The sequence below is a fragment of the Gavia stellata genome, chromosome 9 (genome assembly GCF_030936135.1).
Source record: "Gavia stellata isolate bGavSte3 chromosome 9, bGavSte3.hap2, whole genome shotgun sequence".
Taxonomy (NCBI): domain Eukaryota; kingdom Metazoa; phylum Chordata; class Aves; order Gaviiformes; family Gaviidae; genus Gavia; species Gavia stellata.
The window spans coordinates 24,957,833-25,187,202 of NC_082602.1; the positions used below are offsets into that span (position 1 = coordinate 24,957,833).

The window sequence follows — 229,370 nt, forward strand, 5'->3', positions numbered from 1 at the left end:
GACATGTGTTTTGCAGCGGCAGCTGCAGTCCGTGGCAAAGGAGGAGGCAGCAGAGCCGTCGGGGCCCTCCCCGGTCTCATCTCCCGTTGGGTCCTCCACCCCAAACACAGAGGGGACAGATCCCCAGTGGCCACGACTCCCCCTTCCCTGCCGGGCTGCCCCGTCCCAGCACACCCTCCCCTTCCCAGCAGCTCCGGCCGGACCCCTCCAGCTGTCTCCACAAACCCAAACCATTAGCATTTCCTGTTCAAACATTTCCAATAAATAAATGGAGACATCATGCCACAAGCCCACAAGTGACCCAGAGGCGGGTCTGAGGCCGGGATGGACACGACCACCCAGCGCCCGACCCCCTGGCTGGGCGCCAGCCCTGCCTTTGTTTGAATTCCCGGGTGAGTAAGCGCTCGGCTGACGCCAGCCAAAACGCCATAAGAAATTATTTTTGATATTAAATAAATTGTTTTCAGTAAATCTGCTCCTACACCAGGGTCCAGAAGCTACCCACAGCACCAGGCTCCCTGAAAGGGAACTGAAGTCCTCCTTCCTGGCCTCATCCCAGCCATGCCGTGGCACACAACCTGCCCGGAGGGGTCCAGCTGGGACCGGCTGTGCTGCAGATGCCTCCGTCCCGCCAGCCCCACGGGTGCAGCCGGGCTCCCGCAGCTGCCCGGCATCCTGGGCACGTCGCAGCGGAGCCGCTCCCTGTGACAGGTTGGGTGTCTCTGTCCCGAGGCACGAGCCAGGCTCGCTGGTGAGCGTGCAGAGCTTGGGCAGGGGGTTTGCTGCCTCTGGGACACTCCAGGCCCTGGCAGGGGCAGATATCTCCCCACACTGGACCTCCCAAAACCAGCTTCCTTGGCTGTGCAAAAGTCCACGCCTTGACATAGCAGTGCCTGTCCTGCTCCAGGGCTGGGGATGCTCAGGGACAGACAGCCCAGTCTTTTCTCCATTGGTCCTCTGGTTTCCTTGGGAAACCATCTTTAATGCACTGGGGTACCAGGCGTCAGCCCCTGGGCAGGTCACGGTCCATGAGCCGGTCTCCTGACACCTGCCAGCGGGTGCTGATGCAAAAGGAAAAATTAGGGGAAAGCAGGTCTCTGAAACAGGCTTTCCCAGCCCCAGTGGCTCATCCCATGGCAAGCACCGGGACCAGCCCATCCCTGGCCCCTTTCAGGGCCAGCGCTTCTCTGGGGTGCCTGTGTCCTCCTGGGTGCCTGGGGGACGAGCGGATGCAGAGGAGGTGAGCATGGCCATGGGGCAGGTCCTGAGTGGTCCATGGGCCGGTCTGGGACTCCAGGGACACCAGGACTAATGTGCAAAATGGGTTTAAATAGAGAAATGGTGAACCTCTGGCTGTGCCCAGGCAGCAGCGATGGCAGGAGAGGTTTGAGCCTGACTGGGTTGGTGGATATGCTCCTTCTCAGGGGTGCACAGGCTTTGTCCTCACTGCTCTGGGTTGCTCTCTGGCTTTCAGCTGGAAGCAAAGAAGGTGGATTTGGAGCTAACCAAGCTCTGTCATGGTGGTAATTAGGAAAAATACCAGGAATATAGCTTCCACTAATTTTTTAATTTTTTTTAAAATTATTTTTTGCTGAAGCCATAAATTCCTGCAGGAACACGGTATTTAAAGGCAAAGTTTTGCTGTTGAAATTTTCTGAAGCATTTAAAGAGGTTGAAACATTCTTTGAAAGATAAGATGTAAATGTTCTGCTCCAGAAGTCTTCATCCAGTGAGGTGTTATGCTCCAGCCTTATAAGACTTCAGAAACTGAAATGCAGTGAAACCATATTTTAAATAATTTATTTTATGGAGAAACAATGAAGTCTTTTCTATTGGGAATTATTTTATTTCTTTAGAGCTTCTGCCTTGCTTATGGGAAACTCCTGTTGTTCCCACCTACAGCAAGTGAGAGAGGAGGTGGGACGATGTGTTGGGGAGCAGACAGCTGCCATGGCCATGGTGCCCGAGTGAGTGGCTACCGAGCACCTGTGTGTCCACCTGCAGCTCAGCAGAGCAGGAACTGACTTTTTTTGGTATCAGTGGGTGAAATCTCTGGCACTCCCTATCTGTGTGTGCAGCGGGGCTGGGGGGGCAGGAGGGCAGGAGATGGGTGCTGCAGGGCAGTGGGGCCGGGGACTCAGCCTTGGGGGCATCCGTGGGGCTGTGCGTGGGCACTGCTCGTCCCTGGCCACGCTGGGGTCTGAGATGCTGCCGGTGCCCCGGTGCAGCAGGAAAGCAGCGGCGGGGGCCCCTTCCCAGCCCCTGACGGTGCCCCTCGGCAGGACCTGCGGCCCCGGCTGCCACCAGGGCTTGGTGCCATCAGCACTCGCAGGCGCTGACAGATGGACCCGGCAAAGGGCTGGCCGGGGCCGGAAACTCCTGATCCCTCTTTATCTGCCCCTCGCCCTGCTCTCTCAACTCCCCGTCACGCTCTTCATCTCGCCTGGTATCTCACGCTCCTATTCCCGCACCTCCCGGCTGCTGGGGGTCTGCCCACCCTTCGCAGCACCCCACGGCCAGGCACCGGGCCCGAGCACCCCATCCCAGCCGCAGCACGGGGTCCCAGAGTCCCCCATGACCATCTGGGCTTGCTGCCTGCAGGGAGCACCAGCCCTGAGCAAGGGGAGGCACCTCAGGTGCCCCATGTCTGCACACCGAGAATCAGCCACAGGTGCCTGGGACAGGGCTCTGTGGCTGCGGTCCATTGCAGGTTGGAGTGGGAGGAAAGGATCAGGCCCAGCTCGGCAACAGCATGTGCGCTGAGGAGGTCAAGGAGGCTCGCTGCCGTCTTCCCCAAAAGTGCCAGCTGTTCCTGGGCCAGGGTCCAGGTGGGTACCAGCTCAAAAACAATCACAAGCCTTTCACTTGGCTCTCCTGGCATCCCTGATCCCCATCACACTATTGCAAACCCACTGCCCCAGCTGGGCAGGGTGGCGGCAGGCGGGTCAGGATCCGCAGTTAATGTAGCTGCCCCTAAACGCACTGCCAGAGATCAGCTAATCTGATAATTACAGCAACAAAAGCCATTTAGACAAACCATGACCTGACCCTGGGAGCTTGGAATGAAAACATTTTACCCTCCTCTGTCTGGATCCTGCGCTGAGAAAACATCTGTATTCGGAGGACGGCTGGGAAAACAGCCCCTGCGCAGCACCCACTGGGAACAGCCACAGCTCTGCTCCCTGCCCGCACGCTGCCTTCACCCAGCCTCAGCCCGTGATGGGCAGCACCTCAGGGCAGGGCAGCCTAAACCCTTGCTGTGATGCGGGGATCGAGGGCGCCCCGGCGCTGGGCAGGGCTCTTTGGCAAGGAAGAGGATGGGACAGAGACCTGAGAGTACGAGGGTGGACCTCTCCAGGGGGAGCGAGGGGGACGGGGTGAGCAGAGGTCATCTGTACCCTCCCAGAAAGGGCTTCTTCCAAGCCCACGCGGGGCTCGACAGCGCAGGGAGGGCAGCACCTTGTCCCCAGCGGTCCCCGCATCCCTGCGGCAGCCTGAGTTCTGTGGGAGCTGGGCTGGCCACTGAGCCCCCCTGCCCCTGGCTCCCAGGAGGGGCTGAGTGCGGGGGGGCCGTGCCTGTGTGCAGCGCAGCGGTGCGTGCCTGAGGGGCTCGGTCGCTCCAGGTAAGGTGTGCAAGCCTTCCCATTGAGTGGCAGGTCATTGCTGGCTGTCAGTCGGAGGCAGGAGATGAAGGGAGGCATGCCTCAGGGCCGGCTCCCATGTTTCTCCTGCTTTTACATGCATTTTGGTGGCACCCTTTGTGTAGGCTGGGGAGATGAAAGCTCAGGGCCAGAGGGATCTTGCTAACGCACAGCCACCCGGCTTGGGGGCCTGGCGGCCTGCTGCTTCGTGCCTGTCTGTCTCGTTCCTGCATCTGTTCCCATCAGAGCCCCACTCTGCACCGCCAAGGGCACAGGACACCGGCCGGGCTGAGGGCAGCCAGGCGCACCGGCAGGTAACTCCTGCTGGGTCAAAGACCCCGGCCTCACAGGCATGGGCAGTGGCACAGATGGTCTCCACCAGACTGGCACCACTGAGCTCATGCTGCCCAGGAGCCCCCAAGAAAGGAGAGTAAGACAGGGCTGATTTGGGGAAACTGCATTTTTTTCCTGTGACTGGCGCTGCGCAGCCTGCTCTGGTGGTCCCAAGCAGCAGCTTGGTGCAGCCAGCTTGGCAGGCAGCACCCCTGTGCCTTTGTGACTTCCCTGCTCTGCACTGGGAAAGGGCTTGGCCATGTCCCCAAATATCCCAGTGCTCTTTGGAGAGCGGTAGGATTAGAAACCAGTAAGTGCAGTGAGAGCCTGCCAGTCTGGGGACTCCCCAGCACTTCTGTCTGCTCCAGAAATAGGATGCTTGTAAGCAGCCTTGGTCGGCTTTTCCCATTGCAGCATCCCACTTGTGCAGTGCTTTACTCCTCGTGAGCAGAAAACATGACTCACCCCGCGGTGGGCTACCCCCATTTACCTCTGATGCCCTTGTTCTCATCAGCTGCTTCCCTGCTCAGCACTGCAGCGTCTCTCATTTAGCAGCATCCACAGACCTCAAGAAAACCAAGTGCTCTTCATCCAGTTAGGGTTAGAGTTAAGGGTAGGGTTCAGAGACGCCCTCACAGCACCTTGACACGGCCAGGCATTTGCAGGGGTTGACAGCTATTGCAGAGAGCAGACCTGAAGCCCTTTCTGGGTTTCCACACAGCCTTTTGTGAAGGTCTGACAGAAGTTTTGTCTGAGTTGGGCTAAAACCCCCACCAGGGCCAAGGCTTTGGTCTAGCACTGCTGTCTTGCTCCTCTGCCTTTCCCATTACCCTGTTTACTCCAAGGGCAGAAGCGTTGGCACGCTGCTGTGCCGCCGGGCAGTTCTGCTTCTTCCCCGCTCTCATGCTAAGCAGAAAGTGCACTGGGCAGTTCTGCCAGGAGCTGCCCGGAGCTGGGGGAGGCGAGGGCTGTGCCCCTGGGCTCCCTCCCAGGCAGCCGGGCTGCCGAGCCACCTTCGGCATGGGAGAGGGGTGAGGCGCCAAACTGGTTTTCAGCGGGATCTTGGCTGGGTTAACAAAGGGAGTGTATGACACGGGTTGTCTGCAAAAGCGTTTGGGGACGGCAGGGCCTTTCCCGTCCCGTATCCCCGTGTTTTATGTCACGAGGGGTGGGGGGTCGCGCTGCCGGAGCTGTTATTCGCAACGTTCTTCCCGTTTCCCTCGAAGCCTTTCCCAGATCCTGCAGGATCGCGGGCGGATTCCCACAAACTTCAAAAGCCGCTTCAGACGGGCGCCGCGCTCCTAACGGAGCCGGCCACGCACCGGGCGGCGGCGAGCCCCCTCCCCGAGGATGCGCGGGGGGGCGGGGGGGGGATGCTCGGGCAGCCCTGGGCCACCTCCCGCCTGTCCCGCCGGGCCGGGCCGCAGCCGCTCCCGCCGTGCGGTGCCGCTCCCCGCGGGGGCTGCGGGGTAAGCGGCGGGGCCGCGCGGGGCGGTCCGGCCGGCGGTGGCGGTGGCGGTGGCGGTGCGATGCGCGGGCCGGCTCTGCCCTCTGCCGACACCCCCCAGAACCGCCGCCGCTCCCGGCCGCGCCGCTCCACCGCGCCCCGCGACGGCATCCGCCCCAACGCCCAGGGTCCCCGGAGGTCCCCGCAGGGCTGGAGGGGGGGTCCCGGGCGGGGGGCGGCCGGCAAGAGCCACAGAGGGTCGGGGCAGCGTGGGATGCGCTGTGCCTGCAGGAGGGACGCGCAGTTCGGCAGGGAGCGGCCACGAGAAACTCCCCGCGGATCAAGGCGATGCCAAGCGCTGGGGAGAAGGGTCCCGAGTGAACAAATGATCCCAGGCGCTCCCCGCGGGCCAGAGCAGGGCTCACCTTGGCGGTGGCTGCCACCGGCCAGAGGCTTTTGCTGGGAGGGGAGACACCCCCAGGGGACCCCGGGGCTTCCCCGGGGCCGGCGGGGGGGCGGTCTCAGGGGTCCGCCCCACAGCGCCGGACCTGCTGTGGCTGCGAACCGGGGAAGTGCCTTAAAAACCCGGGGCAGATGCACCGGAGGATCCCCGTGACCCGCCCTGGGGTGGAAACACCCACCGTCCTGGCGGCCGTCCTCGTCCCGCACCGGGTCACCGCACCCCCAGGGCCACCCCGCACCCCGGGCACTGCACCCGCACCCATCCGCACCGGGCCACGGCCCCCCGACGCCTTCCCGCACCCCCCAAGCCTTGCACCCTGGCACCGTCCTGCACCCCCGGGCACGGCCCTCCCGGGGCTGCCGTGCACCCCAGCTTTGCACTCCAGGGCTGATGCTACACCCCCGGGTCCCCTACGGGGACCGTGCCATGCCCGCCGAGCATCGCACCCCCGAGCACTGCCGCAGAGCAGCGCTGCCCCGGGCACGGCATCCCCGGCAGCACCCCGTACCACGGGCATTGCACCCCGGGACCATCCCACACCCCCATCACTGCAGCTTCGGGACCCGCTCCGCACCGGACGCTGCCTCCGCAGCCCCTGTGACGGCTCTGCACCCCTGCGCCGCGGCCCCGGGGCTGCCGGCACCCCGCGGCCCGGCCCCGGCCCCGGCCCCAGGCGGGCGCCACCCCGCGCCCCCGAGCGCTGCAGCCCGGGGCGGCCCCGCCGCGCGCCGCCCGCCCAACCCGCGCGCGCAGAGGAGCAGGTGGGGCCGGGGGGGCGCCGGCCGCCAATAGGCAGCGCCTGCGTCCCCGCGCCGCTGGCGTCACCGGGCGCGGCGACGGCCGCCGGCCGGCGTCCCCGCCGTGATTGGCTGCCCGCGCTCCGCCCGAGGGGCTGCAGGGCCACCGCTGGCTGGCGGCGGGGGCGGGGCCGCTGGCGGCCCTCTGATTGGCGACGGCGTGCTGCGGCCCCGCCCCGCCGTGAAGGTGAGCGTCTCCTCCAGGCGCCGCGCGCCGCCTGTAACGGACCGGACAGGACCGGAGCGGAGGGGGCCGCGCCGCGCCGCGCCGCGCCGCCATGGCCGCCTCCATCTTCGCCGCCGTTCCCCGCGCCCCGCCTGTCGCCGTCTTCAAGCTGACGGCGGACTTCCGGGAGGACGGGGACGCGCGGAAGGTCAACCTGGGCGTGGGCGGTGAGTCCGCGGCCTCCCCCGGCCCGGCGGGGCCCCTCCCGGCGGGGTAGGTCGGCCGGTGCCTTTGCGGCGGCCCCGGCACCTGCCGGAGCGACTGGGCGGCAGCAGCGGGACCCGGCCTCGAAAGGTCACCGGGCCGCGGCGAGGCTGGGCGCGCGGGGGTGGGGGGGGGGCAGGCGGCGGATCACCGGGGAGCGTCAAGGTCGTGGGGGCGGCCCCGCGCTGGCCTGCCCGCCGTGCTCGGGTGTCGGTGCCCGGGACAGGCTCCTCTGGCGGCCGGGAGGCCCAGTGTCCCCCGGCTGTGGAAAGGACGGGTCCCCCTCTCCTCGCAGCCTACCGGACGGACGAGGGGCAGCCATGGGTCCTGCCGGTGGTGAAGAAGGTGGAGCAGATGATCGCCAACGACAACAGCCTGAACCACGAGTACCTGCCCATCCTGGGCCTGCCCGAGTTCCGGGCCAACGCCTCCCGGATCGCCCTGGGTGATGACAGCCCTGCCATCAAGGAGAACCGGGTAGGTGGTGGACAGGGAGCAAGACCGCTTCTTGCTGGGAGAGCCGCAGAGCTCCCCAGGGTGTCTCTGCAGCAGACCGAGCGGAAGAGCGGATTAATGGCATTTTGACAGGATTTGGGGTTTTTTTCTGACACGGTCCTTGCTGGTTGTAGGTTGCTTGATGAACCCATGTACGTGAAGCCATTTGTGCAAGTAGTCGTAGTTTTTGGGAAAGACTGAGCGTGGGCTGTGATTGGAACTTGGTTTTTCCTTTTTTGCATCTTTTAGTGGTTGCCCCACGGGAAACTGAAGTCGGGTAATAGACCACCTTCCCTGAAATGTGCTACTAGCTGGGAATCTGCTCTGTGCCAAAGTAACAGGAATAACTGGAGCCTATTTATAACTGTAGAATGCATCAGGATGGGCCTGAGCACTGAAGGAGGTTGAAGACCACTGGAAGGGGATGGTGCCCTGGCTGGGGTGACCCCGGGGGGCATGTGTGGGATTCTGTCTCGCTCTTGCAAGCGCCTCTGTTCTCTGTGCACCGATAACTGGGTTGACCTGGGTGGACCCTGCTGGCAACTCCCTCTGTTGCAGATTGGAAGCGTTCAGTCGTTGGGCGGGACAGGCGCTCTGCGTATTGGCGCAGAGTTTCTGAGGCGGTGGTACAATGGAAACAACAACACGGCAACCCCGGTCTACATCTCCGCTCCATCCTGGGGTGAGTGCTGTCATCAGTGCTGCTGCCTCCTTGCAGGGAGCCCTGTGGGTCAGTGGGCAAGGGAGGTGCAGCTGAGCTCCTTGCAGTAGGGGCCAGGGTAGCAAGAGAGGGGCCTTCCTTTTGTGAGTAAAGGGAGCGTAAGTGTCTCCATCACGTATTTTGGTGACATTTAAGGAAATACTGGGATTGGAGAAGGTGGCTTGCTGGAAGTGGGGCCTGCTTTTCTGAAAAGTGATTTCTTTCCTCAGAGAACCACAACTCTGTGTTTGTGGATGCTGGCTTTAAAGATATTAGAACCTACCACTACTGGGATGCTGCCAAGAGGGGTCTGGATCTCCAGGGGCTGCTGGATGACATGGAGGTGAGTAAAGCTGGCATGGGACGGGCTGAGCTTGGTGCTGTGCTGTCAGCAGCTGGCTGTGCTCTTGCACGCTGTGCCTAGAAGTGGATCTCTGCAAAAGAGACTGACGGTGCCCAGAGCAGCTCAGGGCCTCTCTCTCTGCTGTGGGTGCCCAGTCTCATCCATATGTGTGACCAAGACCTGCTCTTTCCTCAGAAAGCCCCAGAGTTCTCCATTTTCATCCTCCATGCCTGTGCACACAACCCAACAGGCACAGACCCCACTCCTGACCAGTGGAAGCAGATTGCTGCTGTTATGAAGGTATGGGCTGCTGCTGGGGCTAAAGCAGTGCTGAGGGGACAGATAGCTCTTGCACCAGCTGGAGATGGGCTGTAGGGAGTGGCATGAGATGTGGCAGGAGCTGGAGGAGTCCTGCAGGGCAGGTGTTGAAGGAGAGGCTGACATGATGCTGGTTGTCTGTGCTTAGAGGATAGAAGCATCACAGTGCTGCTCGTGCCTCCAGATTCTTGCTTTCAAACTCTGTGGCATGGGCTGCAGTGAGGTTTCTCATGCTGGAAAGATTCTCCATGGGCACCTGCTTTTCACAGGTGCTGGATAGTAGGATATAAGGTCATGCATCCTTTGTGCCTGCATCCTCAAATGCAGTTTTGTCCTGCATTTGACCTTTTCTTGACCACTTTAGTCTTCTTATTCCTCTACCCCAGTAGAAAGAAAATATCCCAGTCTGGTGTTGCTGGACCATGTTTCCTTTGTATTCACCCGGAAGCTCAATGGTTGTTTTTCCCTCCTACGGGGACAGTGGGGGGTAAAGTGAAGGTTGTGGGGAAGGGGTTTCCCTCTAACACTGTTCCTCCTTGCAGCGCCGGTTCCTGTTTCCGTTCTTCGACTCGGCGTACCAAGGTTTTGCCTCTGGCAGCCTGGACAAGGATGCCTGGGCTGTGCGATACTTTGTCTCCGAGGGCTTTGAGCTCTTCTGTGCACAGTCGTTTTCCAAGAACTTTGGGCTCTACAGTGAGTGTCTGGCAGTAAGCTGGCCCAGTAGCATCATACCCAGACAGATGGGGCTGGCATGCTGGGGGGTGGGGAGAGCTCTGCTTTGCCGTGATTATGTGGGACCAATGGCTCATGTTTCTTGGCTTGTCCACAGATGAACGTGTGGGGAACCTGACTGTGGTGGGGAAGGACGCAGACAATGTGCAGCGTGTGCTTTCCCAGATGGAGAAGATTGTGCGCACCACTTGGTCCAACCCTCCCTCCCAGGGAGCACGCATTGTGGCAACTACACTTTCTTCCCCACAGCTCTTTGCCGAGTGGTACGTGTCACCAGGGCCAGTGGGAGAGGGAAAGGGGGGGAAGCTATCTCCCTGAGTGCCAGGCTTGGCCAGATGGCTCTAAACCAGACAGGTGCCTGTCCTCACGCTCTGCTTCCTGCCTGCTGCAGGAAGGACAATGTGAAGACGATGGCAGATCGGGTCTTGCTGATGCGGTCAGAGCTCCGGTCTCGCCTGGAGTCTCTTGGGACCCCGGGCACCTGGAACCACATCACAGAGCAGATTGGCATGTTTAGCTTCACAGGGTTGAACCGTAAGTATCAACTGGCCTGGTGAAGGGAGGATTGGGTGAGGACAGTTTTGCTGGGGGTGAACTGGGCTGAAGCAGTACAGGCAGGAATCTCTCAGGGACTTCACTGGGGACCTGTTATCACTGCCTCTGTGGCTAAGCAGGGATGAAGCATCAGGCAGCGTTTTAGTGGCCAGTGCTGGAAGTTTTCTGCTTGTTGCAAAAGATTCAAGCAGACTGGTTCTTTGGGCTTTTCTGAGCTGTGGGGTCAGTGCTCTGACCTGATGTCCAATTGTTTCCCCAGCTAAGCAGGTGGAGTACATGATCAAGGAAAAACACATCTACCTGATGGCTAGTGGGCGCATCAACATGTGTGGCCTGACTACCAAGAACCTGGACTATGTGGCCAAGTCCATCCATGAAGCCGTCACAAAAATCCAGTGAAGCACATGAACAACCAAACTTACATGAAGTCACCAAAGTTGTAGTGTGTAGTCCGTGTCTTTCCCTGCTCATGGCTTGCCTTGTCCCACACCTCTTGGGGTTTAATAAAGATGGGAGCAGTAGCTCAATCAGGGATAATCATCTTTTGACCTTTTTGAAATACCCCTTGCAATATGGTAAGCCAGTGTCCCCAGGAGGGTGGGGGCAGCATGAGCCACCTTGGCTCTTGTTTGACTGACTGCAGCCTGGTCTTCAGGCACTTAGAGCTGCATCTTTAGCACATCCAAATCAACTCCGTGTAACTGATCAGTTTGATCTAGGCGAAGTCCGGTGCCAGTGCAATGCGCTGTGGGATAACAGCCCAATCGGTTGGGATCTCGTACGGCTTGTGAACTAATGTCACTCGGTAGTATTTTGGGGAGGGGCAAAGCTGTTGCTGGCTTTCCCCCACCCGGTTCTGAGCCTTATGCGAGCAAACATTTGTAATTGTGATAATTGCTTCTTTGTGTTGCTGACAGAAGATTAAACCTCCATCTCTGAACACTACCCCTGTCTTGTGTGATGCCATGCCTTCAGGCTGTGCTAGCCTTTTCCCAGGCTGAGGTGAAAGCCTCAGCATCATGGTTTGCTCACTGGGTCTTAGCTTGTTCCAAGTCTTTCCCTTTCTCTCTCGTGGTGTGTCGCATCTCTGATGATCACGGTTGCTACTAATGGGGCACAGTCCTATTGTGAGAGTGTAGTTGAGAGCTCCCTGTGACTACATGAAGCTGACCGGTTCCTTCCATGTCCATCTTGTGTTCTTCTTTCTGCACCCGTGCCTGTGCTGTCCAGCCCGTCCTGTCCGTCTGTGTGTGCTTGTTTTCTGGATGGTTGCATGTTACCCATCCATCTGGCCATTCCTTCCTGGCCCAGAGCTCCTGGCCTGCCACTAATGTGTTGAAAAGTGGATCTTTCCTATTCTTCCTTCTCAGCAGGCCGCTGGTGAACCACCACCTACTCCCCCTGACTTCAGCAGGGCCTGCCAGCAACAGCCTGTGTTTCTGGCACTGAAAAACTGCTGGGTCCATCTGCTTCTGCTCTTTGCAGTCACTTTTTGCAGATCTGTTTGTGAGCTGATATTACCACCTTGACAGAGCAGCCTCCTGCCAAGATCTTGGTGAAGAAAGGGGAACAGCCCCTTTCCTTGGGTCAGTGATAGTCACTGCTGCCCTGATGGGTTTTGCTTGTGCTGCAACTTAGTGAAGTCGAAAATGATGCCTTGTTCCCTTGCTGTGTTTGCAGAGAGACAGTGTATGGGGTCTCTTGTTTGTCTTTTTCACATTAGTGTTCGTGTTGCATAAGAGAGTGAGTCAGAGGCAGCTTTTCCTCTGTGCAGGTGGGGAGCTTATTCTCCTCTTGGTGTCCATTCACAGCTGCGATGATGGGGTAGTGGTTAAAGGATGACTTCTGGGGGTGATCTCAGGAGAAGGAGTTGAAGGAACCAACTCTCCTTTTGTTACTTCTGACATCTGCCTACACTTCTGTCCTTGCAGACCTCTAGCTGTTGAGCCTGGCCCACCCCACATGTGATCTGTACCAGTCCTTTGCTAGCCTTACCAGCCTTGTTTTTCCCAATGAGTGACCTAAATTTCTCCTTTTCTGTAGTGTAAGCTTATTACCCATTATCCCATTTACCATGGCAACAGAGAACAGATTATTCCTTTCCTCTTTGCAACAGCTTTTTATGTGTTTGAAAGCTTCCTCTCTCCCCATCACATCCTTCACCAGTTAAGATTAAGTAACCCTGTTTCCTTCAGCCTTTGGGGCAAGTTGTTTTCCAGCCCTTGCTTCCCTCTGTCCTCCTTTCAACTGCTGTGTTTCCTTAGAAGGGCTGTGCCTAGACAGGGATGCAGTTATTCCAGCTGAAGTTTTATCAGCATTGGCGGACTATGAGATTTCTGTTGTTACTTGTCAGGCTTTACTCCAGCACGTGTATCCCACTATTGTGTTTGCAATGGCATGATATGAACTCCTGTTCTTCTCCAGTCCTTGTCTGCACTGATAGGTGTAACTCTCAGCACTGCTGAGCATTTTCCTGGCAGCAAGAGTGACAGAGCCCAGGTTCACAGGGAGAAATTGGGAAGAACTTGCTGACCTGGTCCTCTACCTGCTCCCTTCAGCGATGCTGAGTCCTGTTACTCCAGCCACCTCTGGCTGCAGGTATGAGGGCAGCCTAGTATGGTGGGAGAGGTTAGCATGTCTTTCCCTACAACCATTGACACAGAGCCGGCATCGCTCAGGGAGAAATCACTTTTAATGTTAATATTCCCGTTGCGTTCAGCCTCTACAAAAACTACTGACCGGTCTGTGCTAACCCCAAGGCTCGGCGCGAGCCTCCCTCACACAGGCAGCCATGCGCGGAGAGGAGGATGATTCAATGCAGCATGGAGCAGCTCTCCCCAGGGAGGGAGGGATGCGCTCGGTGGTGAGCTGGGCTCCCTGCCCTGTGCCTAGCAGGGGTTCAGGAGTGCCGGGCTGTGTCGATGGGCAGCGTGCGCAAGGCGCTGTGAGTGTGCATGTCACTAGGCACGGCACAAACGTGTGCTGGGGCCCTGAGCTGCATGTGGCACCCCCCCAAAGAGCATGTTCTCCTTATGGTGGAGACCACGTCTGTGCAGCACCCAGCACCGAGGGGCTCCAGGCCTTGCTGGGATAGGGATGGTAAATGATGCGAAGGGCAGTTCTGGGTTGGGCCGCCCTTCCCTGCTCTGCCTGCAGGGATGCTGTGCCAGACACTTCTCCATCTTTCCTTTCTCCACCTCTTCCTTGAGACCAGATGCTACCAGGGAGCAGCTGGGCAAGGGCCCTCAGACTCCAGTTAGCTGGTCCAGGCCGCCTGGGTGGTTCAGCCTCGGCAGGGGCACATACTTTCTCGCCTGGGGATGGGGCTCTGCACAAGTCCTGCAGGGAGAGGTGGCGCGGGCGGGCAGGCAGCGAGCGAGTGCAGACCTGCTGCTGTTGAACATGAGCCTTGCGGCAGGAGACCCCCATGCTGCAGACCTGGAAGACACAAGTGCAGCCTGGTGCAGGTGGCCAGAGCTTGCCCTCCCTGACCTGCTGCTCAAACCTGCAGCACCTTTCCTAGCCAGGCTTGGGGATATTGGTGCAGACATACATTTCTAGCTGTGAAAACACGAATCAGGGTCTCACTCTGTCTCCGACATCCATTCCTGCCCCAAGGATGGTTGGAGTCTGCTGCTGCATCCCTTGACCCTGCTCCAGCCCCCAGCGACATGTGTGCCTGCATGGGCTCCAAACCACATTGGTTGGCTTTGCTGCTTGAAACTTGATTTTACGCTATTAAAATTGAGCAACCTCCCATTTGCTAGGGAAGGAGTATTGCACCAAGAGGCAGGTTCCTACCTCCAGTCTGCGTGGGCCTCCAGCACTGTGCTCTGGCCACGCTGCTGCTCAGGTGATTAACGAGGCAAGATTGGAGCTCTCCTCTGGCGTCTTCTCACCCTCTGGCGACGGCCGCTGCTTGCGCCCACCTGCAGCAGCAAGGGTGCCTAGGGCTGGGGGCTGGTGGCCAAGGGTGCTCAGGACAGGGGGTGCATGGGGTTGGGCCAGGACCAGGCAGCTGGCTCTGCCCGAGCTAGCCCTAGGTGCAGTTTTGCCTGCTGCTGGGGTACCACCGGGGAACGGGGCTGCCCCCCTGCTCCATGCCAGCCCCGTGCAGGGTGTCCCCAGGACAGGGCTGGGGAGCAACTGACCCGGGCAGTAGGGTGCCAGGGCAGAGCTCTCCCCTGGGTGCTTCCTCCCCGCGTCATTCACTCACTGAGGGATCTCAGCAGCCTCCTGCCCAGCGTTTCCTCAGAGCTGCTTGGCGATGAGCTGGCCCCGGCCTCTCTCCCTGAGGACTCTGCCTCCAGGATGGTGCTGCAGCACTCACTGTCTGCAAAAGTCCAGCTTGGCTGCAGTGTCCTGGGGCACCGCAGCCCTTGCTGCCCCCAAGGTCGTGTGTCACCCCCCCCAGCCAGACTCACTCTGCCGCTTGCGGTTCTCCTCGTTGTCAGCCAGCTCCTCCTGGATGAAGGGGATGCCCTCCATGCGCAGGAACACCGACTCACTGGGACTGCGCAGCCCCTCAGAGTGGCTGCCTGTGGGGACACAGGGCAGGCATGGCGGCAGGGCGGGCAGACACTGTGCCCTGGGGCAGGACACAGGGGATGCCTGCCGCAGCAGCATGTTGGAGCGCCAGGGACTCCCAGGGAACACAAGCGTGTTGGGAATGGGAATTTACACGCTTGCACACTTGCACCTGTGTGCATGTGCAGGCACAGAACAGTGTCCACGGGCATGTGCATGCAAATGCCCATGTGCCCTGGCCCATGTGCAATTGCATCTCAGCAGTGGCGTGCCCATTGTGCCAGCAGGTCCCAGCACGGCCCCCCCAGGGGACATGTAGCGTTGGCCTGTGGCAGGGAAGGGGTGCTGCTGGGTGACTCACACATGACGCTGTTCCTCTCATTCAGGAGGGTGGTGGCATCTTCCTTGGGTGTCTGTGGGGTTCCCCGCACGGTTGAGGCCTTGGTTGAATCCCTGTCAAAGGCCTCCATGTCGGGGGACTGGGGCGAGCTGTCCATGCGGCTGGCCACCAGCGCGTTGTGGTACTGCTGCCGGGTGACCTGGGCACACAGACACACGCACCCACCTCAGCAGGCACCAAGCCACCCTGGGACCTCCTGGGGACACCAAAACCCTGGGCAGCAGGAATGCAAGACCCCCCCAGTGCCTGCTGGGCACCCACCAGGCTCCTGGGGCACAGCAGGGCAAGAGGGTGCCTGGGCAGGGGTGGCCAGGGTGGGACAGTCCCTGCCAGCCCAGCCGGTACCTTGACAAACTGCACGTCGCAGAGGATGTGCACAGAGTAGTCGGGCGTGTAGATGTTGTTGCTGCTGCTGTGGAGCTGCGTGGTGCTGCCCCCGTAGTCGTTGTGCTCCCGGTTGGGGGACTCAGAGCGGTTGAGCCCGCTGCACCGTGACGGTGACCTGTTCACTGCGGGAGGGGACGGCAGAGAGGCAAACACTCACTCTCACTCGTGCCCTTGCGTCCCCGGTGCCGGTGCAGGGCCGAGTGGACCGGTCACCTCCAGCAGCTGTGCCACACACACACCAGGGCTGGCAGGAGCCCTATGGGGACTCCTTGGTGCACACTGGCAGCAGAGGCTCTGCACCATGCCAGCCCTGCGCAAACCAAAGGGACCGGGCAAGCAGGCATCCGACCCGGTGCCAGCAGCAGGGGTTAAGGCTGCTGCCTGCCACCTGCCTGTCACACCCACTGACTGACAGCTCTTCTGCTAACACAGGCCTTCTGCAGGGCATTTGGCACAAATTCTCCTGGTTGCAGCTGGCAGCCCACGGGGGTTTACTTAACCTGCCTCGAGGGCACACTCCTGTCCACCCGGACTCTGACAGAACAGAAGCAGAGGCTGCCACAGCAAGCTGGCCCATGACTCACGTTGACTGATGGCCTCTGACACGCGGCCTGATGGATTTTGTCTGGTCAGTGATTTATTAGGGAACAAAGGCAGTTTGTTCCTTGCACAGGTGACGTCAACATCTTGCTGACTTTGCGCTTCTGCTATAATGCCCTTCTATTACCTGGATTGTCAGAAAGCAAGGGAAGCAGGGCAGCGTGCATGCAGGGCTGTGGGTAATAGTCATCAGAAGCAGCAAGTAGCAAGAAAACCCAAGCACTGAGCACAGGTAATTACAGAAATTGAACACCAAAGAAAGCCCAAGCTGCCCATGGCTCCCCCTTGTCCCCATCCCATTCTTCCTGGGATTGGCATCTTACTGGGGAGGCTGTGGCAGGGACGGGGCTGCTGTCCCCCATCTGCCACTCATGCTCCAACCAGTGAGGGGCTGCCTGGCACAGGGTGCTGTGCGTGCTTCTCTCCTGGCACTGCCTGGCATGCAGAGCAGAGGGGGCTTGGTGCGCCATGCACAGGGAGCTGGGAAGAGCCTGGCACATGCGGAGGTCCCTGCCCAAAGCCATGCCCTGTTACCTGGAGAGCCAGCCAGGGAGTCCCCTCTGCTGAAGGCGAAGGTACGGGACACTGAGACAGGCACTGCAGAGAAACGGAGGGGGAAGGAAGGAGGGGACAAGGGAAGGCAAGGGACGGAGGTGAGAGTGGGGGGCAGACCAAGAGGAAGAATGAGAAAAAAAATCGTGCGCCACCAGCTCTGGGCTGGGCTCCCACCACTGCCTCCAGCATCCCTTCCCACCCCTCTTACACCCTCCTGCTCCAGGGAGGCACTTGCCAGCCCTGGGGAGAGGGACACCAGCAGAGACACAGACTTAAATGCTGTAAATCAACAGGCTGCTCTGTGACAAGGTAAGAAGAGGTGAGGCTGGGGGGGACCAGACCCTGCCAGGCCTGCCTGCACAGCCACACATCTCCCTAGAGCCACAGTGTGGGCAGAAAGCTTCTTCATCCCACCGGCTGAGTGCTGGCACCCTGCTCCAGCCCTTCACCAGCCACCGCCAGGAGAGGGGACTTTGTGATCAGCTTGTGCCACCTGGAAGATGGGCTGAAGCTAAACCAAGTCACTGTGCTTGGCATCTGGGATGCTTCTGCGTGTGTAGACAGATAGCAGAGAGGAAATGTGCTCTGCAACAGCCCCCGCCTCCACACAGCCCCACAGCTGCATGCAGGGGCTGGCAGGAGCCCCTCAGCATGATGCAAAGCAAAGGCATTTGTGCTGGGCTACCTGCAGCTCCCCGCAAGGCTCTGGGTCTCAATAGACTTGGGGCAATGCCAAGAAGAGCCACCCACCAGGAGCTGTTTCATGTGGGAACCACAAGAAGCCAGGACTCCGTGTCCGGGGCTGCCTGACCCATTGCCACAGAGAGGGCGAATCACAGGCCATTCACTTTCCACATTTTATTGCCATGGGTTACAGCAGCAGTGACAATTTCAAGGGCAGGTGTTTCCCCTCCCTGCAACTCGCTGCCTGCGGGCAGCTGCCATGCTGCCAACCATGGCATCATCTCTGGGCCATGCCGCAGGGGTGCAGGGCTCCATGGGGGAGCATGGAAAGATCAACACGCAGCATGAGCGATGCACTCGTTAACACCCCCTAATGCCTCATCTTTGCTCTCGCTGCTGGCAGCGCCCACCTCGAAAGCAGTGGAAGATGCAACCTCACTGGTTGCCAGCCCTCTCCTCCAGCTGCAGCCACGCTTCCCCAGCTGCCAGCCCTCCTGCCCGGTGCGCGCTGCCCTCCCTCCATCCACTGTGCCCGCAACGGGGCTGCAACACCCTAGGAACCATCCGCTGCCTATGTGATTAATGTTTTTAAATCGCTTCAAAGGTAAAACACCCAGGAAATTTGCCCTGCAGCCCCCCTCCTTCCAATCTCCCTGCTCCTCCCCCAGTAACTGCTGTTCCTGTTCCTCCCCTGCATCGAAACCCTCTGCAAATAAAAGTCCAAGCAAAGGCACCAGCACGTAGCGCTGCCCAGAACAACCTCGTCCAGCCGGGAGCAAAGGACAGCTTGATAACCACTAGCACTGGCTCCCTGCTCTCACCGCCCAACCCTGCCACAGCAGGGTTGGCCGTGCAGGGTCTCTGCCCCCGCACCCCTGCCCCATTGCCTGGTGATAAAAAAGTTGCATAACAATGGCTAATCAATAACAAATTGTTAAATGCTCAAGGGTTAACGTCCAAATTCTCTGCTGTGACACGCTACTCAAACTCATTTCTGCTGGGCTTTGCTTCAAGGAGGAAGGAGGACGCCAGCCCGACAATGGGAATACCCTGCGACCTCTGCCTCCCACCCTGCCTCCTTGCTGGCCAGGGGTGCGACACTACACACGTCCCGCGGCAGGCAGGGGTGGCTGGATGGCAGAAAACATCTCGTGACACAGCGTCACGCACGAGCATGGGGAGCAAAGGAGCTCCCGCCATGGCCTGCAGCCTGCCTGCCCCATCGCCCGTGGGCAGCACTCACTGCCTGAGCCCTGGTGGGGCCCTGGGGACCGTCACCGAGGGCACGGGGGCATCGGGCTATGCAGCAACATCCTGGGGGAAATCATCTGCTTCATTGATTCCCTCTGTCCAAACCGAGTGCATTGTGGACACATGAGGGAGCAGGAACGCACACTGAGGGGTTAATCCAGCTGTCCACAAGCCAGCCTTTCGAATGGAAGCAAAGCAAGCAGCAAGAAATAGGTGAACACTACCTAGAGCTACACACAGACTGGGACCCACGGGAGTGACAGTCACCTGCTCCAAGGGACTCCCCTTGTTCTCTCAACAACATCCCTCCCTACACCCCGCTGAAAGTTGAACTCAGTGGGTTCTTGGTTTCATTAGGCACCCAGAGCACCCTCAGCTTACCATCAGCATTGCAACATCTGGGGTCTGGGATGAGGGGTGTGCTGGACTGGGGGTGGGCAGCACCTCCACCTGCTCCCAAGCCACCAGGGACTGAACATTTGCAGGGGTGATCAGCAAAGAAGCGTGGGGGCTCACAGTGTCCCCTAATCAGAGCTTCCTCTTAACTCCTGCACGCAGGGGATCTGGTCGTTAACCCATCAGCTCTGCAGGCAGGCAATTTACCAGGGCTGGGGCATCTACTTTTAACTCAGCTAACTTCTATCACCACCACGTGCAAACAGCTCACAGGTAAATTGACCCATCTCTGCAATTCCCGAGCAGCCCCCGTTCCCCCAGTGTGGGACCCACGTTCATCTCATGCTCTGAGCCTTGGGAATACAGCGGGTCCAGAGGTGTTACGCTGAGACCTAGATGCACTGTGCTGAAAGTCGCAGGGTTTACTGCTCCCACCCTCGTGGGCACACTGCCGCTCGTGGGCAGTGCCCCTTGCACTGCCAGCTGTGCTGGCACCCACCCGCAGGGATCCAGAACATGGCTGAAACCTCAAAGGGACCTCAAAGTCCCTCTGCGGGGACTTTGGTGCATCAGCCCCTCAGCATGTTGTTTCTCCACTGAGCTTTTTAAAAGGGGGTGACCTAGGAACAGAGCCCGAGCTGCTCTTTGCGGGGTGCAAACCCACCCCTCCTCCAGCTGGCTAGTGCCACGGAGGAGAGCTTTTAGAGCCCCAGACTGTCCCAAAATACTTACGTAAGAAGGAGGATCCAGCCAGGCTTCCCGCTTTCCGCACGTCATTATCTGAAATGATAGTTGGAGGTATATGAATGGCAGAGGAAGGGCTCCTGCCTGCCCATGCCCTGCAGCAGTGCCACCGCACACCATGGCCAGCCCATTCTCCTGGCCACCCGCCAGCTTAGCCCCCGTGGAGGCTGCCAAAGCGAAGGCAGGGCTGGAGAGAGCCCACAGAGCCCTTACCCGAGGAGACAACAGCCATGATGGCGGGGACGCCGTAGTAGGTGAATGCCCCATTCTCAAACCGCAGTCCTTCCTTGCCAACCTCCACCTCCACTTTCCCCTGGAAGGAGAAGGAAAACCCGCTCAGACAGGCACCCTGCACTCTTGGTTACCACCCCCCCAGGGCTGCAGGGACCCCCGCCACCCCGTAGGAGAACACGGGCATCTCTGCTGGCAGAAGCAGCCCAGAGTAAGGCATCGGGAGAGATGGGCCACCCCCTGCCACCCTCCACTCGCCTCTGCCCCTGGCACCTGCAGGATGAGGACGAAGTAGTCGACGGGGCGGTTGCGCTGGTAGAGGTAATGCTCTGCTGCCTTCTTGTTCTTTCGGTCGTACTTGAGCTCCTGGATGACGTTGGGGTGTTTCAGGAGCCGCAGCAGGATCTTCTCGGAGAGGTAGGGGGACTTGAAAGGCTCCACTTCTAGAGGGGAGGCAACACACGCTCACTCAGTGGGGCCAGGGCTGCCAGGAAGCCCTCGTCCTCTGAGCTGCACAACCTCAGCCTCAGCACCCCGCTGCACGGAGGGGAGCCAAATGCAGACCCCTGATGGTGGAGCAGGAGGATGCCCAGGGTGGGGGTCCAGGCAGGTGGAAACTGCTTGCTGGGGGGGGGAGCCTGACCCAGGAATAGCTCAGGGATGCCCTGCGAGGCTGGTGCTGCTGCAGGGAGATGCAGGGCTTGCACAAGGGCAAGGGTACCTGTTGCCATGAACCGATGTGTAGCCAGGAGGAGCTGCGGGGAGATCTTCACCTTCATCTCGCTGTCTGAGAGCCTGAAGATGGAGAAGTCCTGGGGCTTGCGTCCCCGGTGGGGCACCCGCTCCTTCTTCCGATTGTCTGCTGCAGGGCAAAGAGCAGAGCGATCGCCTGGCTGCAGCAGCCACAAAGCCACTGCAGCTGCAGGGCCCCATGCCACATGCACACGTATGGAGAGAGGCACATCTTGCTGCACCCTACGGCAGGGCTGCTGTGGAACAGCAGCTAGCGCAGCGGGGCGCACAAAATGTGCCCTGCATCACAGCCTTGGGAGCCGCTCCCTGGGGAGGGAGCAGGGTGGTGAAACATGCTTCTTTCTCAGGAACAAGTCCTGGGTTGTCCTGGCTGGATGCATCACCCAGAGTTGGAAAGAGCTTGGGAAACACCCATGGGCACTTCATGCCCAACACACTTGTCCCTGGGTCAGGCTGGGCCCAGCCACCAGCTGCTGATGCTGGTGTTTCTCTATCTTGAGCATTCAAGACTCCCTGACATCTGACCAGCGTCTCTCCATCATTCTTGTCCTTCCCACCATGACTGTGAATTGCTCTGGGAAAGGACCACGATTTGCTCTGGCCTGTTTCCTACCCACATGTCTGTCTGTCTGTGCAGGCTCCCACCCTGGGTCCTGCAACCGCAGTAGCTGCTCTGGGACACTAACTGTACAGATCCGTCTCATCCAGGATCTCAGACTTGATGATCTCCTCAATGACATCCTCCAGGGTGACAATGCCCATCACCTCGTAGAACGGGTCTCCTTCCCCTTCATTGTTCACCCGCTGCACGATGGCCAGGTGGGACTTTCCTGCGGGGGGAGAGCAGAGCGGCAGTGAGACCCCCACCCCTGGCAAGAAGGGTCCCCAGCACGGTGGGCTGGCAGGTGGACAGGGCTCGGTGGGAGGCACAGATCACAGCCAAACCTCAGAAGCAGCCACTATCACCCAAACCCACCCCAACTGCACTAACCCAAGGAGAAGGGCTGGACACACATCCCAGCCTAACAGGGCTGTTACTCTCCAGGCTGATTCCTAGGTGTCACAGGACTCCATCTGGCTCTTTTTTGGGTCCATTTGCTTTCTTTACCCAGGCAATCTGCTGCGAGTCACTCTGTTTAGCTCTTTGATGGCCTCCTGTGCAGGACTGAAGTGTACATTATACCAGCTGCTTCTTGCTTACCCTCAGCTTCATTGGCACAAGACAACTCTAACAGAGCAATGAGACAGCGTCCTCCAACACAGAAATGTGAGCAAGTCCTTGGGCTGTACCGGTTTCCCTCATCCTCCTAGTGTTTTCTCATTCTGTTGTTAATTATCTGTCCTATCAAATTGCCAGGAACAGCTCCCCCACATCTTTCTATCCATCACTGTCTGGACTGATCCTAAAGCTTTTCTTAAAATATGGGCAAAGCCTTCAGCTCCTCCGAACAGCAGCTGGTTTTAATGCAGAAACGTGTATGTTTGTTTGCAGCTTTCAGCCCAGCTCCTGCAGAACTCTTGGGTGGACCATATGGACGCAGAGGCTAAACACTTTTCAAGCCATCAGCTTGCACCTGAATGTCTTCTCCAAACCCTGCCCCTGCCAGCACCTCCTCTCTGTTACCTTAAATAAGCAGACTGGGACCAGGACCTTCTTTCAGCCGCAGTGATGGGGACTCCTGCTCAAAATTCACAATGTTTTCCAATCACAACCTCAGCTTCCTCACTTGCCCCAGTAAGCTGGCAGCTCTGCTGACACATTCTCAGGCTTCTTGCTTTTGGCATACTTGAAACATTGCTATTTGCTTTTGCACGTCCAGCTCTCTGTAAGCTGTTTTGACTTGTTCAACTTCTCCCTTCCTTTACTGTCTGCTCTGATTTATGCTCCTGCTCAGCAGCTTGACCAGAACCCAACTTCCAAGCCACAAAAAACTTCTGGGTTTCTAGCTCTGATGTATTCTTGGACCTGCCAACGAACAGCACTGGTTGTCTTACTGGCCCTGCGGCTCCTACACTGCTCAGCAGCAAACACAGATTCTGTTTTGCTTAAAACTTTAAAAATGTCCCTCGCTGGCACCCAGCTTTCCCTCCGTTTGCTCTGTTTCTCTGGTCTCCCTTTGCAATGTCTGCACAAACCCAAATGTACCATGGGCACTGCAGGGACCTCGGGAAAGATGCAAACACCTTATTTTCCCCACGGGCTCGGAGCTGAGGTCCTTGAACAGCAGTGATCACCCAAAAGGGGGGCAGGTCCCTTCTGCTATGCAGCTGCCTCTGCATCTGCTTCTCCTGTAAAGCCTCAACAACAAACTTGCCGGCTGCTCTGGGCAAGGGGATGTGAACAGCATTTATGCATAAAGATGCAGTACGGGTGGGCTCCTGCCTGCTGCACAGCTCCCTCCTCACCTGCTGGTGCCTTCTGGCTCATACCCAGGGAGGGACAGGGACAAGCACATCCAGGGCAGCCCAGCAGTCCCACCAAACATGTCTTGCTGGGGACCATGTGACCTTCAAATAACCCTGCCCTGGATCTGAGACGAGCAAATGGTATTTCTCAGCCAGAGATCAGCACTATACATTTCTCACAGCAAAGCTCGGGCATTTTCCTCAGCATAAAATCCCTCCTCCTCATACCAAGCTTTTATTGCAAGATTTCAGAGAGCAGCTCGCTGCCTCCCACGCCTACAGAATTAGAAATGAGAACATAACATCGCAGCAAGTAGCATCGAGATGCACTTTAAAAAAAACCAAATCAATAGCCTCAGGACATTGAAAATTCAGCATGTTCTTTGGACCGGGCTATTTCACTCCTTTCATACACAAGTTTGTGCATCTTGTCTGTTCAGTGGGTAATAAAGCAACACAACTTGAGACTTAAAAAGAAAAAAGCAGCCGAGTTGGCCGCAAAACAGCAGCAACAGCTACGTTTCATCTTAGCGAAGTCCAACTTTCGAAAATGTCTCCTTTGCCAAACTTCGCTCCCAAACACTGGGGCCATCTGGTCTCCTACAAGTCCTCGGGTGAGCGAGGAGAGGGGAGAAGTTATTTCTTTTGGCCGAAAGCTTGTTGTTAATGACATTTACATGCAACCCAAAACCACTGAGCCCTTACAAAAAGCTTAGGTGCTACTTAAAGGCAGTCAGAGAGTAATGGAGGCAATTCTTTTTTTGGCCAAACACCTACATCGACACTGTAATTTACTCTAGAGCAGCCTCAGAGAAATGTGATTCCAGCTCCATGTTCACATAGCAGCAAATGAGATTATTTAGAAATAACCCAGCACCATTAGCCTGGGAGGAGACCCACGGTTTCACTGTGCTGGGGGCAGAGCCAGGAGGGCTGTTAGAGTGCTCAAGAGTTCTTTATTTTCACAGAAAATAAACACTTGTAGCCATGCTATAAACCCCGTGGTTTAGGTTTCCAGACTAACACCCACATTAGAGACAGAGCAGGTACCCAGCAATGGAAAATTGTTGCAATTCATGCGGTTGCTGCTGCCCCACGCTGAGTGAGCTGATTCTAGCCCCTGCCCGACCAGCTGATAGCCGTAGCACAAAACCACCCCAAAACGCACTCCCACCCCTCGCAGAGCTCATCCAAATGACTGCTGCTGGCTCCCGCTGGGAAAGGGCTGACTTGCCCTGCCTCATCTCCCACCTGAGGGACGAGAGATCGTTTACAAAGTCCTGCCCCCCAACCCGGCTGGGTCCTGCATCTCCTCCCGTCACTTTTTTAACAGACCACATAAATTTGGCAGCAGGGGTAGTGGGGGTTTGCAGGTGCCCTGGTTGAATGGCTGTGGCTTGTTCCTTGGGGGCTGGGGGTGCTGCCAAGCTCAGCAGTATCCCTCTGCTTGGCCCTGGGAGCTGCTACACTTGCACGGAGAAAAAGCAGTGGCATTTGGAGTAGGTATGAGGGCAGATGTTGGGCAATTCTATGAGGTGGAAGCAATGTCCAAGGGAGGGTGGCACAGGGACAGACTTGAGGATGTCAGAGGGGTCAAATTCTCTTCCCCAGCTGTTACCCTGCAGGTCTGCATCAGTGGGAGTACAACAGAGGGAAATAAATCATTTAAACAAAACCCCAAACTTGATCTAAACCAGCTTTAAAAGCTGTAAAACTGATTCCAAAAACTGTGCTATTGTAACCGTTGCTTGATAGCTCAAATGAAATGAATTATAAGGGCGAGCTGCTTCCCCACTAGCAAGCTGTCACATGTGAATTTTACAGGGCTATCGCTGATGCAGGAAAGCACAGTGAAACACTTGAGAATCAAAGCCTTGGTTTGGCAAATGCTAGAACAAATGGGCAATTAACTTTACTTGTGTGAATAGCTTCACCGGCCTCAGCAGGACTGCTCTTGCACAGGAAGTCTATAGGTGATTAAGTGTCTGCTCAGCATGGGATACAACTGTACTAAATTCTTTATGAGCTACATGAAATCTGTTCTTTTCAAACAACAGCTTCAATGGAAAGTTAATGCCTCAAAATGCTAAATTACAGAGCTAATATAAACAGCTGAAAGCTTCCGGATGGAGCAAGCATCTGAACAGATATCTAAAGCTTTTATGCCCATTTTTAGGAGCCTTGTTTTTCATAGGTACCTAAATGACCTTGGGCTCATAGATCCACCTCAAAGCATCCTCCCTGATGGGAGAACAGGGTCTGAACACATGGAAATGCCTTTACTTATGGGAAAGAAAGCGCTGTTGGCTGCAAATACAGCCCAGACTGCTTCCTTATCATTTTTATGTAGGTGCTCTGCCAGAGGAATGTTAAAGATGCTTTAGCCTTGTCTCTTGTTCCATGGGATGAGCATGAAATTTATTTTCATGAATTTTATGGTAAGATCTAAAGCTGTTACTAGGAGATCAAAGGTACAGGCACAAGCCATGAACCATTTACAGCTACAAAATGGAAGGCAAAAAAAAAAAGAGTAATTGGTAAATAAGGTTGATTTGTGAAACAATCATGATGTAACTGAAATCTATTTTATGTGTGCTTTTCATCAGAGCTCTTCTCTGGGCCAGGGGCTGCCAGCATCTCTGTCCCCCCCTTGCAGGCCTGCAGCTGAAGTAAGTGGGGACCCTAACTTGAACTTTTTGAACTAGAAACATGTGTGCGAGTGTGCTCTTGTGTTACCACAACTCTGCACCAAGGGTGAAACAACATGCCTGAGGAGTTGCACCTAGAGGCAATGCACATCTACACCTAACCAGGGGGGCTGTAGGAGCACCCAGCTCTACAGGGAATCAGCTATGCGAAGGGAAAACTGTAAATCCTAATCTAATGCAGACCCTCCATAGAGATGAGAGCTTCATCTGCTTACATCTGTCTTTCGCAGAGTACAAAAGCCTTTCTCATACTCTTGCTTTGGTGCTTTTCCTTATCCTAAGGAAAAGTGGAGGAAAGGTGGAATATTTAGAATAGCTGATGTATTGCAGCTGACAAAACAGATCAGGATGGTAATGAGGAGATTAGAGGGGATGCGGAGTCTCATCTTCCCTCTGCTGTACAACAGGGCTCCGACCTCCTGGGTATGACCCTGCTTGCCCACAAATGGTCAGTCCCCTTGCATGTTACTTTGAGCCTAAGGAAGCCTACAAGGATGTTGAGGCTTTTTCAAGCTAAAAAACTTCTAAAGAGCCAATGCAAAGCTGTTTTCATTGGCGTCTGTAGCATAGGCTAGATTCTTTCTTGCAGCTCAGTCTGAAGGTGCCTTTGACAGCTCCCAAGAGGGAGATGGCTGGGTGGGACATGAGGACACGGCTCCCTTCTTGCTTTGCTGAATGCCTCCCTGGAGCAGGCCTGCTCCTGGGCTTGCTGGGGCGGGGTAAAGCAGCCCAGGGTTCACACAGTAGGATTTAGTACAGTTTTGGGAGGAAAGCAAAGTAACATCTCAGGCAGAGTTGCAGCATGAGTCACTGAAACCATCTTTTGTGTATCAGCACCTCACCCACTCTCAGCCTGGCAATCGACCTTCGAGGCATGCATGTGGGATAGCTCCTGGGTAACAACCAGCTCCTTAACCCATACAACTGGCTAGGGAGGTCATTGCTTTGGCCCATCAAGATGCCCACAATGGTGGCTATCACACTTGCAGAAAACTCTTGAAGGCTGGCTTAAATTTCAAGCCATACTTTGTGCTTGTAATAACTGCAGGGTCAGAAGAAGGCCAGTAAGAAAAGCAGGCAAAATGGTACTGACCCCAGTTCCTGGCAAATGTAAGCACCTTCTCCAGCTACTTTCAATTTGTAGAAGTCTGATAGAAGCTGTGGAGTGTGTTGAAAAGCAAAGACAGCCCCTGGGGCAGAACTGTCCTCTGCAGGACGGGCTGTTTTCCCTGCTAAGCCAGGAAGCTTGGTTTTGGAGAATTTACTTTTAGTAACATTTAAAAGATGCCAAACCACAGAAGGATAATTTGAGTTGTGCCCCTGCCCTGCTGCAGGAAAATGAACATAAGAGCAAATTTCTGCTGCTCCTCTGACAGAGGAAAATTTGAGTTGCCACTGCTGTATATAGATTCCCCAGGAAATTAGTCAACAAAATCCATAAACTATTTGAGCAATGGGATAAGAGTATGACTTCCCAAAGGTACCTACAGAACAAGGAGGTGGACCTCACAGAAGAGCTCCCCATGAGGAGTTATATCACAGGACTGAAGCTGCAACATGGATTGCTTCGGTTATCTTCTAGGGATGGAGGAGGAACAGACTGCATCACCCACAGCATTTCACACTGAATGAATGCATACGCCTTTCCTTCTAGTTCCATATTCCCAAGGTGAAGCTTATCCTACTGGGACCTCATCTGCCCCTCCATATTGCTTTGGCTTGCTAAATACAGCGCAGTTATTGCTCTGGTGTATTAGATAATTCCTTCTGTGAGCCTAGAGTAAACCGAGGCACTCTGAGATGCACCAATACAAATTTCCAAGAAATTATCTCCAAATGTTTTCACTCCTTCAGTAGTTTCAGCTTCTTTCAGGCTGCAGGTGGCAAAGTTACTGTACTGGTGCGGATTTTCTTATTTCTAGAGAAGAGGGGACACATTTTGTGTAGTGTCCTCCACTTAGCACTTCTGTGTAAATGCTGCACAACTATGCATGCCTTCTATAATGACCCTGTATAGCTTGCCTGAAAAGATGGCAAATTGGGTGTCCAGGCCTCATTATTTCTGAGTTCATTATACAGAGTGTTGATGAGAAGATAAAGTCAAAACTCTCTTTTAGCACAAGCAATTCCCACCTTCAGCTGGACCTGCCTCACAGTGCTGTAATGCTATTTTTCAATACAGTTTTAGCAGCTGCCCTCCTCTTTTAGGCTGTGGTTTGCTGTCCAAGCTATCCTCTTGCAGGCCACTGCCCCCGCCCCTCGCTGCTGTTTGCAGCCTTCTCTGTGTTTTTCCCAGTTTCTGTTAGTGCCCCCCATTTAACCACCTTTCTCCTGGGATTAGTGCCAAAAGAGACATCAGATGATGCCAGCGGCAGCAGCAGGCTTGTGAGGAGCAGATGCGAAGGGTTTAACCAGTTCTGCTGTGACGGGACAGGGGCCAGGTTTGTCAGCCAGGAGCTCACAGCTGCTCCTGGGCACTGTAACCGCTCCGGGCCATTAGCTCCATAGGTGCTGCTGAAGTGGATGCTACTACTTCCATACAATTTAAACATTTTGGCAAGCTTGTGCTACAGAATTGCCCTTCCCCAGGTCCGTGGAGGGTAATCCCATCTACACAGGGTCCTGCTGGGGGAGGGAGGATTTGCAACTCATGTATGGATTAAACTCAAGGCAAACATCAATGCATCTTAATGGAACTGAGCTCAAGCAAGGTTAGGTGTGAGCATACCTAGAAACCAATGAAGGAAAACTTCCCTTCAAACCCTGCTACACAAGACCAGAGAGGGGAAAAAAGCTGATCATCTTCATAGCTAGGATAGCACAATGAGAGAGAAGAAATGCATCCGGTAAATAAGGATTATACAGTATGATACCAGTGAGTAGGAGAAGAGGCAGAAAAGGGAAAGTGCTGCAGGAGGTGTGAGCAAGAGTCCTGAAGTGCTGTATTTAATCATCCCCTGATGTTTTCAGTAAGAAAGAACAAATGTTTGTGTACTATGGCAAGGAGCTCTGGCAGTGAAACTGCATTACTTATACATTATGCAAAAAACTGACATTATGGGCTTAGTGGATGTGGCAAAACATTGATCATTAGTGAAACAGATCAGAAGTGTACATTGCTGTCCAGGAAATAAAGCTATAAAACATTATGGGTATTTTGTATAAACACTGCAATAACCAAAAGAAAGAAAGGATAAAAAACCTGGTTGAGTCAATCATGGGAAAGCAAGCAAGCAATGTCATTCCAGAGGTTTGTCAGGGACCTAAGGACCTGGAGGTGGTTATCAATGCCCATCCTCACCAGAGACTTTAATTTCCTAGAAAGAGCCTGGGCCTTATCAGCGGGAGCATTTGCCATCCTGCAAGCACCTTGGATGTGTGAAGTGATGAATGCCTTCATTAAGCACTTGCTGAACCGACAAGCAATCAGCCTACTCTCTAATTAGTAGAGGTGTCACAGAAGACCCAGCCATGGAAAGCAAGCTTGATTGGATCAAACAAGATACTTCACCATAATTCAAATGGACACAGAAAAGGAGACAGTGATGAAGATTCTTAATTACAAATGGGAAATCTTTATTTGAGAAATTAAATAGTCAAGTCAACGGGGATGAAACAGCAGTGGATGGGACTGAAGGCAGCTGGGAGCGAGCGCCTGTTGCAGTGTGGGAGCCGGTGCGGGAACCTGTGTTTGGAACTGGGAAAAGAGAGTTTAGGAGGGGTTCAGGGCTCGGCTGGGGGGTGGCTGTGTACAAACCCAGGGTGCTGGGGGTGACCAAATGTCTACAAAGAGGGGAAAGATTAATTGGAAGAGAACAGCGACACTGGGGAGAAGAACATTTGGGGGAAGAGCTAAACACCACACTGAGTTAGATATTAAGACCAAAAGCAAGGCTTTTCAGCCATGTAATTGAAAAAAAACAGAAGGAGAAATGAGGTGGGAACAGAAACAAGTTTTAGGGAGAGCTCTACACAGGGGCTGTAGCAAAATGCCCCAGAAGGCCATGATGGCAAACAGATGTAAGGGAGGAATAGCCTGCAGCAAAATGCCAAGAGTTTAATGGAGCAAAGCTGAAGAAGGCTGGATAATCTTCATTTGAGATGAGGACTAGCACATGAAATGCAGGGCAGGTAGCAAGGCTTGTTAATGCACCTGTCAGCTGAGAGAGGGACACACAGAAAACATCTCTGTTGAAGCAGGGCAGAGAGGAGGGCAAGCAAAGGGCAGTGAGCTAAGCAACCACAAGTCCATTTCTATAGGTCTATTGATCCATAGGGTACCAGGCTGTAGAACAAATTTGGAGGGAGTAATAGTTGGATACATCAAAGTAGATCAAATAGAGTGTAGGGGAGGCTGACCAAGAGAGACTCTGCCAAAGCCATGTGACATCTTTGGTAACACCTGACTCTCTAGACAAGGGAGAGGTAGCAGAGACCTCAGGTGAACTTCAGTAACATTGTGGTATCATGCAGGAAGCCGCACTCAAGAAGGAACTGCAAAGCACAGAAGGAATTAGGAAGAAGAGAGACAACTGGTTATGTTAGAAGAGGCATGGGGGGGTGGAACTACTGCAGCTCATCAAGGTTGAACCCAGAGAGCAATCTTAATGCTTTTGCTAAGAATCTCGGTATGAAACCCAGGAATTTGCTGATTTGCACCAAGTTGGGAGTCTCCAGTCGTGCTGAGGGGCACAGAGGGTAGGTGTTGTGTGCCGCACAGAACTCCTCTCCCTGTGATCCTGGGAGGCCGTGGGGATACAGTTGTGCATCTCCGGAGAGGATGCTGACCTGCATGTATCTGATGATCACTTTCCTGGCTCACAAGAAACATTCTATCCTCCCCTCCTCCCAGCTCTAAAAATGAGCATGGAGATGACTCAGAGAGGCTTTCTCTGTATCTGGGATGGACCAGGTTGGCCTTTCTCACATGATCAGCTCTGCTTGCGGCAGAGCAGCCCCAGGCAGCCGGGAGCCGAGTGCTGTCCTCCCGCATTACATAATGCAGGATGTCATTGCTGCAGCCATTTCTTAAAGACTCACTCACCACGGTATGACGTACCGAGTAACACACAGCAAAACACAATTCCCAGTGGGGGGAAAAAACATATGCTGTGTGTATTCTCAAGGTACGGTTAATGAAATACAGCTCTCAGCATCTTTGGGGCTGCTGGCAGCTGCTGCATTATGAATACTGTCACAGCTGCAAAAAAAGTACAGCTCTTTTTAAGGGTTTAGGCTTTTTCTCTTCCTTTAAATCACTTGCACAGAAACACTTTCTAGACCTGCCTCTCACTGCTAAACTGAAAACGCAAGAGCTAAGTAACAAGATGCAATCTCCTGCCATAAACTCCTCTGTGCAGAACAGAGTGGCAAATGCTGCCTTGCCTGGGCAGGGGTGCGAGGCAGGCACGGTGCCCATGCAGCCAGGCCCCCACAGAGACATGGTCCTGCCCTGCGGGACAGGCTCACCTGCTGAGCCAGCAACCTCTGAGGCTGAAAGCTCTTACAGTCTCCATAACATCACAGGCGTGACCAGCACTGCAGGCCCTCAACCCACCTGGGGGCTGTTCCACCAGGTGACAGCAGGGTCATCGCCACACCAGCGCATGCAGGGCCCGACTCCCCCCAGCATCCCCGGTACCTGCCGGGTCCTGCCAGGAGGCCATGCGGGGTGAGCCGTGGGGGCTGCTGACCTGGGAATCATTGGGGATGCAGAGGGGTGCAGGGGGAGCCTGGGGGGTGGCGGCCCGGCGGCCTCACCCTTCTTGAACTCCTCAAGCAGTGTGTCAAGCCGTGTGTCGTTGAAGACGCAGTGGAGCGGGCGGCGGTAGAAACGGGTGACAGTCTGCAGGGGGGTGCAGTCATCGGGGTCGACGAAGGCCAGGTCCTTGACGAAGAGTAGGTCGACAATGTTGTCACGCCGGTCACCCTCGTAGACGGGGATGCGGGTGTAGCCGGAGCGGAGGATCTCCGAGACGGTGGCGAAGTCCAGCACGGCGTCGGCACGGAGCATGAAGCAGTCGGCCAGCGGCGTCAGCACGTCCTCCACCACCTTGGTGCGCAGCTCCAGCGCGCCCTGCACCATGGCCAACTCCTCCCGCACCAGGTCGCCGTGGGGGCCGGCGGCGCGCAGCGTCTCCAGCAGCCGCTCCCGCGTGGAGAAGACGCTGAGCTCCTGCCGCAGCGCCCAGTCCAGCAGCCGGCTGAGCGGGTAGCAGAGGGGGAAGGCGGCCAGCATCAGCAGCCGGGTGAGGCACAGGGTGCGGGAGGCGATGGCCAGCCCGTGCCGCGAGCAGACGGAGTAGGGCAGCACCTCGCCGCCCAGGAAGACGGCGGCGGCGCACAGCAGCACCGGCAGCCAGGGCGCTCCCCGCGGCCCGCCGGCCGCCGCCCCGCCGCCCGGCAGCGAGGCGCAGAGCCAGCCGGCCAGCGCCGCGTTGGCCCCCGCCTGCCCCAGCAGCAGCGTGCACAGCAGGTAGGTGCCGCCGCCGCCGCGCACCGCCTGCACCCGCCGCGCCTGCTCCTGCTCGGCGGCCGAGCCGCTGTTGCGCAGGACGCGGAGCTCCAGCGGGTCCAGCGAGAGCAGCGAGAGGCGCAGCCCGCTGAACAGCGCCGACAGCCCCAGCAGCAGCAGGGCGCCCAGCGCCCGCAGCCAGCCCGCCTCGGGCAGCGGCAGCAGCCAGGCGCCCAGCGCCGGGGCGGCCGGCCGGACCCGCAGCAGGAAGCCGCCCGCCGCCCCGTAGTGCGCCCAGGCCCGCCCGTCCCAGGCGCACAGCGAGAAGAGCCGCCCGCCCGGCGCCGCCGCCGCCTCGCCCTTGCGCGGCTCCCGCACCCGCACCTCGGCCAGCGCCGAGCCCGCCGCCCCGCCCGAGCGCAGCGGCCCCACCACCTCCACGTCCGAGGCCCAGGCGCTGCGCTCCCGGCACCGCTCCGCCGGGCCCCGCGCCGCCTTGCCCCCCGCCGCCGGAGCCGCCTCCTCGATGAAGACCAGCCGCGGCTCCCGCTCCCCCGCCGGCCCGCGGCTCCCGTTGCCCTCGGGCGGCGGCTGGAAGTAGAGGCGCAGCAGGAAGCGGCTCCCCTCCGCCGCCTGCACCGCGCCGCCCTCCAGGGACACCCGGCCCGGCGCCGTGTCCTCGGGCCGCAGCCCCAGCAGCCAGGCGGCCCCGGCCGGCGGCCGCGGCGACAGCGAGAAGAAGAGCAGCAGCACGGCGCCCCGGCTCCGGCCCCAGCCGCTGCCGCCGCGCCCCGGGCCCGCCGCCATGCCGCCGCGCCGGCACCGCAGCGCCCGCCCGCCGCACCGGGACTGCGGCGGGGAGCCGGCACGGCGCGGCACTGCGCGGCGCGGCGGCACACGTGGGCCGGGGGGCGGGCAGCCGCCGCGCCACGTGCGACCGGGAGCCGGCCCGCGGCGTCCCGGCGGGAGGGGCCGGCGGAGCGGGGCTGCCGGGGCGCCGACGCGGGGGACAGGGTGGTGGTGGTGGTGGGGAGTTCGCCTTCCACGCCCGCACGGCCCACGCGGGAGCATCCCCACGGCAGGCGGCACTGCGCGCTCTCGCCACATCTGGTGGGGCTGCCCGGCAGCGGATCCCGGGGATGCGGGGCCACCCCCAGCCCCGGCAGCCGGAGAGGGCTGCGGGCCCCCAGCAGCGGGCCCTGCCCCAGCCACCCGCGGCCGCGCTGGCTCCCGCTTTGGTCCCAGGTGCGCTGCCAGGGCCGGCTGTGCGCTGCCTGCGGGCTGTTTGGGGGGGGGGCTGCGCCTCCCCGTGCGCTGTGCAGTCGAGGTTTGCTGAAAGGCTTTTACCAGCAGGGCTGGGATTTGCAGTCAGCTTCCCTCTGTTATCTGCCGAGGCCCAACTCCTTAGCTTTTCGGTTCAAATTCACCTCCCTTCTCCCCATGGGAGTGACGGGTTTTGGGATTTTTTAATGGGGGGCGGGATAGTCGTTAGTTTGCAGTCTTGCTAGGAAACGATTGTACCACGCCGTAACTAACATGCATTCTTTTGTCAAGACCTGATGGAGAATGTGATATGCAAACGGGGTTTATCAGCTTCAGAAGTATGTGCTGAAGAAGGCACTTAGGGACTGTTGAAACTTTTGGGGTTTCCCTGGACCAACGTCCAGGACAGCCTTGAAACAGAGGCTGGGGAACTGGAAAAGAGTCAGTTGCTTACAACTATAACAGGCTCACTAATGGCAAAGCAGGAAGCTAGTCAGAAAATGTCATGGAGGGAAAGGAAGTGCTCAAAAAATTCTGATTATTCACTAGTTATTGCACCCATGAAAATGGGCCACTTTCTGTGTCAGTATGTCAGCAGGCAGATAGGCATGAAAAGCTGCCAGGGAGATCTGTGCTCCTTGGTGTGTTAAAAGAGACTCTTCCCCCTCTCTGGGAGAGGCAGCTAAATTTTTTCCAAATTTGATTAATTCCCTGGAATTTCACATGGACCGTGTGCTGCTTCACAAGCTCTTGCTAATTTTCCCCTTCTAACTCCCCCTAGCTCCAGCGGGGAAATGCGGTCTCGTGCTCTACCTGGGCATGATTTATGGAGGAGCCAACCGGTAACCTCCTTTTCCAGACCTTACCCCAACTTGTACAACCTGAGGAACAATCTTACAAACTGTCCTAAATGTTGCCTGGAATGACTAGGGACAAGCTCAGCCTGCTCCTGCCTTTTTGGTGGTGGGGACAAGCACATGGCTGCTCTTTCCTTATTAGGACCCTGTGGGAACTACTGCCTGAGACCATCCCAAATTTTTGAAACTGCAGGCTGTCATCAGCCCTGAATTTCTCACAGATTTCTTGATGCTGAGAATATTGTAAAGATGACCTGGTTTTGTGTGTTGCTGTCATAGCATTTTTGATCACTGGAGGCTACGTACCTGTGGCAGTAGTTATCTTTATTAACTTGCAGATTAGATTCCTGAAAGATTTTCTAGTGATGAGTTTCTCAGTATAGGAAGCGAAGGCTGTGAATTACCGGCTTGATTTTTTAGTTAAGTAAGTACTTGGAAAGTATTCTTGCCCATAGTACCCTTGTCACCAGAAATCCTTGGACAGCAGTTTGGAAACCACTGGTCTCGGCTAGTACAGTTAAACTCCATGGCACTGCCGGAGGAGGAACCACAAGGTGGCAATCTCTCTCCGTACTTCTACTGGCAAAATAAACCTTTGGCAAAAAAAATCTCGGACAGTAACTCTGTAAAGCTGCAGAGACAGTTGGTCGTGTCTTGTATCTTCTAGAGTCGTGGCAACATTCGTTTCGATGCCGGGTTTTCTCTTCCGAACGCTTTTCCCTTTAGGATGAAACTCTCAGGCTTGAAGTGGTGGCACTGGAGGCTGCTCTTTGGTGGCTTTTCCATCCTTTGCCCCAAAATGGGCACCAGATGTTGCTTATTAGATTGCTAACTACCAGTGCTGCTTGCGTGCATGCTGGCAGAGCTACTGTGTGCTTGGAGAGAAAGTTTCCTCCTTCTCTGGAGGCACTGTCTGGTTCAGAATATTGCTGACCTCATGTTATTTTAGCGTACAATATAACAGTTGCATCAGGATCCTGCTTCATGCACTGAGTTGCCTCAACGGGAGTAAAATAACCCAGATGTTAGGACTAGGCAGTGACCTGCAGATTGAGCGTGGCATACGGTCTCGAAGGGACTGCGGAGCCTTAGTGACAATAGTTCCACTCCCAAAAAGATGTGGCCAGAGGGTGTAAAGACGCAGAAGAAGAGAAATAATACTCAGTTTGGGGTGAAGCTGCCCTGGTGCTGCAGTATCAAACACCATCTGTTGCGATGAGCTCCATCTCGATCAGGACATAGTTGTGTTCTTGCCAGATGTTAGCTTACATGTGCTACACGTAAAAGTAAACTGGTGCGAAAGCTGTGGTCTGATGTGCTTTCAGTAGGATTTGCCCTGCATAAGTGACGACGTGCTAGCCAGCCTCTTGCTGAGAGGATGCACTCCAGAAGTTGCAGGTGTGTGGCTGGAGCATGTTCAATGATTCAAGATAGGAAATATCTTCCAAAGCTCCAAATAAGACAAAACAAACTGAGCTTTAGCACATGCTCAATTGATTGAGTCTCTGGCAAAGTATGACATAAACTTGCAAGGCTCTCACTGAGGCCTGTCCCAGCTGTATCCTGCCTGGTGAGTCCTTCAGCAAGCACGGCACGGCTGTCCTTGTTTTCTTCTTATACCTTGTGTCCTTCTTGTACTTGTTCTCCCCTTATGACATTGCTCTCCAGTTAGGAATAATAACCTGCTTCCCGCTCACGAGGACTGCTCAGGTTCTGCTTTACACCGTGTCTGCCAACACTGAGCTCCCTCTGCGGCTTCTGTGTCACAGTCTGCAATGTCCATGTCCCCTGCCAGTGGTGACATCTCTGATTGCGTCTGTCCTCTTCCAGCTCTGACTGTGCAGGTCCAGGCAGGACCTGGAGGAGGCGGGAAGCGTGGACATGGGGAGTTTTGTAAAGTGCCTTCACATCACCTTGAATCTAAGGTCTGAAGCCAGATTCCCAGAGGCTGCAAATTGCAATTCGCTTCCTTCCTGGCTGATGGGAGCCCAGGGGGTCTGCTGGTCCTCTAGAAAAGGGCCAGGAGCTGCAAGGGACTACTAGTGGGGATAGAAATGTTAGCAGTCCAAATCATGATGGAAAACAGAGAGTAAAGAAAATCTGGATTCCCCCCCCCGCCAGAAAATGGGAAGAAACCTAGCAAGCACGAAGCTGGCTTCTCCTGGAACATGTGTGCAACATGATTGTCACTAATGCTCTGTAGCCAGCTGAGAGAAGATACTTTCCCCAAGTAAGTGAAATAAGCACTGAAATGTGGGATATATGATAACTTCTGAGGCAGAAGGAATAAGACCCCAGGCAAGAGAGCTCCAAACAGTACACTGTGTCTTTTTTTTTTTTTTTTCCTTCCCCCCATCTCTGAGTCTGTGGTGTTCAATTAAACCCTTTTCTCTATCCTGGTCATGGTTGCTACAGGTTTGCAAAGCTTTACCCAGCCTTCTGGATGATGATGTGTTAAATGCTCAGTTTGTGATAACCAGTTTTCTCCTGAAATGATACCAAAAGTCCATTGTTTTGATTTAAACTGTTTTCCAAGCATTTTGGTTAATAACGAAAGACAGTCCACTCCAAGAGAATCTAACTTGAGGAAGCCATGAAATTTAATTCATTTCTGCAACTTAAATATATAATCAGTGGCATATGGTAATACTAAATACAGGGGGAAATGTCATTGTTTAAGTCAAATTTCTGCATTTAGTCAAAACCCAATAGCTGTAACATCAAACTGTAGTTTCCATTGTACAGGAAATAGAGCATCATTTTTTTCAAAGAAAATAGGCATGTAATTGCATGCCTATTACATTGCTTATATAGCTTTATTTTTAGCTTTCTCCATGTTGCTGTTACTAAAGGGCTAGCAGAAGGGAAACTGTGGAGGGAGAAGAAACAAGGCAATACCCAGACAGTGGTAGAAAGGACAAAGGAGATGTCTGGGCTATGAATATATGCTCTTCCCCTGCAGTTGTTTCTGGGTGATAAGCTACTGTGCCTGCGCTGGGAACCCTGTGCCTTCCCCCTCACTTCTGCAGCCCTGCCAGCACTGAGGCAGTGCTGAGGTGAGGCTGTGTTGCTGTAAGGGTTGTGGAAATGCTTCTCTCACAGCTCTTTGCCACCATGCAACACTTTTCTCCTCCCCTAAGAGACAGGGGAAGGAACTATTTGCTTGTTCATTCTCAGTAGGAGGGACGGGGTTTATATCAGATTTGTGAAAAGCTGCAGGCAAACCATGTCTTTGCGTGGTTAGAGAATCCCAGAGAGATTCTCCAGATTCTGTACTTTCAACCTTACAAGTGATGCTTGCAGACCTTTGTTGCTCCACCACCGCCTTAAAGAGGAGCAGCTCAAGAACTTAACTGTTGTTACTGGAATTTATGCACAAAGAGGATTGCTTTTTCTGGATTTGAGAGCTTTCACTGGACAACGGAAGCAGAGTATTTTTTTAAAGTCTATCCAGCATCAGCCCATCTCCTCCCTCCATTAGTACAGCTCACTGGTGTACTGCTGGCCTTTCCCCCTCATTCTGTGGTACTCACTTCTGATCCTCCTCATCTCCTGGGTTCATCCTGGGCATCCACTGCTTCTACATTGCTTCTCCTTCATCTGCTTGCCTGGTTCTTGGGCATGACCCATAGTTCTCAGGTGTTCCTCCTCTTGGTCTCTAGCTGTGAGTTTCATAGTTTGCTTCTGATTTCTCTACGCAAACCAACAGTTTCCAGCTTTGACATAGCTGAATTCTCCTGTCTCTGTCTATAGCAGGGCCATGCTCAGTTATTCTGATAGAGCTGCTGACAGAGGTGCCATAATCAAATAGATACAGAGGACAGAGGGTTACAATTTTATCATTACCTGAAAGATTCTGAATTTTTTCTGCCTTCCTCACCCCGGCAGCGTCTCTGACTTGAGAGCATTTTGGCTGCTGTTTCTTCCCCTGAGCTCCATCTCCTCGTTGGTGTCTGCACACAGCCCCTTCCTCTTTTTCATAATTGACTTGTTTGCTCCTCCAGCCTTACACTTCATCCATCTTCCTATTTCCCCTCTCTGATCTACTCCTCATGTCCGCTTCCTTCATTTTTGCTGCTGGAATGTGAAGCATCTCTCCAGAAAAATAGAAGGTCTCTGTGAACTTTTACCATCCCCCCGTATTCCCTCTTCCTTCACCTCTATCATCTCCTCCCAGATGGTGGGACAAATACTTGCTCACATTCATTCTCAGGCTTGTAAAATTGGCGTATTCACTTCTCTTTCTTTTTCACGTGATGATGTGAAATGGGGATAATTCTACACATTTCTCTGCTCCTCGGAGCTGGGATCAGTTTGAGGAAAATGTTTCTGAGGCTGTTGTGGTCATTGGAGCGCTGCAGAGCTCCGAGTCTCACTATAGTGTTTGTCCTCTGTATCTCTTTGACTACGACAAATTGCTGCCACATTTGCTTCTACTCAAGATATGAAAGAAAAGCAAAATCAGACCCAGCCATTGATGAGTACAGGGAAGTTCATGGATCTAAAGAGCGTCCTCTTTCAAAGGGCCTTGTTATACACAGAGGTATTCCCAGTCATTACGTGGGTTTTTTTACTGCTTGCTGAAGAGGCACTGGGCAAAGGGGACTTCTGTCTGCTGGGACAGCACCTGGTTTGACCAGCCTCCAGAGCTGTTCTCACGGCTTTATGGAAATTGTGCATCTCAGTTTTTCAAGAACCAAAAAACATCTGTTGGGAGGTGGACACTTTGGGAGGTTGCTAGTTCTCTCCAGAGACAAATCTGCGGGACTAGGGTACCCTTGGTTTGTCAGAGTATTTTTGAGACCACGCAGCAAATTAGACAGATCAAGGAAAATAATAAATGCAATTTATTCTAGCAGAGTACATGGTAGCTAACTGCTCACAGAACTGGGAATTAAGTTACCAAAAAAAAAAAAAAAAAATCATTGATCATCAGCTGCCTAAAACTCAGCTTCATCCCCCCTGTTTTTCACGTGTCTTCCCATGGTTGCCTGCTAGAGAGAGCCCATAATTGCAGACTTTATGGGACTAGTGCCTTCTTTTTGTCCCTGTCCCTTATTTTTATAGGTTTCTTAATTAGGCAGCTAACGAGTACAGATTGTCTCTCAGAAGAAAGACTGGCACCATCGTGCTCTATTTTCCTGTGGCTAGATTTGGAGATACCAGTTTGTGTTCCTTTCATGCTGGCAAAAAATGCAAAGACAGCATTGCCAACTGTGCTTTTCATGACCAGGCAGTTGGTTTTGATCGATGCCTTGCTTTTTGCATGTATGGAGGGAGGAAGCTCTCTCAGTAGGCTTGCTTTCCTCCCGCTGTCACTGAGCTCCCTGGCCAGCCAGTCCTCCTAGCCCAGACAGATGTATTTGCTTGTTACAGAACTTCCCAGGTCACCTACATGAAAGAGCAATGCACGGATACTGTATTAAATCAAGCAGTTGTGCTCTGCCTGCTTGTTCAGGTTAGACGTGATACATAAACATGCTAGAAAACGGTTTCAGCAGTGCAGTTCAGACTGTGCAACACCCACCTTGAGGCACTGGCAGTTTTAGGAGGTTGCATTCCAGACATTAAGGCTCTTGTGGTGAAAATGATGGACACTGCCGTGCAGAAAGAGCAAAAACCTCAATAAAAAGAATCTGCCATGCAATCGTATGCTCTGATGACCACAGGTTTACCACATTCACTGGTCTTGCTCCTCTTCTCAGAAATTGTCATGCCATGGTACAGGGCAGGAACTTAAGAGTCTGAAAATAAAGTATATTTTGGTAAACTATCTATGAATAGCACTCTTGATTTTCACTTGCTGAATTTTCTCCTTGCTGGCTTCTTTTAGAGCATGCATAACTCAGGTTTACTTGACAGCACTACAGAAACAGACATGGTTGATATCTTGGGAATCAAAGACATGATGATTTTTTTTTAAAAAAGGCTGTCTAGCCTGTTTTATCCTTCCCAGCCTAATGGAGGTTTGTTTGGTACAGCACATCCTCTGATGATAATAACTTTCATCATTTATGAGCAGAAGTTTATTTTCTAGCGAACTAAAAATGTTCCTCCTAAGGAGGTTTTCCCCATTTTCTTCTGGGCCGATTTATGGAGCCTGAGATCTCAGTTTTAATTTTTTTTTGTGGGTTTTCTTCTCCTTTTTTTCTTTTCCTCTGCTGAAACCCTTCAACAACTGCTTAGACCATTTACAACAAGCACTTTCACAGGCAGTAGCTCTACAAAAGTGAGGAAAAAATCGAAGTAACTACCTATAATAACGAAATTAAATGCAGGTTTAAGTGTTTGTGAACTGCGACTGACTGAAAGGGTGCCAGACATTTTGTAAGTATACACAAAAAGACAGGCCCCTGCTCTAATCGGCTTATAAATTAAAAGGAAAGTACATTGGCAAGAGCAGAAGAGATGATATGACATGCTTTAAATAGTTTATAGGGAGCTGGAGGATTGTTGTTTATTTGGTGATGTTGGGAAAATATTTAATGTGCTTTGGTTAAACTCTTTATAGAAATGCTTCTCCTCCCCCAGTTTTCTTTCCCAATGACTGTTTTGGAGATTAAAAACAGCACGTTTAGAGTAGATGGAAAATGGAGAAACGTAATTCCAAATCGACAAAACCGCGAGTAAATCTTTATAGATACCTTTTATGTGAGTCAGGCTTTCTAAAGTAATTATCGTAATACAAGCAAGGACCAGCGCTTCACCGCCCCTGCGGACGGCGAGCCGGGGTCGCAGCTGGTGTAAATTGAGATACCTCCTATCTGGTATGCGTTGCCCTGAAGGAGGTGCGCCGTGGCCCCCCCTTACATGTTCCCGGGCCGGCCCCGAGCTGCGCCGGGCGGCAGCGGCGGCTCCCGGGGCTCCCCGGGCGGCGGCTCCCGGTACCCGGCGCTCCCCGCACCTCCGCTGCTGCCCCAGCGCTCGCAGATCACCGAAGCCTCTTAGCGTTTAAAGGGCTTCTGTAGCAAACCTACAATTTATTAAAAACAAAACAAACAAACCAACCAAACCCAAACGGGTTTATTTTTAGATTCGACTTGCCCTTGCTGTGGCCAGATGCAAAGTGGGGTGCAATTGCTTTTCCGGAGCCACCGGATCGGGGCAGGCTCCAGATGTTGGTCTGGAGAACTGGGACAGGTAAGTGAATATTTCCTTTAGTGCCGTCTTCCCAGAATCTGGAAGCTGACCCTGGCAGCTGGGAGACGTTTTGCTCCTTTCCCTGCTGTTTTATGTTGTTGGTGATATCTCCGCAGATAAGAGGCTTCGCTGCATCCGGAGTTCGCATGCAAGGCAGAGACTAATTGTGAAGAACGTTTTAGAATAAACACATTTCTCCTCCAAAGTTGTTTGTAAGGAACAAATGTATATAAAGGAGGTTAAACGGAATAATTTGTTTTCTTCCTTGCCTTTTACCACATAACGCACTAGAGTTTCGTTTTGAAATAGAGCCATCCTTAGCAGGAGGCGCGATGCAAGATTTCGGCCTGCAACCACAACGCTGATTTGAGCAACAAATGCCCCTGAAGCCTTGCTGACATCTTCTGATAATACAGGAGAAAAAAAAATTATAAAATAACGCCAGGATTCAGAAACTCGCATCCCTCTTTCGGAGGTCACCCAAAAAACTGAGCAGCTTCTGAAGTGGAGGCTTCAGGTCCCGGGTCAGTTTTAAGCGGTTATTGCAAGCTGTAGCTGAAGCCTTTGCAGCCGAACACAAATTTCCAGGCTTAAATTGCCTTCTTCCTGTCCCGGGATGCCAGGGCTTTGCACAGCTGAAATTGCACAGCCCTTTCCCCCGGATCCGCTTACTTCTTCCAGCTCAAAGCCCCGCTGCTCCGGGCACCCCTTCGCGGCTGTTTGTCAGCCTGTGCTGCGCTCGGCAGCCTCTTCCGAGGCGCGTTTTGAGCCCCGCTCCCCTCTCCGCCTTAGCGGGATGATTTCACGACAAGTCCTGGTTTGTACATTCCCTGCTCACCCCTAGCAGAGCCAGAGGTATGTTTCATCCTTCCCCCCCGTTACTGTTCATTGCGCAGTGACTCCGTGCCCCCGCAACCCCTGCCTGGGTAACCCGCGGCTGTCAGCGGCGCAGGGCTGCCTGCCCCCCGGGGCGATGGGCTCGAAGCGTTTCGCGGGGCAGAGAGACGAGGGGAGAGGAGGTTTCCACAGGAGACAGCGCTGCCCACGGACTTCCTCGGGCCCCAGGCCCGAGTGCCTCCACTTCGTGCGGGCCGAGCGCACCCAGGTGCGGAGCTTGCCGTCGTGGGAGACAACGGGTCCGCTCCCTCCGCCTCCCGGGCCCTGGTTCGGGCGGACGAGGAGCGCAGGTGGCTCCGCACGGGCACCGGGAGGAGCGGGAGGGGGTTCCCAGCCGCGGGGAGCCCCGCCGAGACAGCGGGCTGCCTGTGCGCTGGAAGCGCCCCTGGCCCGGGCTGCCCGGGGCGGCCGCCGTGCAGCGCTCGCTGCTCGTACCCGAACCCGGCCGGGCTCCCCGAGGGCGGCGGGCGGGTCCCCGCCGTGCGTCCGGCTCTTCCTTGCGGCTCCAGGCGCGATTTGTGCCTCTATCCCGGAGTCCCGCTGCTCCCCGCAGTCCCGGCACCTCCCGACCCCTGCGCGGGGGGTGTCCGCAGGTGGGTGCCGGCTCCCCCGCCGCGCCGGGCCCCTGACCAGCAGATGGTGCTGCGGACGCCCCATCCCCGGGGTTGCGGGGCCCCGAAGGACCGCACTGGGTCCGGCTCAGCCCGGCCGCTGTCAGCCCTCCGTCGCCGGGCCGGGCAGCGGCACCGGGGCCCTGCGTGCCGCCTGGCCTGGGCGAAGAGGGAAGCGGGGCGCGCCACGGCGGCGGCGGAGGGCCCACGTGTCCCGGAGTTCACCGGCTGCTGGCGTGCGGGGGCCCGGGGCTTGCCCGAGAACCGGCTGCTGGCGGGAGAGGATGCCCCGTTCGGATGGACACTCCCTGAGGTGGGCCATCACTCCCGGGATGCTCGGCAGCTCCCACCGATCCCCAGCCGGGTGCCACAAGCCTGCGCCCAGCGCCGAGAACGGCGGGCGCTTGCATCTCTGCAGCGCGCCGAGCCCGGGCCGTCCTGCCCCGGGCCATCCCGCAGGCAGCAGCCGCGGGCTGGCCCCGGCACGTGGGACATCGTCGGTCCCATCGAACCGTGCTGTCCTTCGCGCTCCCGATGCGGGCTTTCCGCACCGGGCGCTTTTGCTGCCGCCCCTTTCCTTTCCCCGCCGCCGGTCGGACACCGCTGGGCCCCGAGGCCGGCGGGAGAGGGCGGCCGGCGACTCGGTTCCCCGTGCCCAGGTTCTCCGCGGTGCCCGAGTGGCCTTCGTGCGTCGGCCAGGCCGAGGCGATGGCTCCGGCCGAGCCGAGCGTACCGTGCCGGAGCTCCGGGCTGCCGGCGGCCCCCAGCCCCGCTGTGCCCGTCGGGTCCCGCGGAGCCAACAGCGCTCAGCCCCGGGGGCCTCGCCCCAGCACCGCGGGTCCCGGCATGGCTCTCCCCGCGGGTAGGGCTTTTTTGGGGGTGATTAACCCCCCTTTCCCCCCAGCCCGGGCTGCCTCCGCTGCCTTACCGCCTCAGCCGTCCCTGCAGCCGGTGACAAGCTAGGGCCGCGCCGGGCGGCCGCCGCGCTCCGGCCCCGGTCCCGAGCTCCCCGGTGTCTCGGTATCCCGGCTCCGGCCCTGTTTTGCGCGGTGCGGGAGCTCCCGCGGCGGAGCCGGCGCAAAGCGAAAGCTCAGTGCTGGCGGGGCTGCGGTGGGCCGGCGGGCCCCGAGCCGAGGGGGTTAAACCAGGAGCCTCCCCTTACCTTCAAAAAGTTAAAAATGTCTGGAGCCTGCATCTCTTAAAGGGGCGGTGCTGGCTGCAAGGAGTCTTGGCACCGGCTGCGAGAAAGGCTGGTCAGGGGCGTGAGTTCCCCTCCACCAGCACCAAAACATTGCAAAAAAAGGCAGAGCGCCCCACACTTTAGATAAGGACAATTAGCCACCAGCGAGCCCCTGCAGACAGCGAGTTAATTAGGGGTTTCCTGCTCTCCGGCATGCCCTGTCCCAGCTCCTGCCCCCCCGGGCTCTTAGCCCTGATGGCACCTGGGCTGGCTCTCATGGCCACCTTCTCGCTGCCCTCCCAGGCCGGGGACAGGAGAGCGCTGCCGGTGGAGAAACCTCCAGGTGTGAAGGGAAGAACTCTCATTCTCCTTGATGTCAACACCAAGAGCCCTGTCAGGATAATCAGTGAGAATTTCCTCTCCCTGCAGCTGGACCCCTCCATCATTCATGATGGCTGGCTCGATTTCTTAAGGTAAGGCAGGAGCCCCCCGGCGCCCTCCCCACGCCGCCCGCAGGGCGCCCCGGCGGCCCCGCCGCCCAGCCCCGCCGGGCTCCGCGCTGCTGGCGGCGCTTGTTGTGACGGAGGGAGCGAGGCCATGGTTTCCATTAAGATGCACATGTTTGCAATGGAGAAACCATTTCGGAGACTTATCAGTTATGACTGCAAAAATGTCGTGCTCCTCTCGCTCCAACAACCGCTCCTCTGCAAAAAGCACAACACGGGGCCGAGGCAGCACAGGGAAAAAAAAAAACCCAAACCAGCAGCAGGAACGGGGCCGCCTGCCGAGCCGAGCCGAGCCTTCCCCAGGTCCCGACGGGCGGAGAGCGGGGTGTCGGCCAGGTCTTCAGAGCCCTCCGCTCCCCGGACTTCCAGCCCTGCGCGGGGGGCAGAGCCGGGCTGCAGCTGCGCTGGGCTCCACCGGCGGTGCGGAGCGGCCGCGGCCTGGAGGCGCTGGGACGGCCAGAAAGCCCTCTCCCTGCTGGGTAAGTCGGGGAGGGAGAGCGGGTCTCCTCCGCACGCCCGCTCCGAGGGTCCCTGCGGCTGCCGCCTCCGGGGAAAGAGCGGGGCGAGGAGGCGGGAGGGCGCGGGCGAAGCGGAGCCGGGTCGCCTCCCGCTTTCCTCCCCTCCCCGCTCCGCTCCCCTCCGCGGCGGCTCGGCCGGCGGCACGGTCCCGCGGGGCGCGGCCGGGCTGCGCGGGGCGCTGAGCGCTCCTGCCCCCGGGGCGCCGCTGCACTTGTCCGGGGGGCGCCGGGGGCGGGAGGGGAGAGCCGGGTCCCGCCGGCCTCCGGGCCACCACCGGCGGGCGGGGCGGCTGCCCGCCGCCGGGCCCCGCCGCTCGGCCGGCGCGGAGTCCCGCAGCCGGGCGCCGCGGCGGTGGTACCCGAGCCGGGCGGGGCGGCGTGGCCGAGGAGGGCAGCAGCGGATCCCGGAGCCCCACGGCCGCCGGTGCCTGCCGGCAGCGGGGCAGGGAGGGCCCGGCCCGGCCCGCGGCGCCCTCAGCCCGCTCTCTCCTCTCCCCAGCTCCCGGCGGCTGGTGACCCTGGCCCGGGGCCTGGCCCCCGCCTTCCTGCGCTTCGCGGGCAAGAGGACGGACTTTCTGCAGTTCCACAACGTGAAGAACCCGGCCAAGAGCCGCGGCGGGCCCGGCCCCGACTACTACCTCAAGAACTACGAGGACGGTGAGCTCCGGGGCCAGGGCGGGGGGCGGGCGCGGCAGCGAGGGGCTGCGGGCGGCGGGCGGTCCCGCTCCGCCTGCCCCGCGCTCCCTGCGCCCAGGCGGGGCCGCGCCGCGCCCGGGCAGCGCTGCCGCCGGGCACCGGGCAGGGGAGCCTCCCCCCGTAGCCTTTCATTCCCGAGCGGGGGGAGCCGGGAACTCGGCGGAGCCCGCCCGTTGCCGGTGGATCCGGCTGATGCCGGCCCCCGGGAACAAAAGGCCGGGACCGGGGACCGGGGCTTTTCGTCTTCCCCCCCCCCCAACCCCCCGCCGCGTCCTTTGCTCCCTTCGCTCCCAAGCCCCGAGCGGGCAGCGCCGGCCGTAGAGGGGGCTTTGCCCCGGCTGCTGGCGGGGACCGGGCACCGCAGCCCCGGGGTGCCTTTGCCCGCACCGCCCCGCGGGTGTCGGGGAGCCCTGCCTTTTCCCAAGGACCCCGGCGTCGTTCCGCGTTTCTCCGCTCGCCGCAGCCCCGGGGGTCCCCGCCGGGCTTGGTCGTGGCTGAGCCGCTCGGTCGCCGCCTGCCGCCGCTCTGCTTGTCGGTGCCCGGCCGGGGCTGCCCCCGCTCCGGGCCGCTCTGCCACCGTAGGTCCTCCCGAAAGTCACCGCCTGGCCCACGGCTTTCCGCTGCTCCCCTCCTCCCCAGCGGCCCTCAGCTACACAAAAGGCTTTCACCTTTTTCAGCCTTTAATTCACACAAAGAAACTTCGTAGAAAAGTCAGGGCCGAGTCTTCGTCTTAAGGCATTTATTTTAAGAAGCAGAATACCATGTCCGCATGCAAGAATTTAGTGATTTTTCTCTCTTGCTTTTTTTTTTTTTTTAAAAAGTATTTTTTTCTTACTCAATGACTTACAAAAATTAGCTGAAGATATTTCCATAAGTAATTTTGAAGGCCAATTAATGCCAGACAGATCCCAGCGGGCAGGTCTGTGGAACAGAGGAAGTTCTGCAGAGATCTAGTCAGCAGCACAGTGCTGAATGGAAAAAGCAGATGCATTTGCCAGTTTTCTGATGGCTCTTGCTCCCGCTGTTCCTCCACATAACATCTGATCTTACCGAGATGAATGTCCCTCTATTCCCACACGCAGGCAGGTGGGTTAAGTTTGCGTGCTCCATCTTTCACTTTGTCTCCTAGCCGGAGCAATCCCGATGTTATTCCTTGTTTTTCTTCTCCTCATAACAAATCTCAGGCAAAGGGTTTGTTCTAAGGTCTGCTGACTGAGATGCACTTCAGGAGAAAATGCTGACCAAACCTGCCACAGCCACCTTGAACAGAAGAAATTAAGTGTAGTGCATAAAATTGTAGATGGGACTCATACAAAACATTTGTAGGAATAATTTTTCCTGCATTCAATATTTCAACAACTTGCGGGAGAGAACTTAGACTTATTAAATGTCTTCACAACAGCTTTCATGTTAGGGAAGGACTGAAAGCTTTTGGGTTTTTTTCAGTTTTCCTCGTGGCAATAAAGTTGAAATGTAGCAGCCCTTCAAAATGAAGCTTCTCATAGAAGTTGTAACCACAGGACTTAACTTTTCATCACCTAAATATGGAACAGAACCATTGCGAATGTGGGTGAGGGAAGGAGGGGACACATGTGGTGTGTATCAAGCATCGGTGTAAATCAGAAAGGTGTGGTAAAAGAGATTTCCTGCCTGGAAGCAAAGTTTTCGTATTTGTTCTTAAGATCTGTGTGCAAAATTCAGGGCTATAGAATTGTTAGTAGCTCGCATCTTTTTGTGCTGAGGCTGCACCCAGTGCTTCACTAGAGGGATCCAGCTCTCCAAAATGAGATCCTGATGCCACTACAACTCTCTGCCCCTCTGTACTGGATGTGAGCAGCCATATTCTCCTTTTGGAGCATTGGTCTGGTTTTCGTTCCCTCATCTGTGGCTCGCCCAGGACCTGCCTGGGATCAGGGCATGCACAAATGTGCAAGCAGATGGCCTCTCTACAAAAACCTTACAGCCTGAACAGACAGCACAGAAAAAAGATGGCAATTGGTACCCGAGCATAGGGGAAGCCAGCAAGCATCCCACTAGGTACCCTTCCCCCTCCCCAAGTTATACAGGGTGGTTTGGGTTGTTTTCCATGTCTGTGGGCTTTTGTATGGCCAGCATCTATTTTCTGAAATTTCTTGTCTAAGCGGCACGGGAGTGGGGAAGAAGCTGAGGGGCTCGATTAATTAAAAAAGTCAGAAAATGATTAAAAGAGAAATCTGTGAATTTCTAAGCCTTGTGCATCACCTTAGTGATTTTTAGTGACACGATGAGTGATAGCTCAGCTGTTTTCTGCTTCTAGTGTTTCCCTTTTTGCCTGTTCGCCCTGTGGGTGCACACAGATGCCAGGCCTGTGACCCCAGTGTCTGGGCTCTCTTTGCAGCCCCCGTGGGTGCTCCCGTGCCTCGTGTTCCCATGCAACTTGTGCGTAGATGGGGAGGGAAGGGCACATCTTAATGTTCCTTTCAGCTGCAGCCACTCGATAGGGTGCTGGGCTGAGAGGTGAAGGGCACGTGTACAAGACTGCTTAGAGAACTGCAGTTACTAGTGAGTGAGTAACTCTGCGAGTGGTGGTCACATCGCAGGCAGCTGCACTCCTCTGTGTGCTCACAGGCCACCCCAGTGTGGCCATCTCAGGCATTCAGACAGGCAGGAGCAGCAACAGGACTGCCTTTGCAGCATCCTTCATGGATACTTTGCGCTGTGGCCACACTTGCTGGAGTTTTAATGAATCTCTGTACTACAGGGATCTTTGCACTGTAAATCCCCCTCTGCTACCCCATTGCCCTCCAGACCAGGTATTCCTCATTGCTGCCTTTGATGGTCTTTTGCTTCTCTGTAGTGCTCCACCTTCCTGATGATCTGACCCCAGAGATTCCTCCTACTCTTTTCCCTCCATTTAAAATTATATTTAATTCCCTTTCAAACTGTTACAGCCATGCATACCTCCTCCTTCTGAAAATTACCTTTACTTAGATCTGCCTTTGGGTTCACCAGCCCATCTTTGTCCTCTCCTTTCCTCCACAGAGAGTGTGGGTGCTCTCTGAGGGTCATAGTAGTTGCTTTTGACTTGTATCTAAAATGTACTTTGTTTTCCTGAAATAAGGTGTTTCCTTTAGGCTTCAGGGTCGTTCTTTTCTTGGGCAAATTCTTCCTGGAAGCACAGACCTGGAAGTATTGTGTAATACCAGGTGTGTACAGCATCTTTCCTTTGTAACTCCGAACAGCCTTGCCCCAGTCCAGACCAGTCATGTTTGGGCAGTAAAGGTAACAAAGTGGTGAGTGATCTGTGGTGGCAGCCTGTGATGCCCACGGAGAGGGTGCATGTGGCAACTTGTTTCAGCACTGCATATAAAGCTGGCACAGCGATTTCATCACCTGGTGGCAGATTAGTCCATACCTGACAGAGCAAATTGTAAAAGCGATTGCCTATGATGACTGGTTTAGGTGCAGTCCCTGTTGGTGGTAGCATGGCTATATGTATCCCCGAACTTTTAGAAGGTCATCTAACTAATCAGTTACATTAACCCCCAGGTATAATGTACACCAGGTGACTGCCATTCTGTGCAGCCTGTGCTTTGCATGAGCAGTCCTGGAGTCCACCCTATGTGGATATGGCATTGGCCAGCCTGAGGTCTGTTAGAAACAGAAAACCAGTTTAATGTATGTCAAGCTCTGTGGTACCAGGAGGTGGGGCTGTGCCAGAGACTTCTTGACATTTGATGATCAAGAGGTGTAACATTTTTAGCCTGAGAGACTTTTCTCTCCCTTAAATGGTGTTTCTCTGTATGTGCCCTGCTGAGTTCGTTTTTCTTCACCAGCTGTGCTGAGAGTTGTGCTTTGTTATCTAGAGATGCGTTTCTCTCCTGCCATAGGCCCAGGTCTGATCCCTGGGCAGGTACCAAGATGTAAGGTCTCATGCTCAGTCTATGTAGTAGACCTGCTTCTCCTTTTGCTATTGCATTGTCTACCAAGCAATCTGTTTGGCCTGTCCTTTCAACTGCCTCACACGTTGCCGAGGTCCAGTTGGCTCTGAGGAATGGGACAATAAGAAACATTGGTCTCCAGGAAAACAGGCTTGAGCTGCTCCTTTTTGGAGCAAATGCACAGGGCTACCTGTTTGCTCAGGCTATAGTTGCTGATACAAAACCTCTTCTGAAGTTGGGTTTGCTAAAACCTGACTCGTGTGCTGCCCTGAAGCTTGGTGTTGGAGTGTTAGGTGTGGTGTGGAGACCTGGAGTCCTTTCTGTTGGTTCAGCAAGGGGTGCTGCAGGTGCCGTCTCAGTGCCTGAACCTAGACCCCATTTTGGAAGCTCCCTGCTGGCGCTACAGCATGAGTTTGGTGGGCTAACATCGAACCTCCTTGACAGCCTCCCACCTCGAAGGCACACAGACCAGCTTTGGACAACCTGTGGTGGCATAAACATTGCTTATAGTTTCCCTTTTTGCGCATATGTGCTGTGAAGGGAAAAAGAGGTTACTCATAGCTGGAGTTCTTCAAGATTGTTGGCCCAAGCGCGTTGCTTCTCCATCCTGTCCCTCAGGCTTTCTGTAGCCTATTGGGATTGTGTGGCTGAAAAGAGACCAAAGGACATTTACCACATACAGCCAGCATGGCCCTGTGTGGGTCTTGGGAGGGAGAGGGGAAGGGGAGCACATATGCATGCTGTAGATAGTGCGTCAGAAAAGTTTCTGAGCTGAAGTGCATATGGACAACACATTTCAAAAATACTCTCTTAATTGCTGGTAAGTTACTTCCTTCTATTTTATCTCCTTTTTTGGAGAGGATACTGGGCATCTGGAAAAATGGCTAATTACCACAAAAAACTGGGAAAAGACATGTTTCTTATGCCTTCCATACTAGTCAGGAGATTTTGCCATATGGTGTGGAAAACTTCACATTATGCTACGTAATCCTGGCATAGGTTTTCTGGATGTCCTTTCAGTTTGGGATCCATTCCTCCAGACACCTTCAGGTACCTGGCACTGCATCTGAACCTTGAGATTTGTGCAGCAGTGGGAACATCATTTCACTCTTGCTCAGTCTGTATTGCACAGGCGGCTTCTAGGATGCTGTGCTTTTAGAGTATGTGCAAGGGTCTTAGGTATTGAGTGGAAGGGAAGATAATAAATGCTAAATGACCTGAGGATTCCTTTATATGTATGCGTGGTTGCACAGGGGCTGGAGCTGACCTCAGCCAGGGCTGCTGCTCGCACTCTTCTGCCCCTTCTGGCATGTTCCTGCCCTCTCCTATGCCTGGAGCTTGAGTTTACATGGTGAGTTAGTTCAGGGAACTCAGCTGGCCAAAACCTGGTGCTGGAGAGGTGGTTGCACTTCAGCTCGTTCAGCTGCCTGAACCGATTAATGGTGTGTGACCACGGAGGCATAGAGGACAGTGCTAGGAAAGGAAAGCCTGCAGTGAAAGGCGGGACTGCAGCAGTTCAGCCTTGGTCTGATTAAATCCTACAAAACTGTGTCCTGAAGGTGGTGAAGCTCATCGCTTGGTTCTCTGCCACCAAAAGGGTTGGTCCCCATGCCCTCTTTTTGCTTTGCACTGTGTCCTGCTGCTGCTTCCCTTGTGTTGGCTCTGGCACATTTCTGATCCTCTGCTAAGCCAGCAGAAAACTAATTCAGGGAAAAAAAAAGTCAACTGTTCTTCTGTGAATTTAGTGAGCAGGATCACGAGGGTCATCATGGGGTACAAGGGTGCCAGAGCAAGGGAGGGTTATTGCCGTGTGTCTGGGACAGCCCCTTTGGCTCTGCCAGCTCATAAAATGTTGCAGCAGGTGTATCTGAATGAAGAACCATCCTGTTGTCCCAGTAAAAATGAACAAACAAGTTTTTCTTTATTCAAGGAATCACCTTCAGTTCCTGGTCACCCAGAGCCCCTTTTTGTCTGCCTAAGCACCCCTCAACAGTTTAGGCATCTGTCCTTTCAGAGCTTGCAGAGGGAACAGTTGTTTTTTCACCCTCCGAGTGTTTAAAACTCAGCTCCTTTGGGAGGGCTGCACCATTTCAGACATTGCAAGCACTCAGTCCCCAAGACGGGTACTCTGATGACATACTCTGATGTCCTTCAGTCTTCCAGGATTTGCCAGATCTGGGGCTGCTCCGCGACTTGGTGTGAGCTCCGAGGCAGCCTCCTGCTCTCTAGTTCCCAGGACCACGGCTGCAGGGGAAGAGCTGCAAGCTGCTCTGCCTGGCAGGGTTTTCGGTGTAAGGAGCTCCAGTGCTTAGATGTTTCCTCAGAAATTAAAAAAAAAAAAAGGCTGTAGAAATCACCTTACACACAGTAAGGGAGATACTGCCTATGCAGGAGATACTTAAAACAGGCAATCTTTGGATCTCCATTTTTTCTTTTTAAATGTCAAACTGTTTTGCTAGAATCATGCATGAAAATTGCTTTAATAACTGCAGGAAATGGCACAATCAAACAATTAGATCCTGATTTGTTAGCTATTTGCTGGTATATGGGTGAGATGAAAGATTTCTATGTTTATATGTTTGCTTGTTTATAATAAGCATCCTAAATTCTCTAAAAAACTTTACATAATTTTGCTAGTTCCACACTTCTTTCTATGCTACATCTTCTTATGAATTAAAAGTGATTCCTGCAAAGTTACACGCACAGGGGAAATGCATGTGACTTTTTGTATACAACTATGCATTTTAAATTAGCAGTTGCTATTCAGGGAAAATGTTTTGAATTTATTACAGATTGGTCTCAGAATACATTTAGGGAAGTAAAAAGTGAACCCAATGTTAGGAATATTAGAAAAGAATTGGAGAAACTGATTGAGAGCATTCTTACGCTATAAGCAAACTAGTTGATGACACACTAATCAGTGTAAAGAATAGATATGTGTAGAATAAGGTGATGGAAGTGATCAAAGTCACAGCTTTCAGTCATAGAGATTAGGGTTTTTTTCAGCTTGGAAAAAAAGACTGAGAATATGATAAATGCTGTGAACACAGTGGCACACAGAGAAGACAATTTGGGAATGATTATTTCCTTGTTTTCACAACACAAGAAACAGGGAGCATCCCATGGAATTACTACATATAAAACAAACAAATATGATTTTTTTAATATAGTGGGAAATAACTTGTGAAACTCATTGTCAGGGAAATTTTCCCAGCTAAAAGAAAGGAATGATACTAATGTGTCAGAAATTTGCCTATTGAAGACAGACATGATGAGGATGCAGCTTCTGGCTTGAGAAATCTTCAGACTTTCTAAATAGAAGTTGTGTTCCCAATTTCACAGTCACTGGGCATTTTATAATAATTTCAGCAGAAAAATCTGTTTTTTAAAGCTTTTTAAAATGTGTTGATTTAAAAAGTAGGTATTTTACAAGTTTGGCAACCTGCAATTGACAAGTGTTTTTCCTGGTGACCCATTAACATCCCTTTAACCTCTGCACTAAAACAATTTTCTAATATTCCTATTTTTTAGTACGAATACTCAGTTTTTGTTAACATAAAATAGGTTGGGTTATTTCCTTTTAAATTCACTTTCTAAGACTGGAAAGCTGAAGCAAACAGTCCCATTAGGAGGATGGGCAAACTCAGCTTCTTCTGGTGCCACGGCAGTGATGACGGTGGCTTTTGCTGGAGTGGGGATGGCTGTGGGCAGTGCTCGCTTTCACACACACAGAGAACGATGAGTTACTTCTCTTCACCCTTCCGTCACACAGCCCTGTCCACATAAACCTGTGTCTGTGCCCTCCTCCTCCCATCTTCCAGCTGATCAGCCGCAATAGTCCGTGCCTGCTCAGTGCCTCGTGGAAGGGAACTGCCTATGGGTGGATGGTGGCATAAGCCATGGGACGGGCACTTGCACGCAGGCCACGCTGACGCCGTGAATTCCCACGTACAGAAGCAGGCTCTGTGGGTCAGGGAAACCCTCCCCTGCAGGCAGCTGGGAGCTGTCTCCGTGTGCTGTGTGCCATCCTGGAAGTTTCACAGCTTGGGAGCTCTTGGCCTGGTACTGGTATGGTGGGAAAGGGTTAGTGCAACCCCTTGGTGCAGGCGACTCACGGAAAGGGATGGCTAGAGCTCGGCCAGCCCTGGGATGCCCTGGGATAGGCGTCTTGCCCTGGGATGGGATTGCTGTGCCTGTGTCGCTTCTGATGGGTGTTTTCTAACTTGTTCTTCAGAATTTCCGTTGTGTAAGCTCTGGAGATGTGCAGATCCCAAGGCGTGACAGAGAAACGTGCAGGCACTCGGAAGCACAGCACAGCCTTTGCAAAGCAGCATCCTCCATCCAGGGTTCGCAGCCTGGCGAGGGGAGAGCTCCTGCAGGAGCCCGACATCCCACCCCCTCCCGGCGGGCGGGAGGCGGGGGGGGCGGGGGCCCCCCCGCCACCCCTCCGCCGCCCCCCCGGCCCTGCCGCCGAGCTTTCCCCTCCGTGGGCCGGTGTCTCCCGCCAGCCGCAGCTCACCTGACCGCCACACGGGTGTGCTCCCGCCATACCGCACGGCGGCAGCCGGACCCGGCACGGCGGCTGCCGCCGCCGCCGCGGGACCCGCGCCGCAGCCGGGCCGCCCCGGAGCGCCGCGCCGCCGGGGGTCCGCCCGGCCGTGCCGCCGGCGGGAGGCTGAGCTGGCCAGGGTACTGACCCGGCACGGCACGGCCCGGCCCGGCCCCGGCCCCGGCCCCTCTCCGGGCAGAGCGCGTCGTCTGCCGGCTTTGGAAAGCATTTGGCGTCCTCTGGGGCTCCCACATCTGGAGTTCTTCTTTCGCACGTCTGGCAAGAGCCGCTTGGTTTCGTGTTTTGCTGGGTAGTTTATTTCTATTTTTTTTTTAATTGACATTCAGGAAGGCAGTGTCCCTCTCCTGGAGCTCCCGCTTGGGGGCTGCCCTGCCCAGCACCTCCTGGGGTACCCTCCTCCTTGCGCTCCTTGCGTCTTTCCCTCTTCGCTCTCATCCTTTAAGATTTGAGGGCTGCGGGCTCCTTGCTGGCTGTTTCCCCTGGGTTGCTCTTGCTGAGATTTCCCCTGAGCCTCCAGCAGCTGTGGCCTGCCACCCCTCTTTCCTCAGTGCTGCTGGTTCAGAAGAGTGGTGCAGAGGTGCCCTCACCTCCTCCCCTGCACCAAGTACAGCCTGGCGGGGTGTGGATGACCAGGCACCGAGTTCTTTGAGGATCTCTATATCCCAGGCATCTACCCACTGTTTAAACTGGAGCTGTAATGAATGTGGGGTCTACTTCCATTTCTAGGTCTTGGGCAAGTTTCTTGGGTCTTTCATCAATCTGAGAAGCCAGAACCTTCCATGTCTTGCCCTGCATCCTGAATGTCTGCAGTGGCAGCTTTCTGACAACCCCATGAAGATGACTGCCAGAAGAGTGCCCCCACTTTCTGTGCCTTACACACCTTCTTCTGGACATCTAAGAAAAGACCGGGGATTTGTCTGAATGTGGCTTCCCTTCCTTGTGCTAATCCCTGTCACAGCAGCTCCATCACCTAAGGTCAGGATTTCAAACACTACTGCTGCCCCTCGTTCCTGGGTCTGGTCCCCTGGGCCTGCCCTTTGTCCCCAGACCCTGCTGACAGTGCACACAGGGCCATCCCTTCCCCAACCGTGTGTTTGCTGTGACCTGTGGTCCCCGAAGAGGGAGGTAAGGGTGTTGCACAGATCCGCTGCCACATCCCCTTTTGCACTCTCCAAGGTGCTGTCCTGGCCCCTGACCAGGAGGGCAGGGACTCTGGTCCCAGGCCAATGGTTCCTCCATATGAGTCCACATTAGCCTTGGTTTGCGTTTTAGGAGCCCTCCATTCCTTTTAGGAAACAAACTTGTTTTGACCCAGCCTGGACTCGATTGTAGCAGTTTGAAGAGAATTTGAGACAACATATTGACCATCTAGTTTCAAAGCTCCCTGCCTCTCAGTCTTCTCCTTCAGGGCCTCGTTGATGTGTTTTGCTCCATTTTGCCTTGGGGTTGGGGGGTGTACAACTGTTCCTTTCAGTTCTGTAGAAAAGGAAATCCATCACCCAGGAAGGTGAATGACTATTCATGAGCTCCAGGTGACACGCGTAGCTGTAGTAATAGCCCTTCTGGTGTGAGGGAGTGATAAGGTTGTGTTTCTCAATCTTCAGTTCTCCAAATATCTCACACAACAGGGTTTCAGGATTGCATCATCCATTAGTTGGGCAGAGTTTGGGTAGGCCCAAGTCCTACTCAGTGTCTACCTAAGAGGTTGTGCACCAAAAGCACATGGTCAGGGTGCAGAGGAACATTATTCCTTCCTCTTGCTCCATTTCATCTCTCTGCATTAAAGACCCTGTGCTGGATGTGGAAATACTGAGCCATATTTTCATGCTAGCTGGATGTTGCCCTATGTCCACTCCTGAGCATGCTAGCTGTGGGTGGAGGAGAGAACTCATGTCCCTAACTACAGACCACTGCTTTTATGACATTACTGTTCTGAGCTGTCTTTTTTAGGCAGCCTTTAGAGAAGCTGTGTCAATCCCAAGCTATGCAGTAAAGAGTCAGAGAGAGTACAGCCTGGGCAAGACAAGTGTAGGGACTCTAGGATGAGGCTCAGAGACAGGAAGATACTGTGGCTTCCAGTCCTCCACCCCACCTTTGGAGGCAGTTCCCAGCCCAAGACATATCAGAGCTTTGAACCTGAGATTTGACACCTTGAAAGACAGGAGCATGACTATTGGAAACAACTTTGGTGTTCCTTAATGTGTGTAACAATAATGGAGCTGGAGAGTGTACATGGAGCAAGACTTGACTCTCTTCTGAGATTAAGCTCCTTCAGAAACTTGTAGCTAGATGGGAATTAAACCAAGCAAAGTGCAACCTTGTGATGCAAAGGGTGACCTCATGCAATGTGGTGGAAGAACTCCAACTTCCATCCTTCCTTATCAGTGCTGGCCGCCTAAGGTTTTGTAAGAATTAGGCACAGCATACTGTGCCTGTGGATCTGAGCATGTTACAGAGTTTATTAAACTCGGAAAGGGACCTTGCAAGGACTAATTTGCACCATTCCCCTCCTGTTTAGACTGGACACATCTTACTTGATTCTTGTTCTGCCCTGCTACCCCCATCTTTCCATTTCCCCAGCAGGTGAGTAGTTCTAGGAGAGAGAATATCATATTCTTATTTCACAATATATCTTATAAAATGCTCATATGAAAAAAACCCAACTCTTAAATAACTGTCCTGCCTCCTGAATTGAATGTCAGGAGTTAGAAGGGTACAGAGACGTGTTCAAAGAGTCATAAGCCATGCTGACCTAACTCTAGCTGTGACAGCTGCAGTGAGGATAAACAAGGTGAGAACAAGTCTTCTTCATCACCTCTTTGACAGGCAAGGGTAAATGGAAGCCAGGCGTCACCAGGATGGGATTTATTTTTTTCTCATTATTTGGAGTCAAACACACCAGTAACAGGGTCGTAATATAAATGTTGGGAGACTTTTGCACTTCCCTGCAAACAAGGGGTCCGCACTGTAAGAGATCAACTGCTAGGCAGGTGAAGGATGGAAGGGGTGGTAGTTTGTGTTAGCATATTAAAGTCAGTGACTTGAGCTTTCTGTGGCGGAAAAGGAGACTTGAGCCAAGGAGGCTCATTGGATAGGTGGATCCAAGGGGTTTGGACCCTTTTTTTGGGTTGCTCGTGCTGCGTGATGGTTGTGTGGCTGTCATGTTGGCTGGTGCTGATCCAAGCGTCTGGTGAAAATGAAAGCTGAGGTTTGGCCATCTCCCTTTTTTCTTTCCCTTTTGCTGTAGACATTGTTCGCAGCGACATTGCCCTGGATAAGCAGAAAGGCTGTAAGATCGCCCAGCATCCTGACATAATGTTGGAGCTACAGAGGGAAAAGGCAGCTCAGATGCACTTGGTTTTGTTAAAGGAGCAGTTTTCAAACACATACAGCAACCTCACATTAACAGGTAAGGCTGCAAGTCCAGCTCTGGAGCCAGGAGCTGGGGCTAGTTCTTGCTAACTCACAGGTGTGTTAAAACCCTCAGGTGCTTCACCTCTGTATGAATTAGCATCTCTCTGGCTGCCTCTGTGTCCTACCAAGATTACTGGGTGCTGGGAGGGAAAGGACCTGCAGGAACTCGTGGTGGACTCATAAGGCCTCTGCAGCTGGCACCTACGCAGACACTCCAGATTTGGTGCCCCTGGACAGAACGTTTTCTGCAGTCTGACCTAAGCAGAATACCACGGCACGTGAAGTGCTGGAGAAATCTCCCTGCTAACTGTTCACGTTGATGGGGCTGCAGCAATTACTAAATTTGGAGTCCTTTAAGCTGCAGCTGATTTTTTTTTCTTTCCAGAGCATGCACTTTGTGTGAACCCAGTAAATATTAAAGAGCAAATATAAAGGGATAATGGCCCAGACAGAGATGAGAGGATACTCTTTTTCTGGCAACTGTTTGTATTATCCAGGGAACAGAATCTCAAAGGATGGAGGAGACTGCCACATTTTGGATACACATTTAATGGTGCTTGTAAAGGACTGAGGTCTTCAGGCAGTGAGCAGGAAGAAGGGTGGGATCCCAGCAGTGTCCTTTCATAGCTGTTCTCCTTATCACTACAGCTGGATGAGCCACAGATGATGGGAAGGAGGAAGAGACTAATAAATCAAACAAGATCCCCTTCCCCTCTTGCTGGGTCCCTTTTCTGTGAAAGGCAGGGAGGCATCTGATTTTTATGGCAGGAAGGGTCCTGTGCTCTGGTTGGGGAGGAGATGGCCAGCCCCGTGGTCACGTCCACTGCTACTGGGCTGGGAGAGGCAAGCAGGTCCTGTGCAACCTCCCCCCCCTGCTGCTGTCCCTAATTCAATGTCCAGCCCCTGCCTTTAAGCCAGCATGGGTCTGCATCCTTGCCAGGGACAGCAGTGCAGCGGTGAGCTCTGGCCCTCCTGGGGACAGGGGCTGTGCTGGACCCCTCCGGGACCCCACAGAAGTAGGATAGTGACACCAGAGCTGGCAGAGGGCTCAGCCCCAGGGGGCTGTGGGCACTGGGGCCACGAGCAAGCGTGGCTGAATCGCACCACTCCTGAAAGCCCAGCATTTAAATGGGATCCTCAGAGCCCTTTCTCATTCTCTGTAACGTAATCCACTTGGCTGTTTATTCCCAGTACAACTGCTGGAATCAACATTGTCAGCTTTTCCCCTGACAACTTGCTTACTTTCCACTAAACAAACTTCCCTCGAGAAGAGAAGCTGCTCTCCCCTATCCTCCTTCCCTCGCCTGCTTCAAAAGCTCTCTGGCATTGCTCACATTTTTTACAGAACCTGCAGAGCAGAGGTGCTACCTGGTTATCAGCTCAGCTCTTAGCCTTTCCAAGTGTGTTTACAGGATAGTTCAGAAGGTTTTAGCTCTAAGTCTCCAGGGGGGAGAGAGCAATTTCACTGGAATATTACCCAAAGAACTATTTTAATGTCCTTTAACTCCCTTTGAATGTGAGCAGAGCAACTTCATAATTGTTATGAAGTTTAATCTTTTATTTCATAGGCATAGTCTGAGAACATGGACTCTAGACAGCTAAGCATAATATTTAACTGGAACTCTACTAACTTGTGTAAATATTTCCCTTCTCCGTGATGGATCTGGTGTTTGGGGTGGGCAGAGGGGGTTGTACATCTGTTGCAGAAGGGCATTCCTTACCTTCAAAATTCAATCAGCCGGAGTTTGCTTGAGGACTTCTTTTTGTTCTGCACAGTGTTTTTGTCCAGTGCTGTAGGGAGTCCCTAGATCAGCAGCAAGGTATATGGGGCGAGGTTCAGGAGCAAGGATCCAGACCTGGTTTGGGGAGGGATAGTGAAGGACTGAGTTTGCAGGGGTGGAGTATCCAGGGGATCCCTGAGAACAGCATTTCCTCCCTGGAGGTCTGTATCCAGGAGTCACTTGGCCTTGTGCAGTGCATGTACTGTGGATGACCCTCAGTACTCAGTGTCCAACCTAGACCGGAGGAATATTCAACCCCACACCTCTGAGAGGGGTTCCTACTACTGCTAGTTCCTGCAGCACTTTAATTATACCAAAGAAATGTAAATGGAGCATCTTGCCCAAAGTCATGTGAGAATAAAAGTGCTTTACGATGGGATAGCTACTCTAGGAGAGCTTGGGAGTAGGAATACCACTGTGAGGCGTCTTTACTCCCGTGCTACTACTGCTACCACTGTAGTGATTTGGATAAAAAGTCCCCTTCTCTTACTCCTCCTCCCAATTGACATAGTTATATAAGCAACTTGAAAGACTATAGATCAGGCCTCCCATGCTGTCTGCACGTGTGGGCAAGTGATGTTGCCATCAGACTTCCATGCAGTATCCTCATGGCTTTAAGAATGAAAGCTCTTAGAGTGCAGTGAGTGCAATTCTGCAGTCCCTGTGGCATCAATGTAAATCAGGGGCTTTTTCAAATCTGTTCATCAGTTGCACATGGTTCCCAGTGTGCTCCTTATCTCAGCGATCTGGCAGGGTTGTGGTTTTGCACTGGGATTTAAGCTGCTCCCAGCAGCAGGTACCTCCAAGGTAAGAGGGTGTCTTAAAATGAAATGTGTTTTTTTGTGCTAAGACACAACTGAGACTGAGTGAAACCAGGCAGTCTTTCTGGCTCTCGTTCCTCCAGGAACACATGTTAGACTCTGGCTTAGGCCACTTCAGTTTCTCTGGACAAGTATAAGCTTTCCTCGGCTCCTGTCTGCAGGCTTTCTCTTGCATCTTGCATTTGCTTTCTGTACATGATCTTTCTAGGCTTACCTAGCCTGCCTCTCTGAGATGAGTGATAGTCTTTGATCTGTGACAGTACTATTTAAATGCTGTATAGCATTTTGAGCCTTATTAATCTTTGCTGCTCCCCCCTCGGTGCTCAGAGATAGGTATCTTGTTTCACAGATCAGCATCTCTGATGCTCTCCTGTGAGCCAGTGGTAGAGCAGGGGGAGAGTGTGCAGCCTCACCTGCTCGCCTCTGGGAACTGGCTCTCTCGGCTCAGCCTGCGGTGGGATAGGGAAGGAGAAGGAAGAGGAATCTTTCACTAGAAATGCTTTTCTGCTCCTTCCCAGTCGAGTTATGTGGAGCAAGTGGGGATTCTTTTATGGCTTGTATCAGCAGGAGTAGAAGTTGCAACCATCACAGCAGGCTCCCCTCCTTTGCAGCCCTCAGGAGAAACGTCCAGGTGACAGTAAGGTGATTTTGGAGCCCTGGAACGGAGGGGTGAATGCACAGCATTGGGCTGGCAGCAGGTGGGGTGTGAGGAACTGCCCAGGGCAGTGGAGACACAATGTGCATGCAGGCTTTAGGGAATGAGATTGTGGAGAGTGGGGTAGCAGCAGGCAGAGCTTTGATAGATTAAATTTGAAACCCTCTATCTGTGGTGCCAGTCTGGGCTGGGTTCATGTACTGTACTTATACTTCAAGAGATTGGATATCCGCAGGTTTCTGCACTGTTATTAAGTAAAGCCCATTAAGCCTAATAGAAGAGGGAAATGCTCAGGTCAATAGACATATCTGAAAAACTGTCCCCTCCTCTATTAACATGAAGTGTTAAGTGTAACTGAGCTTCCCAAGATACAAGGACAAACCATAAATTTGCTTTCAGGAGTTCTTGTCCTGAGGAAACAAAATAGTGCCCCACTTCTCATTCTGAAGAGCAGAAAAATGTCTCTTCTTTCTGCTCTACTTTCTGCTGGAAGTTACAATGCAGATTATTTTGCTGTATCAAAAGGCTGGTGATAACAGCTCCCCAGCCTGTCCTACCACACCACATATGCACTGAAAAACTGGTGAGGAGACTGCAGGTTGTGTAGTGGGAGCCCCTTACCCTGTCACGTCATGCGACACAGCCTCTAAAAGCAGTGGTTAATGGAGGACACCCTCCCCACAGGGTACATAATGCTCCCAGTTGATCCTCCATGGTCCCACCCTGCTGAGGGTGTTAGCAGAGAGTCTCTTCCAGATGCACTGGGAGAGACCTAGGCAATTAAAATCAGGTGGGGGCTGCTAGGACCAGAGTTGAGAGCTGCTGAAGAGTGCATTTCACTGTGTCCAATATTGCAATCAGGTGTTTTACATTGGCATCCCATTACCCCTGTTAAGGTCATTAGATAACTTAAACTCTGCTATAACAGTGGTTGTGAGCTCTTTGCAAGGCCTTCCTTGCAAAAATCTGCTTCTGGAGATGTTAGCCACCAGGCAGAGACCTTCTTCATCTGTGGTAAGTGGTATGGGTGTGTGAGGCGGTGGTGATGGAGGGCACGTGCCAGCTTTTCCTAAGTAGGGATGCACAATGGTGGCATGAGTGGGAGCAAAGCAGATCATGTGGGAGCAGAAGTGTGTGTGTGGCTACTGCAGAGCAACCATGCGTGGGGTGGCATGAAGTAAGGATAAGGGCAATGTGTTTGTGTGAAGATCTTGCAAGAGAGAAGCTGCCCCGCAGAAGTATGTTTTTCTCCTCTCCTGTGAAGACAGTAAGAGCTGCAGTCGCACTCGTTCCTTGGCAGGCAATCACACGGCTCAGGTCAAGCACCTGTGACATTTGTGTTTCCTGCACTTGTGAACCTCCCCCGGTGGTTTTGTGATCCCTGCTGAATGCTGTGGGGTTTGTGAGATGGTGGTCCTGGAGCAGGACACCTCTGTGGGGCCTGGGACCTGTCCTGTAGGGTGCTGGGTCTGGAGGGGGCTGTGGCTCAGAGGCTGCCCTTGTGAGGGGGTCTGTGCAGAGAGCAGGGCGTGGGGCTGGCTCTGCTTTTGGTGCCTGTGCTGCTGGGTAGAAAGGCTGCTCTGCTTGTTTTTGCTGGAGTTTTCCCCAGGTATATGGTTTTATCTCCAGTTATAGCTAACTCCATGGGGCTGGAGGGGAGGCCACCTTGTGAGATGGGACCTGGGAGGGTCGTTGCAGAGGTAAGTGCAGGTTCCTTGCCTTTTTGGCACCTTGTTTGGGATCAGCAGCTTAAATGTCCTGTGGTCTGCACAGCAGTGCTATGTGTCATAGCTGTTTTACTGGGTGCTGCATCGGGGTGGTCTGCACTGCGCTTGCTCTCTAGCTTTCCCTCAAGGAGAGTGCTCTCTGGGGCTTTGCAACAGGCCTGTGAGTGGCTTTCGGATCAGGCTGTCTGCCCTTCTGTCCATCGCAGCCTGTTACGTTATATATGTTATCCACAGCATTGTACGAAATAGATCCGAAAAGGACCTCAAGAGGGCATCTTCTAGCCTTTTCCATGACAAATCAGCTGTACCTGGACTCCGCTTGGGGAAAGGTGCATAAGGAGAAGCAGTATCTTCTATGTGACCAGCTGATACAGTTGGAAAACAGACAAAACTTGGGGGGCTTGAACCCTTTGTCAGGGCTGAAGAAGAAAAAGCGGCATTCAAAGCTAAATACACAGTGAAAATAATTTCCCTGAGTTTGTCTGCTTGATTAGCACAACTGGGGTACTGGTAGAGAAGTCACGTCAGCAAGGGGAAGACAATAATGCCATCAGCTCCTATGGGAAAGAAAGAGGGAGAGAGAATTGCTGTGAAACACTGAGGGGTACCTGGGAGGAAGGGACCAGAAAAATTGTACTATGTCGTTAAAACAATATCTCTACCGAGCCCATAGTTAATGACCAGCAGAGTTGCTGGGTCCATTTTGAGAATGGTTTGCAGGTGTCTTCTGAGACCTCAGGATCAGAACTGAGGGAGACAGTGCTGGGAAAAATAAACCATGCAAAACAATCTCTTGTAACTGAGTTTTTTTTGTGCCGTTATCAGTTGTTTATATGAGCTCATTCTGAAGGAAAGTGGCTGGTTTTTTTACTACACAGCTTTCTGAGGGTGTTTGGTGTGTAGCTGAAATATATTGCATTCCTGGGCATGCCTGTGTAAGGCTAGCAGGTTCTTGAGCTCAGCAGCTGGGCACCGGCGTTGCCCAGGTTGTGGGGACATCGCTGTTAACTGATTCAAATGTTGTGGCTTTATCCTTGTCCTTAAACCTCCTGTGATGGGAGATATGTACCCTCCCTCAGTAATTGGCTCTAGGGTGTAATTATCTATATCATTATGGAGTTGGTGTTTTTAAAATCTCTCACTTCAATTTAAGCCCATTACGGCATGTCCTCTCCCTGTGGACGAGGATAGCAGCTTACAGCACTCCTTTCCTCTTTGCAGAAATCTTTTACATATTTGAGGCTTGTTATCATGTTTCCCCAAAGACTTTTGTTCTCTGTGCTGAACAACTGCCTTTCTTTTGCTCTCTCCTCATGGCCATGTTATTGTCAAGTTGAATGACACATGCGTGGTTTATTCTGCCTCTTGAGGTCCCTTTCAGTCCTCTTTAAATTTTTTTTGCAGTTCTGTGTTTTGTTGGGGTCCCTTGGGCTCTCTCCACTCGGTCTGGGCTGTTTTTGAAGTGCATTGCCTTGAAATGAGCCCAGTATTGTAGCTGAGGCCTTTCTTGACCGAGACGAGCAGCAGGGTTATTTTGCGTTATCTCTTGCGTGACACTCCTGTCTGTGTACCCCTGCATAATCGTGGATTTTTTGGGGATACAGTATTGCTTGTTCATGCCTGCACTTTTGTGTACTATTTTCCATCCAGGGAACACACGGCTGGTTGAGATTTCATTTCGGCTCTATTTTCCTAATTTGCTAATTCAAATGTTACACAAAACTGGAGGTAAAGCCTTGCGAAAGTAAAGGTGTATAACATCTGTTGCCTCTATCTCGCATACGAGGCCCTTTTGCTCTGTCAAAGAGAAGGCAGGTTGGCTTCATGTGGCAGGGCTATTGCTTCCAGCCCTTCCTTGCAGATGGATTGTTTGATGATTTTTCAAAATTTTTCCAGGAATTGAAGTTATGTTGACTGGCCTGCAATTTCATTGAGTTATCAACCTGTTGAATATAGTCACTATATTTGCCCTTTTCCAGTCTTTTGAAACCTCATTTGTCTTCCAGAAATTCCCCGAGATAGTTGCTGATGGACCTCAGCCTATTTGACAACATCAAACTTCAGTAATCTTCATTCTACTCATGTGCTACTACGCCTTACACTTCTACTCTGCTGCTTTTAACTGCATTAACTTTGTGGTCTTAGCTGTCCTTTTTTGGGAAATCTGACCCAACAACAGCATTAAATGTTTCAGCTTTGTCTCTGCAAGTTGTTGGCTATTGTGAAATTGCGTCCCAATTTATACCTCTCTGCTTCCTGAGACAGCTGCGAGCCAAACCCCTGGGATCCCCCGCCTCCTCTTACCCTAATTAGTAGTTTTACAACTCGTTGTGTGCTGAAGGGGTGGGGGTGTGTGTGTGTGAGAGAGGTCATGAAGGTGAATCTCTTTTTCAGGTGACACTCTCTAGTCTGTTAAGCAACACTTTGGCTTTCTCATTATCTGTTTTGGTTATTGCTTTTGTAACTGTGGGGAACGTGGCTTCTTATGATGTTTTCAGTATTTATTAAATTCAATTTACTGTCTAATTTAACTAGCCTCACAAGAGAAGATATTTTATAAATTGTGTATCTTAAAATTAGCAATTATATGTACATTATAATATGTAATGTCATTACCAGAACCAGCCAGTTCTGGGTGCCGTGTAGAGAATAAAGAAAACACATAAACCTAACAGAAAACAGATTTTTGTGGGAGGGGGGAGGGCTGACACGCACTAACGGCTTTGGAAGGGCTTGTGGCGTGTTCAGTGGCATAAACCAATCTATTAACCTTTTCTCCCTGCTCAGGAGGTGATGAACTCTTTGGTCTGTCTCTTCCCACCGATGTAGTTATCAAATGTCTCCTCATTACCACTGGCAATCCCTGCTGTGAGCGGTTTCTGTTGAACGCTTGGCTCTTTTGCTCTGTCCCTCTCTGCTGGTGCCGTTGCTTTGTGCTCATCCGCATCAGCCTGATGGAGTTTCCATTTCTCCTTCATGTGCTATAAGCCATGGAGGAGTCTCTGATTTACCCTTATCGTACCCCCACGCTAGGATAATTTGCATTTGTTCCCTTATCTTGTTGCGTGTTTACAAAACACCATCTTTCCTGAACTCCCTTTTCATTTTGCATGAAATCTCACTTGCCAACCCTCTGAGTTTACTAAAGCCTCTGTCCTTATACTGCATTGCTTTTACCCTGCTGCTATTTCCCTTCTATGCCTAATGAGCACAAACACTCGTTTCTGGCTCCCTTGCCCATGGTGCTTTCCACCTTTGTGTTTTTTTCCCAGTTTTTCCCTGCTGATGGGAATCAAACCTCGAGGAGCCTCCTTCCTAGTTTTGTTCCTGTCTCTTCTTTCACAATTTTTTTTCTCGGCGCATTCCAGGAACTTGATGCAAGGCTGTGTCTGATGTCTTCCTTTCCCAGCAAATGTGTGGGCAGTTAAAGGTCCCTAATTACCAGTGGGTTCTGTGTTTCAGATGCTCCCAATAAGCCTGTGCTTCTGATCTCCCTGATTTTGTAGCCTAAAGCAGACCCCCAGTGCGCCAGTGTCTGGGCTCCTTCCACTCTTACGTTACACAGAGGTTTTTATACCTGCCCTTTGTACTACTGAATTTCACCCCCTGCTTTTATGCTGGGCCCCAAGATCATTCAGACCTTCTTGTGTGATGTTTCTCATCCTCTGCTGTGCTGATGATAATTTTCCTCTTCGTCAGCATCATGCTTAACTTCAGCTTTCAACCCCTGGAGCTTGCTTTGCCTCTCGCCATCAGGTTAGAAACCCCCTCTCCCCCCATGCCAAGGTAACGCCTACGAGCAGCAGTCGAATCTTGTTGGTTTTCCTCTTTCATAAGCTGAATAGATTTGGCTCCTTAAGCTTCACTTTGCCAATGTCCCTTCGTAGCTCCTCCTTTGTCCTGTGGCCGTGCAGGACAGACTTTTCCATCCTGGAGATAGGAGCTCTGTATTGTTTTCCCTTACATGTATTATCTTGTGCTTGGCTGAATTAAAGCATGCTTGGTTGGATGGTGGCCATTTAGCCATACAAATTGGATCTCAGGGTAAACGGGGGCTGTTTTGTTCGTTATTTACTAACCTACATTTGTGCTATTTGCAAGCTGCCTCTAAGGATCTCATATTTATATTTATCTAAATGATTGGTAAAAACGCTGTGGGATGGGAAGCAGGCGATGGATACGGTTTTGTCTCATCAGCCACTTCTATCCATCTAGTTACACCAAATTATTTCTACTAACGCAAGTTCTTAAATCAAGCTGTAACATCAGTTAGACAGGACTTGATTCTGTACAACATATGTTGGCTGGTAATTAGTTGAGACATGAATATAATGAATTATTGGTAGATTCTCATATTGGCTTTTAATTACTTTGTCTAGGTCTGTGTCAGGCTGGCTGGCTGTCACTCCCTAGGTCAGCTAGTCCTGCTTAAGCACTGGCATGGGGTTAGGGCTCTCCTACCCTTCTAGAATTACTTGGCATTCCAAGATTTATTAAAAATTAGCATCTGCAGGTCAGAGAACTCCTTAGTGCACTCAGAGGTGCAAATTATCCAGGGTGGGTGATTTAACAGTGTTTATCTAAAGCAGATGTTATTTAATACATCTCCTGGTCATTAGTAAACTGTGAAGTACATCATTGTCTTATGATGAGTTAATAATCATCTCTTTTTCCCAAATACAGAGAGCATATAACTATATTTTTGTAATTACAGTGGTAATTTTACTGTGTGCATAAAATAATGGATCTATGTCTCTGTTCACATTTCCCTTCTTTTCTCTGTATTTAAATTCCCACTACTAACTCGGCAAGGCATGAATTTTTCCATCCTGTTTTTTAAATACTTTATTAATTTTCTACACTTTGTAATTTGCAGTTGGTTGCTATTTCTTTAGCTTTACAATCGTGGCTTATATTGTTTTCTGTTATTGCTTCTATACCACTGCATGAGGATGGGTTTCCAACTAAAATCCCCTTCTATCATGGTGGTAGATATGCTGATTTTGGCCATCTAAAGCACCTAAAAACAAACTAAAAACCCCTTTAAATATTCTTTTGGATTCTTTTGTCCAGTATTTTCTTCCCGATAATTTAATTAGATAATTTTTCTCAGCCTGGAGAAGTTGAAGCATCTTGTGTATGTATTCCTGCCTGGGATTACAGTTCCACTAGCTTTTTCTCAGATGCAGTCTTTGAGAAGGTGGCTGCCGATGTGGACAGAGCAGGGAACTCCGTGTCTGGTGAGTTCTCTGCATTTTTAAAAAATTTCCTAGCAAATTGTGACATAGCAACAGATTTCACTGCAGTCGGAGGATTAGCGCCAGCTTCAGCGCTCCAGCCGCCATCCCTATGTATTTGCTCTCCACAAAAAATAACGGGAATGATTATTTACGTGCTGCTGAGAAGCTTGCAGCCGGGAATCAGGGATGTGTGTCTGGCGTGCAGGATACATCTCTGACAGACTTGTGCTTTGTGGCCGGGCTAACTCATGGAGAAAACAGAGAGGAGAGAGGGGAGAGGTGCGGTTGGTAAGCCTGGCTTGGCGGGGAGCGATGGGGATAATCTCTGCGGCCGGACCCTGGCTCCTGCCTGCACCGCGCTGCTCGGTGGGGGCACTGCCTGCTGGTGGGAACACAGTTTGGTTCCCAGGGCTTGTTCTCCGGTTGTTCGCTCTAACCCCTTTTCCATCTGTCCGTTCATTTATTACTTACCACTTTCTTTTGCTCTCTTCTTCGTTAGCTGGTTCCCAATGCTCCTGGCTCAAGAAGGGGCTGTCTTACGGGGAACACAAGGGCAGCAGCAAATGCTGCGGCTCTGCCAGCCTTCCTTGTCGTGGGGACTGGATTGTGTGGCATGCACAGTTAATTAAATTCTTTAACATTTTTCCAAGTTGGGAAAAGGGTCAAAATCCTGGAAATAAGTTCACAGTCCCACACGCAGTCTAGGCTCTGCTTGTTCAGAGACTCATGCTGGCGATGGATACACTTGAGTAGGAGAGTAACGTGAGAGCCTGTAGAAATGCACGCTTTGTGCAGCTAAAAGTGGTGTGGGGAAGATTGAGGTTACAAGGTGTTCAAAAGAAACTTTGGATCTCTTTTTACTTCATTAAGTTTTATATTGGGCTGCTGTGCCAAGAGACTTTCTTAAATTAAAAACTCCATGAATTTAATTTTTTTTTCCTGTTGAAAAGGTGGCAAAAGCAAAGGTTTTGTAGGAGAAACTGAAACCAGTTCAAATATAATTCTATTAACTAATTAGGGGAACCCTAGAAATGGGGCTGAGACTTGCAAGCCTTTTTTCTTCTCTTTGCTGGGGCACTCCAAGAATCGGATCACCTGGGGAAAGCATGTTTAAGAAATACCAGATGGTCTCTGCGATGCTCCAGCTGTGGACAATCACTCCCAGCCAGGCAATCTGCCTTGCTGTCGAAGCCCTCTAAAACTGTGCTGCCCATTTGTCATGCTTCTCCAATTGCAGCGCTCTGGATAGCTTCTTTTTTCCTTGTCTGGCTCTTCCTTTCCAGTTTTTATCACCCACCCCCTCCATGAGCTAATGTAGTAACATCCCTTCATTGGCTATAAATCCATTGAAGAGCCATATATAAAATATTACTTTGTTAGGGAAGATTGGGAAACATCTGTTTTTTACCCATAAGAGTCAGTCTCTACTTGTCTCGTATGACGATGTGACTATTTATATATCTGTAAAGTAAAAAGAAGGAGAGAAAGATGGGAATCCTAGAAACAATTTGAGTGGAGCCTCTAAATGGAGGAAACTGGTTCAGCTGTGGGATTTGTTTGGAGGCTAATGCTTGGGGAGCGGGGCACAGGCCAAGAAATTGCTTGATGTCTGACAAAGTAACAGTTGTACCAACTGCAGAAGGTTCTTCTGGAAACCTTTGATCTTGTATAACTGTTCCTAGGTGCTCTCCGGCACATACTCACCTGGGAAAGCTGTGGGTCTAAACCATTATGTATTATCTACTACATGGGAAGAGTCACAGTCCTTAGATCAGGATGAGGTTATAGCCATAGTGGTTGTACATGCATAACAGCAAAAGTATGTACCTATGGAGGCTTTGCATTTCGGTGGGTATGCCAGGGCATGGTGTCTGAGCCTGCTGGCATGAGCTGCCTCTTGCCCAACCTGCTCAGCACTAGTGTGTTGCAGAGCTGCCTGCTTTTGCTCACACATATGGCACTTAACCTATGTCTCCGTGCCCTTGTGGGGCAAGGGCATTGATTTCTCTGTGCGTGGGGAGGGCTGGCTCTGGGTACCCCAAGGTAGTGGTGGTGTGAGAGCAGGATGCTGGGGGTGTATTGTGCTTCCATGGAGTGTGATGTGAGAGCTTGGGGGGATATGGGGCCTCTGGGGTTGGTGTGGGAAGGCTGTCCCAAAGAGCCAGCCAGCCAGGTTTGGGACACTTTGTTCATGCTGCTGGTGTGAGCCATGGAGTGAGATGTTCTGTCAGCCATACTGAGGTTGCAAGGAACAAGTCTGTCTGTGCGAGGAGGGTGCTTAGGAGCAAACAAGGGAAGATGCTGCTTGGGGTGAGCTGGATGGGCAGGGAGTATGCACCTCCAGAAGGCTGCCTGTGGTGCTGGGTACCTCACCTGCGAGGCAGCTGCTTTGCCAGTCTCTGAACCCCTCAGCAGGTGAATGTGGAAGAAGGAAAAGAAGGTTTCAGTGCTTGCATACAGGTGGTGGCCGAGTTTGGTAGGTGACCCATGCCACAGCTGTTCTCTGTGCCCTGTGAGGCTGACATATAGGAACAAGTGCCAGAGCTGCTACTGATGGATGCCATTCCATGCAGCCATCCTCCTTTCCTGGCTGGGTTCAGTGCCCTCAGCCTGCCCTGTTGCTGCACAAACATGAGATCCTGCTCTCACTTCTCCTCTCCTCAGGGTTACAGGTTGCTGTGTTGGTTTGCATCCAGCTCACCCATGTGAGGTGGGGAATGCCCTGGAAGGGACCTCTTCCCTCCCTTTGCCAGCCAGCCTTGCGCATCCTGTGTAGCCTCCACGATGGACGGCTGCCCGCTCTTCTCAGCCTGGCCAAAACCAAAGACGTGCATGGAGATGTGTGACTCCCCTGGTGAGCCCGCTCATGCCTTTCTGTGGGGCTGTGGTTGACAGCTGTGCCTTCCCTCTGGCCCTCTCCCCTTCTCCCACACGCTCACTGCTGTGCTGCTGTCCCCTCCTGCCACGTGGGAGCTCAGCCTGTTCTGATGGTTATCTGCCCTTGCCGTAGCCTTGTGGCCCTTCTGCCTGGCTTTTGCAGCCTTTCCTTTTTCAAGCTCCCTCTTATTCTCCCTCCTGTGGTCCTATGGCAGCCTCTCTTGCTAATCAGACCTTCAGCCCTCTTTTCCTCCCTTCACCTGGTCTGCTTCCCAGTTGGTGTTGAGCTATGCTCCAGCCCCCCGGGCACCGGTAAAAGCTCCAAAAGCCCCACGCGACACGCACCTCCACCTGGTGCAGCTCCCCTGAATGCTAGTGACAAGTAAAAGGTTATTTTAAAATGGTAAGATATTAAATAGACATCACTGCTCCAACACCTGCTGTATCTTTGTCCTCTCTGTGCCAAAGCCTTCAGTTATCTTGCACGGTATGTCAGGGGACCGGTGTAAAGTCTGCTACTTGGCTTTGGCAAGCTCCTGCAGCAGCAAGCCCTGTACAGCTCTGAGCTTGGAAGTGGCATCTGAGAGTTTCACAGGTGAACACATGTTTATGTGTGTTGATGCTGAATGTTAAGTTGGACTTAACGGGATCGAAGAGTATAGGCTAAATTTGTAAGGTGGAAGCAGATAATGAAAAAGGAGTTGGAGGTGTTGCAAATAGCTGGGTAGGCATGAGCCACAGGAGCAGAGCAGCAGCTGGGAGGACAGGCACAACCAGAGCCCTGTCAGGGTCGATGAGAAGCTCTGATGTTGGAAATGGTATTGGTGAGGCAGTTGTTGGGCACCACGTCCAGTTATCTTATCCATTTTAACAGAGAAAAGATGCTGTATAGTTAGAAAAGATTCAGAACATGTGACCTGGAAATGTGGAGCTATAGACAAGGTTTTAGTAAGATTCATCTACTTAGGGAAAATTAAAAAATAACTTGATCGTAACGCACAAGTACCAACAAGGGGAAGAAAAAGTTCAGAGCAAATAGCTCAAAATGTTAGCAAAGAAAGGCACAAAGAGAACCTATGATTTAAAGCCTAATGCAGGACAACCTTGAGCTAATAATGTGCAGATTTATAATGCTGAGAATAAATGTTGGAATGTTTTTCTACCTAGGTATGAGGTAGATTAACAGCCACTGTCAGCCTGAAAGCCAGACTCCTGCTGAAACTGTTTCAGACAGAAGTTACAGGTTTTCGGTAGTGATTGTTAGGTTAGGTCCTCTAAGCCCTATCAAGCAGGAAGCAAAACTATGTTATATTAATGGTCCTTTCCATCCTTATAATCTGAATAAATGTGTAATGTGAACGTTGTGCCTCCTAGAGAAGAGGTGATTGCAGCAATTAATTGCTCCCTGAAACCAAACTGAATTAGTTAGCCTTGGCTCTCGTAACTTGGCCAAATGGACCTTTTACTCTGCTGGGAGCAAAGCTGAGCTGGGACTGCAGGCTCCAGTTCTGTCCTGGTTAAGAGAAGAGTTGAACTTAGCCCCTGCCTAGACCAGAACCTGCCTTGCCTTGCTGTGATGTGCATTGGTACTAGAAGAAAGGTCAAGTTTAGGTCAGGGTTTCTTGGCCAGAGGTGGCTCAATTTAGGTGAGCTTAGCTGCTTCTCCCTGCCATAACCACCCCGGGAGACGAGCTGATGTGCTGACCAGGACAGTGGGGCAGTCTTCACTCCCTGCCACCAAATCCTTCCTTGAAACGAGATCCAGAGACCAACCAGCTGAAATGCAAGAGCTTTCCCAGGAGGGACCTATGTTTGATACAGTAGTCTTTATTTTCCTGCTTTATTTTAAAGCTTGTTCGTTCCCCAGAAAAAAGATTTAGCAGATATTTCATTGAATAAATGTAGTAGAGCTACTTCTGAAATTTGGTGTCCAAAAGTTCATTTATGATCTGGCTGTATATAAATTCCCAGATCTAGGGTTTTTGACACAGAAATAGTCTTCATTTGATAGAACGTTACAAATTCAAGTTTCAGAAATTATCCTCTTGAGCCATCTCCGTGGTGTTTGGCACCATGACAAGTCATTAGTCAATCCTGAAATAGTCATCAAGCAGAGAAACAGCTTATTTTATATACTGTTTCTTAGAGAGTTAAATATTTCCACATATTCAGGCTCTGATTGGAGTCTTGGATCCTTTCCAGATGTTCAACCTGTAAAGATATTTGAGAACCCCAGGACTTAGGCTCTTTCCAAAAAATGATAGATTTCACTTGAATTTTCACAAATGGAAAACCACAACTCCCCATAGCTGCAAAGAAGCAGCTGTCATACCAGGTACGGAGTATGAGAAAACACTTTCTAAAAGCTTCAGGGACTTCCCATTATCTGGAAGTTTTTAGTGCTCTTAAAATTTGCGAAGAAAACGGCGTTTTTTTTCCGGCACAGTGTTGCCTTGGATAATCGGCTGCACCTGTTTGGAAGCGGCACTTCACGTTGTTCCCTTATACAGACCCTTGCACGTGTTTCTGTTAACTTTTCCTGGAAACCCAAGTGTCAACAAATCGGAGCCCCTGCATTGCAACTCCGCAAAATCCCAAACTGGTGTGTTTCTGAGCGCTTTGCCATGGAAAGTCTGTGGTCTTGAGTGACTGAATCGACTTTGGAGTTACGAAGCTGAAATCCTGGGATGTGGGGATACAGGCAAAAAGCTTTGAAGAAATCAATAACTCTACATTAACAGCTCCAAATCCAAAGTCCTGGTTTTTTGTTGTTCCTGCTCTTCTTTTCAAAAAGAGAAGCGATTTTTCCAATTCAGAAATTGGGATGGATTTTGGTAATGCTAGTGGGCTTCTTTCAGGAAGGGTTAATTTTTGGTGAAATTCAGTGCAGACATGCATGATGAGAATTTGGGAAATGAGGAGTTAAATCATGATGATGTAAATCATTGTTCCGCATTTAAAATAATAGTGCTCAGATAATTCTGATGTTGGGGCTTCTGCTTTTATTGGCTGAGAGGCTGCCAAAACATGTGTGTGTTGTTCTGAATTGGTAAATGATTCCTATTTATAGGACAGGTGTCTTCTGATGTCCCGAGCTCAGTCTGTTCTGTAATCCCAGATCCTGTTTCTGATCTACGTTTAATAATGTGTGACAGAAAAAGATAGGAACCTTGCAGACCAAATCAGGCTAGGAATGTTTTGAATTTAGCTCTGCCCAGCTCTGTCCGCTTGTTACGCAGGGTATCTTTTCATAAGGGACTCGCCCTTCTGAAATTCATTTTTGGATTTATCTTTTCTTTCTGAAACACGTTGTCTTTTGGCTCGTTTACATGCAGCCCGAAGGCTGCTGAGTGTGCCAGCCTCCTTCCTTTGCAGTGACTCAAGAGGAAAAATGCTTTCTTACATATACTATTTTTTTTACACAGCTTTTCCAATGCAGGAGTCGCAGTGAGGCAGGGCTACAGGGGGAGACGTCGTGGCAGGACCAGAGTCGAGGTGTACGTGACAGCAGCCATGCAAATAAACCCTTGTGTTTCCACCAACATCTAAGTTAAACCGCGCTTTACAGCTATTGGTTTGGGCTATGCAGTATCATTGAACAAAGGGTCGGTTTAACTGCAATTAATTATGCAACTGTCAAAATGACTCTTTCCTGTTATCTTGCAAGCTGGTGATGGAAATGAAGACAGACCCAGTTACTGTGATGCTGATGCTTCTGTTCTGGTCATTATGCTGCATTTTGAAAATTTTTTAAAAAAAAAAAAGCCCCCTCACAGCTTGAAATTAATGTGGAGCCAATGGAGGTGTTTGATAAGGGAGAAGCAAAAATATGACCAAGCTCCTAGACAGGAGTGCAGGCTTTGAAGGTAGGGGTTCAAAAGAGGTGCAGGCTGTTGGGAGGAGGGAGAGAAATGCAGGTTCACAGACAGGGGAAGCTCTTGAGATGCCTAATTCAAAGGAAGAGGTGCAGCTGCAATGCCAGGGACCAGAGTGGAGGGAAGAAGAAGTGGAGCTCCCTGCCATGTCTGCTGCCCCATCGCCCTCTGGTCTGGCCACTGCAGAGCCAGGCCCTGCTGTGGCGTGTCTGGCCATGGCGTGGGATGGCAAAAGCTCCGAAGAGTCCCAGGCGAGCACGCTGCCGCAGGGTGGGTCAGCAGAGCGGTTTGCGAGGAGCGGCTTGCTGTAAGCCAAGCACTGAGGATACCGTCATGCCAGAAAAGGAACTGGGTCTGGGGGGAGGTGGAGGGGGCCATGAGAACTGGATGGGAGGTTTGGCTCTTTTTCAAGCAGTTTCTGAAGCCGTATTAGTCCTCTTCGCCAGCTGGTGTGAGATGTTAGGTTTGTGTTATTTCTGGCAGCCCCAAAGGGACTGGGAGTAACTCCATGCCTCTTGTTTCTCTTTGTGAGGACAGGAGAGTCCAGAAGCAGAGCAAGCTTTGTGTTCCTGTCCCCAACAGATGCAAGTGCTGGTTTGCCCTCAGGTAGAAGGCATGAGGAGAAGGATGCCGGCTGCCATGCCTGTCTTCCACCTCTGCCACCAGTTTCCTCTGCTGGCTGCATCTCCTGGGCTAGTTGGCTCTTCACATGGCCATCTGTCCAGATTTTCCTAGACGTGTCCTCTTGTCTGTCACTGTCCAGCCAGATTTGGGGGATTCAAGTGCCTACTGGCCTTGCACACTGCCGTGCTTGCACAGAGACTCTGACTGGACTGTCCTGTATCTGGGAAGTCCAGATGTGTCCACAGATGCACGAATCCTGACGGGCTGCCAAACGTCTGGAAATGTAGGATATGCCCACATGCATAGGAGCCTTGAGCTGATGCTTGTCTGGAAATCGCTGATACTTTTATGTGCAAGGGATTGAACACTCTTGGGGAGTTTTGTATGGGCCAACTGTACATATGTTATACAATTGCTTTTAGTGCACTGGAAGGCAACGGAAGATTTCAAAGAGGAGTTGGTCTGTGTGTCCCTGAACCTAGTACATCCCTAAAGGTTTGGGATTAGGTTTGTTGCACATGCGCAGACTGCTCTGTACAAGCACGCATACTTTGGAAAATCCCTGCCAGAGTGTCCTAGTCCTTTACATTCCCTTTCTAGATGGGGCTATTTTCCATCAGGATCAGTAGGAAGTCCCTCTATGTCATGGTCTTGCTTTGAGGCAAGACCTTGTATTTGTCCTGTGTCTAAAATTCCTTTTTCTGCCTTAGTTTCACGCTTCCCTGCTGGGCTACTCCATCCCCTTTCTGCACAGGTTCCCACAGGGATCTGTACCTTCCCATTCCTCTTTGCAGCAGAGAAGAGCAGAGGATGTGGGATATGGTGACTCTAACATATGTCTGACATGCTGCTAGCTTGCATTTGGGACACGGAAGGGCTGTAACTTGAGTGTAAGCTGCTGTGTTTGTGCTGTGGCTTTTTTGGACCAGGATCCCAGAATTTTGTGACAGGCTGGAGAAGGAAGGAGAGGAAGGATTAATAGCTTTCTCTCCTAGATCCAGGCAAAATGCAAGCAGATTCACCAGATTTTCTCTGTGGCACTTCTTCACTTCCCATTTACAGGGCCATGATATTTGGTCCTGGCTCTGGAGGCGAGCGAACCTCCTTTCCCGTAGCTGCTGTCACTGCATGCGACGGGTGGTGGATACCTCCCACCTTTCTGAGAGCTGGCAGATGACGTGTCCTGAGCGTGGCCAGTGCAGAAGCCACCTCATTCCCTGAGCCCCTGTTCTGGGGTGAACAGACTCCTGGGATATTCCTTTTTCTTCTGGAAAACAGATTTGTTTTAGCATTCACCCATGTTCACACACTCCCTCTAGTGAATTCCAGGGTTAAAAAATCATGTAGGATTTCCAAAAGAGCTGCCTTGCTTGTCGTTTAATGATTCCACCTCTGAACTGGGACCCTGCTGCTTCACTGGCTGCCTTGACAATATCTCATTTGTCTTTTCTTCTTTTATTTAGCTTTTCCTACATTTTTCGCACATTCTGTAGATTCTCCTGCATTCCAAGTGTCTTATATTTTCATGCCTCCTTTTATCTCTCTATTCATCTATCCCAGTATAGACAACAGAAATGCTAAGTCCACATAATCTGTAGAAAGCATGAACTGGGTTGTTAGACGTTTTCCAAACATTACACTTCATGGAAATATTTTCCTGTAAGATGTAGAAATGAAACAGCTGTCTCCCGTTCTCTCCTGGGTTGTTCCTGTGCAGACTCTCCTGCTCCCTGAATTTACAGCACCATCCCTTGGACAAGTGACCAATGGCCAGCTTCAAGCAGATGTATTTATTATGTGCCAAGCAGTGGTGAAGATGATGGTGTTTATATGCTAGTTAGATCTATGTGGTGGGATTAACATACTGCAAGAGACCTCGTGCTGACGTTTCCAGCATCAGGAACGTTTCAGCGGCAGAATTGTCACTAGGAAACTTGGTGCAAGTCATTGCTGATGTCTCACCGCAGACTGCTCGCTTTGTATGAACTTTTGGCAGACTATGGGACAAGCAGGGATGCTCCTCTCTCATGTGTCCTTCCTCCTGCTCGCCGCTGTCCTTCTGGCTTTGTGCTTTGCCATGGGATAAAAACCCTTCAGCTCCTGCCAGGAGCTGAGTGCTGGGGTAAGGAAGAAAACTAACAGGTGCCTCATATAACCCAACTCGCTGGAAGACAGTGGTCACCTGCCTTTCGTCCTTCTCTCCCTGCCTTGTTGGGTGGCATCACCTCTCAGCTGGCCTGCCGTGGCTGGTCTGAGGATGGGATGACAGCCCAATGCCCTGCTGGGGTACCTGCTGATGTGGGCATGGTTTGGGCACCCCTTCCTAATGTAATTGCTTATTCTGCCTGTGTGTTGTATAACTTCAGCACACGGCTGAAGATGTATTGATTGCTGGAGGGTAATTATTTCTTGATTCTTCTGGGAATTTATGTGAAGCTTAATGCATCAGTTGAGTTGTCTGAACTGGAAAGGTAAATCAGGAAAAAAAAAAGACATAGAAAACCCCACACAGTAAAAATATCTGGACTGAAGCAAGCAATCCTTCCCCTTTCATATGAAGTGAACACCATGTTTTTTGGACAGAAGTGTGAACATCAGTGTTAGTGTGAGCTAGCGGAGAGCGGACTCCTGAGCAGGTGATGGAAGAAGAGAGGAATAGTGAAATTTGTATGTTACCATCTCCAAACTGGGCAACGGGAAAAAGAGCAGGAGGGACCAGAAATTTTTTGAAGATTTGCTTCCCTTCAGTGTTTTACTGGAACTGAGTGAGCAGATATTTGCAGGCTGTATTCCAAGCTGAGGTTATTTCTTCAGAGCATGTTCTGGCAAAGGATTTTTGGCTACAGCCCATCCTCAACCTGAATGACTGGGTGATACCACAGGGAAGAAATCAGCTAACAGCAAATCATGGATCTAAATTTCAGGCAGTTGTTGACTGTGCATCTGTTATGCTACCTTTTTATAACTCTCCGTATTGTAATCGAGTGCTTTTGGCTTTGACCTTGATAGGATAAAGCAGAACTACTCTTACCCTTCAACACTGCCCTATGAGAAATATGGTGCCTATGTGCACCAGCAGGAAGGGTGCTCTGCTCCATGGGAGGATTGAACACCTTCCATCTCTCTTCTCTGCTTTGGAGTCTCTTGATTTCTTAGGGTGCGAAGAAATGAGGCATGTGGGATACTCCCTTTTCAACTATGTCTGGCTATATAGAATGATGACTATGGTGGGTTGTACACCTGGTCACCTATATGGAGCAATTCTGGGGATTTATGCTGTCCTGTGCGCACAGATAGACAGTACTTCTCAAAGCTTGCTGAGTACATTGACATCTCCAGCCTGGGCAAGAGAGCAACTCTTGATCTTTCAACACTTGCCACTGGCAGTTGTGTTGTTGCCAAGCCCATGCTGCCCTGGTATGGGGAGGGCAGCACCCTTCCAAGGCCATGGCGGGCAGAAGCAGGGGGAGGCTTGGCTGGGCACCTCGTGGTGTCTGGGGATGAGCAGCAGGTATCTGGCTAAGCAGTCCTTAAGTCCTAGGTGCCTGTTACAGAAACAAGGTGGGCAGTGTTTTCATTTGCATGTTGTCTGATGCTAAGTGATCATGTCTGTAAATGAGCACAGTGCGATTTTGAATAAATAGAGGGAAAGAAAACAATTCTCTAGGCTTACAAGTAGATATAGGAAAACTGAGAAGAGGCAACAGAGCTCTGGAAAGTCTCTGGAAGTAAATGTCCTACACGTTCAGCGTGGCTTAGATGCATGAGTACCAGGGCTCGTGTGATCAGCGATGGTGGCTAGTATGTCCTTGCAGGGAGGTGACACCAGGTAAAGACAGATTTTTATATTGGAATGGGACGTGGGTCACAGATTTGATATTTCTGGTGTTTCTTGCATTTGAAGAACATATTACTGGATTTGAACAAAACCACTGTCAACTGTTATTTTAAAAGGTTTTTCAGAACTTCCCTGGTCTTAGACTAACTTTGTAAATGAGGAGAAGAAAATTGAAGGAAAAAAATTGCCCAAGTATATTACTAATTTAAAACAAATATTTCAGAATTGATGTTTCAGAGCATTTAGGAAAAATACTTTCAGTTGTTTGCTTCCTAGGTAACAAAAAAATGCCCTTCCTTCTGTATCTGTTTCATGATGGGAAAGTTTTTAACTCACCTTATCTCTCGGTATCAGAAATATCCCATATGGCACTGCCTTGATGTCTGTTTTGTTTTGGTTTGTTTTTTCAATTTCCTGGATTGCCTGCAATGTCTTTAAAGCAAAGCATATTCAACAGCTGGAGAGCCTTGTAAGAGAGCTAAAGTCATCTTTTCTAACGGGGTTTGCAAAACAGGTTAAACCAACACACAGTAGTTATGGATGGTATAAACTCAGACATGCACATAAAACATGAAGCTACTGAATTAAGAAATAACTGCTGTTCACTCTTTCAGCAGCATATTGTAATTATCTCTTTATTTTCTCTGCGATTTTTGCCAGGCAGAGATTATCAGAAAATTGAAGATAAGTTTAATATTGAAATATCTGCGTTACTATTTGTGCAAAGCCCAGAGTTTCAACAGCCAAATAATGTGAAGGGAGAGCTGAACTTGAGCATACATAACACAAAGCACGTTAACTCATTGGAAACTTGGGCACAAGCGTTGTTCTTCGATACACACAGCCAACCCCTATTTCCACTGCTCTCGGTGAACATTTGCTTGTTCCCAAATGCTTTGTCTGGTAAGACTAATGAGTTTAAAGTCTTCTGAAAACGCTGGCTTCACCAGACACTTCAATACATGAAAATGCTTGTGTTTTAAATCTTGATACTAACGCTTTACCTCAAATTTTTTGAGTCCTGTGCTATGCTCGTTTAAGGACTGTCACAAATTAATCCTGTGCTACTGTGTCATGCCTTGCCCATGGCTGAGGTACTACCCTGTGTGAGTTGGTGCTGCAGCTGCAATGCATCCAAGAAGTGTTGGGCATAACATTCAAAGAGATATATAGATATGAAATAAAAAATAATTTAATATAATTAAAACTTTAATAAGATGAAATATAATAAAATAAAAATGCAAACATTTTGCAGTAGGAGTGTATAGCAGATTTCTTAAAATCAAATGTTAGTGCTGAGCAGATCAAGACCCCAGTCCAGGGTGAGGGATGTGCACTACAAAAGAAGGAGAAATAATCTGGAGAATGAAGGGACTTGTGTTAAACTGTGGCAGCCCTTTCATTTTCTAACACAGTGATCGTCTTCTGCTTCCATGTCCTGCAACTTATGGTGAGAGCTGCTGCTAAATTGCTGGGTGAAGTGCCTGAGATGTTATATCAAGTGCATGTTACAATGCGTTGGTTAGTGGATGGAGTGATTGTTCCCTGGGGGAGTAAGTACTGTCAGGAGCAGAGATCTTGATGAGCGACCTTGGCTGCTACTGTGCTGAGTCCAGCTCAGCGTATCTTCAGCAGACTGTGGCAAATCCTGTTTCTGCTGAAGAGTAACACATGGGAGATTAACTGGGTGTTCTGGGCACTCATTGTAACTGGAGTATTACTGAGAAGGGATGGAGACCTGTGGCTCTGCCACCAAACACGCTGGGGGTGGGCCAAAGGTAGGTGCAGTAAGACACCCTCCTCTTCCTCCTGCACCTTCCATGGTTCCTTGGCATGTCTGAGGCTGTTTGAGGCTCAAGAGAGTTTAGATACTTTTCCCTTGTTTGTTCCTGTGTGACTTTTCTCCTGCATTTCAGAAGAAGGTTGAAAAGGAGGCAGTGAGGAAGTCCGTCTGCTCAGTGCCTCTAGCTGAAGCACGGTTGGGGAACTAGAATTGCTGCAGAAGTAACTTTATAAGTTGCGATATTCAGCCCATGTATGTAGTCTTTAGGGGCCTCATGCCCTGTGAAGAGTCAGCCAGACCCCTGTGATTCTCCAGGTCAAACCCCCAACTCTCCTGAATCTCAACACCATGGTCTGGAGCTGCAGATCTGCCCTCAGAATTGGCCTGTGAGGTACCGTATGATGAGGAGCAAAACCCACTTCCCATAAATGGGGGATCAGACAGAGGGGCTTTGCATTTTGGCTGCAGCTCTTCCACTGCAGAAGAGTGGTGTTAGCTGGTCACGAGGCTGAAAACTGTCCTGGAGGAGCCCAGGAACAGATATCTGCACAGATGTGCCAGGGTCTGCTTCATAGCCAGCTCCCTGACCTTGGCCAAACCAGGCAGTGCATTGTCAGTACCTCTGGACGACTTGCTCTGGTCTCGGGAAGGGGCCTCCATGGCTGGTGCAAGACAAATGAGTCCCTCCTTTTCCTCCTCTCCCACCAGAACCCCATGTAACCGCGTGATTTATGTGACTCTGGATTTAAGCTCATGTTTACTCTGCGGAGAGCCTGATGGCTTCTCTGTTTGCCTTGGTGCTTGCCTTAGCACATTGTTCTTGCCGCTGACAGTTGTGCTGGCGGTGCTTTTATTTGGAGAGTAGCGGGGGGGTGTGGTGGTGGTGAGGAAGAGGTGTCGTGCTGCGCGGAGCCGGTGCTGCCGGCTGGGCTTCCTGACCCCAGACAGGCAATTCCCACTTGTGCTGCGCTGCTCAATGGGAAACACAGAGACAGGGAAGTGTGTTAAGGGGTCAGGAACCAAACAGGTTGGAGATGCTTGGAGCATTTCTGCAGGGGCTGGAGACCCTGACTTTAACCACCTCCTGATAGGTAAAAATCTGCCTCCCCCATCCCCGGGAGGCATCAGGTTGCTACCACTGTGAGAAGAAATGGATAACTCAAGTTGAAGCGAAGTGAAAGCTGAGGGAGGTGAAAGCAGCTCTTTGGATGATGTGGGATACAATCACCGCTCTGCAAAAGCTTAATTGCCTGTAGGTAATGTGCATGATTCTGCAAATGGGAAAGAAAGAAGCACAGGGGTTTGTCAGAGGCCCGTTCCCATCAGTTTGGTTTTATTTTGTGGGTCTTTAAGGGAGGATGGAGCAGGAAAAAGAGACGGATCTTATGCAAGCCTGTGCAGCACCAAAGCTGGGAGAAATTCTCCAGCTCCCAGTGGGTGGAAGAGATTTCTGCGCGAGTGAGGGGCTCGCACGGGCTCTGCTGCTGAAGACACATCTTGAAGTAATATGCAGCTCTCGATGACACCTCCTCAACACTTATAAATTTGACCTCTTCTTTCATGTGCCATTATATTGCCTCACATGGCTGTGCAGGCAGCTAGCACATTGAGTCCAAATTTTACGTTTTCGGGCAAGGAACATGTGCTCTTTCAAATTGAATGGTCATGCTACCAATGGCTGGCTCTGTTTCCCATCACCTGGGAGGTGGGAGGTCAGTTGACAGGAAATCTCATTCTCTGTCATCCAGGAGAATTGCCATCCTTCACGCGAAGGTGGGTTTGGTTTGGTTTAAAGCCCTTGTGCGTGCTGAGCAGCACAGGTGCTCAGCCCCTCCTAGAAGCACTTAGCCTTAAGTACAGTGTACTCGTCCTTGGTGTTGTTAAATAGCTTTTATAAACACTGTCTGAAACTGCTCTGATTATACATGACCTTCCCCCTCTGCTTAGTGTCATCTCATTAATCTATCTATTAGGTGAATAATTCTGTTTTGGGAACAGAGCAAATATAGAAATTGCACAATGAAACACATTTAATATATTCAAACAACTTTTTCTTAATATAAAAACAATAATTTGCCATTCATTTTTCATGTCGTGTTGAGTATTTGCAGGCCAACATTGGGAACAGGCTGGTAATTTGGTCCTCCTTAATTTTGGCACCTGTAGTTATTTTAGAACTACAGGCTGTTTTCTGTGGCTTTACTGCTCTGTAATTCAATCCCTTTTAGGACCTTAATGCTGCCATTAGTAGTAAATTGGCCTCTATTCTGAATAAAACTCTTTATTACGTTTGTTTGTTTAATTTTTATTAGAGAAGGGTTGCCCAACAACCATGGGGAATGAATTTCCTAGGAGGTACAGGGGCAGTGCCTGAAATTCCTTTCCTGTAATTGCTGGTGTGAGCAGGAAAGCCTGAGTTACTGTAGGGATCTGCAGGGTGCAGATGGTTAGCTCTGGGCTTTAGGTAGCCAGGCTGATGGTGGTGGTAGCATCTGCTCATGAGCCCCTCTCAGCACCTCTGAGTAATAAGCTTTTTTACCTAATCTGTGCACAACTGAGGGCTCAAAGTCCTGTATATACTTTTTCTACTGACATGTTTTTCATTTTTCCTTTGCAAGTTTTTTTTTTCTTGGAAAGATAGTTATTGAAATTTGAATTCCTTCATCCATTTTGTTGACCCTTTTCTTTGCTAGTGTAGCTTGTCTGGTCTTGCCTTTCTCTGTTTTTGTTGGTGTTAGCAGGGGGAGGATGAGGGCTGGAACATGGGCTGCGAAGGGAGAAGGGGATGGTGTCTGTGCCCCTTCCTTTGTCTCGATGACTCTCATGTTCACCAGAGTGGTGCTTTACTCCCAGGGAGGAGGTTGCTCCTAGGACCCTGTGGACCAGAGAAGAGGAGAGCCCCTTAAGCACCAGCCACCCCAGCTCCCCTGGTGCTGGGGCAGGGGATGCTGGGGTGCCAGACCAGGGCTGGTGCTGATGCATGTACCTGGGGTTGGGAGGGTGCTGGGGCAGGGAGCTTGCTCCTCCTGCTGTGCTTTGGAAGGAGCTGCCTGGTCCTCCTGCATCCTTCCTTGCCTGGCGTTGGCCCCCCCCATCTCCCGGACCATCGCTGCTCTAGAGCCAGGAGAAGATGCTCAGCCATTCAGTCCCCATCTCCTTGGGAAAGGCATTAGTGCAGGAGGTGGGTAGGAACGGCTCACGCCACCAATGTCCAAGGGCGCCCTCCAGCATGTCTGTGTCCTGCTGCTGTAGGCCAGCAGAGTTGTGGCAGTGGTCACCCTAAGCCCCTCTGCCTAGGGACGATGGGATGAGCTGGGAGCAAGCAAATCCAGGGAAGTTTTCTTCCCTTTCTGTACACCATTTGCTCATAGTTTTACAGGTCTCTAACATACACAAAATTTAAGTCTTGTTCAGGCACACATCTGACTATGAGCATGCAACGCCCGCCTACGCCAGAGTGCTGCCAAGTGCCTCTAGCACAGCAAAGAGCTTTAGACTTGCTAATTTCCAGCATCCCTGGCTGCTTGGGGGGGGGGGGGGAAGACCTAAACTCCAAAGGCAGTGAAGTGCTTGTTATGTAATTACTGCTCCAGCCTTCTGCTTCCAGCAGTTGCTGTCTTTGCTGAAGAGACGGAGGTCTCCATTGCTCCTTTAAGGTCCTGAGTTAAAGTTCTGCTGCAGACGTTTGCAAGTAGTCTTATACGTTTGCGTAATTTCATTTCTATTTCTCTCATTTCTGTAATGAAAGGTAATCCTAGACAACGTATGCAAAACCTTCTCCGTAAAGCTGCAGAAATCAGTCATACAAAAGTTAGAAAATACCCAGGCCTATGCGACCTTAATTCAGTTCCCTTGCATATATGCATTACAAGAGTATGCGATCATGTAATTAAAAACTATTGGCTTGGCAGGACCTTGGCGTACTCCTTGCACAGAGTAAGATAGAGGACCGCAGGAAGAGAGGGAATGTTTACTTGTAGTTAAGGCACTGGTGAGGGATGTGGGAGAACTGGATCCTAACCCTGGCGCTGTCACAGGATTCCTGTGTGATGCTGGGCAGAGCCGATCCCCCTGCAGCCGCAGAGGCTGTTGAACTCCATTATCAGCAGCTCGCCTACTCTAGCTTTTTGAATATTCAACTTTCCAGCCTAAAAAAAAAATCTGTTAGCGCTTATTTGTATAAGATATGAATCTGAATAAACATATGCACAGACAATTGTAGGGAAAGGATGAAAACCTCTTATCAGAGGTTTTATCCCAGATTATTTCCTTCTGTAGCCACTCCAGAGCCTATGAATGAGCCTGGCTGTTTTCGTGTTAGAGCTCTCAAGCTTTACTGTCTCTCTGTGTCCAATTAAACAGTAGCATATCTCTTGAATATTAACACATTAAAAGCAATATACATCCAGCAAAGAAATCTGATCCTAATTGACCCTGGAATATTTTATTTTCCAAACTGAGCTGTGAGCCGTTAAGCTTCCTTTTTTAAGACTAAGCAAACATTACATTCTTAGGGGAAAGTCAGCTCAAGGAATGGGGGAAAATAGACTCTTAGACGGTACCTGTCAATCTTCCGTTTTCCAGTGTTTTGCCCAGAAACAAGCACAGGAACTAATTGACTTCTATCCCCTTCTGTCTTTTTTTTTTTTCCCCTCAACGTAGTGACTCAAATTAAAACAAAGATAAAATTCCAGGGGAAGCTGGCATTAATCAGGGATTGGATTAAATTAAATTAAATGCTTTTTATTGAACTCAGCAGTATTAGTTATTAAAACCAGAAGGCCTTTCCCAACTAGTGTAAAAAAAGCAAACAATGACTCATACTGTGGCATAGATTTTATTGGGAAATTAAAATGCTCATTTTCTCTTATTCTTGCCTTTTTTCTTTTCTTTTTTTCTTTTCTAACTTCAGACAAACACGTGTAAACAACCACTGGTGAGCCCATGCTTGAAGATCCCTTAGCCTGAAGCCACACTGTTGTTGCTGGCACTGGGGTTGGCTCTGCCCATGGTGGCACCCGATGGTGGCAGAGTGAAATTGCTTATGCAGAAAAGGTGCTTCCACAGGTCTCCTGTGCCCTTGGTGTCAAATTGTGACTTGTGAGTTGATACAAGGACCAGTTCTGCATGGTGCTGAGCTGGCACTGGGTAGAGCTCAAGAGTCGGGGCATCGCTTAATGCCAAGCAAGACTTAGTGCGGGGCGGAGGGGGTGGTTTCAAAGGCAGAAGAGGGATGCCTGTCCCAGCTTTCCAGCATCCTCCCCACCCACAATCAGCCACGCTCTCACCCTCTTTTCTTGCATGAGGCTTATTCTTCCGGAGCATGTCCAGTTCATCCCTGCTGGGCCCATGATCAGGGATATGAATACCCTATTTATGCCATGCAATGCCAAGTCCTGTTATTAACCCTCGAGAGAGGGATCAGTCTCAGCTTTTCACATCCATGGGGTGGTGGTTTCCTTGGGGCTACCTGTTCTGCTCCCAGGAAGGACAGAGGGATGTGGCCAAGCTAATGCTATGGCACAGCAGTGGACCAGGCAAAGCTGTGCTGGTGTGTGGTTCTGGGGAATGGGGACCATGCTGGAGCCTGGCTGCACCATCAAGGATGCAGAATATAAGTCCCTTCCAAAAGCGTGTGTGAATGTGGGACATGTGTGGCTCGGGTAGGAAAATGGCTTAGGAAAAGATTTTAGAGAGTATGTAGGTAATCCAGTCTCTGCACCAAAACAGCCATCTTCAGCAGTCCATAGAGGACGGGTTGTGTCCTGGCAGAAGGGAGCACAACAAGCATAATCTTTCTTCTCTAAGACAGTAGACCTGGGTAATTATAAACTGAACATTTTGAGTTTGATAACAAGGAAGATACTAGAGCAAATTATGAACCAATTTAAAAACACTTCCAGGATAATAAGGTGACAGGAAACATTGGTCTAACCTAGACCAGTCAAGAACAAATTTGTTTTCTTTTTTGACATCCATTGATCTGGGAAGGTAATAGTAGCTGTGATATATTTTGACTGTGGGGTAGTATTTGTCTCAAAAGCAAGCCAAGGACACTTGGTGTGAATGAAATCATTACAAAATAGGTGAAAAAAAAATATTAAAAAAATAACTACAGCTGGTTCTCTGTCAAACTGGGAAGAGAAATCATGTAGGAAGCCTTAAGGGCCAAGTCCAGTATTATTCAATAGTTTCATTAAGTTATTTCATTCCTTCCATTCAGATTCAATTTAGAGGGGTTTTAAACAAGCACATTTCCGTTGTTGATTCTCTGTGGCATGTAAGTGTTTGTTAATGAAGACAGCTGAGAGGAAGAGAGATCAGTGGGCAAGGGCGTGCAGCCCTCCCCACCATCAGGGTGAGGGTGATGTGAGATGCTGCAGTTACTGACCTGGACCAGTCTGGGTTTAACCCCTCCTTCCTCCACCAGCACAGGTATAACCTACAGAAAGGGCTTGGAGATGAAGAAAACAGCATAAACTGAGAGCTCTTGACCAGCCAGCTCAAATTGCTTTACAGATAGTATGAAAGCTTTGAATTCAAGACAGCTAGACTGAGGCACTGGAAAATCTGGCTGTAGTTTGTTTGAAAAAAATTAATCTTTCCCTTAGGTGTTGGGCAGGTTTATGTTACCAAAGCAGTGGTACTATGTAAGATGTTACGACATGGCTGGTGCAGAAGCATGCCTGGGAGAGCGGGGGGCAGCTAGGAGTTTGGCTTTTGTGGGCAATGCCTGCTTTTTCATTGTCATTTTGGGCTATTCACGGCCAGCTCAAATAGGAATTGCTTTTAGCTAAGCAAGGACTAGACAGAGGAGGCTTGCTATGTCTTGCTGTAGAAGAGCACGCCTGGCGAAAAGCCACCTTTGTGTATCTGCCTGCTGCGAGGTGGTGCGTACTCATGTGTCCTGAGCATGTACATGAAGGAGGAAAATGTTTAAGAATCCACACAGCGTAGGAACGTGGGGCACCTTGCGTCTGGATTTCGTTTGAGGGAATTAAGAGCTGATCCTTAGCTGGAATATGAATCAGATCTGATTGTGTCTGTGTTGACTAAAAGAGGTTGTGTGGTGTGCATGAGCCGGAGCTCAATCTAATGTGGAAAAGTTTAATCCAGAGCTCTGGTTAATTTAATACTTGACTATTCTACCTATTTTAGTTCTGACTGCAAGTTCAGCATTCTTTCTCACCGGCGGTTGTTTGTATTAGCAAAGGACATGCGTGCAACCAGAGGAGAAGGACCTTCATGCACCCAAACTTCTGCGAGTCCAGCAGAAATTAGTTACTGGGCTCTAATATTTTGTTTCTGTTGCTGAAGGGACTGGAGGAGCTTTCCTTTCACCCTGCTGCCGCGATGGGGGGGGGAATTAATATCCTGCGACATCCCATCAAATCCCCAAATGCGTTCATAGCACTGGGTTAGTAATCCATAGTTTTACAAGGTTTTAAACTCCCAATATACTTCAGATATTTTACGTGCTTCAGTAAGTCTATTGTGCTATATTAAATATATGTTAAGGGAAACTCCCATGATTAGTTTTAGTAACTTTTGATATCTAAATAAACACTGACTGAATAAGAATATTTATATCAAAGCAAAAATTTTCAGAATAGTTCAAAGAAATACAATTTAACTCCCTTAATATCATCTCCTTTAATGGGAAACCGCTCTCATTACAATCATTCTTGGCTTTTAAGGTCAGTAGGCACTAACACAAAAATCTTGTCTGTCTTGCATAATAACATTGAACAAAAATTCTTATTCAGAAATCCCTACTTAGAACTTGCAACTTCTGGTTGAATCAGAGCAGATTTTAATAAAATTTTCTATTCTTGCCATAAAAAGGTAACAAGAGATGGAGAATCCTCCACAATGTAGATAAATTGTTCCAATGATTAGCTGCCTTCACTGTTTGTATGTATAAAAAGGAGGCTTATTTCTAGCACGTACATTTGTCTTGCTTAATTCTGTCTCTAAAAATTGCCCTGGCTTTGATAAATTAAAGTGTAACTTATAATTAAAAAAAAAAAAATCTTTTTGATGTATTCTGGTACTTAAGAGGTGATTGACACACTATCTGTCACTAGAATAAATTGAATAGCTTGAAGTTCTTTGGTATCTCGCTGTGGAGTCATTATGCCAGCATTTCTAGGAGCAAAGCCATCTTCCATTCTTCTGCAAATTTCCCCTTGTTATAGCCAAGTTGAAAGCCCTCATTTCCTGCCCCAAGGAGGTCTAAGTGAATAACGGAAAGTGAGACTTTTTTTTTTTTAAACTAAATATATGAATATGTAATTTGTAGGCTGTTTTTTTGGTGGAACCTTGAAATTTTCCAGGGGGTTGTGGGTGGGAATTAGGCTCATGAATAGAAAACTTCAGTCTCCAGGTGTTGGGCTTCCACAGAGTGCCCTTAGGTGCTGCATTCCTGTGGGCATCGGGAGCCCACAGCGGCTGTGCATGAGGCTCCATGTGCCCTGGGAGGCTGAGTTCATTTTTATAAGTTTAAGAAATGGATTGGGACTTGCCTCTGATTAGCAGCCTGATCCCTCGGGAAAGTTTGGTGGGGAAAACCTGAGGCTGGAGAATGTGCAGGGGCAAGCGGGTGGTGAGAGGAAGGGGCTTGTCCAGTGCTCAGAGCATTGTAGATGTTAAAAAAAAAAATACATGCAGTTATAAAAGTACACCTTTCCATAGCCTTACACGTATTTCCACTCCCAGCCCCAAATTTTCCACCACTCCCATGTTTGTGATTTTTCCCATTAAAATAATATTAACCTTAATAATACAGCCCTGTTACAGACAGCATTGCAGCAGGCTCTCCTGGGACGCACCCTGTGAAGCCAAGAAAGTGTTGCTCAGGATAAGTTCCCTGGTCCTGATTTCATCATCCATGGTACTGTGACTAGTCTTCATAGGCATATGAATGATGGTGACAGAATATGTTTGGTACAAAATCATGTTAATTTATGCTGAAAGCAGCCAGGAACTTGAACAAATGCATTTCCCAGTTACTGGTGGTTTGCGTTTTGTGACGACCAAGGGTTTCCAGTATGGTTGTAGGCACAGTCTTCGACCTCTCTAGCACCCAAAGCAAAATTATTCTGAACCCCCAAAAGACTGGCCTGTTTCACAGTACCATCCTCCCCCTCTCTGCTGTCGACCTTTAACTGTAAGTCCTCATTACTGGGATGTTTTCCCAAAGAACAGTCTTAAAGCATAATCACGGTGATGGCAAGTCTCATCTGGGTGTTCACCGTCAACCTTCCCTCCTTCTGGGGATTGCTTCTCCCTCCCTCGGAGGGATCTCCTGCATCTCTCACCTTTAATGGAGAGGAGTGTTGTGGAATTGGCAACGCATCACCTATAGCTCGGTGCTTGTTGCTGGTGGTGGATTTCTTCCTGTTCATTCATCTCGGAGTCCGGGGAATCCATCCAGTCGTGTGGCACCCACAGTGCCCTTCTGGTAACGAGCTCCTCTGCTTAATTACATAGGGTGGGGGGGAAGCTGGCACTGGCTGTATGAGTTGATATTTCTGCCGTGTGATTTCCTGGCACTGGTGTTCCCAGAGCAGAGACCAAAGCTCCCCTGTCCTGCCCGGCTCCATAGGCCCCTGTTGTTGCACCTCTGGTGCTGTGGTTGGAGACGTTCCTCTGGCTCATCCCATGTAGAGCAACACTCTGCTGTGGGAACCTTCTTAAGCTCCTTCAGACACATGCCAAGAATTAATTTAGCTTTTCTGCTGTAGTCTTATCTGTTTGCCTCAGCCATCTACTGGCTATACAGACTCTCTGGCAGGCTTGCTCCTTCTGATGTATTTGAAAAAAGCTTTTATTAGTTTTTAAGGCTTTAGTAAGTTGTTTCTTAAAATCTTTTTGACTTGCTTTATTATGCCTTTACATTAAATTTTCCAGAGTTTATGCTTTTTCTGTGGTTGGTTTTTTTTTTTTTAGACAATCTGCGTGGAGCACTGCTCAGAGAAAGGACTGCTCCTTACCCTGCAATAAGGTGGTTCCTGGGGGGTTGTTTTCCACATAAGTGTCCCAACCTGCCCTTCCTTCCTTATGATCAAGGGGCCAGTGCAGTGCAGGAAAATGTGCTACTAAAAAAACCCAAAAAACCAACGTCACCGCGCTGGGTGCAGAAATGCATCCTGACTGTATGTACCCTGCCATAGCTGCAGCCTTAGCCTGCTTTCTCCAAGCTGAACACCAAGCAGGAGGGCAATTTAGTGCAGCACCAGTATGTGGAGGTCACTCCACAAACAAACCCTCAGTCCTTTCTGTTGAGCTGGACAGATCAGCTGCACGTTCCTCTGATGCTGTTGGATGCGCATTAACATTTTGGGAAACCTCTTCAGAAGAAAACCATGTAGTAGGCACCAGTTACACCAGTACCATGCAACCAGAAGGTGCTTGGCTGCTGTGGCTACGGTTGCGTTTCCCTGCAGCGTCCCACTGACCCCCGTTGCGGTGCAGGAGCAGACGGGCTCCTGGCTGAGAGCAAGCAGTGCTGCTGTCACCACCCATATCCATCACCGTCACGGGGCGGCAGCTTCCTGAGGCAGCTGTGGCAGAAGATCAGGGAGATCTCTTGCTTGTGAGCATGGGGCAGCCAGCCTTCAGCGAGATCTTTCTCACTCCTGGCCTCTGATCTCCTCCTTGCTCTGATTTATTTCCCCTCAGCCCAGGACAGTCTACCTGCAGAGTTTAATCCTCTGCTATATCAGCGCAGGGAAGCCCCCATCACCAGAGTGGTGATGCCTAATTTAGTTCATATTCATCCCCTCCTTTGTTCCCAGCCTGCAATCTAGGCATCTGGGTATCCTACCCCCAAGAGAAGCCCACCTCTGAGCTAGCTGTGCTCGTGTGTCCATCGCCTCAAGCACCAGCCCTTGTTTAATTTACTGGTGTGTGGTTACTTGATATGTAAGTACATATTGCTAATATATAAATACAACTCCTCTTTCCTTTCAAAGATAATTATTTTGCCATTTCCTTAGCCCTCTCTGAATGAGCCACTGCTGGTTTCTGGATTCGTGCATGACATTTGATTACCTTTTCATAGGCGTATCTTACTTAACTGTAAGTGCTATTAATGACCATAAAATTACCCAGCCCTGAAACAAAGTAATAATGCAATAAAAACTTTAGCTTCAGTGAACTCCCGAGAGTGCAAATCCCAGAGAGGGGCTGTGTGTCACGTAGCAACGTGTTCCCTTGGGGCAATCATGTCCCAAAACCCAGAACTGGTTACAGCCATTGCTTTAAAAAGCTCACGTGTGAGTTACCTCATGCATTTGGGCTGCTCGCATTGCCTTTGTAACAGGAAAGTACATATGCTTTTCTCCTTGTTGGATTTGTTGGTACTCTGAGCAGTAAACAGAAACAACCTGGTAGTTCTTCCAGATAGATTTTGCTATTAGTGATGCTCCTGTAGTCCCTCTGTCCTTGTTCAAGAGCACTGCAAGGCTGAGCTCCTGCTAAGTGAATTATCCAACTTCAAAGCCAGCTGCTTTGCAGCAGCAGAGCTGGTGGATGGTGTTTTTATTAGTGTTCGCATCACGTTTAAGCTGCTTTAAAATGGCAGATTTAAGTTCCAGAAACATGAGGTTTAAGGGGTTTATGCTTTGCAGAAACACTGACTGGGACCTTGTGGGGCAGATCCATGCTGGTGGCTTTCTGTAGGCTCAGAGCAGCACCATGTGCTTTGGCACAGCATAGCATCAATGCTGCCTCCTGCCCGCCCGTGGGGCTGTGAGGCTCGGGGGCGCCCGGGAATTGGGACCCCTCCATGGCATGCCTTCCTTGAAGTGGCTTCCTGAGGGAAGAGTCCCTCCAATGCTGTAATTCGGTGCCAACAGCTTCAGTGCCATTTGGTTGTGTGCTGTTTGGATTGTCAGCTCTCAACACAGGAACACAGTTCTCTGGTAGCCTCCTCCTCGGGCACCGAAGGGGCCTGATTACCGCCGATGAAGGAGTCGGAACAGAAAGTTAAATACAGCCCGTGTTAAGGCTGGGACTTGAACTCCCATGGGTTTCTGTCCTTGGGGGAGGGATTTATCTCACTGGATGAACAGGGGGATGGAAGAGACGAGGAGGAGAATAACACCAGGTGTTATGGTGTGTCCTCATTTTGGCTTGTTGCAAGTAAAGACAAATGGACTGCATGCACCCTGGGGATTTGGCTGCCACAGTGCATCTCTCATCACAGCAGACGTGCAGGCTTTGGCTTGCTCAGCATCTGAGTGCCTTGGTGCATTGCATAACTAACTAGAGACGGACATGAGATTTTACATGCTCAGAAATAAGTTGGGCATCGTATGCAAAGGAGCATTCCTCCCGATGGCAGTTCAGGTGTGGCACTATTGGGGATAATGATGATGGGAAGAGGAGACTTAGGGCTGGTGGTTCCAGTAACAGCTAGTGGCTGCTTGGGCATGTGGGTGCTGCTGGGGTTCTGCTGGGTTATGATCCACACGTGGTGGGGTATCATATTCTGGGGAGAAAAAGCAAGGTTTTACTTTAAGTAACTCAGTGGGTGACAGGCAGGTGCAAGTCTTTGGAAAGAATTTAGAGGGCAAAAAGATGACAGCTAATAGAGCTGTTCATAAACCAGAAAGCCTGGGAGAAAAGGAAGGGATATGGGAGGCTACATGCAAATACAAACCTCACACTTGGGGAAAAGCAGTGCTTGCCCAGCTGGAGAAAGTGCGCATATGGATACCTAGGAGTTAGCTGTGAGCATCACCCACAAGTCCATCCCTCTCAGGATGCTGGTGCCTCCTGGTGTCTGAAGGAAGTTTTTGTTAAAGCAATGCAGAGGAGGACACCCTATATGCTCTGGCTGTATGAGGGTCTCATTGTAATCTTACTGTTTCCTTTAATGAAAAGTCATGCTAGAAATTAAAGTAGCTGCTCTGTCCCTGCCGACAGTCATGATTTTGAAATCACATCCTTGTGTCCCAGGTGCCTCCCTGTGCTGCTGAGGAAGAGCTGTGTCAGGGACCCCAGGGGCTGCTCCATCCCTGGCGCTTACACCCACTCTGTATAAAAGATGCACATAAAACCAGCTCTGTATCTCTTTTCTTTATTGCATGGTGCTTGACCTCTGCTTTGAAATGAGGAAGGCACACAGCTCTGTTACTCTGTGACTAACTGATTTCGCAGCTATTTCTTGAGTGGCTTCTTTAGGAGGTCCAAGAGAGCCTGTGTTGGCAATGAGCTCCTGGTGACCCCTGAATCTTAGATGCTCTCCCTGTAAATCATGTTATTTATTAAGCAGCTCAGGCTAACCTTTTCCAGAAAAGCTGTCTCATAACCTGCCAATTCATGTTACTTGCTTAATGACTAAGTCCTTGCAATTGAGTGGGGGATTGGCCCCAGCGAAGTTGGAAAGTGCCATGAAATAAGAGATGCACAGAAATGATAGTAACACGATAGCACTCTGGGGTATAGCCTGGGCAGGGAGGGGACCTCCAATTTCTGTGCAGCGTGGACAGAGCAGCATGCTCGCAGCCCATCTGACATGACTTCTCTGGGACGTGGGGCAGGTGTGGTTAGCGGTGGAGAGCCGTGGGGTCAGGTTTATCACTAGGCAGGGCTTAAGTGACGCATTGTTTCATTAACCTGCCCGACCCTATGGATTTACAATGGTAGGGCAAAGGTATAAAATAATAAAATGCACGGATATTTAAAGATCTGGAGGGTCTGAGGCTGGCTCATCAGTCACTGCCACTCTCCCAGGACTGACGTGCAGCATCTTGGTTTCTCCTGTTCTGCTGCTACTCGCAGCAGAAATAGGTGATCTGGTCCTTTTCTGACTTTTCCCCCATTTGCCCAGCCCTGGTTCCCTTGGGTGGGCACTGGAAAACTATCATGTGTGTCATATAATCATATTGTGAATGACCATGTGGAGATCTGTCCATTTTTTTTCTCCTCTTAGCTCTGGTTCCCTCATTAACATTTCTGCTGTACACCATCACGAGACAGGGATAATTGGGTGAGTTATAAAATCACCGTCTGCTGTGGGAATTGTGAAGTGTGTATTGTAATGCCCAAGAATCCCTTTGTGTACTCGATGTCTTTGTTCATGTTGACAGGTCATGATAGTCCATTTGCTCCAGCTGCCCCATGTCTGAAGCTCCCAAACCTTCACATCATTGCTTACACCCTGTCCTGGGAAACGTTTAACCCTTCACTGCATGGGCAGCAGTATAGAAGTGGATCTGGTGCACGTGTTTTCCATTTAAGAAAAAAATAAAAATTCTTATGCTTTTTACTATTGAGTAAAATTCAAATTACTGAGTAAAATTCAAATTACTGAATTCAGTGAAGGTGGCTCTGGGAGGTACCCAGCTTTGGCTATGTGGGAGGGTAGCCTCGATGATGTGATGACCTTTCTGGCCTTAATATGGACTGAGGTTTTTTCCAGGATCATTTTCTGTGCCTTGATGTGTGAATCACATACGTGAACAGGAATGGCGCTTTGGATGTCGCTGTAACCAGCGTTCTCAGCACTCCACAGGACAGAGTTTGCTGCAATCTCCAAGCTCCCCTGACTTCACCTTGCAGCTGAGAGTTGTCATTCCCCTTCACCTCTCCCTCTCTGGGCTCCCCATGCACCAGCTGAGGCATGTATCTACTGAACATGTTCAATTTGCTATTTCGCCTGGATGTGTGCAGGTGGGAGGGGTGGAGGGTGCTCCACAGGGTGCCAAGAGGTATTGGCTCACCATGTGGAGGGAGCACTCCGCTGCAGGAGCCGTCACAAATTTGGCCAGTTTAGTATATCAAAAAGAAGACCAAAAAGTTACTTGATTTGTGTGTTCTCGGGGAAAAAAAAATATAATCTACTGCAGAGTCTCTTAATCTAATGGCTAGAGGCAGAACAAGAATCAGGGGCTGGAAGCCAAAACCAAAGAATTCCAATTAGAAATGGGACACAAATATTTAGCCGGCTGCATAAACTACCTAAGAAAAAAAAAAAAGTGGCTTCTCTTCTGCATCTTGTAATGCTTTATATTCAGTCTGGATGCTTTCATAGAAAATATACTTCAGCCAAATTTGAGTTATTTGGCTCAGCACATGGTTAAGTGGGTGAAATACTATAGTGTGTGATGTACAAGAGGTCAGACAAGGTGATCTGATGGTTCCTCCGTCTTTAGAGCCTCTAAGAAGTTTTAGCATGGCCGGAAGGATGGGGCCAGTTAAGGTGTGAGGCTGTGACTCCATCTGTGCTCTCCTGGGGCTAGCAGAGGGTCTGTGTGTGACCCTGCCTCTTGTTCCTCCAATTTTAGGAGAGGATGCTCTGAAGAGAAGCTAAAGGTTATGAGTTTGGAAGTCATATATAAAACTGAATTCCCAAGGTTTTTTTTTTTGTGGTTTTTTTTTTTAACCAGCATTTAAGCCATGCGTGATCCAGCCCACATATGAGTTTGAAATGTTCCATCATGTTTTCATTATTTGTTTAAAATGGGAATTGTCAAGATCCTTTTTGCTTTAATTACCTGACGCTACAGGGCTTCAGAGTGCCTTTTTACACTCTCCAGAACGTGCCCTTGGGATGGGACAAGTCTGAGTTCTGCAGCAGATGCTTTCAGAAGAAAGTTGTTGGCATGAGTGGCTGAAAATAGAAGCTTGTTTACAAGGCTGGTTTTGCATTATCAGCTGTAGTGCTCCAATAATTAAGGCTGTGAACTTAATTAGCTCAACACTCCATAATTCTCTTCTGCCTCTCCAGGGGCTTGTCTGCATACAGCTCTGTACTGCTTCAGCTTGTGCTGGGAACATCTTTATCCCGGGGAGGCTGCCTTCACACGAGTACCACCTTAACGGCCATGAATCCCGTGCTCCGTTTTTGAGTACACAAACCCTCCGTAGGGCTTTCTGGAGAGCCCATCCCTGGATTATTTGGCTGCTTTTATTAAAACCATACAGGCAGAAGTACTGATCTCGACTGAAGCACCAGGAGAACTGAATGGTGCCATTGTTACTACTGATTGAAAGGGTGCTTTTACACTGGCTTCAAGCTTGTGTCTGTTCTTAAGTGGAAAATGTTTCTTAATGCTGAATAATGTAGTAACATTTCTGGCCAGCATGGTCTTTTTGACAATGAAACATTGCCACATGCTCGAGAATGGACCAGGGCTGCGGCTTTCACCTCTCCCATCTGGGTTAGGAGGCTTCTGAGCAGGACCCAACTCTGGGCAGGGGACGGCATCCTCTCCAGCCCCAACCCGAAACGGCCCATTCCCCAATGACCCCTCCGCAGCGTGCCCAAGTGCATCCTGTGGCCGAGACCGCCCCGTCCCTGGGCATCCTCTCCCATGTATTTCTTGATCCTCAGAGCGAATCCACGCACAACTGGGAGATGTTTTCCTTCTCAAGTGCGTGAGCTTCAGCTGTTCCGACTATCCCGTGTGTGCGTCCTTCCTGTTTGGACAGATACTTGATACATACACCTCAAATGGAAAGGGCTGGACATGATTAAAACACACAGTCCAGCCACAGGCATCTTTTTTGCACTCAGTGTCCCCCTGCCAAGCAAACCTGAGGGGTTGTAAGGATATTTTGAGTTTATTGTGCAAAGCGTTGAGTAATTCTTTAACTGTTTCAGATGCAGAGGGACAGATGCAAGGTGCTGCATGCTGTGCCTGCCTGTATCGTGGCTGAGGCTTGCTATGCTTATGCTGGGGTACTTTCTATTTCTGCAGGAATATCTTGGCATAAAAAAGTCAAACCTTCCTGATTTATTTGGAGTTAAATTAAAGTTGGTATGTAAACTGATTAGCTTTATCAAAATACTTACATTTTTTAAATTCCCTGAACTCCTGGGATAACTGATGTTCCAAGTTATTGACACGTAACATTAACATTTCCCCTTAATTACAGGGCTGTGATGAAAGCCTCTCTCCCAGCGGGTGCGTAGCTCTGGAACCAGCGATGGTTCCTGGCACATGATTAACAGCTCTGAATCAAGGCAGAATGGTTCCCTTTGACATACCGGCTCTGCCGAGGGCGATGGCATTCCTGCGGTGTATCCGACCTCACCGTTGCTCACATACAAGCGCAAAACCGTATTTGTTTTACTCTTTTAAAAACAGAGCTTGCACAGCTCGGATGCCTTGAAAGTCAAGGTAAAAGCAAATATTGGTGTGCTGGTTTTCACGAGCCCCGTTGTTAAATGGTTACGTATGACGTGGTTGGCAGAACATCAGCAGCTAAAGCAAACGCACTCATACTCGCTTCTTTCTCATCCTTGTTCGTACCATGCGGGCTTTTCGCCGCATGCTGCCTTTCGGCAGAAAGCTGGGCTAAGCAGCGTTGTCCCTGTCAGTACGGTGGGGAATGGGACGACAGCTTTATCCTCCACATTGTCTTCTGTTCTGGTTCCTGAGTGCTCCAGTGAGTTAATTGCTAGCAGAGGGAGAGGGTAGGGAAGAGCCATATGCAAAAGAAGAAAGGGATATTTTCAGCTGGGACGGAGACAAAGACACAAGCTGTGAAGAGCGGCGATACAGAGACGCAACTTTCTGGCCTTGCAACGGGGAACGTTTCTGATGGGACTGTGAAACTGCGGGGCCGGCTCGCCAAGCAGAGCCGAGAGGGCAGGTCCAGGGCTGTTATGCTAGATAGTGTAAAGGCAAAACTTGCCGAACTTATAATGGATAATTTATGATGTAACCCTCGCAGAAACGGAGCCCCTCCATTTTGTGAAACACAATGTCCTCTAGAAAATATTTGCACTTAGCTAGTACACGCAGATTCAAGGAAATTCTTTCAGGAGGGTTTGAGTCTAATAAAATGGGAATGTGTGACCTGGCCTGCACCATTATTTGCCCGGTTTTATCCTTTTGTTATTATTTCCAAATGTGGAATTCTCATTCTTCTACAATTCTGCAGGTGAAGCTAGGCCAAGAAAAAACAATGGTCTCCCGCAATTACAGGGAGCACCTATTAGGGCTGTAACGAGGCTAGCAATGCAGGCCAGCATCCAGAATGACATGTGTTCCCACGGGGTTGTGGAAATGTCCCCGCCAGCGCCCAGGAGCCCGGTCCCCGCGTGGGCAAAGAGGCGCGGGCTGGAGCGGCGGGACCCCCGTGGGGCTGGGGGACGTTCGCTCTCAGCCCTTCCCTGCAAACAGATGGGTTGCCTCGGCCAAAAGAGCACAGCGTTTGGCTCCGATGTTCCGGGATCCAACGGCTTACAGATGGTACCGTCCCCTCCTCTTCCAGGACGTAAATCCTCTGGGACGGAGTCTGTGCCATCTCTACGTGCTCATGTTGGAGTGTCGGTCCTTGTGTGACGCAGAAGACAGAGCTGTTGTAGGCACATCACGGGCAAGCTCCAGGTCTTTTCTGCTCTAATATTTACGATTTTACCTACCAAAAAGAGCTCCTTTTAAAAAACATGAATGTCTGCCAGATATTACAACTGGGACAGCTGGATCCTTCAAGTGTGTCCTTGTTTCTAGTTATAAAACCAAATTTGTACGGCAACGTATAATATTTGCAAAGGGTTTTATGCTGGCTTTGTGGCACAGACGTGGCAGGTCCCGGTGCCTGGTGTTAACCGGTGGCCGGTGGGTCTGTGGGCTGCAGCAGAGCTGCTGCTAGCACAGTGTGGGGACGCTGAGGCTGTGGACGAGGAGGAGCAATCAGGATGAATGCAATGACTATTTTCCAGAATGTAAACAGCCTTGCAGCTTAATGGCTCTATTTACGTTGACGGAGATCAGGAAACACACTTTGTTATTTTAGTCTGAATAAGCTCATGCAGATGGTAAGCAGAAGCAACGTGTTTGGAGTTTCTGGTGTTCTCTGACAAGCCAGGTTGCACGTGAGTGTGTTAACCTTGCCTTTGAAAAGCGCTTGATTTTTATCAGCTTGTTTACGAAACTGTCACAACAGGGCATAACACCACAGAAGACTCACATGCTGATATCAGAAACGTGCATGTTCTTGGTAGTGGAAGAGGCATAGGAGCTTTCTGCTCTTTGTTAAATGTGGTAACAAACCATTTTTTTTCTACAAACCGCAGAGCGAGCTGTCGAGCAGGGAGCTGGGGCGAGAGGAAGATGTTCCACGCGACAAATTGCTCTCCTCTCCTGCCACCTCGAGCCTCCACAGATGCGTGGGGTGGGATTTGTCAAGTTGCTCAAAAAAAGCCATTTGCATCGTATCGTTTACCGGCGCCAGTGAGTCCCCATTCCCTCCTGGCCGCAGCCTTCCCGGGCCGGCTCCCCGTGAGCCGGTATTGCGGCTGCGGGAGCCGAACGAGTTAAGCTGTGCTCGCCGTTCCAAGTGGGAGCGAAGAGCCATTGCAAAATGTTTTTCCCCCCGTTGGCTCTGCGTGTTGTTTTAAAATTAAATTGGTTCTGGTTAGCAAACAAGAACAGGACGGCAAAATTAAATTTTCTGAGGAATGTTGTGAATCCTGTGTGAAAAATAAACCCCAAAACGTTTTTTCCCTCCCGCACTCTTTGGCTTGCCTTCGTCCCCTCTTTGCCTGCCATCCCTCCCTCTCTGCTCCCTCTGTGGACGTGTCAGTGGGTGGCAAGGCTGGTGTCCTTATGCCGAGGTGCTATGGTGAGCAGCAGTGGGAGTTAATGGGAGCTGGGACGTCATGGCTTGGCCAATAAATTTTTTTCTTTTCCCCTTCTACTTATTGTCCGGTATCTTCTTTTCTTGCTCCTTTGTTCTCACTGTCCTTCCAGCCCATGCTCTGCCTGAGGGACGTTGTTGCTCCCTCTGCAGCAGGTGAATGCTGTGCAGGTCCAGAGAGTACCTTGGACATGTAGAGGACAGAGTATTAATTTTAGAAGCAGAATTGGACCTATGAAGTACAATTCAGCATCACGCAGATGACTACTGCTGGCCATCTGCAACGCTTCAATCTCACTGGAGTCCAGCACAGACTCTGCATTGGAGGAGCTACACCCACATAGGGCTCTGTGATGGACAATACAGATTTCTCCCTGTCTGGTTCCATCTTCCTTATTTATTTATTTATGTGCAGATGGAAAATCTTTGACACAAATTGGCACTCCTTAGATTCTGTTCCTCTGGAAAGCTCCTGCAGTTCTTAAAAGCTTCTCCTCCATTTGGTCAGCCCTGCAGGCATTTGCTGTGCACTTCATAAGTCATTTCTCTAGTCATTGCCTCAGTATTTATGTCAAGTCTTCTTGGATCTTTATTTATAATTTGGCGCAAGTTTGTTCTAAGGGATCAGCAGACTCTCACTGTTTTGTGCGAACTAGGACATCTTGCTCTCAGACCTTTAGATGGGACAGCAGGTTACTCCAAGTTGAGTTTCGTCATACTCGCGGTGCATGTGAAGTGCTGGGGCTATCATTATTTACTGGCTTTTGCTGTTGCTTTTATTTGGGAAGTAAGACTCCTGATGCCTTTTAAAGCTTGGTGCCCTGTGCCACCAATTCCTGGAGGCCAGGAGTGTAGCCTGGGAGGTGTCACAGCATGGTTGCCCCTCTTGCGCTCTTCTCCAGGCATCCCCTCTCGGCCATTGCTGGAGATGGGAGGCTCAAACAGTCCTCCAGCATGATGTGGAGCAACCACGTGGGCTCACCTGACTGAAGATGATGGACAGGGTCAGACAACAGGTATAAGAGAAGAATAAATGCCTCTGGGGAGGCATGGGTCTGCTGAAACCCGGCCTCCAGGCGGCACGTGAGGATGGGCGCCTCATCCCTGTGAGGAGCGTTTTCTGGAGCGGGGCTGTGTGTTGGACCCTGTGTCTGGAACAGGGCTGTGGCTGTCACGGGCAGCCAGGGAGCACTCCTCCCTCGCCATCAGACCATTAGAATAAATAAAACAGCTCCACTTACACTGGATGAAATCAAGTCTTCTGGATTGTGGCCTAAACACGGTCAACAGCTCCTCTGGGCCCTCAAGCTGCCAATAGTTTGCACCTCCTAGCGAGTCTGTCCTTGGGAAGGAGCCATCAGAGGCTAAGGAAATTTTGCAGATCTCCATCCTTCAAGAAGTGGGAAATCATCACTGATAGGACTTGCAGCACCTCTTGTGTCAAGGAAGGGGATACGCAGGAAACACGCTGATTAGGAACCGTGCAGTGCCCCAGCCGATGTCCTCCTGGAGCGTGGTTATCAACAACATTGCCAAAACTCCTCCAGGGCACCGCGGAGGCTGGGTTTCCCTTCTAGTCAGGCCTTATGGTGATTAGATTGCACTTGGGTATAGAGCCATCAGCAAGATAATGAGGTTTTCGAGGCCCCTCTGATAGTTACAGGTGTGTGTTGCATTTGTTGTGCCAGGACTTGTGTGCGCTGGAGTGCCAGTAAAGTTCACCGGAAAGAAATCATTATTAACTAGGGCCTGAAGCATCAGCTTGATAAACCTCTCCCTCCTGCTGCCACCTCTTCTAACACAAGTGCTGCACATGTGGATGGCCAAAAGTTCTCTAGAAAGATGTAGTCATCTGTTTCTACGCACATGCGCACAAAATACTTCACATTCCTCCCTAAATTGCTGTAGATAGCTACTTCTTCATTGCCATCAGTCTTTGGGATCAAAGCTGTTGTGTTGCACAGCAGCACACTACCACCAGCTCTGGTCGGCCCATGCTCTTGGGTGTCGGTGCTGCTGGGAAGTGGCCTGGGCTGTCAGAGTGTGCTGCCACTACTGCCTTCATCCTTGGCACCCTATATCTCTTTCTGGTTTCTCTCCAGGAGGTGCTCCTAGTGTCTGACTTGTCCTCCTGGTGTCCAACTTCTCAGTCTGTTTGTCCCGTTGGTGCTGATATAGCACAAGAGCATGTGGAAATCCAGGTCGGTGGTTGCAAATCTGGTTTGAGTGTTTATAATTTTATCCTATTATTCCTCTTTAAATGGGAATTCCTTATGCTAAAGTTTCAGACTGAGGGCTTGAGGAGATGACCTGAAATCTGAGTGAGAATCTGTTGAGTCATTTCTGAGTGCTGTGAGCATAAATTTATTTCCCAATTCTGAAAGTCTAACGTTTATCAGCTGTACAATAATGCGCAACCAGCCTCATTTTGTGGGATCAGGCTTCCAACATCCACAGCCCTCAGCAATAAATGGAGCAAGGTCATCGCTAAGCTGGAAAGTAAATGCTTTTGAAGCATTTCCTCCCAGGACAAGACCTAGTCTTTTCTTCCAACTGCTAACACCTTCCTCCCTGCTCAGAGCAAGCCCATAACCTTTCTCAGATACAGAAACTTTCCTGTTCTCTGCTGACAAAAGCTTTCAGCTCTCCTGTTTTGCCTCCCTTTAATCTTCCCCAGCATGCCATGGTGTGTTCATCTGCCTTTCGCTGGGCTCACCTTTTCTTGCACTTCCCTCTTCTAATGCTGCCCACATGGTTCCCATTTACCGAAGGTGGGAGCTAGTGGGCATATCCCATATGCTATTTGAGGGGATGGGGTTCTCAGGTGGAGTTATTTAATTAGACTGCCATGCAGTTTTGGGGGGATTTATTTTAATAAGTTGATTTTAATATTTTCCATGCATTTATTTTCAGTGGAGATTATGCCATATCCAGAAAGATAACTGTTTACTTAACCAGTGAGATACATTCAGCTAAACCCTGTGAAATTGTGCTTCTTTAGATCAACCATTATCCCCAAGAATTGTCTCGGAAGGCTGTCTCCTTTGGCTGGGGGCAGAATCCCTTTCAGAGGCTTAACGGTGATTATTTGTTTAGCTGAGTAAGTTTAAAAATCTGACAAGTACATTGCAAAAATCTCAGATCCCTCTCCCAGAAAGCAAGCCAATGACACCATTAGCTTAATCCAGCACCTCATATACTTGATTTTAATATGACTCTTTAGCTCCAGAATGTGATGTATTTTCAGTTGAAGGATTTCTGTTCCAGTAGTAAGAGGGGAGAAGGAGGGAGGGCAGTGCTGTAGGTCACTCGGCAGTTGGGTACACAGATGTACTAAAAAACACGCAGAGGGTCTCTCCAGAAAAGAGTTAACATCTGACATCTAAATCCATTCATTGATTGGAGTAACTCACGGCAGAGCCTTTTGCTGCGTGTTTAGCTGAGTTCCACATACCACGAGTGAGCCGTGCTCTCATCTGCCTCTTCTGCCTACGTGGCTCCCTGCATTTTTGACAGCCACCTCTAGGCATGATACAATTAATGGATGATATTTGGAGCTACCGTCCTGGCAGGCTGTGCGAGAACCCCTCTCCATCTCCACAGCGACCAAGGATGTGCTAACTAATGCGGAGGAGTTGTGCTGGCAGCAGTGGCTGCAGAGTAACTGTTGTGAAATCTAACATCCATCCCATCCAAGTCCATATATCTGCAGTGTTGATCTCCAGGACTGGGCTGGCTTTGGGTTGTTCTCCAGGAAGATAAAGAGGTATAGAGCTCCTATGGAGTTCACCTGAGCTGCTTTAGGTGCTTGCTTCACCAGGAGTCATGCCTGTTCTTCCCGGCTCACCTTAAAAGGATAAAGAACAGTAGTTCCGATGATGATATCTCCATTGCAGTAAAGCTGGAGGAGATGCATTCCCCTGCAACGCTGGCAAGCAGTGGGAGGAAGTCGAGGGTATTGGGGAATGTGTGTGTGTCCAGGGGAGTAAAGCAAGAAGTACACTCCCAGTATATCAGGAGTAAAACCATTTCAGTAAAGTGCAGCATTATTGCAAGAGGGCATGCTGATAATGGTAAAATTCTGGGTGAAAATGCAGAAAAAGTATTTATTGAATACATATGAATCTTCTGTGTTTGAAAAAATGATCTGACACAGGTTTCATAGTGATAACTGAGCAGTTTTGTGGTTTAGGTTTCCTAAATGGTCTTTCGTCTGTTCCTTCCCTCTTCAGGTCTGCTTCTGTTTCACACTTAATGTAATTAATGGCCATGTCACAGTTAATTTTTTCTATGAAAACTAAAGCAAAGAGCTGTCTCTTTGTCAATATGTTGTTTACTCTTTTGTACTGAGTTACGGGTTGATATTTTACTCTTTCTTCCTTTTACTTGTATATATTTGCAGGGTATTTTCCTGCTGTTTTTTCTGCTGCTCTCTCCCCTGGACCCACAGCACAGCTGTTGCCTCTCCATGTCTCACTAGTTGGGAAATGCTGTCTTAAACTCCCTTCCCCAGAGATCCTCTTGACCTGTGCCCTGAATTTGTTCAAATTTGCTTTTTTTGAAATACATTATCTTTAATCCGTTGTTCTTGTTCCTTCACTGCCTTACATTGCTGAACTTTATGGTTTTGTAACCACTTGCACTCAAATTTACTTCCAGTTTTGGACTATTAATCAACTTTCTGTATCAATAATATCCAAGTAATAAACATCCCCTCCCCTACTACTTTCCCTTCTCCAGAGCGACTTTTCCCCACGGATTCCAGCAGCTTGGTGTGTCTGGGAGCTGTCCTGCTCTGTCTTTAGCAGATGCCAGGGTAATCAAAATTACCTGTTCCTACCAACTCCAATTATTTGGCTGTTTCAGTCAGATGCTCAAAAAGGCTTCACCTATGTCCTCTTTCTGATTAATGGAGCTCTGTGGGACATCTCCCATGTTCCTTGTCTCTTTCTCTGTCCCTGGGGGCATGCACAGAGTCTGTCACCTCTTCTTGAACCTCAAAGTATTCTTCATACAAAAAAACCCCCTTCCTATTTCCTTCTTCTGTTTCCTAAACAAGTTACATCTTCTCATATCAGTGTTCCCCTCCAATGATGTCTTTCCATGAAGCATCTGTGAGGCTAAATGCTGTAGTTGTATATGATGCCTTTAAAGTCATCTTGTTTATTCCCTGTTCTCCTGGCATTTATGTGCAGACATATAGTACGACCAGAAGGCTGCTCTGTTATTCTCACTCAGAGTTTTTGTCTGAGCCTACTGCAATTTCCCTTTCCCTTAGCCATATCCCAAGCCTTCAGCTGGTTTTAGAGCACCCACTGGCTTTTGTGAGTGGCTCCCTTCAGACCCAGTTTCCAGTCCTCTCACTAGGTTGGGAGAGGTACCAACCATCTTCACCCAGATGCTACTTTTCCCACCATCCTGTCTCTGCAGAAGACCATCTCACCTGGGCAGAAGCGGGCACTCAAGCACAGCTCTGTGACTGGCGCAGAGAAGGAGTCTGAGCAGACCTATCCTCCCTCAGCACATCAATATTGTTTTGTGAGATCCTAAAAGTCGTGCACAGCAGTGGGTTGTTGACATAGCTTGGTAAGACTGGTAGGACAGAAGAGCTACAGAATTGGTTGGAAGCTTGGAGAACTTGCATTACCGTGAAGATACTGAAGACCCACAACAAATGCTGCTTAATGAAAGTATATTTAGAGGAGGCTTGATCTTAATCTTGAGCTATCCAAAAGAAACAAAAACCTAGCAGGCAGGGGTATAGCAAGATCCAGTCACTAGAAGGCCAAAACAGGTAAGTTTGGACTAGAAGCCAGGTGCCTATTTTGACCACGGACATTAAATAACTACAACATTTTACATGGGGATAGGCTGATTTCTACACTTGCAGCAAATTTTAAGCCGACAGTGGATACCTTTACAAAAGACCTGATCTGTCCTTCTGAGGGACTGGGTTTGACTCCTGCACTCCTTGTGTGCATCCCGGGCTGCGCAGTGTGGGACGTCAGGCTAATGACGCTGGCCTTTTCCAGCCATTCATCTGTGCCTCCAAAATCAGGTTCAGACTCCACCCTGTGTGCTTTGGTACAAGATTCCCCCAAAGATTAGCTGGGGAGAGCTCCTGCCAAACCGGGTCCCTCCAGCTGAGCCGTATCTGCGAGCCCAGAGGAGCAGGAAGAGCCAGGGCCAGTTCCTTCAAATATTTTACAGATTAAGACCAGGGTCTGGGATCTGTGGGAAGTCGGAGGAGTTCGCAGACCCCAGCGGGTTATGGTCCTTGCTGCAGCGCTAGTGGTCTGCGCCAATAATTGCCGTCTTCCTCATCCGCCTAGCTTGGTCATTCGCTATTGCGTTCAAATGCAATGACACTCGGCAATGCGGACAAGCCCTCTGACATTATTTGAGTGCAGCTGGAGGCATCTACTTTAGCCTTGAAAATGCCTCTCTCTTGGCAGTGCTTTGTGTTTATTATAATGCTGTCTGTAATGTGCAAAAGTACATTTCTTTTTTAACTTCCTTCTTTATGTACTAAAGAGTGTGGTTTTAATTAAGGATTTCAGATTGAAACATTTCCGGTTTTATGCGTTGTTTTTTGGTTGTTTTTTTTTTTTTTTTTTTTTTTTAAGGACAGTTTTCAGTTAAAATGTTTTAGAGTTTTGAAAAATACCAGATGCCCAGCTCACAAAGTGTGCAAAAAGCCCCGGTCACTCCCTCTTCCTCCCGGGGAAATCAGCTGCTCCGCTGAGCGGGAACAGCCAGGGACGGCCGATGGCGAGAATGGGGTCAGCAAGCAGGAGATGATGGGCCGGGACTGGGATCAGCGGTTTTCAGCAGCGCACCATGGCTGCGGCTCCTCAGACAATAGGAAACGTTGACTCGGACCCATAAAATGAAGCACCTGGTTTTTGTGGATTCTGGGTTTACCTCCCAAATAACTAGAGATTGTTAGAGGAGATGGGCAAATCCTTGCTTAATGGCAGAGGATCTCTGTTGCAGCGCTGGTGAGGGGTGTCAGGAATGCCCCTGCCATCCCTGCCGCCAGCTGCAGCCCCCACCCGTGGGGGAGTGAGGCCAACCCAAACAGCTTGTGAAATAAAACAGTTGTTTTGCTGCGCATCCACTACCATTCAAAGGAAGAAGAAAAACAAGCTAGATTTTAGCTCTCCTGGTAGTAGAAGAGCTTAAAAATGTCCTATAAAGGCACCTAAAATTTTTGAAAACAGCAGGCAATGAAAATTTTGTTAAAACCAGGTTTCTCAAGCCAGTCCCATGATTTTTGGGAGTTTGACTCATGATTTTTGAATGTTGGGGTTTGGCAACGCTGAAGTCCTCAGTTTGAATTTGTTCCCAATGTGGTATTTCAGCTTCCTAGCATGACTGATCAGTGTCATTCTCCTCTGGAGCATCAAGAGACCCGGGGGGTGGGAGGTAGAGAGGTGCGGTACAAGGCGCTGCGCCTTCTGCGACTCCGGGGATGCTGTCGGGTGGGTCTGGCTCACATCCCTGCGTGAGGCTCTTCTCAATCAAACCGTGTGTCTGCCACATGACAGCCGTTCAGGCAGCAAAAACGGAGTATGGGAGCTGCCAGCCAGGCTGAAGGGAACGGGTGAACTGGATGCACAGCTTACCTGGGTTAAGCATTTTACTGGGATTAAATGGACGTGTTAAAAACATGCTTCACACCCGTACATCTTTCATTCCAGTTTAGCCACGCAGCATGTGCACAGGGTGTTGCTCAGCCCATGCTGCCCAGCTCACTTTTGGCAGGAAAGTGCTGAAAACATCCATCCTCTTGCTGCAGTGTTAGCACTTCAGGTGCTGTCGAGAAAACGTATTTATAAAGAAAACCTCTGCCTTGCACCTGTGGCATCTTGGAAGAATGATGTGGATGCAGCTTGCCTGAGCAGCCAGTGATGCACGGGGCAGTGGGTCCCCGTGATGGCTGCTGTCGTCTGCCCCCCGAGCACTGCCCCGCAGGTGGCAGGAGGAGGTGAGCGTGGGGACAGGCATGGTACCTGCCCTTGTGTCTTCTTGCTCTGCCTCGTGTTACAGTGCCTGGCTGTACAGCAAGCTACGATGTTATCTTGTACACACCTGTGTGGGTTTGGGCTGCACGGGGTTTCCCATGCCTGGGAAGGGAGGCTCAGTCGCAGGAGGAGATCCCCCTCCGTGTGGCTCCCTTGGCTGGGGAGCAGCAGCACGCAGGGACCAAGTCACCTCTCCTCCGTGGCAGCACAGAAATGGCTCACATTTGCACCTTGGGCCAGCTTCAAACCATATAAATTGCCAATCCCCACACCCCTGGGCAATGCTCTGCAGCTGCCCAGGTACCCCTGCCTCAATTCCCCCCATCCCGCTGTGATCCACAGCCCCGTCCTCCCTGTGAGGCAGCTGGGAAGGGCATTCGGTCCTCCCATCAGCCGTCCCCATCCATCTCCAGCTGCCTGCCTATTTGGGAACTTGCAGATTGCTGAGTGCTTGAAGAGCTGACCACTTCTTGCCTATTTGGGAATGCTTTTAAATTGTTCCAGAAACTGCTGTTTGTTGATAAATCGGGGCGATCGCAGAGAAGTGTTTTAGCTAAACTGTGTAAAAGAAGGAATGAGCTGCAGCGCAGCGCTGCCAGCTGTCATTGGATTTAGAAACACACATCATAGATTTTGTTGCTTTTCAGACAGCTGTGCTTATAGCTGCTCTTATAGCCATATAAAACAGTCATTCTGTCAGCAAAGGGTCTGGCAGCGGAGCTGGGTTGTATCTGCAGCCATGCTCCCAAGCCCGGCGGGTTCGGTCCCTCCACGTGCATAGGTAAAGCCCGCAGGAAGGTGGCTTTGTAGCATGGGCTGTAACTGTCCCCAACGCTGTAGCTTTGCTCAGGGTAAAGAGCAAAACACTGGGCTGTGCCCACCGCCCATGCTGCGTACAGTGCTGACAGGGCTTGTCTTTAGCACCCCTGGTCATTAGGAATGGGTAGTTGCTGTCCTGAGAGGGTGTTTTGGGGGGTTTTACCCCAAGTCTACAGTTGCTGCTCAAGAGTCTGGCTGATTGACAAACCACAGCTCGTTCTGTCAGAGCTCAAAGTGATCAGGCCCTGTCCTCTGTGGTCCATCCTATTCAGACTTTGGAGCTAAAACTGAGAGCCCCAGGGACCACAATTAGATTTTAAAGGATTTCCTCAAGGGAAGGGAGATAGTGCCGATTTATCAAATTTGAAAATTTTCACAGGAACAATCGCTTTCAACAAAACCATGTCCAGGAAGAGTTTCCTATGTAACAGACCAACTTTAAATGCCCACTCAAAGTAGCATTTGAATATTTTATATACATTTTATTTGCATTCCTTTATACAAAGTGGAATGACTTCAAGCAAACTAGCCTAGCTTCATCAGGAGGCTACTCCACGAGTGAGCTATGAGAGCGGGAGTGAGTTGCTCCTGTGCACGCTGTGTCACACCAATCCCTTGTGCAAGCGGGGTCAGGGAGAAGCAGCTGCAGCGCAGGCTATCGCCGTCTCTCGGTGGGATGAGCTGCCTCCCGCAGAGGCCCTGAGGACGCCCAGTGGTGCAGGCACTGCAGAGCAGTGAGGATGCTGATGAGCTGTACCCGTGTTTTCTCTGGAGCAGTTTCCATGGCTCAAGCCCAGTCATCTGGAGTGGCCAACAAGGTGCGCAAGAGCAGGTGGTGCTCACAGTCGTCTTTTCTCTTGCTTTGTTCTTCTGTTCTACTCAAACCTGTATCCCTCTCCCCGCCCATTTCCATTTCCCTCTGAAACTTTGGAAGATGCTGGATTCATCCCCATCCAAAAGGGAAAATGTCTTAAGTTATGCAGCAGAAGAAAGCAGCTTTCTTAGTTGTAATGTGATCTTGGTTCCTTTGCAGGCACCAGGCTGGAACAGAGGGTTTGGAAATTGCCCCTCTGGCCATTATCTGAGCTTTACAGCATTTGGAGATGGAACCCAGATCCCACATCCCTTCTGAAGCTCCATGTCAATTTACACTTGTTCCTAGAAACCTTTACTGTCCTGTGAGCTCTTTACCACACGAGGATTGAAAACAGAGCTATTCTGCTCATTTGAGCTCTCTTTTTTGCATGAAGGCAGAGCTCAAGGCTCATTCCTTTTTCTCACCATCTGAGGATTAAGCCCAATCCTGACTGTTATCCGACCTCGATACCATTTACACACTGAACCCAATGCCTATGGCTTTTATCTGAGCCCTTACAACATTTGGAAGCAGGCCATGCCCCTTGTCTGGTATCAAAAGCATTATATTAATTTGGGATTCATTCCACAAAATGAGGCTGTCAGCCAGACTCCTTAGCAATTGGATATTGAACCCAGATCTCGTGGTTGTCTTCCAAGTTATATGCCAGCTGGGAACTCAGCCCACAATCCATGGCTGCCAGCCAAGCTCCTTATTGGCGAGAGATTGACACCAAGCCCCCAGACTGCTATTTCTGTACGGTGGTGTTAAGGACTAAACCTAGCTCACGTGGTCAGCATAATCACCTCTGCATTGGCAGTGAAATGAAAAATCTAGTTAAAGACTTGAATGAATATTGAGGATCGATGTTCAGCTGCTTAAAGACCAGGGATGATGACAACAATTCCCTTGGAACAAGGCCCCCTCGATACTCCGGGGGGAATAGCCCCAGATCCCCCATCTGTCATCCAGCTGGATATAAAATCCAGGTTCTCATTAACACACAGTGCGCAGCATTTCTTTACTGCCTGGCAGTATTAAAGCCAGTTCCTCCAACTTTCAGGTATTCTTCAGATAGGATTAAACTAGATCCCTTTTCTATAGCACCGTTAGGCTCTGCCAAAGCACTTCTTGTCACTCAGAGCAGACCTCCAACGCTGCACCTTGCCTTGGGAAGCGCTTCCCATGTGCAGCACGCCCCCAGCCTTTGCTCCCCTGTAGAGCAATAAGGAAGCCTGGGAAGTAAGTGACAGCAAGGGACAGTTCTGCACATCTCCATCCTCTTTTGGGGGAAATCGGGAGCCTGACCAGGTAGAGGGAGCATTTCAGGTGAAACGTGCGTCTGAGGCGAGCAAACATTTCCCTCCTGCCAGCAATTTTGCCTGGGAATTCTTCAGCATCCTTACACGGTGTGGTTTTACTGCATAGCAAAATGCTTCAGAAGACTGAATTAAAACCAAACAGTTTCCCAGCTGGGATGGTCATCATTAGAACGCAATTTCCAGCAACTGTGTGGGTTTCTTGGTAGCCTCGAAATCTTTAAAATTCTCTTTAAGCAGCAACTTTGAAGGAATGGCTTAGCATGCAGCTAGAATAGGAAAATCTTCCCATGATCCAGTGGATCAAGCTGGATGTTACAGTGCATACAGATAGTGTGGAATGTTGCTTTTCCTCTGAACTAGCAGTGATGTTGGAGGCTACTCTTTGGTGCTCTAACTGTGCAAATTGTGGATGGGGTGTTCTGGCCTCCCTGTCTGAAACCCTACCGTGACTGTGGATGGAATCCATGGGAAGATTTCAAGACAGTTTTGCAGACCTGTCCCATGGGTCTGGAGTTATTCTGATTGCCGGTTGCATATCTTCTGATTCATGTTTTTTTGCTAAGAAAACTTTAAGTCGTTGCCACACACATGTGGTTTTATAAGGATTTTCAGCCCAAGAGAGCCCGTGCAAATGGGATTCAGCTGACTATGGTGGCAATTTGTTTGTAAATAAATTTTCCATGTACCCACTTGTTCTTCTGTAAGTGGGAATACCTTTCTTTTTCCATCCGTTGCTCTCGCCAGCTATCTTACTCATCTCCTGTCTGAACACTCTGTACCACCATTTCTGCCCCCTCCCTCTGAAGCTCTCTTTGGGCTTCTCTTTGCTCTTTGCCAGGTCTTTCCCAACCCCTTTCCTCTGCTATCTCCTGAGGGGTGCTTGAGGGGCAAGGGATGCTGTTGGCTTCGGTACTGACACCAGGAGCTTTTTGCAGGGATGCTCCAGGCATTGCTCAGAATTTATGGGGAATGCAGAGTCAAGCAATACCCATGATTAGCTGAAATCATTATTTCTAGAACTGCATTTCTTTTCTTTATCAACAGAAGGGTTCATCTGTTGCGCATTTGCTTGGTCTCTCAGCTAACCTGCGGATTTGTGCTGCCCACTCCGTGCTCAGCTCTCACTCCATCTTCCTTGGCGCTGGCACGCGATGTACGTGCAAGAGATGGACGTGGTGAACAGTAGGGATAGAGGAAGAACAAGCTCTTCTTTTCTGTCCTCCTGGTTGACTTCCCGGAGTTACGAAAGCCCCCGGCACAGCGTGCCATGCCCCGCCACCCCTCAGCCCACTGGCTGATCTCAGCCTCCGTCTCAGCATGCACATGAATTTCCACTCTTCGTGCTAAACCCTGCCAAAGCAAAATTCCTGAAGCAGAATAAAAATGTGGAAGACTTTCAAACCCAGAGATTATTGAACTGTCCCTCTTACCAAATGGCAGTCAATACTATGTTCTTTATAAAGTTTCTAGTATAATGTTTAATTCAGTAACTACAACTGGAAAGTCTTTCCAATTATTTTAGACTGGCAGCAATGCTTTAATGTGCCTCAGATTTTGTCTTGGCATGCCACAGAGTTAAGTGCCATCCATCTTTCAGAGAACTTTAAAATTTGGCCTCGTATAAAAAGGAGAAAAATGGGAAAGAATCCCAAAGGATGTACTGGTCCCATGAACCCCACCACCATTTGTGGCCTCACAGACACCTTTTCCTGCATTTTGAAACTGTTTGTCTCCCTCTGTGCAGGGTGAGACATCCATGCAAATAGCCAAAATCTTTAATTCCTGTGCAGAGATTCAGCTGAGGGCAGGATTGCGAGCAGATCTTCACTGGCGGCCACCCAGCCATGCATTGTCAGGCGGTATTCACTCTCCAGATGTGTCCAAGCCTCTGCAACCGAGGATGTAAAAGGTTGAAAAAGCCCAAATATCTTCTGATTTCTTTTTGTGCCAGGGCCATGGGGCCTCTGTCTCTGCCTACTGGCTGCTGTTAGTCCCAAAGCCACGGAGGCAGGCACCCATCGCCGCTGAAACCTGCCAGCAAGCACTGCCACTGGGTGCGAGGGAAGAGAGCACGTAGCTTTCCTGCTGCCTTGGTTAGCCGCGCTCCAACTACGTGAGCATTAGTAAGTGGCAGAAGCTTACTCTCAGCATCCTTGCACTTTTTTTTCCTCTTTTTTTAATATTTTTTTTTTTTTTTTGCTTAATTCCTTCTCCCTGAGCTCAGTGGCACGTGAGTGCTGAGTGTGTGCATCTCTGCGCTGGGCAGAAGGGGAGATGGGGCAGGGAGAACGTCTTATAAATCCAGTTCTGCTCTGTTAAGATTCATTCTGGTACGACAATGGCTTTTTCTATTGAAATGCTTTGTGAAAGCCTTGCCTAATGATCTGTTAGCTGGGGAAAGGTTAAATTCCTGGAAGATTTTCTGTGTTTGATGAAGAAAAAACAGTGCAATTATCCAGAATTCAAAGTGGGTTTTAGCCAGCTGTTAATAATACTGCGATTCTTCATGTTCTCATTACTCAGAAGTAATGTGGCCATCCCTAGTCATGGCAGTAAAATATTTATAGCATTCTCTTTTGGCCCCGTTTGTACTTATGGAGGGCTGGACATCACTTGAGGTCTTCTAGATACGCTTCTTTCTGTGCTTTAGCCACCCATGACAGTATTCTTCTTATCTAACTGCAGCTGTCTGCAACAGACAAGTCCAGTTTAAGGCGGTCACCTCAGGAGGGGTCAGACATGCCCTTTAACCACTAACATCTTGTGCAAATTGGTCATCAAGGCTCTGGTAGAGTCACTGGAGAGACTGGTGCTTCCAGATTCTCATCATCCTTAGAGAGCTGCCAAGGATAAGGGAGATAAAGGGGCTTGATACCTGATACTCTTGATACCAAGAGTGCCCATATTAACAATCTGGTTTGATGCAGAGATAAGTTTATTCGTAGTTTTCTGCTCTTTGCAGCCTCGTTGCAGTCTGCAGGTTGGTTTGTGTGCGGGGAGACCGCTGGAAACATTCAGGAGCAACCTCCAGACATCTGTGCATTTCTCCTAGTTCTCTCCCCGATCGCTGAGGTTTCCAGCTTGGAAAGTCATGGCAGAACATGAAATACACGTGGCATCTCTGTGTCCAGGCGCACGGAAACAAAATAAGTGTCATGGGGAAAATATAATTTCACAGTGGCAGGCCCTGCACTAGGATAAACAGACGGCTTGTTTCCTCCGGTGGATGCATGGAAAATCAATTCCCAGTCCTCTGCAGAGGCTCCTAAACATGATCCAAATCCCCTCCTGCAGTACTTAAGAACTACAACTGTTTTGCAGCAGCGAAAAGGTTTCATTTCCAGCAGGGGAACGCAGGTAACACTTTTTTGCTATCTTCATGTTGTCATTTAGGTGTCTATCTTATCCTCTTCATAGGAGTCTCATTTCAAGTGCAGCTTTTTGCCTGGAGGTCTGAAGTGAATGAGTATTAAGTAACTGTATCTGTCTCTAATTCACTAAACATCCAGAAAAACAGCTAATGTGCCTAAACCAGTGGGATGAATACATTAGATTAATCTAATTCAGCTACTTTTCACTCAAACAACCAGTAGCGTTTAGAAAAAGGTTGTGAAAGGGATTAGGATTTTCTTTTCCACATTTTTCCTTTCTTCTGCTTTCCATGACTTTGCTCCGTTCCATTAAATGTTAGCTATTCAGTTAGCATACTTCCTTGACCCTCCTTAAAACATTGCTTTTAAAATAAATTTGTTCTTCTCAGACCTCAGATCTGGCTCTGTATTCACCGAGGCTTTCAGTGACCAGGAAAAGCAACAGAATAAATGCAGATGTACAGGCTGTGAGCAGCCTATCCCGACCGGAGCGAGCAGCTCCTGGCTGTCACCATCTCACTTGCACCTTGGTCCAACAGTGTGGGCACAGGGAGTCTCGGAGCATCGCTCCTGGACTTAGAGCAATTCCCTGAGCATGCGGTTGCTTCCTCTCCATCGCCTTCAGCCATGGTGGTGCATGCTAGCACCTTAGTGCCATGGCGAGTCTGATGTATGTATCCTCTGCTCCTTTATAGCCCTGTTTATTGGAAATGTGTAAAGACACCCAGAGCAGGCTGCCTAGACCCTTCAGTTTAACAGCAAATTACTGGTAGCTGCTGTCGGTGTACGTATTTCTCACTGCAGTTCAGTCTAGATCAGGGTTGCTTCACTTGTCGGAGAGAACATCATGTGCGATCGTGTCAAAAGCCTTAAAAAACATCAAGGTATAAGACCTAAATGGCTGCTTTGCTGCCCACAAGCCCTGCTCTCCTGTCAGTAGATTGCTTCAGTGTGATTTGTTCTTGACACATTCCTGTGGCTGTTGATCATCTCCTTATATTTTGTAAGTGCTGACAAGCAGCTTGATTATTTGTCCAACTATTTTTCTGGGACCTGAAGCCGGTCTGCCTACTCTGTAATCCCCCAGTGCCTCCTTCCCCTCTTCTGAAAGCGGAGCCCTCGGTCTGCCCTCCCCAGCCCCCTGGAACCTCCCCGTCCCTGGTGGCTCCTCTCAGTTAAGCGGTTGCATCTCCGAGGCTGCTTCAGGAAGCTCGCCGAGTGTCCTGGGATGCAGTTCAAGAGGCAGGGATGATTGAAAACACCACAGTTAGCTAATTACTCTCTAACCATATCTCCTCTCGCTGTCGCGTGAGTTTGTATCCTGCTAACACTGGCATTAGCTTCGTCAGGCATTTGATTGCTTTTGAGTTTTTAGGGAAGACTGAAGCAAAAAAATGGCATTAAGCATTTTGGATCTCCCATGCTTTTGAGTTTTTAGGGAAGACTGAAGCAAAAAAAGGCATTAAGCATTTTGGCTCTCCCAGCAGCGCCCTGTGCTAATGTCACTCCTCCCTGAACAGTGGGTCAGCTCTTTCCTTGGTCTCTACTTCTGCTCCTGGCTGGTGCCCCACTGCTCATCAAGGCCACAGTGTGGCAGGTGAGATGCCAGCCGGGGAGCTTTGGGGCCAGCAGGTAGGACACAAATCCCACAAAGACCCCAGCATCCCAGGAGGGCCACCCCAGCAGCAGGGCTTGGCCAGGCTGTCACCAGGCAGGGAGCCCTGCTCTCTCCCCGAGCTCAAGGGGTGGTACAAAGCTTCTCGCTTTGTGTGCAGAGCAGACGTTAGCCGGGTGTGTGGTGCACACCTTGGAGGCTCTGCTTGATTATTGCTGGGGCTTGGTTACTGCACAGGAGACTGTGGGAGCAGAGAGCGGGCTGTGGTGGTGTGCAGGAGAGGTGGCCGTGAGCTGGCAGCCCTGGGGTGGTGATTTCCTCCTTTGCTCCCCAGGCACTGCAGGGATATGCTCTGAAAGAGATGCAAGGCAGGATAAGCACAGGAAAGGCTGAACTTTCCTTGCCAAGAGAAGATGAAAAGAGATGTTACTAAGTCACTTGTCTCTGGTAACATGGCCCCTAGCTCTGACACAGTGGTGGAGGGCATCCAAGTTTCATGCTGGAAGGAGATGAGCCCACACCTGGAATCCTATCCCGATTTCAAAGGTCAGGTGCATTTCTGCAGTTACAGATGTCGCAGGGATGCCATTTGACCCTGGCTCATCCTACACAGAAGGCAAGGACTGATGGACAGCAGGATCATTTGAACCTCCCTGGAACTAGCTTTCATTTGAATTACAAACTGTTTTTTGTTTCTTCCCAGCCAGGTCTCTAGACAAACTCTATAACTTTGCTGACTGCTCTGGCCTTCACCTGATCTTTGCACTGAATGCTTTGCGCCGAAATCCCAACAACTCCTGGAACAGCTCCAATGCCCTCAGCCTGCTGAAGTACAGTGCCAGCAAGAAGTACAACATCTCCTGGGAGCTGGGCAACGGTGAGTGTGGGAACAGGAGAGCCACGGGAATGGAGCTCACTGTAGCAGAAAGGTATTCCCTTCTGGAAGATATTTGCAGATCCCAGGATGCTTTGCCAGTGTAGTTTCAGAGGGATTTAAAGGCCCCTGCTGTAAGGCAGCACCATCCCTAAGACTGACCTGGCATATGTTAGCACCTTAGCTGGATGTTTCCATCAGTTGGTATTAAGCACACGAAATGTTTCTGCCCTGGCTGCTGGGCACAGCTGGTCCTGGGGCGGCCAGACCAGCAGCTGTATGGACTTGTATGGTGGCTGCAGTGCCAGGGGAAGAGGGGGACCCCATGAAGACAGGAGCATGACACCAAGGTGCGGGTCCTTCACCCAGCACAGAGCAAAAGGGGCGCGGGAGGAGATGCTGGCACACGAGAGCAAGTGATGGCCCTCATTCACTCCTCAGAAGCTCTTTCTGCTGCTCCGCAGAACAGGCAGGCAGCTCTGCGGAGCTCAAGCTGTGCGACAGCGTGAGCTGTGTGTCTCTCTCTGCAAGCGCGGATGAAAGAGCGGAGCTGGCAAGCCTTGCTTGTCTGTTTTTATTTTCTCAGAGCCCAATAACTATCGGACCCTGATGGGCCGCTCGGTGAATGGCAGCCAGCTGGGGAAGGACTACGTCCAGCTGAGAAGCCTGCTGCAGCTTATCCGCACTTATTCCCGAGCAAACCTCTATGGGCCGAACATTGGGAGGCCCAGAAAGAACGTCATCGCTCTCCTGGAAGGGTAAGTGATGTTGCTTTGATCAAGAAGAGATCAGAAACCCCCTCTAAGACTGATGCCCTTTGCAGCAGGTAGACCTGCACTTTGGCTTCCCAATGTCCAACAGCTGCCAGGACAGCGAGGCTCCGTGCAGCTTAGCCACCGCAGTACCAGGGCCTTGGGGACACGGTCGTCTGTGCTGCTAAACTTCTGCAGAGGTCCCTGGTGGGATTTGGGGCTGGGCTGATTAACACTGTCCCAAGTATTCCCAGCGTTTCCCAATTACAGGCAGACTGAGGTGCCCACCTTGTCAGGATGTGAAGATAACGCAGTGGTGCGGATGAAGGCTCCTGCATGCCTGCGGGCTGCAGGGCCAGGAGGTGGGTCCTGGCACCACTTACCAGTGTAGACGTTGTCTCAGAGTCCTCCTGGACAAATTGCTTTTCTCTTCCCATTTGGTGACTTCTCCCTGTGCTTTCTCCATCTGTGCAGAGGAAGAATCTGTAGCAACTTTCTTCACTGGCCAAGCCCTCTGCTCCCTCCTTTGAGAACTGGCATGTCTCTAGTTTGTGGAGGCCAGAGGTGGGGAAGGAATGGTGACGGTGAGGGACGCAGACACCTGGAGGTGACATTGGACAGCTACAGGAACCAGGGAGGTGTGGGAGCCTGCTGGCAGCAGGAATTGGGACTGTGTGGCTCAAAGACCATGCAGCAGAGGGGAAATTCCCTGCAGGACTGTAAACAGAAACTCCAGTGCAGAGGGCTGGGCAGGGGGAGGTGTGGAAGGGACTCTGCTGGGAGCAAAGCTGGGTCTAGCATTCATTAACATCTGCATGAATGATCTGGCAGAAACGATAAACAGCACACTGATGCAGTCCCCGGTGAGGCAGGGAGGGAGCCAGGGCCAGATTCTCAGCTCTGCTGCAGCAGCACAAAGAGACCATAAAGCTGGTGGAACCAGCTGCGACGCCAGCATCCCTCCCGCTGACAAAAATGGGGGAGCAGCCCCTGCGCCCACACCTCGGCTGCCGCCGACACCACATGGGCACATGGTTCGCCGGAGCCCCGGTGTTTGGTACAGCGTGGGGGGAGTTACAAAATGTTGTAGTAGCCTTGATCAGCAGGAAATCTATTAGCGCCGGGAGGAGCGGGCTGAGTAAGAAAAACAACAGGGATGAGAGCCAAGAAGATCTTAGAGAAAGGGAAGTCCTACTGCTGCGTTTGCCCTTCGTGCGCCGCAGCCGGGTCCCAGGGAAGAGGGGTCGGAAGTGCTGAGTCGCACGGCCGGGGTGGTCTGGCAGCTCTGCGTTGCTGGAGCCGCGCTCTGACTGACGGCGACCCCGGGAGCGAGGCTGTATTGTACAATCTGATGGAGAGGATGGCAGAAACACCATCTCAAATGAAAGGGAAGGAAGATAAGAGCTAGAGTTTGAGCAACCCTGGTGACAGGTTGGTGGGGTCCCTCCAGATCCCCACATTGGTCCAAAAGAGCTGTAACGAGCATGCCTGCTCGCCAAGCTATATGCTGTTTCTCTGCTGCTATCCCTGTGACACTGGTCCACAGGCACTCAATGTGATTTCTCTCTCCCATGGAGAAACCTCGTGTCCTGCACTCCAAACCCTGGTGTCTGCAGCTTATGGCATGCAGCACGTGCCTGCATGGCCTTACAGCCCACGGGGGCCTGTGAGACAAGAGCTGCTTGGCTTTCCACATAAAGACACCGTTATTACTAGAGAGGGTGTAAAGAGGAGGAACAAGTCTGATTACACAGAGACAAAGGGCTAAACACTCATTTGCAGTGTTGGAAATGGAGTTGCAAAAGGACAAACAAATAAACCCCAGTGCCTAAGCTGCTTGACAGCGTCAGCTTTATTCCCAGCAGCTCCCTGAAGTCTCTTCAGTACTGCTGGTTAGTGCTACCGAGAGCTCTGCTTTCTGCAGGAGCATTGCAGAACTGGTCAATGGGATGTGGCTCAGCATGTGCCTGGGGCTGTCACAGCCAGGACGTGCCTCTGGGAATCCTGAGTGAGCACCACAGAGTCAGCAAGCAGGAGAAAGGATAAGGAATTTAGGAAGGTGCTCTCAATAGCAAGCCTGATGTCTGCTTTGCTAGACCATGAGTGGTCTAGGTCTACGTAGTGCTTGCAGTAGGATGAAGGCTCCAGAGCAAATAAAGTATGTGCAGTTAATAGTCCTGATTATGTGAAATCTGCAAAGTTTTGCTCTTATTTAAAAAAACATGATGAACAGCAGAAGTCAACCATATAGGAAGAGATACGCCAGGTAGAAGATTATGACTCAAGTGTTAAGTAAGGCTGGAGGGGAGAGATTATACACCCCAGCGCAGAAGTCAGGATGGGTGGATTGGTCTGCCAGGCAAGCAGTGCCCTATTACACAAAGTGACAAAGGAGATTGGGGGGGGCAAATAATGGAAATGAGCTGAAGTGGAAAAGGAGAGCTCAGAGAGGCCCAGGGAGTGTGATCTCCGACAGTAGAAGCTGGGGTTAGATGTTCTCCAGGGAAAGCCTCTAAAGTTACCTGAGGTGCTGAAACACTCAGAATGGTCTCATTGTAAAGTATTACCTAAAATTACATTTCCCTGTTGCATGTTCTGTGTTCCAAACACTGTAGTCTACTGTTTAACCGTTATCTCAAGCAACCAAGTTAAACTTATTCTTTAGTTTCAAACCTTGTCCTGCAGTAATGGTAGCGTCGACATGAATTGGGCATTGCACTCTGCTGTGCACCAAGCTCCGTCTGACTCAACGGTGGGAGATGAACACCTCCAGGGCCCTTCTGACCCAATCCTAGGGCCTGTCCTCCAGGACAGGGTGGGACTGAACCCTTCCTGGAGTGCCACCTTTCTCTGAGGTCTGCTAGACAGGCTAGATGATGAGCGCAGATCAGGCACCTGAAGGTTTGCAGCATGCAGGGGTGTGTGCCCGCTGTACCGCTGCAAAGGCTGCCCTTAGGCAGGTGACACTGAGCTGTTCTGGGTGAAACCTATACATTTTCTGATGATGGAGGTAGGATATGGTGAGGGGAGGAGAGCCCTGCCTGAAACGCAGCAGCACGGGCTTTGAACACCCTTCACTGCTGAGTTACTGCTCCTGAGCTCTTGCACCACCCTGCACGGTGCAGTGGCTCAGAGCAGTCACAGAGCGTATCAGTGTCACTCTGGGCTGGCAGGTCCTGGAGGCTGGACCAGGGCCGCTACTACTGATGTAAGGACGGACTCTGCAGTGATGGAGCATTGCTCCGATGGCTGGGGCCTGCTGTGTGGGAGGCTAGAAATGGTGTCTTGTGAATGCACAGGTGCAAGAGGGAATTTCTCCAGACACAACCAACAGTTGAGTTTGATGAGGTGTTAATTAGACCATTCATGCAGCCTGAGCTGTTGGAGAGCAGACCATGTTAGCTACCTACTGCGTCTGCGGGTACAGGAATCCCAGAACTGCTCAGAATTTGCTTGGGGAAAAAATTGTGAGATTCTAAGGAATTAACATAGATTTTAACAGCAGATCAGGAATCAGACACAAAGGTTAATGCATGACTGAATCACACATTCAGTGCTGGAAGAGGGGAAACACGAGGGAAAGCTATTAGGAAGAAGAGATGCTAACACATGTTAAAGCTCAGAACATTTGGTACAAAACTTAGGTCGGCACGTCTCGGCAGATTTAGCTAGACTCTTTCATGACCTGTTGTTCCTTGGCTGGTGTAGCCTAGTTTTTGCCACTGGACACTCACAAGCATCGAGGTGTTGCCTCCATCACGGCAGGAGCTGCAGTGCTAGAAGGATAAGGGCTGGCAGGCACTTGTGTCCATGCTAGGCTGGCTGTTGTTGATGCTCTGTGCTCACTTTGGGCCCTGAGTCTGTGAAGTGACCAGAGAAGTGAAAATCTTTCTTGTCTGGAGCTACAGCCTTTCCCTACCTCCTCATCCTCCAGCTCTCAGAGCCACCAGACCTGCTGCCTCTTTGGCTTTCTGTCTGCCCTCTTACCAGCCTCCTTGGCCCCTTCTTGCTGCTGCTGTCACCATTGCACATCCACCTGGCTGGTCACAGAGCCACGGCACCTCCGGCCAGGTGGCAGGAGCAGGCGAGGAAGCTCCCACATGTCATTCCTCATCTCGCAAAGCACAAGAGTTTCTCATTCTTCATGATTTTACTGACTCCTACCCCTGGTTTGTAGTACCTGTGGAGAGTTAACTACCCATCTGGGTCACTTTGGCTCCCTTTGGTGATGATGTCATTCTACAGTGCTCTGAAAGGAGCCCATAAAAGTGAGGAAGCATGTTTGTTAGTGGTGATGGAGACCTTCCTCCCTGCCAGCTGTGGACATGGCAGGGTTGGGAGGGGGCATGGAGACGATGTCTTGATGATCTGTGGGCAGCCCAGGTAGGGGTCAGATTAAAACCTGTCCCAATCCTCAGCCCTGCTCCCTGCATACACAAATCAACCCCAAGCCCAGGTTCCCGTGTTGGTGCTTATGTGGTAGAGAGAGGTGTTAGCTTATAGCTCGTGAAATGGCACAGGCTGTACAGTTGGGGTCCAACAGAACCAGAGGCCAAAGCGAATAAAAATGGGAGAGTCTTTGGTGGTATTTTTCTGATGACTGCCCATGCCTTGTGTCTGTGCCATTATGAGGGCGAAGAGGGCTGTGGCTGTCTGAGCAGGTCAGCACATGTCAGTCGGTCCAGGCATTGCTTTTTATCCGTGACTTGTTCTGGAGTAGCAGCCAAAGGCAGTGTATGGACAGAGCTTGTTTGTTTAAATTCAAGTAGGGAAGAGAAACCAGGAGAGCCTAGAGTAGGCGGTATCCGGCAGTGGGAAGGACTCAGTGGGTTTCAGGAAGAAATGTAGGTATTTGTCCTGTCCTCTTGCCAACAAGGACTTCTGCCCTGTTTGACACAGGGAACTTGTAAGCACTGCATTTTTTAGAAGCTCTGTTGGCTGTTTGACTTTCTTTAAAAAGGATATCCTTGCTGTATTGGTCTAAGGCTCTCTAGTGATGCCGCAGAGGGGAGCGTGTCTCAGTCAGCAGAGCCAGAAGCTTCACCCTTATGCAAGCTGCTGCAAGGCTGGTGGCACAGGCTGTACCAGCACACTGAATAGGTTCAGAACAAGAATTTTGTGCAAAAAATCAAGCCACAAGCCGAGCAACGTTAAACTAATGATACAAAGGGTGGAGGAGGTCACTGCAGCATGAACTCAAACTCTGGTAGCACTGAGCTTATGAGTGAATCCATTCATAAATACATTGAAATGAGGTGTGAAGGATGTGATGAGGCATTTTGTGGTTGGTTATATAGCAGGGTCAAGGACCTCAGATATAAGCAAAGGATTTAGCTATTGCTCTTTCAGGAGGAAAGGGTTAAGATAGTTGTTGTTGCTGAAACTTGATCTGGATGTCTGGAATTCCAAAATCACAGTCACCTGTATAGGAAGAACAGAATGGGTAAGAAAAGACATAGATGGGGTTATGCCACTATATAAGTACACAGTGTACCTTCATCCTGATTGCTATCTACAATCTTAGTCATTTCATCTCAGAAAAGATGTAATAGAACCAAGAGGGTTACAGGGAGAGGAGCCAAGGATGTGCAGAGGTATATGTTGTCTTCACGTGAGGAGAGATTAAATAGGCTATGCCTCTTCAGCTCAGAAGACAGTCAGATCAGAGGGAATGTTATTGAGGCCCATAAGCCTGTGAATGGGGTGTTTTTTCCACAGTGCAGAAAGTAGTTTGGAAGGGAGCTTTGGAAAGAAGGAGGAAGCTTTCTCACATGGTTTGCAATGGCATTGTAGAAGTCATTGTCACAAGGTATTGTGGAGGCCAGAGGTGTGTGTTCAGAAAGGGACTGAACAAATCAATGGTGGGAAAAAGCATCAGTGGTAATGCAACATCATGGTCCAAATGCAACCTCCAGAGTCCCTGGAGTGCTGATTGCCAAGGCTGGGTGGGGCAGTCTGGGACATAAAGCCCTCTTTGCTAGAAGGCTTGTGCAGCCCTACCGTAGATCAGGTTGGTTAAAGAAAGGCGATGCTGAGCAGAGAGAAAATACAATATAGCAGCAGATTTATACATAGTCCCCACCAGGCTCTGCTCTCCAGGGTGAAATCCCTGTCTGAAATCTGGCACTGCAGGTCAAAGTCTTTGCAGCAGGTGGCATGAGTTGGGTCTAGTACTTGTCTCTGCTGCTGCAGGTATTGATTGTGCTACTGAAACCTGAAGAAGTTAGAGGTGCAGCCTGTGCCTTAGTCCCCCTCACCAACTAATTCAGACACAAGGTAAAGCTATTTCTACCCATCACTGTTGGCTCAAAGAGCAGAGATCTGCCACCCAGCTCCACGGATCCACCATGGCACCACAGGCAGGCCAGTGTTGCCCCTACATTTGGGGCTTTGGTGGGGTCTGTTTGCTTTTGTAGTACTCCAGGGAGTAACAGATGAAATAACCCTCGTTTGTGAAGTCCAGCACCCAGGAGTCAGACGATTATGCTAAACCACCCAGGAGCCTGTGCAACAGTAACTTATCTCCTTGTGCAACTGCATTCTTTGTGACAGGATAACTTTTTTTATTATTTAAAGGATGACAATCTACAATTACCTGCATGGGAAAGAGATTTCCAAATGCAGATGGCTCTTTAGGGTATCAGGAATAAGCCTAGCAAGTTCCAGTGGCTGGAAGCTGAAGCCAGACACATTCAGATGAGAAATAACATACTTGGAGGCTAATTAACCACGGGAGCAATTTGCTTAAGGTTGCAGTAGGTGCTCCATGACTGGCAAGTATTGAATCAGGACAGGAGATCTATTTCAGAGACGTGCCCACACTCAGGTGAAAGTTGCGGTCCTGGGGGATGCGGCTATGGGAGATGCTCTGGGGAAGGTCAGATTTGAGCCATGGTTTCACGATATAGAGTTGTGGTGTCAATACCATCTCATGGTGTTGCAGCCCTCCTGCCTCACTCTCCCACAGCACATTCCTGACCTGTGAGGTGCTGTCCCATGTTATGCCAGTATTACCATTCCTGGGACAGAGCTGTGAACTGTTTGGGTGACTGATGAATGCTAAATTACATTTTTCTCAGTGCTTATTTAAAAACAAGCTTGAGCCTCAGTTCTAGCTCAACACGGGCCCCACAAGTAGCACTGCCAGCATGGGGTGCTGGCACATGGGCAGCTGCAAGTGTAAGGAGGTGGGCATATCCGAGCTCAGTGACTTTGTCTAATCCTCAGTATCACAAACTCCCTGCGCAAGGCTCCTGTTCCTCCACGAGCCTCTGATATGTTCTGTTTTCCCACCTAGAGATGCTGCCCCAGCAGATTTTGAAGACTTTTATATTTGCGCAGGTTTTTGACATGTGGAAGTCCAGCCAGGGATACCACACAGGCACACCCTGGGGCTGCCACTCATCTGAATCACAGGGCATTGCTATGGTAGTTGCCCACATTGCCTGCACAGCATGGGCTCAGCATGTCCCACCGCTCCTGGGGGGGGATTTACTGCACATGCGCTGCGCGGTTGATTGGTGCTCACAGAGAAAAGCCAATGTGTAGGAAAATGGCAGATTTACTGCGCCAGCCCAGCCCATCTGTGCAGCACATGTGCAGGGATCTGAGCCCTCCCGGAAGCGTCTGGTTTGCTCTGCCTGCGCCGCGCTGCACACATGGACATCGCGCAGTCCAGGAAATCCCAGATAAAAACGTGCCAGCGCTGGTCACTTGGACCATATGGATCTTCACTGGCCTCAAAATCTGTGGTTTAGGCAGCACAGGTGCTACAGGAATAAAGGGATTAGTAACATCTGTATTCCTACGCCCAGGATATTTGGATACCTGTGCATCACTGCATCTCCACCTGCCCTGGGCTTTTATCTCTTCTTCGTGCAGTACCACTTGTTGGCTGTTGAGCTGCTCTAGGTTCCCTTTGGAGGATAGAGACCGTTGCCCAAGTCATCTGGGGTGCTCCAGGCACAACTCCACCATTAAGGCAGGACTTGAAGCTAGATACACATCTTTTATGGTAAAATTTGAAAATGACCAGAACTAACCAATTTATTTTGCTCTTATGGAGACAGAAGAGGACCACTAAGCAAGCCAGGGCCTTTTCTGTCCTGCTTTTGGTCTGCACTGTGCTGCCTGAGTGATGCCTGTGTCCTAGAACAAAATTTTTTCAGGAGCTTTTTAACAACAGGTCAATTAGCTTCCTAGAGACATGGGAGATGGGACAGACGGACGTCCTGCTTCTGCTGCTCCAGGGATGCTGGAGGTTATACCAGGTGTTTGCTTTGCTTTTCAGTCCCTGCTCAAAGTCCGCTGTAGCAGGTGTGTTTGCAGCAGGGCTGTAGGCACTGTGGAAGTGGCGAGGAAAACCAGAGAACTTCTTCCTCCAAGCTCAGTCTGCTCATGGTTTTGGACTGCAAGTGGAGAGTGCCAAGCTAAGCCTAAAGAGGTGATTTAGTGAAGTCCAGGATGGTTTATTGTGCAGCCAGAACATAAAGCATTTGAGGTTAGAAAGCAAGCTTGAAGGCTAATCTTCAAACCCAATTGCAATATATCGATCTTCAAACCAAGTATAGATTGTGTTCATAATTTCAGTTAGGAGTTCATTAGTTCATTCTTTTATGCTTCATGCTTTACACTCTAGGCAGCATTTCCTGTACTGAGCATTTAAAACCTGGGAGGCAGGTTTTTTGATCCCTTTGGCATATTGCTGCATACTTAGGTTTGTATAACAGCAGCCTCTCCATAGCAATATTTGCAAAATTCCTTTTTCCCCAGATGACCTGTGTGAGTTGTGGGGAGCTCGCACCTCTCCCTCTGGCTGCACCATGGCTGGTCCAGCTGATCTCCTCACCTTGCTTAGCTGGAGAGGAACCATCCCCAAACCACCACCCTGGCACTGGCCTAACCCTCAGGAGAGCTGTAGAAGCATTTCTGAAAGGCAAGCCTGGGAACTGAAGCTCACAGCACTGCTAAACAGCAGAATCAGGGATGCATCAGTGTTACGGGGTTATACAGCATGTTATTGTTTTTCCATTTCTAATTGTATCTCTTCCCTCTCTGTCCACAGGGATTTATTACCGCTGCCTTTGCCAGTGTCTTCTTATGCTTCACAGGGTCCAGCTGCCCTTTTGTCCCAGTCTATAATTGACCATCATCATTAATTTAAAGTCAGAATGATTGTTTCCGAGCTATATTTAGCCTAAAGTTTGCTGCTCATGTTTCAGACCTGATTAGAGGCTCGTGTGCCAGAAAGCTTGCTGTTCTTCCCTGCCATGACAACTGGTCTGATAAAAGGTCTCATCTCTCCTCACAAACCTTCCCTTTCCTTCCCCACCCTCGGTCATGGGGCTGTCCTGGGGGGAGTTGCGGTTGCAAGACCCGGCTCCACTCATCCCTCTGTCCCGGTGGAGTCAGGACAGCTGTGTGATTCCTGTTGTGTTCCGGGATCCCTGTGCATCAAACAATAGCCCGAGACAATACAGCATTTGTTTCTTTCTCATCACGTTCACTTGCTCAAGCCAATGTCTCCTGTCATGTGCAGACATTATCACTTCCAAAATGCATCAGTTATGCAGCGCATGTTACGCTACTGAACAGAAAAGCGTGCCTGTCCAGTTGGTGCGTGCCTTTGTGTGTTTTCATATCTCTGCTCCTAAGCATAAGAATAGAGTAACTGCTTGGGCTTCCTCTGGGAGACGCAGTTTTCCAAGGTGCAGTTTGGATTGCTGGACCAGGGAGCCGGGGAGAGACTGTCTTGGATGGCAGCAAGCCTGTGCCAGAGGCTGCTGCTGCGGTGGTCTCATGCAGTCCCCAAGATTAGGAATTCCTTTGGTTTTGGCATCAGCAGCATAAGCAGATACGCCTGTGTAGCCTCAAGTCTGACTCAAATAGGAGCTGTCTGGAGGAGGTGTATTGTCTTTAAGATAGTTGGGTCATAAGCTGTCAGGAGACTAATGCATACAGATAACTCATCACTGTAACCTTGTGCATGGAAGTGCTGTGGTTAGTAATAGGAACGGGACAGACTGAAAGTGCAGGTCGGAATCCCATCAGTTTGCTAACAGCCAATGCCCAAGAAAGAGCATCAAAAAAAGGGAAGCATGTAGCAGTACTTGTCCAGCCTTTCCTGCCATCCTGCAATGCTCAGGGGCTTCCTGAGCTAGAGGTGGCATCTTTGCATCTAATAGCTTTGCTGGTTTTTTCTTCCATTTTCTTCCATTTTTCCAGTCTTTGCTTCAGTCCAGGGAAGGAGTTCCTCAGCTTAAATACGTGTTGGGTGGAGAAGTGTCTCCTTTTAAGATGGGCATTCAAAAGTTTTTCTTTAATCGCCATTGACGGTTGTTGCAGTCGTAGAACTAAGTACATACCCCAAGATCTTGTTCCTGAAATGCTGTTGCGCTCTAAAAGCTCTCCCTACCTGCCCCAAAATGATGCTCAGAGCTCTTCTGCCAGTTGGGTTTCACTCCGTTATTCTCAGCTGTGCTTGCTACAAGCATTTGTATTAAGTATAATTTATTCTTTCCTTAAATGGGATGCAAAGGTTTCATTAGAAAGGGTCTGTGAGTGCGGTGACTGCCTTTGGTATCCTGTGATGGGCATCGGTTGTTTTAGGACTTCCCCTGTGACAACACTGGGCTTATATGGTTTCTTCCTCTGTTTCCTATAGGTTCATGAAAGTGGCTGGCAGCACGGTGGATGCTGTTACCTGGCAACAGTAGGTATTCACCATTTCTTCTTCTTCCCAACACTAATTGCAGTGATCAGAGGAGGCTGGGAGCAGAGCTGATGTGCTGTCTGGCTGTGAAAGGGGGCAGACGTGTGACAGCCTCCTCCTCTGTCCTCCTGCTGCATTTAAATAGGTGAAAGAGGCTCTGTCCCTCCCTCTGGAGCCTCTCAAACAAATACAGGAGGGGATGTATTAACCTTTACCACTGCAGCTGAGACAGAGGCTGAAAATACCACTGTCTGCATGCCTGGCCTGCCTGATTGCTGGAAACAAAGCCTGTGCTGGACTGCTGGGTCCCCGGAGGCAGCTGGGCGGACAGGCAGCTCCGGTGGTGGCCGGGGTGGGGACGACAGGGAAGCAAAAGCCACGTGTGACGGATGTATGGGACTATCTGAAAGCCCTTTTCTTTTCACCCCGACCACTGTCTCCCTGCAACCACTGGCCTGAAGCTAAGCTGGTGTGGCCCAGAGGAGGGAGAGGCAGCTCAGTCCAATGGTAAATGCGTAATGCCCCATTCCCTGCTCCGTTTTGTAAGGGTCTCGGATGCCTGTAGACATGCCGCTGTCCCGCACTGCAGATGGGGCCCCAGAAGCAGGTGTCAATGGAAAGGAGGTGAACATCCAAGATCCAGGCCCAAGTGGGGCTGCCAGAGAGATGCTGATACCTGATTTTCCCTTGGTTCCTACACATGAACATGTGCTGCAGTTCAGAAGAGGCAAAGCAAGCTCTGAGCTATAGCACTGAGTGTGACAAGCACCAAGTGGAGGGGAAGTTTTTCTTATTTGGGGGAAAATCCATAAACGTCTTTTTCCTCCTCTTACTTCCAACTGCCCCAGTTTGCACACTGTGGCCGGGGGTAGGCTCCCCAGCAGGCTGTGACCCTCTGCAGTGGGAGTGCAAATGCCGGTGCAAAGGTGAGGCAGTGTGCAAGCATAGCAGCGACAGCCAGAATTGATAGAAAAAGGGTTTGTGGGGCAGACAGGACTCTCTCCTGCCACAGAAAGGACATATTTCGGAGACAGGCATTCACTGGAGCAAAAACCATGGTGAGACCGCCCTGTTCCCAGAAAAAGTGGATTTGCCCTGATGCTGGGTAAAACTTCCCACATGGGGCACTCGCCTTGAGCATGGGAGCCAAGGTCTCAGGTCCAGGTGGGCTCATGTGTGCATACCACAGGGCTTGTTCCCCAAACTGGTCCTCTGCCGCAACCCTTTGTGGGGGGCTCAGGTTTCTTTGCCAAAGTGTAGCAGCGTGGTTTGTAAAGCCCATCTCTTGTAAAGCCCACCTGGAGACCTGCTCTTAAAAAGAGCTTGGTGGGTTTTAAGACATGAGGTTTTCTTGCAAGTGTTCCCAGGGTCTCTGTGTCGGTGTGTTAACCTTGGAGCCTCCTGCAGAAGCGACTGTTGGCATCTCAGAGTGGTTTATAGCGTCAGCATCCAGCAAGTCCTGTTCCTCAGGGAACTTAGCTTGCCTCGCTGTGCCGCAGTGTTGCTTGCTTGGGTGTTTGGCTCCTGGGGCTTCGCTGCCAGGCAGCAGCACCTTGGTGCAATGGGGGCAGTGGGGTAGCAGAGCATTTGGAGCGGGATTTGTGTTGCTTACAGGCTCACGCTGTGCAATGATGATCTATGTTTCAGCTGGGAGTTTGCTTTTCATGATTACACGATGTGCTGATCACATTTACTTAGTCCAGGAATTCACTTTCTGCAGTGGGGCTTGATCACTGGGCCAAGCGCTTGGAGGAGTTGAAGGAACAAACTTCCAGGCTTCAGATGCGGAGTTTCATCCTGGTGTGCAGGGAATCTGCCCGCATGCTGCTTTGAAACCTCTTCTTACGGGATCAGTGCAAAGTGCTCGGCAGCTCTGGTGCTGAGCAGCCGTGCTGAAGCTGCAGCCTGCGGGCGAGAGGGCTGGTGCAGCTCCCTGAGAGGGTCAGCAGAGCTGAGACGCTGCTTGCTGACCTATTTCCACTGCAGCACAGGAGACACTTCTCCCCCAGCCCGGGTTTGCAGCTCTGGAGATTGCACCCGTATGCATTTGCGAGGACTGGCAATGGCCACAGCTCCGAGCTGGGCTTCTGTACTGTTTATGAATAAATGTCAAAACAGTGTCTCATCCCTCTGCTCCAAACAGCAAAACAAAACAAAACAAGTTCCTTTGTATCCAAGAAGAAAATTATTAGCAGGAAACTAAACTGCTGTCTAACTTCAAGTATGAACATTTCTGTTCCAAACCCTAACATTCTCCCGGGATATTGGTTATAAATTTGTCAAATCTGTTATTCCTTTGAAAAGGCTATGCTCGATCCAGAAAGGGAATTGAGAAGGGAATACGTTGCAGGGATCCCTATTCTTTGTGTGAAAACAGAATATATCTGAAAAATAGCTGACAGAAAAGTGACACTGGGTGGAAATAAGCAGCCTCGCCAGCCTTTCTGAGTATGGTTTCACTTACATATGTAACTCAGCATGTGTGCCTCCCTCTTCAGAAGTAATGTGTTGCTGGAGAGGGATGTGTGAATGGCTTCAAAACACTCAGGGAATTTCCACTAAAGGAGGGTGTGGCAGGTGGGACTGACAGTGGCTCCGAGAGTTTTGGCATTTCCCTGATAATTTACTTTGTTTGTTATGTTTGGTTATGAGTAAATGCTTGGTTTATTGCGGACCCCCTCAGTCTTTGGATGTGGGTTTCCACTGCTCAGAAACCTCCCCACAGCCATCTCTTTGCTCGGCCCTGGCGTCCTCGCGCATGGGGAAGATTCATTGCCCACTTAAACCTGCAGCCGTGCCTGGTCCCATCCTCAGGCATGCTCTCTCAGTCCGTATGGCTGGGTTTCCCCCCAAAGTGTTGTGCAAAATGCCAAGTTTTGCATATTTAATGGGCAAATCCTTATGCAATGCTGCCTCTGAAGCACAAATCCCTATTGATTACAGGGAAAGTAAATGTTTGCATCTTCAAAGCCAGTGGACATCTATCCTTTTGGCTCCTTGCAGAATGACACGTTATCTTCCAAGATGGAAAGTCACCCTCCCTGTGTGGCAAACCAGAGATGCCAGGCACACAGGCATGTGGGGGATGCTGCTTAAAGTGCTTTTGCTGGGCTTCGTTTGGGTGACATCTCTTCTGGCTTACACATATCGAGCGTGCAGGCAGAGTTGCTCATGAGGCACTAGCTGCAGGAGCCAGATTTCCCAAAGGTGCTGGGGCAGAGTTGCTCAGTGTGTGCATACACACACCCCAATGTATATACCAAGGGTATATACCTGGGCTTGCATGAGCCTGCTGTGAGTGCTCAGAGCGCAGTATCTTCTGAAGTTGTGCCTGGAGGAAGAGGTTGCATGAAGGAATCACTGGCGCATCTCCACCTGTAAATAAACCTGGCCAGGAGATGGCTTTGCTCACTGGCTTGCCATCTTCTGCACTGCCTGATGGAGGCCACAGTTCCTGGCAGCACTGTGGCCCTGGCCACCAGCACCGGTCCCAGGTGATGCCAGGGCATGCCTGGGGAGGTGGCATGGGCCAGAGATGGCTCCCACTGGTGGGACAGACAGAGGCATCTCGTCTCCAGGCAGAGAAAGTCATGGGCATGAGTTGTGCCTTTATGGACAGAGGCAGCCCCTGGTCATTCGTCTTTATTGGTGCATTTATTAGTTGACTGGAGGTGGGCAGCGCCTCTCCCCTGTGCCCGCAGGTCTTTCTTTACCTGGGGGGAGCAGGTCGCATCCCACCTCTCCTCTCCGGGGGGAGCAGTGGGGCTGCCTGTGTCTGGTGCTGCAGATGTCGGCTCTGCCCTCTCCTCGGGAAGATGCTCAGGAATCGGGGCCGCCTCTGTAGGCAGAGGTGTCTCGGTTTCACAGCTGCGGTGGCCGCGGGGTGTCATGCTGACGGCGGGGATCTGCCCCACTTGGCGTCCCCGGCAGGCGGGTGCCCTAATCCCTAGCAGACTCTCCCCGTAGTAGCAGGCAGCAAAGTAGATCCGGAAATTCCTGAGCTTTGGGAAGTGGACTTTAATGTAATTAACTGCAACAGAAGAAGAGGTCAGATAATAGGGGCAAAGGTTTCTCTTTAAAATGAAAGGGGAGGTAAATGAAACCAGCTGCCCAGGAGCCAGTGCACTGCCTTCATTAAATACGGGATGATGCTCATGGTCCTACGCAGCAGATTGTGGATCTTTCCAGAAAACCATTTTAAAAGCAGCACAAGTCCTGGAGGTGACAGGATAGAGACCCGAGGCTCGCCCAAGTGCCCAGGTGCCTGGCACTGCCCTTCTCTGGGAGGGCCGTGTGTGCCCTGGCCTTGCAGCTTGCCCAAGAACAAGGGCATTTCTGCCTGGCAGCTGTGCTCAGCCCTGCCTCTGTACACCCTTTAGCAGCAGCTTTTTTGGTGTACTGTTCCCAGCTCTTGTCTTTGTGTCTCGAGTCTCATGCTGCAGTTCCAGCCAGGGATGGGGGCCAGGAATTGGGGTGGTGCATTTCCTCGCGCTGGCACAAGTCCCTGCCCAGCCCTTGGCAGAGTCCTCCCCCTGCACCATGCTCTGGTTTGTTCACCTCCTGAGTGATACGGTCAGACCTCCCTCTGCAAAGTGCACTGATCACATCCCGGGTTTCTAGGGCATATTCAAATGGGATTTTTAGAAATGGGGTAATATAAACAGAAAGGGGAGAACTGGCCTCAGCTTTGTATAGTATAATAGGGCACCCAAAGTGGCTGTACATGGCCTTTCCTCTGAGATGTATGTCTCATCTAGGATTTAGTTGCTAGATCCCTCTTTTCCTTGGCTGGCTCTTCTCAAGTTCCTGTAGATTGTCTGTCTACAGAGACAGTGATATCAAACTGGGGGACACGATGAGTCAGCTCTGCATGCAAGTGCCTGTATCTGTTCTCTCCTGTATTATGAGAAACAGCATAGTCTGCACCCATGGTAGGCACGCTGAAATCTCCTGGGCTTCAGGGCCAAATCTGGTGCTGCATCATACTCGGAGCCCACTGGAAGATCTGCCAGCCTGTGTTAGAGTTGAATAGCTTGTCCATGAACTACATGTCCTCTGCCTCTGCAGAGCCGTGGCTGCCAGAAACCCGTGCCCATGCTGGGCCATTCGTCTCCTTTGGCACTCAGACCTCGCTGGCATAGGGAGAGGAGGATGTGGATCCTGTGGCCCTCGGGACTGGCTCAGCCCGGCTGTCTGTGCACCGTGCTGCTGCCTGGGGAGGTACTTGTCAGCGCTGGAGCTCTCTGCAGCTGCTGCTGGCTTTTTGGGAGGTTGGAGACTTGCGACTGTTCGGGGTTTGTTTTTTTCTAAAGTCAAGTGCACTGAGTCATTGTAAATATCAGCAAAGCTGCAGCCTTTGCTCCTGGGAATAATCCACGCCTAACGAGCGCTTCTACTGCTTTAAAGGCCTGTCAGTTGTTTGCATTTTGTGGATTTCTATGCTGCCTTACTGACAGTTAAAGTTCTCAAAAGGAAGTGCCCGCATCTCAATGACAAAGTCTACAGCAAGAAATGGCTCAGCTGTTCCTGAGGAGCCTGGTACCAGTGAAGACCTCAGTGCCTCTCCCTTCCTCGCAAACCTGTGCAACTGGTGCCGTTTTCCCTCTGTCCCAGTTTGGGGAGGTTGAAAGTACCTTTTGGTGTACGAGAACTTCCCAGGCAGATGTGCAAGAGATCCTTGCCCGTCTTACAGAATCTTGTAATTGTCTTCATGTTCTGTTTAAATACCCAAAGCCAAGGTGCTCCCCTCCTCAGTCCCCCAGCAGACATGCTACCAACAAGATTTCCTGATACTGAAGCAGGTTTATTTTTGCCTTTCATCCCTCCTCCAGTCCCCATTTTCTGGGTTGTTAATGAAGGTGTCAAAAAAATGTGACCGTGGCACTGTCCTGGGGCATTTCTCTTCCCTGCAGGGTCTCGGCTGTGCTCAGCACAACAGCACCTTCCCTGGCTGCCTCCTCCATGCAGTCCCTGGGAGGGCAGAGCCTCTTCTGGGGATGCTCCTGGAGAGATGTTCCTCTCCCTTGGCAGCGGAGCTGTAGGTCAGAGCACACCTTGCGCTTGGACGAGACAGTGAGGAGATGCAAGCCTGCCTTTGCTTTCCAAGGGTTTTTTCTGGGACTACATCTGCTTGCACAGACAAGCTGAACCCTGCAGAAAGCCCACTGCGTTGGAGGGGCCATACACAGACTGACGTCTCTCTAACTCCATCTTTTCCCATTTAATACAACCTTATTTTTATGGCCTTTCAGTCAGTTTTCGGCCCAGGTGATGGGGTTTTTAGTCCACAGCAGTCTGAAAAAAACATTTCTGTTCAGTTCTTAAGTGCTGTGCTAAAATCCAAACATCTGCCATCCCCAGAGTCCATTGCTTTGTAATTTTGTCTTAAAAAGTAATCTCTGTAAACCCCACTGCTGCCTGCTGCTTACAGATCTGCTCTCCTCCCAGCAGCCAGTGGTTCGATAGCATATAAGTGATTGGAATGATTTTGAACACTTCCCAAGTCTCCCCTGGAGATAATCTCTGCCCTTAGCACCTTCCAGTCAACACAGACATACAGAAATGCCTCTTTCCTCCTTCCCTGGGTTACACAACGTTGGAGTGAAACTGGGCATGATCCCATGCTTCACTGGGGACACAGCAGGGACTATGCGTCTGGGGGAGGATTGGCAGAAGACATTCTTCTCATTTAATGCATTTTTGTTCTGGGCCAGTTAGTCCTGGTGTCTCTCCCCTTTCACAGCAGCCCTGTGCAGCTCCAAGCGTGTTTACCCTGTTACCTGGGTAGTGACTTGGAGCAGTAAGATGCAAAAATCCTCTCTGAGTGCTCATGCATGTTGCGCCTGTGCCGGGTGCTCTGGCTGAGGCTGAGTTAGCTGGCAGCTTCCTTTGGGGATGCTCCTGCATTCCAGCACCCAAGTGAAGCAGCCACTACGGCCGCTACAGCTGCTTGCTGGTGTGGATGAGATGCATATTGTGGAGAAATCAGCCCTGGAAAGCTGAATCCACCTTTCTTCAGACCCTAGGTCTTCAGCCTGTTATGCATCCCAGCACCCATGGCTGCACTGAAGTCTATGCAGAGGGAGGAGGGTCTGTGTAACTCTGGTGGATGTGGCTCCAGCAACGGATGGGAGGCAGTGGCTGGGCCCTGGCAGCCCCAGCCAGAGCTGCTGTAATTCCCTTGCACCTCCATCACCCTAGCACGGCTCCGACATGCTCCGGGGCTCGCTGTGTTGAGCGACTGATGCACGCTGCAGATTTGGGAGGAGAAGGTTCAGAAACTTTCTCTTGCAAAACATATTTATCAGCCAAGCGGCCATCCCAGGGGTATGCCAGTGCATGCTGCAGCAGACGTCCTGGTGTCCCTGCATGGCTGGGAGGAGCCTCTGGGAGATGTGCAAGCGCTGCCACTGCTCCTTGCATGGGAGCAGAGGTGCCAGCCCGAGACACTTCCTCAGGAGAAGCTGGTTGGGATTACCTCCAGCCACAGGGTATTTGCACTCCAGGACAGACTGCTTCACCTTATGTCCTGGAGCCAGGAGACAGTATTGCGGCATTTCAGAGCCTTCCTCCCACACTTAGAGACAGATGATTCACATCACGATTGGCAGCACTATAGCTGTGTTTTATATAAGCGAGCACATGGAGAGCAGGAATCAGCTCTCTGTATGGGAAATGCTCCCTGGCATTCCCAGGGCAGAGGGGATTTCTGTGAGAGCAGGACTTCTCCTGCAGGTAATGGACATGGCAGTTCTCAAGTGGGGGATTTGGCTGTGGACTCTGCTGGGAGAGTGAGCAAGGAAGGTGCAGGTGGTGCAGGGGTGCTGGGAGCAGGGCTCACTCTGGTGCTGTAGGTCCTCAGCCCGTGCACTCCACGGTCACTAATCTTTGCTCAGAAACACCATCAGGGCTTAGTCTGGAGGACTATTCTTGCAGCAGAATGTCCAGGAGCAATTCTGGTTCTCAGACCAGAAGAGGCTCTGTACAGTCCCCCCTGCAGACCGGCCATTGAATGGAGAGTGTCCCATGACTCGGGCAGAATGATGCAGTTATTCCCACGGCTGGGAGCATGGGCAGCCTCTCCCGTCCCCTCCTGAGTGTTTACTGCAGCAATTTCTAGTGTGGCTCAGAGGGTGTTTGCTGCTTGGGACCGTTCTCCTCCCTGGTGTCTGCATAATGTCCTCCTGTGGCTAAGGGGCCCTTTGTTTCTGCTGTTAGATGTGCATTTTCCATTTTGCCATCCCGTAAGTGCAATCTTTCCAGTAGCAATGATACTGGGCCCAGGGCTGACTGCCTTATCTGCCTTTTGGAAACAGCATGTCCCTAAGAGAGGGGATGGGTACAGACAAGATGAGCCAGGTGAGCACAAGATCTCCCAAGAGCTCCCTGATGGTAGAGCCCAGGCGCTGCTATCACAGGCATCGTGTTGGAGGGTCTCTTTCCGTGGTGTCTCCATGAGATCAGCACAGAGGGTGCTGCATAGCCTTTGCAGCTGGTGTTTTGCTCCCAACCTTTTGCATTCTGCTCCCAGCGTTTCACCAGCAATAGTTAAGCAAGTGCAAAACTTCCCATGGTTTCTGCAGTGCAGGATACTCAGTGTTCAGGGTGCATCCACTTCACACCATATTTTGGAGACTGAAAGCATCTACCAGACACAGGCATGGCCGGAGGACCAGGGCAGGGCAGGGTGCAAGCAGGGACTCCCCTGAAGCAAAGGAGTTTTCTTGGCATGGGGCAGCAGTGGGACGGGAGAATGTGGTTTGGGGCAAAGCTACTCCCAGCTGTCTGATCCTTGTCTTCTTATTTTCCTTCCAGTTACTACATTGATGGCCGAGTGGCCAAAGTGACTGACTTCCTGAAAACGCGCCTGTTAGACACGCTCTCTGACCAGATCAGGAAAATCCAGAAAGTGCGTGAGTGCAAAGGGTCTGCGAGGGGCACTGTGCCTGTTGGTGCCCGGCCTTGGCACAGCTCGTGGCTGGGGCTCTGGCCTCAGCACTGACACGCTCCCAGGAGAGCCGGCGTGGGGAGGGATGGAGGGTGGCTGCTGGGGGCGGCTGTGTTCCCAGCCCAAACGCAGCCAGCCCTCACCCAGGGGATGGGAGGAAAGTCTGGGCAGCATGGTGCCTGGCCCCGGGGTGGGATGTGCGGTGGGTTGGGAGGGAAACGGCCGCGGGCTGCAGCATGGCATGGGCTGTGCAGGTGTGCCGGCACACGGGCTGGATGCACGGGACAGGGGCAGACACTGCCATGTAAAGCCTTTCTAAAGCAGCAGACTCTCTCCAGTCTCCCATCCATCCATTCCTGAAACTTGCTCCTGAGGACGAGGAGAGGAGGGAGCAACCAGGAGGTACCAAACCATCCCAAGCACAGCCAGTGCCGTGCCTGCTCAGGAGTCGTCTCCTGCTGCAATATCTTGCCCCACTCGCTCACAGTGCCTAAAAATGTTGCTTGTAAAGTTGTGACAGTTGCATTTCCAGGGCAATTTTCACTAGCGGAGAATCATGATCATTATGAACAACTTTTTTTTTCCCTGATGATCATGTTTTGACTGTGTTATAAAACCCAGCTGTTGCTGGCGTGCTGTGTCAGAGCCCATGGCTCTGCCTGGCTACCGCAGCCTGCAGCGAGCTCTCCTCTCCCTGCTGGTCCGTGGGACCGGGCTTGCGTCTCTGGTGACTGGGTGGGGGACAAGGACTTTGCAGGTCCCCCCACTTTGGCTGATAGAGCGGCCAGGGCTGTGTCTGGCCCGCTCAGCTGTCAGTTCGACAGCAAATAAGGAACACCTAGTAAGTGGGGAATGCTTTAGGGACTAGAGATGTCTGTCCGTCTGTCTTGTCTAGGTTTTCATACTATACCAGTCACCACAATGTCTCACTGTTGTAATTCCTGCAGGGAGAAACCATAGGATGAGTAAACAACTCAAAGAGGCCCCGGGAAAGGGGATGCGAGGGTCGGCACAGCAAAACCGGAGGAGAGGAGCCGCTTGCCGAGTCCTCCGGCGCAAGCTGGGAATCATCCATGCATGCGGATGATCCTCCCACTGCGGGGAGGCATGGCAGGGTGGCCGGCGGGATCAGCATGGGGACAAGTGAGAGGCACCAGCCGGCCCTGCTCCTGCTGGGGGGACGCAACCCCACCAAAAGTGGTGGCATGTGTCCCACCTCTGCTGTGGGTCAGGAACCTGCTGGGAAGGGAGTGGGACCCCCCCAGGGTGGGCTGGGTGAAGGGCTCCGGGGAGCGGGGCATGGACAGCGGGATGGCTGGGGAAGGCATTTGCTGTCCCAGCCGTGGGCAGCTGGGTGGTGACATCCCCGGCAGGACACGACATCGGCCCTAGGGGCTCCCTGGACCCCATCCATCCCCAGACCAGCGGCAGTGAGGAGGTGCCCTTGGCGCGGGCTGGGGGAACCCTCGCACCCACAGGGCAGGATTCGGTCTGTGCGGGGCAGGGCCAGGGAAGGGCGCTCCCGGGAATGCCAGTGTGGCTGAGCAAAAGCACAGCGCTGGGTGCTAATAGCCTCCAGCTTGGCTTTGAGTCTGTGCATCCTGCCGGGGCTGATTAGAGCAGCTGGGCTTGTCCACTTCCCTGTTTTATTGCTTCCTCTCCGACGGGGGAAGGTGGCGGGCTTAGATAATTACAGGCAGGATGCCAACACCTCTGGGGCTTCAGTCAGGGATGTCGACTCTCACAGGCTGTGAGTGGGAGGCAGCCCAGAGCTGGCGTATTTAACATCTTTGAGGGATCCCAGTCCATCCAGCACATTCCAGCGCTCCTCACTAATGGGGCAGGATCCATCAGGCTGCGCGGAGCGCTCCTTGGGCCGCCGTGTTTGCAGACATCTGGTCACAGGAGCTCATCACCCGGCCTGGAGAAGTGGGATTGCGGGAGAGAGGATGGGACGTTACGTGGTGCCGGAGGTTGCTTGTGCTGGGAGAGGGCAGCTCCGGTCATCTGAGCCCTCCCATTCTGCCTGGCATTTCATGGGTGTCTGCGCTGCCGGCTGGAGCCGGGTGGGCCAGCATGCTTGAACCTGCATGTCCCGCCTGTGCCAGGGACCCCTTGGACATCAAAGCAGCCCCTGCTCAGCCATGGGGCTGGCTCTGCCCACGCCTGGTGACATCCACTGCTTTCCTCTCCGGTGCTCACCATCCCTCCATGTGGCTCCAGTATGTGTGCCAGGGCTCCCATGCTGCAGAACCATCAGGGCTCAGATGATCCCTGCGGCTGGCAGCCACCTTGTGTGGGGATATGGAGAGCTGAGGTGACGTGGCAGGGCAGCCTGCAGGATGGAGCATGTGGGGAGACCACGGGGAAAGAGCAGGGTCCAGGTCTGGGAGCGTGAGAGCACATTTGGGAGGATGTGTTTGGAGCATCTCCAGAAGACGGGTAGCGGACATGTGGCAGTGTCAGGAGAGAGTGAGGAACAGTCTCCCAGCACCCAGCCACAGTGAAGACACCTAGTGACCATGTCACAGCCAGGCAGGCAATGACTGCCCAGCAGCACCATTACCAAAGGTCTCTATAAACCTTCCCAGGGCAGAGCAGAGGAGATGTCTGCCTTGGCTTTAAATCACAGGTTCATGAGTCATTTTGATTGCTTTTGTGTCCCGTGCAGGTAGTGAACACGTACACGCCGGGGAAGAAGATCTGGCTGGAAGGCGTTGGCGCAACCTCGGCCGGAGGCATGAACAACCTCTCCGATTCCTATGCGGCCGGGTTCCTGTGAGTTATGCCGGCTTGCTGGCACCAGGGCACTGCCACCCCCATGGGCTCTGCGGGCTCGCGTGCTGCAAAGCTGCTGCAGGCAGGAGAGAGCCAGCTCTGTGCCCAGAGACCCCACCTGTACTCCCCCCCCGGTACTCCTCAGCAGCCTGGGCACCGTTATTTTCTCCGTAGCATCCCTGTTACCTCTCCTCAGCTCTGCTTTCCTGTAGGTGACCCAGCCTCTGGCATACCCAGAGAAGCAGAGCGAGGAGGGAACCGCTTGGGATCCCACACAGGTACCCACGGTGTGCCCGCAGGGCATGGGCATGGAAAGGGAGGTGAGATCCAGGTATGCCAGCTCCAGGACCCAGGGCTGGCATCCTGACAGGCTTGCCTCACTCTACAGCTCAGCTCGGGGTTGCCCGGGCGTCCTCCTGCTTTGCAGTTTTGGTTCAGGCTGCAGCCATGTGTCCTTGCATGCATTCACTCCCAGGGCACCTGCCCAGGGAAGCACTCAGCAGGACTCTGCTCTGGAAACCATTTTCTCTCCTTTGAAGCCACAACCATTCCTGGCTCCTGGGGCTTGTCTACTGGCACAGCCCTGTGTTGTGGGCGTACTGCTGCAAAGCCCCAGTTCTGATCTTCAGAGCTGGCTGTGATCACAAAAGATGGAGTAAGGTTGTCCGGGCTCTGGGGGCAGACGTGGGGATGTGCCTGGGGTGTCAGGGCTGTGGCAGGCTGCGAGGGCTGAAGACTTTGCCTGGGGGGTGTGAGGATACAGGCTCGTGCAATGGTCTGGTCCCCCCTGCTGAGATGGCGGGTGCAGGGTGCTGGCAGGCTGGGGAAGCACCCCAGGCTTTGGGCGCAGGGCTGCAATGCTGGGGTGCACGCAGGGGCTCGGACGCGGTGTTGGGACATGCAAGCCAAGCACAGCTGGGGCAGAGGCGTCTGTGGCGGGGGGAGAAGCATACAGGCTTGCCGGGGTGGGGATGGTGGGAGCCAGTTAATACCCAGCTCACAAAACCATCTGAAGGCTTCGGCTCAGGCACCGGGAGCAGGTGCCAAGTCGCATGGGAGTGATGCCGTACGCCAGAGCTCAGCTGTGCTGCCAGGGCCGGGGTCGCCCTGCAGCAGCCTGACTTTCCTCCCTCCATCCCCAGGTGGCTGAACACGCTGGGCTTGCTGGCCAGCCAGGGCATCGACGTGGTGGTGCGGCACTCCTTCCTTGACCACGGCCACAACCACCTGGTGGACCAGAACTTCAACCCCTTGCCGGTAGGTCTGCCCGGGGGCATCGCGCTGGCACTGGTTTCTCCCCACTCATTTAGATGGGGGGGGTGTGGGGGTGTTTCTTTCCTTGTGGCCTGCCCGAACTCTGCTTGAAAATGAATTTTTCCAGATCTGTTTCTTGCAGTATTAATAGGAGACGTTAGTTCATGTCAAACGCAACGTGTTAGAGGCAGATGGGAGAATGTTAACCTGTGTAGCTGAAACTTCATCTAGTGCCCAGGGCCGGTAGCACGGGAGGGAGGCTGATGCCACCGAAGGGTGCCAGCACAGACTGCGGAGTAGGAGAGAGGGAGGTACATGGCAGGACCACACGTGGCACAGGGCGGGCAGCCAGATGGGTAGTGGTGAGCTGGCCTGGCGGAAGCCAGGCTGGAGCCTCAGTACCCAACTTCAGATCGAAGGGCATTCCCAGCTTCACAGGGAGCAGCGGTTCTCACCAGTGCCCCACAGCATCCCTCACTCTTCAAAAACACCTGGGGCAAGGGGGGACTCCCAGCACACATGGTGCTGATAAAGAAACCGTATGAAAAACCCTGTTAAAAGTAGCAGGTTTCCTTTTCATCTTTTTGGGGGGGGCTAGTAAATACCCTGCCTTGTAAGTGGAGAGCCGTGCAGAGTGGCTGGGTGCTCTGCATCTCCCCTGAAAGGGATTTATGGGTCCATGGCCTGGCAGACACTGCCAGCAGGCTGGGGATCCATGTCAGAGAGGTGCGCAATGCTGCTGCTGCGAACCTGCTTTTGACGCTGCGCTGGTATCTCGGGGGGTGGCTACAGGGGGGCAGAGGCTGAGGGAGCCATGTCTCAGTCAGCTCCACCTACTCAGCTGGTGAAAACAGCATCCCTGCAACAGCATCCCCAAGGGCCAGGGGAGGAAGCTGGAGGTGTCTGCAACATGAGGTCTGTGCTAAGCCCCCCAGCATGGCCTGGTAGGTGGCTCCGGAGAGCCCACCAGTGAGTGGGAGAGCGTGGTCCCCTGCCTGTGCTGCTCCGGCTATCTCCTGGAGCACCTTGGGCTGCTCCTGCACACACCCCTCCGGCAAGCGTACCCGCCAGCTCTGGGGCCCCAGGCTGGGGGGAGCCTGGGGGGCTTTGAACTTTCTTTGAGATGAATCTGAGTCTGGGGCAAGCGCTTGATGGATATCTTCTGAAGAGAGAATTCCCCATGCCAAGCCACATGCCCCCCACTCCCCAGGGCCTCCCCAGGTTGCTCCTGGCTGGACAGGTGCCGGACAGCTCTCCCGGCACAGCAGGGACAGCAGCTCCAGAACGGCTGGAGCAGGCATGCAGTTAGGAGTGGGATTAAAGCCAGGGAAGGAGTTTGAGGAATAAACCCCAGGCTGTTAAACACAAATGGAGGTCTTTAAAATGCATTTTGTTGTTTTAAAGATAACTCTGCCAATAAGTTAGATGCTGTCCCCCTCATGGCTGTTTCCTTGCTCTCCCATGTGTTTCAGTGTTTATCTATTTCCCACATCCCACCGCTGTGTTCCTGCACAAACTCCAGTGGGTGCTTCCCCAGCCCCATTCCCCCCTACTCCTGTGCTTTAAAAGACCCACGGGCACATGCAAACCAACGGAGGGTTTAAAAGCTGCAAACACCAAAAAGCCCAGCGAGACCAGACTGTGACCTGCTCCGCGGGGCAGCTTTTTTCCCGTGGGAGCTATCAGGGAGATGAAAGCCACTGGCCATACCTGCGCGGGGCCATGGTCCTGTGAAATACAATCTGCTCATTAGCTGCCACGACAAAGAGGTTTCCGCACACAGGCTGGGCGTGAGGCAGCTGCCTGCTGAGAGAAGGGCCGCACCACCGCAGCATCAATCACAGCTCCGGCTGGCAGCTCCTCAGGGAGCCGGGAGCCAGGGCTGGGCTCCCTGTAGCAGCCTTCGCACCTCCTCCTCCTCCCTTGCCACTGCTGATCCCTGCTTGTCAGATAGGAGGATGGTGTGTTTCGGGGTGCTGAGCTGAAGCTGAGCCTTTTACAGCAGTGTCCCTAGGTGCCAGGGAGCTGCACAGTCCAGGGAGAGTTTCCTGCGTGGTCCCCAGATGGTGCGGCAATGCAAATATAGCCCTACATCTTTGTGCTAAAGAGCTTCCTATATAAAACCAAGTGATTTGTATACCCTCGCCATATGAGCCCTGTGCTGCTGCCATGGGAGCTCTCCTCCTTGTCCTTCAGCTGGGCCCCTAGGATGCTGCTGGTCTTGCTCATGTTAGTATTGTCTCTGTTAGGGCACATCACAGTGAATGGCATAAGGAAGCTCGTAAAATGTGCTTTGAGTGCCACATTTGGGGATCAGGGAATACAGATAATGGGGATCGCTTGGTGGGCACTGCTGTGGGAGTCTCAGCTTCTAAAACACCAAGTTTCTTTCTGCCTCTCCCCTGGGACTGCAGTGCTGGGGGGATTTGTTATGTATGGGGGAAGGAGCAAGCAAATCACTGCACCACTCTGTATAGCAGGATGCTAGCTGCTCTCGTGGGTTGTGCTGTGAGCTAGCAAGGGGTACGAGTGCATCGGGCGGACAGAGAGCATGGCCGCTCTCTGGGTGTGGGTGCTGGGCGGCAAACCCAGACAGCCTAGTGGGGCTTGCTCTGTGTTTTCTGAGGGTTAGCCTTGGCTTGAATACAAACTTGTAAACTCTAGCTGTTTTGGTGGGAAATGCAAGAGTACCTGAGAATAGCTGCTGGCAGGCAGGGATGCAGTGAAACCTTGAAAGTGGAGGTTTAAGCTGGTCCATCCCTGGCTTTGCACTGCAGTGTCTTGCTGGTGCAATGCAGCCTGACACCTCAAAAATGGTCTCAGGCAGCAGCAGTGTGGCCAAGGGGCACTGAAGGTTCATGGTGAAATCAGGGAGATGCTCATGTCTGTGCTGCGCTTTCCACACACCACTGTTTCGTGAGCTAAGCAGCATCTTGTGGCTTCTGGGGCATCTTGCAAGGGGCATTTGTGCCTCCATCCAAGTCCTTCCTGAGAGAGCAGCTCTGGGTGCCCGTCCCAACTGCCAGAATTGCCCATCCACCCTCTCCTCAGAGGTGGTGCCATCAACGTCCAGTGCAAGGGACGGGTGCTGTGGAGGGTAAGGCGAGGCCGTCTCTCTGAGCCTCCTTCCAGGTGCAGAACCAAGGAAACAAGTTTCTCTTGCTGGACTAATGGGGACCAGAACAGGAGAAACTGGGTGACCTGAGGTTCCCTGGCCTGGGCATGGGGGCGATCAGGCTGGGGAATAGAAATGCTCCTGTTGACCTTAATGCAACTGATCTCAAGTGTTTTAATGCCTTGTTGTTTTTGAGATAACTTTTCCACATATCATTGGAGTGCTTTTTCTTCCTGAGTGATTGGGGCAGCCAGCTGTATAATAATCAGGGCTGGTGCTTGAGAAGACCTTCAAATAAACCTCTTGCAGGTATGTCAGTCTGCCTGCCTGCATCTCAACCCCTCTGTACATGCGTGTGCAAGTGAGGAGCAGCGGAAAGGAGGGCAGGACCAGCACTGATATTCACCCTTCAAAGGGCAGTGCCTTTGAAATGCCACTTTGGCATTTAGTAGCTCTAGACTCATTTCAGGCACGCAGTGTACATACTCCATCTCTCCTTCCTTAATATCGCTCTGAAACAGTCCAGAGGGATGCGGTACATTTATTTCATTGGAGAGCCCCCCAGGCAGGTGTGAGTTTTCTCTTCAGATTGTTAGAGCATGTTAAAGACCTTTCTGCATGCTCTTCCACATGGCATCGCCTCTTTTTTATCCATCTTTGGCAGTGATTTCTGCTCCCTTAATGCACAGTGCTGTAAGGTTATGCCTATGCACGGAAAAACTTGGGCATATTTCTAGGCACAGCCAGAGCAACACAAACGCCATGGAAAAGCCAAAGCTGAAATCCAGACTTCCATCTCCTGATAACTGTGTCTCCTCTTGGATTTTCTCCTAAAGACTATAGACGGTGAGATTCTTGGTTCTCCTGGGTTAAGTACATGCTAAAACTTCCCTTCTGGGTGTAAGTTTCGTACACGGCATGAGAAAGGCCCGAAGGGATCACAGGGTGAAGCGATGGCAGGGGCTGCCTGCTCAGCTGTGGTAGTAGAAGACAGTATGATATTGCCTGTGAATTGATGGCGTCCTTGAGAAAGCATCGCAGCAGTGCGGAGGTCTGTGCCTGATGGTGCCGTGGTCGGACGCTTGGATGCTGCGGGTGATTTTTCACCTCCTTTGCTTAGCCCAAAGGCACTGAGGAACTGGATGGGAAAGGAGGAGGGAGGACTCTGGGCTTGTATCGCATCTGTCCTTAGTGATCTGTCCCCTTCCTACCCGGGCTGTCATAAAAGCCCTGGTGTGAGTAAGTTCGGTGCCGGGCTGTGGCCGTCCCCAGCATCCCTTGGGGTCCCTAGGGCAGAGCCGTGGTGTGAGCCATGCCCTTGGGCTGCACCTGGCGATTCGGTACTGATGGCGCCTGCTCCACCCATCCCGAGCACCTCCCCAGCAGGGCACGGGTTGGGCCCACCGACCTCCGGGTGCACAGCGGCACGGGGCCTGCCGGCGAGGGGCCGAGCTGGGCGCCAGGGGCAGGAGCGGGTCCCCCAGCCGTGCTCCCGCCTGCCGCACGTACGCGCTCCCCAGTGCGCTCATTAGCTCTGCTGGCTTGGCCGGAGGCGCCGCTAATTGCAGCTGGAGGTCCCAGCCGTCTCCCCGACGGTGCCTCTCCCGTCCGTGCACTGCGCGGGAGGGGGCTCTCCCCAGGCCAGGGCTGTGGGGGCTGGGTCCTCGCCCACCTGCACCCATCCCCACCCTGCCGTCCGCTCGCCTGGTGGCTGCCCAGCTGCTGGGCTGGGCAGTGTCCAGAGGCGAAGAGGAGACCCGGCATCTGTAGGGGGAAGCATATGGAGAGCCCTTTCCCGCAAGCGCTCGCACTCCCACCGCCAAGCCCGGCCAGCTGGCTGCAGGGCTCGGGGAATTCAGCCCCGCTGCTGCACCGGCCCATCTGCACGCCCAGCACTGAGTCACCGTGCTGCGCACACGCAGCCGGCCGAGCTGCCAGGGGTAGGACTGCGGCTGCTGTTCCCCCCAGTGGGGACCTCGGCTTTGGGGTCGCTGTCGGGGAGAGGGCGGCCGGGTCGGGCTGCAGCGTGCCATGCGCTGTGCAGGCAGAGCCGGAGGCACAGTCCCAAGCCTGGGAGCAACAAAGGGTGGGGAGAGGGAGTGGGTCCAATGGAGCTTGCACACACATGGAAACTGTTCCTGACAACCATAAATCTGCCGCGCGGGCGTCTGGCACCCCCATCTGCCCCACACGCTGGAGCACTGGCTCTGGCGGGAGCAATTCCTGCAGACGGGGAAGGTGCGGGAGAGGTGAGGACAGGCAGGAGCTGTCTGTATGGACATTCGCTCTGGCCACAGAAGTGAGGGATGAAACCCTGGGCAGTTCAGGTGTGCATGGAGGAAAGGCTCTCCCAGGAGATGTCAAGCCGGAGCACGGCCTGCTGAAGGGCAGAGTGGAAATGGTGCCCTGCAGAAATCTCCCAGCCAGCCTCGGCATGAGCGCCTGAAGCAGGTCTGAGCAGGGCATCCCCGCTGCTACCTTGTCCTTTCAACCATGATCATACCATGTCTCGAGGACTGCAGCATCCTCTGCTCTCTGCACCCTCGCTGCATTCACCCTTCCAGGAGCTCCAAGTCTGCTCTGAGGCTCATTTTGTCTGCGAACAAGGAGACAGATTTAAAGTGCCTAAACTTCACTTGCTGTCACAGTGGGTTAAGGGGCCTTTCCCTCTTAGTGCACCATAAAAATATCTCTGAAGAGCATATGCTTGGAGCCTCAAATGCATCAAAGCCATGCTGCGGCTAGCAGCTCTGGCACCCACCCGCCGGAGCTGTGGGACATGTGTAGACCCGGAGCCAGGCTGCTCCTCCTGCACTGGAGACTGGGGCAGAGACACGCTCCGGCTGGGACTGGCAGCAGCGGTTGGTACTTGGAATGATGGACGCAGCCACTGCCCACGTCTCTCAGAGGCACCGTGCTAGTGACAGACCTGCCCACCTTGGTGGCAGAGCCATCCTGGGGCTGCGGAGGAGGTGGGACAGCAAGACCCTTCCCAGGGTGGGTTGGTGCTCACCAGCAGCACAGAGGGAAGTAGCATTATGGTGAAAAGCAGCAGAAGAACAGAAAACAGCAAAGAAGTCGCATTTGGTTTCCAAACCCTCTGATCCGGCAGCTCCGCTCCCTTCCTGCAGCCTCCATCGCCTGGACCCTGTTAGGGAGAGGTGATGACAAAAGAGAGGTTTGGCTGTTTCTCCATCTGTTCAGCTCCCCGGGAAGGTGGAGGCCGCTGGCTGGGGGCCAGCTTGCAAAGGGCAGTGGGAGGCAGGGGCCACTTCCCACACGCTGCTTTCCCAGTGCCTGGGCAGGCTGTTCCCTCCGTGCCACCGGTGCCTTGGAGTGATTCCTGTGCCTGCCGCTCCCACAGCAGGAAGTTTGCCTTAATGTCAATGTTTGGCCTTTCTCCAGGATGGAGAAAAAGAACAGAAGAGACAGAGACAAGGGAGAGGGGCTGAGCAAAGGGTGCAGCGGCTCGAAGGCTGGGAAGACGTGATGCTCATCAGAGCCTTGGCGGGTTGTGCTGCTGGCACAGCTGGGGGAGACCCCAGGCTGTAGGGCGAATGGCTGACGCTCAGCCCGAACACAGAGCTTGTGGTGCTGCTGGCACCAGTGGATGAGAATGCTGCTCTCTGAGCCCATGGGTGCACACACATTAGCAGGTTATTTGGGATTGGGAGCGACTCTCCTGGCTGTCCCCACATGCTGCGCTTGTGGACTAATTGCAGAGCCATTGCAAAATGTAACCTGGTTTCCTTTCCCTAACCAAGAGCCAGTCTGTATTAAGCCCCCATAAGTGCAAAAGGTGCACAACATGGCCACAGCAGCAACTGTTCTGCTCTACAAAGCTGCTCCTGCGCCAGCTAATATCCCATTGCCCTCTCTCACCCTGCCTACCTCCTCTCCTCTCCCTCCTTAGCCAAAAGGCACTGGGGTGCAGTACTGGCAGCCCCTCATGTCATGCTTCAGCCGCAGACCACTTGCCGGCAGAGAAAGCTGCTGGGAAGACGTGAAGGCGGAAGGCGATGCAGGAAAGAGTGGTGTGAGATGAGGCGCTGGCAGCCGTTAGAGCAGGAAGGAAGAGGATCAGCATGGTGAAAGCAACGGATGCCCAGGGAGAGATGTCAGCAGCTTCAGGGGACTGGTGGGTGGGCACCTGCAGGGATCAGGTCTAAGCAAGAAGGGAATTGGGCAGCATTGGCCCATCCATTCACAGGTGCGGGTGCCTGGATCAAAGCGAGGGTCTGTCCTCCCCTGCCAATCCTGCTGGCTCCTGGCAGCCCAGTCTACCTGAAGCCCCCTCGTTGGGGCTAGGAGGAGCGTTGTTCCCCATTCATAGACCTCTCTGGGATGTCCCCCATGGTGCTCAGGGCACACCCGCAAATTCCCCCAGTATGGCAGCAAATGTTGTAGGAGACCACTCACCAAGTCCTCAGCTCTTCAGGACCTCCATGCAAGGAGAGTGCAGCACACAAAATGGCAAACAGCTCACATCCCTAAGGATGGGTGCATGCGAGCCCGTGAGGACAGCATCAGCGCCCGCTCCCAGAGCTGATCATTTTGACCTCAGCAAATTTTCCCTTTGGGGAGAGGCTCTGCCCTGCTTTGCTTGTCACAAGACCTTGCACAGGATTTGGGTGCGAAAGCCTCAAACTCCCACAGTCCAAGAAGCACATAAAACTCAGGGATAATGTTAAAAGCGGCATTAGTCCAGCCTTGCTGAAGGAACAACCAGCCGTGGCTTGAACAGGATGTACAGACCTCCACAGGGAGAAAGCTTTGGATGCTGAGGATCTCTTTAATCTAGTGGAAAAAGAAAGAACAAGAACCACTGGTTGGAAGCTGAAGCCAGACAAATTCAAGCTGAAAATAAGGAGTGGGATTGTTAACAGTGCGGATGTTTAACTGCTGGAACAGACTCCCTGGGAAGTGGTGGCTTCTCCATCCCTCCAAGCCCTCATAACCACAATCACTACTTTTCTGGAAGATGTTTATGCCAAAAACAAGCCATCGGGCTCAACAGAGGGATAAAAGAGCAAAGTTCTCTGTCCCGTGGTGTACGGGAAGGCAGACCAGCCAGCCTTTATCTCCATACAGGTTGCTTGGACTGTGGAAAAACACAATGACGGTGCAGGAATGGAGCAATCTATAACAGGCTGTTGAAACTCGAGCATGCCTGAGGGACAGAGGAAGAGCTTGGGCAGCTTCAGAAGAGGGAAGAAGCAAGAGGAAGAGGAGGAGGGCAGGCAGCAGCCAGCTGATGCTGCCAGTGACGTGGGGACACAGAGCCATGCCCTGGCAGCCCCAGCCAGAGGAGGCTGTGCACCGCTGGATCAGCAGCCTGCTCATTTGAAGTTTGGCTGCCTTTGCCCGTTACAGCCCCTGGGAGACGGAAGGACTATGGCTCTGTTACTCCAGTTCCCTGGTTAGGGCAACATCTTCTCACATGTGGTGAACATGGAGTTGAACAAACTCAGGCGGGCTGCTTTGCTGCCTCTAGGAGAAAGCGTGGGGATACACTCCTGTGCCCTTCCTAATGGCTCTGGAGGTGGGAGGGTCTGGTTAATAGGTCTGTCTGAAGGTCTGCCTAATCAGCCTTCTTTCCAAAAGCTGAAGTCTCTAAAAGCTCCTGCAATGAATTAAAATGTTCAAAGAGATCAAGTGGGACCCTCTGGGCTTTCCCCATCTAGTGGAAAGCTCGTGGGTCTTCACTGGCCCCACGGTGCTCAGAAGATGTGGCTGGCCTGAGCTCTGCACATCAGCTCACTTGAGACAAGCGCCTTTCCTGCCCATAAATCAGGGGTCCCGGCCAGGAGACCTCCTGAGGCGCAGGACGGCTCTGCCTTCAGGTGCTCCTCGCCTGCAGCTCTGAGGGCTGCAGTGGCAGCACTGCTTAATGGGTCTGCAAAGTAATTAAAGCAAGAAAGCTTCCTCAATTCCTGGGGGACTAAAAGCGGACCAGATTCCTGTCTGCTATTCCTCCTCTACCGCTACAGCTGTATTGCTGGCTCAGCCCTCACAACGGGAGCCTTCCGCGACTCCAAAAGCCAAATCCTTTCTGCGGTTGCGCTGGTCGGAGCCGCACATCTCCCTGGGGATCGTCGGGGCTGCCTCCGACGGGATGCCTGGCACTGCGCTGCAAGGCAGGCGTTCATCTTTGCAAGGGGCATACGGGCACTGCCAGCCTGGGGTTCATGCTTGCACAGGGTTTGCCATATGGGAGGGGGTGCCAGCTGCTGCCAGGGACCTGGGGAGAGGTCACTGATCGGTGGAAAAATCACCCCAGTTGCAGCCAAGCTGGGTTTCAAGAGCAACTGCTTCCCAAGCTGGTCACCGTTTGAACTGGAGGCAGTAGCTGCAGGTGCCCAGCAGCCCCAGTGTGATTTTAACTGGGGTTCACTCATGCCAGTGGTAGGAGCAGCCCCAGAGCTCCAGCCCAGCTGGGGGAAGTGCCCGCACCCAGCGGGTTTGATCCCATCATGCTAGGTGTGTGTGTAATTCGTCATCCAAATGCTCGGTGTCACCAGCTCCTGGTAATTTATTGCAAGTAACATGATTTTGGCGCCCGCTGCAAGCGGGCTTGCGATGACGTGAAAAGCTGCAGCTGTCTTCAGTGCTTCCCTGCAGTAAGCTGAAGAGCTCAAGTGTCTCAAGGCCGGCGCTGACGACTCCTTTTCCAGCCCTGGGTCATTTTTCTGGCCCTCCTTTGAACTCTCTTTGGTATTTCCATATCCTTCTCAAAATGGAGACTTTGGAGCCAGCCTTGCTAGCAAGGCAAGGTGAAATCACTGCTCTCCTCTCTCCTCCTGCAGATGCTGGAGGGACAGGTCAGTCCCCATGCTGCTCTGGGGACTTTGCCTGTGCCGAAATACTTTATGCTTAACTGTGGTCATCTCATGCTTTGCAGAACAGCTCACCCTGCATCACTGCTGACTTTCTTACCTGTCTCGTGGCATCTGCACAGTTTTTCTCAGAAAAGCTGTGTACCTGTAGATGGATCAGACGCTCACAAAACACAGCCAATGCTTCCCATAGAGACAAGCAGCTCTCCTCGTGCCCAGCCCAGGAGATGCTGCACCCTCACTGCCACTGAATGGCACAGCTCTGCCTGTGAGCCACCACAGCAGGAGCCAGCTCTGCAGGGGAGCAGGGTTTGTCAGAGCACCCTTGGGAAGAGTGTACGCCGAGATGAGAGATTTGGCAGCAACTGGGGCAGGTTGCGGGACTGGGCAGGTCCCTGCACCCCCACATTGCAAACCTTGCTGCTGCTCAGCCTTGAGAGCGGAGGGACACCAGGGTTGAAGCAGGAAACCTGCACCCTACCCAGAGGGGCGGGTGCTCAGCCGGAGGCTGGAGCTGCTGGTGCCACCTCCCCATCGCAACAAGGCCATTGCGAGCCCTGTGCAAAACAGCTCTTGAGACCCATATGGAAATTTCAAGGGCAGCCACAAAGTCTCTGGCCTCTATCGTTCCCTTAACTTGTAGGCAAAAGCAGCATCTCATCAGTGGGAATATGGAGAGAAGGTGAGAAGCCCCAGGGGGGCTGCTAGAAAGACCTAAAAGCCTGAGCTGACAGGTAGCTCGGAGCACTGAACTCATTTATTTTTAACTCACGACTGTGGGGCTAAATACTGCAATCTGTGCTCACCTTTGGCCTCGCCACAAACTCAACTAATTGCTCATCTAATGACGCCTGCTAATCGGCGTGGCTCACCGGGGAGCCGGCAGCGTGCCGGGCACTGCTTCTCCCGCCTGTCGTGAGCCCGAGCGGGGTGGGCTGGCACAGCTTCCCGTGGCGGGGGAAGGCTGGCACAGCCACTGCAGCACGGTGCCAGCGGGGACGTCCCCAGGGTGTGGGGCAGCACCGCCAGGCAGCAGGGACGGGGATGGTGGCATGTGCCACAGGGACAGCACACATCTGCGGTATTGAGCAACTGCAACTCATCCTCCCCGGGAGCTTCAGCCTCGTGGGCTGAGCCTCCTTGGGGTGCACAAGCCTCTCCCTTCACCCTCGCATCTCCTCCAGGGCCCGGGGTTTGCAGGGTAAACAATTACCAGGCTGGTGTGGCACAAAGCCTCGTGGTTTTGGCTGGGAGCAGCAAGAGAGCAGAAGGCAGCTTTTCCTCCAGCACTGTGGCGAAAGCTTACCCAGAAAGTGGGAAGTGGGTTTGGATCTCCCATTGCCAGGCCAGCCCAGCGCTGCTGGAACTGGTCAGCTTCTGCTGAGCTGGGCTGGAGAAGGATGGGGACCTGCAGCCCGGTCTGGCCGGTGGGTATTCGCCTCATGCTGGTTGCTGCTGCAGCACTGCTCTGTTTCATCTGCTGGCCTCTTCATCCAAAATGCATGTTAATCAGGGGCTGTGTGAGAGCTTCCCGTCCACAGGTTGGATACCTGTACCTGTGTGAGTGATTTGTGCTTCCATCTGCCCATCCTGCCCTGTAGCCTGGGGCCCTGGAGACCCCATTGCCCCCTTCCATGCCCCTCTGAGGTGGCAGACCCCTTCCTGGCACTATCCTGACCACGCAGGGCTTTCCTCATGCCTCCCCAGGCAGCGTGCAGAGCCACGGGGTCCTTGATCCATGCTCCTTTCCACATCGGCAGCGGGTCCTCCTCACTGTGTGGGTCAGATGCTGCCAGGCAGAGCAGTCCCTAGTGCCAGCATGACCAACGCTCTTGGGTGTCTGACATTGTGCACAGGTTGGGGGGATCATCCCAATTGCCCTGGGGCACATGGTGCCTCTGGGGCAGCCAGCCTGGATTGCACAGAGGGTGTTTATCCAGACCGCTCGTGTGTGTGAAGGTGCCCCAGCACTCAAGCGGTGCCCAGCACACCCACAGGTAGCACCCAGAGAAGCAGCGTGAAAGCCTCCGTCTCTCTGGAATCACCCAGAGTGCCCAGAGCAGCGGCAGGGCCAGAGACCCATCCTGCAGAACGGCAGGCGAGCGCCTGAGACTGCCCTTTCCCTTCCCACAACCCTGCTTCATTTACCGCACACCTCCCAGCTTCTGCAGCGGATGAGACGGGGGGCCCTGCCGGCAGCGGCCTCCATCACGCACGGCCTCGCTTCCCTCCCCAGGGCTTGGGGCCCATCCTGTGTGCCGAGCGAGGCCATGCCCTGCGGGAAAAAGTAGTATGTGGTGACGTAATTAAAGGCTGCATCATTAACGCATGTGTGCAGGGGCTGAACATTTCCTACTTCTTGAGCGCTTGGCTTCCCCGCACTATGTTCATGGGTGCCTAACTCCACGGGAGGCTTTAAAACAGGAGAAATACCTCTGGGAAGTGGAGCACCCTCAGCAGTCACCAAAGGCAGCGTGCCATGAACAGAGATGGAGAGCACAGGAGAGCTCTGGTGTGCTCCAGCCCGGTGTACGGAGTGGGGTGGAGGGCGACCTGCCTGCTCCAGAGACATCACTGTCCCACGTGCCTCAGCTGGAGCTGGTGCACAGCTCTGCGGTGTGGCTACGTGCAGGTCCGTGGGAACGTGCGAGCGCATCCATGCTGCTCCCCACTCTCCGCAGCCCAGCCAAAAGCCGAGCTCCTTTAGAGGGTTATCAGTGTCTCTCAGCGCAGGCACAGCAATGTATTCTTCCCTTAATCTCTTTCCTGGAAACAGCAATGCCATTTTGGCTTGGACTGCACAAAAAAAGCTCACCCCAAGACAGACCTCTGACATGCAACATTTTCAACCAGCAGCCACAATTTTGCTAGGCTGTAAGCAGGGAAGCCAGCCTTTTCTGCCAGCTCCCGCTGTGAGTCGGGGGGACCGTTGTGCTGCTGACTGTCCCCTCTGCCCCCCAGGACTACTGGCTGTCCCTGCTCTACAAGCGCCTTATCGGTCCCAAGGTCCTGGCGATCCACGTGGCCGGTCTTCAGAGGAAACCCCGGCCTGGCAGAGTCATTCGCGACAAGCTCCGCATTTACGCCCACTGCACCAGCTACCATAAGTAAGCAGAGCGAGGGAGGCTGGGGGCTGCAGGGGGGGGGATAAGCGGGACCCCCAGGAGATGGGCATCACTGAGGTGGTCCACCACCATGCTGTCCCCACCCAGCATGTGCTGGGGCAGGAGTCCAGGGTCCAGCTCTGGCAAGGCAGGTTGGCTTCCCAGGGGATGCGCTCGGGTGCTGCTCTGGCTGCTGCGGTGGTGGACGGAGTGCGCAGGAGTGGCGATGCCTCCGATGAAAGTCACTGCAAGCCCACGCCTGGGAACGGGGCCGGCCGGGGCTGGTGCAGTGGCCGGCGGGCAGCCCCAGCAGCAGAGATCAAGGGAGTGGATTTCACACGAGGGGCCCCCCGGTCGGTCAGGTTACCCGCTGGGCCGCGCTGCCGGGGAGCCCGTCCTGGTTATTGTTTCGCTGATAAGGTCTTTGAAAGTGCCCCAGCGAGCCAGGGGGGCGGCCACCTCCTCCGCAGACACAAGTTGCTATTGTGGAGGAGGAGAGGCTGTTTCTTTACACAGTCCAGATGCTTTCAACATGCCTCCAGCTCGGTAGGAAACCTTGTCCAGTAACTGACAGGTGCAAAGTGCTTTATAGCCTTTGTTTGGGGCTGCCTGATTAGGCAGGAACAGGGGATCAGTGTCTGGACCTGTCAGTTAGGTGCCTGGGGCAGCGGGGGCAGACGCCACTCACGCACAGAGCTCCCCTCCGTTCTCAGCCTCCTCCTTGCGAGGCCCTGGGGGGGCTGCCCCGGGACCGCCACCTCTGCTCCGGGCACCAATGCAGCACACCCTTGAGCCGTGCCACCCCTGGCCGAGGAGAGGAGGGGGAGATGAGGCAGGTGTCATCACGGAGCTGGGCTTTGTGATGGACAGGTGGCATCTCCCTGTGGAAAGGCAGCCAGGGTGGTGATGTCTCCTCCGGATGGCTGCATGAGGCTGGTTCTTGAAGAGACCCCCAAACCCCTTCTTGGAGGTGATGCTCCAGGGGCTCACACCAACACGCCCCTCTGGTCCTGCTCTCCCCTTTGCAGCCACAACTACGTCCGGGGATCCATCACCCTTTACATCATCAACCTGCATCGCTCCCGGAAGAAAATCAAGCTGGCGGGGACGCTGCGGGATAAGATTGTCCACCAGTACCTGCTGCAGCCCTACGGCAAGGATGGGCTCCACTCCAAGTAAGTGCGATGCTGGCGGCTGGGACTGCCACCGCTGCCCCGTCCTTGATGCCACTGGCCTGACCCTCTCCTGGTCCCGCAGGTCAGTCCAGCTCAACGGGCAGCCACTGGCCATGGTGGACGACGGGACCCTCCCTGAGCTAAAGCCTCGTCCGCTGCGGGCCGGCCGCACCCTGGTCATCCCCCCACTGACCATGAGCTTCTACGTGGTGAAGAACGTGAATGCGCTGGCCTGCCGGTATCGATAGCCCGTGGCCCAGAACGGACCCACCGGCCCCGCTCCTGCCCCCGCGCACTCCCCAGGACACGCTGCCTTCTCGGCAGCCCGCGCAGCCTCGCAGCGGGGCCACGTCAGGCGGGCACCGTGCCGTGTCCTCATCCTCGCACCCTGGACGCCCTCTGGCTTGGCACCCTCTCCCGCCCTGCGACCACAGAGCTCTGCTTGGCCCTGGCCACCGTCCTGCCGGAGCGGTGCGACGGCAAACTCGCAGGGCCTTTGCAGGGGCTGCCATGATCCGGCCGCAAGCTGCGCGAAGCACCCGGGGTCCAGTGCTCACCGTCTGCTGGGGAGGGCTGGGGTCCTGAGCTCTGGTATAGCCCGGGATGGGCACCCTCCCCGGCCCTCCCAGTCCCGCTGCCCCTCAGGGTGACCCCTCCAGCAGCCGGGTCCCCCTTTCCCCTGCACCTCCCCGGGCGGTGGGGCGCGGGCAGCGCAGCCGGTGCAGCAAGCGCATGGAAGCAGCTCCCTCTGCTGCCGCCAGCGCGGCCGGGCCCCGCGCGGGGATGCTGCGGGCAGGGCGGGCCGGGAGAAGGGGCGCCGGGGTGCGCTCCGGGCGGGCGGGGCTCGGGGGTCCGCGGCTGGAGATGTTGATAATTAAATTATAGGGCCCGGAGCGGAGCGGCGGGAGGCGGGGCTGGCGGGCAGCCCCGGCCCCCCCGGGCGAGGAGAGGCGGCGGCGGGGCCGTGAGTGTGTCCTGCCCGGGAGAGGGGCGGTGTCGCGGGCAGGAGCAGCCGGGACGCGCCGAGGCGCTACCGGAGGTGTAATAAAGTTGGGCTGTCAACCGCGCCGGCGTCTTCTGTCCGCCACAGGCCGGGGCCGGGCCGGGCGCGGGGCGTTACCGGGAGCGGGACCGGGACCGGGAGCGGGGCGGGCGCGCGCGGGGCAGCCCCGGGGCTGGCAGGGCGCCGCGGTGCAGGGCCGCGCCGGGCCGCCGGGGGCGCTGCGTGCGTGGGCGCGGCGGTCACGCGCGGCGCAGCAGGAAGCGGCGCGGGGCGGGCGGAGCCGCGCGGTCCCGGTGCCCCCCGCCGCCGCCGCCGCTGCCGCGGGCCGGGCCGGGCCGGGCCGGACCGGACCATGCGGTGCGTCCTGATCGCCAGCACCGCGGCCGAGCTGCTCTTCTACTGGGCCGATGCCGCCTTCCTCCGCCGGCTGCGACCACCCCACGCCGGGCAGGTGGGGCGGGACGGGGAGGCGCGGATGCGGGGAGGGGGTGCGTGGTGCGCGGTCGCTGACCCTGGAGCCTGTGCCCCAGGGCCCGGCGCTGGAGGACAGCCTCAACACCCTCTTCGCCCCCCTCATCATCTCCTGCGCCGCGCTGCTGGAGAAGCTCGCCGACACCTACACCTGCTTCGCGACCGAGCGCGGGCGGCACCTCCACGTCCTGCACATGGTAGGGCCGGCACCGGGGACCGGGGACCGGGGACCGGGGCGCCCTGGCCGGCCCCCACCTGACTCCGCTGCCGGTTGCAGTTTGGGGACTGCCTGTACATCGCGGTGAACGGCGACGGGACTGAGAGCGAGGACGACCTGCGCCGGACGCTGTTTGTGCTGCGGCGCTTGGTGGAGGCTCACTGTGGCCTCGTCACGCTCGACTCCCACCTTGTCCGCAAAGAGTGAGCGGGCACGGCCGGCCGGCACGGGCTGGCACGCGGGGACGCTGGGGCAGCTGCCAAGCGGTGCCTTCGTGCAGCCCTGGGGGGGTGGGAGTGGGTGTCTCCAAGCTAGGACCCCCCCCTTGCAGCGGGACCCCCTGCCTGCTGGGCTGCAGCTGGGTTTTGGGGTGCCCGTCCCACCCAAGGAGGTGACGGCCAGCTCTCGGCTAACACTCTGCGGCTGTTGCAGGTTGCGGCCGGCTGATTCGGAGCAGCGGGAGCGTGTCTGGAGCCTGCTGAGGGGCCTGCTGGAGACCTACAGCCGCCTGCGGGAGGAGGACCAGAGCTTTGCGGTGGAGGTACCGTGCTCTGGGGTGTCCCTCGCCTTCGGGGCGTCCCAGGGGTGCGAGGCTGCATGGAGTCCCGGGATGCGGGGAAGGGCTCTGGGCTGGGGACTTTGGGGCAGCTCCCTGGAGCAGTGGAGGCTCAGATCTGTCCCCGGGGCTGCGTGGCTGCGTTTGGGGGGTGCTCAGCAGCCATCCCCCCCACCTGCACCCCAGGCCGTGGAGCGGCTGATCCACCCTCAGCTGTGCGAGCAGTGCATCGAGTTCCTGGAGCAGCAAGTGGTGCAGTACATCAACGCCAGCCCTGAGCGCGGTGGGGACGAGGTGGGCCATGCCTTCCTCCTGGTGCACACCAAGCTGCTGGCCTTCTACTCCAGGTGCGCCTGGTCCCGGCCCCACCACCCTCCCCGGGGCAGCTGCTCGCCCTCCCGGCTGACTGTTCTCTTCTCTGACCTGCAGCCGCAATGCCAGCTCCATCCGCCCTGCCGATCTGCTCGTCCTCATCCTCCTGGTGCAGGACCTGTACCCCAGCCAGAGTGCCGAGGAGGAGCTCGGCCCCCAGGTGCTCCAGAGCAGGGCGTGGGGGGCAGCGGGTCAGGGTGCCCCCACAGGGTGATGCCTTGGTGGCCAGGCCTTAATTTTTTCCCCTTTTTTGGAAGCCTGTGGCAGGGAAGGTGCTGCCCCAGGGACCCAAGAGAAGTGAGAGCATCCCTGTGAGCAGCCCTGGCTCCCATGGAGCTGCGGAGAAGGACTCGGATGACCAGGTGAGTCCCTGGGATGGGGAGCTGCAGGATGGGACACTGGCTGGGCTGCCTGCATCGCTCCCATTGCTGACCCAGCCATTCTCACTGGAAGGACACAGACAATCTCTCCGTACCTGAGGTCTACTACACGCCCGAGCCCTCACCAAGCAGGCACAGCACGGGTGAGTGCCCAGGCTGGGCAGCAGCCCTGCCCCGCACACCCCAGCCCTGTGGAGGCTCCAGGGTCGTGTGGGTGCTGGCAGGGAGGGCGACCTGCCATGCTCCCCGCAGGCAGCGAGAGCTGGTCGGAGGGCGCTGAGATGCTGGGCACCGGGGAGGCAGACACTGCAGATGTCCAGGTGAGCCACAGGTCCCGCAGTCCCTCCTGGCTCCACGCCTCCCCAGTCTGTCCTGCTGTTTTGCAGTCTCTGGTCCTTGTCACTCTGGTCCTTTGCTGGGCTGCGGCTGTGGGTGCCCCAGGCTCTAGGGCTGGGGGTGCACCCCACGTCCCCCATGTTGGGTATAACGCTGTGAGGGCTCTGACCACACTCTCTGGGGCATTGCTTATGGTCTCCCTGTCCCGAGCTGTGGGCACAGAGGGCCTGGGGCTGCCTCAGAGCAGTCTGGTGTCTCCCTCTGCTGCCTCTGGGCTTTCTGGGCTGCTTCCCTCCGCAGCTCTGCAAGCAAGTGCTGGCCTCAGCATAAGATGTGTGTGACTTGTGTCTTCGCAAGCAGCTTCCCCTCTCTCTGCTGCTCTTTTGGGGTCCTTGGGCACTTCCCTCACTGCTGATCTTTTGCCACGTGGCCCCTCCAGCTCCCTTGGTTTAGTCGTGCCCAGTTGCAGCTTTCTCAGGGCATTTCTGTGTCCCTCCAGAGCGTCCTCGGCCGGTGCAGGCTATCTCACCCCTGCAGGGGGCTGAGCATCTTCCCTCTCTCCCCAGATGGCAGAGGACTTGCTCCAGACCTTGGGGCCTCTGGTCCCTGAAGCTTCAAACCCCAGAAGGATCTTCCTGGACGCCAACCTGCGGGAAGGTTACTGCCCCTTGCTGCCGCACACCATGCACTGCCTCCCGCTCTGGCCGGGCATCTCCCTCGTTCTCCTGACCAAGGTGAGCTGCCTCTAGGGTGAGGAAAGCGACGCTGGGCTGGGTCCTGGCTGATCCACCTCTCCTCTCCCTGGCAGGGCCCCACGACCCAGGTGGCTGTCACCTTGTACCAGCTTCTGGATGGCTTCTTGGTGCTGGAGAGGAAGCTGGAAGAGGGGCCGGAGGCAGGAGCCCCACGCTCCTACCCGTTCCTGGCCGAGCTGCGGCAGCGCATGGACAAGTTTGTGAAGAAGTTGAGCGGGCAGGACATCCAGGTGGGAGTGAGGACACAAGGACCCTGTCCTGCTGTCCCCACAGCCTGACGCTGAGCCCTGTCTCTCTCTAGTTGCAGAACACCTGGGTGGACTTCAAGAACAAGATATTTTCCCGGAGCGAGTCTGGGAGCTCCCTGGAGTGAGTATGGGGTGGCCAGGGAAAGTCTCTCGGGCAGGCAGGGACCTTTACCAGCCCGGGGAACGGCATGGCTGTCCCTGCGGTGCTGGGGGCCCAGGGGCCAAACTCTGCACCGTCCGTGTCTCCTGGCTCAGTCTGCTGCAGGCCGTGGCCAATGTGAAGCGGCAGCTCTGCTCCGTGTACCGCCAGCTCTTCCTGGCCTCTGCCAGCCACAGCCTGTCCCAGGGGCTGCGGGACCGTGCCCAGAAGCTGATGAGGTGAGTGCATGGGGGTGGCCGGCATCCCCGGGGGGCTGCCCCACACCCAGCGGTGCTGGGGCTTGGGGGGTCCTGGCCTCTCACCATGCCTCTTCTCGGCAGGGAGAAACTGCTGGACTGGCGGGACTTCCTGCTGGTGAAGAGCAGGCGCAATATCACCATGGTGTCATACCCGTCCCTGCGGCTGGGAGCCCACCTCGGCGAGGAAAGGTCCCTGGGCAGGTAGCAGAGGTGGGAGGGGGAGGAGAGGTCCCTGGGCAGGTAGCAGAGGTGGGAGGGGGAGGACCCTGTCCCCCCAGCACCAGGCTTAAGGGGAGGGGTGTGGTGGGTGAAAGCGGCTTCCCCAAGGCTCAGGGGCTGTCCTGGAAGGGCACCAAAGTTGTTGGGACACCCTTAACCCACCCCACGTACCTGGAGGACTTTCCTGGCCTGGTGCACTTCATCTATGTGGACCGCACGGCCGGGCAGATGATGGCACCATCGCTCAGCGTGACAGAGAAGTCCAGCACAGAGCTGGGCAAGGGCCCCCTTGCCGCCTTCATCAAGAGGAAGGTACTGCTCGTGGGGCTGGAGGTGGGATGGGGACCACAGGAGAGGGCAACAGTTGGAGGGTTTTCTGCTCAGGCTTCAGGTGCTCCTTGTCCCCCAGGTCTGGTCCCTGATCGCATTGGCCCGGCGATACCTACAGAAGGGCTACACGACACTCACACTGCAGGATGGCGACTACTGCTGCTCCTACTTTCTCTGGTTTGAGAACGAGCTGGTACGTGGGGCAAGGAAGGGGCTGAGCCCCTCTGCCTTTGGCACCTTCTGGGGCAGGGAGCAGGGCTGTAGGCACAGCTGGCTCCAGCTCCTCAGCGGTGCCCTCCATGCTCCTGCCCTCTGCTGTCATCTCTCCCCAGGGCTACAAGCTGGAGGTGATGGAGGTGCCAGTTCTCTCCGACGATTCTGCTCCCATTGGAATGCTGGCAGGAGACTACTACAGGTGAGCAGTCCCCAGCCCTGCAGTTTGGCACCAGGGCCCTGGGCTGTGCTGGCACAGGGGTCCCCATGAGTGATGCTGTCCTCGACGGGATGTCGCTGCAGAGTGGTACCAGTGCTGCAGCATCACCAGGGTTGCAACAGCCTGTCTCCCCAGCCTGGTGCCGTGGTCCTGCCGGTGGACAGGCACTGTGTCCTTGCTAGGGAGTTGCTAGAGGGAATGTGGTTAGAAAGGGGGTGCCAGGGTGTGCTGCACCTGCCGAGCCCCCTGTCTTCTTCTCCCCAGGAAGCTGCTGCGTTACTACAGCAAGAACCACCAGGCAGAGGTTGTGAAGTGCTACGAGCTGCTGACCGTGCACCTGGGCATCATCCCCTCGGAGCTCGTGGTCCAGCAGGCCTGCGACTTGGCCCGGCGCCTGTGGGAGCCCTCCCGCATCCCCCTGCTCTGAGCTGCCTCCAGCCACCTTGGGGCCGGGATTAAAGCGGGTGTGTGGGTGTTCCCGGCACCCGGGCTACTTTCTCGGTGTCTGTGTGCCATTAGCCGTGCCAGCAGGCAGCCACAGGCAGCCTTCCCATCCTCCAGCCCGGCCGGGGCTCCTGCTGCCCACCTCCCCACTCCCCGCAGGCTTCGCTGGCACCCAGAAGCCTCCAGGGACAGGCGGAGAGTGGGGCTGAGAGGTTGTTGGCAAATCACCATCTTGCTGAAAAGTGCATTTCCAAAGCAGGATTTATAACATTGGCTTGGCATCATTGCTGGGCTTTGGCTGGAAAACAAAACGGTGTAGCCAAACCCGCGTGGAGGAACGGCCCAGGGTGCGTCCTCCTTGCCCCTCGCCCCAAAATGTGGGATGTGGGGCCTTCAGGGGCTTGGCAGGCTCTGGGAAGGTGCAGCCTGTCCTGCACCCCCTTCCCTGCACCCGAGCTCCCAGACACCAGCCAGCCACGGGGCTGAGCTCGGCTGTGAACAGGGGGTAAAGCCAAGGCAGCTCACGTGTTTCCCAGGCATGTTTGGGCTCGGTGCACATGCAAACCCCCCGGGCACGGCTGGGGATGGGGCCAGCTCCGAGGGGCTCTGGCAGCCGCTGCCCCTTGTCGTTTTGTGCTGCTTGCTGGGGAGCACTGGACCACAGCGGGGCCTTTGCCCCATCCTGCTGGGAAGGAATTTGCCCTGCCCATCAACAGCGCTGAGTTCGGAGCCAAGCTCACCCCCAGGCTGCCCCTTCTGCTGGGCTCAGGGCTGTTCTTGGGGCTTGCCTGCTCAGAGCAGGGGGCAAGCTGCCCCTGTCTCAGTGCTTGTTGGCCTGTCACCCCAGCCACGTGCCCCTGGGTCCTCCCTGGAGCAGAAGAGGGGCTGGAGGGGGCTCTCAGGCCCTCGCCTGCCTGCCCAGCACCTTCCTGGGGTACAGGCTGGGGAGCACCTGGCATCCTGCTGAGCACCAGGCAGAATCTGACCTTGTCGCCTTCTCAGCACTGGGGCTGGTCTCCGGCCCCTCCTGCAAATCCCTGGCGAAGCTCTGCCGGGGTCAGCACTTTGCTGCGGGTAGCAGTGGGAAGGCAGCGCTTGGCACGTGCCCCTGTCCTGCCCAGCCTCCCTGCAAGCCCTGGGATGCAGCCTCCAGCCCTGTGCCAAGGCGTCCCCTGCCCTGGCCCCCCTGGCCCCTCCCCGTGCCCGGAAGCCCTGGGAAAAGCTCTGTCATGAAAGCAAAGTCCAGGCCGCTGGGTGCAGGGCAGCCGTGGCTGGGGACTGGCGGGGCGATGGCAGCTGGGCTCCGGGCAAGGCTGGGCACAGGCTGCCCTTCCCGCTGGCTGCGGGGTGTGCGGCTGGCCCATGCTGGAGCTGCCGACCGGCTGCAGCAGGAGTACGATGCAGTGGTGATTGGGGCAGGTAACACGGGGTGAGGGAGCTGGTGCTGGGCTGCGGGGAGCTGTCAGCGACACCCAGCTGCCCTCTCCCCAGGGCAGGCAGGGGGGTGGCCAGGTGGGGACCGCAGTGGTGCTGGGCATATTGCAGCGCCCTGGCATGCTCCTTGTGCCAGGGAGGGTACAGGGGTCTTGCACAGCTGGGCACAAGTTGCAGCCCCACAGCGTGCTCCTTCTGCAGGGCACAGCTGGAGCATCTGCTTTGACCACTTCCGTTTCCCTGACCTGCACCGTTAGGGCCAGGGCTGTAGGGACAGGGGAGGATGTTCCCTGTCAGAACCCTGTTATTTGGGTGGTTGTGGCAGCCCTGTGTCCCAGGCATGGCAGGGTGCCCTGTGCTGTGGGACTGCCCCACCACCAGGGTCAGCTCACCTCTCTCTCTCCTTGCAGGGCACAACGGGCTGGTGGCAGTGAGTACCGAGAGTGGGGTGCTGTCGCCTGCATTGCTGGGGGATAATGGGGGACCAGGGAGGGTCTGCGCCATGGGCAAGGGAGGGTGTCGGTGGCAGGGCCCATGGAGCTGGGGGGCTCCCATAGGGTTGTGGGGAGCAGAGCCCTCCCTGGTGAGGGGGACCACATGCAAGAGAGTGCTCAGGGTGACGAGGACACGTCCCACCCAGAGGGATAGGCATCATGATGCCACACTCCCCCCAGGCTGCCTACCTGCAGCGGGCAGGGGTGCGCACGGCAGTGCTGGAGAAACGTCATGTGCTGGGTGGCGCGGCCGTCACGGAGGAGATTGTGCCAGGTACCCCTGTGCACCCTGTGTCCCCGTGCCCCTGGCCAGCCCTGGGTGCGGGCACCCCACACCGTCCCACATCTTCCAGGCTTCAAGTTCTCCCGGGCATCGTACCTGCTCAGCCTGCTGCGGCCACAGATCTATGCCGAGCTGGAGCTGAAGGTACCAGCACCCATCCCTCACTGGGCTGCGGGCACCTCCCAGCACACTGTCAGGGTGAGCCCGCTGCCAGGCCATCCCCCCAGGGTGGGTCCTGCAGTCCCTGTCTTGCAGCGGCATGGCCTGAGGGTGCTCCCACGGGATCCCTACTCCTTCACTCCGCTGTTGGAGGACAGGAGCCCTCCCCGCTCCCTCCTGCTGGGGCACGACATGGCCCAGACCCAGCGGCAGATCGCTCAGTTCTCCCGGAAGGATGCCCAGGTACTGTAGGGGCACACTCCCAGCACGGCAAAGCCCCAAAGGGTCTGCCCTGCCCCGTGGAGCAGCAGGGGTGCTCCTAGGTGGGGTATCCATTGCACCCATCACGGCACAGTCCCTCTTGCCCCTTCTCTGTCCCTTTTCAGGCTTACCCTGAGTACGAGGCATTCATGGGGGGCTTGGTGTCAGCCCTTGACCCACTGCTGGATGCCCCCCCGGTGGATACAGCTGCCCTGGGGCAGGGGTCCCTGCTCCAGCGGCTCAGGGCCCTGCAAGCCCTGCGGCCCCTGCTGCGGGCAGGTACGTTTGGAATGCTGGGGGACCCCAATGGCAACAGGTGTTTGCCCGCACCTGGAGCGGATGATGCTCCGTCCCAGGGCACAGGCTCCTCAGGACCCCCAGCTGGGCTGGCAGTCCAGCAGGCTTGCCCACTGCCTGTCCTCAAACCCAGCTGGGCACAGGCAGCTGGCCCTGGCAGGGCTGTGCGGGTCATGCTGCCTCTGCACCCCCAGGCCTGGCGCTGGGGCGGCAGCTGCCCTGCTATTACGAGGTGCTTACAGCCCCCATCTCCAAGGTGAGTGCCGGCAACAGCAGTGCAGAGCCACCAGCCGCCTCCCTGCCTGCCTGCGGGGTGCTGCGGCAGCCCCCCACCCCAAGCCTGGCGCTTTTCTTTTCTCCCGGGCCAGATCCTGGATCAGTGGTTTGAGTCAGAGCCCCTGAAGGCAACTCTGGCTACTGACGCGGTGATTGGAGCCATGGCCAGCCCCCACACCCCTGGCAGCGGGTGAGGGTCCCTTCCCCCCAGGGCTCATGGCTGCACTGTCCCCCTGTGCCATCCTCTGTGCTGGCAGCTCTGTGGCTCTGCTGCCCCATGCCCTGCCCTGTTGTCTCTCCCTCCTGCTGCCTGCTCAGCCTTGCCAGGGTGGCTCAGGGGTTGGGGCTGGGCAAGGGGCTGCCTGCCATTGCTGCCATATGGCTCTCCTGAGTGGTCCCCATTGCCTCTTTGCTGTTCAGACACCTCCGTCCCCAGGTCAGGTCAAGTCCTGGCTGGTGGGTGCTCCCTGTAACTGATTTGGCATCATATGAGCTGGTGCAGCCCTGTCTATGGGGGCTGTGGCACTATCCTCACCATGCCGTGCAGGAGACAGACCTGTCCCCTCGGCCGGCAGCTAACCTGGGGTCCTGCCGCTGCAGGTATGTGCTGTTGCACCATGTGATGGGTGAGCTGGAGGGACGGCGGGGGGCCTGGGGCTATGTGGCCGGTGGGATGGGGGCCCTGTCCGAAGCCATCGCCCGTGCAGCGACTGCCCAGGGAGCCCACATCTTTGCTGAGAAGGTACAGAGTGCCTGGGTGTGAGGAGCTGCCTGGCCAGCCTGTAGGCAGCAGGGATGCTCTTGGTGAGGTCGTGTTCCCTCCGCCCGCCCAGGCGGTGTGCCATGTGCTGCTGGGCAGGGACGGGCGGGCGCAGGGCATTGTGCTGCAGGACGGGACGGAGGTGAGGAGCAAACTGGTGCTGTCCAACGCCTCCCCCCAAATCACCTTCCTGGAGCTCACTCCCCAGGTATGGGGCACACGGGGCTGGCAGGGGCTTGGCGTGGTGGCATCCCCTGGCCGGGCTGCCCCCCGCACCACTGGGCTCTGCCCCGGCCTCTCCCACCCCAGGAGCAGCTGCCAAAGGATTTTGTCCAGCGGATCCGGCAGGTCGACACGCGCTCTCCCGTCACCAAGATCAACGGTAGGTACTGGCAGGGCCACCTTCGCCGCTGTACCCACTGGAGGGACACTGGTGCTAGGCTCAGCAAGAGGCTGCACCCCATTTCCCCCATCCTTCCTCCCGTGCCCAGTGGCCGTGGATCGGCTGCCCAGCTTCTTGGCTGCCCCCAATGCCTGTGACGGCCGGCCCCTGCCCCACCACCAGTGCTCCATCCATCTCAACTGTGAGGGCACCCGCCTCCTGCACGAGGCCTTCACTGAGGCCACCCAAGGGCACCCCTCCAGCAGGTAGGAGCCTGTGCCAGCATACCTCGGTGCCCCAGGGAAGGGGCAGGACAGCCGTAGCGGCTGGTGCTGGCAGAAGAGGTTTGGGGTGGCTGGGTCCCTGTCTGCCTGCCCAGCTAGTGTCCTGCTCCCCCAGGCCCATGATCGAGCTCTGTATCCCCTCGGTGCTGGATCCAGGGCTGGCCCCGCGGGGCTGCCACGTTGTGTCCCTCTTCACCCAGTACACCCCCTCCGTGCTGGCGGGAGGGCGGCCCTGGGATGAGCAGGCCAGAAATGCATATGCAGACGTGGGTACGTAACGCATACGCGGACCTGTGTAACACCAGGAGCACTGGTCCCTGCCGCCTGGGGCAGAGCAGCCCTGGAGCTGCTCAGGGGCTGGCTGCCATGTCCCCCCAAGCTGCCTGCCGGTCCCTTCATCCCTTTCTAGTGTTTGACTGCATCGAAGCCTATGCCCCGGGGTTCAAGGCATCTGTCATCGGCAGGGACATCCTGACGCCACCAGACCTGGAGAGGATTTTTGGGCTGCCCGGCGGGGTGGGTACCACGCAGGCTCAGCTCTGACCATTGCTTAGGTGCCAGCGCTGGTGGGCACACAGCCCTGGGCCAGGCACAGCCAGCTCACACAGAGCTCTGCTTGCAGAACATCTTCCATGGAGGGATGTCTCTTGACCAGCTATACTTTGCCCGGCCAGCACCATGCTACGCAGGCTACCGGTCCCCAATTCCCAGCTTGTACCTGTGTGGAAGCGGAGCCCACCCTGGTGAGTAGGGCTGGGAGCTGGGACCCTCCTGGGGGGCTGCAGGAGGAGAGCATGGTGCACGAAGAGGTGCAAGGGTAGCATGGGGCTGGGGGTGTGTGTGTGTGTGTGTCTGCTCCCCTCTCTGCCCTCGTATGGGCTGAGAGGTCAGGCAGCTCCACTGGTGCAGCCCTGGGCCCCATCTCCTGGGGCTGGAGCTGCCTGCTGCACCCCATTTCTGCTCTCTTGCAGGAGGAGGAGTAATGGGAGCAGCAGGACGCAACGCCGCCCGGGTGGCCCTCGAGGATTTCAGGCACCTGTGATGGCAGTGGTGACACCAACTTCACTTATGCAGGGTTGTGACTGCTGCAAGCTGTGTTGTCCCCACACAGACCTCTGCCTGTCCCCAACTTGCTTCCCGGGCACCCCAGGGCAGCAGCATCCCCTGAGAGCTGCGGGGGTGCAGGCTGGCAGGGTCCCTTGTGCTCCCAGTTGCCACTGTCATCTTGAACACATGGCTGCTCCCAGCCCGCTGCAGCCCAGCCTTGCCCAGGTGGCTCCTGGGCATTGGGCAGCCATGGTGAGCCTCGCTCAGCCCCCGCCTGCACCTGCAGAAATAAAACCCATCCCAGGCTCTGCCTTGGGCACTCTCACTGTGGTTTTTCAGCGCTTTGTGCGGTGGCTCCCGACACACGCCAGCATGGGGGCTGCACTGGGCCATCTGCACTGTGCCTGGCGCTGCAGCCCCGGGGCGGGGGAGCTGCCAGAGAGCCCAGGTGTGTCCCAGAGCGGTGAATAGGGACAATCAGCCCCTCGCCCTCTCCTCCACTCACTGATGCAGGCTCAGGTGCATGCAGAGCTATGTGGCTGGAGCCACTCAGCGCCAGGCTGGCCTGGACCACCCCAAGGTGCTTAGAACGGGCAGGGAGCCAGTGAGTTGCTTGACCCCTGAAGCCCCCAAACTGTCCTCTGTCCCCCCCCGCCCCGGCCCTCAATGGCTCTGTGTACAGCAGCTCAGAGACTGCAGACACCGTGACTGGCAGCTGCCCCCCCATTCCTGACAGGAGCTGCCTACACGTGTTCTGGCCCCATTCCTCCAGCCCCACGGCAGATGCTCTGTGCTGGGGCTCTTGCTGGCCCCCCCTCAGCCAGCGGCAGGCTCGGGGTGTGCCCCTCACCCAGGCTGCTGCCTGGAGCAGCTTGCTGCAGATTACAGAGCTCACATCCTCTCCCTGCCCTCTTCCTCCCCCAGACAATGCTCCCAATTCAGCCGCCTGCCTCGCCTCTCACCGGGCCCTAAAAACAGTGCTGCCAGGCTGAGTTGTTGCACCTGAGCTGGCTGAATCAATATTGACTGGCCAGGAATAGTCCCACAGTCCTCTGAGAATAGCCCCGCACGCCCGCCCCGCTGCCCACAGCTTCCCGCGCACGGGGCTGCCCTGCTGCTGGCAGTGTATTTTTAGCTGCTGCAGTTGCTGGCTGCCGGGGGCTGCGGGTGCTGGCACCCAGTGAGCCCCGTGGGCTGGGCTGGAGGGGGATGACAGCGAGGGGGGACATCCCCAGCCTGCCACAGTCACACTGAGCAGCGGGACACACTGCCCTTATCGCTGTGGGTTGAGGCTGGCAGGTCCCAGGTGCGGGAGAGCCCACCGGACCCCCCGCTACCCTCTTCTTGCTGCCCCCGGGAGCAGAGGCAGAGCTGGGAGTGGGACGCAGCACCCACCTGCCCTGCACCCCTGCCAGCATCTCCCTGGGGGGGGCTCGGGTGTGGGGACTCCTGGCCTCACACTTCAGTAATTGAGCTGCAAAAGGCGAGACACAAATGAGTCATGGGCTCCGCTACTGGTTCCAGCCCTGCCCTTCCCCATGGCTTTCTGTGGCCCCCATGTTGGGGCTGGCCAGGGACCCCCACCCCAGGAGGGGCTTCGGCGTGTGCCCCGAGCCCGGCTGGGGCATAGGGCTGGGAGGAGGGTGCCCTGCGAGGGAGTCCCGGGGCTGGGTGCCCCTGCACACCCAGGGGTGCTGGAGGCTCCCTTGGGACATGACGATGAGCTCACAGGCTATTCCCAGCTGTGTTGATCCTGGCTCTTCCCGGCAGGAACCAGCTGCTTTGACTCCAAACAAACAGCCCGGCGGCCACGGGCACATTCCTGGACGGCCCCTGGCGACAGTGGGGGCACAGGGTTTCCTGTTTATCTCCGTCCCACGGCGTGGCACGGCGGGGCGGGCGGGCAGCGGGGTGCCCCGGGGACTGACAGCACCCCAAACCGGAGGTTGCTCCTGGGGCAGGTTGGGGGGGGGGGCATCCCTTGTCTCCACGTCCCACGGAGGGGGGCTGTGCCTGGGGACTCCCGCAGCCAGCTTGGCTCAGGGATGGCCCAGGTGATGCCCCAAGCCCCCCGAGGACCCCACTCTTGGCTCCCTGTGCCACCCCACAGCCTCCCCTGGTCTCTGTGCCCCCCAAGTCTTATCCCCGCTGCAGCAGTCCCAGGCACCCCATGCCTGCATGCCCACTTGAGCTGCTGCATGGGGCAGGAAAGGGCAAGGGGTGTCCCTTTGGGGTGTCCCTAGCGAGGCAGTTTGTGACCCCCAGAAAACCCATGCTCTGCCTGGCTGGGGGACAGACCCATGGTGCAGTGTGCTGGGGGGGAGCACCCCTGACTGAGGACATTGGGTTCGTTCCGGGGGGGGTGTCCAGGCTCACAGCAGGTAGGGGCTATCCCAGGGGGGCTCAGACCCCCCAGGCTAGGCGGGGAGGCAGGGGTTGGGGCAGGGTAGCAGATGAGGGCCGGGGGGGGGGGGGCAGGGTGAAGGGCTGGGCTCCAGGCACGGTGCGGGGGGGCCGGGGCCGGGCCGGGCAGCGTGGGCCCCCCCCCGGGGCGGCCCACCCCGCCGCACCATAAAAGCGGCGGCAGGCGGTGCTCGGCGGCTGGAGAGCGGCTGGAGAGCGGCTGGCAGCCGGTGTCAGCCAGCGCCGCGTCCCTTTGCCGCTGCCTGCCCCACGCTGCTGCCTGTCACGCACTGCCACCGCCTACCAGGGTGAGTGCGGGGGATGGCCCCGGTGGGGGGGGCCTGGGCACATTGCGGGGGGAGGGCAGCAACCCCACTAGTGCTCTGAGTGGGGATGCAGAGGGAGAGGTGGGGTGATGGGGGACAGGGGCTGTGTGCAGGATGGCGAGGGGACTTTGGTGTCCGGCACAGTGTTCAGGTGGGGGGGAGGCTCTGTGGGGCGCCCACCCATGGCCCGAAGCGTGGGGCAGGTAGGACGGAATAGGGGCAGTGTAGTTTCATAGGGGTTCCCGTGGCTGTTGGCAGGCAGGGCTGAGTGTGGGGCAGTGGGTGCCTGGGGGGGCTGTGCCAGGACTGGGTGCCCCGGCAAGGGGCAGGTGGGTGTGGGGCTGGGGCTGAGCCCCGCGGTGGTGGCAGGGACTAGCCCCTGCATCCCCCGCAGCTCAGGGACAGGGATGTCACCACCATGCAAGGGGCCATGACATCCCTCCACCATTGCCCAGCTCCTGGGGCATGGGGGGACTGCAGCAGCACCCCCCACCCTGCTGTGGTCCCCAAGGGCTCAGTGTTGGGCTGTCCCCAGGCATACCACCCCCGGAGCCGCAATGGTGATGCCAGCTGGTGTGAGCCCCGTCCTGCTCCCGCTGGTGCTGCTGCTGTGCTGGGTGGCCCCCAGCGGGCAGGAGCCAGCCCCGGCACAGCTGCGGCTGGCAGGGCCGCGGGGGCTGGCTGGGGAGGGCCGGCTGGAGGTGCTGTATCAGGGACGCTGGGGCACCGTCTGCGATGATGGCTTCGACTTCCATGCTGCCACCGTCGCCTGCCGGCAGCTGGGCTATGCTGCAGCTGTCACCTGGACCCATAGTGCCACCTACGGCCAAGGGGAAGGTAGGGGGCAGGTGGGGAATGGGGGGCAGGGGGTCCTGGCGAGGGCAGCATGCTTGGTGCTGGCTGGGACAGCCTGCCCAGGGGACTGTGGGTGCAGGCAGACCGTGGGGGGCACTGGATGGGGCCCATGGTGCTGGGGAGGGAGATGAGGACTCCCTCAACGGTGACCCCCCAGCCCTGCGTGTGTCCCTCCAGGCCCCATCTGGCTGGACAACGTGCGGTGCGGGGGCAGCGAGGGCTCCCTGGCAGAGTGCATCCACAACGGCTGGGGCACCAGCGACTGCCACCACGGTGAGGATGCCGGCGTGGTGTGCTCAGGACAGCGCCTGCCCGGTGCCTCCCCACAGGCCACCACCTCTGGTCACCTGGGAGAGGTGAGTGCCCAGCAGGATGGACGGGGGCACTGGGGCAGGTCCCTTTGACCCTTCCCCTTGTCCCCATCCCGCACACCCTGCCCTCGATGCTGGAGCCCCCATGCCCACCCCTGTGCCTGCCATGGCAGGTGCTTGGGCTGAGCCTGGAGGAGGTGCGGCTCAAGCCCATCCTGGCGCGGGCCAAGCTGAGCGTGCCGGTGACCGAGGGTGCCGTGGAAGTGAAGCACAATGGGCGCTGGAGGCAGGTGTGCGATGCCGGCTGGACCAGGAACAACAGCCGCGTGGTCTGCGGGATGCTGGGCTTCCCCCAGGAGAAGCATGTGAACACCAGCTTCTACCGGTAGGGATGTGGGAGAGCCGCATTGCAGCCGTGGGGCACGTGGGGCAGGGTGCCTGGTTAGACATGCTGTGGGGGCAAGAGACCGGGGAGTGTCAGGGAAGGGCTGCACACGTGGGTGGGTGTGCGGGGTGCTGGTGTGGCCTGGCCATGCCTGGGTCCCCTTCTTGGGGCCTTGACAAGGGGCAGAGCTGGGCTCGGCAGCAGCTGGGGGGCTGTGGGGACAGTCACTAGCCATGGCCAGCAAAGCGTGGTTGGAAGGAGAGAGGCAAGCGGCCCTCGGCCCCTCCACCCCCGCCTTGGTCTGGGGCTATAAATACAGCCTGTAATGAGCCCCTGCCGATGCCAGGACTCGCACAGTCCTGCTGGGGCACACGGCACAGCCGGGCTTGCCGCGGTAATTGCCAGTGGGGAGAGGACCTGTCCTCACCCTGCCATGCTGTGGGAGGACCCCACGCCTCCAGCTCCTGCCACAGTGTGCTGGGAGGGCAGGGATGTTGGGGTGGGGGATCTGGAGCCCTGCAGGGTTGGCGTGGCCCCCCCCAACCTCCCGGCTCTGTGCACCCGCAGGAAGCTCTGGAACATGAAGCTGAAGGATCCCAGCTCCAGGTAGGGCTCAGCTCTGGGCAGGGTGGGCAGGGGCACCCTGGGCGTGCACCCAGTGCAGGTGTTGGGTGGGGGAGAGTCTCCAGTGCCTGAGCTGACGCTGGACCCTGCTCCTCTCCCTCCGCAGCCTGAAGACCCTCAGCCAGAAGAACAGCTTCTGGGTCCATAGGGTGCGGTGCCAAGGCGTGGAACCCCACCTGGCCCGCTGCCCCACGCAGGTGGCCCCGCCAGCCCCCCACCAGCACGCCTGCCCCCGTGGCATGCACGCCATTGTCAGCTGCCTCCCCAGCCCTGCCATCAAGAAGGGCACAGGCAAGGGCAGGAGCAAGACCTCCCGGGGAAAGGTGAGCTCTGGCATGGCCCCACGCCCGGTCTTGGAGCCAGGCAGCACCTGGCCACCCCATTTGCACCCGTGTCCATGATGCAGGCAGGTGGCCATGCCCTGGCGCCACTGACCAGCTGCTCCCCGTGTCCAGGTTCTCCCGGTGCGGCTGCGAGCGGGCACCCATGCTGGCGAGGGCCGGGTGGAGGTGCTGCACCATGGGCAGTGGGGCACCGTGTGTGACAAGCAGTGGGACCTGGTTGCGGCCAGCGTGGTGTGCCGGCAGCTGGGCTATGGGACGGCGAAGCAGGCCCTGGTGGGAGCCCAGATGGGCCAAGGTGAGGCAGACGGCATGGCAGGGACTCAGGGCATTGCTGGGCTTGGAGGGGCACGGGTGGGTAAAGCCCCTGGTTTATTGGGTGCTGACGGAGCATCCTGGGATGTCCAGGCAGCGCCAGCCTGCACGGGGATGGGTCTCCCTTGCTGCTTATGCCACAGGGAGCCCCATGCCCATAGGGAACCCCCAGACCAGGGGAATGAGTGTGGGAGACCTCCCTGCTCCAGGACAGGCACAGAGCAGGGAGCGCTGACCCTCCCTCTGCTTCAGGCCTGGGGCCCATCCACATGAGCGAGGTGCGGTGCACCGGCCATGAGCGTTCTCTGGGGGAGTGCCGCTTCCAGAATGCTGAGCGGAGTGGGTGCCAGCACGAGGCCGATGCCGCTGTCCGCTGCCACGTGCCAAACATGGACTTCCAGAGCCAGGTGAGCCCCTGCCTCTTCCCCAGAGCCTGTGGAGCCCCAGCCACATTGCACAGCCCCTGCCCCCCAAGCTCTGTGCCTGGTGTGGGTGCTCAGAGCAGTCCTGGGGTGGCCCAGGGGATGGGGGAACACAGAGCAGCACACTGATGGGGGGCTGCAGGATCAGCCAGTGGCAAAAGTGATCTTGTGGGGAGGAAAGGAGGAAGAGGAAGGTGGGGGAGATGTTCAGCTGGATGCATGGGGCTGCCTACCCCATTGCAGTGCCAGGCGGGAGGGCTGGGGGTCTGCCCCACGCTCTGGCTCAGCCCCTCTTTGCCTGCAGGTGCGGCTGGCTGGGGGCCGCAGCCCCGAGGAGGGTGTGGTGGAGGTGCTGGTGCCGGTGCAGGGGCGACTGCAGTGGGGTGCGGTGTGCGGTGCGCAGTGGGGGCTGAACGAGGCCATGGTCGTCTGCAGGCAGCTGGGGCTGGGCTTTGCCAGCCATGCCCTCCAGGTGAGCAGGGTCCCAGCCCGGGGCTTGGGCTGCGAGGGGTCCAGTGGGATGTGTGGCGTGGACATGGGGTGGCCGGGGGCTCTGGGATGGGACAGCCTGGGAGGACAAACCCTGGTGGCAGCACTGGGGCCAGGGAGCAGGCAGGGGAGGGGGGTGGGTGCTGGTAGGGGGTGCAAGGGCTGGTCTGAGCACTGTGCTCCTCCTTTGCCCAGGAGACGTGGTACTGGGCAGGCAGCCCCGATGCCGCCCAGGTGGTGATGAGTGGGGTGCGCTGCACCGGCACTGAGCTGGCCCTCCAGCAGTGCCAGCGCCACGGCCCCGTCCACTGCCCCAGCGGCGGGGGACGCTTCTCGGCGGGGGTCACCTGCACCGCCCGTGAGTACTGGGAGCCCACAGGGTACTGCTGGGAGGTGGCACCCCTCTTCTCCTGGCACAGAGAGTGGGGGGGGGCTATGCAGGGTGGGGATTGCCTGCTCCATCTCTGCTGAACCCCTCCATGCCAGATGCTCCGGACCTGGTGATGAACGCCCAGCTGGTGCAGGAGACAGCCTACCTGGAAGATCGGCCGCTGGGGCTGCTGTACTGCGCCCACGAGGAGCGCTGCCTCTCCCGCTCCGCCGACCACATGCACTGGCCTTACGGCCACCGCCGCCTGCTCCGCTTCTCCTCCCAGATCCACAACCTGGGCAGAGCCGATTTCCGACCCAGGATGGGGCGCCACGCCTGGACCTGGCACCAGTGCCACCGGTGAGTGGCCCGTGGGCAGGGGCTGGCAGGGGGCTGCCCCCTCCCCGGGCCAGGCAGGGTATGGTGGCACCCATCCCGCAGAGGCTGGCCCGCCCAGGGTAATTAGCAGCATCCGCGCCGGCACTGCCATTACAGCTTTATTTGGCTTCAAGGCTGTAATTTGCTCAGAGCCTCCGGGTGCTGCCTGCTCCCAGCTGGGTGGCTGGGCTGGCCACGTGCTCCCCGGCTGGGCACCGGCCCCACGCTCAGCCCCTGTCCCCACAGGCACTTCCACAGCATCGAGGTCTTCACCCACTACGACCTGCTGACGCTCAACGGCTCCAAAGTGGCTGAAGGGCACAAGGCCAGCTTTTGCCTGGAGGACACCAACTGCCCTGAGGGTAGGTGCCAGCTGCAGAGCTGCCAGCGACCCTGCCCCATCCAAAGGGGTGCTCTGCCTGTGCCCTCCCTCACCTCCCCTCCCTCCCGCAGGGCTGCAGCGACGCTTCGCCTGCGCCAACTTTGGGGAGCAGGGGGTGAGCGTGGGGTGCTGGGACACCTACCGCCATGACATTGACTGCCAGTGGATTGACATCACTGACGTGCCGCCAGGCAGCTACACCTTCCAGGTACAGGGATGGAGGGGCAGGGTGTGCCCCAAGACACCGGAGATCAGGGCTGGGGAGCACCCTCCAAGGGCACCACCAGCACCCCTCACCCAGCATATCGGGGTGCTGCTCTGCACCCCATGGTGCATGCCATGGCCCTGCCTGGCCAAGGCACCGCAGCGGTGCCCCCAGCCCTGCCCCTCACCCTCCCCAGGTGGTCGTGAACCCCAAGCACGAGGTGGCCGAGTCAGACTTCTCCAACAACGTGATGCGGTGCCAGTGCAAGTATGACGGGCAGCGCATCTGGATGCATGGCTGCCACACGAGTAAGGAGGGATGGGAGCAGAGGGGGCATGGTGGGCAGGGTGGGAGGAAGTGGCAGGACGGGGGGGTCCCACAGGTCCTGTGTCCCCCCCACCCACTCCATCACTCTCCCCAGGCGATGCCTACGGCGCTGATGTAGTGAGCGATCTGGAGCGACGGGAGCGCCTGGCCAACAACCTCGTATGACCCCCCCCAAGCATCAGCACGCTCCTGGCAGCACTGTGGGGCAGCCCAGCTCCCATGCCCCGGCCCCTGGGCCCCGGCAGCACCGGACTGAGCTCAGGGACTTGAAGATTTTTGTATTTATTGATGCTACCACAGAGGATGGACACGAGCACTGGAGCCGGTGGGGAGCACCCAGGGGTGCCCAGCCCTGTGCTGCTGGCGGGACCTGCGAGAGGGGCCCAGGTACCGCAGCAGCCGTCACCTCCACGGCTCCAGTGTCCCCCCAGGATGACTACCTCAGCCTGCCCATCCGCCCCCCCCCCCCATCTCATCAGACTCAGGACAGGCCATAGCCACTGCCACCTATGCACCACCAGTCCTGTCCTCAAAAAAGGTGCTGTGCAATGGGAGAGGGGATACTCCCTTACAAACCCCACCATCTCCTGCTCCTTTCCCTGTGCTCTGCCCACCAGGACCATGAAGCTGGTCCCCAGAGGGGAACGACCCTGGGCTAGGCGATGTGCCCCCAGCCAGGCAGTGTCCCCCCTCTGCCACCCAATGCCATCAGCCTCCCGGTTGCCCACGTGTGGCCAGTGCCAAGCGGCTCTGGTTTGCCACCAGCAGTCCTTGCCGGCCAGGGCACCCTGGCCCTGAACTGGCTGACCCCATGCACGCGAGGGGACCCAGCCAGCTCTGTGGCAGCGCAGGCCGGCAGCCAGCCCACCGGCTGCCACGGCTGCAACCTCAGTGCCGGGCTTTCCCAGGCTGCCCTGGAAGCTACCCAGCCCCAGGAGCAGGGATGGAGCCGCTCTGTCCCTCAAAGCCCTTGCTCCTGGGCACAGGATGGGGACACCGTGCCTTTGCTCTCTCTGTTTCTTTCCTCCTATGGTTTCTAGCAAATTTTTTTAAAGGAAATAAATGGGAATATTCACCACCAACCCACAGTCTGTACTGCCTAGCCCCTGGTGAGCCAGCTACCAGGCAGTGCCACCACTTTGACAGAAGCAGACCCTGTCCCCACCTTGCCAGCAGACAGAAGCCCGGGGTGGGGGTCTGCCAGCACCCACCTCGGCCCTGCACAGCTGGGACAGGCTGGGTTGTACCCACACGTGACGGTCCCCCCATGAGGAGCTGCCAGGGACAGCTGTGACGTGCTGGGGTGGCCCAAGGCCAGGGGCCGTGGTGAGGCGCATGCCAGCAGAGGCTTGCTCCCCGGTGGTCAGGGTTCAAGGGATGCCGGACAGTGGGGAAGATGGTTTCCGCATGAGAGCAGCTTCACACCCTGAAATTTCCACTGTCCGAGCCATAAGTAGCCAGGAGCGGCGGCCAAGGCGGCTCCCAGCTGGCAGCGCTGCCGGCGTGGGGGCAGGCAGCCACCGCCGCAGGGTCGTGACCGGCTCCACCGCCGCGGAGCTGGGTAACAGCCAGGGCACATGGGGCAGCCACACGAGCCCTTCAGCACAGGCTGGGATGAGGCAGCCGCCACCAAAAACACGCAAACGGCTGGCAGAGGTGGCGGAAAAGCACTGTCCCCGTCCCCACCTGCTGCAAAGGGCACTGGAAGCCCCACAAACTGTGTTCCTGAGAGTTTGGGGGGGGGCTACAGGGCGGGAGTGCTAGGGCACACAGCTGTTTTTCAGGTGCTGAGAGACGATGCAAAGCCGCCCGCCCGTGCCCCCACCCCGGGGCAGGGCAGGAAGCCCCCAGCCCGCCAGGGCCAGCAGTGCCGCCACATCACAGCCCTGCGCGGGGTCAGGAAGGAAGCCCTGCCCGTGCACCGACAAGGGCCCTGCTGTTCGGGGCCACAGCTGCTCCACGGAAGTAAACAGGGTCCCTGCCAGCACATTCCTGCCCGCTGCCCTGCCCGACCCCTCCTGCCTGTGCCCCCACCCACCCATCGTGGACACCCACCACCTGGGAGGGGTGGACATCCCCGCAGCGGCGGGGACCATGTGTGGCAGCCCCCAGCATGCACACCCTCCCCCAGCACGCAGGGGCACGGAGAGCCACAGCTCAGCCAGGCAAATAAAATAAATGGTATTTATTAGCAAAATAAAGGACAGAATCTCTCACTCGCAAGGCCCTGCCAGGTGGCCAGGGCTGCCCCGCATGGCCCCATGTGCTCACTACCGAGCTCCCCGTGTCCCGCCAGCTGCTCCCACTGCAGCAGGCAGCACAGGGGCTCCTGTCCTGGGCAGGGTGGGCAGCATTGCCTGACGGAGACAGCATCTGCACAGCACCAACCAGCCTGCACGCACCCCGCTCAGACCCTTGGGTGGAGCAGCCCAGTGCTTTCGGATGCGGTGCAGGATCCATCCCTGATCCAAGATGCAGGGTGCCCCGCCTGCCCACAAAAAGGGGCCGAGACACCCCAGGGGGGTTCCCAGCAGGGGTAAGGCACAGTCTCCTGACTCACTCCCGGCCCTCCCAGGCATCCTCCCGCTGCTTGTTCTCCAGGCGCTTCCTCTCTGCAGAGACAAGAGGAGGGTCAATCCCATGTCCCCATCACCCCACAGCCACCCACGTCCCCGTGGAGGTGGCCGGAGCCCACCCTGGCGCAGCCCCCTCCCACCCAGCACCCTGTGAGAGGGTGCCTCCATGGAGAGGGTCCCCCCATACCACAGCCCCCCGGGCATCCAAATCTCACCCCGGGCTTCTTGCAGCTTCCTCCGCTCTGCATCTCGCTGGGCTGGTGTCTGGTTGCTGCGTACCCCCAGGGCACCGATCACCAGCCGCCTGGCCAGGGCAGCTGATGTTTCAGGGCGCTCCTTGGCCGGCTGCAGGTAGTCTGGGTGAGTGGAATGGGGAACATCAGTAGGGGCAGCTTGGGAAGGATGGGACAGCCGGCACGGCTCCGCAGCGCTCAAGCGCTGCGGAGTCGTGCCGGCTGCCCCATCCCTCCCCAGTTATTGGGATGAAGATGCTGCAGCACAAGCACCATGGCACAAGCTGGCACAGGGCAGCATCACTCACCAGCATATGCCCTGGCTTTGGCTTTAGAAGCGCGGGTGCCCTGAGAGAGCGGGCGAGTTTTCACCATCAGGTGCTTGGTGCTGAGGGCATCGCGTGCTGTGGGGAGAGAGCAGCGGCATCTGCATGCAGGGCCAGCTCCATGCCCAGGATCCAGCCGCAGCAGAGGCAGGGATGCCTCCCCTCTGCCCGGCCCCAGCCAAACTGGGAGCAGTACCTGTTATGGGGCTGGAGAAGATCCCCAGGGCATGCGTGTCGTCCACCCACTTAATATCAAAGCCTTTTTTCCTGTCAGAGAGAGGGAAGCTCAGCAAGGCATCGGCACCGGGTAGGCAGGGGTCCGGAGTAGAGCCCAGGCAGGGGACCCCAGCGCCGTGGACAAAGCATTGCTGGCAGACTCACTGATAGCTGCAGAAGACACGGAGCAGGTCCTCGGTGCGGAAATCCGAGGGGAAATCATAGATCTCGATGACATGGGGCAGCTCGGCATCACTGAGGTCCGGTGCAGTGGGCTCGGCCCCGTAGTAGTTGAAGCGGGGTGACTGGCCGCTCTCCTGGTGCTTCTTGCCCCCCAAGAGCTGCAGGGGTGGGAAAGGCACAGCACTGAGCAACCCATGCCCGCCTGCCCCACGCCAGCTCCAGACCCATGGCAAGCACTCCCCGGGAAGCAGTCCAGCCCCCGCTTCCTGCCCCAGCACTGCAGATGGATTCATGGCGTTGAGATATTGGGAGTTATCGACCGGGGCTCTCACGCCATGCACTTGCTTTTCCCATTACCAGCATCCCTTCACTTGCCACGCTCTGTCGTCTTGCCGGGGATGCAGTGAGAATGGCACCGGCGAGACAGCGCATGCACCCCGAAACGCACCCCTCCTTCCACAGTGACGTGCTGACCCAAAATACGTTTGGGGAACAACAAGGAGCAGGACAGCAAGGCCAGGAGGCAAGACTGATGACTGCCCGCCACGCGGGAGCACTGGGCTCGGCATGCCCTGGCTGCAGCACACACACCAGAGCAGCCCCTCGGTGCCCTGGATGCTGAGATGGAAAAGCCAGTGCTCCCCTGAGGAGCAAGTTCTGGTGGTTAGTCACCTGCGCGGCTAAAAATTTATGCCTTATTTCTCATTTGAATTTGTCTGGCTTCGTTTTCCAGCCGGTGGTTCTTGTTCTGCCTCTCCGCTGGATTAAAGAGCCCTCGGTCCCCGGTCCCCTCCCCGTGATGGCACTTACGCTAATCAAGTCCCTTCTCAGTCGTCTTCTTGATAAGCTAAAAAGGTTTAGTATCTCACGGCAGGGCACTTTCTCCAGCCCTGAAAGATGTAGCACTGTTCTACCTCTCCCATTTTTCAACCTTCATTTTAAAACACGGGCAGCAGTTGCCCTCTGCCACGACACGGAGGACACAGCTGCCCACTGCTCCCCTCCACCCCGCCACGTCGGTGCTGGTGGGCACCACTTGCTGTACCTCTGCTTTCCAAACCACGCCGTGCCAGCGGCCGAGGGGATTCACGGCCCTGCTCCAGCTGTGACACCAGGCCAGGCACAGCCCGAAGCCAGCGGCAGCTCCCACCTCCCCTCCGGAGTGTGGGGCCGTCATGGTGCTGGGGAGCAGGTACATAACTCAGCCAGGTTCCCAGCCTGATCCCCCAAGCGATCGTAGCAAAGCACACCACGGCTGGAAGGTTAGAGTCCATAAATCCCAGCCAGCTCAGTCAATAAAATGTGCTCATTCCGACAATTTTATGGGGAAGATGGATTCACGGCAGGTGAGGGGGTGCTGCCAGGGCGGCTGGATGCCGGCGGAGGGGAGAGCTGAGTTACGGAGCTCACAGGACAGGCTAGCACTGCTGGCAGAGCTGCCTGCCCTGCCACTGTTGCCTATTAACTGAGCACACCCCACGTAGGGCTGCACACTCATCCAGCCCACCCTGCCCGCTCGGGGGACGCAAAGGAGCCGTCCCTGGGCAGGATGAAGCCCTGCGGCACTGCTTGAGGGAGCAGAGCACTTGGATAGTGCCAGGTGCTGGGAAGATGATTAGAGAGCGGGAGCGCCGAGTGCCGGAGCGGTCCTTGACCTTCACAAATCACCAAGTGTGGCAGGGCAACAAGGACGGGAGCCGTCTGGCAGCCGGGCTCAGCCGCGCAGCAGGCACAGCTCAACAGGTCCTCCCGCACTGCCAGACTGGGCACGCAGGGTGCCCCCAGACCCCCAGCTGTGGCGTGATGCAGGGAGCGGGAGCCAGGGTATGGCCCCCAGCCCTGGCAGGCACCCGGCGCTGGGAAGGGTCCGCTGATGGATGGACAGATGGACGGCAGAGATGGGAGGCCATGGGAAATGAAGCCTGTCCATCACACCTCGCTGCTCTCTAAAGATGCATCCTTGCAGGAGCATGTTAGAGGGATCCATGGCCACTCGCTTACGCTCCCACTCGCTCACCAAGAGCACACCTCCAGAGCTGGAGGGGAGGCGTGCGTCGGCACGCATGCACCGCAGCCCCCAGCACACACGCACACACTGTGGCCCCCGGCACACCGTGCCGGCTGACAGAGAGTCCACTGAGCCTGCAAGGAAATGGTCACAGTGCTTAATTACCCCTTGCGTTCAAACTGATTTCTACTCTGAATTTGTCTGGTTTCAGCTTCCAGCCAATGGATCTCGCTATGGTGTTTTTTCCTGCTAGATTAAAGAGCCGTCCGCTATCAGAAATCTCTCCTCCACACAGAACGTCATAAATCTTGCTCTCTGCCGGCTATCCACAGGACATAAGGATTTGGTTATGAGGAAGAATGCTACTAATTTTCTTGTCCTTTTGGTTAATTAACAACAGTTCCATCTCCCTGAGAGCTTGCACCCTCCCCGAGCAGCCGTGTCTGCCTGCAGAGAACTCGGAGGGCTCAGGGAGCACCAGGCTTGGTGTGGGAATCTGCAGGGTGTGAAGATGGCAACTTTTAACTGATAAATCCCTTTTTCAGGTTCTTATTCACCCATTTTGGGAAGCTCCCTGGAAAGCTCAAACTTTGCTCAGAGCTTGTGCACAGGAGAGCTAACACAGATGCTCCAGAGCTGTTCACAGTTAGCACCAGTGCTGCATGGCACAACCTTGCCCGCAGCATCTTACGGCTGCACCATAACACGGGCCCTCCCTGACCTGCTTCCCCAGCGGGGCCAGGCAGCTGCTCCGCTGTGCCTGAGGACAAAGCTGTGCCCCCCATGCCAGTCCATGGAAAGCCAGTGCCAGTGCCACGTGCGCCAGCTGCTGTCGGAGCAGCAGTACCGTCCCCCTCACACCGGTGCTCACTGCAACCTCCTGGCTGGAGGGTGGGGGACCACATCTGTGGGGAGCACAGCCAGGCAGGGATGGGGATACCCAAAGCTCTTCCACATGTCCCTCCGAGCAGCCCCAGAGGTGAGCCCTGCGTGCCCCACACCCTGTCCCAGCTCCACGCCAGTCTTGGTGACGGCACACCAGCCCGAGCACGGCCCCGCAGACAAGATGGGTACCAGTGCTCCTCAAAAATGCTCAAGTTCATCTCATCCCTTCCCAGGAGCTGTTATCAGGCATCATCCGCCACTTCACACCCTGCTTCCAGCCCAGGGTGGACAGACGCTGGCTGTAACAATATTAGCACTGTTTGTTACTTTGGGCACATTAATGTCATTTGGAAAATTACCGGTTTGACGCTACTGATTTAAAATGCAATAAGGGACATCCAGCCTTGCTGCAGAAGCCAAGCTTTCCTCACGAATGGTAGGAAAACGGCGTGGGTCCCGGCGCTAGGCAGCTAATTGTAGTAAATTCAGCTGTACGTGTGCAGGAGAGGACGGTAATGAGCCACAGCTGATTAAGAAGTCATAGTTTCGAGGAAACTTCCCGTTGCTATTTCAATGGGAGCCCATACGTCTCAGCCCATTTCTTTATTAGAGCCCCGGTTTCACGAGGGTGCAGTTGCAGTTTACAGTGCTCGAGCAGGTTTTACTGGGTGTGCTTTATGTACTATAGAGGGAAGATCCCCCCCAGCCTTCAGCAGCACCTCGGGATGGGATAAGAACCAGCCTGGGGAGAAGGTGGAAGTCCCAGGCATTTCAGCACCGCAGGCAGCTCGCGCCCTTGGGGACAGCTGGCAGTGACAGTAGGCAGCACAGCCAGGCTGGCCGCATGCCCCGGGTGCAGCCCACACCCTCCATGCACCCACCCCAGAGGACACAGGGACAGCTGACCCCCACCGACCCCTGTCCCCGTGTCCCAGCAGGCAGTAGTCATTGTCCCTGCAAATCCCCGCAGGTGCCGGCTCGCAGGACATACCTCCTCCAGCAGGCGCGGGTCCAAGCAGTCCCCATCGTCGTTGAACAGCGCATCCCAGCTCTCCTCGGCACCTGGGCTGGCCTGGCTCCGGGTCCCGGCACTGGTCTTCTCTACTTTTGGGGAGCCACTGCCAAGAGCTCCCTCTTCCTCCTCCGCCTCCCGGCCACACTGGTGCTGCTGCGGTGAGCCGGCATCCTCATCTGCCCCCCCTGGCTCCCCGGCCCAGGCCGTGGGCGAGAGCCCCTCTACGCCACGGCACAGCAGCTCCAGGGGTGGCGGGGGCTCACGGTTCTCCGGGGGTGCCCCCTCCCACATGTTGCTCGCTGGCTCCTCGCCAGCACCCAGCGGGCAGCTCTCAGCCCCGGTGCTGCCGTCTGAGCAGGCAGAGGTGCTGCCCCCCACCTCCACAGTGGGCACCGGGACACCCTCCCCACTGGGATGCCCAACACCAGCAGTGCCCTCCTCCTTGTGAGGCGGGAGCTGGGATGAGGTGCCCACATCCTGCCCTGGGGTGCTCTCCCCTGGGAGCACTGGTGCATCGCCTGCACCACCCCTGGAGCGCCTGGGTTCGCAGCTGGCTCCTGGTGCATCCAAAGCGCTCTCCTTGGCGAGCTCAGCCGTGCCTCCCCACCTCTCCTCCTCCTTCTCTGGCCCTCCAGCAGCACAGCTCTTGCTTTGCCCTGCCAGGAGAGACCCCCCACACTCCCTGTCCTCCTCCTGGGCTTTCAGACCTGCAACCTCCCATGCCAGTCTGGGCACACTGCCCTGGTTGCCCGGCCCTGCCAGCTGCAGGACACCCTCTCCTGGGCACTGGGATAGGTCCCCGGATGGATCCAGGCTGCTGTCCCCTAAACGCTCCGACACACTGCTGGGTCCTGTCCCACACACCAGCATTGGGCTAGCAGCGGCTGTTGGGCTAGCGAGGTCACTCCCAGGCTTGGGGGTAGCCTCCGTGGCCCCTGGCTCAGCACTCAGTGGGGATGGAGGGTCGGGCTCGGTCCTCATCATTTGGTGGCTGTGGCTGAGCTCCCCAAGTCCTTCATCATGGGATACTTTGTCCTGCCCGTCCCAGGACTGGGCAACAGCTGGATCCGGGCATGACTCCCGCACGCTGGGTGATGCCCCCAGGCCCTCCGGCACGGCGGGGCAGCTGCCTCCTGGCCTCCGGCAGTGCCCGGCAGAGGCTGCCCGTGGCTCCTTCAGGCCGGCATCCACCTTGATCTCCCTCCTTGCCGCTCTGCCTGCCTGTGTCCTGGCACAGGGGCTTCGCCTCCGCCCCTCGCCGCTGCCCCAGCAAGTGTCCTGCGCCAGGCGGTGGTTCTCGGGCTCCTGGCGGTGCCCAGCCAGCATGTCACCCGCCACTTGTGCTGCTCTCTCCCGCCGCGCTTTGGGCACGTAGAGGGCCATGTCGGGCTTCCTGCGGCGTGGCCGGCCGCCCTCCGCCTCCTGCTGCATGGTGCCACCCCTGCCTGCCAAGGAGAGACAACGTCACTGCCATGCCCGCAACCCAACGGCCCCGCAGCCGGGCTCACAGTGGGCAGCCCCTGCCCGGATCAGTGGGTCAGGGTCCCAGCCTGGCAGCCCCCCTCGCTCCCACGGCAGCTGGCACACAGCGATGGATAGCAGAGCCCCAACACTGTTCCCGTGGTAGCTGCTCTGCAGTTGGGGTTTGGCACCCAGAGCACCCCACAGCCCTACATCATTTGGTGGGGTGTACAGGGCTTGGGGAAAGCAGGGAAACCCTGCCAGCATCACCAAGGCACCTTCCCTGCTCTGGCAGTGGCTGCCTGGGACCCCCCCAGCCCCAGGGCCCAGTGGCCATGGCCAAAGCAGGACACAGAGCCCTTGCACCATTCATGCATCAAAAACCGCAGAGAAGCCTGTGGCAGCCACGGAGCACCAGAAACCAAACCCCAGCCCAGAGACACTCCGGTGCAGGACCATGGCTGTCACCCTGGCACACCGCAGCCCTGCTCACCTGCTGCCCCGTCCTGGCAGAGATTTATTTTTCATCATCTTTGGCAGCAGCAGGCACTCCACTAGCTGCCAGGCCCCCCTGCCCCTATAAATATGCATCAGGCAGGGTTTATGGAGACGGATGGTGTGGGGGGCTGCACTGCGGTTGAGGGGAAGGCAGAGCGGGGCCGAGCCAGGGCCCCGTGATTAATCACTGCCCACTCCGTTTAGGGGGATTCATCATGGGCCGCTGTCAGGTAAATCACTGGAAAAACACCTCTTCAGTAATTAATGTGAAGTGACGGATGGACAGCCCCTGGGCCCATTAATCTGGACCATCAGCGCCGACCGAGATTATGAATGTCAGGATGCATAAACTGCCGGCGGATCAATAGGGCCAGGAACCCATCCAAGGCTCTCATTTCCGAGGCACCTCCGGTACATTAGCCTCCCTTCCACGCAGCCCCCGACCGAGGCGTGAACGTTCCCCGTGACCCCTCGCCAACAGCCAGCAGCAGTGCCGGGAAGGCGAGGGGAGGCCAACCACCAGCTGGAAAGCGGCCGGGGCTGCCTGTGCCACACAGCATCATCCCCTCCTCCTCATGGACGGACGGACGGACGGACAGCTGCCTCAGCGTGATGGATGGGTCTCTCATGGCTCTCTGGAAACCACCGGCAAGCCCGGGCAGGGCGGTGCTCCCCAGCATCACCGCAGCGCCCGTGCCTGCGCCTCGTGCCGCGGTGTGCTCCTGCCCACCTCCGCGGCACGAGGCGCAGGCACAGGCACCGCAGTGATGCTGGGCACCGTCCCGGGGCTGCCCCGACCATTTTTCTGTCTCCGCAGCTCTTGTCATTTTTTTCCCCCTCTTTGATACACTAATTTTGCTGGCAGAACGATCCCCTTTATCTTTATCGACCGCAAGAAAGGAATGTATCCTACAAACCCTCCAAGGTCTGGATTAGTCATTTTTCAACACCGAGGTGTTATACATTTTCTTACTGAGCGGCAGCCCAAGTGCCGGAGGGGAGGGGGAACCAGGAGCCCCCCTGGCACCACCATTTCCAACCACGCAGAGCTTCCAGCTGCACCAAAGCACGTTCTGCTAAAGGACTTTCCCCAGCCAAGCCCAGAGTCTCAGCCCATGGGACATCACTGAACGCCTTGCGGGGGGGATCACTGATCCCCCCAGGCTCTGCTTCCCGAGAATTTCCAGCACAGGGAGCAGCCAGGAGCAGCATTGCTCCACACACATCCCGAGTCACCTCCAAGAAGAGCCTTCGCACGCAGGATTTATGGACTCCTCGAAAGCTTGCTGTTCACCTTGCCTCACCCTCCAAAGCAGATGGTACGGCATTAGCCAGACGGCTGGTGCTGGGAGCATCGTCTCCCTGCACAACTTTGCCTCTGCCTGCCGCACGCTGCTGGGGAAGAGCCGCTTCCTGCAGCCTGGGGAGAAGCACGGCAAGGTGGTGGCTGGCCCATGCTGGCAGGGATGCTGCAGCACTTGTTTTTTCCCCACAGGGCAGCACAGCTCCTGCCCCCAGCCTATTACACACTTCATCGATGCCATGGCCACGCGTCGGCACCGACCGATTTCATGCTCTGGGAGGCAGAGCAACGTCCCTGGCTTTGGGTCTCATTCACACTACACTGGGCAGGGCAACCCTGACGTTTCCAGACTGCGGGACCAAGCTCACCCTGCAAAGCCAGGCGGCGATGGGCAGCGCATCCCCAAAAGGACCCATGCTGCCTGGGGTGCTGCCCTGCTTTTTGGAGCTGGCTACCAAAACAGCTCAGCATTGCAGCACCAAGCAGGGAAAGGCAGCCCCTGACCGGGCATGCCACTGTACCATGGTAAAAGCGGCAGTGGGAGCGCTGCCCAGCCACCTGGCACGTAATGCCCACCAGCCTGGCGCAACACAGCCTGGCATGGCCAGGGGGATGCTGGAGCATCAGCCAGGAGGTGGCCAGAGCTCCCCGCAGGCACGGGCTCCCCTTGCACCATCCCCAGGAACACGCTGCTCATGGGGAGCTTGTGCTCATGGCATGAGTTTGTGAGGTCTCAGAGCAGCTGCCCAGGTGATGTGCCAGCCTGTGTTTCTCCTCTAGCGACTGTCTGCAGCACAGACAGGCAGCGTTTTCTCCCCGATTTCTCTCCCCCTCCTGTCCTGGGAAGGACCCCACGAACAACAGCAAGACAGGGCTGACCACATCGCAGACCCTACTTCACACTGCACAGCACATCGCCAAATTCCTCCATCATCTGCATCCCTGCCCGGTGGGTGAGGACACCTACAGCGCAGCTCCGACAGCAAAGCCAGGGCTCCCACCACCTTCTCCCGCTGCGGGCAGAGATGCCTGCCATGGTCCTGCTTGGGGAACCCAGGGACGGGCACGGATGCAGGGCTGTGGGACTCACACGGAGTGTGCCAGTTCCCGGAAAAGTTTCGGTGCCACCCAGTGCCCCCCCAGCAGGCTGCCGCATTTCCTGGCAGGGAGCTGTATTTTTAGCCTCCGAGGTTTCTAATTCCACTCAATCCATACTCCTGTCGATAGAGCAGATAACCTTAAAGCCTTGATGGTGAACGGGGATGGCAGCACCAGGGGACCGGGAGCCTTGGGGGACCGTGCGCGGCCTCAGCACGCAGCTCGTGCACCTGCAATGTCACTCTTTACAGCCTGCTGCAGACTGGGCTCTTTGGAGGGGAAAAAAAATAAATATAATAACAAGACTAATAAAAAGGCAGGTACAAGGAGATTCTAAACAGCCCCGCTGGGGAACCCACTGCTCGCAAGGCTGATCCCACGCCAGGCACATGCCGCGGCACACTCATCGACTGCACAATGCCGGCAGCCCGGGTAAGGATTGTCAGAGGTTTTGGCTACCCTGCACCTCTCCTGCTCTCAGCAGAGCTCCAGCCCAGCCTGCCCGGCTCACACAGCAGGCGACAGGGCCAGGGAAGGACCCGGATACCTGGCGGGGAGAGGCAGAGCGAAGGCAAGAACACAGAGCCGCCGGCACAAGGCAAAGCAAAGTGCTTCAAGGAGCAGATTGCCGTGTCCCATCCAACACCCGCCCAGAACGCTGCGGGCTTTAAGACGTCTCTGTCCCCTACTGCCGAGAGAAAGATGCTCTCCAGCAGCCGGAGCAAATGCTGGCTATGCAAGGAGGCAGCGAAGGCGTCAAAGGCGCTGTGAAAAGAGAGATTTCAATCGTGGCTTTCACTTGCAATGCTCTTAGGAGATACCTGGAACCGGAGAAGGGGAACATTTCAGACAGGAGCAGGATTTGTAAGTCAACAGTGTCCCCTCACAGCTGCAGGGTGGGAAAGGGACAACAAACCAGCAGAAGGAGTTAACAGCTGGAGGACTAAGGGAAATACAAAGGACTTTACAAATATACCCTGGCAGAATCAGCACAAAAGTGAAAAGATCTATTAATAAACAAGGAGGGAGAGAAAATTAATGACGGCTCAAAAATAAAGATGACTCAAAAGGGCAAAAGCAGCTGCACGAAAGCAAAAACAGCATCTCCACACAGACACAGACAGTCACCTGGCCAACATGGCCAGCGCCGAGACGAACCGATTAACCAGCTGACACACACACGGTGCCAGGAAGAAACCGGGGCACTGGTGATGGGCAAAGCAAACCAGGCACTGATTTTCTTTGCAAGAAAGGACAATAAAACTGGACCCGAGCACAGGATAAACCATCCTTAGCACAGAACATTATGGCCGGAGGAAGGAGTACACCCACTGCGACAGGCTCCTGCCCCACGAGGGGCAGCGCATGGGATGAAGAACGTTGGCTTGCCCTGCAGGAGTTATTTCAGAAGAATTGCTGGGCAAAGCTTTTGGATAAGGCAAGCGAGACGCAATTTAGCGTCAGTTCAGTTTACTTCAGTTTTACACCATCTCCCAAATTTTCACTTGAAAAGTGAATTGTAATTATATTTGTAGATGATACTGAGCAGAGCGGTGTTGCAAACACTGGCAAAAGCAGAGAAATCATTCAAAGGATCTAAGAAATGTAGGCAGGAAACAAAATGAGACCCAGCCTGGGAAAACAAAGGTAAAATAACTCAAAGCAGCTACTCGGTGGGCAGGAGCAGCCTGGAAAGCAAGGCCCAGAGCCCTGGATGTGCTCAAAGCGCAAAGCGGGTGGCCGGGGTGACCACCCCAAAATGCGCAAGGGGCAAAAGCCAGACACTGGCATCATGTCACAGGCCACCCCAGGGCCGCAACAGCCCCTCGGCGGGCAGCATGCAGAGCCCGGCAGGCAGCGTGAAGGATGGAGGGGACGCGGAGGGCGGGCAGGCAGCTATGAAAAACAGCGTCCAGCGCCTGGGAGCACTGGGCGCATGTTTTACGAGCCATGGGAGCCCAGTGCACTGAGCGCCTGGGGATGCCATATAACTCCTTCGCCCTCAAGGGCTGTCACTGCCAGCATCACCCCGTGACTCAATAAGTTGGGGAGAGTTATGCGGTCCGCAACACGCTATGTTACCAGGGTGCTCCAGGGGCTGCGTGCCAGCGGGGTCGGGGTCTGAGCTGGGACATGGGGTGGGGGTCAGGGCAGGGACAGTGGGGTGGAGGACAGGGCTGCGACATGGGATGGGGAACAGGACTGGGACAGGGAATGGGGGTCAGGGCTGGGAGAGTGTGTAGGGGTTGGGGCTGGGACATGGGGTGGAGGACAGGGCTGGGACGTGGAGTGGAGGACAGGGCTGGGACAGTGGGTAGGGGTTGGGGCTGGGACATGGGGTGGGGGTCAGGGCTGGGACAGGGAGTGGGGGTCAGGGCTGGGAGAGTGCGTAGGGCTCGGGGCTGGGACATGGGGTGGGGGTCAGGGCTGGGACAGGGGGTGGTGGAGAGCAGGGCAGGGGGCACAGTGTGCAGCCCGGGGACCGGGCAGGGGACACGGCGTGCAGCCCGGGGACCGGGCAGGGCGCGCACCCCGGGCTGCTACGCCCCTGCCCCGAGCGCCCCGCGGGCAGGGCCGGGCCGAGCCGCCAGCCGGGCCCCCATCGTTACCAGTGGCCGCGCCGGGTCCCCCGCCGCTCCGCGCCGCCGCCGCCGCTTCCGCCGCGCTGGGCCCGCCTCATCCCGCCCCGCCGCGGGGAGCGCCGGGACCTGTAGTCCGGCACCGGCGCCCGCACCGCACCGCTCCCCAGGCGGCCGCTCTTCCCCCCGCGGGGGCAGCCCCCAGCCCCGGTACCCCGTGGGAATTTGGGCCCCCCCCCCCCCGCCCGGCCGCCCTGATCCTCGGCGCGTCCCCGGAGCTGGGACGGCCGCGGGCAGCCCCGGTGCCACAGCGGCGCTTCCTCCCGCAGGCACCGCCCAGCAGCCGGGGGAAGGGGCCGAGGGCAGGGCGCTTCGTGTTGGGGGGGAGGATGGACACAGGGCAGCAGGAGGGAGAGCCCCCGCGCCACCCCCCGGGAGGCTGCCGTGGGCTTCCCGTTACCGTTTAGTGTCACACACGAGGCGGGAGCAGCGGAGCTCGCTGCGGCTGTGCTGGCTGGGCCGGCAGACCCCGCTCCCACCTGCCGGGGGAGCTGCCGGGGGCTCAGGCACCCCCAGGCCACATCCTGCGCTCCCGCCGCAGGGCTGCGGGCTGGCTGGCGTGCCGGCTGCCCAGGGACGGGAAGGTGTCTGCGCTGGGCAGGTTTGCTCCGCTTCCTTCCTGGGGTTTGGCGAGGAGCAGCCTGCCTGCGCCCGGCAGATAATGAACGGGGCCCCGGTGCTCGCAGGCGCTGGCAGGCAGCGAGGGGAGCGTGCCCGGGACCGGCGCATCCGCCGGCTCCTAACGAAGCGCTGGTGCTGCAGAGCACTCCCGAGCCCGGGCCTGCGCCTGCACGGGAGGGACGGGGCGCCCGGGGGAAGCGGGCTGGATTCCCCCTCGGGCAGGGTGAGGGCTGGCAGGGGAGAGGGGGCAGCCCAGGGGATGCAGGCAGGCGCGGGGCTTGCTGCCGCTGCGGGCCGAGGGCAGAGCGGGGCCGTGACCCAGCGCGCTCACAGGGCTGTCAAGGCTTTGGGCAGGCTGGTGCAGCTGCCCTGGTTTGCCTGGCTGATGGACAGGGGGTCTCTGCCCTCCACCCAGGGCCGGCTTCCTGATGAGCCGAAGCTCGCCCGTGCAAGTCCCAAGCAGCTGCTTCCCAGGCAGCCTGATGGTGCGGGTGAGGGAGGAGTGATGCCCCATAGCATGCGCATCGCCTGCGTGTGGTGGGACGCAAGACTGGTGTCTGGGCAGCCGGCAGCCAATGCAGCTTCTGCAGCTCCCCAGAGGCTGTGCAACTGCTGAGGGAGCGGGGGCCGGTCACCTGCCACCCTGGCAAGGTGTCACTGAGGCATTGCACGGGCCATCAGTGTATGGGCTGTCCAAAGCATCTTATCCCTCCTCGGGTGCAGCTACAGGGCTGGAACTGCTGATGCCTGAGGTCTGGGATGCCCTGAAGTACTCGGACGCTTCCTGACGGCCCAGTGTGGGTCCCAGTACAGCCACGGGGGCTCAGATTCGGATACGTAGGGTCATCCCACCCCAGCCGTATGCCCCCGTGCAGGACAAGGAAGGCTCGCACCAGGCAGGGCCACCCAGCACCCCCTGGGGAGCAGCCCCTGCCCCAGCCCGCCGTGGCACACAGGGGACCATGGTCCCTCTCACAGGTAATCGATGGCAGCAGATCCTGATCGCTTTCATTATTATTATTTTCTTATGCATGTGCGCACAGGAGATTTATCGCCAGCTACAGAGGCAAAATCAATTATTCATGTTATAAATTAGAAAATGATTTATGTTTGTGGGAGGCCAAGCAGCGTGGAGCCCCTGGCCACGTGGGAGCTGTTTTTTTCTGGGAACGGCACCAGGCAACCCCCGCCAGCACTTCCCTGGCCTCTCCGTCCCTGCCACACCCTGGGTGTCCCACCCAGGGGTGCCCCTATCCCTTCACAGCCCCAGGGTGACCCAGGGATGGTGGCTGGCAGGGAGCATCCAGCCTATCCCACCCTTTCTACCCAGATGCCTGCAGACAGAGCCCAGGGAAGGCCGAGGACTGCGGTGGCCTGGTTGCCCTGGCCAGTGCGGCAGGATGATGCTCCACCAGCAGTTTCCATGGCAGCAGCAGCACAGTCCGAGCGCTGCGAGGTGTGGGCTGCAGAAGGACCCCCTCGTTTTCCCCCACTGGAGACATCCTCACGTGTCCCTCCCCCTGCCCCCAGCAGCTGTGCCTGTGCTTCTGCCTCCCACAAGGGACACCGTGGTTCCCTCCAGACTGCCACCCACAGGGACAGGTACCCGTTGCAACACTGACACCCCCATGCTCCCCAGGAAAGAGGGGATGGGTGAGGCCAAGGGGGCAGTGTAAAGGCACCCTGCTTACATCGACCCCTAAGGCCAGCTACATCAGAATGGGTCTGCAGGGCTTTGCTTGGCCGTGGCCCACCTTCTCCCAGGCTAGGGGGAGTCTCAGGGGTCTTGGAAGTCTTCCTAGGTGGGGAGAGCCCATTCTCCAAGGCCTGACTGATCTTCAGCACAAGGCAGGGTGGCACTTGGCTTCCACTGCTCCCAGTGCTGGGGGGGTATTGGCTGTTGCTGCCAGGTCTGCCCCCAGCCCAGCCATGCCCCAGGAGCTCAGCCCAGCACTGGTGGGAGCTGCAGAACCCCATGACTCAGCCTCAGGGGGCCCAGCACCCCAGTCCTGGCTGCCTCAGCATCCTAAAACCCACTGCCCATGTCACGCAGCCAGCAGGAGCAGATGCCAGGAGCGAGCCAGCCACTCTCTGCTGATAGCCGGGGCTGCTCCTGCTTCCGAAGAGTCTTGATCTAAAGCTGCCGTGCCTGTGCCTCCCCGGGGACGGCAGAGCGGGCCGGGAGTGCTGCCTGGCTCTCCTTGTCTGTTCATCTGCAGCTGCGTCAGCCAGGGCCACGGGGAGGCACAGGCTGAAAGGAGAAGCGCGGGAGAGAAAGGAGCTGTCAGCGGCCCCATATCTGGGTCTGATTGCAGACAAGCTGTGCATCCAGCTCCTGCTCGCGCAGCGTCCTGCCCTGGGCTGAGCCCTGGCCCTCAGGATGGGAAGAAGAGACAGCACGGGGCAACCTCGGCTCTGCTCTGGCTCCCTGAGCCGCCTTTTCTCCCCCAGCCCCACCTCTCAGCCCTGGAGCCTCCTCCAAGCCTGTCACCCTGTGTGACTCCCATGGCTCTCAGGAAGCTGAGAACTTGCTGGCTCAACACACACATGGGGGTGTCAGAAGGGGCAGGGGCTTTGGCTGGCCCCTAGCTCCCTGCCAGGCTGTGAGCAGGAGGTACACCGAGAGCCAGCCACAGTCTGGGGACAGGGAGCCACCTCATCCAGGGGTACCAGGGCTGCTGCAGCCACGTCAGCCCCCAACCAGCCCTGGAGACCCTCTGGCACCACACTCGGGCTGCAAAGGAGTCCCTGCTTGCTCTGCTCCCGCTCTCAAGGAGCCAGTCACCCCGGGGAGCTCAGAGACCTTCTGGCATGGCCCAGGACCCCCCCAAGCTGTGACCGTCGGGCTTCGTGCTGAAACACCGGGAAATAAAGGAGTCATGTTCTGGGGCCAACCATCTCCTCAGGCACCTCACTGCGCCCCGGACCCAGGGAGCACAGCACCGGCCCGTGGTCGTGTGAGCATCCCTCTGATTTATTGCTGCGGAGCAAATGCTTACAGAGTGCTTTTGGCAGAGACAAGCTCTGGGGACCTGCAACGGGCATGCAGGGCCAAGGAGGGAATCACCTGTCAGCTGCAGCGTGCTGGGGACACCCAGAGCACCCACAGCCCCAGGTCTCTCCCCCACGCCCGGCAAGGGGACATGCTCAGCCTGCGGGGAGGGGACTGTGGAGAGCTCAGGTCTGGGGCAGATTAGATCTGATTTATATTATTGCACCAAACATCTGGGGACTCGGCGGCTTGTGACAGTGCTGTATAATGTGAGGAAGCAGCCCACGGTGCGGGCAGGCGCCGGTGCTGCTGGCGGTTCGTGGGCAGGGAGATGATGGGGCCGTGCCCCCGGGAGCATGGGCTGGACGGGATCTCTTGCTGCCTGTTTTCCTGCATATCTACAATGAACAGGCACAGAAGGCAGCACTTGTGCTGCAGGAATCAATACTGCTCCAGGAGCGGCCTGGGTGCTCCTCCCTGCGTTCCCCAGGAGCCTTCCCCCCAAACGCCTCTCCCTGAGCTATCACTGTTCTCCTTCCCGCTATTGTCTTGCTTTCCAGCACTCTCAGGAGGACCCTGCAGCAGCATGGAGTGGCCAGTGACAACCCCGGGACTGGGGAGCTTGCTAACCTCGATAGCCTGGCTCCTTCAAGAGACGGAGGGAATAAGCAGGAGAGACCTCTTGGCGGGGATCCAGGTTTTATCCTGATGCGAGGTAACCCCTGTTGGCACGGTGTTGCAGCCCACTCCATTGTGGCCCATCCTGCCACGGTCACTAGGAGGTACCAGGGCGCCATGGCCAGCTTCGGCAGGCAGCGATGCTGCCAGGAGGCGGTTTCTGCCTGGCAGCCAGCGCTCAGGGATGCTGCGACTAGAAGCAGCTCCCGATCTCGCCCAGCACTGGCCGTGGCAGTGCCGCTGTGTCGGGTGACAGCCACTGCCCTGTGGGAAGGAACCCGTCTGCTTTCAATAGACTGTGATTTGAATTGATTCATCAGCGGGATCCACTTGGAGCTGATAAATCTTTCAGGAACCCTGGCAGACGAGGCTGAGCTGGGCAGTCTGGGCATCCCCCTGCCTCCTGCACAGCTCCTCCAAAGTAGTTGGCTGCCCTGAGCATGTACTGATCCCACGGGGTCCTGCCAGCCCCAGCCAGCTGCCAACAGCACCCCAGGTTTCCCTGCAGCCTGTTTGCTCTTCCACAGCCAGGGATGCTGCCTGGGTGGGCTAGAGCACAGCCCGCTGCCTCCACCCTGCCGAGACTCCCCAGCCAGGCAGCCCCATCCCAGTGCTCCTTTCACGAGGGAGCTCATTGTCCCTGGCCAAGAAGAGCTGATGGTTCCTGGCCCCATCGCAGCACTGGCCAGGTCCCTCCTCTGGCCGCCTTTCCCCTCTCCTGGCATGGGGCAGGGCAGTCCCCAGGCTCAGTGCTGGCACTGGTGAATCTCCTTGCCAGCCACGGCTCCAGGATCCCAGCAGGGACAAGTCCAGCTCATCCCATGGGGCTGTGTCCTGCAGAGGGATAGGGGGCTGTGTCTGCCCTCAATCCCCCACACTGTGCCCCAGCAGGTAGAGAGGGAAAGCAGGGATGGGGACTGCGAGGCGGGAGGCGAGCGCCGGCGGATCCGGTTACAGGCAGCACGGGGCAGAGAGATAGGCAAAGAACAGCAATGCAGCAAAAAGGGCTTTTAGTGATAATTAATAATTAACATTTCTAATGATGTCCCGGCGACAGGAAGAGTCCAAGCGGGGACCTGGGAGCACGGCACATGGTGACAGGAGCGGCTGGAGACCGCGTGGGGACCGGGGAGGCTGTGCAGAGCCAGGGGCTGGGGTGGGAGAGAGCTGCGGGGCCGGGGGTCCCAGGGCAGGGGCTGGGCACCCCTGGGGCCCCTCTGGCTGGGCAGGGCACAGGGCCCAGCCTTCGTGCCCAGCTGTGGCCCAGGGTGCAGTAAGCCCATGATGAAGGGAACTGGAAGATGAGATAAAACACACCTCGGTGTTGACCTGGCCTCTGTGATAAGATGACACCTCGCCAGGGGTTCCCCTGTCCAGCAAGCACCTGGGAGGGACCTTGCTGGCAAGAAGAGAGGACCGGAAAAGGGTGCTGGGAGGCAGCAGCTCATGGGGAGCTGCCGGGATGGGTGTCAGTCCACAGATCACTGCCAGCCCCGGCACAAAGAGCCCCTGGCTTGGGAGGTGTCCAGGAGCCAGCGAGCAGTGGGCTGGCCCAGGGTGCAGGATCAGAGCATGCAGTGGTTCACGGGCAAGGCAGGAGGTCAGGCACTGCGGGACAGAGACAGGGAGGGGACAGGAGGGAGGAGAGAGACGGAGCGAGCAGCCCACTGAGCGTGGGAGTCCATTGCTGCGAGCCACCGCACAATGGGTGTGCAGTTGTGGGATAGTCAAGAGCAATCCCAGGAGGAACCAGGAGTGGCATTTCTGGCAGGGCTGGGGACTTGCTTGCATCCCTGCATGGGTCCCGGGGGACCTGCCTGTGCTGGAGCCAGCATGGGAGAGGAGCAGAGGCGTGGTGGGGCTGCCAGGGGAGGCAGAGCCTGGGAGACCCGTTATGGGAGGACCGTGGCTCGTGCCCAGCACAGCGCAGGCTGCGGGGGAACAGAGCACTCACTATAAATACATCAGCGGGGTAAACGCCAGGGAGGAGAAGAGCTATTTCAACTAAAAGACAACGTTAGCACGGGAATGACTGGGGATAAATTATCCATGAATACGTTTAGGGTGGAAATTAGACCCTCAGAGCAGGGAGGTCCCAGCACAGCCCCTCCAGAGAAGGAAGCAGTGTCAGGCAGGACCCAGGGTCAGCTTGGTGTCTGAGAGGTCCCGCAGCATGCTGCAGTGACAGCATGTGCCATCTTCTAGTGTCAAAAAGCAGCAAGGGTGGCTGGTGCAGTCTGCCCAGCTGCTGCCCTGGCTGTGCTGGTGGGTGCAGCAAGCAGCAGTGCACAGAGCAGTGTGCATGGTGGGGTGCGTGCACATCACTGCATGCACGTGTGAGTGCAGATGTGTGTGTGCGCACATTTGGGCAGCGCATTGAGTGCTCACACACCATGTGTGTGTAGAGAGAGCGTGTGCAAATGGGGCGGCTGAGCACAGGCTGTTGCATGTGTGCATGTAGGTGCATGTGAGTGTGCTGACAGTGTGTGTGTGTGTGCGCTATGCACCCACCAGGCTGTGTACAAGTGTCTCAGCCTTCGTGATGCTCTAGAAAGAGGAACAACAGCCCCAGTGAAGAATCTTGGAGGTTAGTGCCTCAAGTCAGCACTGCTCTGCTCACCTGCACCCATTTTGCGTTGCGCCATTGGGAATTTGCTGGAGGGGACAGACTGGGCGCTCTATGAATCCAGCTGATCCTGGGCGGATTCCTGTTCTGCTGAGGGTCCTCCAGCTCCCAGAGCAGTGCTGTCCCTACCAGGGCCATGGGGCTCACCCGGCACTGCCATCCCACAGGCTCACCCTGGCTGGCCGGAGCACTTGGCACTGTCAGCGAACAGCCCTGTGCCACCCCTCCACCCATTGCAATGTAAGCAAGGGGCAGACCGGTCTCCAGCATCCTGCTCCCTTCTCCCCCGGGACGTCCTGGGGTGGCAGATGAGCCACCAGGCACAGGGACCCAGGATGCCAGGGCTGTCAACTGCAAGGGGATCCCCACTCCCAGGGGGCTGCGTCAGCATGGATGGGGCAAGCACCCCAGGAACAAGGGCCAGGGAAAGCCGTGACACCTCTGCCCCAGGGATGGGAAAGAGGAGCCCCAGGTGTGCGGGGAGGTGGCTGGTGCTCCCGCTGGCCCCAGCTCAGCAGCAGAGCCTCCCCCTGCCTGCGTGCAGCCCTCGGTGAAGTGCAGTGTCTCCCTTCCCCCTGCAGCATGCCTGCCTGCCGCTCGCTCTAATTTCCTGTGCATTGTCCCCACCAACGCTGACACCATCCCCTGCGCATCCCCCTGTGCCCTGCACAGCCAGGCTCCCCGCGCCCCGGTGCCTGCACCCTGCCTCACCACCCTGCAAACATCCCCGCATACATCCCAGCTTGTTTCACCGATGCTCTGCGCTCCCCTCCACAGCTCCTTGCAAAGACCCACGTCCCACCCCGGGGTGCTCGCCCCAGCATGATCCCACGAGAGTGCGAGCAGAGGGGTGGGATGGACTCTGCTGGACCAGGCTGGGCGGGCACAGAGCACAAGGACAGATGCAGGGCTGTGGATTAATTACAGCCATGGCAGTTGTGAAGGTGCCTGCTGGCTGCTCTCCTCCCCCAGAGAAACGTCCCAGCCCGGCGGAGTGGCAGCATCCATGGGAAGGGCACTGAGGGGCTCCCACAGCGGATACTGGGGAGCGCCTTGCAGGCCCACAAGTGGAAGATCACCTTTCTGGGTGCGAGTAGCATGGGTTGGGGGCTGCAGCATGCAAGGCCCTCTCGGCACGTGTGCCCCATATGCACGCAGCGTGCGTGTACCCATGGGGTGTCTTGGTGTGAGCACATCCCTGCTAACATGGCGTGTGCACCTGCAGAGCTGCATGTGCACCATGCTGCGTGTCTAGCTGTGCATGTCATGCGTGCCCACACACGTATAGGTGCATGTGCATAGTGTGCTGGTGTGCTGGCAGGCCTGCCTGTGTCTGCTGGTGGGTGTGCACGCGCTCAGGGCCAGGGCCGGGCCCCAGTGTGTTGGCACACTGGGTTTGGGGCCCCGGGGAGCCGGTGTGCCAAGCACCATTCGCAGTCTTGGCATGCTCGAGCTGGCTTCCTGCCGGCGTTTGTGTTCTGTACCTGCCGGTCGCAGGGAGGGCGTTGGGAGCCGGCTTGCAGAGTTTGTGCTAATAATTACCCAGGTGGTTACTAAATCTGGGATGAGCTAACGACTCAGCAGAGAAGGTGCTTGCCCTGAGCGCGCACACACACATGCAAGGCTGCAGCTAGGCACTGAGGCTGTGGGCACCGGTGGGCTGAGCGCACCCACAGCTCTGGGGTACACGAGGATACGTGAGCGCAACATTGCACATGTGTGATGGTTGTGCTGGCCTCCCAGCCCCAGTGGGCATCCTGGCCTCCCCATACTGAACATAGAGAGCAGTGGCGGTTCCTGCCCCACGGCAGCGTCCCACAACGGGTTCCCTGTGCTCACAGGCACACTGTCTGTGAGGACCCTGCAGCAGGCAGCCACGCAGCAAGCCCAGTGCTCAGCCAGGCACCCTGTGAAAGTGATGGCCATGTGGAAACACCTTTGTGGGAGACAATCACTGGGACTGAAGAGCTCCCAAATCCAGCAGGGAGAGAAGAACTGGGAACAACAGGCAGAAGCTGTAGCCAGACACGTTCGAATGAGAAATAAGGGTTTTAGCAGGACAGGTGATTAGCCACTCGAAGCCGCCCGAACACCGTGGGCTCCTGGAGCTCCTGCTGTCTCCTGGCATATCTCTCCTGGTGTCTCCTGCTGTCTGTCCTGGTGGCTGCAGCCCCAGACTCCGTGCTGGGGCACCTGCAAACATGCTCCACTGGGGTGACCAGGTAGCCTTGTGCCCTGCCAATGCTGTCGCAGTCCCTGTCACAGCCATTTTCTGCATCCAGAGACACACGGAGAGCTCCGTGCCCAGCCCCACAGGAGGAAGACACATCAGGGGAGGCAGGCTTACGGGCTAAGTGCGATCCTGGCTTAGGCATCCCCTGACTACAAGATTTTGGGCAAGTCAGTGTCTTGCGTGGCCTGAGATGAGGCCTTTCTTGCAGTGCCGACTGGCTGCCACGGTACATCTGTTCCTGGGGTCCCTGAAGAGGGAGGGTGGCAGCAGGGAGGTTGGTGACCCACAGGGCGATAGCACAGGGAGTCTGCTGAGCCCTCGGGGTGCAGCTGGGTGTTGCACTATGCGGGCTGCCCAGCTCCACTCCCTTTCCCCCTCCCGTGCTCATAGTTGCACTGCTCTGTGGGGCAAACCCCCACTCCACCAAGGCTGGGGTAGGTCCCTGGCTCTGCACACCCCATCGACCCAGCTGCCCTTGCAAGAGGTGGGGAGCCGTGCCCAGCCGTACCCCGAGTGCCACCCAGCACCCACGGGGTGACCGCGGGGGTGCAGCTCCTCTCCTGCGAGCCGGGAGCCCCCCGCGGCCAGCCAGCTCCCCCGCCGCGGCTCCGGCTGCCCGGGAAGGGACGCCCCGCTCATCCCGGAGCCCCACCACCACTTCCAGCCCCGGCGGGCTCAGTGCCCGGGGCGATGCTCCCCGGCGGGTGCCCCGCGCAGCATCCCGGCCGGCGCTGCTGCTGCGACGGGGGCAGTAAATCAGCGCGGCGCAGCCCCACCTCCGCGCTCTCCATTGGCAGCGGCGCCCCTCACCCCGCTCATTGGCGCTGCCGCCGCCGCCCAGCCCTACATAAGGCGCCGCTCGGCCAGGCTGGCCCCGTCGGGAGCCGGGGAGCGCCGGAGCCGAAGCTGGGGAGCGCCGGAGCCGGGCGGCGAGGAGGGCGCCGCGGGATGCGCTCCCGCCGCGGGGGTGCCGGGCAGCCCTCCTGGCTCGTGAGTAGGGGCTGGATTGCTGCTCCGTGAAGTTTCCCGGAGACTCCGGGGCGGGGAGGGGGCGGCTTGCAACTCCGCCGCGGTCACCGGCCCGGAGAGAAGTTGGTGGCGGGCGGAGCGGGGCCGGGCGTGCAGCCTGCTCCCGCAGCGTGGAGAGGTGCGGGGTGGTGAGGCGGGAGGAAGGGGGATGGAGCATGGGATAGGGGTGGAAGGATGCTGGGCTGGGGGGGACCTGGCTCAGGAGGATGGAGCAGTGATGGGGTGTGGGCTGGGACTGGGAGAGAAGCGTCAGGGTGGTGAGAAGCAAAGGGCAGAGGGAGACATTGGGCAGTTCCTCTTTCTAGAGACAGTTGTGCTTGGTTGTGGCTGAGCCTGTGGAGGGGCTGGGGGCTGTGGATGGGGGGGGTCCATCTGTGCACCTGCCTGCATGGGAAGGGGCTGGTTGTGTGCTGGTGGGTCTGGGAGCAGGCAGCTGCAGCTGAGCCCCCCAAGGACCTGGTGTCCCTTTGGGCTGAGCTCAGAGGCTAAGGTGACTGCTCATCCCCACAGTGCATTAGCTGCTGCTGGCTGAGCCCCAGCGTGCCAGGTCCAGTGCTGAGGAGTCCTGTGTGGGAGGGGACAGGGATGGGACAGCCAGCAGCTGGGGGCTTTGGGCCTGTCAGATGCTTCTGTGGTGGGATGCATGCACAGGCCAGGGTCTGCAAGGGGGTGTGGGACGGAGCGGTACTGAGCCCACAGCAGCAGTGAGCAGCCGGGGCAGCAGGACTGGGGCTCACAGGCTTTGACCAGAGCAGAGGCGCTGCAGGGGCTGGGCTGCTTGGGGCTGAGGTGCTGTGAAGGGGATACTGCTGGCACCCCTGGGCAGCACAGCTGCTGTGGGAGAGGGGCTGCTGGGTCTGCAGGATGTCTTCTGCCTGTCCTCTGCCCTGGTGGGTACAGCTGTGGCAACCTGGGAATGGCAGGAATGGGAATATGATGTTACTGGGGCACATGCAGCATGATGTCATGGGCTGCTGTGATGTCACCATGAAGTCATTGCTCTGGGGTGCCTTCGGTGTGTGATGAGGCCCCTGCCGCACAGTGTCATGCAATGTCATAGCAGTGCTGGAGGTGGCTGCGGCCCGGGATGCGATGTCGCTGCAGTGGTGGAGCATGACATCACCGGGGTGCGTGGTGTGGTGGTCAGCAACATCACAGTGGCATGCAGGATGGGGTGGCTGCACAGAGAGCCAGCTCCCACCCTCCCCATGATGTGGGCTGAGGGCTGGGGATATGAATGTGGGTACATGAGGAGCCCTGGGGACAGCATCTCCCCACCTGTGATGAGGGGTCTGGGGCACAACACCTGCCTGCCCCACAGCTCCCTTCCCAGTCCCATCCCACCCTCCCTGCAGGGCATTGCCAGCCATAGCCATGAGTGGGGACAGATGAGCCTTATGTGCTGCATCCCTGCCATGAGAGAATGCACCCTGCCTCTGTGCTGCCTGGTTGCACCCCGTGTGGGTGCCTGTGGAACCCCTGCCTTGCTCCCATCCTCCCGCTGCCTCTACCCCTGCCTGGCACCTTGGCTTGTGTCACCAGGCTTAGCCATGCTGAGCAGGCACCCTGGGCTAACTGCAGCTCCTGGGGTGACCTTGCCACTAGATGCCACAGCACAAGTCAGGATGTGGCTCTGTTGGGACAAGATAGGCTAAGCTCTGTCCAGTGTACAAGCAGGACCCTATAGCCTCAAACCTCAGGTGGAGCTTCATGCCAGGGCCTCAGTGCTATCAGCAGCATGCTGGGAACCACGAGGCCTTTCCCATCTGCCATGCAGAGCCTGAGCCTGCCTCCCTCCATCCCCCTTCCCAAAATGGCCTGGCTCTGGGCTGTGCATCCCTTCCCTGTGGCACCAAGCACCGGATCTGCTGGGAAAAGCCTTTTGTCTCCAATCAGGAACATTGTTTCCTCTTGGAAAGGCTCCATCCAGCCTGGAGGGATTTCAGCTGCAGCTGGATGGTGGGGGGGGCACCTGGGGAATGGGTCCAAGCTGCAGGGAGCAGGAGCTGGAGGGGAGGCAGAGCCCTGCCAGTGGCCTGGGGCAGCCACCCATTGCCTGGCTGTGGCCAGGGGTGAGGGGGCACTGCTCTGCATTGGCAGGGGCTCATGTGGCAGCCCTGTACCTATATGTCCACATGTGGGTGGCTTTCCCCTACGCTTGCTTCAGTGAGCTCAGCACAGGGCTGTGGCAGAGGCTCCCCATCCTGCACTGCAGAGTGATACTCAGGAACTGTCCCATCCCTGCACAACCCAATGAAACACCATACCCATCACATGTGCCTTGCATGGGGCACCTGCACCAGGGAAAGACCCAGGCCCCTGTCCCTGGAGAGCTGCTCCAGACAGGATGGCAGGGCAATGGGCACAGTGCCTCAAGTCTGGCTGGCTGGTGGACAGCACGGTGCCAGAGTGGGGCTGGCTGCATCTGGGTCTGTGTGAAGATGTGGGTCAGGCCAGGGAGGGGATGGGAGCAGCACAGAGTAGAGCTGGGGACACACATGCACATCCATCTTTGCAGCTGGGCCTGGGGAACAGATGGGATTGAAGAGGGGAGGGGAGCAGGGCCTGTGCAGTGGGATGCAGGGCTCTGGGTGTGCTGGGCAGTTGGGCTCAAGGTCTCCTCTGCAGCTGGAGGACAGCCCTTTCCTGCCCAGCCAGGTGGGCAAGAAAGCTATTTGCTTGTGGCAGGGAAATCCTGCCACCCCCCACCAAGACCCTTGAGACCATTCCCATCCACAGGGGAGGCAGCAGCAGGCTGCTCCTGCAGCCCAGTGGGTCTGCCAGGATCTAAGCCATTGGGCACTTCCCATCTCCAAGCTGGGCACGTGTAGCACCATGCAGCTGCCACAGCTTACTTTGCTCGCTGGCAGGGTCCACAGCATGGGGACTGGCTGGCAGTGGGGCCATTCTCCCCTATCTCCATGCCAGTGCTGGGGGCTTTTCCTGGGAAGCAGGGACAGCCCTTCCCCGGGAGGATGGCATGGCCACATGGAGCAGTATCACCTGCCTTGGTGGCCTGGTGCCCCAGTCATCCTCCAAGGCTACGAGAGTGGGACAGGCTGCTCTTGCTCCCAGCTGGAGCACTGGCACATGGGTTTGTGCCCACAGACTGGGAACACCCGGCTCATTGCTGGGCTTTTCCCCTTTGGAGGGGACTGCCTGGCCTGTGGCAAGGGCTGGCTGTCCTGAGTGCCACCTTCGTCGTCACCCATGCTACAGCCAGGTCAGAGCCAGCTCCAAAATCTCTGCAGCCTTGCCAGCAGTGCTGGCAGACACCATCCTCCGCAGTCCAGGTTAATTGAGGCTCTCCTCCCAGAATCTCCTTCCCATGACCATATCCCTGTGCAGACACCTTCCCTGGCCATGCTGGAGGGAGCTCGGCCCACAGAGACCCTGGAAGAAACTGTACCAGCAGGGTGGGGAAACTGAGGCACACACCTGGCAGAGTATCCCCATGTTCTCCCCATGGCCTTCCCCAGCTCTGGAGGACCAGCCAGACAGGGGACAAACTCCCCAGCCAGGCTACCGCGGGCTTCCTCTGGCTCTGCCAAGGGAGCAGCGATCGGCATCATGACTTGCCCGGAGCTTGGGTGCCGGTGGCCCCCTGGGACAGGGCAAGCTGGGGCTGAGCCCAGCTTTGTCAGCACCCCGCAGCTCTCCTGGGTCCCTCCCATGAGATGGGCTCCCACGGCCCTGTTCCTGCTCAGCCCCAGCTCGCTGGGGTATGGACCTGTCCCAAGGAAGCCCCGAGAGTGAGCTGCAGCCGGGAGGTGCCTGGGGATGCCGGAACTGTGGGAGTGCCCAAGGGTCTCAGGGCTGGTGGGGTGGCACAGGCTGGGGTGGATGACGAGGGGTGGAAAGAGAGTGTGCAAGGGTGGTGTGGATGCTTGGGCACGGTGGAGCGGGACTTTGGGGTCCCTGCTGGCTGGTGAAGCCATCTCCTCCTGGAGCTGATGGGCTGCAGGTCTCTCCCAGGTGCCCAGGATGCTGGCACTGTGCCTGCTGTCCCTGGCCTGGCTCAGCGAGGGCTCCCAGCGCAGCGAGCCCATGTTTGCAGCCGTCACCCACCACCTCCTCCCGCCTGACTACGACAGCAACCCCACGCAGCTCAACTATGGCGTGGCTATCACCGACCTGGATGCTGATGGTGACTTCGAGATAGTGGTGGCGGGGTGAGTGGTGCACCCAGTGCCTCGGTGACAGTGGGACCTGGTGGCCCTGTAGGGCCAGGAGCTCCTTGCTCCTCTGTGGGCATGTGGCCAGCCGGGGGGTTGTGCACTAGGGGCGTGGGGTGGGTGTGCGTGCACCCACATAGGGTGTTGATGCCAGCTGGGCACCTGCGTGGGACCACATGGGTGCCCCTGTCCTGGCCCCAGGGCCAGGTCCCCCCTCTGCGGGGCGGTGGCAGCTACCCAGCAGCCGGGGTCCACCCTGCAGTGCAGAGCCATCGTGTCCCCAAGCCAGCTCTGCTCCACTGACAGGACTCAGCGCTCTCCAGAGATTCGGTTAATTGGCTGGAGGTTTTTTATAGCCCTTTATTGAAGTGATGGCTCGGAAGGGCTGGCAGGAGCCCGGGAGGCAGGCAGCCGTGTGCTGTGCTGCCAGCACCTGAGCAGGGCTGGACACGGAGCAGCTGCTGCCAGCGGGTCTGGTCCTGGCCGGGGACAGCGGGGACCACGGTGCGGGCTCTGCATGTGCTGGCATGGCTGAGAGCTGCCAGCACAGCATGTCTGTGTACACACCACGGTGGTCACCCCCGAGGGAGGCTTGTACATACAGGTGTGCTCACCTGGAGGGAGCCCCTCATCCCCACCGATCCCATCCGGCTGGGCTGCGGGAGCTGGGGGCACCATGCTGGCAGGCAGAGTCTGACCCTGCTGCTGCTCTGAGCATCACCCTGGGGCAGCAAACCACAGGCAGCACTGGGGACCCCAGAGCCACCACTCCCAGCTGGGCTGAGCCAAGCAGCCAGCTGGGGTTTTGTAAGCAGCCGTGGTGCCCGTTGTATAACTTGTTTATTGGTGCTCAGGGCAGGAGCGGGCCAGGAGCCAGTGGGGCACAGTATGCTGAGAGAATTTGCCTTGCGTGCTGGTTTCCCTGCCCTGGGAAAGGACTGCAAGCAGGGACCTGCACCCTGTCCTGCCCCGCTGGCTGCCTGGACCCCACCCCTGCCCTGGCATTGCCCTGGGGTACCCAGGCCAGGTAGACTTGGGATGCCTGACATGGGCTGGAACAGGTACAAGCTGAGCCCTCCCCATCGGCAGCCAGGAGCCAGCCCCACGTTCAGGTGCTGAGGGCAGCCCAGGGTCCCTGGCCTCCATAGACTACACGGGTGTCTGCTGTGCCCATCGTGGGGAAAACCTGGTGTCACACCCGGTGTCCCCCCAGGGATGGGACAGGGGCTTTCATCCTGTCCCCAAGTCACAGGGAGCAATCGCCCCTGCTTACGCCTGCAGGTACAATGGCCCCAACCTGGTACTCAAGTACGACAAGGCACGGGGGCGGCTGGTGAACGTGGCGGAGGACGAGCGAGACTCCCCGTACTACGCGCTGCGGGACCGGCAGGGCAACGCCATCGGCGTGACGGCCTGCGACATTGACGGGGATGGTCACGAGGAGATCTACTTCCTCAACACCAACAACGCCTTCTCTGGTGAGCCCCGCTGGCGGCCCTGCCCCGGGAGCGGGGGAAGCTCCCAGCATGGCCGCCTGTGACCTTCGGCGCGTGAGGGATGTGTGCGGGCTGGAGTTAATTTCTCAGTTGAGTGGCTCCATTGATTGATGGCAGCGCGGGCAGGACGCCGAGCCCAGCCAGCCGCCGACTCAGCACTTCCAGCTGCCCACCACCCTCCTGGCTGCACCCCGAGTGGGATGGCAGCTTCCCCACCACCCCCAGGGCTGCTCCACCATGGGGACCCTGCGCTGCAAATGCCAGCTGTGCCCTGCAGCAGCTGTACCCCTCCACACCGTGGCTTTCCTGTGCCCACTGGACCAAGCCAGGTCTAATCTTGCCCTGCCGGTGCTGTCCCAGCTCCCAGGATGCCTGTCATGGGGAGGAGACCCACATGCCCCAGCCTGGCACCAGGCATCCCCAGAGCTCCCTGGGTTGGTGCTCCAGCCCAGCTCTGCCCTGTGTCCCTGTCCCACAGCCCTGACCTCCAGGCAGCGGATCTGACTTCTTGATGTTCCTCATTACCCGGGCTGGCAGTGGCCACTGGCACACCTGTCCCTAAATCAGGCCCTGCCATCGGTTCTGTGACAGGGAGTGCTGCTCGCTGCCTGTGCCTGGCAAGGTATCGAGTTTTTTTTTTTTTTTTTTTACCTTCCCAGGGATGATCTATGGGGCTGTGCCCCACTGGGACTCATTTTACCTTAATGAGTTGATTCTTCTGCATGTCTCCCGGTGGCCCTTAAGGGTCATGGGGGGCTCTTGCAGCAGCAGCCTGGCCCCGTGGAGCTGGAGGGGACAGAGCAGGGGTTTGGGATGCCCCTTCCCCAGTCTCCCCTTGCCGCAGGGCACTCTCCTTGGGAGGAAGAAGGATGCTGCAGGCCCCTAACCTGTGCCTCCCCCCCACCCCCCCACCGTAGGCATGGCCACCTACACAGACAAGCTCTTCAAGCTCCGCAATGGGCGCTGGGAGGACCTCCTGAGTGACGAGGTGAACCGGGATGTGGCCAGCCGCTTCGCCGGGCGCTCTGTTGCCTGCGTGGACCGGACGGTGAGCAGGCAGGGCATGGTGGACAGGGGGCATCTCTGCTCCCTTCCCACCCACCATGTCCCTCCAGCCCTCCCCTGCAGGGTGCTGGGGGACCTCTCCACTTGCCTGGGCACCAGCCCCGTCCCACCCCACACTGGGGCTGGGGGTGCCCCCCAGCAGCCCATGGCTGTCAGGGCTGGCAGCCCCCCCAGCCATGGGGACTGCAGGTGCCTGTCCACACAGTTGCTGCCAGCTGATAAACGTGCCTGTCGAGGTGATTTATGTTCCTGTCACCTGCTCTTTCTTCTTCTTCCTCCCCCAGTGGTTTGTTTCCAAACGATTATCACTAAATCAGGGTCCAGCTGCTGCACAGGACAAGGGGGGTGGTGGAGATGGGGGGGAACCTGGCACAGGGGGAATGCTTGGGGGTGGCGGGCAAGGTTCCCCGTGCCAGCACCCTGAGCCTGGGGACCGCAGAGGTCCTGGAGGCAACGGGGCCCATTCCCGCTCCTGGGGTGCATTTCACCATGGGCTTTGCAGAGCCCTTGCTCAGCACATGGTAGTAGTGCCTGGTCCCATGGAGCCATGAGAGCATCCAGCCCCACGGCAGGGATCCTGCGGTGCCCATGGAGCTGGGTTTTGGGTGGGTGGGTGCTGAGGAGGTGCCGCCGGCCGCAGGGCTCCGGCAGGTACTCCATCTACATCGCCAACTACGCCAGCGGCAACGTGGGCCCCCACGCCCTGATCGAGATGGACGTGGCTGCCAGTGACCCTGCCCGCGGCATCGTGGTGCTGGTGGACGTGGCTGCCCAGGCTGGCGTCAGCAAGTACACAGGTACCCGGCTGCTGCGGCCCCGCGGAGGGGACGGGGACGGGGTGCTGCTGGGCACGGCGAGTATGGGACCCCGTTGCAGGCAGGGCAGTGCCCGTTGCAGGCAGAGAAGCGCAGGCAGCGCCCCGTGCCACGCGTTAGGCTGCCTCGCTGCCCCATCTAGTGGCAGCCCTACGGCCCGTGGAAGGGACCGGGGTGACGGGATGCTCACCCGGGACCCTTGCGCCCACCGTCACCCTGCCCGGCAGTCAGGCTGACCCCTCCGGAGCCCACAGCATCCGCAGGGCTGGCAGCGTGGCATGGGGCCGTGGGGAGTGTGCCAGCCCGCACCCCGCCACCGCGAGGACTGCTGCGGTGCCCCGTCTCCCCAGCGGTAAATTGTCACTGATTAAGAGTGTTGTCACCATGGCGATGGCAGTGATTAGGGCTGGGAGTGACACAAGCGGCTGCCAGGCCCAATTAGCTCCTGATGAGAGGGACTGAAGGAGGGAGGTGGCCCAGGGGGGTACGCCGGTAGTCCCTGGAGCACAGGGTGGGCAGCAGTGAGGGGGTGTGGGGGCATGAACCCCCCTGGGGCAGGGTGCTGGCTACCCCCTCACCCCTGGGGTCCTGTCCCCAGGGGGCCGTGGGGTGGCCGTAGGCCCCATCCTGAGTGACAGCGCCTCTGACATATTCTGCGGTAACGAGAACAGCCCCAATTTCCTCTTCCACAACCGGGGGGACGGGACATACCGAGATGTGGCAGCTGCTGTGGGTGAGTAGGGGGAGCAGGGGGGAGAACCCAGGTGTCAGGGACCCCAGGACAGGGCTGGCTGTGCCTGCCTGGGCAGGCTGAGTACAGGGTGGAGGGACAGCCCTGGGGACCCAGAGCCCCGCTGACCGCGGAGGGTGGCTGAAGTGCACCGGAGCATCCGTCAGCGCAGGGATGTAGCCCTGCGCAGGGAGGACCCATCTGGGGACCGTGGGGCACATCCCGGGAGGCATCCCAGGGAGACGGAGGCAGGGAGGGGGTCCTGTCTCCCCCCGTCCCCTTGCGGCTCCCCAGGGCTGGATGACCCCTACCAGCACGGACGCGGCGTGGCACTGGCTGACTTCAACCGTGACGGACGGGTGGACATCGTCTACGGCAACTGGAATGGGCCGCACCGCCTCTACCTGCAGAGCGGGGCCCCCGGGCGCATCCGATTCCGGGTGAGGGTTGGGGCTGGGACCCCCACCCCCCCACTGCCGGCTTTGCCACTGAGCCTCCTTGGCTGGGGGGGACCCGCTTCACCCTGATTTGCCTTTGAGCCCCAATTCCCAGCAAGGAGGGGACTCGAAGCACCAAAGCGGGACCCGATGTCCTGCTCCCTGTGCCTGTTGTCACCCCATGCCCATCCCTCGTGCAGGACATCGCCACCCCCAAGTTCTCCATGCCATCCCCTGTCCGCACTGTCATCACAGCCGACTTTGACAATGACCAGGAGCTGGAGGTTTTCTTCAACAACATCGCTTACCGCGGCTCCTCTGCCAATCGCCTCTTCCGGTAGGAACCCAGCAGGTACCAGGGGGCCAAGGCAGCCTGCACACTGCTCTGGGGGGGCTGAGCAGCCCTCAGGGTGCAGCCAGGCTCATGGGGCTCCTCTACAGCAGTGCCACTGCTCGGGCTCGGCTGATAAAAGGCGCCGTGACTGAGCCCTTCCCGGCGTTATTACCAGCCACTGTGATCGTGCCTGCAGCAGCCCCTGGGGTCCCTGGCATCGCTGATTAGCAGCCACGTGGAAGCTTGTTCATGGCTTGTGTTAATTGTGGGGGTCAATTACCTCATTACCGCTGTGTGGCACCTCCTCGCCTGGCATGTGGAGCCGTGGGAGCTGTTTGTCCACCTGGTGCTGGCACCCATGGGTGGGTGGAGGGCAGTAGTTTGGCAGGGAGCCCCTGGTGGGGAGTCTCTGGTCCCAGAGGGATGCAGCAGTGTTTGGAGATGGTGTTGCTGCTCTGCAGTTCAGACCCACAAAAGCAAGGGTCTCATGACATCCCTGTCACCCCTGCATGGAGCAGGGATGTGAGGTGCTAACAGGCAGTGGCCAGTCCTGTCCCTCATCCACCCTGCATAGCTACCGAGGCTGTCACCTCTCTACCATGCTGCTGCGGGAGGGGACAGGCACATCCTGGGAAGGTCCTGGGGACCGCAGGGGCTGACACTAATGCCCTGTCTGTGCTCGGCAGGCTCATCCGCAGGGAGCACTCGGACCCCATCGTGGAAGAGCTGAATCCAGGGGACGCGCTGGAGCCTGAGGGACGGGGCACGGGTGCGTCGCCCCGGCTCTGGCAGTGGGGCCCGTGCCAGGGGTGTGGCACAGCGCCGCCTGGCACCCTCTATGCCTGGGGATGCCGTATGCCCAACTTGGTCACCTGCCTGCTCCCCACCAGCATCCTGGAGCCCCTATTACCCAGGAGCAGCCCCATGTTTTCTCCCTCCGCCCGTACCCAGTTAACTGTGCTGTCTCCAGTTGTTGCCCAGGGCTTCGCTCTTGGGGGGGTCCTTCCTGGGTGCTCACTGTTCAAAGCCAATCTCTGCATTTAGGCGGAGGCCAGGCAGCCTCCTGTGTCCCACAGTCCCCCAGACACTGCCTGTCCCCTCCACTGCCTGGGCAGCTGACCCACCTGATTGCAGGGTACCACCCATACAGGAACGCTTACTCCTGCACTGGGGTCACCCCATCTTCCCTATGGCCCGTGCATTGCCGGGAGTGCTGCTGCTGCCTGTGGGAGCCCACACTGGCAGCGGGGTGTAGTGCTGGGAGATGTGGGGCCAGGCCCCAGGCATGACATGATCCTGTCCTTGCAGGGGGTGCAGTGACAGATTTTGATGGTGATGGGATGCTGGACCTCATCCTGTCCCACGGCGAGTCCATGGCGCAGCCAATCTCCATCTTCAAGGGCACCCAGGTAAGTCAAGTAGGGGGTCCTTGCGTTGTCCCCATCCCTTCTGCCTCTCCTTGCTCAGTCTCCCTGCTCCCTCCTCCCTTGCAGGGCACCAGCAACAACTGGCTGCGCATCATCCCTCGCACCCGCTTTGGGGCCTTTGCGCGGGGGGCCAAAGTGGTGCTGTTCACGCGGCGCAGCGGGGCCCACCTGCGCATCATTGACGGCGGATCAGGGTACCTCTGCGAGATGGAGCCCGTGGCACACTTCGGACTGGGTGAGACCCAGGGGTCAAGGGGCTGCCTCCAACCCCAGCCTTCCCTGGCACCCCCCTGGGCAGGGGCCACCTCTGCTGTCCTGGCACCCTACAGCACGGTAGTCATCCATGCCCATTGCTCTGGGCATGGTGGGCTCCAGGGGAGGCTGCAGGCAGGGTGCCCAGCCTCTGCAGCGCTGCGGTAAGGGGCAGCTGCCCCCTTCCCCACCCCCTGCCTGCTGCTTTGCCCAGGCACCGGGGCTTTCACTGCCCATTAACCCTCCCCTGGCTCAGCAAGACCAGCAGCCAAGCCTGCAGAGATGTCCCTGCCCACTGGCAGGGCATCCTATCATCCCCATGTGCACACCTCAGGCTACATCCCTGTGCATGGGCTGTCAGCATGGGCACTCGGGGCCCAGCTCGGGGAGCAAGGGGAGGTTTTGCCCCTCCATCCCTACCATCCCCCTGGCCTCCTTTCAGCCCCTGCCCGCCCCGGACACCCCCCCTCTGATGGGCTACCCGCCTGCAGGGCATGACGAAGCCAGCAGCCTGGAGGTGACCTGGCCAGACGGCCAAGTCGTGGCACGAGCTGTGGCCAGCAGTGAGACCAACTCTGTCCTGGAGGTCCCTTACCCCCTGGACGTGGAGGAGCCACTCATGCCTGCCCCGCTAGAGGTGAGGGCCAGGTGTGGGTGCAGGACAGGAGGCTTTGTGGGCAGGAATGGGGGGCTGAGCTCTGCTGGCTCAGTGGCTGCCCAGGGCTGATTCCTCCCCATCCTGGCGGTCTCTGCTTCTCCCCAAATGTAGTGCGGGCAGGGATTTTCCCAGCACGAGAACGGACGCTGTGTAGGTGAGTGGCTGCTGGGGGCACAGACGTGCCTGCATCCGGGATGCTGCAGGGGGGCACGAGGGCAAACCCCTGCTCCAGGGAGGTGGCAGCCAGGGAGGCAGCTGGGCATGCAGGCAGGGCTGCCACATGGCTTAATGCAGAGTATGGCTACATGGCCTGGGAATGGGGGCAGCAGCACAGCTCTAGAGGGGGACTGTGGTGTCATGGGGAGGGGGGAGAGCACTGTGCCAGGGGCAGGAGGCATGGCTGGCATGGGGCAGGCGTTGCGCTAGAGCCACAAGCAATGGAGGGGCAGCAGGGTTGCATCAGGGTGGCCATGGCTGTGTCATGAACCTCCTGGGTAAAGGCATGGCTTGTGTGTGGCTACCTCTGGGGGGTCATCCAGCATGTGCAGGGAGAACCAGAGGGGCCATGGCCGGCAGCCCCAAGCTCCCAGCCCCATCGTCTCACACCGAGGCCCCTTTGCTTGCAGACACGGATGAGTGTGCCGAGTTCCCTTTCGTCTGCCCCCGGGACAAGCCCATCTGCATCAACACCTATGGCGGGTACCGCTGCCGCAGCAACAAGCGCTGCAGCCGGGGCTTTGAGCCCAATGAGGACGGCACGGCTTGCGTGGGTGAGTGATGGCTGGGACGCCCTGACCCCGTGCCACCGCAGCCTGGCCAAGCCAGTGGGCAGCAGCCCCAGAGCATCACCCACCTTGGGATGCTGTTGCACCCCTGCCAAAGGCCTGGCCGCACCCTGCAACCTGCCGGGTGGCTGCCCAGCCACCTCCACCCTGGCTCTGTATCGGTTCATCCTGCACCTCCCACTGAGCTGCCACTGACTCCCCTTCTCTCTTTCTCTCTCTTTTTCTCTCTTGCTCCTTCTTTCCTTCTCTGTGCAGCTCAAGTGGCCTTTTTCGGGGGATACCCCTCCACCGGGATCTGGCTTGGGACCCCCCGCAGTGCCCTCCTCCCTCTAGTCCTCGGACTCTGCCTTTGCCTCTATGCACTTTAACCCCTGCCCGTAACACGCCAGAGCAGCCTTGGCAGAAGGACCGGCCGGCCTCTGCCTGTCTCTCTCTTTCTCTCTCTTTCTCTCCATGTTGAACCGCCCTGGAAGTACCGGCTGTGCCCTACTGGGGTGGCCTGTGGTGGGACGGGCACGGAGCCCAGCTGCCCCTTGCACCTTGTCTGGGAAGGTGGCCCCGGGGCAGTGCCACTTCACTGGCACCTCCCTGCCCCAGCGCTGCTCCGCTGGCGCCTCCCGGGTGGTCGCTTGCTCCGTCACCTCGATACCGTACCGTGTGCCTGCTGGTTTGGCCTGCGACGTGTGTGCTTCGCCTGCCCCCTCCTTGGTGATGGGGATCCCCCTCCCCAGCCCTGGCAGAGGAGGCTTCCCCTGGCCCTGTGGGGGAAGGACCCTTCTGGTCTGTTTTTTAACATACTGACCCCACTGTTTGGAGTCGGACCCTGCTCAGTCTTCCAGCCCCTCTCCTGGAGAACCCCCCCCCAATAAACTATATCCTGTCTATTAGCCCGGCCTGCTGAGCTGTGCAGGGCTGTGCCCATGCTTCTGCCCACCCTGCCCTGGGGCTGCACGGGGAGGGGGATTGGAGGTGGAGAGTACCCCCAGCATCCCCCAGCTCTCCCTGCCGCGGGCCCAGGAGCTAGCCTGAGGGTGTACGGTGGCCAGGGGCAGCTCTGCCCCTGCCCATCCCTGCTCCCAGCCCTGGAAGCACGGCCAGATGTGCAGCACTGGAGGAGCTGGGGTGCAGCATGCAGCCTTGCCTACACTGCAAGGAACGTGGCCGTGCTGCCTTCCCACCATGAGCTGTAACACTGTGCTGCTCTCTTCCCCACCACCAGACATTGACGAGTGTGCCCAGGGCTTGCACAACTGCAGCCAGCTCTGCAGCAACACTCCTGGGGCACACGCCTGCGGCTGCTACCCGGGCTTCCGCCCCCTTGATCCCGCTGCCAGCCAGTGCCTTGGTGAGTACCTGCAGGCAGTGGGGTGGCAGCCCACAGTGCCCACCCACCTGCTGCAAGGTGCAGCTCTGCTGCCCTAGGGCCAGGGATGCTGTTTCCTGGGGTGCCCTGTTGTGCTCACAACCCTGGTCCTGGCCAACCCAAAACACGGGGTCGGGATGAACAGACTGTGGCTGTGCCGGAGCTGGTGGAGTGAGGAGGCATCTGCCACCCAACAACCTTGGGGACAAGTGGTGGCAGGACCATGGCTGCAGGCATTGGAGATGCCTTCATGTCCCAGCTTCACCCAGCCCCAGCCCTGCCCCCCACCCCATGCCCCCTCCGTCCCCTGCCCTGCCTGTGCCAGATGAGCCCCGTACCCTTGGCACAGATCTGACCCCCTCCCCTTCTTTTCCAGACATAGATGAGTGCCAGGCACAGCCTAGCCCCTGCGACCATATCTGCCACAACAGCCACGGCTCCTTCCACTGCCACTGCCGCCGCGGCTTCTCCCTGGGTGCAGGTGGGCGCTGCTGGCGCAACTAGCCTGCCCCGGCACAGCTGGATGCCCCCTGCTCACCCCAGTTCCCTGCTGGTTGCGCCCAATGCCAACTGAATAAACCCTTTCCTTCACTGGTTTCCCTGTGGGTCCCTGTCACCGGGGCCACATGACTGCTATACGGGTCTGTTCCCATCCCCCCATGGACTGCCCCATCCCTCCCCCTTATTTCCCCCACTCTGACCCTCCTTGTGGGGCTTTGTCCACCCTGGTGTGCTGGGGGATGCCCAGCCCGGCTCTGTGCCCCCCAGCATCCCACTGCTCCCCCTTCCAATGCAGGAGGACACGGGGCAGGTGGTAGAGGATGAAGCGCAGGGTTTATTGAGGAAGGTCTCCATGCAGGGGGGCCCCAGCAGGAATGGCAGGGCCAGGGCCACCCCACACACAAACCATGATCGAGCCAAAAGGAGTCCCACGGGGGCAGGGTCCTCCCTCCAGGAGCCTGGGAGGGCAATGCCAGCTCTGGTCAGCACTACACCCAGGCAGGGACTCTTCTCCCCGGTGTGCTGGATGTCACAGGGACCCTGCTATTCCCCCCCATCTGAACCTGGCCCATGAACCCCCACACCTTGCAGGCAGGCCCAGGTGCCCCTCAGGGTCCCCACCACAGGCCAGGCTGAAAATCGGGGTGCTAGTGGCAGACGCATGCAGGATGTGTGGGCAGGGGATGGCTCAGCAGTGGGAGAGGAAGGGTCCTGGTGGACCTGCTCCACCAGACACCCTCCTTGCATTGGGGCAGGTCATGGGGCAGAGGAGGCAGGGGGCTGCTGGCAGCCAGGTGCAGGCAGGGTCTGCCAGGGCTGGGCAGGGAGCCTGACTCGCCCATGCCACAGCTCAGCTTCCACTATGCTGGGCCATGCATGAGCCCAGGGCACGCGGCACAAGGGCAGAAGCCTGCCCAGCACTATACCTCCCTGCCCTGAGCACGGGGCTTGGGGCTGGGGAACTTTCTGGGTCCAGCTGGGGATGGCACTGGGGCGGGCAGGGAGCCCAGTGTACCCAGTGTCGTGGGCAGTGCTGAAGGATGCTGCTGGCAAGGATGCCGCTGCCAGATGGGTGAGGGCATCTGGTCAGAGCTGGGGAGCAGCAACGGGCAGCGTGAGGGGCAGGGCTGGGGCGAATGCATGGCACCATCATGCAGATGAAGCAGCACCAGGGGTCTGCCAGGCACCCTGGGCAGCAGGCACGCAGCAGCTGAGCCCACCCTGCAGCACCAAGAGTGGGATGCCCCCGGGGAGGGGGTGCAACAAGGGCTGGCACTGCCCATGGACATGGGGATAAGTGTGTGTCCCCCCCCTTAGCGCTGCCTGGGGCTTTGCCCATCCCACTGCTCCCCGATGCATGGCACGCAGGGTGCTGCCAGCTGGGGCTGCCTGCGGCAGGGCAAGCTCCTTCGCTTGGGGCAGGGGCAGCAGCACCGAGCACCCGGAGGGCTGCAGGAGCCCCTTGGCACCATTTTGGCTCAGTGGGAAGCACCTGGGATGCCCCAACACCAGCCCCTGCCTGCAGTGGGTCTGAGCAGGGGCAGAGCCACTGTGGGGGGCACAGAGCAGAGGGGAGTGGGCAGCCCTGCTGGGCAGCCCCCGGCCTCCCCCTCCTGCCCGCCCTGGGCTCAGAAGCGGGTGCTCTGGTAGTGCAGCCTGCGGAGCTCGGAGAGGCCACTGTCCCGGCAGTACGAGTCTCTGCAGGGACTCCCTGCCAGTCACCGGCCCCCTGCCCCGCCACCCCCGCCACCACTGCTGCTGCTGGAGCTGCCGCTGCTGGAGCTGCCACTGCTGCACCGGTCCTCATAGATGGAGATCTCGATCTGGGCCCTGCTAAGGATCATCGGTGAGATGGGCTAGCCCAATTGCCCAGCACCCACTCCCGGTGTCCCCCCACCCCTCTCCCTTGTCATCCCCCCAGCGCCCCGCTGCCCAGAGGATACGACCCTCATGCCACGCTCCAGGGGGTCAGTGAGCAGCAGCCCCCGTGGCGCATAGATCTTCTCGTTCTGCTCCTGGATGTACTTGGAGATCTTCTTCAGGACCTGCTGGCACATGGAGGGATACTCAGGGCCTGCCAGCACTGCTGCCTGCTCTGGCCTCCAGCCCCACTGCTCCCTGTGCCATCCCTGTGCCCACCGCCAGGCCTGCAGCCATGCCCGTCCCTGAGCCCTCCCCTGGACCTCAGCACCTTCTCGTAGTGCGTCTCCATGCAGAGGAAGATGAAATAGGCGGTGGCACAGGCCAGGCACCCCTCCAGGTACGAGCTGCCCCCAATCTTCTCCGCCTCAGCATAGAAGCCGTTTAGGGTTTTCACAGTTTCCTCAAAGAGCTGCCGCTCAATCTAGAGCAGAAACCAGGGTGAAGAAGAGTCCAGCCAGAGTCAGCCTCTGCACTGCCCTGTCCCCATCACCGGAGGGGACCTGGGGAGCACCTAACCCTCTCTTCCCCGCCCGGCTGATGCCTCAGCTCCCTGGCCCCTGGCCACCTCCCGCCCATGCCAAGACCTGCTGAGCCTGCAGCCCTTCACCAGAGCCTCCTGGTCCCCAGGAGCACGCAAGATCTTGCACACTGGGCAAGGCGGCTGTGATTGCATGCACCCAGCAGCAGCACCTGGCCATACAACACCCTGTGGGGGCCCCATGCCTTCAGACCCCTCTCCCCCCTGAGCCCCCACAGGGCACCGATATAGGGCACCCCCCACCCTGTCAGCCTGCCAGGCTCCCTACCCGGCTCTCCAGCTCAGGGGGGAACTTTGTCTGGAATTGGCACGTGGTCCCATCGCTGTAATCCCGCTGCACGAAGACCTTGGTGGCCAGGGATGCGCTGCGCCGCAGCTCCTGCAGGCTGTGCACCTGGGGAGATGCAGGGTGAGCTGGGGGCGGGGGGCGCGCAGCCGTGGTGTGCTGGGCATCCCTGCTGGGGCCCCGGGGAGCAGTGCCATCCCCCCAGTGTCAGGGGCTGCAGGCTCTCACAGCCCGGGGCAGGGAGCCCCCAACGTGGGCTGTCATGCCGTGAGCACAGCTCGGCGCTGGAGGTGCGAGGCCAGGGGCAAGGAGAGGATGGCGGCAAGGGGAGGATGCCGCGACAGTGCCCTGCTCAGAGCGTGAGCGAGTGCATGTGCTCCCCGCCCCGAGCTGGTGCCTGGCCTCGTCTGCACCGGCTGCTGCACGCGTGGGTCTGTGTCTCCCGCTGGGACACGGCCCGGGGAGGAGACAGCCCCCTGTCCCCAGCAGCGCCCCAGCACACAGCCAGCCCAGCAGCTCCCAGGCGGGAGGAGGGCAGTGAGCCGAGCAGGAGCAGCGGGCCGGGCAGCGGGTCTGCGGCGGCAGCGCAGCGGGCAGGCAGGCTGCAGCGGGGCGGCTGCACAAAAGGGAACGGCAGCCCCGGCGGCAGGCGCTCAGCTCAGCCCCGCCAGCCCTGACACCTCACGGGGTATGAGGGCCCACGCCAGCCCCCTGGGCTCTGGGCCACGGGGCAGCTTTGGGGGGGCTGGAGAGGAAGGTGGAGGGGCCAGGTTGTGCCAAGGGCGGGTGTCAGACCCCTCCCTGCGCTTCCCCTTGGATGACATGGGGCCACCGCCTGCTGTGTGCCCCACGGACCCTCTGTCCCGGGTCCCATCCACAGCACCTGGGAGAGGGACCCCCAGCCCCACAGCCACCCCTCCTCCCGGGGCACCGCACCCCAGACCCACGCTGCTCCCTCCAACAAGGGCATCCTGCACACTCCCCGCACCACCACCCCCCCCGACACCCCACATACACCCTGGCCTTTCTGTACACACAGACTGCGCACCCCTCCCAGACCCGACCCCCACACTGCACCCCACTGTTACCCCCCCACTGCACCCCACGCGGACCCCAGCCCCACGCTGCCCTCCCACACCCCGCGCGGACCCCTTCCCCCCGCTCCCAGCCAGCCGATGGCGGCGGGCAGGGGAGGGCATAACCGGGGGCGCTCCGCCGCAGCCCGGCGCCGGGACGCGCCCGCTGCCGGGGTGGCCCCCGCCGTGCCGCCGCGCACCCACCTCCGTGGCCATGGCGCGGCGTGCGCTCGGGCCGGGCCGGGCGGGGCTGTGTCCGGGGCGGGGGGACCGGCGCTGTCACCGGGGCCGTGCCGAGCCGCGCGCGGGGACCGGCGCTGTCCGCGGTGCTGCTGTGCCGAGCGGCGGAGGCGGGCCTGGCCGCCCCCGTGTGCGCAGCCGCCCGGCCCGCCACGGCCCGCCCCGAGGCGGCGGGGATGGGCGCCCGCCGCTACCGGCACGGAGCCCCTGGAGGACGCGGCCCCGTTGCTGGGGACGGCGGTACCGGGGTCCGGCTGCCCCGGGGCTGGCCCCAGCGGGGGGCTGCGAGGGTGGGCTGCTGCTGTAGGTCCCGGGGCACTGCGGGTACCGGGGCCCGGCTGCTGAGGGGATGCGGCTGTAGGTCTCGGGGGGGAACTGGCTGCCGAGGGGGGTGCTGCTGGAGGCAACTGGGGCGGTGGCCCGGTGGGGATGTGGGGAGCCAGCCGTGGGGCTGGCAACGCGCCGTGCCAAGGGGCCTCGTCTGAAGCTGTTTGTTTGCGAAGGATTTGCAGCTGGCACTGCGCTCTGGAGCGGGTGCTGCGATCGCAGTGTGGGCAGACATCAAAGTGGAGAGCTAACGAATTCCCTGTTATCTCTGCCCATTGACAGCTCAATTAGAGACAGAGAAATGCCAAACAGGGGGAACAGAGGCTCTCCTGAGAGGCGAAGGAAGGGGTGCTTACAGCTGGGGCCGGGGTGAGGCGGGAGGGATGTGGTGGCTGGGCACAGGGCCCTCGTCAGGCAGGAGAGCAGCCAGCCCTTCCCTCAACACCTGGGCGATGCTGAAGTCAGCGCCAGGCCCTGCTAGCCCGTCTGCTCAGGCTGCTAACACAGCGCGGCTGGCTGCGGCGGCACAGGGGCCCTGATGAAACAGGGGCAGCTCCAGCTGACTCCCGCTCCCTGCCCTGAGCACCAGCCCAGGCTTCGGGCAGAGCAATGAGAGGCAGTGCCCTGGGGTGGCTGGCAGGCAGCCCCTGCATGCTGCAGTGTGGCAGGGTTTGTGACCAAGGGACCAAGGGACATGTGCAGCCAGGGACCCGAGTCAGAGGGCGCATCTTTCCCCTAACACAAAGGTACGGATACCATAGCTTTTGGGGGAAAACCTGCTGTTCCTGGGGTTCAGAGCAGCCCTGCCAGCCCACACCCCAGAGCACTGGGGTACACCCAGTGCCACAGAGCCAAAGGACCCCCCCAGGGAGGGGAGTGTACTCTCCCATGTGCAGACACACGTGCATGCACACAGATGCAGGCATTTGTGCATGCACTCAGATGCACACATCTGCCTGCAACCCCCCGTGCACCCCCAGGCACATACTCAGGCGCACGTGCACGTGCTCACACACCCAAGCGTGTCCCCAGATGCTCCCAAGACCAGGCCCTGCGTCCCGTCTCCTTCCCATGCTGCGTGTCACCGTCACGTCAGGGCTCGCCTGGCAGCGCCCTGCCAGTTGCCATGGCAATGCTGTGCCTGCCAGGAGATGAAGTTTGCTCTCCCAAGCCGCAGCAAGAGGCCCAGAGCAGCCGAGGGGGGGGGGGGGCACCCAGCTCTCCTTGCTCTGCCTATCTGCCTGCACCCTGTGGTGCTGCCCCAGGGATGTCCTTCCTCTGGCTGCACCAACCCAGCCCAGGCGCTGGACCCTCGGTTCTGGGTTCCAGCTGCCTCACAAGCCACAGACCTGCTGTCTGAAGGACCAGGGCACGTGTCGAGGAGTGTCCTTTGGTGGGAGGTCTTCATTCCATCATGGGGAGCTGCCTTCCCCCAGCCATACTACCCAGGAGCAAGCCTCACGCAGTGGCAGGCAGGACACGGAGGACAGCCTGGACCTGCCCCACAGTGCTCCCCATCCCCGCACAGACCCTGGCCCTGCCTCTGGTGCCCCACAGCCCCCAGCATCTCCAGAGCCCACCGGGGCCTGCCAGCCCCCCCCCGCAGGATGCACCATCATGGGCTTTACAATTTTAACCAGCTCAGGGACAGACCCTGCTGGTTCCCATGCAGAGGGGACAGGCTGCTGTCATGCTGTGCCATGCCATGCCGTGCCATGCTATGCCATGCCATCGCTCCCAGCAGGGCAGGGCGGGGGGGGGGGGGGGGGGGGGGCTGGCATAGCTGACGGGATCCCAGGCAGTAGGAGCAGGGGCAGTGGGGGCTCGGGGCAGCCCCAAACCGCTGTGTGGCCCTGCTGCCCGCAGCCCCCAGCACTGTGCCGGGGGCTGGTAGGGTGCCTGTAGCAACAGGGCTCTGGCCCTTCTGCTCCATCTGCTGAGACCTGAGGGGCTATTTTTAGGCTGCCTGGCAGCGGGGGCAGGCACCACATGCACGGCTGCTGCCAGAGCTGCCTTTAGTCCCCTGCCTGGGCCGTCCCATGTGCCTGGAGCGAGGGGGCTCTGACCTGGCCCACAGACAGACTTCGCAGACCTCCCCCCTGCCTCTGGCTGTGGCTGACCACCCAAAGCCCCTGCCCCTGGCCCCACGGGACAGGTGTGGGGTACACTTGGGGCCCCTACAGACAGCCCCATGCAGCCAGTGTGCCCATGCCCATCACACCGCGGCAGCCATGCCCCAGCAATGCCCCTGGTCCAGCCCCCTGTGCTTGGCTCCCAGGCCAGGACTGGGGGCAGTACCCAGCGTGTCCCTGGGTGCACAGTGCTGCACCCTGTCCCTGCACCCTGACCCTCCCTGCAGTCCTGGCATGGTGGATGGGGGCCATGGAGGACAGCTGGAGCCCTGAGACCAGCCAGGGACCAGCTCCTGGGGCCCCATCCTGCACCTGCCGCATGCCGAGCCCCCGCTCCAGCCCATCAGGGCTGTCAGCAGCTCCTGCTCCGCTTCAAAGGAGCCAGGGCAGGGCCAGGCCCTCGCACCTGCTTCACATGGTGCTGGGGGGGGGGGGTTCATTAATAGCAGATGGGGGAGCATGAGCTCACCGCTCCAGCGAGGACAACGGTGACATTTGCGAGGCATGCAAAGACAGCAGGGCAGAGTGATTAGCTGATAACCTTTCCTGGGAGACACCAGGTGTGTACACCAGTATGGGGGGGGACATGTCCCCCATACCAGGAGCTGCTGGAAAACAGCTTCAAGTGCTCCAGCCTGCACCTTTGCACAGGATGGGGAAGCTGCCCCAAACTGGGGCCAACCAGCCCTACAGCCTGGGCACCCTGATGATGGGCACCCCTCTGTGGTGCCCGCAGCACCGCCACGTCCTGCTGTGTCCACCCCAATGGGTGGTTCTAGGAGCTCCTTGCACTGGGAGCCCCACAGAGGGTGGGGGCAGCCCCCCCCCAGCACATGCCACAGGACTGCATGGGGAGGGGACACAGCACCCTTCTGCAAAGGGGTGAGCTGGGGCGGCGGGGGGGATACAGTTTTGGAGGGAGGTGCCAAGGTCCAGCTTCGGCAAAGGTGTGGGCTGGGAGCTGGGGCTGTGCGAGGATTGCCCTCGGGCAGGGGAGGGGGCTGTGCTGGGAGCAGACGTGGGTCGCTTTTTCCAGCTCCCAGGTGGAGCAGGGGGCCAGCAGCGCTGCAGAGAGTGTCCCCATGTCCCCATATCCCCATGCACAGTGCCATGCTGTGAGGCAAAGGGGGTCTTCCCCAGCGGCATCCCCACGCAGGACATGCCCCCTCCCTGCCCTGCAGAGTGGGGCCGGGGGCCAGGGCCGGGGCCCGGCAGTGAACAGGGGGTCTGTGTGCAGGCTGGAGGGAGCCGGGCAGGGCCAGGAGCTGCCGAGGGGCTGGGAGGGCGCCAGGGCAGCCTCAGCCCCGCAGCTGGGCCGGGAGCACTGCCAGCTGCATTCCTGGGGCTGCTGGGCGAGTGGGAGCATGTGTGGGCGCGGGGCAAGTGCACGGCCCCTGCCCGCTGCCCACCCTGCCAGTCCCATGCCCCTGGGCCAGCCTGGCCCCAGGGTGGCCCCAGCTGTGCCCCAACCTCCCTCGGCCACCCGCAGGCAGGGCCACCCCCACGGACCCATGCTGCCATCCCGCATTGCCCCTTGCGGAGCTCTCTCCCGGGAGCTGCCGGACGCCCTGGGACACCTGTCGCTGCACGGCAGCCCCGGCGTGCTGTCCCCACCGAGGGTCCCTGCTCCCCAGCAGCTGCAGCCCATGCCCGGCACTGATGCAGCCCAGAAGCCAGGAGTCCCAGGAGCCTGGGATGGGGCTGAGACAGGACAAACAGACGGGGAGGACAGGAGGATGGGAGGGAGCCTGCCCAGGCCTGGGGGATGCATCTGTGCCCGCAGCAGCACCCAAAGCTGCGGTGGGAGAGGAAGCAGGGACACAACGGGAGAGGATGGAAAGAGGTGACCAGGACCCTGCTCAGCATCTCGTTTCCCGGGAGCCTCCTGCTCCCCTAGCTCAGATCTGCTCCGTGCTGAAGCCAGGCACAAGTCCCCGGGGAGGGCCCAGAGCAGTGAGGGGGCACCCCCAGGGGACGTCCTCTTACCATGTCACCCTGGCTGGCCATCCCCGAGGTCCCCACCGTGGAGGGGGCAGCCCCCATGGCCCCGCTTCCGGTCTCACTGCCGTGACAGGTGACACAGGCGGTGGCACAGCCGGGTCCCCGGAGTGACAGGCACAAGTGTCAGTCCCCCAGCCAGCTGCGCGGGCGCAGGACAGGGACACGGGCACCGGGGCAGCCTGTGCAGACAGGGCACAGGGAAGGGTTCCAGCTCCAGCTGCCCTGGGGCCATCCCCTTCCCTGGGGTACAGCCCAGATCTACCTCCCCTGGGTATGTCTCCCCCCAGTATGGCTACAGCCCAGGTGGTGAAGGGTTAAGGAAGAAATGGAGGTGCAGCAGGGACCCCCGCAGAGCAGAGGCATGGTCTCAGCTCAGGGAAAAGGCTGCCAGGACACCTGGCAGGGCAGGAGCAAGGGACAAGGGATGGACAACCCTCTAATGGGGCCAGCCCTACTCCCCCCAGCATGGCCATGCTGCCAAGAGGTGGCTCAGTGGCTCTAATGAAGGCATCGTGACAGATGGAGGGGCCAGGCCAGCTGGCAGGGAACCCCTCACTCCTCCCACTGCCCCCCTGGCCCCGCCAGCCCCCTCGCCTTCATCTGGTGGGGTGCCAGCCAGCGCAGGGTGCTCGGCACCCCCAGCACCTTCCTGGGGGGAGACTGCGGGTACTGGGGGCTGGACTAAGCTGGGTGACAGGGTGGGCTGAGAGCCAGGAACCAGGCTGTGGCCAAGAGCAGGACAGCACCAGTGCTGGCAGTGCCACGAGGATAGCCCGGGGACTCCGCACATCCGTGGGGCAAGGTGTGCTTGGCATCCCGCACACTGGCAGCTCCATCCTGCACCCGCAGGCTCCCTCTGCCTCCATCTCCCTGCTCTGGCTCCCAGGCGTCGCCGGCCCCAGCCCAGCTCCCATGGCAATTAGCCAAGCTCCCCAGCTGCCCTGCCCCAGCCCATCCATCACGGATTAGCTATTTTCTATCAGCATTTATCTACAGGCAATCTCACTCCTACTGTGACAGCCCGATGCCTCCAGCACCCTCCCTCCTGCTACCGGGCAGCCCTGATAAAGGGCTACTCTATCTTATCATGCTCCCCGGCAGTTACACATTAATGGTGCCATCTCCGGGGCTTGGCCAGAGCGGGATCAGCTCAGCCCACCCTCTGTCCGGCAGCGAGCATCCCTGGGCGATGCGGTGATGGGCGCTGCGCACAGCACAGAGGGCACGGGGAGGGCAGGCAGGCTTCAAGCAGGTGCAGGGCATGTGGGTGAGGTTCCCAGCACAGCCTCAAAGCAGATGGATCCCACCAGGGCTTGGGGGGGGACAGTCCCTGCCCCCAGCCCAGGGCAAAGGGCAGCTGCTATCGCCTGCCTGCACCAGGCTGTTTGCTCTGTCGCCCATTAACAGAGCCACCTTATCCGGCGGACAGGGGCCAGAGGTGGCCCAGAGCCCGTTGGCCAGGCAAGAGCATCGATCGCGGGAAGGGGAGGGGGTGCCCTAGATAACCCCTGCAGACAAATGGGTTTCTAATGGGGTCTTGAGCCTTGCACCCTCCAGCCCAGCCCATCTCCAGGGGGATGGGGGAATGTGGTCCCAGCGCTGCCCTCCCTCACCCAGCTTGGGCTCCAGCTCTGCCCATGCCCCAGACACCGGCAGCGCCTGGGTGCAAGCCTGTTGATGGGAGGTGTAATCCCAGCTATGCCTGTGCCCAGCAGACCATGGGCTGCCCAGGGTGCATGCTGGCAGGGCCATCCATGAGGAATAAGGACCCCATGTCCGTGGCCTTGCCTTGGCATTGATGCCACACGTGGCACCTGGCACATGGGTGCCCCAGCTGCCCCCCAGAGCTGCAGCATGAAGCCTCTGCGGTGTCCCGCTCCTCCAGCCCCTGCACCAGAAGCACCCCCAAACCCATACCGCATGGGGCACAGGAGACCGTGGGGAGGCATAGGGTAGGAACCAGGGTCCCCTGCCCCATGCCAGGGCATAGCTGTGGGGCGCCAGGCGGGATGGGGCAGAGGGGCTGGTGGATAACGATAGCACCTTGCGCCCACTACACTTTCCCATGGGGCAGGCGAGCCAGCCCTTCCAGAGGGCATCACCCCAGAGGCACACGGACCCAGGGCGGGCTGGGGGGGGGCTGCGTGCAGGGGGCTCCCTGGGAGGGCAAGGGGCATGCAGTACCGTGCACAGCCCGGCTGCCCGGGGAGGGAGGGCTGGGGCACCAGGGCGGGAGGGCAAGCGGCAGCGGGGTGGCCGGCAGGGCAGGCTAGCGGGGGGCCGGGGGCCAGCCCGGGGGGGGCCGGCAGCCGGAGCAGATTGGCTGCCCGGGCTCCTTAGAAAGGGCGGCGGGCGTGGGAGGCGCTAAGGGAGCAGGCAGCGCGCCGAGCCGCGCTCCGTCCCGCTCGGCAGGCACGGCCGGCGGCGGCAGGCGGGCGGCGGTGATGCCGCGGGCGGGCGGCCCCCCGGGGGGCCGGGGCACGGCGCTGCTGGCCCTGGCGCTGGCGCTGGCGGGGTCCCCGGGCGGCGGGCAGCACTACGACTACTACGGGTGGCAGCCCGAGAGCCTGCCCCACGGGCGCTTCTACGGGCGGGAGCCGCAGTGCCTCGACATCCCGCCCGACATGCAGCTCTGCCGCGACGTGGGCTACAAGCGCATGCGGCTGCCCAACCTGCTGGAGCACGAGACCATGGCCGAGGCCAAGCAGCAGGCCGGCAGCTGGGTGCCCCTGCTCGCCAAGCAGTGCCACACCGACACACAGCTCTTCCTCTGCTCCCTCTTCGCCCCTGTCTGCCTCGACCGGCCCGTCTACCCCTGTCGCTCCCTCTGCGAGGTGGTGCGCGACTCCTGCGCCCCTGTCATGGAGTCCTACGGCTTCCCCTGGCCCGAGATGCTGCACTGTGGCAAGTTTCCCTCCGACCATGAGCTCTGCATCGCCGTCCAGTTCGGGAACAGCAAGGCCACCCCGCCGCCAGGTAAGCGGGAAGGGGACTGCAATGGGATGGGGACACAGGCAGGGCACCTGCCAGCAGTGTGTCCCCATGCGGCCAGGGACCTGCATGCAGGGTCCCCCTGCTGAGCACCCACACCCCCATCTCTGCACCCCTCGAAGCAAGGCCTGAGGCGTGGGCACTGGCCAAGGACCCTCTGCGGGAGGGCACAAGTGGGCACAGTACCAGTGGCATCAGCTGCTTTGGCTGGGCACCCCTCACAGTGTGGGGAGCCAGGCACCCAGCTGCCTGCACAGAGCTGCCCCAGGGCAGGGGAGCGCGGAACGGCCACGGGAGCAGCGCTGGGGGTGAATGCGGGATGAGATGGGACCTGCTGGAGGACCTGTGGCAGAGCTGTGTCACTCTCCTCCTGCTGGGTCCCACCCCAGCAGCAAAGAGAATCCTGCACCTGTGGGTATGAGCCCCGTGCCGCTGCCGCGGGGTGGCTGTCCCTTCGAGCACGGGAGGGGACATCACCCAAAGGCAGCCCAGGGTCAGGATCAGGGCTGTGACAGCCTTTGGGCTGGGGCCACCGTCACTGCTGCTGTGCCCCAAAACATAGGCAGCTGGATGGGGGGGTGTCCCCATACCCCATCCCTCCTGGGGGGTGCTGCGACGCTGGCCAGTGAGGTGCTCTGTGCCCCTGGCAGCTGCCCAGCAAGCAGAGGGGCTGCTGGGGTTCTCCCAGCATGTCCCCGCAGAGCTGGCCCTGGTGACAGGCATCAGCAGCAGGGAGCTGTGACAGTGGCTGGTCTCTCACCACAGTGTCCAAGATCTGCACCCAGTGTGAGATGGAGCACAAGGCAGATGGCATGATGGAGCAGATGTGCTCTAGCGACTTCGGTGAGTGCTGGGGTCCCCTTCCCAGCCCGCCCTGGACAAGGGGCTGCCCTCCCCCAGCTCTGACAGCGCAGGTGGGGGTTGGCCAGAGGGCATGGTTTTCCAGGGACAGCCCCATGGGTGACCCCCCCAAGCCCTTCCCTTGGACCCTGTGTGCATGGGGTGGGTGCACCACAGAAGACATCGGTGGGGGGATAGGCAGAATGGGACATTTGGGAGGGTCACTGGGGGCCTCTGCTGAAGGCCCCCCCAACAGCCCCTTCCCCTCCCCACACAGTAACTTCCCCAGAGACCCTTCTTCTGGGTCCCACCCCAGGGACGGGCTGCACCCTATCCTGCACAGGTATCTAGCCCAGACCCTCCCAGCACCACCCCAGCAGTCCCCCCCACAACCATGCCCCACGGCTGCCCCACACAGTGGTGAAGATGCGCATCAAGGAGATGACAGAGGAGAACGGGGAGCGGCGGCTGGTGGCTGCTCAGAAGAAGAAGGTGCTGAAGCTGGGCCCGCTCAAGCGCAAGGACACCAAGAAGATGGTGCTGCACATGAGGAATGCAGGCTCCTGCCCCTGCCCCCAGCTCGACAGCCTCAGCGGCAGCTTCCTGGTGATGGGCCGCAAGGTGGGCAGCCGCCTGCTCCTCCTCGCCATCTACCCCTGGCAGAAGCACAACAAGGAGATGAAGTTTGCCGTCAAGTTCATGTTCTCCTACCCCTGCCCCCTCTACCACCCCCTGCTCTACGGGGCCGGGCAGCACTAGGGCTCTGCCCACACTGCCCTGTCCCAGGACTCCTGCACTGGCCCAATGCTGCACCCCTGGCAGCTACACCCCTGGCATCATCCCTGGTTGCACCCCAGGACCTCAGCTCTGCTCCCCTCAGCCCCTTGGCTGTGCCCCAGGACCCTGCTCTGCACCCCCAGCTGCATTCATGGGAGCCTTGATCCACAGCCCAGACCCCTGTCCCATCCTGAGAGCCCTGCTCTGCACCCCTGGGACTCCTGTCCTGCTCCCAGGACCCCTGCCCATGCCTGGGAGCTCAGGCTGCACCCATTGCTCTGCATGCTTATGAGCCTTGCTCTGCACCAGAGACCCTTGGCTACCCCCAAGCCCCCTGCCCAGCACCCCAGGGACCCTTGTCTGCACTTAGGATCTCTGCTTGGCCCTCTTGGCTGCACCTGAGACCCCTACCCTACACTCCTGTGTCCCCTGCCCAGCTCCCTGATGACATGTCCCAGACCCTCAGCCCCTCAGATCATCCCATGCCCCCGCCCCAAGCTTGTGCCCCAGCCCTGGCTCATCCCACCTGCGCAGGGACCCACCGCAGCCGAGGCTTCTGCCCCACCGTCCCCACAGACTGCCCCCACCAAGACCAAGTGCCTGGAGCAGCACAGCCCCTGCCTGGGCTCCCCCACCCTTGCCATCGCAGAGGGCTCAATGTGGCAGTCCACCTCCAAGCCCCCTAGACCAGCCTTGCTGCGTCCCCCACCCATATCAAGACCCAGCCCAGGCACCCCTTGCTCGACCACAACACAGTAAATTATTCCGCCTCAGAGAAGCCTGTGTCCAGCTCCCTGTGGTTCATGAGCAACCGCCCCTTGGGGCTCCCTCAGAGAGCCTGGGAAGGATGGGAGGGGGCTCCCGGTCCTGCCCACTGAGTGGGGCAGCCTGGGAGAGCCGGGTCACCCTGGGCTCTAGCCCTGTTCCAGGCATCGTGCCCGACCAAGCCAAGGGATGAGGTTCCTGATGGTCAGAGGCATCCCTGGAGACTCAGGCATCCCTGCCACCTCTGCACCACCCCAGGGAGCCTGGGAGGGTGGTGAGATGGAAAGGATGGGGGGGGGAGACAGGGGTATCACTGCTGCTGGAGCCCCCACTACTGGGTCTGAGGGTGTTTACCAGAGGTTTCTCCCTCCATCACACCCGAGGGAACAGATCTGCGGGCTGGGAGTTGGCGGCACATGTGGGGAGCCTGGCACTGAGCATAGTGGGGGACAGATCCTGTGCCAGGATCACCGCCTCCAACTCCGGGCACCCCACCTCCGCACCACCTGAAAGCCCTGTTTGCAGCTCCCCGCCAGCCCTGC

The 229,370-nt window shown here is 55.9% G+C and overlaps 9 protein-coding genes across 10 annotated transcripts; 7 read left to right on the plus strand and 2 right to left on the minus strand.

Annotated features, from left to right (window-relative positions):
- Positions 1-6,948: 6,948 nt before the first annotated feature.
- Positions 6,949-11,199, plus strand: GOT1 (glutamic-oxaloacetic transaminase 1). The gene is made up of 9 exons (XM_059821066.1): positions 6,949-7,074; positions 7,407-7,588; positions 8,165-8,288; positions 8,537-8,649; positions 8,845-8,949; positions 9,510-9,660; positions 9,797-9,962; positions 10,091-10,233; positions 10,514-11,199. The coding sequence occupies exons 1-9, from the start codon at positions 6,960-6,962 to the stop codon at positions 10,651-10,653; spliced, it is 1,239 nt and encodes a 412-aa protein (XP_059677049.1). The 5' UTR covers positions 6,949-6,959; the 3' UTR covers positions 10,654-11,199.
- A 2,904-nt stretch (positions 11,200-14,103) lies between these two features.
- Positions 14,104-33,157, minus strand: CNNM1 (cyclin and CBS domain divalent metal cation transport mediator 1). Its single transcript, XM_059821341.1, has 12 exons — positions 31,657-33,157; positions 21,469-21,612; positions 20,751-20,891; positions 20,303-20,472; positions 20,012-20,111; positions 19,787-19,834; positions 16,703-16,765; positions 15,527-15,690; positions 15,145-15,320; positions 14,679-14,788; positions 14,471-14,587; positions 14,104-14,183 (listed from the first exon to the last, which is right to left on the minus strand). The coding sequence occupies exons 1-12, from the start codon at positions 33,155-33,157 to the stop codon at positions 14,104-14,106; spliced, it is 2,814 nt and encodes a 937-aa protein (XP_059677324.1).
- Positions 33,158-44,511: 11,354 nt separating this feature from the next.
- On the plus strand, positions 44,512-156,549 carry HPSE2 (heparanase 2 (inactive)). Its single transcript, XM_059820955.1, has 12 exons — positions 44,512-44,771; positions 45,822-45,979; positions 57,756-57,917; positions 117,459-117,632; positions 118,216-118,387; positions 129,045-129,092; positions 137,907-138,000; positions 140,711-140,817; positions 141,960-142,074; positions 154,984-155,129; positions 156,155-156,301; positions 156,384-156,549. The coding sequence occupies exons 1-12, from the start codon at positions 44,512-44,514 to the stop codon at positions 156,547-156,549; spliced, it is 1,749 nt and encodes a 582-aa protein (XP_059676938.1).
- Positions 156,550-157,656: 1,107 nt separating this feature from the next.
- Positions 157,657-162,515, plus strand: HPS1 (HPS1 biogenesis of lysosomal organelles complex 3 subunit 1). Its single transcript, XM_059821342.1, has 18 exons — positions 157,657-157,773; positions 157,835-157,972; positions 158,053-158,195; positions 158,425-158,533; positions 158,735-158,895; positions 158,978-159,080; positions 159,178-159,282; positions 159,374-159,443; positions 159,553-159,620; positions 160,203-160,370; positions 160,445-160,621; positions 160,699-160,760; positions 160,895-161,017; positions 161,120-161,185; positions 161,425-161,569; positions 161,667-161,780; positions 161,920-162,002; positions 162,285-162,515. Exons 1-18 carry the CDS (start codon positions 157,657-157,659, stop codon positions 162,445-162,447), a joined length of 2,115 nt encoding a protein of 704 aa, XP_059677325.1. The 3' UTR covers positions 162,448-162,515.
- A 1,238-nt stretch (positions 162,516-163,753) lies between these two features.
- PYROXD2 (pyridine nucleotide-disulphide oxidoreductase domain 2) lies at positions 163,754-168,136 on the plus strand. Its single transcript, XM_059821374.1, has 16 exons — positions 163,754-163,883; positions 164,309-164,328; positions 164,573-164,666; positions 164,746-164,819; positions 164,931-165,077; positions 165,221-165,374; positions 165,587-165,648; positions 165,761-165,858; positions 166,269-166,410; positions 166,502-166,636; positions 166,738-166,810; positions 166,920-167,076; positions 167,210-167,364; positions 167,504-167,610; positions 167,717-167,837; positions 168,066-168,136. The coding sequence occupies exons 1-16, from the start codon at positions 163,754-163,756 to the stop codon at positions 168,134-168,136; spliced, it is 1,740 nt and encodes a 579-aa protein (XP_059677357.1).
- A 3,276-nt stretch (positions 168,137-171,412) lies between these two features.
- On the plus strand, positions 171,413-176,439 carry LOXL4 (lysyl oxidase like 4). Its single transcript, XM_059821238.1, has 14 exons — positions 171,413-171,707; positions 171,903-172,081; positions 172,210-172,421; positions 172,989-173,027; positions 173,152-173,368; positions 173,501-173,684; positions 173,954-174,108; positions 174,428-174,595; positions 174,808-174,970; positions 175,099-175,342; positions 175,607-175,722; positions 175,814-175,950; positions 176,144-176,255; positions 176,369-176,439. Exons 1-14 carry the CDS (start codon positions 171,428-171,430, stop codon positions 176,437-176,439), a joined length of 2,277 nt encoding a protein of 758 aa, XP_059677221.1. The 5' UTR covers positions 171,413-171,427.
- Positions 176,440-200,813: 24,374 nt separating this feature from the next.
- CRTAC1 (cartilage acidic protein 1) lies at positions 200,814-213,436 on the plus strand. The gene is made up of 15 exons (XM_059821314.1): positions 200,814-200,855; positions 204,870-205,066; positions 206,351-206,547; positions 207,483-207,613; positions 208,271-208,427; positions 209,044-209,178; positions 209,470-209,615; positions 209,813-209,949; positions 210,633-210,715; positions 211,255-211,355; positions 211,440-211,608; positions 212,117-212,262; positions 212,395-212,437; positions 212,910-213,053; positions 213,324-213,436. The coding sequence occupies exons 1-15, from the start codon at positions 200,814-200,816 to the stop codon at positions 213,434-213,436; spliced, it is 1,941 nt and encodes a 646-aa protein (XP_059677297.1).
- A 3,214-nt stretch (positions 213,437-216,650) lies between these two features.
- On the minus strand, positions 216,651-218,971 carry GOLGA7B (golgin A7 family member B). Its single transcript, XM_059821316.1, has 5 exons — positions 218,960-218,971; positions 217,662-217,787; positions 217,124-217,276; positions 216,876-216,977; positions 216,651-216,755 (listed from the first exon to the last, which is right to left on the minus strand). The coding sequence occupies exons 1-5, from the start codon at positions 218,969-218,971 to the stop codon at positions 216,651-216,653; spliced, it is 498 nt and encodes a 165-aa protein (XP_059677299.1).
- Positions 218,972-224,716: 5,745 nt separating this feature from the next.
- Positions 224,717-228,045, plus strand: SFRP5 (secreted frizzled related protein 5). 2 transcript variants are annotated; one of them, XM_059821407.1, is made up of 4 exons: positions 224,717-224,738; positions 225,934-226,431; positions 227,212-227,289; positions 227,705-228,045. In XM_059821407.1, exons 1-4 carry the CDS (start codon positions 224,717-224,719, stop codon positions 228,043-228,045), a joined length of 939 nt encoding a protein of 312 aa, XP_059677390.1. The 2 variants fall into 2 exon arrangements, with proteins under 2 accessions (XP_059677390.1, XP_059677389.1); XM_059821406.1 differs by lacking the exon at positions 224,717-224,738 and having other exon boundaries at positions 225,900-226,431.
- The last annotated feature ends 1,325 nt before the right edge of the window (positions 228,046-229,370 follow it).

Excerpts from the sequence above, each read along its gene's own strand:
- GOT1 (XM_059821066.1), top strand. The coding sequence starts at position 6,960 with ATGGCCGCCTCCATCTTCGCCGCCGTTCCCCGCGCCCCGCCTGTCGCC. Across the intron at positions 8,289-8,536 it reads CATCTCCGCTCCATCCTGGG|AGAACCACAACTCTGTGTTT; the intron begins GTGAGTGCTGTC and ends TTCTTTCCTCAG. Across the intron at positions 10,234-10,513 it reads TAGCTTCACAGGGTTGAACC|CTAAGCAGGTGGAGTACATG; the intron begins GTAAGTATCAAC and ends TTGTTTCCCCAG.
- CNNM1 (XM_059821341.1), bottom strand. The coding sequence starts at position 33,157 with ATGGCGGCGGGCCCGGGGCGCGGCGGCAGCGGCTGGGGCCGGAGCCGG. Across the intron at positions 20,892-21,468 it reads GGATGAGACGGATCTGTACA|CAGACAATCGGAAGAAGGAG; the intron begins GTTAGTGTCCCA and ends TTTGCCCTGCAG. Across the intron at positions 15,691-16,702 it reads CTCCCTGGCTGGCTCTCCAG|TGAACAGGTCACCGTCACGG; the intron begins GTAACAGGGCAT and ends CCCCTCCCGCAG.
- HPSE2 (XM_059820955.1), top strand. The coding sequence starts at position 44,512 with ATGCCCTGTCCCAGCTCCTGCCCCCCCGGGCTCTTAGCCCTGATGGCA. Across the intron at positions 45,980-57,755 it reads CCTCAAGAACTACGAGGACG|ACATTGTTCGCAGCGACATT; the intron begins GTGAGCTCCGGG and ends CTTTTGCTGTAG. Across the intron at positions 57,918-117,458 it reads CAGCAACCTCACATTAACAG|CCAGGTCTCTAGACAAACTC; the intron begins GTAAGGCTGCAA and ends GTTTCTTCCCAG.
- HPS1 (XM_059821342.1), top strand. The coding sequence starts at position 157,657 with ATGCGGTGCGTCCTGATCGCCAGCACCGCGGCCGAGCTGCTCTTCTAC. Across the intron at positions 157,973-158,052 it reads ACCTCCACGTCCTGCACATG|TTTGGGGACTGCCTGTACAT; the intron begins GTAGGGCCGGCA and ends TGCCGGTTGCAG. Across the intron at positions 159,283-159,373 it reads AGAAGGACTCGGATGACCAG|GACACAGACAATCTCTCCGT; the intron begins GTGAGTCCCTGG and ends TCTCACTGGAAG.
- PYROXD2 (XM_059821374.1), top strand. The coding sequence starts at position 163,754 with ATGGCAGCTGGGCTCCGGGCAAGGCTGGGCACAGGCTGCCCTTCCCGC. Across the intron at positions 164,329-164,572 it reads GGCACAACGGGCTGGTGGCA|GCTGCCTACCTGCAGCGGGC; the intron begins GTGAGTACCGAG and ends CACTCCCCCCAG. Across the intron at positions 166,411-166,501 it reads CCCACATCTTTGCTGAGAAG|GCGGTGTGCCATGTGCTGCT; the intron begins GTACAGAGTGCC and ends CCGCCCGCCCAG.
- LOXL4 (XM_059821238.1), top strand. The coding sequence starts at position 171,428 with ATGGTGATGCCAGCTGGTGTGAGCCCCGTCCTGCTCCCGCTGGTGCTG. Across the intron at positions 174,109-174,427 it reads ACATGGACTTCCAGAGCCAG|GTGCGGCTGGCTGGGGGCCG; the intron begins GTGAGCCCCTGC and ends CTTTGCCTGCAG. Across the intron at positions 174,971-175,098 it reads GGGGGTCACCTGCACCGCCC|ATGCTCCGGACCTGGTGATG; the intron begins GTGAGTACTGGG and ends CCTCCATGCCAG.
- CRTAC1 (XM_059821314.1), top strand. The coding sequence starts at position 200,814 with ATGCGCTCCCGCCGCGGGGGTGCCGGGCAGCCCTCCTGGCTC. Across the intron at positions 200,856-204,869 it reads CCGGGCAGCCCTCCTGGCTC|GTGCCCAGGATGCTGGCACT; the intron begins GTGAGTAGGGGC and ends GGTCTCTCCCAG. Across the intron at positions 206,548-207,482 it reads CACCAACAACGCCTTCTCTG|GCATGGCCACCTACACAGAC; the intron begins GTGAGCCCCGCT and ends CCCCCACCGTAG.
- GOLGA7B (XM_059821316.1), bottom strand. Across the intron at positions 217,277-217,661 it reads CCCCTGAGCTGGAGAGCCGG|ATTGAGCGGCAGCTCTTTGA; the intron begins GTAGGGAGCCTG and ends TTTCTGCTCTAG. Across the intron at positions 216,978-217,123 it reads TGGAGACGCACTACGAGAAG|GTCCTGAAGAAGATCTCCAA; the intron begins GTGCTGAGGTCC and ends ATGTGCCAGCAG.
- SFRP5 (XM_059821406.1), top strand. The coding sequence starts at position 225,900 with ATGCCGCGGGCGGGCGGCCCCCCGGGGGGCCGGGGCACGGCGCTGCTG. Across the intron at positions 226,432-227,211 it reads CAAGGCCACCCCGCCGCCAG|TGTCCAAGATCTGCACCCAG; the intron begins GTAAGCGGGAAG and ends CTCTCACCACAG. Across the intron at positions 227,290-227,704 it reads GATGTGCTCTAGCGACTTCG|TGGTGAAGATGCGCATCAAG; the intron begins GTGAGTGCTGGG and ends TGCCCCACACAG.